Source organism: Phyllostomus hastatus, unplaced genomic scaffold (genome assembly GCF_019186645.2).
Source record: "Phyllostomus hastatus isolate PE091 unplaced genomic scaffold, TTU_PhHast_1.1 phas_contig_524, whole genome shotgun sequence".
Taxonomy (NCBI): Eukaryota; Metazoa; Chordata; class Mammalia; order Chiroptera; family Phyllostomidae; genus Phyllostomus; species Phyllostomus hastatus.
Window position 1 is genome coordinate 317,227 of NW_025333900.1, and position 288,358 is coordinate 605,584.

The 288,358-nt window shown below is 40.0% G+C and overlaps 1 protein-coding gene, 1 non-coding gene and 2 pseudogenes across 7 annotated transcripts; 1 reads left to right on the forward strand and 3 right to left on the reverse strand.

The window, feature by feature from the left end:
• Nucleotides 1-5,173: 5,173 nt before the first annotated feature.
• Nucleotides 5,174-6,173, forward strand: LOC123824044 (annotated as a pseudogene).
• A 28,208-nt stretch (nt 6,174-34,381) lies between these two features.
• Nucleotides 34,382-213,070, reverse strand: NEDD9 (neural precursor cell expressed, developmentally down-regulated 9). 6 transcript variants are annotated; one of them, XM_045847092.1, is made up of 10 exons: nt 212,889-213,070; nt 200,676-200,755; nt 190,968-191,082; nt 148,270-148,453; nt 60,280-60,726; nt 43,459-43,560; nt 42,904-43,005; nt 40,235-41,482; nt 38,897-38,986; nt 34,382-36,695 (listed from the first exon to the last, which is right to left on the reverse strand). In XM_045847092.1, the coding sequence occupies exons 4-10, from the start codon at nt 148,279-148,281 to the stop codon at nt 36,186-36,188; spliced, it is 2,511 nt and encodes an 836-aa protein (XP_045703048.1). In that variant the 5' UTR covers nt 148,282-148,453; nt 190,968-191,082; nt 200,676-200,755; nt 212,889-213,070; the 3' UTR covers nt 34,382-36,185. The 6 variants fall into 6 exon arrangements, with proteins under 6 accessions (XP_045703048.1, XP_045703049.1, XP_045703047.1 ...); XM_045847093.1 differs by lacking the exon at nt 200,676-200,755; XM_045847091.1 differs by lacking the exons at nt 190,968-191,082; nt 200,676-200,755.
• Nucleotides 133,387-135,056, reverse strand: LOC123824078 (annotated as a pseudogene).
• On the reverse strand, nt 138,388-138,503 carry LOC123824098. Its single transcript, XR_006786658.1, has one exon. It is a non-coding gene; the product is annotated as a U5 spliceosomal RNA (small nuclear RNA).
• Nucleotides 213,071-288,358: the final 75,288 nt, after the last annotated feature.

Here is a 288,358-nt window from a genome sequence, read left to right on the forward strand (position 1 = left end):
GTGACCTGGCCTGCAACCCTAACTGATGGTTTATAGGTTGGCACTCAGTCCACTGAGCCACACCAGCCACAGCTACATGCATACTTTAAAAATAGTCCAGAGTACAATAATCCTGGCATACACATACACAATAGATAGACAAACATAATGTTATATAACATAATATTATTTTATTTTATAGTGTATATTTTATAATACACACTATAATATATATGTATATATGTAATAACATAATATATATTATATATGTATCCATAATATATATAGTGCATATGTATGTGCCAGGATATAAAATCAAGTTGGGTTTTCCATTCTGTTAGATGATCTTTGTGTCCTTGGTAATCTCTCTGTCATTACAACACTGTCTTGATTCCTGTAGCCTCTTTAAACAATATATATATTTTATTGATTATGCTATTACAGTTGTCTCAATATTTCCACATTCCTCCCCCTCCATCCAGTACCCCCATTCCCTCTAGCAATCCCCTCTTAATTTATGTTCATGGGTCATGCATATAAGTTCTTTGGCTACTCCATTTCTTATGCTGTTCTTTAACATCCTCTTGTCTATTTTATACCTACCAACTTTTACTTCTTAATCACTGCACCATTTCCCCCATTCTCACCATCCCCCTTCCCAAATAATAATCCTTCAAATGATAAACTCTCCATATTTGATTCTGTGTCTGTTCTGCTTGTTTGATTAGTTTGTTAAGATTCCATTATGGATAAATTTATTGCTATTTTACTGTTCAAAAGTTTCATCTTCCTTTTCTTAAATAAATCCCTATAACATTTCATATAGTAATGCCTTGGTGATGATGAGCTCCTTTAGCTTTACTTTGTCTGCAAAGCTCTAAATCTGCCCTTAGATTCTAAATGATAGTTTTGCTGGATAGAGTAATTAGGTTGTAGGTCCTTGCTTTTCATCATTTTGAATACTTTTGCCAGTCCCTGCTAGCTTGTAAAATTGCTGTGAGAAATCAGCTGACAGTCGTATGGGAACTCCTTTGTAGGTAATTCTCTGCTTTTCTCTTGCTGCTTTTAAGATTCTCCCTTTATCTTTAATCTTTGGCATTTTAATTATGATGTGTCTTGATGTGGTCCTCTTTGGGTCCATCTTGTTTGGGACTCCCTGTGTTTCCTGGACTTGTATGTCTATTGCTTTCGTCAAATTAGTGAAGTTTTTTTTTTTATTATTTTTTCAAATAAGTTTTCAATTTCTTGCTGTTTCTCTTCTCCTTCTGGCGCCCTTATGATTCAGATGTTGGTACATTTGAAGATGTCCCAGAGGGTCCTTAGCCTATCTTTGCTTTTCTTATAATTCTTTTTTCTTCTTGCTATGTGTTTGAATGTTTTTTCTTCCATATGTTCCAAATCGTTGAGTTGATTTTTAGCTTCATCTCCTCCACTGTTGGTTCCTTGTAGATTTTTCTTTATTTCACTTTAGTTTTTCTTTATTAACTTCATTTCTACCTGGGTCCTGTTTATGCCATTGAAGTACCTATTGAGCTCCGGGAGCATCCTGATAACCAGTGTTTTGAACTCTGCATCTGATAAGTGGCTTATCTCCATTTCATTTAGCTCTTTTTCTGGAGTTTTTTTCTGTTTCTTTCATTTGGGCCATGTTTCTTGATCTCCTCATTTTGGCAGCTTTCTTGTGTTTATTTCTGTGTATTAGGTAGAGCTGCTTTGACTCCCTGTCTTAGTAGTATGTCCTATTATAGAAAATTGCACCTGTAAGTTGTATAGTTGATAATCATCGAGGCAGGGCAAACTGTGCCACTGCTTTGTGACTCTATGGGGAATAGCTCAGAGAGAGGAAAATGCCACTACCTGGCCTCTGAAGTTTTGCTTAGGAGGAAGATGTCTCCCAGCAACACCCTAATACCAGTCACTTCACTTTCTCCCCATCTGTCACTGGTGCCCATCCAGCTGTTGCCCTGGTGTTGACTCCCACAGGGAGTGGGTCTGCATAAGTCTTAAGTCTGTTGTGGACCCTTTAAGAGGATTTTCGCATGAGTCCTGCAAATTCTTCAGCCACCCCAACCCCCACTGGTTTCTACAGCTGGAAGTTATGGGGACTTAACTTTCTGGTGCTGGAACGCTGGGCTGGGTGGTCTGGTGTGGGGCTGGGATTCCTCACTCCCAAGGTATCCCTCTTGATTTTTATGTACCACATGTGGATGTGCAACTACCTGTTCCATGTCTCTGTACCCCTCCACACCTCTCCATTCCTCCTACCCATCTGCATTAATGTGGCCCCTTTAAATCCTTGGTTGTAGGACTTCCATACAGCTCAATTTTCTGACATTTCTGGGTGATACCAGTTTTGTAGTCTAGTGGTAATTTTTCTGTAGTTGTGTGAGGAGGCAAGGTGTGTTTACTTATGCCTCCATCTTGACTGGAAGTCTGGGGTCCCATCTTTAGTGGGTCACCAAACCCCAGGGTTGCTTCATCTCCCTCTTACTACTCTAGTTTTGATTTCTCTCTTTCTTCCTGGCCCCTGATCATCTCCCATCCTTTCTTTTTCAGCTGGAATCTGAAATACTAAAAAAGAAAAACAAAAACTATTACATTGAACTTTTCTATGTGTTTGCAGTAGAAAGGAAGGCCTGTCTGTATCACCTTAGTATGTTATGTTGCTGAAACAGATCCCTAATAATGGGTATTGTGTTTGAACATTAACAGCCAAATACAGCACTTCTGGGCCCCACATGAAATGGGCCCACCTCTGCATAACTCCTGAATTTCTCTACAGTTGCCACCTTCAGGTGCTGTTTCAGCACTGCCAATTCCCATTAAACCTCAGATTTTGTTCCAAATATATTAGCCAGTTGTCTGCCCATGGGAATCACAATCTTCTGGGTAGTTGCTTTTTAAACTGTAACAAAAGTCATTGCTTGAAATTCCTAAGTACCATTATTAAACCTATGAGGCATGCTCTGAGTGACCTTCATATGTGTGAAAAAAATTAGATTGCAAAACTTGGCAAAAGAGTCCCGTAAAAGTGTATGGTGCCTTATGCTTTTAAAATTTCTTTTGTAATTGCTTTTTTTTTTTGGTTGTTAGTTCTTTTGCTTGTTGTTATTTCTGTGTGTTTTTCTTCTGTATGTGAAGAGAGTGACTTCTCTGGAAGAAATGGCTTAGGCAACAGATGAGAATCAAGGAATAGCTTAGCATTTTCCTAGGAGAGAAAAATATTTTCTGTGCCATAAAGATAATCCTAGGAAAGCTTAAGTAATATGTTAATTGGATAAAATGTCAAGGCATGACTATAAAATTATGCTATTTTGGGGGCATGCTATGGAAAGAAGCTTTATTATTTTTATTTGTTTTTAGTCATAAAAAGTTTATACTGTTAGCTATTCATGGAGAAGTACCTATTTCTAAATGATAGTTCAGACATCTGGAAATCTTTCACACATTAAAAAATGTGACTTCAAAGAGTCTGCTTCCTTTGTTTTTTCTCTTTATTGATTTTTAATTTGTTTTTAACATGTTTTATCAAATAGGAATGCTGTTTTTAGTAACAGAGGGCCAGGTGATTCAGACCAACTCTTTTGCTAAAAATAAAGGTAAAGCACTGCTGGATAAAATATAAAATTTAGTTTTAAAATCATCAAAGAATTAATAAGGCTGTGAGAAATTGCTGGTCAAGGTCTGGGAGAAGATAAAAATCAAGAGAATGAACCTAATATTTGGAGCTACTCTTGTCCTGGGGAAGAGTTGCAAATGTTGAAAGGAGAACTGAAATACTGAGCTGTGCTTTTATTTATTTATTTTTTAAAAAATATTTTATTTATTTATTTTTAGAGGGGGAGGGGAGGGAGATAGAGAGAGAAACATCAATGTGCGGTTGCTGAGGGTTATGGCCTGCAACCCAGGAATGTACTGTGGCTGGGAATTGAACCTGGGACACTTTGGTTCCCAGCCCGCGCTCAATCCACTGAGCTACAGCCGCCAGGGCTGAGCTGCGCTTTTAAAAACCTCTTGAGGCTAGGGAGAAAAAGCCATGGTCCAGAGTCTGCCAAGGTTGGGGGCCTGGGACACACCAAAATTTGGGATTGAAACCCTGAAGAAATGCCCCCTAAAAGTAAAATTGGACTAGAACTAAATGAGCCCTCATGTGAACCGCAGCCTCTCTTCAGGATGTGTGAAAGGCCTAGGAAATCTAAAGCTTTAACATCAGAATAGGGCTAGTTTTGATTCTTAATAGTGTCCCCATGACTATGGTATAGTTATGGTAAAAGCTATGGTAAAAGCTATGACTATAGCTTTTTTTCCCTAGCCTCAACACAAGTCCTCTCTGTAGCAAGATATGTCATCCTAGTCCTCTACAAATAGTTTTTCAAGTACAAATATGTAGTGTACAATAAAAAATTAGCATGGAAATATTTTTTAACCTAAAAAAATGTATGTGTGTTTATCACTCAAAAGCCTACATCTTGTTTGATCGCCAAATGTCAAATACTTGAGGGAGTCATTCCCCTCAATTCAGGAACAAGACAAGGATGCCTGTTACCTCTGCAATTATCTTATATTGCATTGGAATGTTTGCTAAGGCAATTAAACAAGAGAAAACTATTAGACTTGTAAAAACTGGAAAGGAAAAGGCAAACTTTGTTGATAATGTAATTGTCTATCTGGAAAAACCAAAAGAATCAATGCAAAAGTAGTACAAATCATAAGATAATAAAGTTGCAGGACACAAAATTATCATACTAAAATTGTTAGTCTTCATATACATAAACCATAAGTAGTTTGAAGGTATAATAGAAGACTCTGCATATAATGACAAATTGAAGTACCTAGATATAGAACTAATAAGAAATATGCAAAAATAAAAGAAAAATTGTAAAGCACTCCTGAAAGATATAAAAATAGCTTTGAACAGATTGAAAAAAAAATAACATATTCTTGAGTAGGAAAACTCATCATTATAAAAATGCTATTTCTCCCCAAATGAATATAAATTTAATACAACCTTAATAAAAATTTTCTCAAAATTTTCCCCAGAATTAGACAAATGAATTATAAAGTCTATATGAAAGAATAGAAAAACTGAGAATAGCCAGGAAATACTTGGAAAGAATATTTAATGTATGGTTAATCCTATTAGAATATAGTAAAGCTTGGCATCTGGGGACACTCATAGCTTTCAGCACCCGGCCCACCTTCTTTCAAGATGTCTGCTGTTGACAACATTCTGTGCAAACTCAGCTTGGAGGGTGATCAATCTATACCCCCAAATAAGAGCAGGTCAATCAAAGCCTACACCATCTTTGATGCTGACCGGGATGCCTTGAAATGCCATCAGGCAAAACGTCAACATTTCAACCAACCACAGCAATGAACAGAGGCAGGACATTGTCTTTGGCTACCAGAAAAAGATCAAAAAGGAACTTGCATCAGCACTGAGGTCAGCCTTATCTGACCACCTAGAGAGGGTGATTTGAACCTATTGAAAACAACCGCTCAGTATGATGCTTTTCAGCTGAAGGACTTCATGAAGGAGCTGGGGACCGATGAGGACTCTCTCATTGAGATCATCTGCTCAAGGATCAACCAAGAGCTTCGAGAAATTGATAGAGTCTACAAGACAATGTACAAGACTGATCTGGAGAAGGACTTTTTTCTGACACATCTGGTGACTTCTGCAAGCTGATAGTTGCCCTTGCAAAGGGTAGAAGAACAGAAGATGGCTTTGTCATTGATTCTGAAATGATTGACCAAGATGTCCATGACCTTTATGGTGCTGGAGTGAAGAGGAAAGGAACTGATGTTCCCAAGTAGATCAGCCTGATGGCCGAGTGGAGTGTGTGTCATGGCCAGAAAGTATTTGGAAGGTACAAGAGCTACAGCCCTTATGACATGTTGGAGAGCATCAAGAAGGAAGTCAATAAGACCTGGAAAATGCTTTCCTGAACCTGGTCCAGTATATCTAGACCAAGCCCCTGTATTTTGCTGACCAACTGTATGACTCCATGAAGGTCAAGGGGACATGCAACAAGGTCTTGATCAGAATCACGATCTCCTGCAGTGAAGTGGAAATGCTGAAAATCAGATCTGAATTCAAGAAATGTGACAAGTCCCTATATTACTACATCCAGTAAGACACCAAGGGTGACTACCAGAAACTGCTGCTATACCTCTGTGGTATGGATGAGTGAGGTCCGAGGTGGTTCGAGCATCCAGGATCAGTGCTTCTGTGCTCCCAGCTAACGATTCTAGAAAATCAGCTCATGACCATTAGCCCCCTGTGCCCACCCTTGTGAGGAAGATGTTAGCATTGCTCCTGGCCTGACCTTATTTCAGTTGCCTAAACATTGCCTGGACTTCCTCTCTAGCTTCTCCTTTTAGCCAAAGAAATGAATCTTCCAAGGAGCTGGAAGTGAAATCTATGATATGAGACACTTTGCGTCTTGTGTATTGTGTTGTAAATAGATGAATTAGCAGAATTTTTACTTTAGAAAACATAAAGAATATAGTAAAACATTTAAAATCCTCTAAATTAAAGCACTGACTTACTGGCTTGGGAAAAGGCTTATAAACCCACAGATCAGAATAGGTCCCCAGAAGTATAATTAAGGAAAATTTAGCATATGACAACAGAGGCATTGAAATCAGAGGTGAACGTTAACTTTAAATGATGTTGGGCCAAAAGGAAAAAGAAAAGAAAAAACAATTTTTTTCTCACAATGTATTAGAGAGCTAAATGAAGATAAAACAAAAACAGAAAAACATACAACTACTAGAAGAAAACATGGGTGAATCTTGTTTTTATAACCTGAGTGGACATTTCATAAGAAAAAATCAGAAGATAATTATAAATTGGAAAAACTTTTGCAACTTATGAGTATATCAGAAAGTATTGATATACTAATGCAATAAAGATTTCCTAAAAATTGAAAAGAAAAAGACCCACAACCGGATTTTAAAAATAAGCAAAGTTATGAATACAAAGTTCATAGAAAAGCTATGCTAATAGCTTTTAGTCACAATAAGAGAAATACATGTTAGAACTACTGGAATACTGGCTCTCTATATAACAGATTGAAAAAATCTCCAAAATTTGACAGTGCAAATTTTGGCAAAGCATTGTGTGGAAACAGGCACTTTTATATCCTGCAGATGGGGACACAATATGGCACAATTTCTGTGAAGTGAAATTGGCAGTATCTAGCAAAATTACACGGACACTCATTCTTTAATCCAGCAGTCATATTTCTAGGATCTGATCTCAAATATTCAACAACAAATATATAGAAACAAATTCAGAAGGCTATTTACTGTGGCCTTGTTTTTTGTAGCAAAGGCTGGAAACAGTCCGAATGTTTCTTAGTAGAGAATTTGTTAAATTATAGCCTATCTGCAAAGTGAAGTACTATGCAGTTGAAAAAAGAAACAAAGAGGCAACTCCCATTTCCAGATATGACAAAGTAGTTAGCAGAAAACTGCTGCTTCCACTGAAAGAACTGAAAAAGATGGATACAATTAAAATTGATATATTTGAAGTTTTCAGAGAGCCATCGACACAGCCTAGAGTTGAAGGGTCAAGTTACTAGAGAGAAGGGAATCTCACTGAAGTGAGCCCAACATTCTGAAAGCTGCTCTTCTCCTTTTGGAACTTGGTAATTCTTGGCATTGAGAAAGATGCTGAGAAACTTGGGAGAGGATAGTCACTTAGGAGGCAGAGAAGCAGCACAGCTGTCAACAGTCTCATAGGTCTGAGGCTATAAAACTTAGAGTGTGGGGTTTCCAAATCAGCCAGAATTCAAGAAGCCAAGGTTCCAGAAAAAGAGGGAGGTTCAGAGAAGCTAGGCTGACATTTGATGTTTTCTCTTTGAAGTCCTTGGTAATTCTTAGTCATGTAACATGAAGACTAAGAAGCTAAGAAAACCAGCTGGAAAGCATAGTGGAATTTTGGGCAGTCTTATGTTGTGGAAATCAGGAACTGACTAGACGGCAGCACTTAAATGTCCTAGGCTTTTAGTTGGGACCCTTAAGAAGGGGTACGTTAGGTTAGATCATGCCTTACTACAACTCAGTCTTGAGTCATCTCAGTTCCTGATTGCGTTGTGATAAACTGTCCCTACTCTAGCTGTCTGCCAGCCCATAACGTGAATCCTCGGCCAGAGCCTCTACACTCTTTCAACCCAGATTCTTAGTATCCTGAAAAGAAGGCCAATAGAATAAAGCACAACAGAAATATACTCATGATGTCCCAGAGCATTGCAGTTGTCACATAGAGATTTTAAAATAATAGTAATTAATGTAATCAAGATAATAAAAAAGAATACATTTACTAGAGAACTGGAATCTATATTTTTTAAATAAAAATCAAATAGAAATACTAGATCTGAAAAATATAGTAATCAAAGTTAGAACTCAATAAATTGGGTTTAACGGCAGGTTGAACGCAGCTGAAGAGAGGACTAGTGAGCTGGAGACAGGGCGGTAGAAAACTTCTTGGCTGGAATACAGAAAGAAAAAGAATGAAAAATAAAGAAAACAGTGTAAGAGATATATGAGACATGGTCTATCACATGAAACATTCTAACATGTAATTGGAGTTCAAGAAGGGAAGAAAGAATGTGACAGAAGCAATATTTGAAGAGATAATAAAAGAGAATTTTCCAAAGGGAATAAAAAGATTTGAGTCACAATAAAAAATTACAGAAAATGCTAGGTAGAATAAAGGCAATAAAAACTATGCATAGGCACATCATAATGAAATTGCTAAAAATCAAAGGTAAAGAGAAAATTATAAAAACAAGTAGAGAAAGAAGATACATCACTTTCAAAGAGGCAGCAATAAGACCAAAAGGTAAGTTCTCAGTAGAAATTATAGAAACCAAATGATGGAATAACACCTTTAAAAGACTGGAAGGAAATAACTGCCAGTCTAGAATTCTACACCTGATGAAAATATTCTTCCAAAATGAAGACTTAATAAAGATATTTGCAGAAAAATGAAAAATGAGAGTATATATCACATACATCACCAGTAGACTTATATTAAAAGAAACATTACATGAAGTTTTTAACATCTGTATCACAATTGTGGTGGTGGTTACACAAATTCCTGCATGCATTAAGATTCATGAAACTATATACCATAAATCAACATTGTATTTTATAAAAAAGGAGTGTGTTAGGCATAAGGAAAATAGTCCCAGATGGAAATCTAGAAATGCAGGAAAGGATAAAGAACAATAGAAGAGATAATCGTATAGATAAATGTAAATGAATATTGACTGATTATCATTGGAGATTGCTAGGGCATTGACTATTACTCTGAAAATAACCAAACATTTTCCCCATTTTTTCCTTTCAAACTGCGTTTCAGGGTACCAAAGTAGTTGATGTGGAAAAGTATTCATTATGGAAGAATTACAACTAATAAACACAGAAAAAGGGTTGAATTAGATAACCATAATTGCAGCCCTCATGAAATAGTTTCAATAAGAAACTAAAAAAATAACTATATGTTATTTTTGAAGTATTTTTATTGATTATGCTATTACAGTTTTCCTAGTTTCTCCCCTCTTTATCCCCCCTCTGTCCTGCCCCCGAAAACCCTCCAGCATTCTCACCCTTTAGTTCATGTCCATGGGTTGTACATATAAGTTCTTTGAGTTCTCTGTTTCCTATACCATTTTTATCTCTCCCTGTCTGTTTTATGTCTACTAATTATGATTTTTCTTCCCTGTACCATTTCCCCCCTATTCCTCCCTTCCCCCTTCCCACTAAAATCCCTCCATGTGATGTCCATTTCTCTGGTTCTGTTCCTGTTCTGGCTGTTTGCTTAGTTTTTGTTGTTTTTCTTTTCTTCTAGGTTCATTTGTTGATAGTTGTGAGTTTGTTGTCATTTTATTGTTCATATTTTTTATCTTCTTTTTCTTAGATAAGTCCCTTTAACATTTCATGTAATAATGGCATGGTGATGATGAACTCCTTTAACTTGACCTTATCTGGGAAGCACTTTATCTACCCTTCTATTCAAAATGAGAGCTTTGCTAAATAGTGTATTCTTGGATGTAGGTCCTTGACTTTGATAATTTCAAATACCTCTTTCCAGCCCCTTTTTGCCTACAAGGTTCATTTTGGGAAATCAGCTGATAATCTAATGGTAACTCCTTTGTAGGTAGCTGTCCCCTTTTCTCTTGCTGCTTTTAGGATTTTCTCTTTGTCTTTAATCTTGAGTAACTTAATGATGATGTGCCTTGGTGTGCTCCTCTTTGGGTCCAACTTCTTTGGGACTCTCTGCGCTTCCTGGACTTCCTGGAAGTCTATTTCCTTTGCCAGATTGGGGGAGTTTTCCTTTATTATTTGTTCAAATAAGTTTTCAATTTCTTGCTATTGTTCTTCTCCTTCTGGTACCCTTATAATTTGGATATTGGAACATTTCAGGTTGTCCCAGAGAATCCTCAGCCTCTCTTCATTTTTTTGTATTCTTGTTTTTTCATTCTGTTCCAATTGGATGTTTATTCTTTCCTTTTGTTCCAAATCATTGCTTTGAGTCCTGGTTTCCTTCCTGTCACTGTTGGTTCCCTGAATATTTTGCTTTATTTCATTTTGGGTATCTTTCATTTGTTTTTTTCATTTTTTGACCAAGTTTAATCAGGTCTATGAGCATTTTGATTACCAAGGCTTTAAATTCTCCATCAGATAGGTTGGCTATGTCTTCATTGCTTAGTTCTCTTTCTGAGGTTATACTCTGTTCTTTCATTTGGGTCATGTTTCTTTGTCTCGGCACCCCTGATAACTTGTAAGGGGTGAGGTGCCTTAGGTGTTCACCTGGGCAGGGCAACTCTCTTTGCTGCACTGCAGTGCTGCCTGCTGGGAAGGGGCCAGAAAGGGAAAAGTGCAGCTCACCTGCTCATTCCTAAAGCACTTCCCAACAGACCCTCGTGTGAGACTGGGAGTTTCTCCCACTGTGGCAACTGCCATAGTCCACGTTCCCCTTAAGTCAGCCCTGCCCACAGAGCCTGCCGCCTCACCGCAGCCAGCCCCGCCCGACTGGTCTGCCTCCTCTCCATGTTTTTCCTCAGCCGGCGGCCCCTCACAGTCCTGGGTCCACCACCTTACTGGTGTGGTTGTTCTGATTGATTTTTTCTTTAATTCCTTCATTGTCAGAGTTCCACGCAGTTTGATTTTTCTGGCACTCCTGATTGTTTATTGATTTTAGATTGGTTATTATCTTCCTTTTGGTTGTGCAAAGAAGTGAAGGGTTTCTACCTGTGCCTCCATCTTGGCAAGAATTCTATAGAAAATAACTATATTTTAGATTCACAATAAAACCACCTTGAAATTACAGAATTGAAAAATAAAATAACTAAAATTAAGATTTTAATATAGCAGGTAAGATACAGCTGAAGAGAGAATTAGCAAACTGAACAATAGAAGAATGAAAAATGAAGCATGATGAGACAAAAAGATGATTATAATTCAAAATTTAAACATCCCTCCAGAGTGTAAGAGACAAATATGACCAAGTGGAAAGATCTGATATCCATTTAATTCGTGCCCAAGAGAGAGGGAAGAGAGAAAAAGGGTCATAGCAATATTTTAAAAGATAACGGCTGGCAGGTCATATAGCCCTAGGGTCTGAGGATGACATTCGGAAGCATGGTGGAGAAAATGAGTTTGCAGATTTCCTGAGAAGACAGAATGAATGAATTTGGGGTCATGCTGCTTTCAGAGACTTGAAGCAGAGACTTGAAGACATTAGCTAGGTGCCTTGTATTCTGAATGTTTTTTAGGTCCTACTTCTAGTCTATGGTGGTGTCTACCTATGTTTTCCATTTTTTGGTTTCCCTAATTTTTAGAATAAATTCCCCTTTATTTGAGCTTTTTTTGTTTAAAGTGATTTGAAAAATAATTTCTCTTTATTGTTGTATTATACTGGTTAGACAAGTCATTCTTCTCTTATTTTAGACCTTTTTGGAAATAACATTATTGCACTGTTCTCATTTGTTTTCAGATTATGGAAACATATTTCTATTTCAATCTACAAAGAGCTTGTGTATGTTAGGAGTGGATGTGAAAATTTATTAAATATCTTTTTGATATTTATATAGATGGCCATATGGATTTATTTACTTCAATTTATTTTTGTGATGATTTATACCAACAGATTCACTACTGTTACACTGGTCTTACCTACTTGGACTAAAGTTACTCATTATTCTTTCAATGCACTGAGGTATATTATTCTTTTAATTTACATGTCTACATATTTAATTTACAGTTTATCTAATTTACATTTTTAAATATTTAATTTAATATCCTGTTTAGAATCTTTGCATATATTTTGGACTAATTTTATATTTGTTTTTTTTCTTGTTTTGGTGCCAAAATTATGCAGTCTATATCCTGTAATAGTTTAACTCCCATAAGGATTATTTATACCTTTCTCAAGACTTTGATAGAACTTTCTTTAAGATTCATAGGAATCTTGTCTTATTTTGGGGTTAGTTCTCTGAAAGTTTTTTGATATTTTTCCCATAGGGATTATTTCCCACTCAGGTTTCTGTCACTTCCTGATTTTGCCCTGGTGATTTAAAATATCCAAGAACTGTCCTATTCACCAGTTTTAAACACATTAACATAGAATTGTGCATAGCAGTCTTTTCTCTACAGCATCATTATGTCTCCTTTCATTGGTAATGCTACAGATCCGTGCTGTTTTCCCACTGCACACTGTTGCCAGAGATTTGTCTCTCTTGTTGGACTTCTAAAAACGAAAATCTTGATTTTACTTATTAATTCTACTTTTGTTTGCTTTCTAATTCATTACTTTTTGCTGTTATCACTACTAATCCTTTTTATCTATTCTTTTTAGTTTATTTTTATTTTCCTTATTTTTGAGTGAAAATTAGTTTTAGTTTAGTTTTTTGGTTTTCAATTGCTTTGTTTGGATGTTTCTTAAAACTTAAATATGAATATGAAGATGGAGGCTTTCTGAAAAGCACTAAGAACATTTCCAATTTTCAACTATGGTACCATATTAATTATGTTATCTTATTTGAGGAATCAATATGAGAGAGTTCACATGAAAATATGAAGTTAGATTTACTAGAAAGAAAAGAAGATTGTAGTTAGTTTGGTAAATTGAAACGATGTCTTTCTAGGAAAACATTAAGAAGTGTGAACGACCATGTTTCTATTTTGTTATTCCTGCTTAAGCCTGAGATTATCCGAGTTCCCTTTTCCTAAAACTGCAAATTCAATAAGGGTATGTTTCCCTGAGGAACATTTTTCCTTTAAAAATCCCAACCCACTTAACCAAAATTTTTATTATTAATATTATTTGACAGCTCTCATTCGTTTTGGACCAACGAGTTCTGCAGTTCAACGAGCTTTGTTCAGAAACATTTAACATTTTTTATAATGGGGAAAAGTGATTTACTTTAATTGAAGAGAGCTTGTTCCAAATTTCCAAAATGAAATTTGAGCTTACACAAAGAAAGCCTCAGACAGAAAAGCTAATTTTTCATAAACTGCTGAAAACAGGACGCAGAATGGATGTCTGTCTGTGACCTTAGCGTCTTTGGTGCCTGCCGCAGAACTGAACTGCCATTCTTCATTGTTCTGGGACTTAACCCTCATCTATGAATACTTATGTAAAAGAGAGGCACACAGTGGGGCATTCATTCTTCATGAGTTTAAATTGTTTACAGTTTCTTTTGTAGCTATAATTCACAATTTAAACATTCCTCTAAGTGCATTTGTTTGTATGTTACACAAGCTTAACACTAGGACTTTTGAGAAGTCCCTATGTGCTATTACACTATGAAATGTCTACTTGGCATAGAAAAGAAGGCAGTGAGTGGATGGAGAATATGACCTTATGCACCAAGAACATGTTCAAAGAATCCAAGATGTACTGTGGGAGTCTGGGGAAAGAAATGATTCTTTCAAAAATTGGAGGAAGAGTTTGAAAGAGGTGCTCCAGTATTGTGGAGGATGCACAGGAGGAAGGAGCCTGGGCTTAGGATTGGACAGAGGGGTGAGGTGATTCCTGAATGATGAAGAAGAATTAGGTTAGTGGAGAAACATGGTGATTGTATGCCAGGTGGGAAAAACACTGTGAGCAAAGTTAGGTGTGAAATGGCTGATGTGTGAATGAAGAGGTGCTTTGTGCATGGCTGAAACAAGTGTGGGTAGAATGTGAGGCAGGTGATGAGGCTCTGGTCAGGGAGGACCTTGTATGCTACACTGAGGAAAGCATTAGGGTACCCCTGAAAGGCATCATAGTTACAATGGAATTAGAGGGAGGGGACCCAAATTCAGGATGGTGAATGGGTGGGAAAAGGCAGGGTGCATAGAGGATATCAGTTAGGAGGCCCTTGCAGTTTTCTAGCAAACAGTGGTGGTTGGTAACTGGCATTAAGGGAATAGTAATGGGAAAAATATAAAGTGAACAGATTCTGTCATATTAGAGGCAAAATTCTGTTGCTCTTTGTCACTGGTAGGATATGGTGCTTGTAAGAATAGAATGCTTGTTGATATCTGACTTCACCAAATGGGGTGGATGCCATTCACTGAGATACATATATAGAGATTGTGTGATAAATCTGAGAAGAGTGGTAATGCACACTGGAAGGTGCCAGAAATGTGGAGAAGGCCTGAGACAGCCTCATGGAAAATGAATAAGAGAACTGACCAAAAACTTGTTAAGCCATGTTTGGGTTCAGTTGATGGTGGGGACCTTGAATGGCAGTCTGCATGGTTGTATGATTTCCCCCCGCCAAGCTTGTGGGAGAGGCAGATGCTGACTACTGCCTGGGCCTGGTCAGATGTCCCTTAGACCAGAGCAAGTGCACTTAGATGCAGAAGTGTCCCATCCAACAATAGCCAAGAGGTGGAAGTAACCCAGCTGTCTATCACCAGGTAAGTGGATAAACAAAAAGTTACTTGCTATGGATTATTATTCAGCCTTATAAAGGAAGGACATGCTGCCACATGCTACAATATAGATGAACCATGAGGACATGATACAAAGTGAAATAAATCAGACACAGAAAGATAAATATGGCTTGATTCTCCTCATATGAGCTATCTAAAGGGGTCAAATAACTAGAAACAGCAAGTTGAATGATGGCTGCCAGGGGCTGGGAGGAGGGTAAATGGGAAGTTGCTTAACTTCAGTATGGGAAGATGAAAAAGTTCTGGAGATCTATTACACGACAACATGAATATATATAATAGTACTGATCAGAACATTAAAAATAGTTAAGATAGTAAATTTTGTGTCATGTGTTTTTTTAAACCACAATTTTTTAAAAAAGATATGCTATAAGCAATAGAGATGCTTAGCTTGATTTATAGTTTAGCAAAAAATGTCCCATCTGTTGTAGCTGAGCAGGTCCTCCCATACTTTCTTCTTGCCTTGTTCACCTTGAGGTGAGGCTGGCTTAGCCTGGTGCCTGCTCTCCTGACACCCGGGAACTGACTTTGGCCATGATGTGAGGATTTACACTGGCCTCTAGCAGTGGATTTGCTTTTTCCTCTTGCCTCCCCAGCATGGACTCAGGGAAAGCATCAGGTTTTGCTCTTCATGGTTGGTGAATGACACAGGGCACTGATTCCTCTTGTTACCCATAAAACTCTATCATGTAATATTTAGCAGAGTCCACCTGTATGATTTATTTATCACCACATTTTATTAAGCATTGAGAAAAGCTTAGCAGAGCAGTTAGCTCTTTATAACTACTTTTTAAGTTGAGCAAATCAGTGCAAGAGGAAAATAAGGAGAAAAACATAAGAAAGTTTGTTTCCCTGGGATGTATTTTACAAGATCTGTTGCAAGTAGAAGTGAGACTTGCCTTTGACTCTGAAAGTACCGGGGATCATGAGTGAGAAAACACTCATGGTTCCCAAGTCTACCATGCTCTTAAGACTCATTCAATAAATACTTGGCATATATTATATCTGAGGCCCTATTTGGCTTTGAGAACAAAACACTGGGCAAGGCAGGAAGGGCTTCTTCTCCCATGGGATCACATTTTAGGTGGAAGTAGAGAGAAAAAGGCAGGACATGTATCAGCTAGCAATAAGGGTTCTGAGAAGATTAAGAGAAGTAAATGTGCTGGAAGGTAAGAGTGACACTGGATTGGGAGGTTCAGGCTGCTGAGCTCTGGGTAACAATAAAAAGCCTGATCTTGACCATCCCTGGGGGAGCCTCAGGGGATGGGCCAGCTGGTGCAAAGGAATGAATGGCTGATTTGACAAGAGAAAGAAGCTCCTGCTGTTGGAACGTGGGGGCGGGGGGTGAGCATGGTCTAAGCTCAGGTCAGAGGTCAGCATTGATTATGAAGGGCTTTAAAAACCGAGGTTCCAGTGAAAGGGCAAAGGGGATCAGAGGGCACTGAGCAGGCGGGTATCAGGATGCGATTTATGTTTCTAAAAGGTTGTCCTGGCTGCTATGTGGTAATTGCATTGTAAATGGGCCTGTGTGGAAAAAGGGAGGCCAGTTTGAGGGCATTTGCCTAGGAGAGGGATGACTGCAGCTTGGATTTAGGTGGATGGGACTGTGCAAGGTCCCTCAGGGAGAATAGGAGGGAGTGTAGAAGCCCTCCAACAACCAAAGTAGCTGTTAGGAAAGCATAGCTTTTCTAGGTCTGAGACCCAAGAAAAATTTCTCAGGGGGGTCTTATAAAGGGACAGTCATGTACCCCAGAATACTTCTCAAAAGCCTCCATGCATTCTCCCTTCCCCTCCACTGCTGCCTCCTTCTGCCCTTCTTTCCAGCTTGTGTGCTGAGTGCAGACCTGGCGCCTGCTCTGTGACTCAGCTCCTGAGAGGGTCTCCAGCACTCGCCACAGCTGACACAAAACCCAAGGGACAATGAGCAGATTCATTTGAAGGAGGCTGGGCAGGTTGTTCTACTGAAGATTAAAAGAAATCCGGCACTCCTGAATGAATTAAAACCTCACATGAATGACAGGGTTTGTCACTGAGGCAGATCAGATTCCAATTTGATGGGCAGATAATCAACCAAATAAATGCACCTGCACAATTGGAAATGAAGGACAAGAATACAAATGTGCTGCTTCACTCCACAACTCACAGACAAAACCCATTCTCCATTAGAAAAGTACAATTTGATTACACAACATCTGGCCTTATATATAGTTTTCTCCACTCTGTCATTTCCTCCTCTCCCTTTCCTTTGTTGTACATGAAGGAACTGGCATATGTCACCAGTTCTGTTGTACTAGTATTATTTTTTACTAAATGGTCATTGATATACTCAATTGCCTTCAAAAGGAAATGGAGAAAAGATGGTTTCTGTAAAAAAACCCATTAGTGGTGAACTATTCGACTTTTATTTTTACATGTCATTAAATTATTTTGCTCTCATTGTGAGATGAACAATAACAGCAAAATCCATTGCATATTTTATTTGATTGGAGAATTTTAATATTTTTCATTTATTATTGTAAAACCAAGGGCAGTTTTATAATTTTAATTTTTTGTACATAACCATTACATGTAGGCAATCTGTTTTTAAGTTGGAATAAATTTTTCTAAAGGAAATGAATCCTAAGTACTTTTCCTTTCAAGACAAGTGCCCTGTTATCTAAATGAACTTCTCATTTAAAATTACAATATAAAAATCCACCACTGCTACCACAGAACAGCGAGACTATTTCTTATAACATGTCTCTCTGGGCTGGGCTACAGTAACAACTCAAAGAGTAATCACAAGTCTGTGAGATATGAGAGGCCAACACAGTGTGCTCTAGATGCACAGCTCGCTGGAGGGCTGTTTTGATCAGGACAAGTGTTAGCACAGGTTGATGAGGTGCACATCTCTGAGGTAACCCCAAATGATTCTTTATCACCACCTCCATGCTGCGGTCACCTTGACTTGCTGGGTTGGAAGCATTGCCAGCCAGCCCATATAGCCTAGGGATGCTATAGGTGGTTATTTTCCTGGAACAGCCACAACCAACTAGGGGCTTCCCGGGGAGCCCTACAGCCCTGGGATGGTTGGAGACAGGGTTGGCTCAGGCCCTGCCAAGCCAATCCCTGGAAGAGGGATTTCCAGGTGAAAGTCTTCAGCAGCTTTGCAGAAAAGTCTCTTAGGTGCCCCAACTCTGCTCTCTTCCAGAAGAAATTATGATAGAAGCTAAAAATGGATAATTTTATATTCCCTTCATTGGGTTTTCAGTAAAAGACTTTCTCCTTTGGCCCTAGCTGGTGTGGCTCGGTTGGTTATCATCTAGCAAACCTAAGTTACCAGTTCAATTCCCTGTCAGGGCACACGCCTGCGTTGTAGGTTTGGTCCCCGGTTGGGGGGTGTAGGGAAGGCAACCAATCAATGTATTTCATTCACATTGATGTTTCTCTTCCTCTCTTTCTCCCTCCCTTCCCCTCTCTCTAAAATAAAAAATAATAAAATAAAATAAAACAAAAACAAAAAGACTCTCACCTCTACAGTTTGAAAGAAGTGATGGCTATGAGTAGTCTTTCTGATTTTTTAATTACTTTGTATCTTAAAATAAGGTTGGCCATCTAGGATCTCATATTTCTCTCCTTTATTTCTTGGAATCTCAATATAATATTCAGAGATGTGTTTAGAAGAGCATGAGTACTTATTTTTTCTGTGTTTATTTGAACTTGGTATCTGATTTGTAGTACATGTCACTGATTTTACAAAGGCAACATTACACAAGGAGCTGGAGCTGCCCCACCCTTTTGTCCTGACCCCATGACCCCTGCTTGTCTGATCATTCACCCAGCGAGGCGCACACCACTCACGCTAATCTATGAAAATACTGACATGTTAATTTAGTCAGTCAGTCAGTCCTGAAAGGGAATTTTTAGATTTGAGTGTTCATTTTGTTTTTAATTTCTGAACTGTAGTAATTATTTATCAAACAGGTGTATGATGCAGGCTGTGTACCACAGCCTGTTCTAAATATTTCACAAGTTGTAATTTGTAATTTTAAACTATTTAACAAGCCCATGACACAGCTATTGTTAAGATATACATTTGACTGATGAGGAAATCAAGTCTTTCAGAGTAAAATAACTTAAGATCACACAGCTAAGAGGCAGAGAGATTGAAACCTAGGTTCTACTACTGACGTTAACCTCTAATAGGTAAGATTGAAGTGTTGTTGTTTTAAAAATTTTTTATTTGTAAGCAATTCCAAATTAATAGAAAAGTTGTGACAATGAAAGCAGCACGTTTTGCTGAGATTCCCTTGTTAACATGCACAAATTCTTTTCCCGAAACATACATGCCTACATGGTGGCTCTTTATCCTGGAATACTTCAGTGCATATGTGCTAGGAATATTCTCTTACAGAACCAGACTACTCATGAATTTAGCTTTGATTAGATACTTCTATTTAATTTACTGTGTGTGTTTCAGTGTTGACAATTGACCTAATAGTAATGTCCTTCATTTTCCCCTCCAGGATGGGGCTCAGTGTAGGGCAAGGTCGTCTGTCTGGTTGTCAGCTTTCTCTTGCCTCCTTTAACCTGAAAAGATTGCATAACCTTCCTTTGTCTTGTACCATGTTGACGGAATGTGATTCCCCCACCTTTAAAAAATAGAACAAGCAGGCTTTATTTTGCATTTATTTGATTTCAATCATGATTACATAAAGAAATTCAATGTTATATGGGTGATGCTGTGACGGTGTGACCTCTAGAGGCACATGATGCCCCTCTGCCCCTCACTGATGGTGTTGATTTTGATCACTCCACTCCATCAAGGGGTTGTCTGATTTCACCACCATGTAATTACTCTTTTTCCCTTGTAACTAATAGGCAGTCTGCACGGAGATTGAAGGATGTTTGTCTGCTGTTTGGAAGCACCAGTCACAAGAAGTGTGTCTATATGAGGGTGCAAGGAAGTTCTTTCCTGCCATGGAAATGGGAGGAGAGTGTGATACATGAGGTCTGTCTAGAAAAAGTTCAGCCATTGGTAATATAATGAGAACTGTTTGCACCACATCAATGTAATCTGGTAGCCAAGGAGAGCAGACTGGAATGTGCATGCATGAACAATGATGATTTCACAGTACTAGTCAGTGAGGGCAGTAGATGCTGCTGAGTGAGGTATGTGTACTGTGTGGTTGCTGCATTCAAAATGACCAAGAGAGTAGAGCAATGAATCTGTATCAAATTTTGCATTAAGCTTGAACATTCTTCTGCAAACACTATTCTGATGATTCAGAAGGCTTTTGGGAACAATGTAATAAGTGCAGTGCAGATAAAAGTGTGACACAAACACTTCAAAGATGAATCTGTTGAAAATGATCCACCTTCTGGAAGGCCTGCAACAAACAGAACACCTGAGAATGTTGAACATGCATGGGCTGCAACCAACATAGATCAGCGACTGACAGTGTGAGAACTAGAAGCTGATCTGGGGATTCCAAAATCTACTGTGTCCAAGATTGTGACGCAGGATCTTGGCACGGAACACATGGTGGCAAAGTTCATTCTGTGGCTTCTGCTACCAGAGCAGAACAAACACCGTGCTGCAGTCGCTAATGACTTCATTCAAACCACTACCAATGACCCAGATTTCCTCAAGAAGGTCATAACCAGAGATGAATCATGGGTCTATGGCTATGATCCGGAAACAAAGGCCCAGTCGTCCCAGTGGAAGTTGCCTGGTTCTCCACTCCCAAAGAACGCACAGCAAAGTCGCAGCCAGACCAAGACCTGTATTTTTTTTTATTGGGATGATGTTGTTTGTCATGAGTGTGCCCCTCCAGACCAAACAATTAATAAGAATACTACCTCAATGTTCTTCATCAGTTGAGAGGCTCAATACAATGAAAACAGCTGCAGATATGGGCAACTGGTGATTGGCAGCATCATCACATGCCTGCTCATGCATCACATTTCATGCAGAGTTTTTGGCAAAACATCAAATCACCCAGGTGACTGCAGCCCCACTACAGCCCAGACTTGTTGCCCTGCAATTTCTGGCTTTTCCCAAAACTAAAATCACCTTTGAAAGGGAAGAGATTTCAGACCATCGATGAGACTCAGGAAAACACGATGACAGGGCAGCTGATGGTGATTCCAACAAAGTATTTTGCAGAGTGTTTTGAACAGTGGAAGGGATGCTGGGAGGACTGTGTGAGGTCCCAAGGTGCCTACTTTGAAGGAAACTGAGGTGTCATTGCCCTATGTACAATGTTTCCTATATTTTGTATCTTCTTCAATAAATGTCTCTATTTTTCATGTTGCATGGCTAGATTCCTTCTGGACAGACCTTGTACTCTCCCTCCACCTGCAACTGGAAAGTCTGCACATCTTTTAGTTACAAAGTTTACAGGTGTCAAAAGACATTTGTTATGGCTTAGACATTGTTCTCAAATAGAACATTTGGGTCTTGGCTGTTTCCAGGCATTGATGAGTCAAACTTGCATCTATGAAATTATAAAGTGACTGTGATGCCTTCTGAAAGAAAAATGAATGGGCTACTAACCCTTAATGCTATCTTTGAGGGTCACATAAGTTAAAGCTTGTCCAAGGCTGGGTTTCAGAAAGGGATATTAGTTCTCTGAAGGGAGACTGACAGTAGTAGCAGACATGGAAATCTGGACTGCTCCCCACTCAAGTCTTGGAAAAGTTGCAAGGAAAGGTTGATTTGGGGTGTGAGAAGTAGCCAACAGAAGAACGTGTCTTGCCCCAGCACCCTGGCCATGGGCCTATGCCATGGAAGAGAATAGCTATGGGCCTGACTGGGTTGGCCCAGCCCATGTTACCAGGGACATTTGACTGGGCAGGAGGACAGACAGAGCCCATGCTTCTGTTAGAGAACAGACCTGGGGGGTGGGGAGGGTGGTGAACGATATATTATTACTGAACACCCCCCCACTTTTTTCCTTCAGGGGTTTCCCCCCCATGCTAGGTTTGCTTTGCCAGAGGAAAGACGTCTTTCAATGCCAGAGATTGGTGAAAAGGAAAGGAATTATTTATTTAAAAGTTATACAGATTTAGAGTAGTGACTTAATGTCTTCATTAAAATACTCAAGTTCTTTAGAATACCCACAAACTCACACAATTCTTCCTTCTCCCCTTTGCCCAGTCCAGGGTACCATGTCTCAGGAAAAGAAGTGGAAGTCCATGACTCAGGCTCCCAGCACCATCATCTGTGTCGCTGCCACAATCTCCAGTTAATCCTAAGCCATGTGGCACCTTCTCATGGCCCACCAGCAAGAGTCCTTTCACCCCTCCTCTTCCAGGTGAAGTCTCTCCTGCTGCCTAAGCCACGTGGCCAAAGGAGCTCCACAGAGTTGCATGGTCCTAATTCTCGCCCAAGCCAAGTGGTCTCAACCTCTGCCAAAACCGAGTGGTCCCAACCTACTCCACCAAAGCCACATGATCCTCTCCTGCTATGGCTGCGGTGCCTGGGTTTAAATCTCTATGCCAATCTTCCTCTGCAGCCCTGTTTCTGACTCCTCCCATAATCAGTTACACCTGTCAGCATTCTTGTACTCTTCCAGCTTTACTGGACTGCCATAATAAGTCCGGGCAGGCATGGACCCATGGCTTGGAGCCAATCATCTTCAAGCTCTCACGCAGGCGTTGTAACCAGGGGGAGTTGCTTCCCAATTACATCCTGGGTTGAAGTCACTCCCATTCGCCTGGCTCAAAGTGTGGCCACAGCTGTTGGGAACCACCCTGCCTGGTTTCAGAAGCTGTAACCCGCCATGGCTAAGGCTCAGTGAGAGACCTTGGGACCATAAGCCACTAAGGAGACACAGCTTATCTCCCTGGCAGGGGAGCTGCCTCTGCTTCTTTTACTTTACCCTGCTTGGCATGACGTACTATCACCGTTATCCAAAAACATGGAGTCTTAATCCAGAGATGAGTGTCTGGTCTAGTTACTCCAGCGTTGTGAAAGAATGCGCTGGAGCTGAGTCTGTAGGGAGCTATGAAACATGGAATCCAACCTCAGGAACTTGCAGACAGAGAAATCACAGTCATCCAACAACAACAAAAAAGGGCACTATAAAGTAAAGGATGGAAAATTGCTTGTAGATATGAAAAATGCAACAGAAACTTATGGACAATCTAATCCTGCCCTTTGAAGGGTTTTCAGGTTTTATTTGTTATCTTTATGGATACTGCAAAGTCCTTTAGTTTTAAAGATCTCTTACAATGTGGGATGGTCAGGGGTTAATTGGGGGTGGTTTCATTCATTTGTTGATTGATCAGTTAGCCAGCCAACAAACTGTGCTCCTTGAGCGAGCTAGGCTTGGGAGATGGAGAAGGCAGACTCAATATGGTCTAGATCTGAAACACACAACAGAATAAAGAGATGTGCAAAGAAATAATAATACTGCTACATGTTTGTAGAGCACTTGAGACTTATTTTAAAAATCTTGTGGTCACAGTATTGAACAAGGTCTGCATTAATGTCTTCATTTCAGTGGGGTTGGTGGCAGAATCCCTCACAGAAAACCAAATTGTCCTCCTGGGTCTTTTGTTTCCCTACCAGACCACAAGGGGGTGCTGTGTGTGGCTCCCCTGAGGGCTCCTAAGTGAACTCTGCTTTAAATCAGCAAAATTCTGGGCACTAAAAAAAAGCTTTGAAATCACCCTAGGTGCTGTCCAGATAAAGACATTGTCACCTGGAGCAAATGGGTGCTGGCCATTTGCACGGGCAGGGAAACAAAGGGCTCTCAGGGATCCCCTTCCAGCAAGAATAGCCACCCGGGAATTGTCCGCGCACACAAGTCCACTTTCCTCTGTGAGCAACAGGACATGATTACATTTTTTCTACAAGCCTTTCTCCACAGGACAGGCCCCTACAAGCACTCTTCCTAATGTTTCTTGGAGACCTTTTGTTTTCTTGCTTGTTGATTTTCCTAATGCAAACAGGACTGAGGGACCCATTATTCAACTGAAACCTTCTTTTGTCAAATCTTAGACCCTTTCTAGTGCTGAGTGGATGTCTAGACAGATAGATGGAAATAATTGCTCAAGGGAAAGGACAATATTAAGTAAATTGTCCATTTACAATTGGACATTCTCATGAAAATACACCCACACCAGTCCTTTTTCTTAGTATTTCAACATTGCGCAAGACTCTGGAGTCTTCGTTGCTCCTCTTACCAATGTTTAGATGCCCCATTCACAGCCACTGTTCTTGGAGACTTCAACTTCTTTACTAGGAATTTAAGTCAGGAAGGGCTCTGGCAGTTCTGAAAAGCCTGCCTGCTCCCTGGGTCATAAAGGAGACTCAGAAACCACTTTGGGTTTTAAGTGCTGGAGGAGGGATAGATGGTGTCTGGTGTCTGATGGTATCCCAACTGCCAGGCAGACCGGAGAAAATTAGGGGTATGTTTTCATTTAACATCATTCCTTGCTGACTCTTGTCTCCCTGGAAAATTATCCATGAGGAGACAAAATAAGATGCTCTTTCTGTTAACTCAGTTTTCTTAATTATAGTTGTTGGGAAATGGCTTAAATTATGTTGTGAGGTATGGGTTTTCTCTTTCCCCGCCACCCCCCACCCCGCCAGGCTACAGAGGAATTTGTTTTACGGACTGGTAATAGTAAACACTGAGATAAAAATCAGTATGTTAAAAATTTTTTGTTGCCCTTTCTGAGGTTTCTCTCCTGTATGTTGGTCTCTATTCATTAAAATCCTTTCAAGGTTGTTTTCCTTTCTCTTCTCTTCTTTCTTTTTTTCAACACAGAATAAACATGTGCCTGCGTGTTCAGGACCTGGGAGGAGGTCAGGTGGACCTCACACAGCCATTTCCTCATTTGGTCTGGGTCTCTGGGCCAGTGCCACTTGTTCTTGGCCTAGCCTGATGGTCAGTGCCAGGGAGGACAGAAATGTGGACTTCGCAGGCCGGTTTCACAGAGCTGTCGAGACCTCTGGTGCTTCCCAGTGCAGAATGGATCCACAGGCATCCAGGTGCCTCAGTCTAGCTTCCTCTTCAGGTGCCACGTCCAGTTCCTCACAGTTCTGTTGATTTCCCCTCCCACATTCCTGGACTCTATCCACTTTACCTTTCTAATCCAGGCTACCTCTGCCTTTTATCCGAGAACGCATAAAAGAACTTCCAAACTGAGCTTTCAGGATTCACTTGGGCCCCTCCTTAGCACCTTCCCCACTGCAGAGAGCTCTTTTCAGAACAATGCATGTGTTCGTATCATTACTGCCACTGTTTCAAGAAGCATTTCTACCTCCTCTTGGATGAAATCCCTGAGTAGGCCAGTCTGTCTTTGCCTGTATTTCTCTTCCCATCTCTATGTATTTCATTTTCCTTCCATTTTGTTGATTTTCATGTGAAAAGTACTTTTATTTTAAAAGTCCTCATATAAGATTAACCTTCCCAAAGCATTTCTTAAGAGAAAAAAAATCCTCATTCAAAGGAATTGATTCTTTAGGAAAGTTCATCCAAATTAATCATCAGTCTGCTTTCTTTCTTTTATTTTTTAAGTTGTCCCATAAGTTGCTTTTATTTATTTTTAAAGTATATTTTATTGACTATGCTATTAGAGTTGTCTCAATTTTTTTCTCCCCTTTATCCCTCTCCTCCCTGCACAGCCCCCCTCCAGCATTCCCCCACCTTGTCCATGGGTTATACATATAAGTTCTTTGGCTTCTTCATTTCCTATACTATTCTTAACCTCCCCCTGTCTATTTTCTACCTACCATTTATGCTTCTTATTCTCTGTAGCTTTTCACCCCATTGTCTCCTTCTTCCTCCCCACTGATAACCTTCCATATGAACTCCATTTCTGTGATTTTGTTCTTGTTCTAGTTGTTTGCTTAGTTTTTTTTTGTTTGTTTGTTTGTTTTTAGGTTCTGCTGTTGATAGCTGTGAATTTGTTGTCATTTTACTGTTCATAGTTTTGATCTTCTTTTTCTTAGATAAGTCCCTTTAACATTTTGTATAATAAGGGCTTGGTGGTGGTGAACTTGAACTTGACCTTATCCGAGAAGCACTTTAACTGCCCTTCCATTCTAAATGAAAGTTTTGCTGGGTAGAGTCATCTTGGATGCAGGTCCTTGCCTTTTGTGACTTAGAATACTTCTTTCCAGCCCCTTCTTGCCTGTAAGATTTCTTTTGAGAAATCAGCTAATAAATAGCCTTATGGGAACTCCTTTGTAGGGAACTGTCTCCTTTTCTCTTGCTGCTTTTAAGATTCTCTCCTTATCTTTCATTTTGGGTAATGTAATTATGGTGTGCCTTGGTGTGCTCCTCCTTGGATCCAATTTCTTTGGGACTCTCTGGGCTTCCTAGACTTCCTGGAAGTCTATTTCCTTTGGCAGACTAGGGAAGTTTTCTTTCATTATTTGTTCAAGTAAGTTTTCAATATCTTGCTCTTCTTCTTCTCCTTCTGGTGCACCCATGACTTGGATGTTGGAATGTTTAAAGTTGTCCCAGAGGTTCCAAAGCCTCTCCTCACTTTTTTGCATTCTTGTTTCTTCATTCTGTTCCCATTGGATGCTTAATTTTCCCTTTTGTTCCAAATCATTGATATGAGTCCTGGTTTCCTTCCCTTCACTGTTTGTTCCCTGTATATTTTCCATTATTTTACTTTGGCTAGCCTACATTTCTTCCTTCATTTTGTGACCAAACTCAATTCTGTGAGCATCCTGATTATTAGTTTTTGAACTGTTTATCTGATAGGTTGGCTATCTCCTCGTCGCTTAGTTATTTTTCTGGAGTTTTGATCCATCCTTTCATTTGGGCCATATTTCTTTGTCTTTGTGTACCTGTTATGTGTAAGGGGTGGAGCCTTAGGTTTTCACCAGGGCAGGGCAACCCGTTTGCTGCACTGTGGCACAGTATGTGGGGGAGGGGTCAGAGAAGGAACAATGCCCCTTGCTCTGCTGTCTTCCACTTTCTGTCACTTCCCACAAGCACTTTGTGCCCTTTATGTGCTGATTTGCAAGTGGGTGAGTTTTTGCACGTTTTAGGACCCTGTGAGTCTCTCCAGTGTACTCTCCTATAAAGCTGGGAGGTTCTCCTGATGCCGCAATCTCCACAGATCTTTTCCACATCCTGTGGTTTTGAGTCTTTAGTTTCCCGCGTTGAAACCCAGGGTTTCGTGGTCAGTGTGTCTCACTCCCCTGCTTTTCCCCAGGTTTGTCTGAGTATGAATGTGGGATTGCCTGTGCAGTCCTCCAGCCACCGCCTTGCGTGTCCTCTCCACCCCGCTGCCCGTCTCGCACCTCCCACCGTCTGGTTGAATGTTTCTTCAACTTCTTGGTTGTTGGACTTCTGTGCAAATGTTTCTGGCAGTTCTGGTTGTTCTTTGTTTTTAAACTAGTTGTTTTCCTTCTTTTGGTTGTGCAAGGAAGTGAAGCGTTTCTGCCTATTTATCCATCTTGGCCCCTCCACTTGCTTTCTTTATTTTTATTTTAGGATGTTCAGATGATGAGAAATGGATTGAGGAAACAATAAAGTATGTTTGTGTAGCTGCCTTGTTTCGATTCAGGAGAAGGATGCGTGCCAAAGGTCAGAACAGGTGCTACTCCTTAGTCTGTTGGTTCTAAAGAGCTGTTAAAGTAGAGGTATTGATTTTGATAATAGGGTGAGACCAGTCATGATTCTGTGAGCATCCTGAGACTCTGAGAAGAGTCTCATTAGCAGATCTCATCCTTTTGTTGGGGGAGGAAAACAAAGACAATCTGAACATCTTAGACCATGTTTTCATAAGTGTCTAAGAGAGAAAACAGACCATAGGATCAAAGAAGTTTTGGGAAACAGTGGACAAGACAAGTTTCTTTATCGCAAGACTCCCTAGAGCCTTCAATGTGCTCACTAGCCCTACGTCGCTCCAAATGAGCCATGTGCCATGGTAGTTGTCTCCAAAATGACAACACAACAACATATCTACTATCAATGTATTTGTAGGAATATCTTGAGAATCTAGATGGTCAAAGAAGATAAAATATTGCTTCAGAATCTGTATTTCATCATTATTTGTTTCACTGACTTGCTTCTGATTACTCTGTCAGGTGTCTTCCTGCTGCGTCTTCTCTCCCTGTCCTCTCTATTCTTCCCCTCTTTCCCCTCCCCTCTTTTTTAAAAAAATATATTTTATTGATTATGCTATTACAATTGTCCTGATTTTTCTCTCTTTGCCACCCTCCACCTAGCACCCCCCCCCCCCACATCCTCAGGCAATCACTGTATCATTGTTCATGTTCCTGAGTTGTATATATAGGCTCTTTGGCTACTCCATTTCCTACACTGTACTTTACATCCCCATGGCTATTCTGTAACTACACATTTGTACTTCTTAATCATCTCACCTCTTCACCATTCTTCACCTGCCCGTCATCTGTCAACCATCTGGTAACTAACTTTTTTTCTCTTGCTGCTTTTAAGAGTCTCTTTTTATCTTTAACCCTTGGCCTTTTCATTATGATGTGTCTTGGAGTGAACCTCTTTGTATTCATTGTAATTGGGACTCTCTGTGCTTCCTGGACTTGCATGTCTATTTCCTTCACCAAATTAGAGAATTTTCTTTCATTTTTTTTAGATAGATTTTCAATTTCTTGCTCTTTCCCTTCTACTTCTGGCACCCCTATAATATAAATGTTGGACCTCTCGAAGTTGTCTTAGAGGCTATTTATACTATCCTCACTTTTTGGATTCTTTTTTCTTCTTGCTGTTCTGATTGGTTGTTTTTTGCTTCCTTATGTTCCAAATTATTGATTTGATTCTTGGCTTTGTCCATTCTATTGCTATTTTTCTGTAAATTGTTCTTTATGTCGGTTATATATCCTTTGTTTCTGACTGGGCCTTTTTGATGCTGTTGAGGTCCTCACTAAGTTCCTTGAGCATGTTTCTAAGCAGTGTTTTGAACTTTGCCTCTGACAGATTCCTTATCTCCATTTTGTTGAACTCTTTCTAGAGTTTTGATCTGTTGTTTTCATTTGGACCATGTTTCTTTGTCTCCTCATTTTGGCAGCCTCCCTGTGTTTGTTTCTATGTATTAGGTAGAGCTACTTTGACTCTGTGTCTTCATAGTGTGGCCTAATGTAGGAGGTGTCCTATAGGGTCCAGTGGCTTAGCCTCCCCTATCACCCAAGCTGAGTCTTTGAGGTGTGCCCTTTGTGTGGGCTGAGTATACCCTCCTCTTGTAGTTGAGCCGTGGTTGCTGTTGGCAGGTCAATGAGAGGGATTTACCCAGGTCAGTCAGTTGGAAAGACTGGCTGTGACTACTGATCACCAATCTCTGCCCTCCATTGAAGATCAGCTGTGCAGTAGTAGGGTGGTGGTGCTCTGACATAGTCTGTAGCTGTCCACTGGTTGTGCTGGCCCTACAGTTTACCTGGTGGTGTGGGCAAAAGTCAGCCCCTACCTGTGTTTTGCCCAGGGCACCATGCCTGAGTTGTAAAGAAATCTGAAATTGCTGCTACTTGTGCCAGGCTTGGACATTTCCAGGCAAAGTCAAGCTGTGAATCTGATCTGGCTGCTGCTAGGACTCACTGAAGCCAGTTGCCTATTGCTTGTTTGATAGGATTTTGGAAGAAAGACTAGCCATTCTTATGAAAAAGCAGCTTATATGGGCCCTTAATTTGGGTGGGGCAGAGTCTCTGGGGATCTCTAAGCCTGGTCAAACAGTGTTAGCCAGGTTGATGGAGTCTCAGATATGGCACCAGCTTGCTGGCTCCATGGGGGGAGGGTTTAGCAAAGGTACAAAGTCCTTTGCTCACCTTGATGCCAGACACTTCAGTCTCTCCCTGTATACCACTGGTATGTTTCAAGCTGCTCTCCCAGTGCTGGAGCTCAGAGGGAGTGTGTCTGAGTAGGTGAGTCCATTTGTGGGTTCTTTAAGAGGAACTGCTTGGGGCTCCAGCAGTTTCTTCCACCATCTGAATCCCTTCTGGTTTTTGCAGCCAGAAGTTGTGGGTACTTATATTCTTGGCACTGGAACCCTGGGCTGGGAGGCCTGGAATGGGTCTGGGACTCCTCACCCCCAAGATATCCCTCCAGAATTTTTATCCATGTGGGTGTGGGACCAGCCTGTTCCACATCTGGAACCCTTCTACCATCTGGGTGGGTGTGGTTTCTTTAGTTCTGTAGTTGTCAGACTTCCATTCAACTTGGTTTGTGGTTGTCAAGCTTCCATTCACCTGGATTTCTAATGTTCCTGAGTGATGGTTGTTCTACGTTTTAGTTGTAATTTTGATGTTGTTGTGTCAAGAGATGAGCCATGTTTGCCTATGCCACCATCTTGACTGAAATTCTTCCCTCCCCACTTGTTGCCCCTTTTTTCCCTTCTGCTCTCTTTCTCCTCTTTTTATCTCTTTATGGTTTACATTGTCTTTCTTATTTGTCTCATTTTGCCCTCATAGGCCTGCTCTTTCTCCTTTCTGTCATTTGAAAGAATATGGTATCTTGTCTAATGCTCAGTTTCATCAAGCCAACAAATATTTGGTGCGTGATATATTCTAGCAAATGTTCCATCATTCACATTTCCCCCTTGCTGTGCTTGTTCCTGATTGCCTGCCTCTGCCAGGCTTTCCTCTGCCCTCTGTCTATGCTGTTAGCCCTTCTTTTGCCATCAGTCTCTTTAACCTTAATTTTCTAACTATCCTAGATCGCTTTGCTTTTGGACTCTCTGAACAACTGAAGTCTTTGCCTGAAGCTTTCAGTTGGGTATTTGTCTGTGATCTGCCTTAAATGGTTTAAAAGGCATATTTACTTTTGGTCTCGAACACAGACAAGCAGAAAGCAGGTTTTCTCCCTTTCCTGGCCCTTTGCTGCCTGGCACTGAGTGAGCAGAGACACTGGCTGGGAGGCTCCTCAGGCTGGGACAGTGGTTGCCTTATTGATGGGAAGGGCAGATGTGCCTGCTCTGGCTGGCCAGGCAGGAAATATTCAATGAGTAATGGAATCTTTATTTTTTAATGCCCTCTGGTGAATGGCATCATTTCTTTTGTCATAATTCTTCAAAAACTTTGAAGAGGGTAAATGTGGTTTATGGGGAAACATCTAAAGCCCAGATGCACATTTACTGACTAGGGGAGTAGGAAACAACATGTGTCTTCCTGGTTGGTCTTGAATAAGCTCAGGATTGACTTTTTAAAAAGCTGGACTTCAGATTTGACCTTTTCTGTGGGCCTTCCAGTGTTTCTGTGGGTTGATGATAATATTGATTTGAAAAAAATGAAACAGGTTTAGTTGGGAAAATGCTTTATATCTTTTTAAAATCAGCGTAATTGATCCCTGGCTAGTGTGGCCCAGTTGATTAGGCACCATCCCTGAAAGCTAAAGGTTGCCAGTTTGATTCCCAGTGCAGGTACATGCGCAGGTTGCGGGCCCAGTCCCGGCATGCAAGAGGCAACCTATCAATATTTCTCTTGCACATCAATGTTTCTCCCCCTCTCTTTCTCCTTTCATTCCCCTCTCTCAAAGAATAAATAGGTAAATCTCTAAAAAAAAATAAAATCAACATAATTGAGATATGACTTACATAATAAAATGCATGCATTTGAGGTGTATATTATGGTAATTTTGACAAAGATATGTATTTGCATAATTACCCTAAGAATCAAGATATAAAGTACTGTCTAAAACGGTGGCCACTAATCACATTGTGGCTATTTAAATTAAAATTAACTAAAATTAAAAACATTTTTTCAGTGTACTAGTCACATTTCAAGTGCTTAATTGCTGCATGTGACTGTTGTTTACCGTCTCAGACAATGCAAATTATGAAACATTTCCATCACATACAGCACTGATATAAAACATGCCTAACACCAAAATAAAATGTATTCATCACACCAAAAACTCCCTTTGTGCTCTTTTCTAGATATTTCCCAACTTACACCCCTGTCTTCAGGAAATCCCCGATTTGGCTTCTGATACTACGAACTAGATTTGTGTTTTTTAGAGCTTCATATACATGTACTCTTTATTTGCCTGGCTTTTCCTCAGCGTAGCATTTCTAAGGTTGATCTATTCGTGCCTTACCTGTAAAGTTAGTCCACTCCTTTTTATTGCTTGATAGTATTCCATTGTATAAATAGACCACAATTTATTTAGCCACCCACCTGTTGATGCCATTCGAGTTGTTTTCATTTGAGATGATGAATGAAGCAGTTAGTTTTTTTAGACATATATTTTTATTTCTCTTGGGTAAATACCTATGATTGGAATTGCTTGTTTATATGGTAAGTGTATGTTTAACTTTATAAGAGATTGCCAAACTATTTTCCAAAATGGTTGTACCATTTTACATGCCTACCAGCAGTGCAGAGAGTTACAGTTGCTCCATCCTTTCCAGTTATTACTGATTTTCTATTTACTTTTCTATTAACTACTGAGAGAGAAATATCTAAATCTCCACCACCTACAGTTATAGACTTTCCATTTCTCCTTTCAGTTATATTAGTTTTTGCTTCACATATTTTTAAATTTTGTGATAATGTGCATACACATTTAGGAATGTTTTCTTTTATTTATGAGTTCATCATTTTTATCATGAAATACTCTTCTTCTTTGCCACTGTTTTGAATTCTAGTTTGTCTGCTAATATAGCCATCCAGGTTTTTGTGTCTTTAATTAGAATATGTGTGGTACATCTCTTTCTATCCCTTTGCTTTTAACTTACCTGTGCATTTTTATTTAAAGTGGGTGTCTTTTAAAAAGCATATAATTTAGTCTTGCTTTAAAAAAATCCAGCTTGAGAATCTCTGATTTTTAATTGGAGTGTTTTAGACCATTCCCTGCAAAATTGACAATTGACAAAGAATAAACTGTATGTTTTTTTAAAAAAAAATTTGGTTCGTTCCGACATTCATATACCTGTGAAGCCACAAACACACCATTCCCCAAAGCTCCTTAGTGGTCCATTCCTCCCACCAGTGCTCTTTCCTGGCAATCACTCCTCTACTTTCTGTCACTGTCGTTTGCATTTCCTAGAATTTTGCATGAATAAAGATGTACCATATGTACTCTTTTTTTGTCTATCTCCTTTTATACATCACAAGTTTGAAATTCATTCATGTTGTTTTTTGTTTCATTTTTCTGGTTCCCTTTTATTCTGTGTAGTATTCCACTGTGTGGCTATATCGCATAGATGGGCATTTGGGTTGTCTCCAGCTTTGGGCTATTACAAACAGAGCTGCTATAAAGAGTCTTATACAAGTCTTTGTATGGACATATGATTTGATTTCTTCAGGGCACATACCTAAGAGAGGAACTGCTAGTTCATATCATATGGTAGGCATTGATTTAATTTTTAAAGAAACTACCAATTAATTTTCCAAAGTGTTTGTACCCTTTTACATTCTCACCAGTAGTGTATGAGAGCTCCATTTACTCCCCTTTTTTGTCGAGTTGGTATGGCTTGTCTTTTTAATTTTAGTGATTCTATTTGGTACGTTTATGTTTCATTTACTTATTGTTCATACATGTCTTCTTTTGGAAAGTTTCTGTTCAGAATTTTTGCTCAGTTAAAAAAATTTGGTTGTCTTCTTATTCTGATGCATACCCTTTGGCTGGTGGATGTGGTGTAAATATTTTCTCCTTGTCTGTGCCTTTTTGCTTTCTTAATGGTCTCCTTAAAAGACTAAGAGCTTTTCATTTTGATGAAGTTTCAATTATCAATTTATCTTTTATGATTTATGTGCTTTGTGTTCTAAGGAAACTTTGTCTACCTACACAAAAATTTTCTCCTTTGTTTACTTCTAGAAGTATTAGAGTGCTAAGTTTTACATTTAGGTCTATGATCTATTTGAGTTAATTTCTGTGTAGAGTATAATGTAACAATTCATTTTTTCCCCATGAAGAGATCTAGTCATTCCAGCATCATTTTTTTTTCAAAAGACCTTCCATTCCCCATTGCAATGCCTTGACACTTATGTTGAAAAATCAGTTAATGTTTATAGATGTGGGCAAGTGATATAAAGTATATTCAAATACTTTATAAATCCCAGGAGGATAGAACTGAGTGAAAGAGCGGTCTAAACATTAAAAATAATTTAGGTAGATATGAATCCCTTTTTTCATCTAATATAGTTTTAATTTTTCTTTATGTCTATTCCAGAATGAATGGAACAGTTTCCTTTATTCTAAAAGCACATGAATGGCAGTATCCACATGATAGCAGAACTATCCTACCTATTACTTAAAGTTATAGGCTTTCTGGTGAAGAGAAGCTTTGTTCAAGATATTTGGGTATGGTAATGTTCACAGATTTCAGCATTTTCTTCAAATGCAAATACATTCTGAAGTGACACACAACATCCAAAAAATACACAACTGGATTTTCCTAAAAAATCCAGATCTATAATATTGATAAATTGACTTTCTGTATTAGGAGTGCCAAAATAAGCCTATGTTTAATTCTGTGATAAGGAAGGACATGTGGAAAAGAAAACCCAGTGGCCACAAAAACAGATCTAAAAAATTTAATGATTTAAAATAGCCTCTACATACAAGATAACAAAAAGAATACAGATTGAACATTTTGGTTTTAAAACTGTGAAATGTCACCACTTAGAACAAGTCTGCATTCTAAGAAATACACATTTATAATGAAATCTACAAGGACACACTTCTAAGCTTTTTCAAGTGTTGTCGATTTTCAGTAATCCCCTTCCTCCCCACACATTTACTTGTCATATAACAATACAACCTTTAATCTTCTTTTGGCAGGACAGAACTTTGAGAACTGCAATAACAGTTGTTTTGAAAAGCACCTTCTATGGTAAGTTTCACTGGTGTTTTACCATACTGAAATCATTCATTCTGCTCTTTAAATCTTGCCATGTTCCAATGACTTGGATGTTTAAAATGCAAGCTTAATTCAGTAAAAAAACATATATTGCAAATAAAAATGTTTTCATACAAGCTGGAATAAAACCATTAAGAAGTGGGCTGAAAGATAGTGTGCTTCTTGACTTGGTAGTATGTGAATACATTTTCTGACCAGGCAGGAAGTATTTTATTTGCCGCATGATCAATCAGGTGGCTTATGGTGTGTCTGTGCTGTACAACACTAGCAGGTACAAGGGGACAGACTATGGAATGGATGCTGCACTGAGTGGTAAGATGGTGGTGGGCTGTGTACACAAGATTGTTGGCCAGACAGAGTAGTAAAGACTAGATGGGCTCAAATAGCTACTCTAAGTGTCAAGTATGCCTATGCATGTTTAAAGATGGTGCAAGCTCAAGCCATGAGTTCTCTTTGAGTGGGATGTGGACTCATGGCTCTAAAGTTCAGGTGATTAAGGAATGGTCAGTTTCCCTCAGGTAATGGGGGGATAGTAGCACCTAAGTGAATGCTGAAAGTCAGAAAGGCCTGTACTTGCACCTGGCAGATGAAATCATCCTTTTTGTGGATGATCATAGTCTGATTTGCCTTTACAAATTCCTGATGCACATAATATGGTTTTCACAAATCTGAAAACATCATTTGAAAAATCTCATGGCCAAATCATTAAAAAATACAGACCATTAAATAGCCCCACAGAAGCACATGCTCTCCTTTTATTGTGACGTCCTCTTGGTGTTCAAACAACTCAGTCTTAAATGGGGACTTGGCTGCGTAACACACGTGTCTCTTCTCTCTCCAGCACCTAAAATATAGGAGCTTGGATCAATGTAGACTTTCTGAAACTTTTTCTGTAAGATGGCTTTTTCAACCAGAAGTGAGACATTTTGTAATATGTACCTAAGATAGCCAATTTTAGAAGGAGTTTCAAAACAAGGACAAGTTATATACCATGCCTTGTTATTTGGAAGGTGAACACTTGAAATAATTTGCTTCCCAGATGTGGAAGTGACAGGCTCAGAATAAATTGCTAGTATACATAGAGCAATATTATAACAAACTGGTATGTTTTCTTAAAAACAAATGCAGCATTAAAATGTGTTTACTAAGGTGCTTTTTAATTCATGTTTTTAATGGAATGTATCAAACACCTATAAACGAACACGAATACACAAGCACATACACACAAGTGGCCAAGTTTCTGTACAGTTTATATCTTAGATGCTTATGTGTACATAACAACACAGAGAAAAAAAGTTCTCCCTCTAACTCCCTGAATGTCTGAATGTTGTCTAGACCATACAATGTTAAAATATTTCAATTTCATATAAAATATCTACAAAAATAGATAACATTTACAAAAACCAGATAGTATTTCCAGTTTTCCTTAGTAACCCACTCTGCACCCCTTTCCTCCTTCCCTCTCAGAACGTGGCCATCTCCAGCAAAGAGCGCTTGAAGAGCTGCGCGTTCCTGGACAAGTCCGTCACTTGGTGCACCATTTCTTGCAGGGCGGTGGTGCTGGGGTAATGGAGGGCGGCCATCTTCGTTGCCGTAACTATAGTCTTGAGCTGTTCGCAGAGCTGGTTGCTGGAGTTCATCACTTTGTTGCGAATGTCCTGGGCAGCAACCTGCCTTGTCAGCGTGTCTCCAATGAAAACTAGTTTGTGTGCGCTTAGAATGACAAACTTGCTGTGTGCCACGAAGATCCGCGGAGGCTGGGCTGAGCTCACGCAACTGAAAAGAGCGTCAATGGCATTGAGAAGGGAAATGTAATGGGTCTCACACTGGTCATAGTAGAAACAAAGTAACTGCCTGTCCTGAGCACCCACGCTGCTGTTTGTTGTCGGGAGGCTCTGAGAGGGCTTCCACTTTGAAATGTCATTTTCCACCGGCTTCGTAATTTCTTGTTCCAACAACTGGAACTGACTTAGCTGCAAGGAAGAAAAAACAAAAGATTTCATTAAGGGTAAGGTAGTGTGCTGTAATGAAAATTAACCAGGGCTTAAGTTAAAAGACCAAGATTTTAATCCTAGGTGCTTATTAGATGTGAGGGCTTGGTCATGACTTGTTTTCCTATATTGTAAACTCTAGAAGTTGAGAAAGGTGATCCCTAAGAAATCCTCCAGCTCTGACTTTCTGTCAGTGGATGACTGGCTGCCTCTGCCCTTAGATTGGCGGCAACATAGGGTTTAAACTCAGCTCTATTACCTACACCTTTATGAAAGGTAAATGAGTAAATATTTATAAAGTGCTTACAATGGTGTTTGGAATATTGTAGCCTCTATGTAAATGTTTATTAAATGTTGGGTGGTGCAAGGGAAAAATCAAATGTAGGGGTCTCTTTTTCAAGTAAATCAATGACACTTTGCTTCTGGAGGAAAGTCTTGACTCTGTTCTTCAAGATGCTTAGATAAATGGCAATCCATGTCCTATTTTGGTATAAATGACAATCCATGACCCAGTGCTCAGTGTAAATGACAATCATAACCTATACTTTCTGTCCAGATTTATAAATGTTATTATTCAGTACTATAGGGAAGACTAATACATATTATATGTGCACTATGGAAAAGAATATCTCTAAGGAAATTTGAATGCTAACTCTGCATTGTAGCAGCTCCACAGAGTTGAAAGCAAAGGACATGGCACGGAATCATACTTAATGAGTATTAGCTTTCTTCTCCTCTCATTGCTTCACCCAGATTGTGTATTCTTTACATTGCAATGATAACAACTTCCAGCTCTAGCAACAAACCTCGAGAGAGACTCTTTTGCAGTAAGGACTATCTGTAAACTCAGCATAGAACCCAGTCAATGTTTCACCCTGGGCTAGGGCTGAGTCAGAGCAGGGATAACCTCACCCAGCTCCTTCCCCAAGAAATGCACCATGAGTTTTACTTTTCTACAGAATCTGTTTTCTTCTTAGGAATTACTATCGCTTCAATAGTTGTCTAAAGCTTTGCCGTCTTACCTTGCCAAATGTTAAGGTAAACATAAACAGAGACAAGGTGATGCTTCAAGATAATGAGTTTATCCGTTCGCAAATATGTTCATAAATATATCATTTCGTTAGACAGAGGGGTGAGAGGTTTTCCCATTTTATAGAGAAGTAACGTAAGTCCAAGGAGGTTAACTGACTTGTGTAAGGGCACACCACTGGGTAGTCAGAAAACAAGGATGAGAACTGTGGTTTCTTGAGTGCGGTGTCACATTTCACATCTCTACGTGCCATTTTATTTCAACTAAAAAAAAGGCTTAGAAATCATTTCATTTCTTTTTATTTTTATGCCCCTGCCTAGTAATACACATCAATATCTGCCCCACTGAAGCTCAACTTTTGAATGAATCTGCCCTGCCCAAAGGCCTTAGTAAATGGACTTGGCTATATTTTGAAAATATTGGATCCTGCCTTCCCACCCTTGGATTCGACCAAGAACAGCCAAGCCACAGGCTTATGTTGCAGGGAAGACACATAGGTAGGTAGATGGATATACAAACAAATAGAGATGACCAAATCAGAATGTTTTTTAGGAATTTAATGAGCCACTGAAGGAGTTGATTATCAGGTGAGGAAGCTGAGATGAAAAGCCATCTACAGAAAGGGCTTTGAGTGACCATTTATGGGTTCTGCAAAGTTATAGGGGAGCCAAATGAGTAGATAAACAGAGGAAATTACAAGAAAATAGAGAAGAAGGAAGCAGATTTAGGGAGAAGCAAAGGAAGTACGAGAAGGAGAATGAATACACAGTCCTAGTTCTCATTGGACTTGGCTACATCTTCATTTTCTGTTCCTGAACTTCCCTACTATGGCCTAACTCTAGAACCTGTTTGCGTGGGTTAGGTTGAGTAGGTCTTGCTCATTGAAATTAACAGCCTTAACCAAGAGTCCTAATATGTTAGATGTACAGGTTCAGCCTGTAAAAATTGATGTTTGGATGTAATCCAGGTACTCCAGCTGGATTACTAAAATCATAAACCTTCTCTTTGTTCTTACCTCCTATTATAAGCCCCGGAGTTTATTTATACCAAAGTGTGCTGGAAGGATCAAAATCATGATCTTTTGAAGTTATACCTTTCTTATTAAGCAGGAAATCTTTTCAATACCAAGTGGTTTTGTTCTGATTGAACTTACCTGATGATGTTCCAGCTGCAGCTTGTTCTGTTTGATGATATTTTCTTTTTCCAACAGCTCTTTCTGTTGCCTTTCAAACTCCTCTTTACCCTATTATTTTCCAACATAAAGAAAACATTACATCACCACTATGATTCACTTATGCTAACAATTTCATTGACAAATGTGTAAATACTCTTTCATTTCCCACTGCCTTGGTAATTTCCCGCATATCCAGTTAGACTCTGTGAATCCCAGACAGGGATGACGTGCTTCTCGGCCAGACTTCCAGAGTCACTGTGTGCGTTAGGGCTGCAAACTAAAACCCATTTCTATGTAGGGTGCCGTCCTCTCTGTTCTACTTTACCATTTTTGGAGAGCTATCGATGACTCTCTGCAAGCCTCCTTACCCAGTACTATTTCTCAGGTTTATTTTCTAATAGATTATATGTGAACCCATTAACCTCCTAACCCAGGTCTAAATGTGGTCTATATTGCACTTCTAGTTTCTTTGAATCATCTACAATTCCACGCCAGAATAATATTTCTCAAGGCAGAGTCGGACAACCAGTCCTTTCCTTAGCACTAGGTATGGCTCATTGCTGCTTTCCCTAGTTTCTTGTACTCAAGGGAATTGTAGTTAAATAGTTCCTAGGATAATCTTTGGTTCTTAGTCAAATGAAAAGAATGGCAGAATAAGAAATTAAGCCAAATTCTAAATAATGGATCTTGGTAGAATGCTTTAATCTCCCACAGTGAAAGGGCAAGTTGTCAGGATCCCAGGTCTACTTGGTAGAATTTCCACCTATAGGAGGCAGACTTTGACTGCTCAATTTCCCATATGCAGGTTAAGTTCTAGGTCAATTGGGAAATGTCTCATGGTTTTCAAGTCTGAGATGATGGGACCTTGGAAATTCTCTAGTGCAGAGGTTTTCAATTATTTTTTCTTAACAGTTAACTCCCCCACTTAAAAAAATAAATTATCCTGTGGAACTATATCATAAAATGTAAATAGAAGTGGAGCTGGTATGTTTACCTAAGGACCCACTCTCGTACTTGGGGAAGCTCTTCCATCAATGGGATCTAATACAACCCTGGGCTTCATTCGTTTTCCAAATGAGGACATTAACATCCAGGGAGTTTACATAAGTTGGTCACATAATTAGTGTCAGAAAGAGGTCTCAAGCCGAGGACTTTGGACATTCAGGTCAATGTTCTTCCTCCTGTGCATTGCCTCTAATTAGTGACCCACTAGGATTAACACTAATCGTGTTCTCTCTTCTGGTAGTCCAACCTACCAGCTTCACAGGCCTTAGTTCTGGGCTCCCTGAATGTGAATGTAGGTGTTGGTCTCTTTACCTGTAGGTGGACATAGTCATAATCATCCATCCAGCTCCTTTCAGAGCCATCACTGCTGCTACAGTCAGCTATAGGCTGGTCCTTGCCCAGGCTTGGGGGTATTGTCTTGTTGAGGGCCTGGGCCTTGTGGTCTCCAGAATGCAGCAGCTGTATCTGGGATCCAGCGTGGGGGTACTCAGTGGAGTTCATGATGCTCTCGGGCCCATTCTTCACATGTGAGCTGCTGGGGCCTGATCTGAAGAGGGCCTCTGCATTGGTGTTGATGGTTGTGGTGAGCTGCTTGGCATCATCGGGCACTGTCTTTGCCACCATGACAAACCGGTCCAGATCATCACACTTGTTTTGGGTCTTGTTGATGGCCAGGACATTGAGGGACCAGCTGCACTCATTTAAGGCATGGCTGGTTTGACTCAGAATCTGGTGGGAGTCTTCCACTCTTTGGAGCTCCCGCTTCATTTTGTTGTAGAGGATGAGTTCTGGGAGGCAGGAAGCATTTGCTACAGCACCCTTGGCAAAATGGAGATAGTCCCTCAGAAACAGCTCCACCTTGTCCACCGTGGTGTGTATCTCGTTGATGTGTCGTTCCATGTATCCATAACACCGCCAGTCTGTGGTGGTGACTAGTGCCATTAGGTTGGAGACGCCCATCTCCAGGGTCTGCTGGAGCCGATGAAGTCTCTCAATGGCTGTGTCTGGATCCAGCAAGAGCCTTTTGTCCTGAGATGGGGAGGCTGACAGTGAAGACTCTTTTGAGGTGGTGGAAGACGTGGACATATTACTCCTGGTGCTGCCTGTACTGGAGAAAGATAATCGGTTGATTCCATCTACCACATCCTGACAGCTTTTGGCATCCACTGGGTTGTGCAGAGGGACATCGTAAACACCGTTTCTTTCTTCAGGGTTTGCTCTCTCGCTGGTTTCTGCTGGTGGTTCCAGAAACTGAACCCCTCGTGGGATATCATATGCATCATTCTGAGTGCCCACTGATGGTCCCAGCTGTGGGGGCGAGTGTTTCAAGGGAATGCTTTGGTGTCTTTGTGTCACCAGTTCAGCAGCTCCTGAAGCATCACAGTTATACTTCATGTGAAGGTCATTCCCCACCAGCTTGGTACTAGTTGGGGGGATGTCATACACACCCTCAGGTCTGACATCTGGCCTTCCAGCTTGTCTCATCGGAGAAGGGAAATCATACTCTTTTTCCCTGAGCCCTGTTTCATCTCGGCAAGCAGAGGGTGGAATGGCGTATACCTGGAAAGTAAGAACAAACTGAAGGTAGTATTTGTTGAGTTGGCTCATGTTATCATGCGGAAACAACTATATATTAAAATAAAGGCCTGGATTCTCAGTCCTGTTTGATGCCTCCTCCTCCACCTCCACTCACTGTTGAGAGGTATTTCCAAGGCTCTGCTCTGCTCTACTTCCTCCATCCTTTGACATGTACATCCTTCCCCTGGACCCAGTGCTGCCTGTAGCGTGGATCCTCCTGGCTGAGTTGCTCTCCCTGGGGCCCAGTCCCACATTTCTTTTTTTTTCCTGAGGCTTTCTCCCATATTTTAATTTATTTGGTTTTCTACAATTATATTTTATATTATTGCTTTCAGAGGGCAGGGAACTCTTAGTACAAATGAACTTCCATTTGCAGTCAATTCCTTCATAAAATAAATAATTGCCAGCATTTTTAGAGGAGGACAAATAACTCTCAGTTTAAAGGTACCTGGGGGGTTGTTATTTGAAACAATCATGTGCTAAATTCAGTCCCACGTTTCTGACCACCTCCTGGGTATTCTTCCTTGGAGGGTTCAGGCTGAGAGGCAGTGTATGCATTAACACACTGCACTAGGTGTCAGAAGACCTAATGTCTCTCCCCAGATCTACCAGCCGTGGGATACTTAATGAGCCACTTAAATGTATGAGATATACTTCCCTTATCTGCAAAATAAGGGTAATTGTACTTGTGTAGGCCTCCTCCTGCGGGTAACAGAATGGATCAAACTCATTAACACATATACTTGGACTGAGTAAACTGTAATACTCTGTATACATGAGATATATTAGTTGCTTGCCAAACTGAATGAATGATTTTACCTTCTTATTGATTTTCCTTATGACTACCCCAATTTTTTAGTGAAGGGCCCTAAATGTGGAATCCCTAGAGTTACCTTTTTTTGAAATTATTTCTGCTCATTTATTTGCCTGTCTCCCCTTTTCTCTGTGAGCTCCATGAGAGCAGGGACTATGTTCATGTTTTTTTTAAATTAAATTTATTGTGGTGACATTGAATAATAGGATCATATAGGTTTCAAGTATACATTTCTGTGATATAAAATTTGCATATTGCACTGTGTGTCCACCACCTGAAGTCAGACCATCTTCCACCATATATAAGGCCCTCTCCACAACCCCTGACGCCCTTTCCTCTAGTAACCACCACCCTGGTGTCTATGTCCACGAGTTTCAGTTTTATATGCCATTTTATCAGTGAAATCACATGGTTCTGAGTTATCTTTGATTATTGCCTTTTCTTCCTCCCCCTTTCCTTATCTCTCATCCCTTTACTCTCTCATAGACCAGTTTTTCCCCTTTGGTCTGCCTTTCCTGTTTTATCCAGTAAATACACACACACATACACACACACACACTTTTCTGCTAATCTGTAGAAGCTCACTCACCCCTTTAGTAGGAGGGATGTCATAGACCCCTTGAGGTTTCATCTCTCCCACTGGAACTGAAAACACAGGGCCTTTCACTGATGATGGAGGGATGTCATATACCTAAAAGGAAATACCTGAGTTACCTGGAATAGAAATGTCTTATACTTGTCATTTTTTATGCTATTAAGCTTTTAGTTATGGATTTATTTACCAGCTTATGTATACAGCCTTATTCTTTGACAGCATTCTACGTAAAAAGGTTGGTGAAATTTTTCTTTTTAAATTTCTTATTTTTTGAATTATACTGAATATAAAAATGATCTTAAGTAAAATATCCAGTGTCTGTACTTTAAACTGTAGTTGAAATGATATATTTTCTGAAATGATAAAGTGATAAGCAACAAAAAGTTTTATCAGATAATTTAAATAACATTAGCTACAATGGCTCCTGAATAGACAAATCAAACTTCCTATGAAATATAGATAGTTTGTAAATTTCCTTTACTCTGTAGCCCTGAAGGAATGCCACCTGAAGCACTCCTATCCTGTGGGGATCTTGCTCCTGGTACATACCCCTTGAGTGGTATGGGAAGGAGGGATATCGTAGATGTCCTTTTGGTATCTGGATGGGTACTCGTACACATAGCCGTGGCCTGTCCTCAGTGGGGTTATCACCTGTGGGCAAGAAGACAAAGGTGTAAAATTCTCAGTTCAAGTCCTCAGTGAATCTCCTAGCCTCTTCATCAGATACTTCTCTCTCAACTCCCTCATCGAAAGAAATGAAGAGAAAAATCCAAAGAAACAGAGAAGAGAGAAAAGAAAGGAGACAAGGGGATACTGGGTTAGTAAACTTTTAAATCCCTCTTGAATTCCAGTGAAGAACAAGTACCCGAAATATCTCTGTCCCTCTTCCCCATGGTAGCAAAATCCTCTCAAAGTTGGTCAGATAAAGTCTCAATTCCCAAAAATGTACTTCTAGGGAGAATCACTTTTACATTATGATTATCCTAGATCATTGCTTTGGAGCACCAAAAGCCCAGCATAATGAAAAAAAAATGTTAAGGTACTGAAACTATTTGTAAAGTGAATAACGCAAATAGAGTTCAGCCACTTAAAATTCCTCTCATACCTTCCCCAGGATGCCTCTTCATCTGACATTATTATTATGATTACAACTAAAATTCCATAGGTCACTAGAGTACTTTTGTTAAGCTAAGGCTCTCACACATTGTTGCCTTTAGAAGCCTCTGGTAGCTTTCAGTCTAACTTAGAAAACAAATGAAATACCAAGTCAGGGAGTCCCCAGGAACAGAGTTCAGGCCTCTAATCATTTTCCCATTTCCACCAGGGAAGCAAGCATCCCAGACTGTACCCAAGTCCAGGGGATGTCAAGAGTCAAGTACACTCATCACAACTCTGGCATCTGGAGCCAATGTCAACAAAACAAACTGCACCCAACAGGCTCGAGTTTTCATGTCTCTGTACTTCACTGTGTCCTAAGCACAGACAGAGAAATCATTTGAACTTAAAACTCATTTTGAAATGTATTTAATCTCCCAAGGGCTTCTAAATTGCCAAGGTCTAGTTTCTGCCTAAACCCTGTCCCTGAATGACTAACAGAGCCCACCTCAGTATTGTCCACGACAGTTCTGAGAACAGATCTTGCAAATAAGGAAGAGTTGATTGTTCCTTAGGAGACTGTCATCTTTTATCCTTTCTCTAATATGAGAACTCTGGCGTCAGGCTGCCTGCAAAACTATGTGAAAAATGCTCATGTCTGTCCTCTTATGCCGAAGTGGGTGGAACTCAGCCAAATGCACCAATGCTCTTCTCCCCAGGGGCTTTAAAATGCCCAAGTTCAATTTGGTTTTAAATCCCAGGTGCTTGTGGCTGATTGCTTCTTGTGATGAAGGTAAAAGAGATTAGTATGCAAGTATGCAGTCACCACCCCCATCAAATCTCTCCACTGCCTGCAGTTTAACTAAGGAATCTATTGCTTTAAGGTTTGTTGGCACAGAACATACAGAACCATTTTATCGAGTGACTGCTATATTGTGCAGAGCAAATCGTCCTTTTTAAAGCAGGATGCCCTTTGCTCAAGAAAAACACACTGTGTTCCTAGTGCTCTTACATAATTTTTTCACTGTTCTTGAGGAGAGAAATGAAGTATCTTCTCTTAGTCTCTCTCATCAGTTCCTATATTTATAGCTCTCTATCTTGCTTTTATAATAGAACACACTCACAATGCAGCTTTTGTTCATTCTAAAAGTTTCTAAGAGTGGATTCTATCCAAGGTTGCCAAGTTAGCAATAATGCTAATTGAAAACCAAGCCTGGCTATGCTACAGCCCAGCTAAACAGCTTCATCTTTAGTTTAAGAAGGGAGGGGGCTGGGTTGTGTTGGTATCTGAAAATAACCCTTGGTGAAATGTAAACACATGGCATGACCTCAGGAAGGTGGGGGCATGGACAAGGCTTTTTCTTTGCTTTGTGGGTCTTCCCTGGCAGAGCATTAATGCTACCCGGTATTTAACATCTCACTTCCTGACAAATGTCACAGAACCCCAACTTGCTCTCTCTTCCTCATTTAGAGGATGCCTGTGGTCACCTGTTTTTTAAAAAACTTTGTATTCCAAACCAGTCATTTTCCTTGTTTATGCATTAAAAAAAACAGATGGTTTTTAGATGGTGAAAACCACAGGGGAATAAAGCCAACAACATACAACCTCCCCATTTCCAGCATTCCCGATGTTACCATCTAATTTGCATCGGTCCACGAATGGCATTTAAATGGGGGACCAGCTTTTTGCATCTGGTCAGACACATCCAGGGCATACATCAGTCCACTGTGTGACTCTTGAAAGAACATGGAGCTGGAATCTACTTTTGGACGCTCTCCTCCTCAGCCCATTACTTGGGTCATTTTCATGCCAATTGCATGTTCCCTCCTCAGAGGAAAGTGCTGACTGTTCTGTACCTTACAAAGTATCCAGTTCTGTGGTTCATCAGGCCTTTTCTTCCTGCTTGACATAATACAAAAAAACCTTTCCACTATCCCGAGTTACTGAACTTCAGTCTACCAGGAACACCAAGGTCTAGCTCAGGGTACATAAGTTTTGGAAGAATCCCCCCCCCCCGCCCCCCCCAGGCAACTGCATGGCAAGGCAACGATGGAATTGCTACACAAAGGGCATTTTAAAACTGATTTTCTCAATGAAATCAAGTTATGTTTCTCATTTCCTTTCTCTCTCAAGTTTGTTTTTCTTCTCTGCATTCCTTTCATTCTATGTATGTATTTATAGTTACAAGAGCTTAGACTTAGGAATTGACCAAACTGACCTCTTGGTAGTTAGTGTTGCTGCAAAAGGGGGCTAAACTGTGAGACTACTAGGGCTCTCGCCACCTGCTTTCCTCATTACCCTGGAGGAGGACTTGCATTTTCTGAAAGTGGGTTTTCTGTCCTGATGAGGAATCTGCCCTTCCTCTAATGTTAGTCAACTAACGGAGGAGTCTGAAGGTGCACACTGAGAAGAGCTATGAAGCAGAGAAGAAGGGCTGACTGTAGACATTTAGATCAGGGAGAGTCCATTAAATAAATCTCCAAGGCTGGGCCCTGGCAGGGTACGATTAAAAGTCCAGAGACCGGGGTTTTGTTAGCTCTCTAATTAATCGGCTTGCATAGAAACAAGCAAACAGACATGACCTGCCCCACCCCACACTTTGATGTGTTTGATTTACACCATTTTGAGTCTCAGATCCTGGGCAGCATGAGCTGTTTTTAGAGATGCTTTAAATACTTCCACATCTCATAATTATGAGAGCCATGCATGCTGAAATTTTAAAGAAGAGAAGTCTGTCTTTAGGGTAGTAGCTGGGGCTAGGGAACCCTGAAAACCAATCCATGTGGGAGTCAGCGAGCTGGAAGAGAGGCCTTCAGGGTCCGTCAGCTGTACCTTCACACTTGGTGTGGCTCGGCTTGCACCCGGAGAGAGCAAAGGCCTGCCGCTCACATGCCCGCTGGGGCTGAGCAGGGAGGGCGAAGGGAGAAGCAAGCCAGGTTGTGTAGGCAAGACAGAACTCACACCCTACAGAAAACAGGCAGGCAGTCCTCAGTTCCAGCCAACTGCCATCCTGAAAAAATATACCCTGTGTTCCCAGATCTTTCAAGTTTCAGAACAAACCAGAAATCTGGATTTTTATGTGAAATCTTCAAAATTGGCTCAAATATTTCAAACAGCGTCTTGGCCAAAGTAACCATCTCTCTGGCCCCCAGGATACCAGTCTTTGCCTTCATTTGTGTATTTCTATCTTGTTCCTTCAGTACGTTGAAAGCCTCTGAGGGCAGGACCCAGGAGCTCCCTACCAACTCTCTGTCTTGGCAAGACTGAGCGTCTCAGTTTTTTTATTCACACCCTGCCTTCACACCTCTGCACCTTCATTCCTGCTGTGTCTCTGTAAAGGTGCTCTTCTTCCTTTCCTCAGATTCAAATTTTATTCAATTTTCAAGGCCAAGCAGGGTGCCTCTCTCCCATGATGCCTTCCCAGACAGACATAATAGCACCCTCCTTGGCACTCCCCGAGCAGAGCGTGCACCCATGCACATCTACAGGTACTTGTCACTTGCGGTTTGGCTGTTTCAGTGCCTCCTGTCTCAGCACTGTGGAGACAGGGGCCATTTTTTCTTCATTTGTATTTAAACAGCAGGACCTAGCACAATGCCTTGAATATATCAGGTCTTAAATAAATGTATTGATTGAATATATTAACAAACTAAAGGAAAGGTCAAGGCTATTCTTAAGCAAGAGGATGTGGAACTGGAGAGGACACTAAACAAAGTCTGCCTGTATGGAGTAAGGTTGGCTATAGGAGAAGTTAGCTTTAAGTTGAGTGGGACCCAAGGGATAAAGGGGCATAACTGTGTCTTATCAACCATGCGTGGTAGTTTTGGGAGACAAGAAAGCAGAGAGACTGTTATATAAAGCTGAGAAATCAGAACCACGGAATAACTGTCACCTGAACCACTATTTAGTGCAAACCACTATCGGAGACCCAGTAGGGCCCCCGGATATTTTCCCTTTCCCCAGTCTACAGCCTGCAGGAGACACAAACACCTGTGTTCTTCTCGGCCACAGCTAGAAACATACGGGGGAGTTTTCCAAAAAGAGATCAAAACACTGCTGTTTTTACCTTAACATCAGCAGAAAAATACCATAGAAAGGAACAGAGTCAAACTTTCTCTAGTTATGAGAATATGTGATGGGCCTGTGTTGTCGGAAGCTGAGTAGCAGAGACCATGGCCACACTGGGTATTTAGCTCACTGAAAGGATTAGGTCTGATGAGGGGAGTGATTGAGAACCTCAGCTGGACTCGGACAGAGCTGGATCTAAATCCTGGCTCTCCTGCTTACTAGCTGTGAGAACATGACCACATGTCTGTCTATTGTAAGCCTATTTCCTCATTAGTAAAATGGCAGTAAAAATACTTATAGGATTCTATGAGCATTCAATGAGGCAAAGTGCATAAAGTACTCAGCACAGAGTAAACCCTTACGCCTTAGCTATTTTTAATACAGTTGTTATCTAGGTTGACCTGTTTTAACTCTGGACTTAAATTGTGGATTAGTTTATTTAGATTAACCATCCTACTGAAGACAGCTTAAGAAAATGAGGAAAAGACATTAAAAATTTTCTTAATAGCATCAAAGAGTTAAAAGATAATCAAGGATCACCAGGTCAAAATTTGGAAGCAGAGGAAGAATTCATAGAGGTAAGCCCAAATTTTGAGGTTTCATTTTCCCTTAGAGCATTTGCTGATCTGAAACTGTTGTCTCAAATGCTACATGTGTTTTTTATACCTTTCTAGGATGAGGGGGAATATTGAACTGTACGTAGTGGCTTACCAAGCTAGGGACCTTGATAACCATGCCCCACTTTGAATTGGGATCTTAAGGGCTGCACACGAAAGTAGGATTAACTGGAAGTGAACCCACCCTTGTGTAGGCTGAGGCTAGGTTTTAAGTCATCGGGGTTGGCAAGAACATCTCAAAGTCTGAAATTAGAATCATGTGTGCCCATGAGGCTGGCAGACAGAAATAAAATTATCTCTGGAAGTAGAGAATATCTTTGTAGGATTTCTTTAAACGATTTCTACAAATATGAAAAAAGTACAATGTCTAACACACAAAGATAACCAAGAGAGTAGAAGATAAGACAGGGAAAAAAGACAACAGCCTCTTCTCGCTTTTTTTAAAAATATGATGAGGATGTTGTCTGTGTCTTCATGATCACAGATCTCAGCTCTTAAGGCCATTTCCTTCAAAATGTTTCACGATTAAACCATGGAAGAAAACAAAATTTGATCACTCTTAAATTCAACTCAGATGGAAAGAAATGAATCTACACAAATGCATACATTGTTCCTAGTGAGATCTACGAGACAATGAGGATTTGAAATCAAAGCAGTAAATGGCAAGAGACTTTGGCCTTGATAACCAGCAGTAGCTTTATTTGGGTTACTATTTTACTCTGGTCACATCAGTGTTGCCATTGTCACTACTATCACTATAACAGCCTGACACACTTCACTGGAAAACCCCAGGAGAAAACAAGCTTTATAAGGCTTAGAGATACAAATGTTTATCTAAGAGAAAGATGACAGGGTCCAAAACCCAGGGCACTTGACTGAATTTCTCTTCAGACAAGGCTTTTTCAGCAGAAGATCACAAGCTGGGTTTGTCAATAGGGTCTCACCAAGAAGTAGGGCACATTCGTATCTGGAATGTCTAGAAGCAAAATACTTCTCACAAGACAACTTCTATCCACATGGTAACACTTGTACCAAGGTCTTGGCAAGTCTACTTGAGGGCTTCTTTCCTTGGGCATCCACTTTTCATCCTTAAAGCAGAGCCTGGGATGGGGGCATCTCAGCAGCAGAGGCCCTGAGTTTAGGAGAACTTCAGCTTCTCAACTGCATGCTGACAGTTCAGTGGAGTGCTGGAGGAAGGGAGCAGGCTGTACCATTCATGAAGGCAGATCCTCCTTTCCCACCAAGAATCCTGCAAGAGCCGATTCATAGGGCCTCAGATGCCACCACAGTCAGCTGTGCTTTTTTTCTGATGCCAGCCCTACCACCCAGTGACTTATCACAACTTCTCATCTCTCTCTTCCAACATTCATCCTTGTTTTGATTCCTTCCCTCTTTTCTATGCTACCAGAAACTCCAGGGAAGAACAAAGACAGTGAAAAGGATATCTAGATAAAGCCTTAATAATTAACCAATAGAGTTAACCCATGAATCTAGCAGAGCATGAATATGTGTAACCAGCTCCTGGTGTTCTGCCCCAAGGCCTAGCCAAGAACTGGGCAATGCAGGTGGTACTCAGGAAACAGAATACGTAAATGATGACAAGTTAAAAAGTGCCACTGTGCCATAACAATTATAGTACAGACTTATAACCTCACCATTAACAGTACTTAAGACTGTCAGAATTCAAAAGCAGTCTTCACTGATTAGCGGTCATCGATTTGCATTTTTCTTGGCATATGTAGAAAGTAAAATTAGATTGCTTCCTATCTATCTCTAATTCCCCCAAACCCCCTGTTTTCCTTATAATTTTAAACTTTGTTTATTTTTATCTCTGGGTTTCATGCATTAACAAGAGTATTTAGACTTCTAAAACTGCCTGTTGGAAAGGACTTATTTCACTTAAATGCCCTTAAAAAGCATTAACAGAACCACCACAGTATTTATTAGATCTTATAATAACCTCTTTGTCTTCGAGCCCATGAACTATGTAACCCTTTCCCTTTAAAGAAAACCCTAGGAAAAGAAACATTACTATTATCACTGCCTGCCCACTAGAACTTGGATCCAATTTTCAGAAACTGCAAAGTTATAGAAGTTTGTCTGTTTGAAATCCAAGATTACTAGTTGCTTTTCTATGACCAGAGGGAAAGCCACATGTTGCCTACACTGGATTTATTAATTCTCTATAAATTTTCTCTGCCCAGCTCGGGTACAGCAGTGAGCTCATTTATTTACTTGTATAGCAACAATATAATGAAAACTGGGTCTGGCCGTAAAAAGCCACCTTCCTGGGCCATGGCCACAGTTAACCCTTCCTAATGTTTATCTTGTGCTCATCAAGATTTTTCTCCCTATTTTTGGGAAGCAATATACTCTCCTTTAAAGACATTTTGACGTTTGATTTTATGCTAGAACTATACAGCTAGTCTCTTTTTCCAAATGAGGAAAAAGTCACAAATGAAAGCTCAGAAGTAGAACGGGGCTCTTGGGTCACTTTCATTTGACACAGCATTGGGCGGCGAACCACTCAGTGGAAACAGTACCCTGATTGTTAAGGCCCTAGCACATCTCCCCTGCTGCTTTCAGGAAGCTCTTTGTGTAGCTAGCGCTAAAGCAATATTTAGTTATGGAGTGACCAAGCGCCAAAGAGCAGCTAGAAGCATTTAACGTGAAAGAACAGGATGGGAAATGACGTCTGTGTTCCTAAGTGCTTGAGGTCTTTCTCTGGACAAAGCTGAATACAGCCCGTGACAGTTGGGTATAGCAAAGCCATTTTTTTTTTAATATCCCATGGACCAAAATGTTCTTTGAATAAAAACTAGAAAAGGCACAAGCATTTTTGTTCTTTTGATGTCCAAATAAATTCAACAGGACACAAAGCACTAAATCTAGATTTTGAACTAGATTTTAGAGAGATGCCCACTGATGCTCTAAAGGGGATGTAATTATGGAAATGAGAGAAGGAATGAAAATTTCTGGACCCAAATGCCTATGGGCATCGTTTGTTCCTTAAAAAGGAGACCTCCCACGACTTAACTGGGAGAAGACACAATGGCTGATGGAGCACACTGATCACGTGGCAGAACTTGGTGCCAGTTCTGAAGGGGGCTGACCCAGAGCTGTCACTTCAAGAAACACCAAGGGCTTCTGCCAAGCCAAGAGGATTAAACAGAGGAAAATGGGCAGAAAATAATGAGTTCCAGGACAAAGTATTTTCTTAGCTCTTGGTAACAAAGAAGGGATAAGAGTCTTTCTTCTTACTCAGACCCGGTACAGGAGCAGGTCTGCAAACTCTCATTCTCCCTGGCTTAGCATATCCCAAGCCTCCCCCTGTGTCCCTGCCTGCTCCTTGCTTTCTACTGACAGGGTTCTGTCTTCTAAAGGAGACTTTGATTCTAGGTAGGAAGGTGGAACGGATCCTAAGGGAAGGGTATGAAGGATTTGTCAACACTTAGAGGTCAACTGAAATTTATATTACCATCTGAGTTTCTTTTATTTAACAATCTTGAGGCCAGGTCATTTCATTAAACTTTTCAAGCAACAAGTTTGCAGGGGGCGGGGATCAGATAAGGTCACTTGGGTCATAAAATTTTAGCAAAGATCATTAAAGATAATGCAGCTCTACTCCCCATTTCACAGTTGAGGGAACTAAGGTTCAGAGAGGTTATTCAGCTCCTTGATGACAGAGAAGAAATAAGGACCTTGGTTAGCTGGATCCAGCAGTTCAGCAGAATGCCCTGTTGCCTATATTAATAAGACATGTTAAAAATTTTACTACTTTTCTAATTTCACAATAAATACTCCCAAAGAAAGTTACTTCTTTACTTGAGAAGCAAAACCTAAAAACCGGGTATCTTATTTTTGGGGATGCCCCTTTTATTGGGAAGCCCATTCTGGGAGATTTAACTTTATCTGGTTAAATGAAGTTATCCATTGGAAGCAATTTGAAAAGACTGTATTTCCAAAGGCAGAGAAAGCCCATCCAGCAATGGTCTCAGCAGCGCACCCCAGACTTTATATCAGCATGATGACCTGTTCAGTACTTCTGGATCGGCCCCATGTGAAACTGACCACTGCAGCTGGGAGGTGGCATTTCTACATTTCTTCCCTCAGCTTCCCTCAGCATTGAGGCTACTCTAAGGATCTGAGGTAGGAGTCTTCTGGAGTGACTTTAATTCTTCCTGGCCCACAGGATGCTTTTTAGCACCCAGGATTCTGGTGAGCTGGACTTGCTAATGAAGTGTCTAAATGTGCCCTTTTATTTTAGGGCTTGGCAACACCAACCATAAGCCAGGATGTAAAAATTATTAGTTTCAGAGTCTGGCAGACGTAGCCTGAAATGTCAATTCTGCCTCTTAGTAGAGTTATGTCCTTTAGCAAGTTAACTTCTCAGACCTCAGCTCCTACCCTGTGAAGTGAAGGTTGTGAGGAATACCTTAGGAGGCTGTTGAGAGGAGTAGATGAGATTCTGGACATAATGTCTATAACATGGAGCCAAAGTTCAAAGGTACCTTTGACTCAATGCCACTTTATGTATTTATTTTTCAATGATTTATTAATTATTATGTTTTAAATCCTCACCTGAGGATATATTTATTGATTTGAGAGAGAGAGAAACATCGATTGGTTTCCTCCCACACACACTCCAATGGGGGATCACATCTACAGCCTAGGTATGTGCCCTGATCAGGAATCAAACCTTTTAGTGTACGGGACAGTGCTCCAACCAACTGAGCCACCTGGCCAGGATGAGTCAACCCCAGACCTAAAACTATCTTGAAAAATGAGTAACTTAATAACATGCTAAAGGTTACACAGTCTATTGTTGGTAACTTTGAAGACAAATAACTGTTCTGATAAACAGCTGGTTTAAGCACACACTGCTTTGAGAAGACCAAGTATTACAAAAATTATTCAAATAAATCAGATGTGACAATGGTGTTACTAAAGGAGTCTTTTCTTCAAAAACCGATCACCCCTAGGGTCCCTTGGAAGAGAGGACTCCTTTGTACTCTTCGAGTATTACTGGAGTTACAACTTTTGAGAAAGACACCTCTCTAGGAGTATACCTTGACAGCTAAGTTTGTGGCACAACTGTTGAGACACCAGTGCTTTTCTGATGGTATCTAGCTCTGCACTTTGCACAATGTACTCATACAAATCCACTTTTAAAGGTGTGGGCCACCAGTATTAAGTTTGAATAGCATCATCAAGTCAAATAAATAAATGTATTCTTTTCCTCTCCCTCACAAATGCAGCATTAACCACTTAGTGTGACATCATACTATACACATAATATCTGACCTATTCACTTTGATGAGCACAGTCACTTAGCATGAAATCATTGAAAAGGGAAGATCACCTCTGTTTGCTTTCGTGTGGGTTTATAAGAAGTTACCACTGCACTCTTAGACATTTCATTATCTCTGAGCTTTGTAACAAACTACAACTGAGTTTGTAGGCCTTGGCACTGACCAAACAAAAAGGATCTTTGTTCATTTTTAAGGAGCTCTTACAGTTTGCTCATTCCACTGGCATGGGTGAGTCTACGGGGAAGAGATACTTTTCATTTTCAAAGTGAGATCATCAAGTCCTGCCCTTGAATTGCTCAAGGACTTCAAATTTTGTGTATGATTTAAAATTTATCTTAAATCTTGAGGGTAGAGATTTTAGATGAAAGTTCACTTCTCTGCATAGCTCAACAAGCCATGTGCTAAGGAAATAAATTCATTTAAATTAGGACGATTTTCATACAGAAATGTACAGCTCTAGAACATGGTCATACTTTACTGAGTTTATAAGTGAAGAAACTAGAGGTATCTTCTGTCCTGTCAAACCCTGCTGTTTTTCAGGGGGTGTATCTATGTATGTGTGTAAGGAGGGAATAAAAGAAAGTGAGGTAATGTCAGAGTTTATCTTCTCTGGGCAATTTCATTTCCTCTAAATCTATTTTTACTTGTTGGGAGACAGATCATACAGCTAATATACAGCCATTAGTTGGCCAGTAACTGAGTGTTGCTCTGGGCAACCAGATTTCACAATGCTTCAAATCCCAATAAGGGGAAGTCCTTTGCTCTTAAACATTGACTATGGGTGTGTGTGTATGTGTCTGTGTGTATGTGTAATTCATGATGACTCAGTGTCTAAGAAGGTATAAACATTGTAGCTAATCTATTTCTGGTTCTTATATTACCTTTCAGGAATGGGCCTAGAAGACTGGACTAAAATCTTTGAATCATTTCCTGCCAACACATGCTGTATCCCATTTTGGAAGGTAGGGAATGGTCTTTAAAGATAATGTAATGAGGTCTAGTCTAGATAAACCTTAACATTACTTGAATTTTCTGAATTCCTGTAGCAGTGCCATTCCTGAAGCACTGCTTGCCCCAGCCTAGCCCATCATACCCACTATAATGGCAGACCACTACTGTTTTAATGAGCCCACGAGTGCCCTTGAGATTAAGAGATGTGTACTACATATTTTGGGACCATAGAGGAGGGAGACAATGCTGGTGTGCAGACAGAAAGCTTCACAGAGGAGATTAACATTAAAATGGGTCTTAAAGTATAAATGGGAGTTCACAGGTAGAATAGAGGAAGAAAGGAATTGTAGGTAAATAATAGTATACACAGAGGAAGCTCTGCTCCTCAGTAGGAAAAAAGTCATTTTCCTTTTTAGGTCACTATAGAAGGATTAACTGATCTTGTCTAAACTGGACAAAATGCATAAAAGTTAGGTCTTCAGACAAGTTGAACTTTCCATCAGTCATGCTTTGGATGTTCGTGTTTTGTGTACAGATAGTTGTGATTACAGAAAACAGATGGTGACATTCTCTAAGACCTTCTGGGGGAAAACTACCGTGTATAATGTGACATATGTCATAACAGAATATAATGAGCTGACTGATGGGATTTGAACTGTATGTGGCAGTGAATGGGTGATAAGAGCAGAACCACTTTTCAGTTTATTTAAAGGTCAACTCAAATTAAATGCTTCATTTCTCGCTTTGGCCTTGCTCATTTGCTCACTGGGTGTTATCTGTGTGCTAAGACTTTGCTATCAGCTTGGCCTATAGCAGTAAAGGCACAGCCACAGCCTCTGACTGCCTTAATGGAGTTTACAATTTAGCCCATAATCATCTTCAGAAGGACTCAAAGTAAATCTAATTCCACCACTTAGAATAGAAGCAACATGTCCAAACGATAATCAGAGAAATACACGTAACTTCCCAGAAAAATTAAGCATGAAATGGATGAACTCAAGAGGCAGTTTTATTGATCTCTAAAGCAGATAAATGAGACTGTTTCAGACCTTTGTAGACCATAGGCTTTTGGGTGTTTGGGGGCTCCACTCTAAACCATACTACCACATGAAGGAGAATTTTTGCTTTAAAAAATCGAGAACATTTAAAAAATATAATTCAGCTTTTCAAATTATTGGACTATGAGTAACTCATTTAATTTAGAATTGCCTTATGAGTTCTTGGCAATCATAGGACATATTTAGAAATCTTTTCAAAGTGAGAAAAATCTAACCTACAAATTGTTTTCAAATGTAATGAAATATTTATGAGCCCTAAATGTAATAATGAGATTGACATGATATTGTTTCCTACACATTTTTCTGTTTATTCATTTCTATTTTGCAGTTTTTGTGTTTCATAGTTTGGAGCCAAAGTTTTTTATTCAGCTCTCAAACATTCTCGTAGGCCCTGGGCATTCTGCCCACAAGGCCTAATGGATAAAACGGCCCTGCACACAAACCCAGAGTGAAAAAGACCAATGAAATTAAGTAAAGGTGTCAGTGTATATGGTTTCCAGATAACTTTGGGAGTTCTTTTCCACTCTGTGCAAAAATCTTATAGAAACAGAGAGCCACATACGCAAAGGGAACAGCCTATGTGCTGGCATTGAAGTATTTGCATATTTGGTGTATAGTGAGAAACACAAACAGGGCTGATGCAGTTCAAAATAAACTCAGAGGAAGGAAAGAAGAACAAGGCGAGGCAGACTAATACTGTTAAGCCCCTGCTACGCTAAGCACTGTGCCAGGTCCTTTCTATGTGTTGCTTCATTTAAGTCTCACAACAACCCTATGATTATTCCCATTGTACAGGTGAAAAAAGAAAAACCTACAGAAGCTCAGTAACTTGCTGATGAATAATAGCTATGAAGAAACAGAACGAGGAGTCAGCCTATCCCCAACCCGTACTCATGCTATCCTCATTTCATGAAAGGGTGGGGATTGTATTATATGATTATCTCTCCCTAACCACTGATTTAATGAATGACGAATGTCTTTCAGTCTTTTGAGATGGATGGGATGCAAGAAGGTGGGTAGAGGCTGGAGTTTCCCAGAGAGCAAAGTTGTAGTGACAGAAGGCAGAATTCACTCTTTTTCTTTCTCTCAGTGATTCATTGGTAGAAAAAACTGTGGTGGATAAAATTTCTGAAGCCAATAGTCTGCTTGCAACATGAAGGGAATCTTTAATCACGGAAAGTCCCGAATCACAATCAGATTGGAATATATCCAACCCCTACATGGTCCCTTCACAGTGCTTCTCAGTGTGGAGTCCTGGACTACCTCCCCCAGAACTATCTAAGGAGTTTGCTAAAATGCAGAATCCCAGACCTGGGTTTAGAATCCCAGAAAAGGCCTGGGGATATGCATTTTAATTCACCTTCCTTCCATCTATGGGTGATTCTTATGATCTCTAAAATTTTAAAACCATACTTTAGTGGTTCAGAACAAGATTCCACTATTTCCTCTTTCTTCTTTAAAAGATTTTAAGGCCCACAGCTTAAACTACCAAGAATGTCTAGTTCTTGGTCTACCACCCTTTTATAGATGAAATATTTGAAAAGAAAGTAGGCATGGGACTATTAAGCTACAATGAGAACTCATCCCCCTCACCCTCAGGCTGATCCCCCTAATATAATGGGGATTAACTCTTGGGGCTTCTGCCTAACTCATTAGGATATCTGAAAATATCTGAATCAGAAGTTTACACTGAGGGTGACATTGATAGAAGTTTTTAAAATGGCTGCTGTTACCTAGAAGGTTAAATTTATCTCTAAGCAGCCAAGTCATCTCCACTAGGAAGGAAGGAAGGAAGGAAGGAAGGAAGGAAGGAAGGAAGGAAGGAAGGGAAATAAGTGGGGAAAGAAAGAGAAGGAGAAAGAGGAGGAGGAGGTGGCAGAGGAGAAAGAGAAAGAAAAGAGTAAGAAAGGAAGAGCAGGAGAAGAAAGGGAGGAGGACAAACTCACTCCCATGGGAGGGGGGTTTGTAAGCCAAAGGTCTAGTGAGTAGGACAGAGGTAGACAGCCTAGAGAACCAAAGGCTCTAAGATGACTTCCAGGTGAGATCAGGATATCCTGCAGAACACTTGGTGTTTGGCAGAAAAGAGCCTCCCGCCCTGCCCATTCTCACATGTTACCACATTAGGCCCCCACTGCTCAAAGCCGCTCAGGGCTGCAGGGGTACTCCCCTCCTGATCTCTGGTCAAGTAAGGTCTGCTGGCATCCCCTGAAAGGGCTGGCAGGGGTCCTTTTCAGAAATTGGCTTCCTCCTACAGAAATCATCTACCCACCTTCTGTTAACTGATTGTAGAATTAAAAAAAATAAACAAACATAACATTGAGTTCAAGTCCTCAAGGGTAACCCCAGCCCCCAACATCAATCCATGGGAAGGTGTGGTCAGAGTCTCTCCCCCTAACAGGATGGAGAGTCATAGACGGAATCTGCAGTGTAGTGACAGCAAATAAAATGGGAAGAAGTCTGAGGTTTTAGGTTTTTCAGACTTGGAAATAAAAAGGTTGAGTCTAAAAAAGAAAACATGTTACCTTCCTGCCAAAATAAACTGTGATGAAAGTTTAGACCCCACCACCTTTCAGCCAAGCATTTCCTGTTCTGGTCTCCCCTGTCTGCCTCATACTAGCTCAGATGAAGGGAGAGCTATTTTTAAGGTGCAAACAACCGGGACTAAGAATGAGAGATGTTATTTATTTATAGTTACACCTTTCAACGTTCTTTTTCTTCTCTGGAGACAGAGGCCTGGTTTGGCTTTCTCTTTGAACTTGAAATCAATGGGGTAATGACTTTGAAAGGTCATGGCCAGTCTCTTTGTGGACAGGAATAATTGGCTTGGGCAATGCAAGTCAAAAAGACATTTACTTCTTGAGGGATTCCTCCTGATGTGCACACACTCGGGTTAGGCATACATGTGCTCCAAGAACTGTTTGGTAAAGCATACTTTAGGCAAAAGAGGTAATTTGGATTCATCTGTGGTTTTGTTATTTAAGAAATCCAACAGCAAATTCCCCACCCCCATTGTTTTTCAACACAGGATTCCATTATCATGCAAATAGATATTCCCTAATTTACATGGATTTGTAAATTTAGATTTTGTATTGGATTTTCTTGAGACACTGCACCCCATATATGTAGTGTTCTAAGAGCCAACAAGCTCTTTCTGGCATGGAGCTGCATCTTTTGTTATTCAGAAGTCTTTTCTGAGTCTGTTAAATTGTCCCCTTCTTAACTCCAAACTTACCGACCCTTGGAATTTGCCAGTAAACAAAAGAGAAAAGCCCTCCCTTGTAACGCTCACATAAGCATCATCTTGGTTGTTGTGGCTGTTACCCCCATAAGCTCAATGACATTATTTTCTTCCCAGCACCAGACAGAACAGTTTGCTTCTGTTCCCCCACTACAATATAAGCATCATGAAGGCTCTACTCACCCTTTAACTCATCACTGTATCACAAGCATCAAAATATACTAGATACTTAAAATTCATTCAATTAACAAATTTCTATTTATCTCAAACTGTTAAGGCATTTGGAATTATACAGAGTGCTGAAGACGTTGGTCCTTCCTTTCATCTTTTTTTTTAACATGATACCTTTCTAAATATCTTAGCTCCACTGTTTTTGCCCACTGGCTCAGGCATTATTGTAGAAATTACTTGAAGAATAAGAGGATGGCTCCTTTCTAAATACAAGTATCTATGTATTTTAAATGAGTCAAACTGTAAGCTAGCGACTCTGAAGAAGAAGTTGGTTGGCATGACCCACACTCCCGGCTTCTTGCTTCCTCGCTTCCCCTACTTCTGGTGGGCTCTTTGTGCAGCCAGGCCAATGGGGTTGTGACTCAGCTTTTGGTGAAAGGAGGGTCCTTGCTGCATCACTGTGCTTGTACAAAATTTGGTGCCTTGTACCATTTAAGGAAGAAACCAAAAAGACTGAAACTATTTGAGTGCAGAACTTAGATCTGAAGGCAGATCTATCGGAGAGATTTCTATTAAGGAACACTTAATAATCCCATATAACCTGGAATGGCACAGGAACTTATTATGGCCTTTGATCAACAGTAATTGGCACCTGGTAGGAACTCAAGAAAGTTTTGCTGACCAATGTATGAAAAAATGACACAAAAATAATGCCGAGCTAGGGTATTTAGATATACTTATTTCTTGGAAGACATACTTCTTAGAAGGGTCAAGTTCTTATTCTGGGAACATTTCTATTGCTCTGAGTGTAAAGGAAAACAATAAATTGGAACAAAATTTCAGTCAGTTGTCCACTCACCTTTTTACTAAAGTGGGGGCCATTAGCGCCCCCAATGCCTCTTTGCACAGATGGTGGTACTTGATACACATCTTGTTCCTGGGTACCATGACCAATGGGTACTTGATAAATTCCCTGATTTTGGTAGGAAGGTGGCACTTGGTAGATTGTTTCTCGAGGAGTACCTTGTGGGTTTGGCACTTGATAGAGCTTCTGTTGGCCAAAGGTCTGCTGAATCAGTCCAGGAGTAGGCTGGTCCTGACTGGAGGAGGCCTCCTGCATGGGACCAATCAGAAGCTTCACCCGGTTGCCTGGGACAATGCCTTGCCGACCGTGTAAGGAACAGAGCCACCATCCTTCCAGTCCTCCAGTGTTCTGCTCTATGACAGTGAGGATGTCTCCTTTGCGAAAGGCCAGTTCCTCAGCACACTCTGGGACATTGTCATATAAGGCTCTTGCCATAAGATTCTAGGAAGGAAAGAACAGAGGGAAATCATCTTAGAATATTAGCTTAGTCCCTTTAACACCTAAAGCCCTTTCTCTTATGGAGGGGTGCACCTCCTGAAAGAAGACAGGAATAAATCTAAATGATATCCTGTAAGGAGAAAACCAGATGGTGCAGACAAAAGACAGATACATACATTCTGTGTCTGCCACCAATGACATCAGACTGCCTCCTTGGAAAAGCTCAGAACACCACAAGAGAGCTTTCCTCTAGCAGTAGATGCTGTGCCAAGGAATTATGAGTAGCACTGCTAAAGAGTCAGAGAATAGTTCAATATACAAAACATTTTTCTGACTTTCTTAAAGCCAGCTTAAGGAATAAAATAGTCCAAGATATTCACATGTACTACAACTGTCATTTCTCACTTTTTTCATGAAGAATCAAAGAACATCCCTGATAGCAAACAGTACAAACAGCATTTACATTTGGTGTTAAAATGGAACCAACAGTACATTTATATGTGCCTTAGCAGTGGTTAAAAATTTATATTCTCAGTTGATCACAAGGTCCTTGGATACAGGGAGAATCTCCAAGCAAGCATTTTTTCCATGATCATGGAGCATGGGGCATAGTGTGACGGGAGTCTCTATCTCCAGATTTGATGGCAGGGAGCTACAAAGAGTTTATCACACATAGGTAGATGCCATCTCTCTCTGTTGGTCTATTATTCATACCTTTCCTGAAGGTCCCTCCTCACCCTGCCACTATTTCCTACTACTTGAGTCTCGCCATTCACATCAGAAAGGCTGTGCCTTCCCCTTTCAGGGGCCCAAAACACTTTCTCTCTTTGTATGAAGGCCTGTCTGGTACATTCAGTACTAAGCAGACAGCCAAAGTAGGCATTCAGCAGAGAGTGGGCAGGCAGTACGTGTTGACATTCTTGGAAGCCTTTCAAAGGCTCCAAAGATTTCATTTCTTGGCGTTAGTAATGTTTCGCAGCATGATGGCAGCCATTACCACATGCCTTTTCCTTCCCAGCACACAGAGGAGTCAGGGAATGTTGTAAATTCACCACAAGCACTCGGAAAACTAAAAGCGATCTCTCCAGAGCTTCCCCCAAATGTCTGGGTACACTAGTAGATGTTATTGTGATGATGATCATTTGGGGGAGGAGGGGCTGCTGACTGCATGGAGCATGTTTGTGACTTCACGTAAGAGTGGAACTTGGGGTTGTTGTTGTTTGGACTTCTGTGCCCTGTTTTTTCTTTTCTAGAAATGTGGACTTCATCTTTGAGCTTCATGCTTTGCATTCCTTTGTAACTGACATACATTAATCATCTACCCCTGTACTGTGCCCTGTAACCGCAGCTATTGCTCTGTGAACTGGTTCTCTGCTATGGAGTGGTCGTGCTCTGAAAGGAGTCTCCCCTCTGGTCAGGGGCTGGGAAGAGGCCCTACTTTTACTCTGTTAACCAAACTCCTCTCAGTCAATGCAACTACTTAAGCTAAGGAAAGGAGATAAAAGCCATAGAGGTCAGTACCCAGGAAGCCTGGTGATGCTCTTTAAGGATAAGGTTCAAGTCCTTGTTCTTGAAAGTTTTGAGATCCAGGAAGTTGGTGTAGCCAGGAAAGCAGTAAGGGAAGCCAAAGGGAAACTGAGGGTTTGTATTCCAGGTGAACATTTTACTTAGTATTTATATTCTAGGAAGCTTTGGGCTCCTTTTAACAATTAAAAAGTTCACATATATAAAGATAAAATCATGCACCATTCCATTCTGCTTTGAGGAACTATTTAAGAATGTGTCATGATCCTAAAATCTCCTCTGTTTCTCATTTTTCATCTTGTGGATGTTCTGTAACCTAAAAGAAAAGTCATAGATTACAGAAAATAAGATTCTAGTTCTTTGTGCCAAAATGATTTGAGGGAATTACTCCACCAGAGTGTATTGGGGCTACAGAACAGAGAGAGAGAGCTGACCCCCTCCACACACATACCCAGCCTCTGTTCCTTTTTCTGAGGCCCATTTAACAATTGGAAATGGCTGCTAAGGAAGCCCCAAGATGAAATCAGAAGTGATAAATAATAGAGGTCAGTTCTACAGGAACTAAGGGTGTGTGGCTGTGAACCTTGACTTCAAAGCAAAGAAGGAAAGGAAACAAAACAGTAGAAAGGTAAAGGACTACAGACTTCATCAGGATAAATAAGTTGAGGCTTTCAGAGCTGGGCCACAGCCATGGAACTCCATGGAGCATGGACATAGAACACTGGACCATGCTTGATTAGAGGCGGAGAGAAGTCCCTGTGTGAGGGCTATTCTGGATTTTCTTTGTCAGCTGTCCCAGTGTCCTTCCCCCAACCTGGTAAGCAGCATGCTAATGTGTCTAGAGGTGCTTCAAGAGCTGCTTCTTTGGGAGTACTTTCAGAGCCCACTATCCTTGCTAATGGAGCCACTGTGGGCGAATTTTCCTATTTGTGCATGATTTCCCAGCAGTCCTCCTTATTGCCTACAGAGATCAGGATTTAGAAAGAGGGCTTGTCATGGCTGTTAGTGCCAGGCCCCCCAGTGCTATCTTGACACCTCCTACACTGACAGATATTCTTAGTCTTGGCTGAAGAGGAGTGAGTTATTTAATATCTGTGCAAGCTACAGGGAGCTAATGTCTATACCTAGCCACTTTCCCAAACAAAAGATTCCAGCTCCAGAGACCTTTAGAAACACTTGGACCCAACCTCCTCATTTTACAGACAAGAAAACAGATTGGGGTGGGGGGTCACATTTTATCATTTGACTAAGGCCACACTGTTGCAGTCAGAGATGAGGACAGAATTCTAGTCTCTTGGTTCAAGTCCCTTTCCATGTTAGCTCTAGTATACAGTGTCCTCCTAACTTGGCTTAATTCCATTATATTTCATTCAGTACAGCTTTAAAGATGACCAATTATTCTTGTCGTTTCTCTAAAATAAACAGATTCTTGGGGCTTGGTGTCGTAATTGTGCAACTAGGGCAGATTACCTCTCTCCCTTGTGCCTTAACTTCCTCAACTATAAAATGAGAATGCAGATAATTACATTGACTTCATAGGTTTGCTGTGAAAATTAAATGAGTTAACTCAAGTCAAGTACTTTAACACTGCCAGAGACTTAGGAAGTTACTGTTACTGTTTATTTAATTTGCTGGATGGCACTTTGGCCTTAGGCTCCCTACCCTGTCCGCCTCCTCTCAGTTCTCAATCAAGGGTTCACCATATTCTACTGATGCTATCATATATTTATTTAATACATATCTGATATTTCCCTTGCTTACACTTACATTTAGGAGAATTGTCTCTTAAAACAATATTGCTTTGAATTAATAATGAGTTCTAGGCATTGCAACCTCTTGTCAAGAATCTGCCTACAAACATCAGCAATAAAACTGCTGGTTACATTCAAGAGACCTTCTGAGACAAAATACCAATACTAATCCTAATGATATTACTGGGCAAATTTTTAAAAAATATTATTAGATTCCAGCAGAGTACAATCCATCAAAAAGTGGGAAAAAACACGGGCTTGGCTTTTGGAAATACTTAGTGTGTTGGGGCAGGAGTTCAGTAAGATGATAACAACAAAATTAAGTGTAGCTGGAACACAAACCATCTCATTCAAAAGAACACATGCAATTCGTAAGTCAGCAAATTAGGAGTTAATTCCTCTGCCTAGGAGAAGGTGGAGGAACCCTCTCCTTCAGTGCAAAGGTATGTTTCCTTAGGGCCATAGAGTCAGAAGGTGATTATCTGAGTATCTTAGAAAAACCCAGGAAAGGCAGATATACTCTTTCTCACCCCCCACCCCCATATTTATCTCCATGGCAGGAAAGGTCAACACAGAAACAAATCAAGGAGAGATAAGAGAGCTATGTAATTCTATATCCAGCTGGATGGTTAACCTCCAGAGATTGGCAGTTAGAAATGCAGCTTGAGATTGGCAAAGTACCAAACAGTTGGGCATGGAACCTGAAAGCCAGAGGAACTTTAAACAATTATAGTTAAACTCTTTTACTTTACAGATGAGAAAAATGAGGCTTAAGAAGTTAATGATTTGCCAAAGTTACCTGGCAAGAAGGTCGCAGAGCAAGGACAAGAAAGAATTCAGGCTTCCCGAATTAGAATAGTATTTAATAAAGTTAAATACATATGCTACAAAAGTTGTGGTTCTAATCAGGATTGGAAATTGACCTTTAGGGTTCTGAGTCCTATTTGAGCCAAATACATGGTGACGGAAGATGATTTGACTTTGGATGGTGGGCACACAGTGTAATACACAGCTCATGTATCACAGAAATGTACACTTGAAACCTATATGACCATATGAACCAATGTCACCCCAATGAATTTAATTTTAAAAATCTTAATTGAGGGAACCTTAGTTGTAGCAGCCTCTAACATGGATCCCCATCCTGCACTTTCTCGAAACTATTCTGCCTTCCATGTTACCACTTCCTGTTTCCCTTCTCTCATTCTTAGGACTACTCATCTTCCTTCTTGTTCACAGAACAAAAAAATTTGAGGGGGCTCTTTCCTTAAGTGATCATGTTCCAAAGGGATCTCTCCTTTGCACTTGCCTCTTGCCTGTATGCTCACTCTCTATAGGAAATCACGTCCATGATGTTGGTATCTAAACACAGATAACTCTCAGATCCATAACCCCAGCCTGGATACTGCTGCACTCCAATTCCATGTTTCCAATTGTCTAGTGGGTTTCTTTACCTCAAAATTAACAAGTGCAAAAATCCCTTTCTCTTGCTCTCTTTCTTCATTAACAGTGTGCACACTGCTACCAAGAGAGTGGCTTCAGAGGTTTTCAGAGTCTCTTCACAACCTGAAACCCAATCAGCTTGGACCCTGCTTTCCTCCTCATTGTCACTCCTAGTTCAGGCCCTCAGCAACTTTGGGGGGAAGGGGTGGCAATTACTTCCCAACATTTACTCTCTTCCACATAATTAGAAGAGTTGTCTTTCCAAAATCTATCTAATCGTGTCTCTTCCCAGTTTTCTGTTATAGTATTTCTTACAGTGTAACTTGTATTATCCCATTCAAGATTGGGAACTCCTTAAATTCAGGGAAGCTGTCTCATTCCTTTGGCATTTTCAGAACTCTGTAGCCCAGCATCTGAAACAAAATAGATACTCACTAAATGTTTGCTAACTAGTGGATTCTGGATTCTGACTTCATGGTTCTCTACAGAGAGGGTAAAATTCTTTTCTGGAGACATCAGCATGATATTTCATCAAAATTTTCAGATGGGCATAGGAAGATAAACTAATGGAACCAGAAAGATAAGTGGTGTGTCCAAGTCACCAAGCCGCACAGCCAGAGAACATGGGATACAGCAAGCAGGAAATTGCCTGTCCCTACCTATTAAAACAGGATAATGAAGTTGATGGGAAGCCTGGATCCAGTATCCACAACCACCGAGCAAACAGGAAGGCGAAGAGGAACTGAGCATCCCTGCCAGATTAAACACAATGTTTTCTGTAAGAGCCTTTCTCCCTTCCATGCGGCGACCCATATCTGGCAGCAGGTGTCTGCGCACATTCATACTTTGCCAGAACATAGGGTTTCTGCTATTCCTGGTTCCCAAACTATGCCTGAAGAGTGGGAAGAAAATACTGTACAACTAGCCAGAACAGTGGGTAGGTCACATGGTAACTCCCACATCACCCCCACTCTTCCCTGCCTTTTTTTCCCCCACTGCTATCAAAATGTCAAGAAAGCTTATTACTCCTACTTCCAGGGAAACTATCTGCTGTTCCAAATACAGAGAAGTGTGACTTATAATTTCCATGACCATCTATGCTGTTCTTTGAAAAAAATTAGACACAATGGGTGGTGTGTCACCCCACTACAACTGATAGCATTACCAAAAGCCCAACTTCCTCTTATTATTTTTACTTTATTCTATATTTATCAAGCAGGAGCTCCTGCCACAGCCTCAGGGCTGCCACATTCTCAATACCATGATTTTCCTGTACTTAATCCCCCAGACTTTAGTCTTGGGATCTGGCAAGGTTGTGTGACACATACACACAGAGGCATGCATATACTCTGGGCAGGGCGGATCGTGAGAAACAGACACAGTACAAAAGGAAATGGCCATTGTCAAAGAAATCAGTCCTAAAGGAAGTGGCTAAAAGATGAGCATCAGGGTCAGTCTGGGGGCACAGGGGAAGAGAAAGGCTTGCGTGCTTTTGTGCCTACTGACAGAAATCAGCTTCTGTTTGAGGGTCGTCAAACTTCACCATCACCTTCAGGGTATAGGGGGATATGGGATTTCCCAAAAGAAGGAAATATCCAGAGTCAGAAAACATGCATATCTATAAGCATCTGGATTTCACTTCTTGGAATATTTTGGTTTACGCATGGGTTTTTTTCATTGGACTATCTGCAATGTTGAATTAACAATCTTCCTGAGCTTGTTAACTGGTAGACACAACACTTTCAAGTTCAGGAGTTAGAAGATGTGATGTATAGGACATCCAATTTTTTTCCCCCAGCAATAGTCATTAATTGCGGTCTCATACACTTTCCATCATGTGGCCTGAACTAGTCAGAGAAAGACGGCAGCAGGATCCTCACAGGCCCCACTAGTCCCTTGTCATGCTGCTGATCACATGAGGAGTGTCCAATACATTCCATCGAAGATTGCTCTGGCCCCTAGACCACATTTCAGCCAATTTTTAAAAAAAACTTCTGGAAAGTGCTTCTAAACCTCTATGATAGTTACAAAGCTTAAATGAGTATCCTGGACCCTCTCTGATTCTTCATGTCATTTACTCTGCCATAAGTCCTTAAGTTTTCTTAGATTTTCCAGCCTTGTGAACTTTTGGCCATAGCATTCTCTTTGTGTGGTTCAGAGTGGAAGATGCTTAAAGAAGGTGACAGGAGATACTTGCTTCCCAAAGGCAGTCTTTGGCATGCAGCAGCCCCCTTGTGCACTACTGGGGTGTGCTCTGTGTGTGGTGGTGCGTGAGGTTCCCAGAATCTTACCGTGTCCTCCATATTGACCTATTTCTATCCAATGAGGGATCATTCAGAACCCAGCATTACTTTGCTGGTTCATGTGCCCAAGTAATGCTACTTCAGAGTTGGTGAGAACATCTGACACTGCTTGTAAATTTAGATATTTGGGTCTCAGAAAAAAATTTCTATCTGACCACACTTGGTAACATGATATGGACAGCAGAGATGTGAGATTAAGTTAAAAAAAAGTGTTTCTTCAAATACTGGGCTCCTTTCCTTTCCTTTCCTGCATGAGAACTAATGTCACCTATTCTCCCTTAAGGTTGATAGAGGGCAGAAACATTCAGAGATTGGGATTTGTTAACCAGGAAGCCTAGAGCAAATTCTGTTTCAGATTAAAAAATTACAAAGGGTTTGGTAGGTAGGTGCGCACAGATGAGCGTTCGTGTGTGACTTCACAGTCCTCTTCTCTTATTTCCTGCCTAGTCATGGGGATGAATTTGATTGCTGACAGTATTTGAGAAAACCAAATGAAAGTTTGAGAAAAACAAACTTTCCTAACAAGTCTGATAATCATAAATAATAGTTGTGTTTTTAAGAGCCCAATGTGCCACACTTGTGTGGTCTTTGAGATTGAGCTAAGCAACTCCTGAGGGACTTGGGGAAGATGGAAGGGCACATAATTTCTGTGGGTATCAGTACCAGAGGTCAACCACAGCTTGACCAGAATCAACTACATTAGAATCTCAGACTAAGAAGGGATCTGAGAGATCATTTTAACCCAATCTTCTTGTTTTACAGCCCCGAGAGTCTCCTATTAGATTAGCAGCAGCGTCATAAATAGCACCTGGTTCCCTTCCTAATCTAGGATTTTTTCCACTAGGCCAGGATGTACTTCCTGAGAGCCTTCTCCATCTTAGAATTTAGTACAGTTGCTATTAAGCCTTGGAATTTATAAGCATTTGTCCCACGTTGCCTGGTTTTGATAGATTGAAGTACAGTATATTGGCAAAGGATCAAAAACATGGGGCAGGCACAAACTCTTTTCAGGGTTCTGTCCCTAGATAAATCTGACAGGCGCCATATAATGATGAAGGCCTGACACCCACTCACCCAAAAGATAGGTTTTATTAACAATAAAACAACCATCTGGATTTCAGCCAACATTACAGCGTTGGCACCGGATCACATCTATCTGCCTGTCCAGACAAATCCCTCCAACATCCAGGTACTTAGGGAAGCGAAATGAGAATTGTTATAAAGGGATAGGAGACTCCATTATATTACAGTATATTTTCAAAAACAACATCATTTCTCAAAAGCCAAAACATACAAGTTATAACATTTAATAAAATATTTGCACCAAGGGTAGCCCCCAAGGTCTAAGGCTATATCTAAACACAGTATGATACAGTACCAACATCTAAATATGATACCAATACCAATACAAATACATACACATCCTGGCGACTTTGCCTGTCTCCTGGCCAGAACCCAACTGATGTAACTTGGATGCTGACACTCAGTGGAACTTTTTTGGACACCCCTTGACCTAGGTTTGGTGCTGATTGCCATTGTCCCACTTAACTTGTGAGGTCCTCAAAGAATTCTAAGAACTGGATCCAGACACTTGGCTGAGAGGGTGTATGCAATTGCATGTTGTTACCATTGTAACTTCAGAGAAAGAAACTTTAGATGCTGCTGCTTCTCTGCCAGAAGCGAGAATGATGGCAGGAGCAAATGGAATAGAAAAAAAACTCCAAGTGAAATTGTTCAATGGCTAGGTGTATAGATAAGCTCCAACATGTAGACATTATCCATCAGTTTATGAGAACAAAATAGCTTTCTTTAAGGCCCATTTCTAAATGCATTATAGGCTATATATCAGACCATCTACGGCGACCTTAATTCTCTTAAGTGTCTTCCTATGGCCTGTTGGTTTTACGTGTGACCTGAAGAAGACTGCCTGCTTCTTAGTATTTTGTGGTACTTGCTTGAACAAGTTGATGCTAAGCATAAAAGGGGAAGTTTCCTTTTGGTTAGGGCTTGTTACACTAAGCTCAACCTTGCTCATGATAAAATTATGGCAAACAGTTCTATAGTTATATTTTTGTGCTTCTATCACAACAAACCAGTAAGGCAATTGTTTTTAAGCAGAAGGAAGTAGGGGCATCTAAGGCCAGTGATTCTTAACTAAAAGGAATTTTTGTCCCCCCCAGGTGACATTTGGCAATGTTAGGAGACATTTTTGGTTATCAGTGTGTGTTATGTGAGTTCCCGGTAGCTAGTGGGTAGAGGCCAGGGATGCTGGCAAACTTTCTGTGATGCACAAGACAGTCCCCCACAGCAAAGGCTTATCCAGCCCTAAATGTCATCAGTGTCGATATTGAGACACCCTGGATAGGGGAACAGACACTAAACTGAATTAACAAAGTCTAGTCTCAGTCCTCATACTGGAAGACTAATGACAATGAAATCATGCTACCTTTTGTGCCTTTGTCCCCCATCTAAAAATGGGGTAATGAACATGTTCTTCATAATAATATTATGAGGAGTCATGAAATTATATATGCAAAGTGCTCTGATTTCTTCACAAGAAATGCTCTCTATAAAATCACAGCCCAGTTATTACTGCACTATTATGAGCTCATGAAATTGTGTCTTAAGAACTGTACTCCACCCCCTCAAAAAAATTCCTCCAGGAAAAGAAAATAAACCAGAAATGATCTCATCATGATTACACCTGCCACACCAGAAAACAGACACAGTTTAGAGAAACTAAATTCTTTCCCTCCAGCAATGAAGTAAGCTGTGTCTGTAATTAAGATCTTAATAAGGGAGGCAGGAGGCTTGCGCAGATGCTGCAGGCTATGAGGCAGAGTGCTACCACGCCAGGTCTAAAACAAGAACAACTGAAATACAATCTCCTGCTGCCTAACACTCTCAGGTGTTCTCTGCACAAGCACTCACTGCAAGACAGACTTTCTGTCATTTTTACAGATGCCTATTTCTGCAAGACAAAAGAAAAGGACCACCTTATTACTTACAAGTAAATGCTATTTATGACTCTAAGTGAAAAATTTGCCTGCATACACTTAAAAAAAAAAGCTTCTTAGATAATTCCCTGTCAATAGACTGACATGAGGGGAAAAGGATGACGCCTTGGACAGTTGACTGATCGCTGGAGCAGCTCATGTTGACTGTCTAGAGTGGCCGAGTGGCCCTGAACTTTCCAAGACAGTCCCAGTTTCAAATATCCTTCCCATTGTCAGACCATATGTCCCTTCTTGGGGTTTTTCTAAACATGGATACATATCCACAGAAATTATATATGCATATATTTTAAACTAGAAATAAAAGATAGGCCATCAAGTATATGTCTTGCTAATGGATTTGCCTTGGTTAAATTTAGAATTTGAGAGAAAACAGACAGGTATAGATAAGAGTCTTTTGATTCAGTCGATGTTCAAGTTCTCTAAATGATAAGATGATCTTTACAAGGAAATGAGATCTATTCCAAAGGCATCTGGGCCTCTGTGAGACTGTCTAGAATTCCAGCTTCCCAGTGAATGGGGTTATTAAGAGAAAGAATGATGTTGGGCTAACTGTATTTTTATGTTGTCCTCCCTGACCCCCAAATAAGGGTGTGCTCATCCCACTTAGCTCTGAGTGAAAAAGTCTGGAGACTCAAAGAATAACATGAGTGTTCTATCCCAGGGGATCATGCAGGGGAGAGAGGGATCACTCAAGTATTGGCTGCTATGCCAATACTGCTGTGATAGTACTGAAATCCTGCTGGTCCACTAACCCATTTCCTGCCAAACTCTTAATTCATACCCCAAAAGATTAGTAACACCTTCCCCCCAAAAAACCCTCATTGGCAGGTTACTAGCATGTACTGTTAGATACTAAAAACTGAACACCAAGAAGACTGGAGTGTCTGGCAGTCCACTTTGCCACCTTCCCAGTGTGTTGGCTTTGCTTGTTATGGTTATTGGGGGTTGAGGGCTGGGGACCTTGGATATCCAAGCTCATTCTTTCAGTAGCGTGCAGAGCTTACGGACAGAAAAGCCTATGGGAGTCACCCACATTTCCTAGGGGGTGAAGTGCTAAGTTAAGGGTAACAAACGGACTACCACAAATCCATGAAATTAGGGCTAATTCATATAAAAGATAGCATAGGATTTCCATATAACTAAAAGAAATTAGGAAAAATTAATGACACATCATACTGTCTAAATGCATATTGCTCTAATAAATAAAAAGATCTGGTTCATATCTTAACCTTATACTCCTTTTGGTTGCAGCAACTTTCCATTAAGTTTGACAAATAATCCTCTCCCCACACACATGAAGAGTAAAGAAAGGAATTAAATTCAAAAGGAGGTATCAAACATTTTTGTGCAATGCTTGCACTTTTACATATATTCATGGTAAGCGTAAACATCGACATTCCACATAAGGAACCTTTTTGCTAACATCTTATAAGTATCACCTTGACATATTAAAATATCAGAAGGAATTCCCATTTGCAGCATATACACCAAGATTTACAAAGAAATAAGACACCTCCGAGGCAATGGACCCAGTCTTTGAACCAGGATCATGAACCACCTTGTTAAACATTATTTAGCACCATTAATGGTTGGGGAGGTGGAGATGGTGGTGGGGGGACTAGCTCTTTTTAAAGAATAAACTGGTAATTAGTAGTCCATGAGGGGGCCCAGGCATATGTTGAAAACGTTCTGCTGGCAAGTTTAGTATCTCCATAAGCAGATGCTCCACCCACTACCTTAACCTCGAAAAATCACTGTCATATGCCATCACTACTCACATTTTCTAGAGCACCTATTTTATCTTCCTTAAAGTGCAGACCTCAGTTTACCTAGATCACATTGTCTACCAAATCTACATTCTAAAAAAATCACTCTTTGCAGTGGAGGATGGGAAAAGTCACCAACAAGGCCATTTATCTTGAAATGAAGATTCCTCAGGAAGATGGTCTTGTAGCTAGGCTGTAAGGTTCTCCAGGCTGCAGAGTCCTCCTCATTTACTAGTAAGAATTACCGCAGGGAGATGACTGGAATGTTCAAGGTAAATAAGATGGGGTGGGGAACATTGTTGACAAAGTATAAATAGTTTTTTGGGGTGAGGGGTCCCCTTTCCAAGCTCATAGTCTTTGCAATCATGCACTACCTAGGAAACCGGCAGCTATTCTCTGGCATTTTCAGTTGGAAATTTAGTATTTCTTCCCAGCGGCCCTGTTTTGTTTACCTTGGCAAGGAGGCCTGATAATTAAGTCTATATGTTACTGCATAATAATGTCATGATCCCAGTGGCTGGCATTTGAAACCAATTTGTTTAGTTTTCTTTCTTACCCTAAAGCAATCTAAAAGTAGATAACCAAGACCTCTTACTTTCCAACTACTTACATTTTCTGTAATAGGACAAGGGATATACAGGCTCTGGCACAAATAATGCCCCTTTTTATTACAAAATCTTTTATTACAACACCATAAGCATGTGATCCTATAGCATAATGATATCACATTGAAACACACCATATGTCATAGGTGAAATGTTCAGATTAAAACTATAAATTATTACACCTATATTATTACCATGCCAACCACACTCAAGCAGGCGTTACTTCTGCTGGATCCTGTAGTTAACCTTGAACTTCTGTATCAGCAACTCACTACCTTTGCATTTCACCTTTGATTTTTTTAAGTTGATGATTTTTCTGTATATATTATATGTATCTATATATCTTATAATGTATCAAATAGCTACAATTTAAAATGCTTTACTATATGCTCAAAGCTGAGAAAGATGTTCATATCTTATTTCCTTACAGCTATCTGATAAGACAGGTTATTTAATAAATCACACTCTTATCAATGAGGAAACAGAGGCCTACAGTAGCCTGCCTATATACTATTAGAAAGTAACCAAAGTGGTATTTGAAACTAAGCCCATGTTCTTTCTATTATGCTATAGAAAGACACTTATGACACAGCATTCAGACACTTTTATAAATATAAATTATATAAGTTGCTTATATAAATATTTTACGTTACTCAACATTTAATATTTGTTGAGTACGTACTGTCAGTAACATTCTGTTATCACAGGAATATCGAGTCTTATTAATAGCAGTGAGGATAGCAAGTCATTAATATAGTAGCAAGAGGGTGCATAAAATGTGCTGGTAATTCCCTATGTGTGGCATTTGTACTTCTATAATACACATCCAGAGCCATGGAATACTCTACAATATTCAGCCATCTTAACCTAGTAACTGAGATTTTCACATAATCCAGTCACCAAGTCTTGAATCCACGCTATCCTTTCAGCATTCACTGAGCATCTACTGTACAAGGAGAACTGGAGGCGCTTGGCATTGTCTACTTACTATACACCAGGAGTCAGGTTAAGCACTTTGTATTCATAAATTTTCTTGTTTGAGCCTTAGAACAATAGCATGAGGCAATGGTTATTCCTATTTTCAGATAAGAAAACTGAGGCTCAAAGAGTTTAATGTGCCCAAGGTTACAGAGCATTAAATCACAAGAAGTAGTAATATCTTTCCCCAAAGCCCACACTCTACTTTGTCTCTACTACAAGACCACACTAGACCAAGACCCTGCTGCCTCAAGACAAAGGATCCTAGATCACACTTTTTATTCAGTGGCCTGTTTAGCAGTCTATCTCTATATATGAATAAAGGCCACCTTTATTTATTTCTTGTGTTCAATGGGGCTTACTTAAAGCTGGACAGCCCCCTATACCTGAAACTAATACAAAGTAACACTGAATGTTAAAAAAGAAAAAGCTGAACAGACAGCTTCAGTGGGTAACTTATGTGAGTTACAGATATCATTTAGACAGTAATTTGATTGAAAGTAAATTAGGTAGTGCAGACAGAGCGGGGCAGAGGTGAAAAATCCTACTGCAGGGATTATAGCAAGACAGTCAAGGAGACAAAGGTTTGGGCTTCATAGACAGGATGGATGAGGAGATTGGACATGTGGAAAGTGACAGACTAACCAAGTCATGTAGATGTAAAGAGACAGGGGCAAATGAATCAGGGAGCAACAGAAGGCCAAGATTTCTCACACAAGAGGGAAAAGAGAGAAGAGAGGTGGAGGTACAGGGTGTGCTTTGAGGGAATCATGAATACGTGGACTGGGGAGGCAAGCCCTACAAAAGTCAGCTATTACAGAAGCATAAGGAATGCTTGAATGAAAAAATAACAGGTGATGAGGACAAAGAAAGAGAGAGAATTCGAAAAGAGGATTGAAAAGTAGAGAGGAAGTTGTTTTTAGAAGTCTTGGGGGGAGGGGTACAGACAGGAAGCCACTGATGAATTCTGATAAGAGAATGCATCTATATCCTAGCAAGGAAAGGATGCTAAAGGCATCTTTGGTATGTCCCACACTGTGCAACTTGCTTTGTGTGTGGTGTTATCAGAACATCTTCAGCCCTACAAAGTCTTTCATCTCTGTGTAGGTAAGTCATGTAGCTACAAAAGTGCATTTGCTCAATAAATAAATAATATAAAACAAGTAATTAAGCAAGGATTTTTCAAAGCATTTTTTGTTGCTTCTAAATTTATAGATCTCACATAACATTTAAAAGTGGGGGCAGGAGTTTCTAATTTGGATTGGATGCAACAAATCATCTAGAAGAAAATCAAGAATTTAAAACCAAAATGTCAATGCAAGGAAATAATTGGGAATCATATAGGCCATAAACGACCATAGACTAAATTGAAGACCCTCATTTATTTTTTTCTCAAGCCAGCTTGAGAAACTTAAAATATTTTCAAAATCCCCTCAAAAGCTCTTAATGGTACAGACTCTCTTGTTTCTCCAACCTACCTTGCTCACAGTCAGCCAGAACATAGAAATCTGAATTTCAGGATGTAGTTTTCTGACTTGTAAATTCCATCTGTAATTTTTCACCAGTCCAAGCATTTAAGAATAAATTTGTTGAATGGTTAATTAGAGAAATAATTTAAAATTTTAATGGGGGCCCATGGGGTTCAGAAATTTGGCAAAATTTGGCAAACCCCAAAAGCTGCTTAGCTATTAGAGATCAGACAGGCAGTGCCTGCTGAGAGCCACTGACCAGGCCAGGGCCAGCACAAAATGGGCGGGGTCTCCAGCCTCTGCTCAAACGCAGCTTTGCAGTGGCTCTTCAATCACCCTCCTGGCAGACAGCAGCCACAATTGCCCCTATAACCTCAGGAGGGAAGACTTCCCTGGGCAAGCCTCAGCCTCTTCCCCCCACTTCAGGACATGTTCTGTATATTCAGAGAAGTTTGTCGAAACTCTTAATAAATAACACCCCCCCCACACACACAAAATGTATTATCACATAACCTCAGACTGAATACTTTTAAGAGAAATGAAATATTAAGCACATGAGAGTGACTGCACCCTTCCTATGAAGAAATAAAAAATATATGTACAATGAAATAAAAATAGACTAGGTGGGCGCTACCCAAAAATGTTTACCAAAGTAATAGCTTTCATTCCACAATTCTCAAGATTATTGTAAAGACATAGTTGGCTGACCTTGAGCTGCAAAATGAGTGCAGGCTTGGGTGTTCTCCAGTTATGATCCCTGAAGTAGCCAAACCAGATAATCTAGTTTAAAAAAATCTAATAGTGGCTGGATTACAAATCTTTCAGTGAACATTTTTTAAGTCGGACTGTGCTAAATTTAGAGTATATAGTGCAACACAGTGTTTAAAATATGATTCCTAACTCCAAGATTTTACAATCCAATAATAATTTGGCCCTACTACCTAAGTGGCTCAAATTAAACAAATAACTGTGAAACATGCATTTCACTGTGCTTTGTAGAGTTACTGCCTAAAACAACAACAACAACAACTCTATCCTGCAGGACTGCGTGCAATGCAATAGTCTCAAATTTCCTGGAAGTAGAAAACACCAGTCACACAGGACATTTTAGAGAGGTCACAGATGGTTCTTTCTTTTTCTGTAATTAAAGTCACAAGTTCTGGGACCAGATAATATCGGTTCATATCCCAGCTCCACCACTTTTTAGTTGTGTGGCTTTGGATTTCCACATTTGAAAATGTGTATAATCATACCCACCTCATAGAGTTGTAGGGAGAATTAAAATGAAAATGCTGTATTGTTACTATAAGTCTTAAGAAATGTTATTTATCACATCTCTACCTTGTGTCATCTCTTGCTTACAAAATCCTCTCCTTAAAGTTGTCTCTCATTTACCAGAGAGAAAACAGGCTTTGTAAGAAAGGGAGAGTAGACTGATTCAGCCATTGGTTCATTTTATAGTTACAAGGTGTCAATCTGTCATTTGGTCAGTCAGAGAAGTCAGTAGTTTTTTTCTGGTAAAGGTGTCCACAAGCTAGTAAGAATCACGTATTCACATCACTTGGCAGAGTATTCAATACTAGTAAGATCTAGCACAGAGGCAGGTTTTCTCCATGAATGCCAGTCATAATTTACATCATCTGTTGCCCTGATGTTTTCTTTCCATAAGAGTAAAATGAAACATGATGAGGTCACTGAATAAATGACTTTAAACTTTGTCACTTTCTAGTTCGGAGCACTCACTGTTAATTTCATCCATTTACACTTTCCAACAATAAATGTATGAGCATATTTTCTTTCTGCTGGTCAGTTTTTATGAACTAAAGGAATTCAGCAATGGGTTAGGAGAGGCAAAGACTCACTGCGGGGTGAGCAATATCTAGTCCTATCACTGCTCTGCATAAGGAAACAGTGGCTATATGGGCTGAAAAAAGAACCTTCCTGCCATTACAGAAGGATTTGTTTTTAGTTGCGTCTTCAAGTCAAATATCGTGATCTTCAAGATTACCCATTCCTCTGATCTTTCCTATTGAGGCAGATAATGGAAAGCTGATAGCAGAGTGATAACTGATGCCTGTGTCTTCAGATAGTTGTGACCTTTTCAAGAAAAACTCTAATTCATACTTTAGAAATAAAAGGCTTTCAACATTCAGATTTGAAGCTTTGAATAAGATTTATAACTTTTGAACAAAAGATTTATCCCTGTGGTGATATGGTGGCTACAGAGTATTTACAACATCACATTAAAAAAGGATGGGCCAGAAGCTAGATAATTCAGAGAGCAAAGTAGCTCCCGGCCAGCACAATCTTGAAGATCAGACAGGTAATACAAATTGTCAATCTAAAAGCATAGTCACCTTGCCAGAATTTCTTTTAATGATACACTTTTGTATAAAAGCACTAGGAGTGGTAAATATTCTAGAATGAAAATATTCATCCTCCAAGGAAAAGTCACGTCCTGCTCATTGCAATCTACTTCTGTCCAGTGTGCCTGGTAGCTGCTTGCCTCCTACATGGGGGTGACTTAAAATGGAATATGCTGAACAAGTTATAACCCCTTTTTGTCTAGAATAAACACACAAACAGTGGTGTAAAATGCATGGGAGAAAATGCTGCCAAAGTATTATGGCACTCTGCAAACTTTAGGGACAATAAACTGGCCTGAATGAAGCTTCAGATTCTCCGTCTATTCAAATGCCAATAGAAGTGTTTTCAAAAAATGGCAAATATTCATTTATTCTTACAACCAACGTCATTTACGGGTATCAACATTCTCCATCACCAGTTGTATAATGAATGGTACCTGGGGCTTTTAATTTCTCCCACCAAAAGTACACATGGCAAACTGCACCCCAGACTAAACGCTTAAAGCAAAGGCTGAAGACTGCTGTATGAGCCAGTCTGGGAGACTCTGCAGTTCTGATTCCTCTCTCATTACAGCTCCGGGAGACAGTGGAGGCCAGGCCTGGGGGAGCCGAGGAGACTTGAGCTAATACGTGCTCCAGTAGAAGTCAGACACCCTGCAATCTACAGTAGGGGCTACAGACCGCCTCTAAGACTAATTCTCCAAAACTTTCAGAGGAGACGGACTCGGGTGTACTGTGAACTCGGGGAGTGGGTTTAGAGACTGGGTCTCTGCCTGCTTCCTTGTGCGCCAGTCTCGGTGACTGAGACTCAACTCAAAACTTGATCACACAAGGGGTCCCTCCAGAGGAGTTGTCACAGCAGGAACCACACACACACACACACACACACACACACACACAAACGAAGACTTATGTAAAAGACACTCTCTTACCTTATACTTCATCTCGTCAGCTGTGAAGTGAGCCGTTTTTCTAACACACTAGTTAGACTGCATTGAGTACAGGCTCGTCTGCCCCTCCATCGAGTGTAGTACTAAATGAAAGTGAGAACGGTCCGGGCTGGGGCAGGTTTGTCATTCGCAGCCGGGAGCTCTGACTCAGAAAAAGCTCTAAAGCTTCTGAGCTCACTGTTTTGATTGAGGCGGGCCTATCACAGGCTTTATTTGCATACCTTCGCGTCATTGGCTAATGGGCCAAGGTAATGTGATGCCCCACCCACTTCTTAACATACGAAAATTTCTGACAAAGAACACGTACTATAATCATTTCTTTTTGCATTATCAAAAAGGGTAGAAAATAAAACAAAGTGGGAACCGTTCCCAATTTTACTCTATCCTTTCCATCACCCCTACAAAGGAACGGGAAAAAGAGATAAATTCTTTTTAAAGATTAACCTAAGACTTAAAGAAATCGAATTCACAAAGCAGTCTGACAGTCCTGCTTCCTGTGACCTAGCAACTCCTTCATAAACCCATTTCATTTCAAAGCCATTCACCTCACAATCTCTACATGAAACGAATCCTGGGGAACAAAAGGTTTTCTGTCTCTGGCCTCTTTTTACTAACTACCCCTGCTGATATCTCCCTGGCTCTACTTCTCTCCTCCCTCCCTCCCTTTGTGTGTGTGTGTGTGTGTGTGTGTGTGTGTGTGTGTGTGTGTGCGCGCGCTTTTGTTGTTGTTGTTCTTTTCAGTGTTCAAAGTACTTGCGATGTCAGTCTGCAAGGAGGCAGAATACAATTCCCCCTCAGTGAAAAGGAACTTCCTAGGCCAAGCACCAGGATTTCTCTGGCCAGCTTCTCACAAGGCCTCACAGATTTGACTGTCAGCCACATTCAGTGACCTTCTCTGGCTTTGCTGAGGATAAAGGTTAGATGTGACCCCGCCAATGGGGCTGGCCAGTGCACGCCCTATACATCAACGCTGTCTACAGAGTACTGTGTTCTTTGATGGTTGGCATTTCTAGCTCCAGCTTTGAACACTGCCGTTTTTCCTTCTGACCTCTCTCCTGAAGAAGACCCATGAACCCAACAACGCTTATTATATAGGGAACAAAAAAAAATGCCTACTGTTTGATGAGCCTCATTAAAAAGACCAGGCTATCTGCAGTGAAGAACAGAACATTTGCTTCAGCTTCATGATTTCTGTAGAGAAAGAGGTTACCCGGGGAGGACAGAAATAGTCACCTTCAGAAACTTTTCTGAAGGATAGAAAGGAGAGGGAAAATTCCTTTTTAGTGGGCCTCAGGATTCAGACTTGGTAAGTGCAGACAACAGGCTGTCCCTGAGTGGGATAGACTCCAACCAGACTACACGACTTGGATGGAAAAATCAGCCTTTATTTTTTTCCTGGCCAAATTGGACTAGAATCTGTTTGATTTGTTCCCCCTTACCCCTCTGAAATTCTCAATGGATTAAAACTACTTTTACGATCTAAGCAAAAAGAACAGAAGAACAGCTGCCCTACAAAAGTGGTTTCCAGGTCCAGGGCTCACAGTTTAGCTAAAAATTTAATGTGGCACCCATTCCCTGGACATGACCTCCCGGCAGTCACAATGACCTTGACACACTGGTTCTGGCATCCACTAGGCCTTGCTTTTCCTCATTTAGCCTTTGAGTGAAAATGAGCCTGAGTGATTTTTCAAGGTCTTTCTGAAAACAATTTAAGCATGCAGCATATTGCACTGCACGGATCTTCTGAACAGTCCCACAGACTTATGGGAGAGTCGTTATTTTGCAGGAAATTGTTTTCCATGTCGGCCTGGATTAGTCAAAGACCTTTCCATCTGTAAGATGAGTCTTGTGGCTTCCAAGAGATCTAGATAACATTCCATTGGCTTCCTAAACAGCCAAGTTGAACCCTCCTTCTGTTTTGTTTGATGAATACCATTGAGTAGTGAACACTATCTTACCCCATTTTATTGTTTTTGAACAGTTTCCCAAAGCATATGCCTAGACTTTTTGTCATTTCATTCTCTAGTTAGAAAGCTTAATTCATGCCAAGTGGCCCTCCTGCTTCCCTGTTTCTGTACTGTACAGTAAGACACTTAAAATCTTCCTGAAGTTCATTTCAAGGTGGTTTGGTTCATTATGTTGTTAGTTATATAAAGAAAATCACAATGGTGTTGGAGGCCGGTAAACCTGTGTTAGAATGTCAATATTTTTTTTAACTTCCTGATTTTGATGTCCTGAAGTATAAAATTGAGAAACTAATAATATGTACCTGCTAGGGTCATAATGAGGATTAAATGAGATAATGGGGATAGAAGTTAATAGTTCTTAGCACACAGTAAGACCTTAATAAGTGGTTGTTTATTATTATTACTATTATTAATTATTATGATGTTAAATTTATTTTATATTACTTTATTGAAATATCATATAACATTGTTAAGTATATAAATGGTATTAATATTTAATAATTTTAAAAATTAGGATATTATCACCTTTAGACTGTTATTGGTATGTATAGTAAACATTCAAGAAAAGGGGGTAGGAATCCCCTTATTTGTATGCCATTCTTTCGCAGGGCAGCCTTCTAATTTGATGAATATCAATTGAGCACCTACCATGTGCCAGGTACTGTTCTAGGTGGGGAGAATACACAGCAGCCCAGACAAGTTCTTACCCTCTTTGAGCTTACAGTCTACTGGGAGTGGAGGACAATAATTAAATGAATAAATAATATGATTTTGGAGTAATAAATGAAGAAAAGTTAAGCAGGAAAAATTGCTGGAGAAAAACACCAGAATTGAGGGGAAGAGGTATCTTATTTTATTTTGTTTCTTATTTTTTAGTAGTTCATTTTTTATTGTATTTTCCCCATTACCATTTATCCACCCTATACCCTCTTCTACCTCCACACACTCAGGGTGTCTTATTTTAGAGAGAGTGGTCAGGTAAGTTCCTCTAAGGAGGTAATATTAAAGCAGAAATCTGAATAACATGATGGATCCACTCAGCAATCTGGGAGAAGAACTTTCTAGACAGAAGAAGTATCCCATGGATAAGGCTTGAGGAAGAAAGAGTTTGGTGGGTTTAAGAACAGCAAGCAGTCCAGGTGCCCTGAGGGGGGAACTGAGGGGCCTCATGGAGAGGGCAAGCTCAGAGACATAGGCGGTAGCAGTTTGAATTTTCTCTGGAGTGCGACAGAAAGTCACTGGAGCCTTTGAGCAGGGAATGAGGTGATCTGTTCCATTTTTATCCTTTGATTAAACACTTAAGGACAGCAGACTATTGGTTAAAACATTGAGCTCTGGTCTTCATGCAGTTCACACAATGCTAGTAGTTTTTCCTTTAGTGTCATCTAGAATTTTTCCATCAAAACCCTTTGGGGAAACACAAATTCTGTCATTGAATAGAGAAACAGCCTTCTCCCCATTGATTACCTGAGATTTTGGATGCAAAAATACTGTTTAAACCAAGCAATATCATTGCTGCTGATTGATTTACGGAGTCTCCCCAGTACTCCCATGGGTTAAAATGTGCCCAGCCCCTATCTGTGCTCACTAGCACTCTATCGGCCTATCAGCCTTGCCACCTTCCTGCTTGTCTGCCAAGGGCTCTCTCTCCCAAGAGGCTCATGTAAGCAGGAGCAAGCAAGGACAATGCCATCAAATACTGTCCAAATGGTTTTCTAACTGCCACTGGGCACAAGCATGGATACTGCAAAAAATCAAGATGATGCTAGAGGGATGAGATTCTTCTTGTCCACAGCCTGGGAGGAACCCATGTGGCTGTTCTTTAAAAGTAAAGGGCAATGTCAGAGCATGTAAGGGCAGGAAGCAACCTCAGAAGTCATCTAGTTTAGCCCCCCATAAAGAGGATGAAGCCATTGATCTGAGTGTGGGCACCCTGGACAGGAACCACCCCCCACTCCCCCAGGGAGATCAGGACAACAATCACTGCTTTCAGTCAGTTAGTTCCCTGTAGCTCTTGCTTGCTTGGGACCAGGTATTCTTTGTAGTTGTCCCTCCTGAAATTTCTCCCTGCTCCCACATTGCTACCTGTTTAATTTCTAGAGTACAGAGCTGATCACATCACCACTATGTTTAAAAACCTCTAGGGGATACTTCAATGCCTTAAAATACAAAATCTGCACACTTTAGTGTGGACTATAATCTGAGCCCGCCCTATTTTTCTGTCCTTATCTCCCACCATATCCCAACTCCACATCCCACACTCTTGTCACGTGGAGAAGAGGTGGGGGACGACTCACCGAATCCAAGATACGCGAATACTGCCCTGACTTTGCACAGATGGGTCCTTCTGCTGAGGATGCCCTCCCTTCACTCCTCTGCTATTGAGCTGAGCCCCAACACTGACTCGTTTGTGCTTCCTCGTCAAACAACCCCACCCTGCCCACCTTGCCCTCCCAGAACTAATTCCTCCTTCCCATTACTACACACATATGGCCCTATTGTCAGGCTCTCCCATGTTGTATCAGAATGAGTTGTTGGTGTCTGTTTCCTCAGCTTCAAGGTGAGCCCCAAAGGGATGGAGTGCTGTTCAACACAGTATACCCTGCAGCCTTATACCTTAGAGGTGCTTAAATGCTTGCTGAATGAATAAGAGGATAAATGTAAATTCAAAGAGGCCAGGTACCAGTTTTGACTCTTGCACAGGGGTCAGTTAAAAAGTTTTTGTGCTTGCAGGCACTATTTTTTATACAACCTATGAGCTAAGAATAGCTCTTACATTTTTAAGTGGCCAGAAAAAATCAAAAGAAGTGTAATACTTTTGAGATGTGAAAATTATGTGAAATTTAAATTTCAGTGTTTATAAAGTTTTGTTATGACACAGGCACCCATTCATTTACCCATTGTCTTTTGGCCTATAGTGTCAGACTTGTGTGGGTTGTGCCAGAGATGGTGGACTGTAAAGCCAAAAAATGTATTATCTGCCCCTCCACAGAAGAAAGTTTGCTGACTCAACTCTAGAGTGGTACAACACATATCCATCCCTGAGTTCAGACTAAAGAATAGATCCTTCTATATCTACAGAGAAACAATCTAGAAATACCCATTCTCGGGCCCTATTTTACCATTTTTAGTTTGATACCAGTTTCTAAAAAGTCAATATATATGAAAGTTATTTCAAAAAATAATTTGAGGCAGCAACTTTTTAATTCTATAGGTCTCCTGAAACCTCCCAGAACAAAGGCGAGCCCTTGAGAGTTTTCTGCTTCAAGCCAACTGGCCCCTGGCTCATTCAGCCCGGACCAAAACCCTTCCTGGTGCCAGGTCCTTTGTTAGATATTCACAAATGTTATTTCACTTAATGTTCATTTACTATAACAACCCTCTTGGGTAGGCTGTAGTATTCTAGTTTTACATGTAACAACTGGGACTTGGACAGGTTCTACAACTGGCACAGTTACAGGCAGGTGAATGGCAGGCCTGGTATGTGAACGCAGGCTTTCTGGCTTCTGAGATGTGGTGTGCCACACTGCCCATGCTTCCTCTGGGTGCCTCTGTTGTCTGAGTCCCGTTTGTTGGTTCAGGAAGGTTGTGTCTTAACCCTAGTGTGGCTAAATCTAACTGAGGAACAGGTATTGTTCTTGAGTTGTGATTAAAGTTAATAGTGGGCATACGATCACACCATCCCCCTTACTCACTCGTACTTTGAGGCCTGTATGTGATCTTTCTTGCCTAGACTGCCCTTCTTTCAGCATCTGCTTGCCTATATGCCATCTTCCCCCTAGTTTGAACTCCATCTCCTTCATTAACTATTTCCTTAAAAATATCTTCATTGTTGATATTCCTCCAGCCACTCTCGACGTCTCTCATCCCCTATGACTACAGTGCTTCCTAAATCTGACCTCCCTTAAATCAATCAGACCTCCCTTAAAAAACAAGCTTGGATGCTCAGACTTATCCCCTTTCCATTGGGTTCAGTAGTTTTATCTGTGAAAGCTTCCTTCTCCACAATGAAATTTTAAGCAAATTATAGAAGGGCATTTTTTCTTCAACTTGTATCACCCCTGTACCCATGTAGGTAACTGAATTTTGCCTTATGTCTTCTCAAAGCCCTATGTTTTGTCCATGCACCCAGCCTTCATTGATGTCCACATGGAAAACATAAGTGAGTTTCAGGGGAAAGAACACTTTTCAGTCTAGGCAGTAGTTTTCTTTTATCTGTTGAGCTAGTCACGATCTTGGTCTGAATGAAAGCCTATTATTAGAAATAAGCTCCAAGAACAGTCTTAGTGCTTGCCTCTTCGGGTGCTGTGGAACTTTCAATGCTTTTTGCTTCCACTAATATTTTGGCACAAGAGACCTTGTAAAGGCCACCCAACACCACTTCCCCACTTTTAGCAACAGTGTAACAGTGTTTTAGGAGTAAACTTTGTTTTCTGAAAGAGTTGTTAAAGGCATTGCTTTAAAATATTTGTTGCTGTGTTTACTGCCTAAAATATTTGAGGCAGTGTTTACTAAAAAGGCTTGTTGACTCATGATTTCCAAATTACTTCTGATTTGGTTCCTCCCTGACTTATTTCTTATTCTAACTCAATGTGGAGCCACCTGGGGTTGGGTGTGGCTCTAAACAACAGAGATTAGAAATGATTCCTCTGGATATCTCTTTTGTGCATGACAGGATGGATTGCCTCACTGTGAAGACTTTGCAAGGTCTTGCCGACTCTTTTCATTTAGCCAAGTTTATGTGTGTCATTGTTACAGACCTTTGAAAAACCCACCACCTTCCTTCCCTCTTCCTTCCCTCACCCCACTTCCCACTGCCTTCTGCCTTCCGTCCCATACTCTTTGGGGTGAAGTGCTAAAACTGAGTGTCTCAGGCCCCTCTCAGTCCTTGATTACTATGAAAGAATACTAATGTGTTACTAATGTGCTACTAAGAAACTAGTAGATCCCTGCAAATGTGATTGTGGGCAATACCTTAACTTGATTTTTGAAAAACTGTGAACTTTTTGATGTTACACATGTACAGATATAATAGCGTTATTGTAACTTTGGAATACTTCATTACTACCTGCCCCCAAAGAACTAAACAACATAACAGATGAAATCATATGCTATATGACAAGCAACTGTGAGGCTCTGCTTTAGAATTTAGTATTTGCTTTAAATGCAGGATTTGAGAGAATTAATTTAGGGGTGAAAATATGTGAAAAATTAGAAACACACAATAAAGGTTAATGTTTATTTATCTTCATAAATGGGCAAAGGTTTACATTTCTACTATTTATATGTATCCAGCTGGACCAAGGAATGAAGTTCCATGGAACAAAAAGAGTTTAATAATAAAGTTGTGCAGACTGCCTGGCAAAGGCTCTCTCCTGTTTTCCCTAGCCATGAGGTGTTCTGTTATTGCAAGCTTTAGTATGTCCAAGTAAACAATTTGTTATATGAACTGTCATAGAAATCTCTTCTGTGGGTAGAAACTTTAGACTGTGGATTTTTACAAAGGTCAAGGAGATCTGCCAAGACCAAATAAACAGGAATTCTGTGACTTGATGGAGAAGGGCCTCCTACTCTTTCTGAAGTCACTGCCCAACACAATAGTAGTAGTACATAATATGTACTAAGTAAGAAGGGGCAAGGACAGCACATTTTCTTCTTGCGAATTTTTATTCTTCCTTTATACATTCTTAAATTTGAAACACCTTCCTGATCCTTCTTCACACGTGTATTATGATCAAATACATGCTATGACATGATAACATGACTTACTGTCCTAGAACATGGCGACCCCGTTCCCACTCTCCACTTTTGGCTACTGTCTAGGTGGAATAAGGAAAGAGGCTTATGGACTGTGTGTCCTGAATCCTGGATGGGGCTGGATGCTCTGCTTCCAGTCTACTTCTGAGCTCTACTGTTCTGCAGACACACTGATTCTGACAATCACCCTCCACGTCCAGCATCCTGCATAACTCCAGGATGGAGGTGGGATGGGAAAGAATCTGGGAACACAGGGTTGGGCATCTGAAACACCAAAACACCAGTTTCCTGGAGGCACTGGGTAGATCATTCCTTTAGGCTTTGGTGATATATTCCCACCCTGGGGCCCTGAAAGAGCCTAGCTGACCCAGTTCTCCAAGAAAGGCTGCCTCCTGTCCCTGACGGCTTTCATCAGCTGAGGCCATTGAGCGTCCAGCAGGCTCTGTCCCAGGGCATCTGGCCCATCTGGCCATCCCAGGCAGCCGCCAGCTGGCGCTGATGAGCGAGTAAAAGGAATCCGAGTAATGCAGGGCCTGGGGTGGGGGCTGGGAGGCGGCAAGATGAAAGGAATGTGGTGTAGGGACACAGCATACCCCACACTGTTAAATCCAGGCTTATAAAGAATTTGATTCATTTTAGAAAGCAAACAAAATGCTCCAGCTATCAGCGATCTTTTATTTTGTCTGCTAAAGGAATGCCTTTCCAGCGTGGGCTGGGGACTGGGCGGTGGTGGAGTCACCAGTGCCTACCCTTGACTTGCTGTGTGGAGTGTGGACAACGCATTCCTTTCTGCCCACTGAAGCTGAGAAGTAAAGAGTGGCTCCCTTCTTTATAAGAAAAGTCGAAGGGGAGCCCTGTTAATGAGCGTGCACCAGACTTTAAGGCTCACTCACGCACACCATGTTAGGTTTAAGTTCCTTTAATTTGCTTAAGTCCTGGCACCCTGTGATTTCAGACTAGAGAATGCAGACAAGAGGTTATTGCAAAGGTTTTCTTGAACGTCATTGCCTGTGATTCTTAAGATTCACGCTCTAACCAGCCTTTGGAACTTCTGGTCTTTCAAAGGGTAGAGAATCGGAAGAAGAAGCAAGGCTTTCTGCCCTAAGAAGACAGGGGCTATATGTCCCCAGCTTTCAATTTTGCCATCTCAAAATCACTCTATATCTTCAAAAGCCATCTCCTGTGCAGTTCTGATGACCTGTAAAAAAACAAAAAACAAAAAACAAAAAAGCCTCTCTCTCCTTTCGCAGACAGCACATGCTGAGACTCAGCTCCCCAGCTCTCCCCTCTCTCATCTGCACTGCTAATCTTTCACATCCTGCTCTCTACAAGTACCTTCATGCCTCCCTCATCCACAGTTCCTTGTTCAAAAACCTGGAGGCCAGACAAATTGTGGAATTTAGAATATTGGAGATTTTAAAAACAGATTTAGCATCCATATCACACAGCAGAAAACTCCCTGTGCACCCCAGGCCAGCATCCCATGTGCAAACTCATTCATATTTTGGCAGTTGGATGTACCCGTAGGGGTACATACTAAGTGGAGTAAGGAAAGACTATGCATCACCTCAGGCCAATCCAGGTCAGGTGTTGCTATCAAATGAGTTATGAAAGAACTCTAGACTTTCATACTTTATAACTATGGGTGAGTGAATACGTACCATCAATACACTCTTTAGCCCTTCAGGACCTTCCCTTTGCCACCTCTCCTCCCAACACCAAACCAAGTGGTCTCTCTTTTTCACTTGCCACAGCCAGAGGGTAAGCAGTCCTGGCCTCCCACTCAGACCTCCTCTCCTCTCTTCCTGCCACCCATTCCATAGACCACCATCAAGGCCAGCACTTTGCAAGCTCTCTGCCGTGAAGTATAATGTTCTCCAATTTCAATCCATTATGAACTGGCAGTATTGAAAATATAGGATTCCCTCACTATCTGAAAGCAGAGCATTCCTATGAAAACTTTCATGAACTGAAATGGTTTAAAGTGAAGAAGTGATTGCTAATGGGTGCTGCACAAAATAAACGGAGATAAAGCCCAGGAGCTGACAGGCAGTTCAGGGCTCTGAGTGTAGTTCCGGGGAAGGAGCTTGACATCACCAGTCTCACTGCTCGGGGTGTGTGCTGCCTCTATAACAGCTCATGCAAAACACACTCTGAATGCTATTTTTGCCTTTTCCCTTCATTCATAAAAGTGAAAATCTCTCCAGATTTCCTTCATTTAGGTAGGTATTAAATTAGGTCTTTTGTAAAAGCAAAGCAGCAGAATGAGAACTTTGAAAAAGCTGAGGATACCTGTACTTAAAACTAGAAAAATACAATAAAAAGACGGAAACATAAGCCTTGTTTGTTGTTATTATGGATTTCAACCAATATAAAATGAGTCTTAATTACCATCAGAGTTGCAAAGGGCTCACTCTCAGTTTCACTCTCACGGCGGCCTGTGCAGGTCGCCCTGGTGCAGGTCTGCAGGTCTCATTTTAAGGAGCACTGCTTCAGACACTGGCCCTCCAGGAAGCAGTGGGGGCTCTGCTTCATCCTTCCTCCTTCGCATTCCCTGGATCCTGACACTTTCCACCTGTCTTGGAATGGTCTCCTCTCTTGGCTTCCACAGCGGTGGGCTCTTCCCTCCTTCCTACTTCTCTCACCAATATTTCTGTCTTCTTTTCAGGTAGGCTTTCCCTAAGGTTTCATCCATAGCCCTTTTCCTTCTGGATTTTCTTATTTATCTACTAGATATCTTATTCTCTTAATCGACTTCTACTCTCATTTCTATATTGATGAAAATCACATCTCCTGACCTGTGTTTTGAATTCCAAACTCTCAGTTTCTACTGCACTGAAATACTCTAGAAGCTATTCATATATTCCTCAAATTCACAAGTTGTGACAGTTAATTATATATGTCAGTTCAGCTAGGCCAAAGTACACAAATACTGGGTTAAATCCTAGTCTGACATTACTGTGATGATAATTTTTTTGAGCTGAGAATAACATTTAATAAGTACACTCTGAGTAAAACAGATTACCCTCCATCATGTGGTGGGACTCATCTAATCAGTTGAGAGTTTTAAGAGCAAAAAGACTGATTCCCCCTAGGAAGAGGAAAGTCCACTGCAGATAGCCTTTGGGCTCACGCTGCAACATCAGCTCTTTCCTGGGTCCAGCCTGCCAGTCTGCTCTGCAAATTATGGACTTGTCAGGATCTACTATCATGTGAGCCAATTTCTTAAAATCAATTTCCCTCTCTCTTTCTCTCTCTCTCTCTCTCTCTCTCTCTCTCTCACACACACACACACACACACACACACACACCCCTATTGGCGTATTGTTTCTGCTTCTTTGGAGAACCCTGGCTATTATATATATGAACCTCCAAATGAAACAGTCTACTTTTAACTATTTTATTTCTACTTATGATGCTACCATTGTTCCAGGTACCTACCATCAAAAGTTCAGGTTGTTTTGTTTCTCTTTTTTCTTTATTCCCCCTACTTCCCACATCCAATCAGCCATGTCAATTTTATACCCTCAGTATTTTGGCACAAATAACTCCCTTTTATTCATCTACTAATGGAGATCCCCCAACCACCACTCAGGCTTGGTCTGTCATACCAGACAGGACAAGGCTGTATTAATATCATCTTGTCCACAATCAGCACTCCAAGAATTTCACATGTGACTCAGAAAAAGTCAATATGAGATCTCTATTTTATAAATAAAATATTTTATTTATAAATATTTTATTTATAAAATATTTAGGGAGGGAGAGGACCCCTTTTGCTTTAATGATAAACTGTAAATCTAAGCTTGGCAGTGAACACCTTTTCCTCATTGTAGAGACTATCTATAGCAAGAGAGAACGAGTCCCTGTGATAAAAGAAGCAAAGATATTTACCATGAAGGAATGGGGAGAGCCCTGATCCTTGTCTGTGTCTCTGGATCTAACCATTCCTGAAGTCTGCCCTTAGACAACCTAATTCACAAGGCAATATGCATGCTTGTTTTCACTAACCTAGTTGGAGTTGAGCTTCTTTTACTTGCAACAACAGTGTCCTGACTAACCTTGGCCAGAAAGTACTTGCTCCTTGGGGCAAAGAACATACCTTAGTAATTTGCATCCCTGTGGCTCCTCATTTAGGATAATCTCATTTGACATGTCCTAAGGTACCAGTTACATTGTAAAATTTGTGTGAGAAGCAAGGGAGAAAGGACAAAAAGGAGCATTTTCTGTGGTTCCTTTTAGAATGGAGACTTATACATGAGGAAAATTCCAGAGTGATGGTGGTTGGGGACATGGTAACTCAAATAAGAAGCAGATACATCCTCTTATATTTCAAATTCATTGATTTAGGTACACATATTTAACAATGAAATAAAGAACAAGACATATTTTTACTATTAAGTGTGGGGTAGCAGTGTTTTGTCTACCTGTAGATCCGTATAAATATTTATATTACACTTCCTTGCAAATTAAGTTGTGCTTGTTAATTGCTGCTAAGACCCATTCATCCATCCACCAATACTTACTAATTGCCCAATAGAATGCTATGCACCATGGGAGTTACAGAGATGAATAATACCCAGATGTTGCCCTCACTTGTTAAATACCTATTCGGTAGCAGCCAAGGGGACTTCATGAAGATAAACTTATGTTGAAGAAAAAAATCACACTGTAAAGTTATGTAAGTTTCTATTTTAAAATCATCTGGTTCTAATTTACTAAATTTAATGCTTTAGAGTCAATGCCAAAGTGCTACATTTGATTTATGGAAATACTTTAGCACATTTTTTCCATCATGCTCTTGTACAATATATTTACTGCCCTTTTGTTATGGTCAGAAAGATTATGGATCTTAAAAAAAGTTCTCTTTACGAGCTTGCTGATATTTTATTATAAAATGCCACAAGATGGACTAAGAAGTCTAGTAAACAATCATATTCACTTAGGAGCATTCCACATGGATTAGCTTTGTGTGTGTATATGTATACATATATATGTGTGCGAGATATATATATGTGTGTGTGTGTGTGTGTGTGTGTGTGTGTGTGTATGAAAATGTAACAGAGAGCTCCATCTGGAAAATGGATGTTAAGAAACTTTCACTTTATGCCAAACCACTTCTTTTCAGAGCAGACAAGTTCTTGGGGGACAGTGGTGGGGGTTATTTAAATAGCAGCCATACCATGCTACACTGCTAACAAAATAATAATGTTAATACCAAAAGATAAAAGAATGTCATAAACCCAGACTTCCATCATCCCAGAGGGAGCTTACAAAATATTCTAGTAAAATGGGATATAAGTCCCATCTGTGTCATGTCAGTGGCTCAGGGCCCAGGTGCCCACCAGCAGGGCAGTGGCATAATCTGCTTCATGTTGAGGGAGGTGCCGGGTTGCTCTTACTTTGCCCTCCTGACATGCTCGCTCACTGGTGTCCTGATTCCACCGAAGAGGCACAGGTAGATCAACCCCATGTTCCAGGAATGAACCACCTCTAACTGGGCTTGGGGCTATGGACTTGACCAGCTGCCTTGGCATGGCAGCTTGACCACTACCCGTGGTATTTTACAGAAACATCCAGACCTCTTACGAACCTTGTTGCTCAGGCCTCCCAGACAGGTTGTGGTTTAGCCAACAAAGCCACCCCGGATTTTCAAAGTGGTGTTTAAAGCACGCGTGTATATTCATTTAGTTCTTGCTTTACCCTGTCTTTCCTGGGCTTACAAAAATGAGAGGTTTTTCACTTCACACCCACATAAAATAAGGTGGCTGCCTAAGAATTCCCCCTTCGCCTTGCAGCACTGTATTTCTTTAAAGCAAAGAAATCTCATTTCCCTCTAACAGAGTTTAAACAACTCTTGTAATAAAAAAATTGCAAAGGCCAACGCAGTGAAAATGTTTTCTTTCCAATGTGGGTATCTTTACATCAAGTTATACGACGTGGGGATACAAGCGTTCAAATGCATCAGAACGAATGATGATTGTCTGGCATAGCTCGAGAGCCTCAGATAATGAGGTCCTGAATCCTCTCACATTGAGACGGGGCCTGATCATCAAGAAACTGTCTAATACTGCTCTTCTCTGTCTGGCCATGATTTGTTCTCCCAACTCCTCTGTCCTGGAGACCAGTCTTCCTATCTTATCTTGTAATAAAACAATGAAATTAAAAGGAAACAACAACAAAGTACAGAGATTGCTGTGGTCTCTCCCTCCTGGATTCTTCTTTGGAATGTCTCCCACTTTAACTCCTCAAGTTCATGTGTTCCTCCCTGATCCTCAGCTTGAGTCTCACCTTCCCCTTGAAATGTACTCCAGCCTCAACTGATGAACCCTTTTCCTGAATTTGTGCTATGCTCACAGTCTGTTCCACCTAGTCTAACGTTGGCATCATGGCACCATTGCATATTACTTGTGAATCCCTAATTATGCCTTGTTTGATGGTGAGTGCCTCATGTTTGCATAACAGTTGACCTTGAAAGTAGGCAGTCCCTTATTTTATCTAGGCAATAACTATTTGTTTTTATTGCATACAATTCACATACATACATCTCACTATTTTAAAGTGTATTATTCAATGGTTTTTAATATATTCGCAGTATTGTACCACCATTATCACTATCTAATTCCAAAACATTTTCCTCACACCTCCAAAAAATCCATGCTCATCAGCAGTCACTCTCCATTCCTCCTCCCTCCATCCCTCTCCCCAAACCTCTGGCAACTTCAATCACCAATATAATTTGTCTGGCAATAGAAAGTTATAACTGATCTCATGCATTTTATTTTCAGCACAGTTCCAAAGGTGGACAAAAACATGAGCCTGATCACTAAAATTTTTGTACACACTTAAAAAGTTTTCTTCAGTTGTATGAATACATGTATACCTTTAATGCTTGCTAGGGCATATAGAGTGATAACCAAAAAATGGTAATTAAATATAGAAAGGGAAAGCAAAAGTTGAGTGGAATGTTGGTGAGTGAGGGCTTTAGAAAGAGAGGAGAACTAAGGTCTTGCCATACAGACAGATTATTTTCTTTGTGGAACATACGACCTCGTAGAGATCTTATGTTCCAGATACAGCTAAACAGATGATCTAATCTCTGTCAAAACCAATCAGGTAGGAGTTAGGAATCCTAGTCTAGATGAGGAACCTATTGACCAGACAGGTGAATGCCTCGTCTAGAATCATAAAACTAGGGTTTAACCAGGGCTTGTCTGGCTTCAAATCTCATGCTCTTTTTAAAAAATATATGTTATCAATTATACTATTACAGTTGTCCCATTTTCCCCCTTTATTCCCCCTCACCCTGCACACCCCCTCCCGCCCGAATTCCCCCCACTTTAGTTCATGTCCATGGGTCCTACATATGAGTTCTTTGGCTTCTACATTTCCTGTACTATTCTTAACCTCCTCCTGTCTATTTTCTACCTACCATTTATGCTACTTATTCTCTGTACTTTTTTCCCCTTCTCTTCCTCTCCCACTCCCCTGCTGATAACCATTTCTCTGGTTCTGTTCCTGTTTTAGTTGTTTGCTTAGTTGGTTTTTGGTTTTGCTTTAGGTTTGGTTGTTAATAACTGTGAGTTTGTTGTCATTTTACTGTTCACATTTTTAATCTTCTTTTTCTTAGGTAAGTCCCTTTAACATTTCATGTAATAAGGGCTGGGTGATGATGAACTCCTTTAACTTGACCATATCTGGGAAGCACTTTATCTGCCCTTCCATTCTAAATGAAAGCTTTGCTGGAGAGAGTCATCTCGAATGTTGGTCCTTGCCTTTCATAACTTTGAATACTTCTTTCTAGCCCCTTCTTGCCTGCAAGGTTTCTTTTCAGAAATCAGCTGATAGTCTTATGGGCACTCCTTTGTAGGTAATTGTCTCCTTTCCTCTTGCTGCTTTTAAGATTGTCTTCTTATCTTTAATCTTGGGTAATGTAATTGTGATGTTCCTTGGTGTGTTCCTCCTTGGGTCCAACTTCTTTGGGACTGTCTGAGCTTCCTGGACTTCCTGGAAGTCTATTTCCTTTGCCAGATTGGGAAAGTTCTCCTTCATTATTTTTTCAAATAAGTTTTTAATTTCTTGCTCTTCCCCTTCTCCTTCTGGCACCCACATGATTCGGATGTTGGAATGTTTAAAGTTGTCCTGGAGGTTCCTAAGCCTCTCCTCATTTTTTTGAGTTCTTGTTTCTTCATTCTGTTCTGGTTGACTATTTCTTTCTTCCTTCTGTTCCACACTGTTGATTTGAGTCCTGGTTTCCTTCCCTTCACTGTTGGTTCCCTGTACATTTCCCCTTATTTCACTTAGCATAGCCTTCATTTTTTTTTCCTCTATATTGTGACCATGCTCAACCAATTCTGTGAGCATCCTGATTACCAGTGGTTTGAACTGTGCATCTGATAGCTTGGCTATCTCTTCACTGCTAAGTTATTTTTTTTTCTGGACTGTTGATCTGTTCTTTCATTTGGGCCTTTTTTTTTTTGGTCTCAGCATGCCTGTTACATAGTAAGGGGCGGAGCCTTAGGTGTTCACCAGGGCAAGGCAACCCACATTGCTGTGTTGTGATGCTATATGTGGCGGAGGGGTCTGAGAGGGAACAATGCCGCCTGCTCTGCTCTCTGCTGGTTTTCAGTCACTTCCCTACTACCCACAAGCATACTGGGCCCTTCTGGTGCTGATTCCCCAGGTAGGTGGGTTTGTGTGCATTCTAGGACCCTGTGGGTCTCTCCAATGAACTCTCCTGTGAGGCTGGGAGTTTCTCCCACTGCCGCCTCAACCTCTACAGGTGTTTTCAGTCAGAGGTTTTGAGGCTTTATTTCCCTGTGCTGGAACCCTGGGTTGTGTGGTCTGTCTCACTCCCAGTTGTTCCTCATGGTTTATCCACATGCAAATGTGGGACTGCCTGTTCCACCAGCCACTGCCTTGCTGGGAGTCCTCTCTACCCTGCTGCCCTCTCTGCCCTTCCTACCGGTCTGAATGAGTATGTCTTCTTTAACTCCTTGGTTGTCGGACTTCCATAAAGTTCAATTTTCTGTCAGTTCTGGTTGGTTTTTTGTTTTTAAACTTGTTGTTGTCTTTCTTTTGGTTGTGCGAGGAGGCACAGTGTATCTGCCTAAGCCTCCATCTTGGCTGTAAGTCACAAATCTCATGTTCTTAATATCCTTGTTATTTCCTTTGAAATAACATTCCAAATTTCCTTTGGCTCTATAGATCCTTGACTGGTTCCCAAAATACCCTGGTGTGGAAATTGCTGTTCTATGGCAAACAGCCAGAAAACAGGGACTGGTATTATATTTTACAGCCTGGACAGAAAAGAGCCTTGGCTATTGTGTTAAGCTGCTCAGGCTTCTGGTCTCTGTGGCTTTCACAGAAGCCTCTGGAGCCTCTGGACTATCACATCCTCATGTCCCCAAGGAGAGTCTCATTCAGAAGTTACCTTGTCCAGGCTCTTGAAGCCAACTCTCTGGTTGGCAGTAAGCCTCCTGAATACCAGAGCTACTCTGACTTTCTCCAGCTCTGGTAACTTACTTGATGGGAGACAGAGGCCCTATCTTGCTCGTGGGTGACCTTGCTATCTACACACGGCTCTCCTTGAAGGGCTGGTCTCTGAATACTCAGCCAAGTGTCTTTGCAGTTCTTGCCAGCTACCTGCTGTCTCCTGTACTTGATCATTAAATAGTGATGCTCTTCAGGGCTCTCCCTTTGTTTTTCCTCTGGGCAATGCACCGACTTGCAATGTTTTCATAATCACCCATCTACGTGGCAATGACTCCCTAGTTTTCATTTCTGTGATAGTTAATTTTATATATTAACTTGGCTGGGCCACTGTGCCCAGATATTTAGATAAGCATTATTCTAGGTGTTTCTGTGAGGGAGTTTAGATGAGATTTGCATTTAAGTTTATGGACTTTGAGTAAAGCAGACTGTGCTCCATTTGTGGGTAGGCCTCATCCAATCAGTTGACGGCCTGAGTAGAACAGAAGGCTGACCTTCCCTAAGCAACAGGAAATTCTGAAGATTTCCTTTGGACTTCATCTGCAACATCAGCTCTTCCTGGTTCATAGGTAGACTACATTTGAACTTGAACTGCAATTCTTTGCTAAGTCTCCAGGATGCTGGCCTCCTCCAACAGATTTTGGCTTTGCTGACACTTCACGAATATGAGCCAATTTTTAAAAATAAACATATATTCTATTGGTTCTGTTTCTCTGGAGAACCCTGACTAGTACAATCCCTGTGATTTAAATCCTTGTGTACACCTGGTTACTGTACATCTTCTCTTGTTCATAGTCACTTCAAATTATGACCCTGCCCCAGCCCTCAGGCCTCAGTCATCCTCCAGAGCTCCCCTAAAGGAGTATTTCCACATCCAGCTAGTATAGCAAGCTGGCATCTCCCTTGCCCAGATCATATCAATTACTAGACCTCTTGGTTTTTCTTTCTACATATCTTTCAAACTATTCACATCCCTCCGTACTCACTGTCCTTGGCCATACAGCTCAGGCCACCGTTGTTGACAGATTATTTGGATCTTTGTGCATCCACTTAGGTATCCAATGCATTCTCTTCACTGGGGCCAGAAAGACTTTTTAAAAATGCAAATTGATTATGTTCCTTATATGCTTAAAGGGCTTCTTCCAAATTTTCTCAATAAAAAGTAACAAAATGAAATGAAACACAAATCCCTAATGTGGTCTATAGTGGTGCATCTCCAATTTTTCTATGCACACCAACCTACTGGGGCTTTTGTTAAAATGCTACCCTGGTTCTGCGGTCTGGGTGGAGCCTGAAAGTCTGCATGTCCAATGAGCTCCTGGGGAACGATGGAAATGCTGGTCCATAGGCCACTCTTAGAGTGTCAATGTCTTAGAAGACCCAGATGATCCAGCCTCTGCCTGCCTCTTTGGTTTTCTGCCTGGAGACTCTCCTTGAATGCAGTGTTGCAGCCTATGACCTTTTAGTTCCTCAAGTGCAACATGTGGCCTCTCATCTCAGGGCTAACAGCACTTCACCTCCTGACTCTTGAAGAGTGTTAAGGATCTGCCTTGAACATCACTATGCTCATTGTGTTGGAGTTCCAGGTTACATGTCACCATGGCACACTATGCTTCTCATAAGCACACTTGTTATTATGCATACTTGCTATGTTTCTCATCACACTTGTTATTTTTTGTTCAAAGTATCCTACAAAGTTCAGGTGCATGAGAGCAGGAACCACGCCTATCTCATTTTCTGCCTCATTATTGGGTACAGTTTAGCTAAAGTGCTGAACACCTAGAATTGTGTTCACTCATTTTTAATCCAGTAGTCTAATACGTCAGTCAGTTCACTCCACAAACATTTATTGAGTACTATAGGTTTAGGTTTGACTGTTAGTGACAGAAAAAACTAGAACAGGTTTAACCAAATAGAAATTAATTTTCTTTTCACTTATTAGAGGTCTGAAGGAAAGCCATGTAGAGCTGATTGAGGGCTTCAGGAAGTCTGCAGAGACCCATGTTCTTCCTGTTTCATGTTTTGCCCTCCTCAACAAAAGTTCCAAAGCTGCTCAAACTCTAGCCATCACATCCACATTTCAGTCAGTGGGACAAAAGGAAAGGGAAAAAAAAATGTGCCTTCTCTCTGGAAGGTGCACACGGACCCTCTCTGCTCATATTCTGTTAGCCAGATCTGGTTCACAGAGCCATAACTAGCTGCAAGGTAAGCTGGGAAATGTAGTCTTTATTCTGGGTGGTCATTTCATGACTAAGGGGGAGGAGAATGAGTATTTGAGGAAGACTATTAGCGTCAGCCACAAGTATCTATGGTGTAAATATGTATAGTAGGTGCTTGATAACTATTTGCTGAATGTGTACATGTCAGGCTTCATCTGGCTATCAGGATAGCCCTCTGCACGTGTAATATATAACCCACTGGGCCAGTAGGTTATATATTACATTTCCCTCCCCTGCCTAGAGGTTATGCTCTGTCCACTGGCATAGGCTTTTCCCCAGCTCCTGACGCTGGATCTGCCCTCCTGGTACACAATGCCATGAGTGTAGGGGTCATGGTGAAGGAGCTCCCAGAGGCTCTCGCTAGAACCAGGTCACTCCCAGCTTTCTCCAACTCACAGAATGCCTGTGCCATGACCACTGGTCCTGAAGTGGGTCATGAGCCCTCTCTGTTCCAGACACTCCACACAAAGAGACATGCAAAAGGATGGTTATGGCCCAAGCATAACCAAACATCCATTTAGCTTGTGATTCAGGAAGAGGGAAGGAGGGAAAAGCAGGGACTAGGAGAGGAAAGAGCCCCTGCTGGTCTATCTCCCAACTGGCCATTATCTTTGAGGTGAAAGATGTTGTAAAGTCATAAAATTTTGTGAAATGTTGTCTTTGGATGAGAGTTGGAGTGCTGTGGCATGCATAGGACCCAAAGCCTAAATTTAATTTGACACACCATGAAAATGAGACAATTGTATCTAACTTTGCTGGAATCCCCACATGTCACTCTCCATTAGTTTCCATCTCAGAGTGGCTTCTAACATTACTCCTTCTCCTCAACATCATAATGCTCAGGGGAAATATTCCTGGGTATCCTTACCACACTGAAGAGGAGAAAAGCTGCCAAGTGCCCTGAATCACATTCTGAATATATGGAAGAGGTTTCTGCTTCCATTCTTGTGACCATGGAGTGAGTGCTCAGGGCACCCCCTGTCCTGCATGCTGACCTTCATTCAGTAGGGATCCCTCCTTCCCAGGCCCTGAGAGAGACCTGTTAGCTGAGCCCAGAGACAGTTTTTGAATTTGACAGTGTTTGTTCCCTTGGGAATGTGTTGGAAGTGCATTGGGACTTCAGCCCTGAGACTCCAGAATTGGGCCCAGCCCCACACCATTCTTCTGAACACTGAAGCACCCTTATGATGAACAACGTTAAAATGGTACTTCTTACTAGATTGTGGGAAAAAACCCACACCTGCAAATTCTCACTATCTTTAACTTTTATCTCTAACTGTCAGTCAGTGCACCATATTTTAATTTCTCTGGGCACTGTGCCTGGATCCTCCACCTGTGGAAAGTTCTCAGAATTTTGACTGCTTACTTTGGGTTTTAAATGGACATAACCTGCAGTGGAAAAAATAAACGCAATCCTATAAAAAAATAAAGCTCTATAAAAACTGGTTGGCACCCTGGGCAGGTGGCTTAGTTGATTGAAGCATTGTCCCATACACCAAAAGGTTGCAGGTTCAATCTCCAGTCAGGGCATGTATAGGTGGCAGCCGATCCATGTTTCTCTCTCACATTGATGCGTCTCTCTCTCTTTCTCTCTCTCTCTCTCTCTCTCTCCCCTCCTTTCTCTTTCTAAATAATCAATAAACATATTCTCAGGTGAGGATTAAAAAACAAACAAAACAAACCTGGTTGGCAGCTATTTCATTCTCTCAATCTTAACTCTTTCAACATGGAAAACTTAATTGAAACTATATTAGTTAACATAGTCAACATCATTCTCACATTTCAGGGAAGATAAAGGTTTAGGAAGATACAGGTGTTTTGTTGTTTTGGTTGTGGTTATTTTATTTAAATTACCTTTTTTGGCCTCTTGTTCTCTTAATAGAGAACAAGATATAATAGAGAATAAAATCTCTATGATGGGGACACTTCATAGACAGGAATTAAACAGATAGGAGTGTCGGGGTCCAGGGTAGTTAAGTGAGGAGCTCAAATCCATACTGTAGATGAAAATAACAACCCTTCTGTGGAGAACTCATGTCCAGAAGCACCTTGGGCTCTCATGGCCCTCACTCTCCCCTCTAAAGTGGGTGGGGCCCATGTCAGGACCACATGTGGAGGTGAAGAAGCTGAGGCCTGCTCATCTTCTGCAGAAGGAATCTGTCCAGCCAGCAGAGCCAGTTTCTGCATTTGAGCCAGTTACCTCCCACTCACCAGGTTTGTTTCTAGTGACCCGTGACAGTTTCAAGCCTCAGAAACAGGTGCTTGACCACTTCGGGCATTTAGAAACAGTGCTACAAGGAGAAAACAAAGAAAAACTGGGACTAGGTGTGGCTTAACTGAAGAATATGATCCTTTTTCAGGTGTTTCTACAAAGAAATGACCCTTTGTACTCTAGTTGCCCCCAGAATGTTTGACTAATTTCTCTGTGGATCAATCCCAGGGGTATGTTTGCTGTGGGCCCTGTGTTGCTTAACACCTCAGCCCGAGTTTTTGTGTGTCTGTGTGTGTGTGTCTGTGTGTGCACACATGTGCATGCACTTCTTTGTGCATATATGTGTGTATTGGGGAGTGAGGTGCAAATTTTCCTCTTAACCCCTGCTTTTATTTCACATAAATGCCTGTCCCATACCGTGTGCTTTTGCTCTGCACTGTGGTTTGAGCCTGTGTTACTTGATTCCTGTCAATCACAGATTGTATTTTGCTCTCCCCACATGAATCAGTGCCTAACCTTCTATGCTGGCATTGAAGCACTACCTCTGCAAGATTCTCATGTCAGGTCAGTCCTGAGTGGAGCCCTTAGTAGCACAGTGGATGCCTCTCCAGAGACAACTGGTATTCTCATTTTCTACCAGCCTAACCGTGTCATAAACTTTCTGGCCCACTAGCAGTTGAGAATATGTCTGCTATAAATACATACAGATGAATACAAAAATCAAAAAAGGGCTTTGGAGGCTCCAAGAGAGTGCCAGTCAAGTAAAGGAGCAGTAGGTGTCTATTGAAATATCTAAACCATCTAAAGAATCTGTTGTGTCCTTACCTCCTGGTAATTTATTTCTGTTTGTTTGGAATTCCTCAGCGAAATATCTCAGCACAAAATCAGTGCTGACGTCACTTTTTGTGGGTCAGAGTGGGCCCCTCGCTTTCTTCAAAGAGAGTAAAACAAATTAACGCATGCACACAGTCACTCCCTACCCCCACCCCACCCCCATCCCAACACACACACAATCACAGATACACACTAAAACATGATTCACTGCAAATTGGCGTTAAAGACCCTGGAAACTATGGCTGACCTTTTCCCAGGCCTTCTGGAAGCACCTCTTTCCATGGTCAAAGAAACATTATAGAGATCAGAAAGGAGCTGCTAGGAAATGGACATCTTTGTTCCACGTCACTCACACTGTTTCACTATGTAGATACAGCCTTCTGCACACGCAAATGAAGCTTTACCTTCTTAATATGCAAAGTTGGAAATGACAAATGTTGTAGAGAAACTAATTGCTAGCTTAGCATAGTTCCCTTTTCCCAGAACGAGCTCTTTCTCAAAAATATCTGGCCTGTTTTGTGTGTTGATTGATTTTGTACCCCAGGGTCAACATATCCTTAAAAAAATAAATAAAAATGAGAGAGATAGAGGTGATAAGAATACATCCCCCCACCCCCAATTTCAACATAGAAATTATTCTTTTGGAAAACTGGGCTTGAACTTGATGTTTTTAATGCTTACTGATGGTCACCTAGAAACAAAACATTATCTTCTGGGGAAACAGTAGGGACACGAGAATGTTTAAGTTTGTCTTAATGATCTAAGACTCTTGCAAAACAGCTGAGTCCCAAGGAAACCAGGACATGTTCTTTTAAGAACTTCTAGACAAGATCAGGTTATGGTCAAAAGAAAATGCATAGACTTTAATCCTAATATTGGGGTTCCCATTGAGTTTCTCATGGGGGCAATGTCTTATTTTGGTTTTGCACACTCATGTATGTGTACAGTCATTCAACTCTCCAAAACTTGTCAAGTCAAACTGAGTTTTAATTTTGGTTAATACTAAATTAAAAAGTCTCACCTTGTAGGATTTTCAGGGGGAAAAAATATAATGAAATCAAATAAACCCTCCTCAGTTATAGGAATCCAACCTCCTCTGTCGAGGTTCAAGGTACATGTATGTAGCAGTTGGTACTGCTGAAGAGAAAATTTGATAGGGTATATGCCCCATTTTTCACTTTTATTTCCTCCTCCTTGAAAAGTCATAGGTCTCCAGGAAAATTTGTGGAGAATATATGCGTTTTCCTTTCCCTGCACAACCCCATGCTCTGGGACACACTCACATTTGATTATGAGTTAATTCCTGAACTTTCATGTTAACTTATTTAAAATGTTCCAAATTGGTTTCCACTTTTCTATTTTTTCAATGTAAAATTTTATGTGTGGGAAACAGTGGTATGATTTTGGAATTTAACTCTAAATCTTCTGTAGGAACATTATAAAAACTAACACCAAAGCCCCTTCCTGCTTCCTGAACATAAGAGGCAGCAATACAAGTATGCATATGTAATGTAACATCACCCTAAAGATTCTATACAAGGAATAAAATAGGTCCAGCACTCACCCTTTCAGACAATAATGATTTAGTCAGTGATATGATAGCCATATAGACAAGTAAGCATTGAGAAAGAATGACTTTGTGCTGGTATTCATTTTTTGTGGGTTGTCATTTGAAGCCACCAGTTAATATCATGGCATCTTCAACCATATGTTAAAAGCATGTGGTTAATTAAGCTTGTTAGATAAAATGCAGAATGACCAGATACATTTCAAGTTCAGATGAACTATGAATACTTTTTAAATAAATATATTCCATGACATAATTGGGACATATTTATAAAAGAAAATATTTGTTGCCTATCTGAAATCCAAATTTAACTGGGAGTCTTGTATTTTTATTTGCTAAATCTGACAACTTTACATGCAGAGGAAGAATATTTACTCCCACGACAGCCTTTTGGAACAAGAGGAGAACCCTACCAGGCCCCAAAGATGACAGTAACTTCCTGTTAATTGGGAGATGCTCACAATATACCTAGCTTCTCTCTCTCCACAGAGAGAGTACCTCTTACTATCTCCATCCTATATCCTCTCTTAGAAGCTCTAGTAGGTGGAATGTCACTGGTGCTAGTGCTGTCTTAAAGTTGGTACTTGAGATTATTCCCATCACCTAGGGTTTAGCGAGTGGCATTTCAGTTTAACAAACATTTATTAAGCACATACTACTTTGTAGGATAGTATGCTAGTTTGAGTCTCTTTTCTCAAGGAGTTTTTAGCCCCCAAAATAAGGCTGATATGTCTACAACTGATGCTAACTCAAGGCAACATGTGAAAGATACAAATAAGGATCTAAAAGATCATGGAGCAAGATGAATACATTCTGTGAAGGTGGGAGACAAGAGAAGAATTCACGGAGGAAAGAGTGGGTGAACTGGGTTTGGCAGAGAATGAAGATTCTCAGTGGGCAAAGATACAAACCCAACAATTTCCTGTGCTGAGAGGATAGAACCATCAAACAGAAATAAGAATGTGTGTTCAGAGAGGGTCTCTCTTCTGCCCTAGGAGAGAATACTTTGTTTAATTGTTTGTTCAGTAGATAATTATTGAACACCAATGCATATATTAATGTAAAATCATAATTGTGGAAAGAGCTATGAAGAAGAAGAGTACATGGTGCCATGAAGGGTAGTATATGAAGGAAGACCTAGCAAAGGAAGTTGGATGAGGTCTTTTTGTCAAGGAGGCAAGTGACTGAATTGAGTTCTTTTTAAAAAAATTTTTACTTATTGATTTTAGAGAGAGAAGAAGGAAGAGAGAGAAAGACAGAGAGAAACATTAATTTGTTGTTCTGCTTATTTATGCATTCATTGGTTGATTTTTGTATGTGCCCTGACCAAGGATTGAACCTGTAACATTGGCATATTGAGATGACACTCTAACCAACTGAGCTATGCAGCCAGGGCCTTGAGTTTAGTTCTGAAAGGAGAATTTATTTAACCAGATGACGAAGTGGTGAAGGCTTGGAAGGAATAAGCCAGTTGAAAACATGTGTAAATGGCAAAAGGAAACAGGAGGCATTCAAGGAACTGAAGAAAGCCAGTGTGTTTAAAGTACAGAGATAGGGATAGTAGACTTGAGAGGCAGGTAGCAGTTGGATTCAGGTAAGGCCTTTTGGAATCTGTTAAAGAATTTTTTCTTAATCTTCAGAGACTATGGACCCATTCTATGTATTTAAGTAGGAGTGTAACATAATTAGCTTTGAATGCAAAAGAATTACTCTGGCTGCACTGGTAAAAAGAGATTGAAGGGAAACCAGATATCTGTGAGGAGGCCATTTAGGAGGGTACTTTCTTAATTTGGGCATGACTTGGGTGAAACTGGTATTCTCTGCCTCTCCTGATGACCTTTTTTTTTTGCAACATTTTCAAAGGGATCTGTTAACAGCACCACTAAGTCTCAAGAGTACACCCACTCACAGAGTATCTGGGGCTTGATGGCCCAGCAAAATGAGAATTTCATAAGTCACTCTGTGTGTTATTGCTAGAGGGTAATAGGGCACCAGGTATCATAACTGAACAGTGGTAGTTCAACAGAGTCCCAGGGGGATATTTCAGGCCTCAGAGGGGTAGGAGAATGCAGGCTCACAAGCCAGCTGGCCTTGGCTCTTTAGAACCACCTTTCTTATGCCAAACACCTGAAGAGGGAGAGCCCCAATTGCTTAAGCTGGAGTCTTACTGTGGAGGCCTTCAGGGCACTGGTATTTTTCTTCTCTCATTTGTTTCTTTCCTGCGAGGTATACCTGTGGCAGGAGGGTGGAAAAGTTGTACAACTCTTGGCAAACTCTTGGCAAACTCTTGGAATATCTTTAGCCCACTCCAAAATCACAGGGCACTTCTGCTGTTGTTGGCTGTACTCGCCAATTACTAAGAAGTGTAGGTAGCATCTCTTTCATATTGTTTGATATTTAATTTTTGTATTATATACTCATCAGTCTTTTAAGAGTGTGAATTAATTTAGGTGACATTACATGTTGTGCAAACTGAGAGCAGCCCTAATGTAAAGGGAGTATTTGGTGACTGATCCAGTTTTGTGCACCTTCCAACTTTGCTGCAGGCCAAACCTCCCTTTGATAGCGTTGGTCAGCCTCTGAATATGTTGGACAAGTGCTCAGGAATGCCAAAAAACAAGGCAAAATTTATAGGTATAATGGGTCACGCTGGCTCTCAGGCCCTTGGAAAAATGCAAAGTATGACCATAAATTCATGGTTCTAGACCAATCCTTTTTTGGGGGACCATCAACCACATGGATATTATTAATGGTCAATAGATCCTTCAGATGCTACAGCCTAGGGTTTTTCAACTTTGGCACTATTGAAATTCTGGGTTGGATAATTCTTTTTCATGGGTGCTGTTTCTGTGTATTGGAGGATATTTACCAGCACCCCTGGCCTCCACACACTAGATGCCAGTAGCACCCTCCTCTCCCCAGTTGTGGCAACCACAAATGTCTGTAGCCCTTGACAAATACCAGACAGGGCAAGTCTCCCCAGTTTAAAAACCCTGGTGTTCTAAACTCTACCCTCCTCATTTATGTCAACGGAAAATTAGGACCCGGAGAAGGAAGGGTGCCCTCTGAAAGCCCATGACTCATGGAAACAACCCTGGAAGTAGCCTTCAGGTCACTGGAGTCCTTGACTGGGTCTGTCCCCAAACAGACCATTCTGTGCTTTGCTTCTTTCTGTCAATTCTCCCACTCTAGACACTGCTACTTACCCCTTCCCTTTTGTTCTAATTTTATTCTTTCTTGGGTCCTTTTGCTCCAGAGTTCTGCCTGGAAGTACTAAGAGATTTGAAAAGTCAAATTTCAGTCCAACAGAAGAGCTGCTCTCAGGCAAAACTGTAAACTGGATGAGAACTGAAGCTTTTCATTTCTGCCTTCACAGCAGCCCAGCAGAGTGCTGGGAACAACATAAATGCTGTGTGTGTGTGTGTTTTAACTGAGTAACATACAAGGTTATTTTATTTTTGGTTATTCCTTGTCTCTTGTTCTAGTGATTAGTCACTTGCTCATGACAAGTGTCCTTATGTCTATCTGTTGCTTTTTTATTTTTTTAAATCCTTACCTGAGGTTATATTGGTTGATTTTAGAGAGAGAGAAAGAAAGATAGACAGACACACACACACACACACACACACACACACACAGAAGCATCAATGTGAGAGAGAAACATCAATCAGTTGCCTCCTGTATGTGCCCTGCCCGGGGATGAAAACTTCAACCTTTTTGGTGTATGGGACGATGCTCCAACCAACTGAGCCACCCAGCCAGGGCCATCTGTTGCTTTTAAAAACTGATACTCATTCACACCAAGATATAAATAACTGATAACCTCAAGTGATAATTTTCTGCAGGATGGACATATCCTTAAAGAGGCAAAGGCCAGATGGAAGAAGCTCTGTTACAGCTATGTAACTCTGGACATTTTTCTAAATGAATCATCTAAAACCAAAGTCCAAAGTGGTTATAGACAAACTCAAGTTTCATGATAGCATTCCATTGCATATATAACCATCCATTTCCTGGAGTAGCTACATTATTACAGGACACAGAACATTAATTTAGGAAGGCTCTGAGGGTGGCCTGTGCCTACCAGGGAGGCTCCAAGTCTTAAGCAGGCCATAGTGCTTGCACAGCAGGAGAACAGTGTGAGGGCCTGGCCCCAGCACCTCAGATGGGTTCTGCTGTAGAAGGTGTGAATGCTGTTCTCCGAACTCAGCTTACAGCAAGTCTCGCTTAATGATCTAACATGTTTGCTATCAAGAATTTGAAGGGAAGTGGTTTTGTGGGTTTTAATACATTTTTTTACATTTAAGTTTCAGGTCACTTGGTTATGGTCTGAAGAAGCATTTTTGCTATTTGACCTGCTTTAAAAGCCAGTTTGCTATCTCCATTCTTCCTCTGGAATATGGACTCTGGGTTGTAGGTTCTGCACCACCTGACTCATGCAAGTCGTGACACCACTGGTGACTGTGCCACACTTTCCTCCTAAAGTGAGTGTGAAGCTGAGAGAGGTCATTAAACTCTCTGATGGGGTAATGTCAATTCAGGTTGGAGGGCACAGAGTCATACATTTTTCAGGGCTGACTGTGCCTCAAAGCAAGGTAAAACTGGCGAACATCTCGGGGAAAGGTTATTTATTACTTCATAGGTTTCTGGTGTTGCAGATGTTATTTCTGTCGTAAGAGGAGCTAGAAAAAGCTGTAATGTGAAACCAGAAAATGCACACCTCATTTCTCTCTGTTGGCACTTGGGGCTGCTGGTGTTTTTCTTTGGGGTCCAGTGGAGTGTTTTTGTACGGGATTGAGGGGGACCTGGAAACAACACCCAGCTCTGGGCAGTTCCTGTGAAGGTACTAGATGAGGCTTCCAGATCAGAAGGGAAACATGTTTGGCCTTTGTGCAGCACCAGGTGTGGCATCCCTTCCTCTCCTTACCTAGTGACCCTAAGCAAGTTAAGGAGACTTACAAAATAAGACCCTCTGGCCACAGGAGGGCTCCTCCCTCTACCTCTGCTCTGAGAGCCTGACAGGAGTGCGGTTTCTGCAAGTGAGGGTGTTACTGGAAGGTACTCTCTGCCCGGAACCTGGTTACTCAGAAACATTTTTCCCAGTTAAACTTAAGTTTAAGGACTTTTCACCTCCAAAGGCCAACTTGGGAGATGGCAGACATGCAAATCCCAAGTTTTTAAAAAGGCAAATCATTTTTCAGATTCCTGTAAGTGTCTGATAATATCCTTGAATACAGCAGGACCCTACAAGAGCTTGATGTAATAGGGTAGACTTTGAAGATGAGTTTTAGTTCTGTTCCCCAAAAGTAGCATTAAAGCGCCACCAGGAACAATTCTGAGTATGTGTAATAATTTAATCTTAGAGCCCTAGGCATGCATTATTACTGATAAAATGACTAATAACAATGGAGTTTTGTTTGTATGCTCTTATTCACAACAAAACAAAACAAAACAAAAAAAGATACCCTATAAAACAATACACAGACATGAGTGGTCTATTAACATATTCCCTTGCCTTTCCTGAAGTTGGACAAATAAGTCATATTGTTAGCAATAATCAGCCTAATCTCTGATTCTCCAAATAACAGAGGTAAGTATTGTTTTAAGATAGACTGATCAAAGAGTAATATAGACTAGTCATTTTTACAACTAAGATAAAGACATTGAGAGTGACATCCCCAAGATCAAACTTTAAGAAAGATCAGATCAGATGGCTGCTTAAATGATACAGTTTCAGGATTGTAGTGATTGTCTCCTTAAAACAAACAAACAAACAAACAAACAAACAAACAAACAACAACAAAACCCCCACAGAACAAAGGTTTCTTCCCCATTTGCTTGCCAGAGTGTCAGAAATTGTATTATTAGGGCCCTGGCCAGGTGACTCAGTTGGTTGGAGCACTGACCCATTCACCAAAAGGTTGTGGGTTCGATTCCCAGTCAGGATACATACCTCAGTTTTGGGCTTGATCCCCAGTTGGGACGTGTATGGAAGAGACAGCCAATCAATGTTTCTCTGTCTTTCTCCCTTCCTCTCTCTCTACAATCAATAAGCATATCCTCTGGTAAAGGTAAAAAAATTGTATCATTAGGAAATTATTTATTTGGCCTGTGGCATACAGCTTTTCTTTTAAGGTACAGATAACCCTAAAAAGAGGAATTAAATCACCATTAATCACTTACATTATAGTAATTTTTAGTTCTTTATACTCTTCCAGGCCTAGCATAGCCATCCATGTTTACAGAAGAGTTTAAAAATATATTTTGGTGGATCGATAATAATAAACACAGTAGATGGTGTATGACAAGGAGCTCCCCAAAGACCTTCCTTCTCCTCATAAATATCTGCCCTAGCACATCAAAAATGTTCTGTGGTAGAAACGCTTGGGAAGGCAGAAAAGTGAAGTGGTTAAAAACATGGACTTTAGAATCAGGTGGAATTGGCTTCAAGTCCAGATACTGCCATTTAAAAGTTATGTGCCTTTGGGTGAGTTACATGATCATTCTAAGTTTCAATTTGCCCACCTGTAAAACAAGGTCAATAATCTTTATTCATAAGGTTATTTGCTGTGAGATTAAAAGAGATGTTGAATGTAAAGCCACGTAGTACATGTTCAATACATGATGAAGACTGGAATGATGATAATAAAGGTGATGATGATTTCTCACCCCACTCATTGTCACCTCGATTGTGGGCATGGAGTGGCATGGACTCACCTTAACCAACTTTGAAGTAGTAGCAGTTTAAGAACATGTACGATGGGTCAAGTAACTTGAGGATATGGGGGACTAGGGTAGGGACAGTATTACAGTGAAAGAAGATACAAAGATTTTGGTAGTCAGAGAAGACAAACTATTTTCCAATTTTTCTGAGGGTGGGTCTTTTTCACAGCTACTATCAAACATTCTCAGTGCCAAAGGATATGTGATAGTTGCGTGCGTAAGTGTGTGTGTTGCAAAAGAATTTTTCCTGGGGTTGGTGCCCTATAATTTCTGAAATTTGATTGTACCCTGGTTGGCTCACTGTGGAGACAAAGCATGAAATGTTATATTGTTTTTAATTACTATAAAAACTAAGCCAATTTAAAAAGTAGCTCAGATGTGGTATGAGGTTTGTTGTGACTATTAGCATTTCTTTTTTGCAAGATGAGTAACCCAGAATACTAGAACAGTGATGATAATGATAACAAAGAAAAATTTACCTTTGTGTGGATCTTTCCAGTTTACCTAACATTTTCACATTCAGTGTTGTAGGTGGTTTATATAACAATTCTGGGACATGAGCTAAATAAAGGAAGTTAGTATTTTAATTTAATAGATGGGAAACAGTTCTTGGGAGATTTAATACTTTCTCAATGAAATTCTTCAGAGCCAGGATTAGAACGTTGGTCTTTGGGTTCTTAATTTATGCTAAACATTAGTAATAGAGGTAAAACAATGGAACTTAATAAAATAATTGGCATGTTCTCATATTTATCTTGATTTTTATTAGCTTATTTATTTTTTACTTCATTCATTCAACATATACTGAGCTCTTTTCATTTGCTGTATGTCATTAGAAACACAAAGATAAACGTGTCACAATCATTGCCCTCAAGCAGCCATAAAATTGTACCATCTTTTATAAATTATATGTAGTTTATAATTTAAATTTTCCTAATTTAAAACTGAAACATACTACCTGGCAAGTATAACTACCTTTTTGGAAACAACCAGAGAGATTTCATGAACATGGGTCCTGGAAAATTCAGGATGTATGGTATATGGTAGTTGTTGATAACTTATACATCATTTTTACTTCATTTTCTCTGCTTCCCTTTATTTTTGCTCTACTAAAATCCCTAAACAGGCAAAGCCCAGATAGTGAAAATCACACTGGCCCAGTGGTGAAGCTTGCAGATCACCACACTCATTGTTCTGATGTGTTAGATTCTTGTCTTACCCTGAGGATGTCAAGTTTGGAACTGATCTTGGAAGACATCTCCACCATAACCACCTCCAAAATTCCTCAACTTTATGACTTTGAAGCATTTCTTTTAAAAAATCAACAAATTAAAAGCCTTAAGTATTCTGGAATATTCCCCACTGTGGAAAAGTCCTCTGGCCTAGGTTCTACTTACTGTGAGCTAAAGGTAGATAAGCTGTCTCTCAGATGGCCAGAGAAGTGCAAGAGAAAAAATTTTTTTAAAGATTTTATTTATTTACTTTTAGAGAGGGGGCAGGGAGGGGAAAACAGAGGAAGGAAACATCAATGTGCGAAACATCAATTGGTTGCTTCTTGTGCCACAATGAGGGACCTAGCCCACAACCCCAGCGTATGCCCTGACTGGGAATTGAACTGCAACATTTTGGTTTTTAGGATGACTCCTAAACCACAGAGCCACATCAGTCATGGCACAAGGAGAAATTAGCAAGCAACTTCCAAAAAGTGCACCGAAGAGGATTTGCTTGAAAGGTTTACTTTTTCTGTATTTGAAAAATTCTGGCAGCAATATTGGTGACAGATAATGTGGCAACTTCTTTTGGCCTAGGTAAATATTTGCTCCTTTTTCCCCCTCCCAGACTGTGCAGTCAAGAGCAAATGGGTCTTGATTCCCTCCCTGCCCCAAGGTGAAACACGCAACCTATCCTTCTAAGTGTAGAAAGAAAACACAGACTTTGTTCACGTCCCAGATTCTCTGCTTGAAGCAAGTTTAGGAATTTATGTGTGGTTGGAATGGGGAATTATGATTATTCTGGAGCCTGAATACCACTCCACATTTCCAGTTTGGCTTCAATTGTTATTCCAGGATTGGGTTCTTATAGAAAAGCATTTCCATCCACATAGCCCAGAAAACCAAAATAGAAAACTCTGAGTTAAACACAACATAAATTTGTTAAAAGAATAAGTCAATGTCCAGCAAATACATGGAAAATAGGTTTGTGGAGGAGCAAGAGGAAAGATGTTTTTGGACTTCAGATAGAAACTTCAGGTTTGGAAATCATGACATTTTTTTATGTAAAGGTCACAAATAAAATCAGGTGACATTTAAACAGAATCATACATTAAAGTGTAAACTCTGGGCCAAAGTCTCACCTGATGAAATTAGATGGAAATGGTCTTATCAAAAATGAGTTATTTCATTTTTCCCATAGTATTTCTGATGGTGAAAACCTAGGACAACCAATGTTTTAACAGGAAATCTAAAAGAAACAAACAATAAGTCTTTGGCTAATTCTTAATTTCTCATGGTTTTATGATATGCATAATAATTGCACTTTTGGTTTTGTTTGAATCCATTTCAAACCTATTAAAATATGCTCAATTGGTGAGTATGTATTTCAGGTAAATCATTGTGTAAAAGTTAAAAATCATTTAAATCAGATAACCAGGCAGGATTTGGTAGTTTTTTTTGGTGGGATGGGGTAGATTCTGATTAAATGTAAAATAATTCAAAGAAGTTCAAGAGTCTGGTCTGTGTGATTAATAGTCTGCAATAGATATTAGAAATCCAGACAGACTAAAGGCAAAATACCTTCCCCTCACAGACAGACTGTATTTTAACCTCCGAGGACTCTGCTTATTTAGTCACTCTCTCAATTCAACTGCCTTTGCCAGCCCAGGCTTCATTGGATTAGAGAGCAGTGGAAAAAATCCCCTCCCAGGAGTGATCATATCAAATTCCCTGAGTGTTTAATCTGTCTGGCACATGGAAGGCCCTCTTGAGCTGCAGAGAGTGCACAGCAGAGAGAACTGCTTTGGGCTGGTGTGCTTTTGCATGGAAAGTAAAAGCAAGTTGTTATTTTCTCCTCCTCAACTCACATTCCTGGCCTTCGACATCGTGAGGTCATTGTTTGGTTGGAATGGAAGAGTGTGTGTTAAGGACACATATGGGTAGGTGTCATTTTTGTCTGGGACATTTACACATGAAGTTTGTAACCTCTCTTGGTAGATGGAGACCTATCATGTTCACAGAAAGGAAGTTCATTAGTCCTAACCAAAATTTGAATTTATGGTTCCTTAAGCCTGTATTGTTTCAAACTTTAGATAAGATGGTCTATTTCCCTTGTAATAATCCATGTGGAGCATCTCCTAATCTTCCTGGGTTCAGGTTTAGACTCTATAGCCTATTAGCTGTGTGACCATGGACAAATTTCTTAACTTCTCTAGGCCTCAGTTTCCTCATTTTTAATAGAGAGACAATAATACTACTTCCCACCTAGAATCATTCTAAATATTGAATAAGACCACATATGTAAACAACTAAAAGTAGTGCCACATATATGGGAAGTACTCAGTTGATGTTTATTATTATTATTATTATTTGTTATTATTTATTATTAAATTCTATATCCTGATCTTTCACTTACTTTTGGTATTCCCTTATGCATCCTTTTTCTTGAGCCCTGACAAATGTTAATAGATTTCTTAATATATCCTCTTTATCAACAAGCATTTATTAAATACCTCTATGTGTAAGGTATTCTGTTTTGAGAGGCTTTCTGACACAGACTCAAAAAATAACTATTCAAACAGTCTGGCCTTTTCATATGTTAAGATGTGTATGGTAGACTAAAAATTCAATCAACATTTAGGGCAGTGAGAGTAGGAAAGAGTAAATTGGGTGACACTTGAAGAAGTTGGAGATTTACTTGCTTTGAAGAGTATGTACTTAATACCAGAACATCAGTGTGAAATCATGGGATAACGAATCCTTGGTTATGTCGTATGTATATTTTTGGAATGAGTGGGGACATTAAGAGCATACAAGAAGATCTCCTTGGTACACACCAGAGTAACTAAGTCACTCAATTGCAGATCCTGAGTGGGACATTAAACAGAAAGAAGACCGGAGGAGAGAAACGATGGTTTATTCAGATAAAGGGGAGGATGCAATGGCTCTGTGCCTTCTAGACCCAATGGAAAGAGAGTGGAAAGAAGGGAGAATAGTCATCAGAGTTCCCTGGATATGGAACAAGGGCAGTGGGAGAGGAAGGAGGATCTGCTCCCACTGTTATTTTGAGAGAAGACAGGGCTCTGTGCCTGGTGTAGAGCAGAGAGGTGAGAGGAGACCTGCACTGGAGCGAGTAGGCTGAAGGGCAGCAATGGGCTTTAGGAGATCTGAGCAGGCCAAGGGCTGGCCTCAGTAAGTGATGCCCCTGAGAAGAGGAACCGGGGAGCTGTGTGGAGCCACAACCTCCCAGTGTGGGTTCAGAGGTCACTGATGTGGGCACTGGCCATCAACTCCAGCAATGATCATGGAATGAGATCTAGCAGCTTGAGGCCAAGAAAGGGTCACCCAAGAGTTGAATCTCCAGTCATGTTGTCCTTTGAGTATGAAAGCAGCAGGAAGATATCATCAAGGATTCAAAAGCACAGGAAATACAGCATCTATGGGTCCTTTTTGCAAATAAAAACTTTGTCTTGAAAACCAATCCAGCCAAACAAAAAATGAGTCAAAATAAAGAATTCAGGAAATGAAAGGCTGTGGATTCATTTAAAATAGCACTGAGACCAAACAACTGTAGGAAGCATGACTAAAGAAGAAAATTTAAAGGTCCCATGTAAATATTATAACTAAGCAAATTGGAAATGGGAGGAACGGGGAAGGAAAAAATGTTAACTTGCTTCCTTATCTTTCCCATTAGGGAGTTAGTAGATACCATTTAATGTTGAAAGGTGCAGTTTAAAAATAATTGCTTCAGGTCTTAAAATTTGGCATAAACATTTTCTTAATTTAGGAGTTCTTTAAGAACCAATACATTTAATGGTGAAGAAACATTGATTTGAAATTCATTAATTTTTTTTCAGTTTGCAGTTTCTCATCTGAAAATTAAATTTAATTATTTTTATTTAAAAACTACATGAGTATAATTTCTTTTTGTAAAGGTCAATATGGAGCTGTGGAATAATCAATCCTGGGTTACTTGGTAGAACTTTGTATGTCTTTGAGGCTTTATGCTTGTTTGTGCACACAGGCAGTGTCTGGGAGAATGCTCGCTGAACATCAGTGATCGGTCTTTGAGTGTGATGAGACTTGGGCTGATTTTTAAATGTTTTTTTTCCTCAAATTTCTTCTATTACCTCTATTGATTTTTCTTTTTCCTTTTTAAATTATATTTTACTGATTATGCTATTAGAGTTGCCCTGGTTTTTCCCTCTTTGCCCCTCTCCACCCAGCATCCTCTATTGATTTTTTTCAAGAGTACTTGTTGGGCTTTAACCTGTTTTATTCTTTCAACAAATCTATACTTAGAGTTTTCAATTTTAGTTTTCTAAAATGGAAAAGTGGATGGAAACATCTTTCTCTAAGAACCCTATCCTGGGATAACAATAGAATCAATGAATGTATTGTCCTTATGACCAGTTTAAATAAGTGGTCATCTTTCCATAGAACAAGAGGTGATTCTTTTGGAGGGCTTGGGAGTGAGGAGTTGGGGGAGAGGTGTCATTGGTACAGATGAAATGTGTTTATTAAATGATGTCCTAAACCAGAGGTTCCTAACTGGGGGTGATTTTGTCCTCTCCAGGGAACATTTTACCAAGTCTAGGGACAGTTTTGATTGTCACTGCTGGGCTTGGGGAGTGCTACTGGTACCTAGTGGATGGAGACCAAGGATGTTACTAAAGGTATTAGATACACAGGACAACTCCCACAACAAAGAACTATCTGACCCAAAATATTACCAGTACCAATTTTGAGAAACCCTGCACTAAAGTCTTGGAATAGAAACCATTACATAGACAATTAATTCACTTCTAAGAGTGAAGTTCGATGCAGAGGATCCTGTCATTGGAGGTGAAAACTTTAAGGAGCTGAGTTTATTCTTTCTGGCTACAGGGTTTTTAGCCAAGTACATTTATTAAAAACAATGTTTCTGCTTTTTATTGGTCTTTAATTAGTCTTTAACTGTAGTATCAATTTGTCACTGAAGGTTGAAAAATTATAATTGTAATCAGTGGTCTAACCAAGGGCAGATGTAGTTTCTAGTGGTGCTGTTAGTGACCTTTACTGAATTGGTCTCTGACCTCTGTCCTTACTGGCTGGGCAAGCCCAGCCAGGCTATCTGAAGTCTTTGTAAAACCAATTGATGGTCAGGATAAGTTGCATTAAGCAGGAAGTTAATTCAGGAAGAGTGGATCCGTCTTGGTATATTAAGCACATAGAGAATGAACTACCCTCACCTCATTCATCATAAAGACTATCCACCACTGTGATTCAGAAATCACTAGATGAGAAGGGGGATGACTTCAGTTGAGTGGAGATTTTGCTCTGAGCCCAATAGTTTTTACAGCACCCATGACAGAAAAAATCTGTGCATGCTGGAACTACCTGTCTGGCTTTTGATTATAAGCAACCATCATGTGATATCTCAGCATCTCTAGCTGCTGCTTTCAGCAGCTCTTTCTGAAGTCAGCATCCCTTGATGTCGATTATTTTACTTTAGCCATAGTCATTTCTCTCTGACAGTGCTCCCTGCCAATGTGTCTTTTCAAGAAAACTAAACCTACAAATGGCTTGTGACATACCATCTGACTTGATCGTGCCAAGAACAAATGGCTCTTGTGCTTATTAGATGTCAGATGAAGGGAATTCTTGGTCTGAAGCTTTGATAAGGTCATTCGTCTTTGCAAAAATAAAAAAGCTACCACTTCCTTGGATGCAGTGATGTAGTTCCAAATATCTGTTCATAATACCTAAGACTTGTACTTTGACCTAACTCTGTTGTTTAGAGCTTACAAAACATAGACATGGCTTTATAGTAACATAGAATCCTTTGGTGCTGGAGAGCCAGTTAGGCACCGAGGGCTGTTAGAAGCAGTGGCTTTCAGCTAAATATGCTGATTGCTGCATGTTTTATCAATTTACAACCGAGATCCTAGGGAACAAGAATGTGGGGATGTGTAATTCATTAGATGTAACACTAATGAGTTGGTAGAAAAAGAAAAAAAAACATGAAGCTATTATCTACTGAGATATGGGTCTCGTCTAAGGGGAGAAGAAGTGGCTTTATTCAATTGTCCATACACCAATTACTGGTATACCTAAATATTATATCTAAGGTATATAATAGAGTTTATTTCTAAGCGTATGCCTTAAAAATAGATTGAATTTATGTAGAGAAATGTAAAAAAGGAATGAGCTTACCCCAAGGATTAACTCTGCATCATCAGTGCCTTAGACCACAGCAGATGGCCTTCAGCTTTGGGGGCCCTGTAACCGGACTTGATCAGTTCAGCCTGCATTTATGAGGCTCATCAGACAGACCCTTCTGATCTAATTCAAAAGAGATACTGTAGTGACAGCCAGAAGGAGGATTAGTTTGGAGTGAGAAATGTTATTGCTGAGTAAGTCAGTGAACTGATGTTATCACGAATTCCATACAAGAACACCAAATCTGTAGACTGAATAAATAATGCTTCACATATGTGCTCTACTGGTTCATAGATGTATATAGCTGCATTGATTTGAAAATATCACTGTATTTGTGTTTTTTATTACAGTTTTTCCCAGTCAAAAGTTCCTAAATGCATATTTTGATTAGCCTTCACTTTCCCCCTTCATATGGTAGTCCCACCTCCCTCCCCGCCCCATGGCCACAGTTTTGCTTCCCACTGATTTCAGTTACTTGCAGTCAGTTGTGGTCCAAAAATATTAAGTGAAAAATTCTGGAAATAAACAATTCATAAGTTTTAAATTGCACACCATTTTGAGAATACTGATTAAATCTTGCATCGTCCTGCTTTGTCCTCCCAGGGGCATGACTCATCACTTTGTCCAGCACCTCCACCTATTAGTCCCTCAGTACCATCTCAGTTATCAGACCCACTGTTGTGGTACCACAGCCCTTGTGTTCAAGTCACCCTTTTTTTTATTTAATACTGGCCCCAAAGCATAAGAGTAGTGATGCTGGCCATTTGGATATGCCAAAGAAAAGCTGTACAGTGTTTTCTTTAAGTGAAAAGGTGACAGTTCTTGACTTAAGGAAAGAAAAAAAATCATGTGCTGTGATTCCTAAGATCTAAGGTAAGAAAGAACCTTCAATCTGTGAGATTGTGAAGGAGAAAGAAATTCATGCTAGTTTGTTGAAAGAGAGAGAAACCACATTCACATTATTTTTACTACACTATGTTGTTATAATTGTTCTATTTTATTATTAGTTATTGTTTTAACCTCTTACTGTTCCTAACTTATAAATTGAACTTTAACAGTATATGTAAGGTTCAATACTATCTGTGGTTCTAGGCACCCCCTGGGGGTATTGGAACTTATCCCCAGGGACAGGGAGGGCTGTTGTGTTTTGGCACTCTTAATCTGCCTTTCGGGCACTCGATTTAGCATTAACTGACTGGAACATCTCAGGCTACTGCATGATGAGGTTGCCTACCAGCCAGTTCAGTTTCTGTGTTGTCATCTTTGTGCACCAATATTTGTGCCATTATTTGACTTTTTTTCAGTTTCAATTTTACTCTTTTATAAAAAGAAGTGGAAAATAAAGTGATAGATAACATGCTGAAACTAGTAACTAAATACAGATCTCATTAACCTAATGCAATTGAATTTTTAGGCAGTGGCAAATCTTAGTTTTCCAATGACAGTCATGGTGCATAAGCCTGTTGGTTATGTTCACTTGTAACAAAAAAAGAATGAAATTAAAGAACATGTTTGAAATGATGAAAATAGATTGTCAGCTATTGTGCTAAAGGGAATTTTGCATATAATTTCTAGGGATGAATTATATGACATGTGGGGGAAACTTAGAGCTTTTCTTAGATCCAACATTAAAGGCCCTCTTCCCCTAAAAATTTCCCCCACATTTGAAAAGTCTGAAAACCACTGAGATAGTATCCTTCAGTCATGTTTCAGAGAAGCTTAAGACAAATTCTGAGGACATCCTTTCCCCTGGCACAGCATACTTTCCACCCTGTATAAGTGGACATGGACACAGTCTTTGGCTCCGTTTGGCTCCATGTAGTCTACCAGTCATTTGCACACTAGCTTTTCCCCATGCAAGCTGCAATGTAACTGCAAATAATTGCAAAATGGTACTGCCTGACAGGACTTAAGGTATGTCCTCAGTCTCCCTTAGCACACATCCACAAACCATCTCAGTGATGGTTATTCCTGATCATGGATAAGCCCATGCATTTTGTGTTGATTTTTACTAGATTTTCTAAGAGGATCATCTTTCCTGATTTTATCCTTAATTTGAATGTATTTATTTTCATCTTCTGTGGCTTGGCTAGTCCTCAAAGAAATGTTAGTTTACTACTACAGACATAAAGTGTTGATAACATTCAGAACATTAGGTGTTTTACGTTATCAATAATAAAGACTTTAGTTATCGATAATTGTATTACATTTGAATAGCACCATATTGTTTGAGAATCATTTTCACAGCCAGGCCTTTTTGTTGTCTGATTTTGTATCAGGGTTCAAATAAATCAGAGGAGGAGGTAGAACATTCTCTCCGTCAACCCTGGTGTTTGTACCTGCCCTCAGATCAGGCAGTCTACCCTCTCCACCATCCTAGCTCTTTTCTCTGGCAGCTGGGGAAAAAGGCAATCTTCTACAGCATCTTTGGACTATTTTGTGAGTCTCTGGGGAACATAGAAATAAGCATACTTTGAACTATCCTATATATTAATCTTACAATTTAATTCTCAAGTGGAAATTTTGTTCCTTTCAGTTTTCCAATTATTCTGGGGCACCTCAAAGGAGCTCCCATATGAGCCAATATGCTAATTTACTGTAGGGAACTGATCTGCCTACCCGTGGCAAATGTAGCTCAACCCTATGGGAAAGCCATTAGATGCATGGTGGCATGCAGGATGCCAGATCCATGGATCAGTTCTCCCGTGGGAAACCAGGCCTGCATTATACCTAGGCTGCTTTGTGACTTTCTCTTGCTAAACCTCCCTCACCCTGAGTTGAGGCAACAAATGCTTACTGCATATCTTTAAAGTAACTTACTGAAGTCTGTGCTAATTCTCCCAAGGATTGAAGTGTAACCAGACCAATTACTCTTATTGTTCCCTTGCATTTGCAACATTTTTTCCTTGTTAATCTGTAAGAAGTAATCAGTAACATCCTTTCCATTACTATCTGTAAAAAGTAATTACCTAAAGTAAACCTAAGCATAATGAATGAGAAACTTCTTTGATATATGCTATTAGAAAGCCAATAAAAGCTTGTCAAGGCAAGGGTCAGCACGCTTTCCCCTTGAGAGAGTGGCTGTGCCATCCCTTTTCCTCCACAGGACTTTGGTGGTCCATGTGAATTTGTCTCATCTCATCCACAATGTCTCGGACACTGCAGGCCAGTGTCCACATCAATTTACTAATTTTGATACCGTTATTTCTTCTCGGTGACTTGTCTATTGTTTGGGACACCCCCTTTTCAGAGCAGGGTACATGGGTGGCAGAATCAAGTATCAGGAATATGTATGATATTAGGGAGAATGGACTTGAATTCAGGCTTGTAGAAATATTTAGCTACACTTTTGAAAAATTTGATGAATAACACTCGGAAGCCTTCAGTTGAGAAAACCTTGTGAAGAAAGTATTAGAAAAGTAGAACAAGTACAGTCAAAAGAGTGATCATGTGGGTGGTGCTCACTGAAGCACTGTCTATGGGGAAGAGAGACACACTGTGGACCTGACAACTTGAAGAAATCCATAATGTGAAAATAGCTGATCAGAGCAGTATAGTCATTAGACTCTATTTTTATCACTTGGGAAAATTATTCCTATTATTAGATGGAAGCCTTGGCCTACTTTAACTCAGTCCTATTAACATCATATTGGTGTAAACCTCTTGTTCTGATTCCAGGGGCATGGAGCTCTCTTTTGGCTATTACATGCCCCGCCCCCCCCCCCAATAAGTTTTAAGGTAGGTGTCATGTGAAACATCAGCATTCTGTTTCTTATGACAATAGTCTCTCAAGGGGAAACAGTAAAATGGTTCTTGCTTATGATAGAGCTTCCCACATAGTCTGAGTACCGGAGAGAATGTGCTGAGTACCACACCCACATGATTGCTTATTCTAGCCCACTGTATTTTGAATAAATTAGGCTTTCTAGAGGATACCCTAAGCCCATGTGCATTTTGGTTGATGTTGCCCCTGGACACAGATAAGAGTGAGTTTCTGAAGTTTTGAAGCAGAGAACCACCTCCTGGGATATAAATGCCTTCTAGAAGTACCAGCCTGTGGGATATTTCCCATGCTGTATCTACCTGACTTTCCCACCTATTCTTTTTCATATAATTTCTACAGGTTGTTCAGCAATCTCATATCCATTTGATTAATCTGAGTAAGTTCCTGAAAGTTTGATTAGTCCTGGGACAAGGGTAAAATTATTTATCTTTGACTTCTATTCTGTAATATGGTGACTATACCTGGGGACAGGAGGTGAGTGGCTTCCTGTCCCCCTAGCTGTTCTCTCCTCATTAGCAGCTCTATTTCCTTGGCTTTTTAAAAAAAATTTCCTCAACTTCTAACTGAAACATGTGACAATTAGAAAAAGATGAGAAAACATATTTTTTAGGACACAAATAGAAGTAGTTGCTATTTTGTTTGCTAGAACATGGTAGATAATTAAAATAGATCTTCAATTAATTTAAATTGAATTGTTTTCTTATTTATAAACTCTCTTACAGCAATTTTAATATTGGATGTCTGTCAATCAAGGTAAACAATAGAGCATTCTATTGCAAACACAAGAGAAATAAAAGAGCAGATATATAAAATAAGATTGAGTACAGATGGTTAATAGACATGTGAAAAGATGCTCAATGTCACTAATCACTAGAGAAATGCAAGTTAAAACCACCGTGAGATATCTATCATCTCACACTAGTGAGAATGGCCATCATCAATAAATTCACAGACAACAAGTGTTGATGAGAATGTGAAGAAAAGGGAACCCTCGTGCACTGTTGGTGGGGAAAGCAGACTGGTACAGCCTATGGAAAACAGTGTGGAGAATTCTCAAAAAATTAAAAATTGAACTGCTTTATGACCTAGCAATTCCACTTGTAGGTATATATCCAAAGAAACTCAAAACACTAATTCAAAAGAATGTATATGTAACCCTATGTACATTGCCGCATTGTTTACGATAGCCGAGATGCTGAAGCAACCCAAGTGCCCATCAATAGACAAGTGGATAAAAAAGCTTTGGTCCATATATATACCACAGAATACTACTCAGTCATAAAAAAGAATGGAATTTTACCATTCACAACAGCATGGATGGACTTAGAGGGTATTATGGTAAGTGAAATAAATCAGACAGGGAAAGACTAATACCATGTGATTTCATTTATATGTGGAATCTGAAAAGCAAAATAAATGACCAAACAAAGTAGAAAGAGTCATAGATACAGGGCACAGACTGATGGTTCCTAGAGACAATTGTGTGTAGGGGGGAGGGCGGTGCTGAGTAAAAAAGGTGAAGGGAAAAAGAAATACAAATTGGTAGTCACAAAATAGTTTCAAGGTTGTAAGCTACAGCACAGGGAATATAGTAAATAATATTGTGATAACTATGTACGGTGCCAGGCAAGCACTTGAAATATCAGGGGGACTGGTTTGTAAAGTGTATGATTGTCTAACCTCTATGCTGTACACCTGAAACTAATACAAAATGATATTGAATGTAAACTATAATTAAAAAATAAAATTTAAAAAATAAAGTTGCCTTCTAATGATAATATTTCCTAGTATTTGGGAAAGGGGGCTAAGTTAGTATTTCTTTCAAATGACTGGGATAGAACCACTATACTATATTTTATGTTTTTAAGCTAGTTTCAGAGATACTTAAATCTACTTGAAATTAGTGTGGATAAAAAAAGGCTCTATAATATATTTAATGGAAAGTAACCTCACAGGGTGATCTGATCATAAAATCATAACTGGGCAGGTCATGGTGGGTAGTCACACCCCAGGCCTATAGCTTCTTTAATAAAAGTTTATCTTCACCTTGCCTTAAGCGAGGCCAGTCCATTGTTTTTGTCCCTCTAGGTTAACATACCTTTGATATTCCTCATTTTTAGACTCTCCTGAAGAGTAACCACCCTCAAGAGAGCACAGAATCTTGTTAACCATGCTATAATCCAGTGATAGAGGTTTCCCTGCCTTGCTTTTCCCCACCTTCATGTATTCTTCCTTATGTTCTCTCATTAATTCCAAATGTGCAAAAGAAGCTGTGAACTGTCATTCTTGGAAGCATTTTTCTCAGTCTGTTGAGATCTTGCTTCCAGGTGTGTCCTCTGTTTGACTCAAATAAACTCTAATAAACTCATAAAAATTTTCTACAGGTTTGGATGCTTTTATGTCCATGTTAGGAAGAGAATATTTTTCTATTTATGAAAATTGTAGTAAAGTTGAAAACTGAAATTATAATTTGCAAATTTAAAGAGCCCAAATTGAAGAAATGCCCCCTGGCATTTCCTACCTTGCAAAAGTAGTGTTCTCTTCTAGCTTTAAAATATTTAATGCAGTGAACTGTAATTCAGTGAACCTAATCCATTCACTATAAACTGGGTAGCTCTGAAGAAGGTTTTGTGCAGGGGAAGAAAGTACCATAAGAGATGCCATTGTAGGATAGGCCTTTTGGTCTCTAGGTAACCTTCAATGGAACCTCCGCTGCTATAGTTCTGTCTTGTGCTCTCTCTGGTTAAGTCAAGGGCTTTCTTCTTGCTGCTGGAAACAATTTGAACAATTTGTTTTTAACCTTCTCTGATGTCTTAGGCTATTCAGAGAGCTAGTGAGAACTTTGGGAAGAAGATTGAGAGATCATAGCCATCCCACTTGTTTGTGTCTGTTGTTATTTTCAGGGATACATTCAAATTGTGATGGCAAAATGGATCACTTATTAATTGGTTTATGGCAGGTTAAGCACTGAGATAATGCTGAAGTTTTCCCCAAAGGATTTTCCTGAGAATAATCTCTTTATTTCTTATGATTTAAACTGTGGACTAAGCCATAAAAACAAATAAGCACCCCCTTATTGATAAACAAAGAGAAAAATACTCCCTTGATGTAAGGGGTGTGCCATGAGACTACTCCTAGCATTCTGTCAACTTCAATTAATGAGTAAAGCTTCAGTGTTTATTACCCTTAGGTTACAAAATAGTAAGTGGTTGTTAACTGCTCTTAAGAGGAGCTATAATTACAGTATCACCAAATGCTGAGTGTGTGGTTTCTCCCCCTCCCCCCTTTTAATATGGCAAGGATTCCAACATCTCTTCACACTGTTCTAATTTAAAAGTATCCAGTGATCTCTAGCCCCATCGGCATTTCCTACCATCCCAGGAATAATAGCAACACTTATCTACCTAAAATAAACAAGCAGACACTTTCAGGACAGCTGGAGACCTTGAACAGTCTTGGCCACAGCTTATCAGCCTCCAGTGATGCAGCTGTGAAGCCAGGAAACTCTTGGGTGCTTAATTTTATCCTGAATAGCATCTCTAGCAGTGTCACATCTGCATTCTGAGCTGGAAGGATTCCAGGGTCTCGATGAGGTTAAATAACCAGACCAATAAGTCAACTGGGAAGCGTTTATTCACTCTTGATGTGATTACCCTCATTATTCATTCTGCACACAAGAAAAACTGTTGTCTGTACATAGTGGTGCACTGAGCACCACTATGTACCATCAGGTCTGTATCTGCATCTTTGCATTTTGTTGTCACTCTTTACCAATAAGGAGTAATGGGTTTCTCTGTGGATTTCTCCACACAATTCAGGAGGTACTGAAATAAATGGATTTGGAAGAATCCCCAAAGTACTCACGTACGATGCTAACTTAGCAACCTGCCAGCCAGACTCTTAGGAGTAAAGTAGTATAACCTGAAGCCTGTTTGCTGTTTGATGCTCTCAGAATTTTACGGGTTTCAGTGGAGGCTAATGCAGGACTAAATCTTTATAACAGTATATTATATATATATTATATATATTATATATTATATATATGTATATATATTCAAGAGAGGGAGAGACAGACAAACAGACATGGGCTAGGAGACTAGTAAACCAAGACAAGTGGAATAGGGAAACGGAGATAGATACTTAAACAAGCAGTTTGCAGCCATCTAGTAAACCCTATCTTCCCTAAACCAAGGACACTTAAGAGTAACTGGTTAACACTTCTTCTCAGCCAGAGGGTAAATTGCTTAAATCACCCTACTTAGGGTGACAGATAGCAGAAATCCAATTAGTGCCATTTGCCAACCACACCCAAGGACAGATGAAGTTAAGGGAATAAATTACATTTTGGTCATCAGCAAAAAACTGATGAATATTCTATTGACATCCTCCCTTAAGAGCTCCCTTCAATTCCCAGCCTTTAAAACCCCTCAAAAGGAAGGTCCTGGTGGGCATGCTCTCCCTCCTAGGAGCACACCCATGCAGCCTTTCCCATCCCCATCCCTCTCTTCTTTCCTTGCAGGCACACATCTCCTAAACCCTAAGGGACCCCATCAGGCTTGCAATTGGCAGTTCCTCCCAGGCTTTTCCTAAACCTGCCCCCAAGATCCCTTTTCTTTGACTTCTCAGTGATGTGAAGCAGCTCAGCCCAGGCTCATTTCCCCACCTAGTCTCTTTCCTGTTGCTGCTTCTATCCCTTCCTTTATTCACTGTCCCCAGCTTTAACAAACATCCTCTAAAAATCACCTAGACTCATGTTGTGAAATATTTTCTGCATGAAGTTAAGTACCCACAGAGCTGGCCCTAGGCAGGCCTGCTCTGGGCTGGGTCCCCTTTCCGGTAACAATATGACATCAACATGTAACTTAGCATTCACTGGGAGTGGGTATGACTGAGGCACTATGAGTGGGACCCAACACTTACACTTTCCAACAGTAAAATTGAAGTTACAGTGATCTTTTCACCTTCCAATGCTCTGTCTCACCTTCTGAATACAGGGTGGAGCAAAAGTATGGAAAATAATACAATAATTAACAAATAATAATATAAGAATAAACGGTTTTGTACTCAACTATAAACCTACTTTTGTCCCACCTGTATTGTATGTATATTGTGCGACACTTGCCTTGGGCCCAGTATCCAGTTGGCAGCTGTGGGACTAATGGACCAATTGATGAATACAAACTGCCCTTATTGCACCATCAGTTTAGTGAAGTGACTGTAGGTGTGTGTCCATGTTATTAGCTGAGCATCTACCACAGTGATTAGTTTTAGAGACACAAAAATAGAAAGAGCATTGCTTCTGCCTGCGAAGAATTTTTAGTTTAGTTAGACAGAGAAACCTGAACAGATGCTTTGGAATCCAAAGAGGAAAGTCAATAGAAGAGAATTACTTGAGGATTTCAGGGAAGACTTCTTGGAGGAAGCAATACATCTGACAGAGGAATTGGGGATGGGTGGATAAGTTAAGGCAATGGCACAGGGAATAACAAATTGCTGAGAAACAGCAATCATGTAGAGCTCTTCTTGGTTGACCCATTCCTAAGAGTTTAGAATTCTTTATGGATTTGGTTTCCCTGCTTCGGCAGACTTTGGCAGGACAGTGAGACCTTCCAGGCAGTGTGGGCCAATCCCAGGGTGCAGAATGATTTCATAGCTGGATCTGGCTCTTAACTGTTAGCAGGTACAATCTGAGCTCTATTGGCTCTTCCCCACAGCCCCCCAGAGAAGGACCTATAGAAGCATATTCTAAATAGTTAAATAGTGGTTGTACCAGTAAAATAAAGGGCCCAGTGTGGAGTGGAGGTAAATATACTCTAGAACTTTAAGAAATCAAGGTAAATAGTCCTTGGTTTTATCTGCTTCATTTTCACAGTCCTGTTTCACATTCACTCTTGCTTCTGTGTCTGGAAGGGAAACCACAGATTCATTACACTTTGATGCCAATGACATGACTAGATCTGGAGCTTCATTTATCAGCAAAGTTGTAGGTTGTCCATTCCAATGTTTTAATTCTCCTCCACCTTCCTTCTCCTCCTCCCCAATCTCAGCCATTTTCTCCAGCTGTTGTCAGTAAGGAAATGATAAACATGCACATAGCTTAAGTATGACAATATTAAACAGAGCTTTCTTTGTGCTGCTGCTATATAAACCAGGCTCATGTATTGTAAAACCACAATGAGCAACAAGAAGCATCCCTTCCTTTAAAGCATATCTTTGGCTGGTTAGCCTATTGAGATATTTTTCCAAGCACTCCTTAGGTGGCCTGACCACAGAAGGTAGCTGTCATATCAATGCTCAGCCCAGTGAAGACCTAGCTTGTCAAATCAGGATACTCCCCTGCTGGGACTCTCTTTCCACTGCCCCTTCCTTCTTTCTTCCACTTCTCAGAGATTGCTCATTATGTCCCCGAAACAAATGAGATCTAATCATTCCCTCCACCATAAATCTTTCTTCCTTGGTCACACATTGTGGCTTCTCCCAGCTGACAAAATCCGGTGGAAGAAAGGTGAGACTGTGGCAAGTTTTCATATTAACTTTCAGCACTTGACAAAAGCCATGATTGTTTTTTAAATTAAAACAAAACAAAATAGCCACCTCCTACTGTTAAAGTTTCTATAGCACAATTGAATGCAGGTTGATCTAGATTTGCTTCTTATTCTGCCTTTCATTACAATGTTTTAAATTAAGGGTGCATGCATGAGCACTGCACAAGAAGGGGGAGGACAGCACCACCATCCGAAGGATTAACTTCAAGGTCACTAACTAGGAAAATTCCATTTTTCTTTAATGGCAGAAGGTGTGTTTCCTCCTTCCCTAAACCCAGGTGGCTCGGGCTCTTGCCTCTCTCTCCCTTGCACTGGCCTTGACTTCCATAGACCCTGGAAGTGTGTGATCCAGGAGCAAACCCAAGTAATGAGGCAGTGGAGTAGTCTCCAAGTCAGGGAGAGAAAAGCCCTGCCTGGAAAGTGCATTTGAAAGCACCACTCCTTTATTCCTGGCTTCATCCTACTCACACTCCATCGCACATTCTGCAGTGTGCAAAGGCGAGCACTGCTTATCCATATAGATACTAGATTGTTGATCTTCTTTGGTCTTCATAACATCTACTTAATTTTTATTTCTCCTCCCCCAGTTTGATTAATTTTCTTGACCCTGAAACCAATGGCCTTGTCCATACCAAAACGCTGACTCCCACAGCAGCAGGGCCTGGAGAATGCACAGATTTGTCACACAGCAGTTCTTGTTTTCCAGTCTTTGTTGTTAACAGATCATCACAGGGACTGCTGGCTTTGTGCTGGGATATGAAGAAAAGACATTCCTGTTGCTTAATTTTTGCCTACTTTGACTCAACAAGAAAGTGGTTTCTTAGGGTTAGGAAAGGTAAAGGTTTATAAAAGGGAGTGTCAAAGATATGATATTGTGAATTAAATAGCCATGTGATCACCTACCTACCTTTCTTCATGTGAGTGTATTTTTAATAGATATATTCTTGAAAATGTGTAAGTTGAAATTTAAAAATTATTATAACTACTAGTAGAGAGACATTGTTTAAGATTTTGGTTAAGTGAAAAAATAGTTTGTAAATGAATAACCCCTCTCTTAGTTTCTGTAAAATGAGTGTACAACCCTGGCCGGGTGGCTAAGTTGACTGGAGCATCCATCATTCTGTACACCAAGGGGGTATGGGTTTGATCCCTAGTCAGGGCACATACGGGAGGCAACTAAATTGATGTTTCTCTCTCACATCATTGTTTTTCTCTCCCTTTTATCCTCTCTTTCTAAAATCAATAAATATATCCTTGGATGAGGATTAAATATCAATAATAAAAGAATGTACATCTGTGAGTGATTCTTAGCACATTGTTCAACATGGCATTGTTCCCTAGAAAATTACTCTGTCTGTGTAGACAATCTGACCTCCATGGGTGTGATTCTAACGTGAGAGAAAACTGCTGTGGAGGGATAGAGATGCTGAAGTGCTCTGTCCACTTGTGTTGGATCTGTTCTGTTTTCATTAGCATTTTCTCAAGTTGAGCCAAGAAATGAGGCCAATTATGTTAATGACAATGTTTTCCAAGCAAAATCCCAATGTCCTTTGAGACCAAATTCTTCAATTCTCTCTACTTCAAGCCTGAGAAGCAGGGTACAGTTTGAGTTACTATTTGTTAGGAGCTTTTGGAACATACCCTAGTTTACATATAACCTGGTCTTTGAGTTTTATGGGAGTAATAATGAAGTACTTATTAAAAAGGGAAATGATATAAGGTTAAATAGCCTGGTCTTTATCTAGCCTGCCCAATCTTGAGGGAGTGTTTGTGCTGTGTGCTCCGAAGGGCAATGAAGGCCCTGGCCCTCAGGGCCTTCCCAGACCAGGAAGAGACACCCCATTTACCAGTGCAGGGATCAACCTCTTAGTGCAAATGTGTCTATGGCTGGTGCCACACTCTGGGCACTTCTGCTAGGGAAAGTTATTGGCGTTATAGACTGTCCTCCCTTTCTCACAGTTATTCCTAGGCTTATTCCTGCTTTCAAAGAATGTTAATGCTTATGATTTCCCACTTTCCAATAATCCCTTATTTGATCAATTCATTTGTCCACCCTTCCCTGGGCCTGCTGGGCACAAAGCACTGTGCTTCATAATGGAAATGCCAAGCTGAATTAGACCCGCTGCAAGAGGGCACAGTCTGCTGCGAAGGCCACCATGATATGAGAGGTGCTGTGGTAGAAGCATGGACAGAGCATCGAAGACACAAAGCAGGGGTCACTATGATAAACTTATGGTTTATTTGTGTTAATGTTCATCACCATGAGCTAAAGTCTAAGACATTCCTCAAAAACACTCATACTGCTCAGTACTAGACTCTGTCATTTCTTTGCTAGTGACACATGTGGACAAATGTGGAGGGGCACGTTTCTTGGAGGTATTGACTTTGCTAAAGTAGTGCCTACTCTGAAAAAAATGAGAACTGAAAATATAAATCATACACTTCAACCTACCCAAACAGGGATTTAGTGAGTAATTTTACACAATTTCTATTTTAAAATATTTTAATCTACAAACATCATCTTAAGACATGTTTTCAGATACTGATGAATAAATTCTCAGTAAACTGGTGGATGTGTCATAAATTAAAAATGTCAACACACCAGATTTGAAAGTGGGGGACACATCTCAGCCAAGAAAATTATGCATGTAGAAACAAAGATGGATTAAGAAATATAGTCAAAATTCCACCAGTACCAATTGAAATGGAAATTACCTGGGTAGAAAATTACTCTTGCCCTGACCAATGTGGCTCAGTTTGTTGGGTGTTTCTGCAAAGCAAAAGGTCCCTGGTTCAATTCCCAGTTAGGGCTTAGCTTCGTTCCCCTGTTAGGGCATGTGCCAGAGGCAACTGATTGATGTTTCTCTCTAACATCAACATTTCTCTCTTTCTCTTTCTCCCTCCCTTCCCCTTTCTCTAAAAAGATAAATACATAATTTCTTTTAAAAAAAGAAAATTACCTTGGTTAAGGGAATTGCTTGCAATACAGATTTTTAACATGTGATTCCATTGTTTTTATTCATATACTACTTAACTGGCATTCAACCTATACCAGCCTGCATTCTTGGGGTCGGGGGAGGTCCTCCCTCCTTATCTAAATGCAAGTTTCTTGAGGGCAAGGATTTATCGAACTCAGAGGAACTGTGTGTTCAGTGAGTGCTGTTATTTCTGTTACTGATGATTCTAGCCTACTCTGAGCCCTCATCAGTGGTTAAAATCCTGCCAACTCAAATCTTACCAGGCATTTTTAAAATTCAATTTCCACTTCTTTCTGGGAGCATTGGCACCAACATTATGGTGCTTTTGCTTCAGGGTGCCTAAGTACTGAAAAGGGAAGAGGAGGAAGTTACAAGTTCTCTTTTTACTTAGAAGAGCCTAAGAGTAACATTTGTCAAGCTTCCAAAGGGGAATGGGACAAACTATGGCTATTATTATATGTGTATGTGATGGAAAGCATGAATCCAAAGGAATTTGGAATGGAGTAATAAGGACGAATATTTTAATTAAATCTGGTAAAGGAATATCTAATCATAGAATCTGGAAAAAAACTTTATGCTATAAATGAAGATAGGGTCACAGCAGGGTCTCCAGAGCAACCAAGCATGCACATCGGCACAGTATAAAAAGTTCCAGAAGCATCCAGCTGTGAATCTGAAAGTTAATAATTTTCATTTGCAATATGATGGACACAAGGATAAAACATGGAAAGGAAATTATCACCTTGCACAGGTGTCTATGGGAAAGACTGCCTGCCAACCTGAGCACCTTCTCTTACCCCTTGTACTTGGAACGAAAGCTCCTGGAAGATAGGGACTTCTGCTTCTACTTATGTCACTCCATATTTGATAGGTAATAAAGTTCCAAGGACAGTTTTGGAGGGTAAAGGTAAACACAGCCCACAGTTGCTACTTTAGAAAGTGGGAGGTTGAAGACTGAACACTTTATTGGACAAAAGGTCAACGTTCATGAGTGAGAAAAAAGAGGTGATGTTTGGGGTTGGGGAGGCGATGGAGGAAACATTCCAAAGTGTGCTGCAAGGCTTAAGAATGCGTTTCAATTAGCAAAGGGAGTGAGCTGGGAGTTCTGTCTTCTGATGCACATGGGCAGGGGTGCAAAGGAGATGAAAAAGAACAAGTGAGGAAAAGGCTCAGGGAAGAACACGAACAATTCCATAAGGATGAAGAGCTTTGTGCTAAACCTGAAATACCCAACCAGTGTATGACAGTTTTTAAAATTGGACTTTTGCTCACAACAATATCTAACCGTTTCAGTTTGGTACAAAAAAATCTGTTGCCAGGGCATCTTTCTTCGAGAATGAGTGTGGCTTCAGGGACAATTCTACAGCTATGTAAAGTTTGCCCACTCCAGGGCAAAAAGTCCTTTTTCTGATGACTTTCAAGCTCAAGATAATGACAGTTAACTGTGCTGGTACTCTCCATTTACTTTCCCACCCATTCAAATTCATTCTCCCCCTTTTTTGTGTGCTGTGCCCTGTGAAGCTGATCTTGAGATTGGAGGCTGGAAGCAGAGAAAGATCAGGGTATTTCTTCCCTACTCCCTTTCTACTTCTTTGCCTCATCCAGGGCAGTTGCTGTGTCTCTCCACAGACTTAGCTTTCACTGGGTTCCTGTAACACAACTTTTTCCCCTTCCAGCTCAGGCTAGCAACAGCTTCTCATTGTTGCTGCAACACCCCTGGATTATTCCCTTAGCCCTGCCCATACTTCTGTCTTTCTACCTTGACCATCTGAAGTGAATTTTGTCTCTTGCCAAAACTGATATCACTGATATTGTGCCAGGCTCTATTCTCAGTCCTCTGTGTCCATAGACCTATAAAATCCTCCTAACACTTTACTGATGAGGCTGAGGCACAAGAAGGTTCAGACACTTGCTCAAGGTAACACAGTAAGTGGCTGGGTCAAGGTTTGAACCTAGGCAGTTAGCTCTAAATTCTGACCACTTAACCACTGATCCATCCTACCTCTCTTCTAGCTTTCATTACTTCCTGGAGCACGGCTAAGCATGAGAAAGTGGATGCAAAGAGTTCTAATACTAGTTCATATACTAAAGCTTATTGGCTTACATACCGACATTTATTCATAGGAAAATTTCTCAGGTCATAATTAACTCTTATGTTTCATTCTAATAAATTTCAGATTTCCTACCTGAGTGGTTCTCAACCCTGGTTGCACAACAGAATCACCTGGGATGCTTTAAACTGTCCCCATGCCCAGGTCATGCCCAGAATATTAAAATTAGAACACTGGAAATGAGACACAACAATGGATAATTTTTTAAACTCCCAGGAGGTTTTAGCATTCAGTCAAAACTTGAGAACAATTGTCCTAGCACACAGTAGTTTTCACTAGAAGGCAAAGATTATAGGTGGACAGTTCTGGTGCTATAAGTAAAGAGTAACAGGTAACAGCTACACAAAGGGAAGACAAAGAGGAGCTATGGAGAATTTTTGCTAGGACAAGCTTCTGCCCCACCCTTGAAAAAAGGTCATGATCTGGGTTCACTTAGTGCCTAGGCAAATTGCTCCTGTGGCTGAGGACAGCTTGCTCTTTTCTTTATTACATTATAATAATTGTCCTGGGTCACATTTTAAAAATTTATCATTTATTTTTAAAGGCATTAAGTAAAAAGCTTAACATACTAAGAAAGTTACAACATACAAATGTGTTCAATAGTGATGTTGACAGATTGACTTTTCTGTACTATATGTGACCTTGAGTTTTTTTTAACCACTTGCATTTCCATGTTCAGTTATTCAAACTGATTATTCTTTAGAAACACCTGGCAGATTATTAAGCATGAGTCACATGCGCCAAGGGCAAATGCAAATGATTGACAATCAGCCAAGTGTTCACAAAGAAAATGATGAAAACTGTTCGCATTGACCAGGCTGTATCAAAATACCCTTCTACTTGGGAGAGAGTGGCACCTATCAAATAATATTGTAGGAATTGTTCCTTAATTAAAATGTGAGCACCTTCTTTTTTTTGATTTGTTTGAAACCCATATGCTAACAAATATGAGAGCTACTCATGTACCAAGAGGTTAACATACTTTCCAAAGCATCACGATCATCAAGAAAACCTGGGCATATGGGAGGTGATGGGGGGATTATTGGTGGTTCAGGAGGAAATGGAGGCAGCCAGCATGTTAGGAAGGGTGGTACTGGTGGTGGGGTGGTGGTGGTGGTGGTGGTGGTGGTGGTGGTGAGCCACTGAATTTTAGACCTGGTTTCCTGGTCCCTGTCCTGATCTTGGCACAGAGGGTGGGGGAGGGAGAAAAGAGTACCACAGAGCAGCTTTTGACTTGATGTTATTTGGCTTATTTCCAGGATACCTGGAGGAATTCTCATTTCCTTCTGTTGAAATTTGATTTTCATTTTCATTTGAAGAGCATTCTGTTCTATATAATTAGCTACTTTAGACTTTGGGGAAAGTAGATCAGACAGATTTTGCTCCTATTTCCATAGCCAGTGTAAACCACAACAGTTTTCTCTCTTAAAATCAGTTGAAGCTGTCTTCTGAGCAAATGGCAAAACATTTGTCACCAACTTTCCACTGCTTTGAAGGAATTGTGGTATTCTCTTTTTGGCTTTTATGCTCTCTAGCAGGTGTTCTTTTAGGTGTGCCTTTCGGTTTATCATAAGCTTCAGAAACATCACCATTCTTTAGAGCACACTTAAATGAAGCCACAGCTTTACTGTAAGTTTTATCAGTGCCATATCATCCCAAACATCAAAATTGTCACGCTGGCCTGTACCACATGGAACAACACTGAGCCCTCTGGCTTAGGGACCTGACTACCACTACCTCCTTTTCCCATCACCACTGTGAGGCTAATGCCGGGTGTGCAAAATGAGCTGCCTGCCTCCCTGATTCACTTGAAAAGGTAGAATTATTGTCAACATACTTTGCTACTCAAGGAAATATACACCTTTTAGAAAGCTTCTCACTCCCAAAGATGACAACATTAAGGTTATTCTTAAATAGGTAAACTTTAGATGTCTGGAAGATTCACTTAAAATAAACTACTTCTTATTGATCTTAATAGGTTAAATAAAAGAAATTGTTGTATGAAACAAATGTTTATCAAATGCTCCTACCTGCTGACCTTTAGCAGAAGCTAAGTTCACCTGCTCTTTATTCTTGGTCATAGTTGATGTTTAACAATTTTTCAGCCTTAATGTGGGTGATCAGACAATCAGGGTGGTGTCAGCGGCTGCTTTTCCGGGAAATGGTCCCAGCACAAGGAAAGCACAAGCTTCTGTATCTAAATGCCAGACACAGCCTCCTGTGGTCATGGTGGGACATTTCCTTTGGACTGGGGCTGAAATAGTCCAATGGCCTTTTCTGGACAGACAACCAAACAACTTTGATTTATTTCTTATGTTTCTCGTGGCTGGTCTTGTTTATGTGCTTGCCTGCAAAGAGCTGATGTTGGGATGCAATAATAGTGTGTGGGCTGATGAGTGGCTGGCACTGGTCCACTGCAGCCTAGCCATACTTCCTACCCTCCTGAGCTACCCTTGTGGTTAGCACAGGAGTTGAGGTGTTCACCAAAGGGAAATTCAACGACGGCCATTCCAAGCATAAGCCAAGAGCCCCTCTATGCTCACCTGCCTCGATCCTGCATCTTTGCTTCCCCTAACTCCTCCTCTCCCTGCTCTCAGTGGGCTCTAGTGCTCTTTTTCATTAGCTCACCCCAAAAGAAAGATTTCAGCCCAGGTACACTGGGGGATCTTCAAGGTGTGGTTTCCAGGGAAGGTCCTACATGACAGCCTCATACAGACTCAGCTCCTGTTACGTTTTTCATCATTGGCACTATTGACATTTGGGACCATGTTAATCTTTGCTGTGGGGCTGTCTTGTGCACTGTAGGATGTTTAGCAGCATCCCTGGCCTCTACCCACTAAATGCCAGGAGCAGGCAGACCCTCCCTGAAGCTGTAACAATGAAATGTCTCCAGACATAGCCAATATCTCCCAGGGGCAAAATTGCCCCTATTGAAGAACCACTCTACTAGGGAAAAGACAGTGGAGACCCTAACCATCAATCTTCATCGGACACTGGGGTTAAGGACTAAACTGAAGTCTCAGCAACTTCTGCTCCAGCACTTGGCTGTGAGATGTGTGGGCTATTGTCCTCTACGTGTAGTGTTGTTGTGAGGATGAGGTAATAGGTCTATTCTGTATGGAACCCTTGGCTTGACTAGGAGATTTATTGTATTCAGAGTTGTCCCAAGGTGAAATGAGTGGCCTCAGGAGTGGCTGGTCTCCCCTTATGGGGCAGGCTGGATATCTTTTACTTGCCCCACCAGAACCATCTTCACCCTTTTCTGCCCTGTTTTGTACCCAGAGTCTCACTTGTAGGGACTCTGTTGATGGGCTTCCTTGCCTTCTGGTGTCTAGTTGGAGAGAGGTTGCAAGTGAAGCCCTGGATTCATTTATTCCCCAGGTCCCCTCATCATGCAAGGTTGCTATAGGCTTACTGTGCCCCTTGACATAGGTCTGAACTCTTGTTGGGTGGCCATCCTTCAGAGTGCTCTGCCACCTCGGGCCCAGGTGTGACAGGAAGGCCTCTCTGGTACTAGTCTGGTTGCTGCATTACCCTATGGTCTCACTGTGCTCTGTCCTCACTCATAGCTGGTCCTGGCTTCAATTCCTCTGAGTTCTTATTAAATTAGGATAATTGGAATATGGCATGTATTTATTGCTGGGACCTTATCTAACACACAAAGTCATGGGGATTTTGTATGGAGAATCCATGGATTTTCAAGGTCTCTTCTGACCCCAGGTTCTATGATGCTTTGGGGGGCACACGTGAGTAATCAAGTAGGTGCTCAAACACTAACCTGAGGAAAGCAAACTTCTCATTTGGCTTAGAGATAACGCATATTTATTCATAACTTCCTATATCTGTATCACTGCTGTGGAGGAAAGGGCACATTTAGAATGCCAAACACTTGTATTGTAGACAGTATGGATTATTAACCCAAGAACCACCCCTTTAATTCTTTCTCTCTCACAGAATCTTGAGTCTTTTCACTCTCTGAATGGCCATGTCCTTCAGAGACTCTGTTCCTCAGACCTAGAATGTGAATGTAAATTTATAGCATTCTCCCTGCCAGGATTAGTTTAGGCATGGGTTGTGCCACATTCTGGTTCATTAGAAAGCAAGTTCTGCAGGGGGGCTACTGGTGAAGTTTCCTTACCCTTGAAAAGATATACAATGAAAGTCTGTCCCCTTTATCCCACCTCTGGACACTGTGAGAGAATATAACATCTGGGGCTGCCATCTTGCCTTTATGGAAATAGCAGAGTCCAAAGATGAAGTCCTTGATGATATCTTTGAGCCAATGAATTAAACAAACTCACAACTACTCATCTCCCAGAGTTATATTATGTGACATGATAAATATTCTCATTGCTGAAGCTACTTTTAATTGAGATTTCTGTTATTTGGCCTGAAGCCTGAAGCACCTTAACACACCGTTCCAGGTATTTATTTCACTTAATCTAGTAATAAATTTGAGAGATTAAAAATTCCACCTTAACATCTCAGCCACTTTTGTTCATTCCCTCCTTGAAACACTTTTTAAATTTGGCTTCCCTGTTCCCATACTCTCCAGATTTGTCCTCTGTCCATTGGCTATTCCTTCTCCTTTTTTTCTTGGATCCTCCTCTTACTGGAACTCTTCTCATTACTAGAAACTGTCACCACATGGGTGACCTCACACAGTCCCAAAAATTTCATGCAGACTCTGATGATTCTAAACCTAAAACTATAAAACATCTAGAAGAAAATATGAGAGAAAATGTTTTGACCTTGGGTTAGACAAGGATTTCTTAGATACTATTCCAAAAGCAAAGTTCATAAAAGAACAAATTAATAAGTAGAACTTATCAAAGTTAAAAATGTCTGCTTTTTTCAAAGACACTGTCAATAGAATAAAGAGAAACCAGAGAATGGAAAAAAATATTTACAATACATGTGTGTATCTGACAAAATAATTGCATCCAGAATAAAATTTAAAAAGTCTCAAAACTCAATAATAAGAAAAAAAACTAATTTACAAAATGGACAAAATACATGAACAGATATATTTTACAAGGCATACAAATGACAAGCACATGGAAGGATGCTCAACATCATTAATCATTAGGAAAATGCAAAGTAAAACCATGATAAAATACCACAACACACCTATTAGAATGGCTACAATTAAAAGAAAAATCTGATCATACCAACTGTTGGCCAGGATGTGTAGAAACTGGAACTCTCATATGTTGCTGATGGGAATGTAAAATGGTACAACCACTTTGGCACCTGTTTGTTAGTTTCTCAGAAAGTTAGGCATACACCGACACTATGACTTAGTCATCTATTCCTAAGTGTTTACCCAAGAGAAAAGGAAGCACATGTCCATAGAAAGACTTTTACACAAATTTTCATGGAGCTTTATACTAGTTGTCCCAAACTGGGAATAACCCAAGTATATATCAATAGAAGAATGGATAAATACACTGTAGTCCATTTATACAATGAATTCTACTCAGCAAAAATTAAAAGAAATGAACTATTGATATATGCCACAGCACAGACGAAAACCAAAATAATTATACTGAATAAAAGAAGCCACAAAACAAAAATGTGTACTGTGATTCATTTAAATAAATTTCCATAAATTTCAAATTGATATATAATGACAGAAAGGAGATTGATGGTTTCCTGGGGATGGAATGGGAGTAGAAAGGGACAGAAGATGAGATTGTCAAGGTCACGAGGAAACTTTCGGGGGTCATGATTATGTTCATTATTTTGATTGTGGTGATGGTTTTACAGGTGTATATATATGTCAACATTATAAAACATATACTTTAAATACATGTAGTTTATATATGTCACCTCAATTATACCTCAAGAAAGCCATCTAAAAAACCCAAGTAGTTAACTTCTTTTTTGTAAGCCCTGAAACTGCAAGCCTTCAAAAAATTGGATAAAAACTCAGAATTGTTCCTCTCCATGGAAATCTTTAGTAAAAGATGAAAGATATTTACAATCTGAAGAGAAACCAGAGTATCCAAGTAGTTAACTTCTATGGACATAGGTTTATATGTGTGTGACAGGCTGGCATGAGGAAATAAGAGTATATGAGCCTTTCTTCCTAGACATACAGGGGAAACAGACAGACAAACACACACATAACACACTAATCAAAAATCTTGTAGAGACTAAGGCTAATGCTCTCAAGTTTTTATGCCATATTTTTCATTGCCTTTAGCTTTGCTTTCTGTGTACTGTCTTACGTATTCCTGAAGTTCTAGAGTAGGGCCTTCTGACTTTACTTTCACCACAACAGATTTTATGTGAAATATAAGGCTTCAAGTGAACAAGATTCCAGACAGAGTTGTGAGGTAGAAAGTGAGGAAGAAACAGAGGTAAGATGCTAACCTATTACCCAGCAAGTGAGAGGTGTCACTTAACCTTTCAGCTCTGGAAGCTGAATTTTGTAATGAGCTGTCACTGTATTTATCACCTAACAATTACTGCAACTGGATAAAGTGTGAAAAACCTGGAAAACATTAGCCTGTCAACTACACTGGTATCTTTGATAAAGTTGTCTATGGCAGGGTCCCAGAAACAATTGAAAATCAGCACATGGCCTGTTAAAATGGTCTAGTATCTTTCCATCCCTCTGTTCTGCAGACTTCGTCTGGCTTACAATATGGCAATTGTTTTGTCAGATCAGTAAAGGCAGTCATGTTATTAGAACAGCTTGATTTTGATTTTCTATATGGTTCGGAATTACATGTGGCTGGTTCAGCTGTAGTTCAGGAAGAACACAGAGTAAAGGTGAACCTGTTGCTGGATAACCTTACTGCCTGCCCAGGTGTACCCCATAAGGTGGTGTTTAAGTTGAAGACTATACCATGGTTTAAGGTCTGTTAGTTACACAAAAGCAATTTTGTTGGCATGTTTAAGGTGGAACCAGCTCACAGCATCAATATAATTACAGTAATTTAAAATAATAATACAACTGCAAGTAGACCAGAAAGCTTTGAGGCAGCTCTGTCAATAGGCTTACTATATGAGGAGCCAAATTATCACAAGGTTGCTTGGTGTCTACAGAATAAGTACAAAGGCTTTTACTTGATCTTAGAATATTACTGTCAATGGCTTGAGGCACTCTTACCCGCAAAAGGAACCGTTTTGCCAAGTGCTTTGGTTCCCCATATGCTTTGGTGAACACTGCCAAGATAGTCTTTCCTAAATCTTCCAGGTTGATAGGCTCTGCCATCCAGAGAGTCTCTATGACCCTCTGATTCTTTTTATTACTTCCTTGGCTAACCAACTCCTTCTGTTCACATAGCTTTTATCCAAACAGGCACGACAAAGCCACTTAGTTTTCTGCTCACTGACTTACAACCACATGTAAATTTTCCTTATTATTTTACCCCCAGATCGATGGGACTGCAGTTTGAGAAGCTCCCCCAGACTTCTATTTTATATATAGATGAATGACTTCTTGGCTTACATCTGCAATTGGCTAATTGTATTCATTCTGTTTTACTAGTTTGCATGCATTTTGTATTTAGTTTTCCTAGTTTACTTCTGAAAGCTAACATATTACCAGGTTTTGGAGATACCTACCTGGACTGCCTCCATCCCTTCTGTCCCCCAGTCTGACCATTGATTTGAGCCCAAATTTGTCGGTAAACTAACCTGTGATTCAGTAAGCCCATTAATTTAACTGGCTGCAATATCACTGTCAATAAACTGGGCACAATATTCCCTCCAGTTATAAGAATAAAATTTCTTTTAAAGTGGGGAAACAGTGGACACAGAATGAAGAGAATAAGATAGAAAGATTAAAAATGAAGGCACATATAATTAAATTCTTTGCTATTTTAATGTCTGATCTATAAATGTATGAAATTCAATTATATTTTGGGAAAAGACAGCTAAATAAAGTAATATAATCTGACACTGCTGTAAACCCAATTTCTATTATCCTTGTTATTTGATTTTATGTGATCAGAAATGTTTACATTAAATCAATACCTTAATTTTCCAGTGGCAGATCTAATTTTTATTTCTTATTTCCTCCCTACCTGTTATGGTGGGAGAAGGGAGATCTCAGGATATTAAATAGTTTACCTAAAAAGCCTTAAAACTAAGATAACTACTACGCAGCCTTTAACTACTCAATCTCAGATCTCCATATTAAAATTTTAAAGTTCAGGAAAAAAGTTCAGATATATAACCTTTGTAATGATAAAGTCGGACTTTAGAAAAATAGGGTGTAACTAAGTGTTCAACAGACATTGATGTAGATGGTCAGAGGTGAGGCAAAGTTTTACCCAGATCTGCATACAGGGGTGTTTGCCATTAGTGGAGCCCAGCTCTTCAGATGGCTTTCAGAGCCCATGGAGGAGACCATCCTTCTCTGCACCCATTTCCTTATTCTTTATCAGGCATTGTTTTGGAGCTTTGTTTCTTCTCACATTTGACCTCAACTGTGAAGGGCACAAGCTTTCAAGATGTATTTTCTATGAGCCAATGTAATGGCTGCACATCAGGCTGAGATCATTCAAAATTGTTCTCCTTATAAAATTCTGTCTCCACCCTTTTGGCTGTCTTCAGAGTATCAAGCACAAAATGCAACCTTAATAGGTGACTTCTAGCCTCTGAACAAAGTATTACAGGGTATTCTGTTTCTATTTTTCTTGACTTTCTGAAAAGTAATTTTATATCCCTTAGGAGCCAATAAGCATTTCCTATAATTAGGGTTTGCTACTGGCACTTGCTCCTTGAAATATTCATCTGTCCAGCTCTCAGACTGAGAGGAGAGCACTGGAACTGTGTGTTTCTGAGCAGGATGGCCATAGTCCTCCCCATCCTGGAACCCTGACTGGAAATTCCTAGAAACAATGTTCCAACTGTATCTTAAGATTTCTGGAATCAATAGAAATGGACACGAGGACTCTTGATGAGTATTGAACTGAATTGTCACTGATCAGTTGTGTGTAACTTATGTTCTCTGGGTCTTGGTTGCTCCAATAAAAAAAAAAAACAACTTAAAAGGGATTGGAAGTAAGGGGCACTTAAGGTCTCTCTGAGGCAAACCCTGTTAGCATCTTTGCACTTCTCTACATTTCTCAGCCTTCTTTGGGCCAATAGAAGAAGCAATAGAATGCTCATGGAAGTGACTGACTCCACTTTTCCTGGCCTGGTCCCTACAATGTCCCATATCCCCTCTCTTCTTATCTACACTGCTGGGAGTGAAGGACCCTGAGATGGTGGGACCACATGATGGAAGAAAACTAGATCGCTGAGGATAGCTGTGCATTGACTGTCACAGGAGTAAGAAATAAACTGCTGTACTAAGCTCCTGAGTTAATAGGGTTTACTTGTTATTGCAGCTTGCTGCAGTTCTACACTAACTCATGTGTTCTTTCAGCTCTAAAATTCTGTGTTTTGAAGGAATGGCAAGGCATAATGCAGAGGTGGAAAGAAAGCTGCACACAGGAAGGACACACAAGATGTAAACCTATTGTTTAATTGGATTTCTTACTCAAAGATGCTTCTCTAAGAGCCATTGTAAAGACCAAGGGGACTCTGGATAGCACTTAAAGGAGAGAGGTGCATGGTTCTTTTTAGTGTGACAGTGACTCTGTGCATGTTATAAGGCCCTCGTCAAAACTGGAGAAATATTTTTTAAAAAATAGAATAAAGCCCCTACTTCCCTCACTGCCATGTGGCTTAGTTGGTTGGACATCTTGCAAACCTAAATGTTGCTGGTTCAACATGTCTGGGTTGCAGGTTCAATCCCCCTTCAGGAGCGGGGTAGGTGCGAGAAGCAGCCGATCAATGTCTCTCCCTCATGTCGAAGTTTTCCTCCCTCTCTTTCTCCTTTCTTTCCCCCCTCTCTAAAAATATTAAAAAATCTTTAAAAAATACAATATAGGCAAATTGTGGGACTATGATGAGATAAATCTCCTTCATTAATGAGAAAACCCAGAATGGGTCTAAACCAAAAAAGCTTAGGTTTCTGCACTTGCGATGTTTGTATAGAGATGGTGGGTGAGTACAGAGCCACCCTAGGCTTCTTGGTGATTGTAATATAATATTTTTGTGGTGATTTTTGAAGAAATATTTTTTGTCACATGGAAAGTGATTAGGTTGGGTAGACACTGATCATTTGGGGAAAATAGACTGTTACTTTCATGTTCTTAGTTTAATCCTTTTTCCAAATGGATTCACACAGATAACATTTTCACCTTGACATATTTTTACTGAGTGAAAGTACCATTTTCAAGAAATCCCCAAAGCTTCATATTTTAGAATACATGAGGCCTCTCCGTGGGAAAAGAAAGCCACAGAAGACACTGGGAAACCACACGGCCCATGTTAAATCAGGGAAGACGTCTGGTACGTATGTGAAAGCCCGTCTATGCTCAGGGCTCACTTTCTGTGTTCCAGCTCCTGTTTACTCTCTGGACCTTGGTCAGCGTCTTCCTGACAGTATAATTTCTGCAATGCAGCTGGGCTTTGGAATCCATAATCAAATGCAGAAAGCCTTCAGCAGTCCCATCCAGGGAGCTCAACTTTACTTGGTTTAAATGAGAAAGTTAAATCTCTATCCAGACGTGCCTCTGTGCAGGCCCAATGAGTCTCACACCTGCAGGACAGTTCATCTTTGAGTGTGTTTTCCATTTTCCAGACAAGCTCAGGGGATCCACTCCCCTCAAAAAACTCCTGTCTGCCCCAAATTACCTTATAGTTATAACTAATACCTCAATAAAACTACATCTTAAAAAGGAGAATTGGTTTGATTCTTTACCTGCCATAATTTATGCACATTTTAGTTTTGGAATACAGAGTATTTGCACATGGGAGAGAGGTCTTTGTGCTGTGATTGATATATGCACATCAACAGAACAAATGACAAGGCAGGGGAGTGGGAGTGACCTCTGGCATCTTCTGAGCACTGAACTCACATTTTTACTGAGATACATTCACAGCCTTGAGCTGGGGCCTTAAGATTGTCTGGGGATCAGAAACCCTTGTGGAGCTTGCTAAAACTGTGCATTCTTGATTTTCACCCTAGATCCTTTGAATTAGATTCACTGTGAGGCAGGTCAAGGAATCTATATTTTAATAATCTTTACAGGTAATTCTGATCACATGAGAATTTGAGAAACATTCTTCAAGTCAGGAGATCAAGCCTCTGTTTCTGGATTGTAATTGATTATCATCAATTAACTATTTGCTAGAAGAAAGGGAAGGCAACTAATTCTTGTTGGATGCCTTTTTGTGTGTCCAGCATTGTACCAGACACTCCAAGTGTGTATTTTTTATTTAAATCTTGCTATAGTCCAACAAAGTTGGTATTATTATCCTCACTTTTTAGAGGAGAAAATGTAGATTCAGAGAGGATAAGAAATGTTAATACATAGAGGGGCAGAGATTTGAACCCATATCTTTTTTGGTTCTAAAAAGCATACTTTTTCCAGTAAGCCATACTCACTGACCATCTTGCTGGGCATTTCTATGTGTCCAGCATGGATCAAATATTTAAGGGTTTATAATAGGTCACCCTTTGATCTACTGAGAGACATTATGAGAAATTTCTGAAGAGGATAATGGTAAGTCCTTCCATTCACTTGGGGAACTCCTGTTATGGACGCTACAGTGCACTGACCAGAGGCTCTGCTTTGTCTCAATCACTCTATCAGCTCCTGAAAACTTGGCGACTGGCAGCTCTCAACTGGATCCTCATCTGAGGAGGTCCTCAGCTGAAGAGAGCCTCTTATTGCACATCATGTCTCCTCCCTGGGACAGCCCACATCCTATGTCTGGTTTGGGCAGGGGTAGAAGAGCCCAGCCCTTTTGCTTCAACTCCAGACAACTCTGATGGACCACCCCAGCATCACAGGGCCCACACAGTCAGTCAGGGCCTGTATTATAGCTATACTACAGCCCACCTTTCCCTCTGCCTAATCCTGTGTCCTTTATTGCCTATGGATGTTTCTAAGAGTGCTCCCCACAAACCTCCTGCATCCTAACCTCCATCCCTCCAGAGTTCACTTCTGGGAACTTAACCTGTGATGTTGTCAAAATTTTCTTGTGAATAAATTATGCTTATGTTTAGACAGTGCTGTGGGCTGAATTATGTCCCCATGCACCCTTCCCCCTGCCATTCATATATTTAAAATCTTAACTCCCAGTATCTCAGAATGTGACTGTACTTAGAGATAAGGTCTTTAAAGAGGTGATTATGGTTAAGTAAGATTATTAGTGTATACCCTAACCCAGTATGACTGGTCTCCTCAAAAGGAGATTAGGGCACAGGCACACACAAAGCAAAGGCCATGTGAGGACACAGTGAGAAGGAGGTCATCAGCACGCTAAGGAGCAAGGCCTCAGAAGAAACTGAACTTGCTGACACCTTGGTCTTGAACTTTCAGCCCTAGAACTGTGAGAAAGTTCATTTCTGTTGTTTAAATCACCTACTCTGTGGCACTTTGTTAGGGCAGGCAGACTGAACTCATAAAGGTATTATAGGTTAGAGCTACTTCTTCATTTCAGTCCCTATTCTTTCATCTTTACTCTCACAGGACAATCTAGAAATATAAACAGGTTAAATTGCCATTTGGGTGTGAGGAAGTAAGGAAATAATTCTCAGTAGATAGAGTCATCATATTCCATTAAATATGTCAGAAAAACATATATTTTAAAAGGTGAAAAAAGAATATATGAATTACTCTGCATTATTGCATCTTCTTTTTAGGACATTTATCATAGACCGATGGCAAATGTAAATACATAGTCTGGCAGCTATTTTGGACAAGAGGTGAATTTGTATTTAATGGGAGAAAAGAGACACTCTTTCCAAGTTCTGTCAGTCAATACTTTCTGGCCCTCTGTGAGGCAGTAGTTCAGTCTGGCTTTTTTAATTTAGATTAACCACAACAGACTGTGTTCAACTGCCAGCTTCCTGCCTTAGTATAAAAGGAGAGAGTAAGGAATGCCAAAAAAAAAAGAAAAAAGTTTTATAGTTTCAAAGATTTTTCTTCCAGTTTTTCCATTTTTCTGAGCCAGCCCCTTTATCATCCCCAGTGGTGCACTGGGAATTGTTAAACTACCAGCTTTTTAAAAAAATGAAACAAGACCAAACTGCCCTGATGTCAGCCTTTGCAAATTTCCGTGGTGTGAATACCCCCACTATGGCCATTTTCACACTACCTGAGTGAACTCACTCACTGAGAAGCAGGAGCACAGTTGCTCTGGGGAACTGGAACTAGCTGCCTCCGCACCATTGATTCACGAAGAAAGGCGGGAGAAGGCTGCACAGGGCTAGCCTCCCTGCAGCCCTCAGATGGCTCTCCAGATGTGAGCACAGGCTGTCAGCAGTATTTGCAGTTACCTCAGGACTGCCTATTATATGCTGAGGTTATTTTTTGGTAAGGGGCTCACTTTTAAGATTGTTTTTAAGGTTAGCACAGTTTTCTTCAAAAGATTTTGCTGGCCATGTCCTCATGGTATATTCACTGTTGCTGCTGGAATCAAAATATCCCAGCATCAGGGAGCTCAGGGGAGCAACCAAGTCTAGCCTGAGCCAGATTCCTGCAGCCCCATTCTCTCACCAGGCCTTTCCTCACACTCTATTTCTCCCATTTTCCTCCTTTAGTGTTTCCTTTACTGAATAGACTACTTTTTCTGTGCTGTAGAACTCTGGGTTTCACTGAATCCTCTTTTGAGAGCTTATACTCAATGAATGTGCCAAAGCACAACTCTAAGAAATGTGCCCACTCAGCCCTATTTTATAGATGAAGGAACTGAGACACAGAAACGTTAAATGTTCAAGGTCATACAAAGTCATACTCGTTAGTGTCCAGGCTGGAGTTCAAATCAGGCAGTGTGGCTCCAGGGCCTTATTTTTAACTAGCATACTGTCCCCAAAAGAAGAGCAGGAATGTATCCTTAGGAAGCATTGATGACAAGGAATGCATGCTCTTTTTTATTAGGTGAGACTAATAATCTGCAAATATTTACATTCTACTTAGTCTAGCATGAAGTTACAAGTTTGTGTGTACAGAGTATTCAAATAAAGTTTAATAATGAAAAAAACAGAAGTGATGCAATTAATGATCTCAAAGAATACTTGGACTCTGAACATAGATAATTATAAAGCAAATGAAAGATTTTAGGTGGTAGAATTGTCTGTTTTTCAGAGCTAGAATACCAAAACTTGAGAATCAACATGTATTTATGTTCATTGCAGGGACTCATGTGGAATGAAATACTGGCTTGCTTAATAGAATACTACGCTTCTTTCTCTCCCCATCCCCTTCCCCACTCTGCTCTGTTTTTGTCTCTGTTTAATAAAACTGACTATTTAAAAATGAAAATAGATAATTTTTGTTTCACCCTTCATTAAGAAATTAATATTCATACTAAGGAATCACAAATAAATGTAATTTGTTCCAGTTCAGATCTGTGATTTGTTTGGTTGAATCTTCTCAAGTGTCTGCTTCTGTGACAGATTTTTGCCATGGAATTCTAGGACTAAGAGGGATTTTTAAGAGGTCACCATTTTACTTTAAAACATCACGGTAATATGGCAATCTAGTTGGTTTTTAAAGACTTTCACAGAAATTCCTTGAATACTTATCAAATTGTTTAAAGGAAAAATTTGTCATTTTATTTAACTTACAGCCACCCCCTCAGAGTGAAACCAGGCTGTCTTTGGAATGATGTGACTGTCCCATACTTCCTTTTTTGTGTTGGTAGTTAGTTCTCCATGGGACACAGACGACTAATTAATGATCGGACACAACAAGGAATTAACCTTTTTTCTTCTGAGCACATATTACTTTATGTGCCTTTTCTCTCCATTCTCAAGATAACCCCCCATCATTATTTCATAAATTTGGAAACAGAGATTCAAAAGGGCCACGTGACTGACTCTTGGTTACTTTACCGGTAAGTGTCCAAGTGAGGACAGAAATCCAGGCCTGCCTGACCCCTGTGCCACCACGCCGTGCCATGCTGCCTGCCTCCCTTAAAAGTCAATTAATAGGTGCAATTACACATCACTTCTACTTAATTTTCACGAAGGTGTCAGAGAGCCTTAATTACACAGGCGAATTGACACTGTTTAACCCTCACCACTCCCCCGAGACAAGACGAGTTTTTCTGAAACAGTTGAATGGAAGGGGAATGGTTGGAAGGTAGCTGGCTGACAGGGAACGGAGGCACCAGAGAACTGGCTGACCTGTTGCTGAGGGGATCAGCCTCTGAACAGTTCAGTGGGTATGACGTCCAGACTGGCTTGGGCACTAGTTATATTAAGAAGAATGTTCCAGCTGTATATCAGAAGACTGCTTCCCCAGAGATTTCTGAATGGAAGAGGATTTCCTGTGGGCACAATGCATCCATATAAAGAGATTCACCTGCCCTGACTGGTCTGGTTCAGTTGGTTAGGAATCATCCTATAAAAGGAAAGGTCACCAGTTGGATTCCTAGTCAGGGCACATGCCTGTGTTGTGGGTTTGGTCCCTGGTTTGGGCACATGCAAGAGGCAACAAATCAATGTTTCTCTCCCTCTCTTTCTCCCTCCCTCCCCTGCTCTCTAAAACTAAATAAATAAAATCTTAAAAAAATTCACTTAACAGACCAAAAACTTGTGACCTAAAATCAACCTTTTGATTTCAAATATCAGTTGCAAACCTGGATGAGAACAGAATGCCATTTGTATTATTGTTTTGATAGAACTAGTATGAATTGAATTGGACAAAAGGCAGTCACACCAGAAGTATGTGTTTTTCATTACTACTCACCCTTGCCCACATTTTCCCAGGTGATTTTCTCTTTTAGGCCAAGGAATGTTGGAGCTCTAGATCTTGAAAAGGACAAGTCCAGTGTTTTAGTCCTCTGACCAGTTTCTTCCTTTTCATAGCTCTAAAGACTACATGATGTCCTCATGTCTGCGTATGACATTACAGAATTCATAAGTTCTTGAACCTGAAAAAAAAAGTTAAAATCATGAAAACAGGTAAACTCTAGGAAAGGCTGAGATACTTTTCATCGCTTAAGGAATGCATCATAGCAGTTGGAAAAGGCAAATTCATATTCTCATGAAAAGAACCCATCATTTATTCATTCACTCATTCATCCATGCAATCAAAGAAAGCAGTTTTGGAGCTTCTATTATGCATTAGCTGGAACTTTAAGGACATACAAAATATGAGCCTCTTCTCAAGGAACCCACAGTTTAGTAGGGAGAACCAACAAATGCAATGCTATAAAATGTCACAGGCACTCTGGTGGAATATGAAGTGGGTCTGGTGAAGGCACAAATGAGGGAGAAGATAAACTTTGGGAGGAGTCTAGAATGCTGTTTGCCAGTTCTTTGTTATTTGGGCAGATCGGGAGAAATGAGCGACGCTCCGATATCTGTAATCCACAACTTCTATCCTGTCATGGGTTTAACTTTTTTCACTCCTCCACCCTACTGCCTCATTATTTCCCTTTAAACTAATCAAATACGTTGCTGCTTGTATCATTCTTAAGCTTCCCAACATGTCTGATTCTACCTCTCAGCATCAGCTTGTGGAGGTCACTGGAGCTCTATGCTTTTCTCCTTTCCTGGAAATGTTTTGGCAATGTGGCTTTTGCACAGGTTAGGTGCAAATGCCAGACTTTGATTTTTTTGGAAGAACAGAATTGACAGGGCTTTTGATTGGTCAGTACAGGCTAGTTTTTCACTTCCCTTTCATCATCTCACAGCCATAAAGTTCAGTTTGGGGATGGTGTGTGTGTGCTTCTGTATATGTCTATATGAACCTTTGTTGAAATATATATTCTTAGAAAAACCCTGACACTTAACCCCATCTGGGGCACATGGAAGTCTTTTGGAGGAGCAGGAAACTGGACATTTGTAAAAGTAAAATGTTTTTCCTATCAAGAATGAAAAATCCCGAGTAAACAATGTTCTAAAATGTGGAACAGAAAAATAAGGCTTGCATGTGACACAGAGTAGAAACTCAGCAAACTAGGTGATGGACCTATAGAGCTACCCTGATGGGGAAAGAAGTCTTCCTAGAACTGCTCTCCAAACACAGGATCATTGAGAAATTGAGAGTTGGTCTCCTTTTACTTCTACTAGAATGGGAACAGCCTCCTGTAATTTCAGTTTGATAAACACTGTATTTATAACTGTTGTTAAGGGGTGAAAAAGAATTTTCCTCTGAGGCACTTGTAGTGCTAGGCAAGAGGACATGGGCCTGTGACTCATTTGTTATGCCTCAACTCACCCATGGTCACCCAAGAATATTGGCCCCAGACACTAAACAGAATCAGCAGGGACAGTTACTGTATTTTTGACATTCTGTCCACTTTCCCCTTAGGGATTCACACCTTGAGGTATTTTAACTATACAGGATGTCTGAGCATAAAGATAGCCACTAAGAGTGGATTTGTCTGTGAGGGCCCCTTGTCCTGTAATAATATATATATATATATATATATATATATATATATATATAGAGAGAGAGAGAGAGAGAGAGAGAGAGAGAGAGAGAGAAATTTCATTAAGTCTTTGTAGTAAAATATAATGCACTTGCAGAAAACTGTGCAAAACAAATGTAGAGCTTGATAAATTGTTATAGATGTAAACTGCCACCCAGGTCAAGCCACTGAATACTGCCAGGACTCCAGGAGTTTTCTGGGTGCACTTTCTAATACAAACACTTTCTTTTCTGTGTATGCAGTACTGCCAAGCCCCACACAGGAAACCTTGTGTTGCGCCTTGTGTTTTTGAGCTTCTAGCTCTCCCCCAACTGTGTCCCTTTCCAAGGGGACAGGAGTTTTACAGCCAAGAGGCCATGACAATCTGGGACCCATGCCTCCTTTTCTAACCATGGGCCAAGTACAGGGACATTTGGATTCCTTGTCCAAATGAGTCTGCACCCACTTCCAGGTCTTCTGGGACTCTTCCTTGGCTTTTCTTTCCTAAGGGATACCCTAGGGGAAGATATTTGAAGGAGGCTGTGGTTGAAGGTTAGACTTCAGGACTAGGAAATGTGCTTACATGAACACAAAGGCCCTCGATGGGATAGAGCAGAGGGCGGCAGGAGAAGGTGGATGGCCCTGCTATCTGGGGGCCATTTCTTCTTGTGTCACATGTTCCAGTGAGAAGCTCTAAGCAGTCCAAGAATTCTGAGGTGCAGTCTGATCTTCTAGTTTGCCATGAAAATATATTTGTCAAGATAGGAGGGTAGAATATCTTTCATTTAATAGTTGGTAAGTTAAATTTACAACTTCAGATATTTAGGCCTATGATATGAATTTCTCCACTTAAGTCCTGCAACTGTTAAGGGTGAGCTTGCCTAAAGGTAACTGTCCTGTTATGAAAATCCTCCTTATGCCTTTATTTACACTTGACCCACTTAAGTCTACATTCCTGTACACTACAATCAATGTACAGCTTTTGAATTCTGAATAAACAGATCATATAGTATATGTTCTTTTAACTTGGCTTCTTCTACTCAGCATTATGTTTATGCAATTCAGCTGTGTTGTTGCCTATAGCTTTAGCCAATAATTATCATTGCTGTATAGTACTGTATTATATGAATATTCATCCATTTTAATGCTGATGAACAATTGAGTTATCTCTAGCATTAGGCCATATGACTAGTACTGCTAAGTAGATCTTTTATCTATTTTTGTTGTGCATATACATAGGATCAGAGTGGCCGGATGATTGAAAAGCACATCTTCAACTTTAATGGAAAATACCAAACTGTTTCCCAAAGTGGTTGTAATAATTTATATTCTCACCAGAAAGGTATGACAGTGCCCATTGCTCTTGAAAATGGTATTTTTCCTTAGTTTTAATCAGTTTGTGGTAGAAATATTTTAAATATACTACTAAAATTTTTCTTTTTTAAAATTTCTTTTATTTGCATTTTAAGATACCAAAGTGATTCTACTAACTTGGAGTTCTAAGTTATCTGCTAATAGCATCAGTAGAGGCATATATAATAACAACAATAATATGGTAATACCCACATTTTTATTTTAAATTTGGTAAGTAAGGGAAAACCTGTAGCCTTGGCATATTCACAGTAATAAAATCCAAATAAACAGGGTTGGTCCTTACAGCATTTGAAAAGAACTCACAGATTAGCAGACTGACCTAGGGGGTGAACTGACATACCAAATATGAATTTGACATTGACTTCCTTTCATAGGGGTATGAATGTCCTCAGAACTTGCTCTAAAAGTTGGGGCGGCACTGGGTACAATTTGCTGAATTACCCAGCTGGGATGAGTCAGGACCACCTTAGAGTAGCAAGATCAGCTGGGGGAGCCCGTCAGTTTGCAACTCATTAACATGCCACATCTGGTAACATCTGTTTTTCCAGGAGGCAGAAATAACCATGTGCTCTGGTCAACAGAAAACAAAGGACATGCTCCAGCCTCTTCAGCAGAAATAGTCATAGTCTCCTCACCTCGCACTTCCTTCTCCACCTACGTGGGCTCCTGAGCTTTCTTCCTCTTGCTGATATCCTCAACCTCCTCACCACTTCCTCCTTTTAGTGCACTCTCCTGGGCAAAGCCCAGCCCTAGATGAACTCAACTGTTTACTTTCTCTACTTCAATTGCCCAGCTGTTGAGCATTGCTGGAAAAAACACACACCCTGCAGATGGTGCCACTATAAACTTATGGTCACCAAAACTATATGGGCTCTTATTACTGTTAGGCAGCCCTTGTCTGCTCCTCTGGTCAGCTCACCCTCCCATACTCCCATTTTTCTATTACAGTGATAATAGGTCCTCTTCTGTAATGATGCATTGGGTGCCTAATCTAGACACAGCTGGCTATTGTCCGTTATGCACAGGGCTATTTCAGACTCCCTCTGCTCTCCTCAAGTCTCTGGTTTTATTGCCTGCTCATTTAATTAGCCCCAATCCCAAACTCCACTGTCAGCCTCCACTGTCAGCAGGGTCAATCTCTCCCCCTGCTTCATGAAGAAAACTGGCACCATCTGAAAGGCACGCTCTTGGCTTCCCTCCTCTAAATCTGCAGATTTACTTTGCATCCAAACTCATCCCATTTTCTTCCCTGCTTCCTTATGACAGTAAAGGAAGTGTCTTCTCTAGGGCTCAATCTAATACCTCTACCTGGTTACAGTGTCTTTTCAGGGACATCTCTCTACATACCCTGTCTCCTGACTTCTTCTTAGCACTGGTCAAATGGACTCACATCTTTCCATGAAGAACCTGGTGACAGGGGCTTCCTTGGCTTGATCAAGACCTTCATCCAAGCAGGGCAGGAAGCAGTGCTTTGGGTTGAATTACGTGCCCCCCAAAACCACATGTTGAAGTCCTAACCCCCAATATCTCATAATGTGACCTTATTGGAAACAGGGTTGTTGCAGGTGTGATCAGTTAAAATGAGGTCACATTCTCTTTGTGTCTCAGTTTCCTCACTGGAGACATGAGGAGCAGCTGGGTCATTATTTTTGTGGCATGCAGTTCCCAAATCTGTGGGAGCAGAGGTGGCAGGATGGGGGAGGAATATTAGAAGGGAGCGGTCAGAGCCCTTCACCTCCCCTCTGACCAAAGCAGCTCCAGTCTGAACTGTTTTATGTTCTGCAACTCTTAGTAATAGCTGGCTTTAAAAAGTGTTTCATCTTTTAAGTGTTTTACTTTTTAAAATAAAGTAAAAAATTTAAATCTCCTGACTTAGGTGATATTTCAGACCTTTTCCAACTGTCATAGACTATGATTATAGAAGGTTTTACAAGTTAAAGCATATGGATTTGATGAGAACATATAGCACAGATTTTCCTAAAAAAAGCCTGATGTAATAAAATTTATTTCTTTTCAGTAAAGGAAATTTGTTAGGGACTTACTAACACAATTTACTTTAAAACATTTTAAAGACATTTATATAAAACACTCACAAATTAGAAAAGCAATCTGTTTTTGGACCATATGTTGGAATTTGGGGTTTAAAACATGCTCACTGTCCACAGGGGACTCAGACCCATGTGCAAGCAAGCACTTGTGTGCAAATAGGAGCTTTAGGCGACAAGCACTGGAATGATGCGGACAGATGCCAAATGCCACTGGTTTGAACAGTCAATGAAAAATTTTAGACACTGAGTGTAGACTTCTCTGTCCAGAAACTTTACTCTAAAGAAAAAAAGAGAAATGGGAAGCAGGCATGATAACATGAGCGCTCACGTGCTTAGGCCCACCCAATTCTCCTTCTTTGTTTCCCTATGACCTAGCTTAGTATCTGGTACACAGTTGGTGCTCAGTAAATGCTTACTGAATGAAGATATATGACAAACTAGACTCCTTTTTTTATCCTCACCCAAGGACATACTTACTGATTTTAGAGAGAAGGGAAGGGGGCAGGGAGAGAGAGAGAGAGAGAGAGAAACATCAGTACAAGAGGGAAACATCTATTGATTGCCTCTCACATGTGCCCTGACTGGTGACCTAACCTGGACCTAGGTATGTGCTTTGAGCTGGAAGCAAACCTGCGACCTTTCTGATTTATGGAATGATGTTCCAACCAACTGAGCCACACTGCCCAGGTCTGAAGTAGACTCTTTACCTGGTGTTCTGTGAGAATTCTTGGTGAGAGGAAAGGAAAAAGAACTTCTTTCTCAAGGAAGAGTGGGGTGGGGTGAAATCTAGAAACAGAAGAGAAGGCCAGTGCTCCTGACCTAGGCACTGAAAATGCCTAGGTCAAATACCTAGGGGTGAAAATGGCAAGACTTCTTTCTGCCTTGGAAGCCATGGTAAAAATGCTATTTAATTAAAAGGAACAAAAGCTAAGTATTTATCAGTCATAAACATTATATTAATAAACTGAATGCATCTGTCTGGTAACTTTTTCAACCACCTGGGTAGTGTCCTGAGGGAATGGAGTCTGACCTGGGTGAGATTTATGGGAAAAAATGTTGGAAAGATCCTCCTCAGGGGGCCAGGCAATATTCCCCCAGAGGAAGATACCTAGAGAAGGAAAAGCAGAGCCCTGGGCTGAAACCAGCTGGGTGTCTTTCATGGTTCTGTCTAAAGGCAATTCTGGACCTGGGGCTAGAGCACACTGGCTGTTCACTGTCTGACCACTGTTGGTACCGGAAATGGAGGCCTCTTGAAACGGAACACTTAACTAATTTGTCTTCCCTAGTAATTTCACTTCCCTAGGCTGTGGAGCCTTACTAAGATGTTGCCTGCCAGCTGCTGATGGAGCCCTTCTGCCACATTGGGATTCACACAGTTTATTTTGGTAGGTAACTAAGACAAAGAGACAGAGTTAATTAAACCTTTCATAAAACAGTCCATCAGCCACCTGCTTGCACAGCAAAATGTCAGATATTTTTGTTGCTTTTTGGCAGAAATATTGTGTTTTCAGCCCTCTCTAGGGCCCCATTCAAGATTCTAACCAGGCTACCTGTGAAAACTTCTTCTTACTTATGGTATATATCTTTTCCATTTGTGTAAAAACAATAGATAAATACCAGTGATCTCATCAGGCCATGACAAAGAAGAATTTGTTCGGGATTTAGTGCCCTAATGCACTGAACACACTGGAATTTGGCTAAACAGTCAAATTAGGTAGTTTGACTCAACTTAACCAGTTTAAATGTTGTTGGTGTATTGTTTTTCAAATGATTTTGTTTTTTTCAGAATGATCCCTAGAGGAGATTGGCTTTAAGTGAATTGGAAATTTTCAGGTATGTTTTAAAGATCTACAAAACAAGACTTTCCTTTGTTTTAAATGTGCAAGACTCAGAAAAGAGTGAGATGAAAAGGACTGTTTGTTATTTCATCTAGGTGCACATCTCAATGTGCACCCTGTGGGTATAGCAACAAAATAATTCATGTTTTAAATTTTTCTACAAACAGCAAGATATTCCAAAGCACAGCCAAAACTCTGACCAAGAAAAAGGGCATGGCAATGATCATGAAATAAATGAGAGTGGAAGTCCTTTAAACCTTTTTGTACTTAGGTAAAGCCTTGCTGAGTGCACAGCCTTGATTCTTTGCCAGTAAATTTTTAGGAATCTCTTGGCAAAAGAGAAGACATCGTTTGCCACACCTTCTACTCCTGTAGAGTTTTTGGATGCTGACTATTTACAGTGACTTTCACCTGCCTCCTTCGCCCATCTGGTATTACTTTGTATTTCTTCTTCTCTACTAGGCTCTGATTCATCTCTGCCCAGACCTCTGGGTTTCCTTATGACCTTGCTTCTCCAGTCATGGTGTCCCATCCAGGTAACTCAGCTTGCTGTTGTCCATGAGGAAAGGAAGGCTTAGGCACCTAGTCTCAAAGAATGGGATGATTCACTCTTTCATCCAAGTCAGAAATGGAGAGGTTTCCCTTAGTGCTTCCTTTATTCGCCCTCTCCACATCTAAGCAGTAATGGGACCTTGTCATTTCTAGTTCCTTAAGGTCTCCAGCTACCTCCCTTCCTTTCCCATCTCTACCTCTCAGTTGTCACTCCTAGCCAATTGTCTCTCTCCTGGGCTATTGAATTGTCTTTATTCTAAATTCTTAAGGCAGTGAGGAACACTGACAAGTTTTAACTGGGATGAAACTTGCTAACGTTTCCTTGTCATAAAATAGCACTAAATCTAGTGGATGAATTGGAAAGGCTGCTGTAATGGAAGTGGAAAGAAATCCATGACAACACTGTGCTAGCATCCAGATGAAAAATGAGGAGGTCCCAGATTAAGCCCAAAAAGACAGTGAAAGGAGGGGACGTGTATATTTAGCAAGTAGAATGGATAGAGCATAATAACTAACTGGAATTAGGAGATAAGAGAAGGGGTAAGTTTGTAATAAATGTCTCCCAGGTGGAAAGTTAGGAGACTGGGTGCATGATAGTATGATTCTGAGAGAAAGGAAATTAAGAATCAAGTCTGTGAGGAAATGATGAATTTAGTGTGACACGGTAAGCTCCAGTTTCATGTGAGGAATGTCATGTGTGGAGAGAATCCATAAACAGTTGATATATACAAGTCTGGGATTTAAAGAAAAGTGAACATTGAAGATACAAATTTTGGAGTCATGAGGTTATAGTTTAAAGCAAGGGAATATATGACATTGGATGGACAGAGCTTATAAAACAAGAAAGAGAGAGCGTGGGCCCCTGGGTGATATCACCCCTAGGGAGCACACAGAGGAGAAGGGGCAGGAGGAAATTCAAGGGCTGTGCTGTTACAGAGAACAAGAAAGGAAAGAATTTAACAGTTAGATTATGAATGTTCTTAAGGAAATAAATTTCACCGGATTGATGGGGACAGATGCCAAATGCCATTGGTTTGAACAGTCAATGAAAAATTTCAGACAGTGAGTGTAGACTTCTCTGTCCAGAGACCCTACTATAAAGAATAAAAGAGAAATAGGAAACAGGAGTGATAACATGAGAGTTCATGTTCTTAGGCTCACCCAGTAGCGGCCAGTGTACAGAGAATAGAGAGGCAACTTAGGTGTCAAATTGACTGGGCCTTGGGGTGCCCACGTATTTGGTCAAACACTATTCTGGGTGCTCCTTCGAGAATGTTTTTGGATTTGATTGACATTTAAATGAGTAGAACAAGTAAAGAAGATTATCCTCCCTCTTGTTGGTGAGCTCTATCCAATCAGTCAAAGGACTGAATAAAACAAAAAGGCTGACTCTCCCTGAGTAAGAGAGAATTTCTCCTGCCCAAATGTCCCAAAACATTGGCTTTTTCTGCATTTAGACTTAAGTGAGACATTGGCTTTCCGTGGACCTGCCAGCTTTCAGAAGTGTTTCAGATGACACCATTGGTTCTCCCGGTTCTCAGGCCCTCAGACTTGGACTAGAACTAGATCATTGGCTCTTCTGGATCTCCAGCCTGCCAACTCACTCTGTAGATCTTAGGATTTGCTATCTTCATAATTACATAAGCCAGCACTTATAAATAAACCATATGTATGCTATTGCTTCTGTTTCTATGGAGAACTCTAATATAGCACAGAATGGAAAAAAATAAAAGGAAAAAGGAAGGAAGAGAGAATGGAAAAAAAGTAGGATGAAAGAGGTCTCTGAGAGCCGACGTGCTATGAAAATGTAGAGAGAAGGAGTCTGACTGTTTAGATCTGTAATCTCTGATGACATTGGTGACTCATTAATGTCACATAGTTAAAATTAGCCTTTAGACATTGTGGTCTTGGAGTTTCTTGTCTTTTAGAAGCAGGACTTCCTAGCTTGGCTTGTTTTCTTGTTACTTAGGACCTGTTGCTAGCATAAGGTCATACTTAGAAAATTGAATCCTCAATGAGATTACTCAGAGATTTGGCTACTTTCCTTCTGGCCATTTTGTCTTTCGGTCACAAAGGGAAACAGCTCACTTTTCTAAAGTGACATTACACATCACTTTGAAATATGTCCTATAGGCCAGCCTTGAAATCTATGGATTTTTAGGGGATGCTCATAAAAAGAAGCTTTTAAAAAATATGTAAAACAATTTTCTTTTACTATAAAAAGCTTCAATAATCCAGTTTTTAGGAAACTACCTGCTGAACAGAAGAATAGCAGAAGCAAGAATTTGTCCAGCTCCTAACTAATTCATTTCTGCCACAGGGAGATGATAACCACAGAACCACTAGGGTGAATTAAATGAAAGATTTATTGGGCACTTAGAATTCATTTAGTTTCTGCTCTATTTTTATAATTCTTTTAGATATAATTTTAAAGAGACAGAGAGAAACCATTTTATTTGTGAATGTAGGAAATGTGATTTGGAATCATCTGCCCAGCTAAGAAAGATTTTCCTGGTTGCTCTGTTCATGCAGAGAGGTAGGTTCCAGATTTCAGTTTGGACAGCATGATCATACTTTACTGTTTAACAGCTGCCTGGACCTGAGGTGGATGCCTGAGCTGAATTCAGAGTCCAAAGCCTTTGCACATGCACTGAGTCACTCACACAGTCCCCCTCCAAGAGTGACCTTGGGAGTATGGCTGCATTTCGGCCTCTGGTGCTGTGGGATATACCCTGTCCTTACAGTGATCGCCTCCCTCTCCTCCCTTCTTATCTCCCTACCCCCACTCTGCCTCTACCAAGATGAACTGAACTGTATTTTATTACTTTCAGCCAAGCATACTAATTGATTCAGTTATAATAAAATAATAAAAATAGTCCTTCCTTGGGTCATATAATAAAAACTGAAGCTTAAGAATTTTAATGGTAACAGCCATGGACAGTGCACTGGGGAACCCAGTGTTCTAATTAAATAACTCCCCATACTCTTGAACCTCTTTCTTACCTCCCAAAAGCCTCAGAACTAGTCCCAAAAGGGACTGCCACAGTCTTTCATAATGCTGGTGGAAGCATGGTCAGTGCAATACCTATGACAGAGAATGTGTCCAAACCTATCAGGATTACATGGGCCTACACCGCAAGGGCATTTGCAGGAATTTATTCTACAGAAGTACTTGAACAAGTGCAAAGAGACACAGTACAGGGTTACTTGGTAAACATTGTTGATAACAACAAAATATCAGGAACAGACTAAATTTCTATTAATATAGAATTGGTCAAGTAAATTATGGGAACCCATACAAGTGGAGTACTATGATGCTATAAAAAAGAATGAGTAAGGTCTTCATGTATGGAAAGATCTTTAAGATATGATGGCAAGTGAAAAGAGCAAGGTACATAACAACAGTGGGTTTTGTAGGCTATCATTTGGGGATAACAATATCTAATCAAATTTGTTTGTATATACATTGAAAAAATACTCGGGAAAGAGCAACAAATAAATCAATACCAGTAGTTTACTTGTGTGCATAAATGTGTGTTTGGCAGGGGGTGGGGACTGGGCAGCTTAGATAGAAAGTAGGAGTAGGAAAGAAACTTTACCTGTATATCTCTTAAGGTCTTAAACCATGTTATACTGTGTATTGTCAACTATTCAAAAGAAAGTGGGGAGGGAAAGCAAGAGGGAGTGGGAAAGGGAAGGGAAGAATTAGGAAGAGGAGAAGAAAGAGGAGTGAGGGAGCAAAGAAGGAAGGAAGGAAGGAAGGAAGGAAGGGAGGAAGGGAGGAAGGGAGGGAGGGAGGGAGGGAGGGAGGGGAAAGGGAGGGCGGAAAGGAAAGAGAGAGGGAGGTGGGAGAGGGAGAAAGAGTGAGCAATGGCTATCAACAAAAATGATACCTTTAATCAGAATCTGTTGGTTATTCCTTGTAAAGAATATATTTGAAATCACTTTCTCTTGAGCAGAAGAAACACTGACAGTGGTGAATAGGGCACAGCTGTGGCCATTGCATAGTGTCTTAATTGTCCCCAAGTGGCAGGAATCACTGCAGAATTAGAATCTCTACCATTTCCAGCTATGTCCACCTCAATCAGATAACTTTTTCCTTAATGGAGGAGAGGAAGCCTGTTGGAGACTGCCCTGACTGGTCTCAGGAAGCTATAACACCCCGTGACTTAGGCTGAGTGAAAGACCTTCGGACCAGAAGCCACTAAGGAGACAAAACTTATTTCCCTGGCATGAACACTGCCTGTTCTAATGCCTGGCTCCCTTGCATGATCGGCAGTCAAAGACGGATAACAATTCTCTAAGAGAATGAATCTAAGACAGACATGATCATGTGAGAATGCCCTAAGGGAAGAGACTCAGGGCTGTGGATATGAAGGGGTGATGGACATCAACCCCTGCCCCCTCGGCTTTGTCAAAGCCTGAGTCCTTGTGAGAAATCCAAGTCTCCTGGCTGCCTTTGTCTTCTCTGTTAACTCAGGTCTGCAGGGGCGGTGCAGCCCAGACCAGAAATGGCGGACCCCCAGGGTAATCAGGCCTGGGACGTAGAACATGCAAGATCCTGTGAGATCTGTTTGCTGGAAAATGTTATTAACTTGGAATTTAAAGGCACAGGCAGGAAACCTTTGGAACTTGTAGTCCTTTCATATGTTAAAAACTCCAAACTTTGCCCAGAATCACAGCAGGGGTTCTGTCTGCACCTTTGTAAGTCACTTACTTCTTTTGATCTTTTCTGCCAGACTGTGAATCCACAAACTAAGTCTGTATTCTCAATAAAAATTTGCTTGGGAATAGATAGAGCGCACTCTCCACTAGAGAGAGTGGTCATGGTGCTCTCCCCATTAGAGAGAGTGGCCATTCCGTCCCTATTTCCCCACAGGACCTAGTTGTCTCTGTGTATGTTTTTTCTCGTGTTTCGACGAGCATCTGCAGCCGAGATGGATACTGCTGGCTGGTATCCACCACAGAAGCCCAAACTTGATGAAGCATTATAGGAATAAGACTGAAAATTCCTTCCCTGTGGATAAAGTATATTATTTCTCAGTTCCACAATGGAAAACATGCTTAAGTTTTTACTGTGTCCGAAAGAGAGAAAACAGTGACTCAAAATGCACACTAAGGTACATAAACTTAAATTCCTATTTGTCTTGTCATAGATTTTTTTCTAGAGAAGATTCTTCATACTTATCATCAGCGATAGGACCTGAAGAAAACACAAGATTTCTTGGGACTGGCCCATGTGGTACTGACAGATAAAATACAGGACACCTAGTAAAATTTGAATTTCAGATCAACAACAAATAATTTCTATACTAAAAATACATGCTAAAAATAATAAAAATTAGTTATTGTTTTTCTGAAATTCAAACTGCACTGGGTGTTTTTTTTTTTTTTTTTTTAAATTTTGTTAAATCCATCAACCAGGCCCTGGGGATGGCTTGTTGGAGTGGAAGCTCTGGTGGCCAAGGTTCAAGTCACAAGTGGAAAGGTCCAGTTGTCTCTGTCATTTTAAGGCAATAACAACCAAACACTGCCTCCTTCAAGACCAAATCAGATACCTTGACACCAGATTCCAAGCGTGACAACCAGCACTGACTTTTCTGCCACCTCTGGTCCTACCTAGCAGTGAAAACCACCCAGTCCCCTACAGCTGCTCCAGGTCCTATGGATAAAATATGAGCATCTCCTCACATGGACAGAGGAATTTTATTGCCATACCATCAGAAGGACAATTGTTTGACTTTGTGTTTCTAACAGCAAACATGGATTTGTGCTTTTCTCCCAAACTTTCTCACCTGGCCTGCCCACTATCCTGACCTAAAAAAGACAGAGTGATAGTATCTTAAATTAGGTCGAGAAATTCCCTTCTATGTAGTCTGAGACACCCCTTCCAAGTATAAAAGTGGCTGACAAGCCTTGAACATGGCAGTCACTCAGTGAGCCTGGAGTGAGAACAAAGGGGAATGGACCACTGCGACAGCTGCATCTTCTAAGTGTATGTAGGGGGAAGGGTGATTCTAATGGTACACCACCCCAACAGCAGAGACCATCTGTTGGGGTGGGGTAGCTATGAGGTGGCCTGCTCATGTGCTATCTATGATCCCATCAGAAAAAGGGAGCCAGCCTGTCCTTAGAGATGTCTGTTCTTGATCTTCCCTGACTGATTCAAGGTATAGATCATGCTCATGAAATACCTCTCAGGTTTCCTCTTCCTTCACAGGGGACTGTCTTGTGCGTGGGAAGATCTCTTACAACATATGCCTTTGGGTTACAGTCTACATGGCAGCCAGCTCTGTGGTTACAACATACACAATGACCATGACATAGTGACAGTAAACACAGTTCTTAGCACCCCACAATCCCAGGGACAGAAGGGATGTATAAACCCCACAAATGGCAGGCTTGTCTTCTCTGAACATTGGTCCTCCCAGGACAGGTTCATAGGATGGGAGGCACAAGCATAAATAGTGTTTGGCTTTTTTGGAAAAGATGGTCTCATGGAAGAGCAATTAAGATGACAGCTATGATAGATCAGGGCCACAGCAAAGAAACTGGCTCTTTCCTGAAATTGCAGCTTACCAAATAAAAGCCAAAGTCACTGACAGGTATGGTTTGAACACAGAAGAGCAACCACTGGAGATGTGATTCAGAGACGCTGAATTCTCCACACACTGTGAGTGAATGGCTAGGGTTGTTACATCACAGAGACTAATTTTAAAGTGCTGTGAACCCCAAGTGAGGTTTGTAGGGCAGACATACAATTGCTTGCAAACAAGTCACAGGCACAATGAGCAGCGTTTTGTGTTTCTTTGCAGGTTCTCTCTTTGGTCTCTCAAGGGAACTGGGAGAAGAAACTCAAGTCTGAAACTCAAACCTACCTCAGGCATTATTTTCCCTTAAATTAGATCTAACCTCAGGAGATCTTCTGGAGTATTCACCAAATTCTAATGGGAACTGAGCCCTCCATATATTTATTATTCTTATTATGTTTTGCTAATATTTTTCACTGGAAACATATCATACCAAGATGTCTTGGACCCTTTACTTTCTAAGCTTATTTGGAAGTTAAAGTGAGCAGACATCCAGCTTTTGGGCCGATCCAGGATTTTCATGCCATGGTAGGCAAAGCTTCCAGGAAAAGTCTCCAGGGAAGGCTAAGAATTTCTGAAAGTATCTGAGGACAACAAGTGCAATGTTACTGGGCTAATTCCCCTAACTAAACTGAACTGATGAAAGTGCTTTGTGATTTACTGGCAGGTAGACTGGCAGTGGCCTGAGGCCTCTGAGGCCTGAGCTGCGGGAACCCTCCAGCCTTGCAACTGCTGCTTGAATGCATCCAATAGGGGCTGGGTTTGTGGACCCAGTATTGCCAGTCAGACACTGGGCTGACTGCAGGATGTGGAGGGGAGTCCAAGTGCTTTCAGCCTTATCCAACCCTTCTTTCTCTCTCCTCTCCTCCTAGCATAATAGAGCAAGATGGAGTTCAGTGTTTCTCAGGTGAGGTCCACAGATGACCTGCATCAGGATCACTGGAAATACTTGCTTAAAATCCTAATTCGATTTCCAGCTCTAGACTTATCTACTGAGTCTCTGTGGGTGAAGCCTGGGAGCCTGCATTGTTCATCAACACCTCCAGGTGAGTCCTACATGCACTCAAGTTGAGAAGCATTGGTGGAAGTGAAAGTCTTAGACAAGCAGCCAAAAACTAGAGTTCAAAATCATGTACTTCCTGGGTGGTTTTGGGCAGGCTATTTATTAACTCCCAGACTCATTTTTCCATCTGAAAAAAAATTGATATGCTATTTTATAGGGATTATCTTCTTTTTCTCTCTGAGAATCAAATGAGATGACATATGACAAGGTTGGCAAATGATGAGCTCTTGCTAGATATTAGGACATAGTACCATAATATAGAAAAGGGATGGTGAGCTAACAGATTCTTTGTAGGCCTCAAGATGTATATATTTTGCAGCAATTTTCAAAGGCTCATATAACTCTTTTGGATGGACACAGAGCAAAGAGACTTAGCCACAAGTGGCTTTACTACACACTAAGGCCTTACTAACATACCCAGAAGTGAGGGATATAGTGCTGCAGGGAAGATAAGGTGATGAAAAGAGACACATCCGGAAAAGCAGACACAGGCTAATACAAAAGTGGGATAGTAAGTCTAGCTAAGAGCACATGGTGAAAGTGGTGTCTTCTGCAGGGATGTTCTTCAGCAGGGGTCCATATACTCTAAGTCACTGATTCTCACGGAGGGCAATTATGTCCCCTAGGGACATTGAGCAATGCCTGGAGACACTTTTGATTGTCACAAGAGGGGGAGGAGTGCTACTGGCATCTAGTGAGCAGAGGTCAGAGATGCTGCTAAACATCTTACAGTGTAGAGGACAGTTTCCCATAACAGAGAATTATCTGGCTGAACATGTTAATAGCATGTCAAGGTTAAGAAACCCTGTTGGCAATTATCACAGAAGACTGAGTTGTGAGTGATGGAAGGAGGCCCGAGTGACAGTCACATGTTGCTGTGTTGCAAAGTCTCACAGATGAACAATGGGACCCAGAGTCCTGCAAGCTGGCAGGTCACCATTCACCACTTCCAATGTCATGTGTTCAATGCTGCTAGTTTCCTGCTTGTTTGAAACGACTGTGAAAAGCATTCTGTACCAGGGGTGTCCAGGCTTTTGGGCCACACTGGGCCACACTAGAAGAGTTGTCTTGGGCCACACATTAAATACATTGTGACACATACTCACAAAAAAGTCTCATAATGTTTTAAGTAAATTTATGATTTTGTGTTGGGCTGCATTCATAGCCATGCTGAGCCACATATGACCCATGGACCACAGGCTGGACACCCCTGTGATTTTTGGAAAAGCAGAGGTGCTGTTCTCTGCAGGTGAAGATGGAGGCTGTCTCACTCCTAGCAATGCTCTTGTTTTTTACCAAGAGGAAAGAGCAGTGGGAGGGAACTTGGAGGCCATGCGGTCCAGCAGGGTTTGCTACCCTAAGCAGCCAAGTATAAGCACATGAAATGGACTACGCAGGCTTAGAGGGATTCTATGGAAGGCACTCAGGATTGCAGTCAGATCCACGTGTCATTGGTTTGTGATAACCTTTTGTTAGTATCATTCTTCCCTATGTGATTCTCAGCTTTAGTCTGTGGTTCTTTTCAGATGCTTCTAATTTAGTGTCTTGGTTAACCAGCCTTTGCTCCATTTGATCCTCCCTCTACTTGATCTCCTGTCTCTTTTTGTCTCCTCTTTCCTGGCATGGTGTGTGCTCTGGGGCTACACCTTTGATTGCCCTGGACTCTTCCTGTCCAGACTCCTAGGGTTCTTTCTCATGCCCTACCCAGATCTCTTGGGATCTCTACACTATTTTCACATGTGCTGTCTTCCTGCACACAGGACTAGCAATGTGGCATGTGACCTGTGTGATTACCCAGGACTCCATGCTCAGAAATGCCTTGTGCTAGGTTTACTACTCTGCTGTTACCCTAGTGAGCTTATTAATGGAAACTTGAATTTTTATTTTGTAAGTGAATTATGATAGGATAACAGAACACACACAAGAACAGAACAGATACATACAATATGAGTGTCTGCCCTTTCTACTACCCCATTCTCACAGAGTGTTCACCATAAACACAGAATTCTTGTGGACCCAAGAACATGTGGGAGTTCATGGAGATTCAAAGTGAATACAAGCTGAAGTGTGTTTTGTCTAGCACTAAGGAAGTGGGTGTGGGGGAGGGATGCCAACAGCCATGAGAGTCCACCCTTGCCATTTGAACCAAAATTTGCTTCAAACACGGAAGGCAGTCACATTCTAAGAAACATGAACGACCAAGGAACTCTCTCATGTCCTCTTTCTCATGTTATTTCACTGCACTAGCTCACTACTTGTGCTAAAAATGATGACAGAAAAGGAAAGAGATAAGGCAACTCATAAGTTCCTTTTCTTTCAATTCTTCCTTACTCATCAGTGAGCTAAAGGTAAAGATTGTGGGTAAAATACGCATATCAAGAAATTAAATAAAAGCAGTTGAGTTAGTTTGTGCAGATTTTCCATTGTTTTAGTAAGAACAAAATATGCAAATTGTGTAATTTTGGTGATTAGCATATGAGTTAAATTGCTCTCATATTTGCATTTAAAACTGGCATCACACAATAGAGATGAAAGGTAAAATTCATGCTGATCATATAACATTTAAAATGTAAATTTTTCTTACAGTTGCATTAAATAGAATATTTAAAAAAAAGCCATGACTAGTGAAGAGAGAGACTGTGGATGAAAGGAAAAGGCTTTTATTTTGGTATCCCTGATGGCATCTTTTTCCTGCTTGTAGAAAAAAGGTGCCCACAGTTTTATTTTACACTGGGCCCTGCTTGTATACTTTTATTTCATAACCCCAGAACTGGTGTCTCTTTGTGCTCAGACTGTCCTCTGGCTGTAGGAATCAGTTAGCCTGTATGCACAGACAGCAGGCATTGCCTGGGAACTGATGTTCCCTAGGACCAGTGCTGACCCAGTGCAGATTGGTTAGCCCCTCAGGACAGCCTTGGAATGTGGCCTAAATGAACTCCAAGTTCCCCTGTGGGGTTGACCCAAGTTAACCTCTATACAACTTCCCTTTGCTTGCTCCTTTACCTTTGTGGTTCCACTTCCTCACTCCTTATGTTTTTTCCTGGGGAGATTTCAAAACAATCACTTTCATTAAACTTAAAGACACCCATCCTTCCCAGTTCTGTGGTCTGTCTGTGCCAAGGTCATTGGTTTTATGAGGCTTCAATGGCAGATAGTGATCAGGTTGTGGGGCAAGAAACCCAACACTATAGACATTCCTAAGGGAGTCTTCTAGAAATGTTGGGTTTTGAGGTCTATGCTGAAACTTTTGATACAAAAATCTTTCCATGCAGGTCAAAGGGAATGTGGAGAGAGCACTCTGGAGAGAGGGTTCATCATAGACCACTTTATGACTAAGCAATGTTCTGGGCAGATCTAGGCCAAGTCTTCAATGAATGAAGACTAGTTGGCTCAGACCTTAAGAAAACGTGCTCTAGTTATCTAATAAGCCTCCTGAAGTCACAACATCCCTGACTCTTCTTACTTGGGAGGAGAAAGAAAAATAAAAATTGCAAACACCAGGCTGTGTATTACTTTATTAAATTAGTCATAATCTGTTCTATAAGAACTGGACCAGAACCAAAACAAAACTCATATCATCTTTTTCCACTCATCTAGGTATGTGGTTACTTAACCTGAAAAATCTTAGAATGTCTTTCATCTTCCCTGGCTGGGGAATTTTTATTTAGCCTTCAAAATTCAATGCAAATGCCAATAGTCTGTCTTTCCTGTGCCATATAACATTCTCCCATAAGTATTTACATGTATATTAACCATCCTCCTTAGATTATAAGGACTTTGAGTCAGAATATTTATCTTATTCATTTTGAAGCCCCACAGCCTTGTACAACACTTAGCACATAACTGATGTCAAAAACAGTTGATTAAATAACAGTAATGTCAGCTAGTATGAACTAGGCACTATGCTAAGTACTTTACATGCATTATTGTCTTCACTGCTCACAACACAGTGTGAGGCAGTTACTGGTATCCTCATTTCTCAATTGGGGAAAGGGAGGCCAAGGAAGGTTAAATAACTTGCCTGTGATCACATGCTCCCAAACAGTAAAACAGAGTCAAGCCCAGGTTTGCCAGCCCCACAGCCTTTGTTGTTCATCATGGAATAAGAGAAGTCAGTGAATAGATATTTCCAAGGCTGTCAAGAAGAGTGCTAATTAGATAGACAGACTTGTCTGTACAATAGCCTCTTAATTAAATAGCTTAGCAAAGTTCTTTATATTTAAAAGGAGCCATTTTATTTTCTAGCTCAATGTGGAATCAATTTCCATTTTAACCAGTTTCTCCCAAGTTCATTGAGCTTTGTTATCAGAAGGTCTTTTTTACACAGGTATTTAGTTCTGGTGCAAGTTAAGAGCAATAAAAAAAGCTCCTGCACAGCTGTGAACCCAGCTCCTCCCAGATCATGAGTACAGCTTGCTACGGGACTCTACCAAGGTTACATTTTATGTTTACAGTATATAAGAAATTCTGGAGGGTGGTACTGATGTACCAATTAAAGATACTGGCATTTTTGGCCCCATGGGGCTGACAAGGAAAAGGGATATCAGTTTGTTATGAGAAACACTTCCATGCTTATAGTTAACTTTTATTGTTCATAAAGGATTTCAAAGTATTACAAAGAAAATGAACACCATTCTTGAGTCACGTGGGCACAATGGACTTCCATAGCCTCATGGGTAGTGTTTCACACTGTATTTTTTTTTCATTCCAGAGTGGAATCATTAAAAGAAAAAAATCACAAAAATTCATCAGTTTCTTGCCTGCCTCCAGCCTTTGGCACTGAGAATGTGGGAGCACATGGATAGCTGCCTAAGCTTGGTCAAGGCAGTGGGCTTGACTGGGGCCCAGCTGATCCTGCTCCTGATGTATCTTGTTTCCTCCTCCACTCAGGAACCAAAGGACCCCTAGCTCAGGCTGTCTGAACTTGGAATTGTCATTTACAGCCACCTAAACTTTGAGGATGACTAAGCTGTGAAAACATGAAAAATGAAATCATGTAGAAGAAAAAGTTTTGAGAACCATTTACCATGTCGATGCAGTTTTAGGCAAAAAGAAAAAATCCTTCATATTTTAATACACTTGTGAGTCACATGTAAAGTAAATCAAAGAGTTCTGATATCATTTTTGAAAATAATAAGAGCTTATGACTCTCCTACAGTAACTTCACAATCAACAAACAACTATGTCTGTAGGTTGAAAACCTCTTGATGGGATGACCTGTTAGCTCATCTACAGTTCTAAATTTCTCTGATCACCTGATAACTGAAGTGCTTCACTCTATGAAATATAGGCAGAGAGAGAAGATGGAAAATGAAAGGCCAGCTAGAGGTCTGAAGCTGCTGGCCATCATTAAGGGTCTGGGGCAGGTATCTATATGAGGATGTTAGATGGGGAGGAAGTCCCCTAATCTGAAGGCACCAGGACAAATTTCCCACAGAGAGAAAAGGGAATGCTTTGCCTTGGGGCAAATTTTCTCCCACCTAAAGACCACTTGCTTTTCACCTAGGAAAATTCTTAGAGGGTATTCGCAGTATAAGGAGATCAATAGGGTACAAAAATGAAATGGCTATGCAGCTGGTCATTCTCTTCTCCTGTCTTCCACCCATACTATTTCACCCTAGGGGAAGAAATGGGGCAGTGAAAACCCACCTGCACATCTATAATAGTGGGTCTCAGATCTGAGGTCTGCAGAATCAGCTAGCAAAATAAATAAAGAACTAGTCTGCTGCCTAAGTACTCCCATGCATGGTGCTAACATTCAGATTTCTAAAGCAATAAACTTGCAATGTGCTCAGTGGGGGCAGTGCTACCCACTAAGTGGTGCTGAGAAATGCATGTGTTAGGGGTTGGTTGGTTGTTACAGTATATACTGAAGGTAGACACCACTAGTATTTTTTTTGCCAAGAAGCTTGGGATGCTGAATGCCCCGCTATGAACTTGAGATACTTCCATAATGAAGAGTCATCTCACCCAAAATGTTAAAAGCATCTCCACCCAAAAACACAGAGTAAAATAATGGGCTTTTATTCCTTATAGTAAATAATTATTTAGGCCCTGTAGGAAGGTTCAAATCCCACTGGATGATTTCCTGTGGTGCCAGACCATTGGGCAGAGCTTTGAGACGGAAACATGGTTATTCTGATAGCCCCTGGATAAAAGGAAAGACAAGAAGTCAGTCACCCCAGAAGACACTGGGCAACTCATTATCACTGAAAGCTAAAGTATATAAAGTATTTTGTGGCGTGGTTTCTCTTTACTCTTAATGTTGACAGAATTATTGAATCATTGTCTTCATTTACTTATGAGATGATTGACATTGTCCCTCAAAACAAAAACAACTTGAGCTAAACCTAAAATGCAAGTATGCAGCCAACAAGCAGTCCTTTGTCTCTGCTTTGCCTTCTATGGTAAACTTGCACTTCTGAGTTTGGTTCCATTCACTTCAGCTAGAAGTGTGTGGTGAATAAACTGTTCACCAGTCTTCCCAGGGGATGGCTGACTCAGCTTTGCTGTGAGTTAGTGGCCCAGCGGGAGCAGGCTAAGAGCTCTCTCTCCATAAGATGTCTCCTAACAAGAAAGCAATCGGTGGCAGCTCACAAAGGAAGCTGTGGCCATAAATGTTTCAGTATTCAATTTCTTTAAAATCTTAAATAATGAAAAACGTTTGCTTATTTAAGATTTTAAGTCCTTCAGTCTTTGAATTCATGCTCCAATGTCTTGCTTCAGAATTCCACGGCGAGACACAGGCATGGCATCACAGTCAGGAGGAGTACAGATCACAGAGGGAAGGGCTAAACTCTTTTTTTAAAAAGATTTTATTTATTTATTTTTAGAGAGGGAAGGGAGAGAGAAAGAGAGAGAGAAACATCAATGTGCGGTTGCGGGGGGTCGTGGCCTGCAACCCAGGCATGTACCCTGACTGGGAATCGAACCTGCGACACTTTGGTTCATGGCCCGCGCTCAATCCACTGAGCTACACCAGCCAGGGCTGGAAGGGCTAACCTCTTAAGAGGGCCATAAGACAAATACAGAACTTTGGTCTCACATGTGTCAAAGACCTGTGCAAGGGAAAACTTCTTTATGACTTTGGTCCTGGGAAGAGAGACCCAGCCTGGGTTAGAATTTATAGCTGACAAGCAGCTGATGAAGCAGCGATGGCCATTTAGTACATGAATGGACACTTTGGGAACAGGCAGCTTAGCACACCAGGCTGGAAATCTTAGAGTGAAGCCTAGGGCAACCCCTTTCACCTTTGTTGTACTAAGTTAATTCACCCCATAATATGTCCCTTGGGTCTTTTCTCTGCCTTCCTGTGGATTTACAGCCCCACCCTGCAGTTCTTTTGGTCTTCCACACACAGGACAATTTAGTATTGGGGGAATTCCCAAGACCAGGCAAAGAATCTTTCTTGGCTATAAAAATGTCATTCTAAAATTTTTCTTATCTGTAATGTTTCAAGGACACTTGGAATGTGCATGGCCTGTCCCCTGCAGCATCTCCACCCTCTAGGAGCTCACAGCTTCCTGAACTCATCTTGCTCTCTAGTTCTCTCTGACCCCTGAAGTGTCAGCCAGTTTTAGTGTAGTGATTCTCAACTGGGAGCAGTTTTTTTCCACTAGGAGAGATTTGGCAAAGTCTACAGACATGTTTGATGGTCACAACTAGCTGGGTGGGTTGGTGGGTGAGAGTGGTATTAGCTTGGCAATATCCCATACCCTTTGGACCAACTTGGGAGTGTTACTAGCATGAAGGGGATAGATGCCAGATATGCATATACCTGTTTTACGGTGTACAGAACAGCCCCCATGACAAAAGAGGATCCAGTCCCAAACATCAGTAGTGCCAAGGTTGAGAACCCAACATTAGGGCAAGGAGTAGACTGCCTTTATGTAGGTCAAAAAGTGACTGTCTAAGCTTGTCCTGTCCAACGAACTTTTCGCAATGATGAAAATGTTCAAATCAGTGCTGTCCAATATATTAGCCACAAGAGGCATGTGGTTAGTTCATACTTGAAATGTGGCTCTTGTGACTGGTGAAGATTAAAATTTTTAATTTTATTTTACTTTAATTAATTAAAATTTAATCATCCCATGCAGCTAGTGACTCTGATATTAGATAGTGCAGGTCCATACAATGGGAGCATGGGAGCATTAGGAGCATTGAGATAGCCTGCCCTAGCTAGTTATCTCCACTGGTTGAAAATAAGAATTCTACAGTTAGACACTCCTTCCTTATCAACAACTTTGACTCATATTGATATGTTTCCTTGGCAGTGAGATAATTTTTAACTTATAAAGAATTGATGCTAATTTAACATGACTAATGGATCTGCAAGAGGTTCTGACAGGAGCAGAGAGCATTGGGGGCACTGAAGTGAAGGAGGGGACACCATGAGATTGAACAGGGGACTTGGGGTGGGCACCTGGAATAACTGGGGGGGGGGCGGAGACATGGGCTGGAGGTAACAAAGGCAAACTGTGCTTACTTTAATTAAATAAACCCTGCTGATAACAGAAGCCAAATAATCACAGTTCCCAATCCGATACGTGCTCTATGAAAACTAGAGCCAAAGAGAGGCAGAAAAGACAAAGTATAGAACAAAGGTGAGCCTGTTTCCAATTCTTTCTCTACTTGCCTTTAGCTCTTAGGCCAAATCTCCAAGCAGTGAAATATTATGGTGCTCCCTCTGATGTATAAGTAAAATAAAAGGAATACTAAAACACAAGTTACAAAATGGTTCTTCCCTTTAATTTGGCTATAAAATTCTGGATAAGTCCATCAAAGTCATATTGTTCTGATTTCTATGGTGCCATAAGAAAATAACATACTTTGCTGTGTATAATTCACACTTTTTTGTCCAGATTTTTGATGGAAAAATAAGGATGTGCATTATACACGGGTAGTATGAGTTCATATCTATATAAATGTTTTTAATTCTTTTATTTATGCTTATGCATTAAAAGTTTAACTGTAGAAAGCAATATTGATATATTCATATGCAAAATAATACCCTGTAATATGATAATCAGTTTTGTTTCTAAATATAAATAAATAAAAAATTGAATTACAAAATTAAAGTGAAAGATTTTTTCCTGAAAGTTTGGGCCAAAAACATGGATGTGCATTATTCATGGTTGAGCATTACATGTGGCAAAATACCGTAAGTGACTCCTCGTTAATCTAGCACTGTTTTAGGGCCTATTTTCTGTATAACCCATTGAATAACTAGTTTATTACACACATTTTTACATATAAAATATTTTGTAATTTAGTGTAAAGCTTTCTAGAGAAAGCAATCACCAACCTCACTTAGTTAGCTACCCATATTTCTAGAGATGGGGAAAGAATAATACTAAACCCAAATCCTTCTTCCTAAATGTTCTGTAGGGTTCAAACTGGAGCTCCTGATGCCATCAATTTTAGTGATTCTCATGGGGAAAAATGGAAATTGAACTAAGAGAGTAAGTCTACCAAAATTATGAAAGAGATGGGGAACTGTGGTAGGAGAAGAACTAAAGAGATGAAAATTCTCCTGCCCAGAAAGACACTATTGGCTAGACTTGCATGACAGAGACAATAGACTGCTGTGAGCATTGACTGGTTCACAAATTGCTAGTTTGTCTGAATGAACACGGCGGGAGTGAGAGGTGTGTGGAGGGAAATGTAGGTAAATTTAGCAGTGTGGAAGGAAATATTTTTGTCTTAGTCAATTTTATAAGGGTACTAATCCTAATCCTGTTTCTGAGGAACACAAGACATTCTGTCTATAGAAGTCTGTCCCTATTTCCATGGAATCCATACTGTTTCTGCATACAAAATACCTTCATTTTACCCCAGTAGCATCTAAAATCTTTAATTTGTTCCAGCAGCAATTCAAGTTTCAAATCTCATCTAAATATTAACTAAATTAAATACATGTAAGACAAGGTATGATTTACCCTGAGGCAAATTTCTTTCTAGCTGTGAATCTAGGAAGTTCTGCTTCTTTGTTGTTAAAAATTCCATCTTTAAGTTTTTCTCTCTTCTTGAATTTTACTATAAGTAGTCAGGAGGACCCAAGTCACACCTTGAACAATTTGGTTAGAAACAGCTTCAGTTATTTTTTTAATTGGATTGTTTTTGAGGGGGGGGGGGGGGTTGGTGTTGAGTTTTATACATTCTTCATAAATTTTGGATATTAACCCCTTATCACATGTATTAATGAATATGTTCAGACATTCTGCAAAGAGAACACATGGATGGGCAGTAGACATTTGAAAAGATGCTGCTCAACGTCACCAATATTAGAGAAATGCAACTTAAAACCACAATGAGATAACACCTCACATGTGTTGGAATGGCTATCACCTATAAACTAACAAACAAGTGTTGGAGAGGTTGTGGGGAAAAGGGAACCTTTGTGTTCTGTTGGTGGGAATGCAGACTAGTGCACCCACTGTGGAAAACAGTATGGAGATACCTCAAAAAATTAAAAATGGAACTGCCTTATGACCCAGTGATTCCACTTCTGGGAATTTATCCAAAGAAACCTGAAACACTAACTTGAAAGAATATATACACCCTTGTTTTCATTGCAGCATTACTTGCAGTAGCCAAGATTTGGAAGCCATCCAAGTGTCCATCAACAGATGAGTAGGTAAAAAGCTGTTGTACATTTACACAATGGAGTACTACTCAGCCATAAGAAAGAAGAAAATTTTACCCTTTAGGACAGCATGATTGGACCTGGAGAACATTATGCTAAGTGAAATAAGCCAGTCAGAGAAAGACAAACCATATAATTTCACACACATGTAGAATGTAACAAATGAACTCAACTAATAGGCAAAATAGAGACAGACTCAGAAAGTAAGCTGACAGCTTGTGGGGGTGGTTAGGGGAGGAGGGGTGGAGCAAAAAAGAAAAAGAACTCATGGACGCGGATAACAGTGGGGTGTTTGTGGGGCATGGACAGTGGGTGGAGGTGGAAGTAGGTATAAGGGGGATACATGGTAATGGAAAAATATAATAAAAAATAAACTATTAAGAAAAATACAAAAAGAAACAGCTTCAGCTAAATATCCAAGTTTATCACTCACTAGTACTATCTTCCACAAAACCCTAGAACTGAAACACAATTTAGCCAAGCTCTTTGCCTGTTCTTCCAGTTTCCAATAACTTGTTTCTCATTTCTCCTGGAACCTCATCATAATGGCATTTACCAGTCATTTCTACCAACATTCTCTTTACGATTACTTAGGTATTCTCTAAGAAGTTCCAGGCTTTTTTTTTTACAGTTCTCCCTTTTATTTTCTGAACTCTCATCAGAATTGTCCTTAAGGCTTCACTCCTGGCAATTTAGGTTTTTTCTAGCATATATCTCAAAACTCTCCCAGCCTGTACCTATTACCTGGTTCCAATGCTTTTACATTTTTACCAGTTTGTTATAGTACCATCCCATTTTTTGTAGCAATTTCTGTTAGGCTGCTATATAACAAAAACACCGAAGGTTGGGTGGCTTGTAAAACAACAACCATTTATTTCTCACAGTTCTGGAGGCTGGAAAGTCCAAGATCAAAGCATCAGCAGATTTGGCATCTGGGGAGAGTGCTCTTCCTGGTTCATAGACATTTTCTCATTGTGTCTTCACATGGTTTAAGGGACAAGGGAACTCTCTGGGGTGTCTTTTATAGGAACATTAATGAGGCCTCCACCCTCATGACCTAATCACCTCAAAGAGGCCCCACCTCCAAACACCATTACACTGGAGATTAAGCTTCAAAATATAAATGGGAGGGGAAGGGGCACAAACATTCATTCTATGTCAATTACTTAATACAGTATGGCTGGGGGCGGAGGGGGGGAAACGATTTAAGAGCCTTTTATCCTAATGACAAAAGCTGCCAAAATAAAGAGCTCCAAAGATGTTTAAATGTAAGACAACAGTTCCAAAACTCAGTCTCCACTAGAGGAAACAAGAATGTTCAAAGCTAATCATTAACAATAGGCATAAAGTGATGCTCTGTCTCTTTCCCTTAATGACCTCTGTGCCATTCTCCAAAATTCGACACTAGACCAGTCTTGCCACAAGCCTTCGGGTTTATTTCATATGGCTCCTCTTGCTAAATCTTATAACTGAATTTACAATTTACCCATATTTGATGTGAGCAGCTTTTTACCTGCTAGTGCTGAAACGGCTCAGACACACGGTACCTCCCTGGGTAGAAAATGGTAGCTTCTCTGTGGCAGAAGCAAGCCCAGGCATATGATGTGGGGGGCTCTCATTCAAATGCTCTAATAGCTGTTTTTAAACTGTTCCCCTCTAAATCCTAGAGTGCAATGGCTGATTATTAGGTCAACAGACATGAAAAGCTTTGTCAATTGGCCCAAGTTTGAACCAGAAGCAGCATGTCTTTCATAATGAAAGATATAAGATTAAATAACAGCATTGGTAACAGTGAGTGCTATTTGAGGTTGTTTTGTTGTTGTTGTTGTTGTTGTTTTTATTGTTGTTATGTATGTTTTGCCCTAAGAGAAAAGGTAAGGCAATAAGAACTATAAATTGTCCTTTATTTTTCTTAACCCAGAGTTATAAACCATGAGATATTTTCATGTTTTCATTATAAGAACTACAGAGTAGAGTTTCCAAATAGATTTTCAGCTTTTAGCTTTATAAGACAACATTTATATGCAGTGGTACAGTGACCATTGGTTCGGTGAATCCCTTACTGAGCTTGAATTTGACATTATCTTCCTTCTTAAAATCCTTAAAATTCATCAGTGGCTCTCCATTACCTCCAGGATGGTGGGGAGTCTCTGGTTAGTATGCACACCTCTTATCTTTGCTCCCATCACATGGAGACACTTCTAGTATTCCAAGTGTTCCATGTTCTCTTATAACTCCACCCCCTTGCTGTTCCCTCAAAATCATGTGCATCTTCTCTGTGAAGCCAACCTTGACACTCCTTGAATTAGACTGTCCTTTGTACTCTGTGTTTGACTTCATTATAGCACACATCATGTCCTATTGACATTAGCTCCCAACTCAGCTGTGAGATCCTTGAGGCCAGGGTGTGTGTGCTATGTTGCAGTCCTTTCTGCTTTCTCAGTGCCTAGCATAATTTCAGGCAATGGGTAGCAACAGGTCAGTATGTGCCTAGTATGGAACAGATGAGTTTCAATGAACCATAAATGATAGAGACCGTTTCAACTTAGGCACATATCATATTTTCTCTTCAGGAGAATAAATGCTAATAGATCAGTTAGTAGTCCCCTCATATTGGCTCTACGTAGTTCAAGACACAGTTTAAACTATGGTTTCCCTTAAGACAAATTAAAAAATAGGCAAGAACAGAAACAGTTCACACACTTCAGAAAAAGAAAAGGGAAGGAAGGGTTTTCCTTTTGAAAGTCTACCTCAGGTGCCAGTGATTATTTATATTTTGTTCTGATGGTTGGTCCAGGAACAAAAAGAAGAAAGTGACTAAAATATATTGCATTCCATCCATGAGATTAAAGAGGGAACACATTTCAGTTCCCAATCCATCAAAAGACACAATTTTATCTCTGCAGAAGCTCAGGTGTGTAGGAGTTGCATTAGAAAATGGAAACCAAACTGAACCAAACATGAATTGCCTGATTAATTAGTCTGTTTATTTCCCAATACCTCCTCTTTTCATTCTTGAGAAATGAATAAACTTTATTAATCATCTCAGTTGGACTTGTGCTCAACAGGTATCGTATCCCCTCTTGAACAGACCACTCCTCCTCCTCCTCCTCCCTGTGGAAAGACGGAGGGCATGCTAACACAAACTTAGCCTTCCAGGATGTGGAGAAGATGTCAGGTGAGTGACAGGTGCAGAGGCAGGGCCGGGGCCACACAGCCTGGAAAGGTTTTACCTCCTGCAGAGAAGGCTGTCTCTACTTGCTTTTCCCTGAGATGGCTCATCAAGAGCAGGTGGGATTTGGGCGGCCGGCAGCTGTGTTTAGGAGTGCATTTGCTTTATCCCCCACATCCTTTGAGGATTTCATTGCAGGCCATGTTATCTGCTTTAATGAATGCTCTGGCAGTTTCTGAACCTGGAGATGTGTGTGCATGCCTTGAACTGTGATTATTTTCACCACTGTTGAAATTGAATAGAACATACACTCACGAATCCTTTTCATGTAATGTGTCTTCTAGTTCAGGCCTAAACAAGAGACAACTGTAGGGAGAATAACTTTAGCTCAAAAGTTGAGGTTACCCAGTTTTCTTTCTTTCCCTCTTACTCCATCAGCTAATCAATCGCCTCCTGCTGCTATGTATAATTTAACAGTTTCAAAGCTGTGCTCTTGTTGGCCATGTAAATATGATACATCAATTAAAAATTAACTTGTACAAATTTACTTATGGAATAGAGGAGTGTGATACATAAAGTGGGAAAGGCAGGGTACAAAATAGTTTTAATAAATGACTACATACACATATATATACAGAATTTTGAAAAGAACCTAATAGAATACATGCAAAAATAAATAATGCTTATTCCTACAGTGGAATTAAGGGCCATTTTTGTATTCCATATACATGAACATTTTTCCATTATTTTTTACATTGAGCATGCATTGACTTATAATCTGAAAATACAAAATTTTAATAAAATGAAATGAATATGTGCAAATAGGGGAAAATAAGTATTCCCTGTGCTTTCTACTCCTGTGACCACAACTATAGTTTGTTGCTCCTTTTTTTTCCCAAATACACAAATTTCCTTGCATGGCACCCTCCCTTTAATATCTCCTCCCTTAATTCATTATCTCTTTTAAAGATCTTCCTGAAAGGAAATCTGACCAAGTGGCTCCCCTAAATCGTCCAGGGTTTCATGTAGGGTAAAGAGGTCCAAAATCCTCATGCTGAAAATGAAAATGCTTCAGGAGTTCATCTGCACCTGAGATTCATCTCCAACTCCCTTGTCTCTATCCTGAGTCACCAGAAGGCTGCCTAGGTCTTTCTTGTTTTGCACATGGCAACCCCAGGGACTCCTTTCTCCCTTTGCTCACCTCCCACTGCCCTCACTTACCTCTAATCTCTGCCTCAATTTTCAGGTGTCAGCTGTTGTGTCACTTCACACAAGAAACCTCTCTCAGCATCTGCAGGTCCAGTTAGGGGTTTTCTTTTCTGCCTTGCTCATATCTCTACATTAGCATTCACCACATCAACATAATTGTCACTTCATGTGTGTCTTTTCTCCATCTAAAGGGCAGGAGGATGTTCTGTCCAGCTCTGTGCTTAGCTCCCAGTGCAGTGTCAGGCAGTAATAGGTACTTCTTAGACATTACTGAGTGAATATACTCTTGGTTGGCATGAATGGGGGAGGAGAGGAGATGGAATCTGAGCTTACTTTCCTTGTATTGCTCTGACTATAGAAACTGTCATTCTTAGTTAACCAAGTTTCAGCTCCTTCTCAGAGGTTGATAATACACTCAAAACTTTTGAGGTATCTGATCATGCCATAATTTATCCACTTTTCATGTTTGAGGAATGTGGCATTACATCCCGTTAATTGTACCTTATAGATATTGCAAAATACTTCCCCTCAATAAGCAGTGTAATTCTGGATAAGGGAGGTATTACTTGGTGTTATGGCTTGAGTTGTACCCCATCCCCTTAAATTCATGTTGAAGTCCTATCCCTCCAGTACCTTGGAATGTGATCTTATCTGGAAATAGAACTGTTTCCTATGTAATTTGTTAAGTTAAAATGAGGTCATTGGGTGGACCTCTTCATTGATTATGACTAATTCAATATGACATTCTTATAAAAGTGGGAACTTTGGACACAGAAACACACACACATGCACATGGTGGGGGGGCACCATGTGAAGATGAAGGCAGAGATTAGGGTGATGTTTCTACAAGCCAAGAAATACCAAGACTTATCAGCAAACCACAGAAGTTAGGGGAGAAGCATAGATTCTTCCTCAGAGATTTTGGAAGACCAAACCTTAATCTCACACTTTAAGCCCCCAGAACTGTGACATCATAAATTTCTTTTGTTAAGCTACTCAGTTTGTGGTACTTTTTTTACTGCAATCCTAGCAAACTAACACACTCAGGATAACTTCAGGGGGATATCAGAGGGAAGGACTATATCCTAAACATCCCTACTGAATTGTAATAACCATCTGACATGGTTGTGGGCCCTTCTACCAATGAGGGAGGCAGGGACCTATTGCTAGCTCTTTTGAAACTTGTATTACAGCTGTTATTTTCTTTTTCCTACACTTTCAGATTTTCTCAACTGAAAAAAAAATACAACCTATCTGAATTTAGGTACATGTAGAACTAAGTTTAAAAGACAAAATGATAGACTGAAAAGTAAGTTCCCTGCTTGTTCAGTCCCTGCTACCTAGTTCTCCTCCCCAGAGGCAACCTCTTTTATGTGTGTGCATACACGTATTTCTTACATAAATGATTATAGTCTATGCATATCATTCTATACCTGGATTTCATGACTTAATTACAGATGTTAGAGATAATCCTCTGTTAGAATACATAAACATACCCCATTCTTTTTGATGACTGTGTAGTATTTCTTTGATGAATATTTTCTGACCATTCTTTTTTTTTAGAGTACATACATTTATTAAATGTACAGTGAAAAAAGAGAGGGCCTAAAATAGAAGGAGCAACAGGAGAGGGAGTAGGTGGGGGAATGAGCCTGGGCTGGGCTGCCTTAGCTCACTGAGAAGTCAGAGAAAAGAGGCCTTGAGGACAGGTTCAGGGGTTTTGCTGCCTGCTGTTCTCCTGTTTGAAAGTATCATGGGGGCTCCCAGAATTCTTTTGTAAAGAGTATATGCCCAAGAGAAGGGCACAGGTGCACTCCAAGGAGGGTGCTCTTTACTGCTCACTCTTAATAAATTCTTAGTTGACTTCTCATAAAACAAACAAAACTTTGAAAAAGTGATGAGCCTGCCCACTGCTTTTACACCATTAATGAGATGGTTATTCTGTTTGCTGCCAGAGTTGTTAGATATGTTTTAAACTCTGTGAAAAGCTGGCTCTCCTCAGGTTTTATACAGGTGTCTCCAAAGCACAGCAGCCTGTTTGCTCTGGGACTGACCCTCCTGGCTCACTACATTCTATGTTGTCAAATTTTTCTCCTCCCATGGGCTACGCTAGAAATGATCAACTCAATGCATGCTGGGCCAGATGAAATGTGAGACCCCATGCATTAATCAAAACCTTTGAGTAATGTATCTGTTTCCTTCTGTGGCCAATGGACCATCATTCATTTCCCAAATGCTACTGGTGCTGGAATTTCAGGGCCCATCTGAGTTCTCTTCTGTTCGCAATTCGTGAGCCTTTCCTAAATTTTCAGAGGCAATTGGGAAATGCTTCTTGTTCAACAAGACTGTACACACATTTGTCATCTGATTTCTTTTTTTTAAAATTTATTTATTTTTAGAGAGGAAAGGGAGGGAGGAAGAGAGAGAGAGAGAAACATCAATGTGCGGTTGCTGGGGGCCGTGGCTTGCAACCCAGGCATGTGCCCTGACTGCGAATTGAACCTGCGATGCTTTGGTTCGCAGCCCGTGCTCAATCCTCTGAGCTACGCCAGCCAGGGCTCATCATCTAATTTCTAAACACAGGTTAATAAACTCATTCAACTGTGAAATAACTACATCATATTTCATGCGGTTGAATCTGAATGTGAGCTTATGGAGATAAAGGCTATGTCAAACTCACTATGTTTCACATTAATCTAAGGAGCTCTTTAAACATTAGCCATAGCCACAGATTCAGGGGATCTTCAGAAGCCATATATGGAACATCATCCCTGGTGGGCCTGTGACTTTCAAATAGGCCAGGCAGCCACGTGAACAATACAAATTCCCTTCTTTTTCAAAGTGTCTGTGTCTCATTCATCCTTCAAAATCTAACTGATTGCCTCCCAGAAGTCTCCAAAAATCTCCCCAGTTTGAATGAATAGCTTTCTCATACTTAAGAGATGAAAACATGTACATTTACTTAGCTCTTATTTACTTTAATGTTAAGATATTGTTTCCATGTTGGCTTCCTTTACCAAGCTGCACATATGCCTTGAGGACAAGAACTGGGTGTCTGTTACCCCTCATATACAGAGTACAAAATAGCCCACTGGGTCAAGAGATGATCATCACACAATCAGATGTCGAAGTCCGTGTACATGTTTGGGGAGTTCCTCCCTGAGTACATGGCTGAGGGCTGGACACTACGTGTGCATGGATAAGCAGTCCAAGGCTTACCAAGTATCAGCTGCTATGGGACTGAGATAGAAACAAATATAATTGAGGTTGAGCAGTTATGGAGGTAAATATGTAAGTATTTTAATTCACAAAAATTAAATGAAATGTAAACTTCAGTTCCTCATTCATATTCAAATGTCCAATAGCCACTACCCTGTTGCACGGTGCAGACATAGAACGTTTTCCTCAATGCAGGAAGTTCTATTGAACAATCTAGAGTCTCTAAAATGTAAAATTCACAATGTCCAGCAGTCAATCACAAACCACTAAAAGTGGAAATACACAAACAAACAAAACAAAACAAACTCATGTAATCTAGAGTAAAAAAAATAAAAGCTGTCAAAAGAAACTGATTCTAGGATGGATCGAATATTGGACTTAGAAGATAAAAACTTTAAAATGTTGTTTTACAGTGCATATTTAAAAAGTTAAAAATATATTCACTAATATTAAAAGGGGAATTATGGAGTGAATAGATCAGGAATCTTAGCAGAGAAATGGAAACCATAAAAAGAACTGAATGGAAATTCTGGAATTGTGCAGTACCTGGAGGGGCTTGCAGAGTAAAGATGGGAGAGGAAAAAAGCACTGCCATTGGAGACAGATAAATAAAAATAAATGCAGGATCGGGGGCCTATGAAACAGAGTCAAATAGTCCAACCCATGGGTGACTGACATCCCAGAAAGAGAAGAGCATGAGAGCAGGAAAAAACACATATAAAGAAACAGTGGCCAAGAACTTCCTCAATGTGCCCTGGCTGGTGTGGCTTCGTGTACTGAGCGCCGGCCTATGAACCAAAGGATCACCACTTCAATTCCTAGTCAGGGCACATGCCTGGGCTGTGGGCCAAGCTCCCAGTAGGGAGTGCATGAGAGGCAACCACACACTGATGTTTCTCTCCCTCTCTTTCTCCCTCCCTTCCTCTCTGTTTAAAAAATAAATAAACAAAATATTTTAAAAATATATTTTAAAAAAGAACTGCCTCAATGTTTTAAAAAATGACTTACAAATCCCAGAAGCTCAAGAAGAACAAAGATAAAGAAAATCCTGCATAGATATGTCATAGTTGAACTTCTGAACACTCAACATAAAGAAAAAATCTTGAAAGTAGCCGGAGTGAAGACACATTACATACATGGAAACAAAGGTCAGAGTTATGCTAATTTTCCATTAGAAATAGTAGAGGCTATAATAGTAGAAGATAATGAAATAATATCTTTCAAGTGTTAGGTGAAATATCCTGCCTACCCATAATTCTATATTGAACAAAAATATTTTTAAAAAAGATGAAATAAAGATATTCTCAGATAAACAAAATCTGAGAAAATCATCACTAGCAGATTTGAATAAAGGGCATCCTTCTGTCCAAAGGAAATAATACCAAATAGAAACTACAGAACAAACAAAAAGTACCAAAAATAATAAATAATCAAATAAATAAATCATGCTGTATTCATACAATGGATTAATACTCAGTAATAAAAGCAAAAACTACTGATAAATGTAATAACATGGGTTAAACTGACCCAAAGAAGCCACATACAAAAGATGTCATGTTATATGATTTCATTTAAACATACGACATTCTAAAACAGGAAAAACTAGTCTATAGTGATATAAATCATATTCATGGTATCTTGGGGGTAGGAGATTGACTATACAAGAGCAAGGGGAAAATTTCTGAGGAGATGGACATTTCTATTAACTTGTTAGTTTAGTGGGTATATACATTGGTTAAAAGTCAATTTAAACACTTCAAATGTGTGAATTTTACAGAAGATAAATTATATCTTAATAAGGTGGGTTAAAAAAATTTTAAGTTACATTGTTATTGAGGTTCCACCCATTTAAATTTGTACCCTAATACTGCATACATTTAGTTTTCTCTGTAGTACATATCACTGTCTACCACACTGTATATTTTATCTATCTTGTTTCATCTTTCCTTCTAGAATGTAACTTCCATGTGGGTAGACACTTTTGTCCATTTCTTTCACCATTGTAAACAGGACCAAGAACAGTACTTGGCACATAACACATGCTCAATAAATATTATGTGAATGAATGAATGAATGAATGAACTTCCTTTATTGTTATCAAATATAAAATTGAGTAGATAGCCTTAAATAATACCACATTATGTTGTGAAACTCAACACATCAGATTTTAGTCTAACTCAAAGTTAGAAGTCAGTAAACCTGAGTAAAAAGCTGTTACACATAGATGAAATACATGTGTGTGTAGGTGACATGTCATGTGAGATACTTTACTTAGGCTCTCAGATGCATTACAGATGTTTACAATAAACATAACCTCAGATATTTTTCTGTACTTTGCTTACTAGAGATACAGGTATAACTAGGGAGAAGATGACAAAGAAAAGGGAAATGGGGTTGCAGTTTGTAAGAGACAGAGGTGGGTGGGCTACTATTTATCATCCTGAGATCTACCACCTTTTTGGTTCTTTCAGAGACTAGTAAGTATAAACTCTACTAAGTGTAGTGATCTCAGCACACCTGGGTCTGCCACGTCTCTGGTTATAAAAAAGTGATTGTAATGGACATCATTATTAAAATATGAATGTGGCTTGGATTCTAAAGAGTTAGGCACCTCATTTAGCATCAAATTTCGGACACCTGAAAAAATCCACCTGGTCTTTCCTATTAGATGGTCCACTCTAGTGAAGATATTTACCTTGAAGAGAGAGACAAGGGGGTGTGCATAAAATACCAACAGCATCACGCACCTCTCCTAAGTGTTACACCATTCCAGAAAAAAAGAGGGAACAGGATTCCAAGTTGCAGATAAGGGCATGTTTATTCCAGGTCACAGTTTAGTTGATAAAATAAGATTCCAACATATAGTCTGATGACTCTGAAGTGTGTGACCTCAGTGCCACCTCCTCCAAAGCAAACTGCAGCCTCTCTGATTTCTCCTGTACTTGTACTGCATAGCACACACTCCAACGTGTGACTGCATTCTCATGGGCATTGTTCCTGGCTGTTGGCCAATACTACACCCCTCCCTTAGCCCATCAGGAATATCAGCCTCTCCATCTCTAAAAGTCAGAAAATATGTACCTTATCTCCCACTTTGTTTATTTTTATCATCAAAAAGCAATAACTTTCTCCTCTATCATCCCTCTCTTCCTCCCACTCTGGCCCCCCCACTCCCATTAGAGTCAGTATTCAAAGGACCTGGGCATTGGGACTCAGCTGGGAGGGAAGAAGAGAAAAGTACTCATACTTCTCACTCTATGTCCTTCTGAATGTTAGAATTATAAATATGAGGAGTCACCAGCTTAATGGAAAGGAAAGAAGTGTGGGGACATTCTTGTGGAAGTAGAAAAGATGTCAAAAAAGAAGATATTTTGTGAAAGATCTTGTCTGGAATGAGGTGGCTGGGGAGGGGGCCTGGAAAGAGGGACAAGGGTGAGGCAGTATGGGAAGGGGTGAGAGAGAAAATAACCTTGAAGATTCTGAGAGAAGAACCCTGGCTGCTGTGGCTCAGTGGATTATGTGCCGGCATGTGAAGCAAAAGGTCATTGGTTTGATTCCCAGTCAGGGCATGTACCTGGGTTGTGGGCCAGGTCCCCAGCTGGGGCCATGCGAGAGGCAACTGGCCGATGTGTCTCTCACACATCAATGTTTCTCTCCATCTCTCCCTCCCTTCCCCTCTCTCTAAAAATAAAGAAATCAAATCCTTTAAAAATAAGATTCTGTGGGAATACTTAAGATTTAACAGAGAGATGCTGGGGGTACAGGTGAGAGAAGAAGATGAACTGATTAGTGCTTTAACCCTAAGCCAAGAAAATTGAGTAACAAGAGACTGACATTTGTGATATGATTATTTTAACAGTATGTCCTTTGGGACAGTGTGAAAGAATTTTCAGGGTTTCAAGTTACCTGTGTATATTATCTTGGTTATCTTGGTTCAGGACAGCAGTGGACAAGATGGAGAAGCAAGAACCAAGATTGCAAGTGTGAGCACATGAGCCCGTGTGTATGTGAGTATGTGATTGAGTGTGTATGCTGCATTTGAAAACCTTAAAAAAAGACTTTTCTCCTGCCCGCTCTAGCTCTGTATTTCTCTTCCCCTGCTGTCATGGCCACCATCAGTTATGGCTTTGTTGCCAAGTGAACCTCAGTAAAAATGAGTTTCTAGGCCCAATTCTGGTGTGGAGAGTTGCCTCATACCAACAAGCAATTCTTAGATGCCAGCAAGGTGTCCAGAAATTTAACTCAATTCTTACGCTATCTACGCAGAGATAGCATCAGATCCCACAAGTTAAGGGTTAAGTCCTACAAGACTGCTCCCCTACCCACACACACTTCAGATGCTATCTGCAATCCCAGGTTGTTAGCTGGGCTTCTCATCAAATGTCCACAGATTATAACAACCTCAGAATGCAAATTGTAAGTCTAGGGTGTCATCTATAGTTCTGACTGCCTGGCTATAAATCAGAGGCTCCCATGACCCCTCCTCAGATTTGACTGATTTTCTAGAGTGGTTCACAGGACCCAGAAAAACATTGTAAAAGAATGTAACTCAGGAATAGCAATATGGAACAGCAATATGGAACAGCAAGACATGGAGAAAGGGCTCAGAGCCTCTATGCCCTGCACTACCCTCTCCCTGTACCCTCACATGTTCACTCGTCCAGAAGCTCTCCCCCCAAAAAGACCAACAAGCTCCTCTCCTGGGTTTTATGAAGATTTTACCACATAATCATGATCGACTAAGTTATTAGCTATTGGCAATTGATTTGGCCTCCAGTACCTCTCCCCTCCCTGGAGAGTGGATTGGTGAGACTGAAAGTTCCAAAACTCTAATCACATGGTTAGCTCTCTCGGCAATCAGCCCCCAATTTTCAGTGGGATCCAAATTCACCTCCATGAACATAACAATGACACCTTCCTCACTCTAAACACTTAGGAAATCCCAAGAGTTTGGGGAACTGTGAGCCAAGAACTATGTATGAAGACCAAATATCTTGCAAGTCACACTTGTCACAATTAGATTGTCCAATGTTGAATCTTTTCTTAGTCCCCTGTCCGTTGCCCCCAAGTTTCCAAATGGACTTTCGGGAGGAAAGAATATATTTTCAACCTCACAAACACTTGCAGAGGACTTGTCTCTGAGTAGAAGATATGCAACACATCATGCATGGGTTGTAAACAGTAATATAGTACTAAGCAAAGCAGCATTAGAGAAAGGTATTTTCAGCTAACATCAAAAGGCTAAGTCAAGGTGATAGATGAGGATGGAAACAATTTCCAAGCTCATCTTTTAGCACTTTCCCTGGTTCATGCCCTCCAACCCCACTAGCCTTTTCTTGCTTCCTCAAATACAATTTGTGTCCCCACTTTCTTTGCCTGAGGGTATGACTCCTGACACCTCTCAATCTAAAGGATCTCCTGCACCACATCACTCACTTCTAGCTTCTGTATGACACTTTCCACTCTCTGGCATGATCTAGTATATCTATTTATTTATTTGGCTTATTTGTGTATCCATTATTAGAATATAAGCTCTGCGAGAATAGGGACCTTGTCCACCTTCTCTAGCACTGGAGAGAGTGTTTGGCACTGGGGAGAGTGTCTGTAAAGTGCTCAAAAAATGCTCATTGAATGAATATGCATGATCATTAATGTACTATTTGAATCTTTTATATTACATAGAAGAGATTTTTCTCTACTAGGTACTGATTCAGCAGAATCTCCCAGCCTTACTATTTCTTATGATGGGGACAGTCCTTAAAAAACAAAAGAAGGAGGGGGACCAGTATTAGCTGTTAAATACCCCTCAAAAGAGTACTGTTCTTTATTAAGGAAACAAATGTCTGGGGTTCATTTTTGTAGTATGGTCATCAGAAGGCTCAGAGGCCCCCAGGTAAGTTCAATCTTCCTTCTGTTTGTTGGGTAGAATCAGTCTCATTATAATGGACGCATTAGAATTTGCAGGCAGAAAGGGCTTGGCTCTCTTTGACTTATTTCCATAGTTTCTATTTGAAGCCAGACTGGACTCTTCTTGTGGGAGGAAGTTGGGACTGGGCAGCACTGGTGTTGAAGAGAGGGTCTGGGCTGGTTGCTGACAGAGCAGCTTCTCAAGGTTCCTTATTAGCTCTGTCACTCAACCAGTAGCTGCTGCAGGCAGCTGCCTTGATGTTGTGCTCAGTAAGGTCCCAGCTCTTGGGCTCCATGTAGAGATGGTGTGAAAACTTCTGTTCTCTGTAGGAACGCACACTTGATAGCTATAGCCCAAAGCTACTTACTGAGTCAGGCCTAGCCAAACACTGAGTTGTAGAGGGTCAGCCATTTTTTCCTGTTTCCTCTCCTCGCAATTGCATTTCTGTGCCTCAGTTCCTTCCCCCCCCCCCCCCTTATGGATCCTCATTTGGACTAAGGAGTATCTGGGACATAGCTTACCCAGCCTGCTCTGCCCAGTCTTCACCCTACCTGTCCTGCTTCCACCTCTCAGCCTCAACTCAGGATGCCCATCTCTCCACAAGAGATGGAGAGGCAGGGCCAGGAGGTGTGGAGTGAAGAGGGGCACTGTGGGGTGAAAGACTGGGATCCCGGGCCACTTCTTTTCATCTTTATGACCCACAACTTTGGGTAAGTCACTTCTCCCAGAGACTCAGTTTCTTTCTTTGCAAACCGGCCATAAAATTCCCCCATCTATCTAGCTCAGAGTATCTCTGAGATCAGAAAAGATAATGGATGAAGTACAAATTTAAAGTCTTTTCCAACCTTCAAAACTGAGAAATTCACAGTTCACAGTTCTTTAGGGACTAGTCTGGGAAATACAGTTTGATCTAGTAAACAATAAACTAATTTACAATTGACTCCTAATGGCCAAAAGTGATTTCAAGGGTTATACCATTCGGGTAATGTATTTTCATTTATATCCAATCTTTTCATGTATATCCTGCCTCAAGCAGAAATCATTTAAGGTGGGGATTTCAGTTATCAGGCTGACCTCTAGAGGCAATAGCTTGAGGGAGAAGGCTGTTTAAACACTGAAGTCACAGTTGTGATAAGTGTCCCCTGGCCCTTCCACAAAGCTGACCCATATAGCATCTCCTATAATCTGAACGGGACCAAAGATGGTCTCAGAGGTTACTGTCACTGTTACGCAATTAATTATTTTGCAAGTCTTGCCTCATCAAAACTATGTTTTTCTCTTGGTCCAGTTTCCCTTTCAAATACCCTGATTACAAATTGCAAAGATCAGGCAGACCTGGGCAACCTCAAGCAGAAGAAGTCTAATCATCTGGCTTTGGCAACTTCCTGTTCTTTGTGACTAGCTGTGGGAAGAGAAATTGAGACTCACAGACTCTTGCAGTAGATGGAAACTTAGATATCAACAGGACTGGACTCCTTCAATATTTTCAGTCAACATGCTTATTGAGCACCTACTTTGTGCCAGGTGCTAAAGGGTATATGACCAAGATGCTGAACAAGACACTATGGCTAAACCCCTGGGAAAGAGGCAGGCAAGTAGATAGCTAGTTGGGGTGCATGGATAAATACAGTGTATTTGTACATTGTACACTTGGAGAGCTCTGGAAGGAATGTCTTGCAGGGTTGGGGGAAATCAGAAAAGGCTTTTTGGAAGAGGTGGAATCTGGAAGGAATAAAAGGAGTAAGCCTGAATAAGATCAAAGGGTGTAAGAATATGTTCCAGGGAGAGTTTACAGCATGTGCAGGGCACAGAGAGCAGAAAAGAAAAGGGGTGGGAAGAAGGAAGGAAGAGACTGAGAGGGTGAGGTAAGGCAATGAGAGCAGACCAGGATGGGGCTGTGACTGAGCTCTTCACACATTTAGGAAGCTCCCAGAAGACCCATGACTAGACTGTTAAGTTCAAAGGGAGAAGTGGTAGGAGATAAGGATGGAGCAATAAGCTTTGGCCAGATTGGGGTGGGGCTCCTGGACCTTCTTAAGGAGTTACAACTTCATCCCAAAGACAAGGGGACTCTGAAGGTTTTAAACAACACAGCAGTTTGAGAATACTAGATGAATTCTAAGGTTTCTTTAGTGGTCCCCCAGCAGATAGTTCATTTCATGGTGAGGCAAATGAACTTGTTAGCAAACTGTAGGTTCAAATGGAGTCCAAAGCTGCCATCACAAGATGGGGGGTTTGGCCCTGCCCTCTCTAGTGGCTTGCTCTTCCATGTACCGCATCCTCAATATCCAAAGACTTTCTCTTATCCTACCTGCATCTCAAGTTTTCTCTTCTTCAGGGTTAATAAACCCAGTTCCTTCCATCACTTCTCAGGAGACACAAGAGAGTTTCTCCTGGGAAGCATGGATGTTGGAAACCTATTTTTCCCTCTTACCTCTGCTCCAGAGAAGTGAGTTGTCAATATTCAATGAATCCTTTTCGAGTGGGCAATATAGATATTTACACAAAGAGTGAGCCCAGATTGCTTAGCCATATTAGCAACAGGCATCTGTCATTTGCTTCTTTGATCAACTAACTCTCCTGCCACTGATCAGCTGGCTAACCACTTACTCTTCACTCTAGCCTATTCCCCCAGGAACATACTCTTTTTGTGTTGCTTGACATTGTTAAGCCTCTAATTCAACTATTCAGTTTCTCCTTGTAGCTTCCTTTTCTGAGGCTAAGTCAATCTTAATTTGGATGCCTTAATGTCCCCCCAGCTGCATGGCATAGTGGTAAAAGCAGTCTTCAGAGTCAGAAAAACCTAGGCAAATGACTTAGCCTGGTTCAGCTTCAGTTTCTTCCCCTGTATATTGCTAACAACATCCATCCTTCAGAGTCTGTGAAGGTCTGAGCTAATTTAGGTAATTTCCTGGGTACATAGTAGGCATGTGAGAACTGATGACTATTAATACTGAAAATGAAAATAGTAATAATAAGAATGATGTGGCCCTTCTATTTACAGCTTTATGTTCTAGGTCTACTCACTTATCTGGAGCCTCAGTTTTCCCATCTATTAAATGAGGCTAATAGCCTTCATTTGGCAGAGTTATTTGGGGATCCAGTGTGACAAAATGTGTAAAACACGCAGTAGGTACTTGGAGCACGGATGTGTCTCTACCTCTTTGCCCTCCAGGGGAGCCCCTTCCCCTTGTAGCTCTCACCTCCATCATTACACCCTTTCCCCTATCTCAAGGTATTAATGGTAGGGGTCTCCTACCATTAATGAAGGTTTGATTGCCCAAGGTCAAAGAGTCATTTTTTTCTGTCCCTTGTTTTTCTTTTGTTCTCTCTTTCCTGCCTGCTATGGGTCGAATTATGTCCCCTGTACTTTCCCTCAAAAAGACATGCTGTAGTCTTAACTCCCAGTACCTGTAGTGTGGCCTTATTTGGAAACAGGGGTCTTGGAGATTTAATCAATTTAAGATGAGATCATTAGGGTGGGCTCTGATCCAGTATGACTTGTCCTGGTAAGAAGAGAGAAGTCCTGTGAAGACAGAGACACACAGGAGAAGACAGCAATGAGAAGATGGAGAGAGGTTGGAGTTTTGCCACCACAAGCCAAGGACTACCTTCCAGAAGCTGGAAGGGGCAAGCAAGGATCCTCCCCCAGAAGTTTCAGAGAGAGAGACAAAGATGTTCTCTCTCTGGTCCCCAGAACTGTGAGAGAATACACTTATGTCATTTCAAGTCACCCAGGTTTGGGTACTTTGTTACATCATAACTGGGAAACTAACACACTGGCCCCATTGCTAGACAGAGTCGACATGATTGAGAGGATAATTAATATGTATAATAAACATTCTTAAAGCACATCTTTAGAATAGACAAACTGTTTACCCAAATTAGGGATATATTATGCAATTATGTACAAAATAAAATTAATCAAATGGAGTAGGGGCAGGGTGATGAAGGAGTGGAAAAAAACTGCTTTTAAAAAGACTCAAAACACCACCTTACTGACAGATAGGAGAAAGCAAGTTGTAAAAGTTGGAACGGCCTTAAATGAGTGTCAGGGTGAGAATAATAACATGAAGCCACAATTCAGAGATCTCAGGGGAGCTGGCATTTTCATGCTGATCAATCTAAGATTTTAGCTTAGCCAGGGATAAGGTTTACAGACTAAAAATTAGCCACAAGGTACAACTTTACTCCTGGCTTAACAGAGGACTAAAGAAGAAAACAAGCAGCTGTGTTAGAACTTGCAGGGCAGTGTGAGATGCTGTGGTTTGAACAAAGCTGAGTTGGCCAGAGTATGAATTACAGGAAGAAAGGAAGGAAGAAAAAGAGAGCCCTGAGACTATTTATTCCTTTTCTATGGGACATGTTGAAGAAAAGACCGAGTCATACGTCACAGACCCAGCTGGAAAACGTGGGGCCAGACAGGACACAAAAGGCATGAGTCACCAGCTCCCAAGTTGCAGGAGCTCCGTATTTGGAAGCCCAGCAAAAAGCTCTCTGTTATTCGAATGGAGTCTCCTGGTTTCTGGGGCTGCTGTGAGCTTCAGCCAAATGTTTTGTGGGTCTTAAAAATTAAGACTGCTGGTGATGGCCTTGGACTCTCATAGCATGGTGTTTCAGGGCAAAATCAGCTAGGTGGGGGTGGAGGAAGAAACTGGAGTGCAAGCTGTTGATGGAGTAATCAGGTCTGATGGGGTTGGGATGGTTCATGGCTCAGTTTAAAACTGTGGTGGACTTTCAGTTGTCCAGCATCTGTTCTTCCTGTTTCTGGGAACCAGATTCTGTTGTCTCTTTGGAGCCTCAACCTTTCTTTTCTCAGGAGCTAGGGGTGGCACATGCCCATGGCCCTGTCAATCAGGACATTTCATTGTCCTGGCCACAGAAATCAGTTTAGGAATGGGCATTTGGTCCATGTCAGCCCAAAGAAAGTCAGTCCTAGGTAGGAACTTTCACAAAACTGTTGGGAACGAGCTACAGTCAGCTGGGTTGCTGAAAGGAGAGGGCATGCACCTGGAGCTGCTGGGGGCCTTCTTGCTACCACACTGGAACATCCAGCCCAACTGAGCCCAGGGATGGAGACAGCAAGTCCTGATGAGACTGAGCCCCTCTATCCAGCTGTGCCTAAAGCTTTTTTCTGTTTCATAAGCCAGAATGTCCCATGCTTTTGTTTTCCTAAGCCATTAGAGGTTGGGTTTCTTTTATTGGCAATCTAAAGAGTTCTGACTAATACATAGACCTCAGCAAGGCACAATAAGACCACAGCAAACACCACAAAAATATATAGAAGCCGGAGAGAAGAACCAGTCTGTATGCACACGGCATATTGGACCTCAGGGCTTATAAAATGGAAAAGATATAAACATAGTAATGGTTACAAGGGCATTTTAGAATACTTAGATTGCTTTAAAACATAAAATAATGGTGTCACTCCTTTAAATCCTTCTCAAATTAAAGAATAAAAACAAAGTGAAAAACAGTAATCTGAATTCTTTTTGCAATAATGTGGCATAATAATAATACCAATAACAATAAAAAGAACCACCCCAAAGGCAAGAAGTGTGGGTTTCATCTCGGCTCTGACCTAGGGCTACCAACTCTACCTGATTTGTACAGTGCTTTGTCTCTGTTTTAAAATGTAAAGTCCCATGTTTTCAGAGCCCAAAGCAAACCTGGATTATCAGCCATGCCACATTTTGGGGGAGCTCTGGGTTTTTATAGAGGGCTGCAGCAGCCACTGCTGAAGGGGGAAGGGTGCTGTGTTACCTCTTCTACTTCAGTCATTGGAGTTTCTCTTCTAGATGTTTAAAATTTCAGAGTCTATCAAAGATGTGTTGGGGGTATGGAAACCTGCCCTGTGAGGAACCTGTCTCTGGAATTCCATCTTTTTTTTTTTTCTGTTGTTACAGGGCAAATGGCTCTTACAGACCAGTTGTTCTCACACCTGGTTGATCATAAGGGTCACCTAGGGGATTTTAAAATGATAGGCATACTGGCTACCGAACCTGGAGATTACAACTCAGACAAAATTGGGTGGAGCCAGAGATCTGTCTTTTGAAAAATCCTGGTAGGTGACATACATATAAATTATTCATAAATGTTGGTATGTTAACTATCATTAATAATAAACCACTTTCCACACACCTCACAAACGGCCAAGACACCATTGTTTGAGAGACTGTGTTCCAGTACATCTTAAACTTTCCGTGAACCAGGAGGACTGGTTAAAACAGCTGGGCCCCAACCCCCAGGGTTTCTGCTTCAGCAGGGCTGCGGGGCATGGAATTTGCCTTTCAGAGCATTTCCAGGAAGCATCCAGGGGCCTTTAGTATCATGATTGTAGACCATAAGCTCAGTTGAGTGTCCTGTTTGGTCTCTTCAATCTTTGTAATCATTTTAACATTCTCTTTCACCACCCCCAGTATAGAACTCAATAAATTATTGATGGATAAATGTTTTATTGGCTTCAATGACAGTGACCTTTACACCAACTTTCTAAAGGATATTGTGACCCACACCCCTTAGCATGTGAAAAAGGTTTCCGCTGGTTATCTAAGGAGTATTGTCCCATGGGACCTCGGCTGAGGACAGGGTGGGAACAACAGGATTTCCTGCTCTCAGCTTTAGGGGCTTTGTGCTGAATACAATAAAGCAATTGCTGTGCTCTGTCCTGGGGCCTCCAGCCAAGCCCACCGGACTCTCTCAAAGACTCCATTCTGCCTGTTTGTCACTTTTCATCCACCAATTCCTTTCTGGCTTTCTTTAGCTTGTCGTCATACTTAAGTTTTAAACTGATTTGCCGGAGGATTACTCAAGCATATTAACTCTTCTCCTGTGGGTAAACTAGTTATTATCCCTCTGGAGGCCCAAGCATGACTACTCAATCTCTGAGCAGGCTGTGCGGGGCCCCTTAATCACCCTGTGTTCTTTGGCTTGTGTTTGATCTCTGTTGGTGCTGGAACAGTGTGGGCACCTTGGCACCATCTTCCTACCCATCTTCATTAGTACAAGCAATGTGTCTTGAAATACAGAGACCTACCCATGGCTGCAACCCAGACCTCTACCCAGACACACCCCAGGGTTAGAAAGGAAGGGAAAGCCACTGACCATTATTGGCCATTAAACAGGGGAGTGCCTTGTCCAAGTTCTACAGGAACATTCAGATAGTGTTTAAGTGGCTTTGCAACTTTTATGTAACTACTTGAAATAAGAAACCACCCATAAAAACACAAATAACCATAGTAATAATAATAGAATTTAAAAATTCGTTCTCTTTATTTTAGACTCCTGCTACTATGATGATACCTCAAACAGTTGATTAGTTGGTATACAGTCTTGTTACCCATGAGAAAACAAGAATGTGTGTAGAAGCTGGCAGGAAGCAGAGGCCTTCCCAACTCCTCCCTGGAAAGAAGATCTAGTTTTCATCAGAACCTACACATAGGGAGAAATAATCTGTTCTAGATCAATTCTACATCAGCCTTGTTGAATGGCCAAGTTTGTGGCAATCAGCAAAAGCAGTCTTCTCTGCCTTTTGTCCGTGCAGTCACTGTGAGTCTTGCCTCCAGGGGTAACTAGTCAACAACTAAGGGAGGAATCACTCTGCTGTTCTCTAACATTAACAGTGGAACAGGAGCAAAGCCTTTCTCCTCAATTCTGTAAGTGGCAGAAATGCTTGCCACTGAAGAAGTGTTCTCTAGTGCAAACTGGTCTGGAAGGCTCGGCCATGTGTACCCTGGAAAGTTCTGGAACCCTTTTGGTGTTGTGTTAAGGACATCCATGTTTTAGGACATACCTTTGAGCCTAGCTGACAGGAAAATATTGTGTTAGATAATAAATAAGTTGAGGGTTCAATAAGTTTTAACACTCCAGAGTCAAGTCACTCTAGATGGAGAGTGGGTATTTTTCTTGTAGGTTGCCTACAGACTTTCAGAAGTGTGGAGGGTGGTGGTGGGCAGGGGAGGGGGAGAAGAGAAGAAACATGGCCTGCATGTCATTCTTAATAATTGCCTCTTGATTTAGAATCAGGACATTTATTTTTTTCTCTGCTTTATAAAATGTGGGATGGTGGGGGAAGGATGCTGCAAACAGAGATGTAAAACAACTCTGACAGTGCATAGAGGCTGCAGAAATTCCCATACTGAGGCCAAGTTCACATCATTGGAGGCAATCATGGTGTAAGGGAAACTAGGAAATCCTCAAAGTTCATCTTTTTAAAAGTGGATCAGGAACAAATATTTTGTAAGAGACTTGTTAAGTTCAAAAAGCTTAGAGAGACTTGAAAGGGCTTTTGTATGTAACTGAGAGAGAATGGAAAGTTCTCACCATGTGGAGGGCAAGTCCCCAAGAGTCTAACTCAGAGGACTTACAGGAAAAGAGCTAGCAAGGATTTCATTTGGGACAGGGGTGGAAGGGGCACAGAGAGGAGCATCCGTATTTATCTCTGTGTAGGGAAATTGTTGACGAAGCAGACCGAAACTTTCCGTAGACCATCATGTTTGCAGGAATCCAGAGTAAATGGACCTTTGTGGGGAGTCTGCAGGGGTCTCTTCTGTGTTTGGATTCCTCTGAGCAAGAAGATGGAGGAAGCTCCTGCCTAATGGTCTGGCATCACGAAGACATGCCCATCTGGCTTTAGAGAAGCCCTCCTGTCTGTATGTCACAATAGTGTGCACTGACTAGTTAATTTTTGGTATATTCACAGTAAAGAGAGAACTGCATTTTTTCAGTTCAGCTATCTGTAAGTTTCCCTTATTCTCTGTACACAGTTAACTTAACTTTCACCTCATGTCCTTCTGGACACCTTCCTCCATGCTGATGTTTAGATGTCATCATGGTAGTTTCTACAGAGCTCCTTCAGTGATTGGTAGAGCTAAACATTTTCCTTTCATAACTTCCCAAACAAACTGCCACAAGTTGCTAACTTTAGACTTGAGCAAGATTCATCATATAAGGTTGGCATCCTGTCCATTAAACACAGTCTTTGTCATTAAGATATTCTCTAGTTGGCAGAGTTTAACATGTTGGTGTATCATTTTATGGTCAAATGGCTATTGCCTTGAAACTTGGTTCAACTCTTGGTTCATGCCATTGAGGGACAAACCACATCTTTAAGCAGTGTAATTGACAGTTGTGTCTTGAAAAGCAAGGCCTTATCAAAAATTTTCTGCAATTTCTGTATTGTGAGAGAAGGAGGATGCTGTTTTATCTGCAGAAGTCAGTGTGGAATTTATAACCAAACTATTCATTGTGTGGTAGAATTCCACAGGTTTCTGCTGTCAGTGTGTCACAGGGTGGAGAGACAATAGTCCTTTTCAACTCCAAGTTCTATGGTATCAGGAAACTGCTGTTGGAAGAAGACTCAGTCTCTAGTGCCACTCAAAAGGTAAAATATTGATAGATTCAAGAGAGATCAAGCAAAAGAGACCTACACCTTAGGGTGTAGATCTGTGACATATGAGGAAGGGTTAAATACAAAATATTGTATATACAGTATTAGCAAAATAATATCCAAAGGAGAACATGATCAAGAGTCTGCTAATGCTTTAAAGGAAGTTGTAGGGAAGAGAAGTAAATAATCCTCACAGGTAAGAACTGTGTGGTCACATTGCCCAGCCAGGTAAGAGCACTACAGGGACCTTTGTGAGGGAAGCTAGCAGACCTTCCCAGGTAGACCAGTGTAGCAGAAGGAACAGAAGGGGTGCACGTATGGAAGCGTGTGTGTGTGCATGTGCATGTGGTGCTTGTTCTTATCTCCATTTACTTTTGAAGTCCACAAGCTTGATTCAAACAATGATATTGTGAAGGAATGTTCTCCTGAATTAAAAAGCTGATCTGAAAACAAGAAAACAGACTTTGGCAAACCTGGTTTTGGGTTTTGCTAAAGGAATTGTTTGTGCTTAATACTTAGCAATGCCATGGGGCCAGAACTGAAGAAAAGGCGGCCCTGGTTAAAGTTGGACTAAACCCTAGATGGCACCACCTTTTTACCTGGGTCATAGTAAATGGCTAAGAAGTGCTTGTTGCTGATGAGGGAACAAAAAACCCTGCCACTTTTGTTTAAACACTCAGAGGTAAATATGTATAGTATAATAAATATATAAATATGTACATGAATTTATATTTAGTTAAGTGTATATTATCAGCATATATTTTATATATATCTAATATCTAACATATATACACAAATATACATATGAATGTATACATGTATGTGTGTATATGTGTATACACCTCACTGTGATTCTAAGGAACAATATGTAACATTAAAACAGAAGCTACATGTGTTTGCAGGAGAGATAAACCATGGTGGCTGGGGTGGTCTGGGTATTCAAGAGAAGATGTCAAGAAGAATGGAATATGTGAGCTAAGCCCGGTGGGTGGACAGGAAGAAGAAATTGGTCTGGAAAATGGTGGAGAAATTCAGGAAATATATGGTAGATTGAATAGAAAAAAATGGTCTTAACAAGTCATGTTATGCTGTCACTCTTCCATTTTCATTTTTCTCTCTCTTTCTCAGTCTCTCTCTCTTCCTATTTTGTGTGTTCTGTCTCTTGCTTCTCTTCTGCATTGTTTAAGCCTTTCAATAGCACCCTTGGGCCCAGCTACTAGCAACCAGAGCTTCAATAAATACTTTGACCTCCATATTCTATGAGCTTCACTTCTTATTTTTCTAGGTTCCATTATTTATTCTTCAAATTATGATATTAACCTCACATTATTCTTTAACTTTAGTTTCCTTTTCTTGCCTGCTTTTGTCACTGGAGGGAAAAGTGTAGGTTGATTATAGTCATCCAATACCCATCTACACATTTGGGATGTCACAAACTATCTAACCCAAAGGTGAATCTCTTTTATTAAATGACAACACATTAGGGATTGAACATTAAAGGAACAGACTTTTATTTACCTTTCACCATATGCAACTACTATGTGAGGCACTATGGGGGACAGAAATGACTAAGAACTTATAAAAGCTTCATTTATTGGAAGAGACAGATGCGTAACAACGGACTGTGCTAATGTTGAAACACAATATTGCTCTAAGACTTTATTTCATCATACTCTATGACAATATGGAAGTCTCTGTTGATAATGCATATTTTTAATTTAAAATTTTTTCCTCACAAAGTTTCTTTCATAAAATCTAAACATTGGTACAAAATTCAAAAAATTCTGCTAGCCATGTCCCATTTCTAAAGCCTTTTTTTTAAAACTAAAAGACACCTCTCAATTGGCTGCAGTCAAGCACTCCATCTCAACACAGAGATTTCTCTGGTTCAGCTAAGCTAATTTGTACAACTCTCTACCGTGCATTTACAACTAACTGTTGGATACATCTGCTACCCATCCCATTGACAAAGCCAAAGACACACAAACCTCATGACAGATGAAGTAGAGGGAATTCTGTGATTTAAAGAGCTTGATCAACTGGTTTGTATTAGGAAAGGGTGAGCAGGAAAAAGTTCTTTGTCAGATTTTTTTAAAGCCAAAAATGATTTACAGCTGGATGATTTCAACTATGTGAAGACTCACTATCTAAATCTTATAAAGGAAAATTCTTAGGGTATTATGGATACATATCCTGAAAAGTGAGGGATTTCAGCAAAGCATGCCTAATTGAGTAGAAGGGGAATACTGTGGTAAGTTCAAAATATGCTCCTTCGAGACATTAAAGTACTAGACCATGTCTACACTTAGGTGTAGGTCTAATAAATGAGGGTTCTGCACCAAAGTGTGATATTGCTTGTGGTTTGAGGAAGCTGTCTCAAAAATAAGCAGCTACCCTGAAAGGCTCCAACCACTGTGAGCCTGAGAAGGAAGGAATCCGCCACCTCCATTTTCTGTTGAGGTTTGGAGAAGGATACTATTTTGCTGATGCTAGAGTGAAGCAAATGAATGCATGGATGTTTTTTAGTCAGGCAGATGTGGATTCAGATTCTGGTTAGGCCAATCTTGCCTCTGTATTTATTCCAATCTTCAGTAATTGTTTTCTATTTGATAGTAATGGCTAATAAAGCTTTAGGGCTTCTCAAGTATAAGGCATTGCTATAAGTGGTGGGTGTGTATTACTTCATCTAATTTGACAACAATCCAATGAGGTAATGTACAGAGAAGTGTTAACATAGCAGGGTCAAAGCTGCTATCCTTTGAAAGCCCTGCTGGCAAGATTGGCTCTTGGCTGGCATCAGGAAACCTGGATTTTGGGGGATTTCCACCATTTGCTGATAAGTCATTTGCTGCACCCAATTGTTTGTACAAACAATGTGGTTTTTACTGAACACCTGCTCCCTTTCTGGGAATCTGGAATTTTGGTACGTTTTGGGAGAGGGTGCCTAAGTGACCAGCCCTCAATCAAAACTCTAGCACTGAGCCTCTAGTGAGCTTCCCTGGTAGACACCATTTCATACCTGTCATAACACTTCGCTGGAGGAATTAAGTGTATCTTGCGTTATTCTATTGGAAAAAGACTCCCGGTAGCTTGTGTTTGGTTTCCTCTGGACTTTGCCTCATGTACTCTTCCCTTTGCTGATTTCAATTTGTATCCATTTGATGTAATAGAGTCTGACTATATGTTGAGTCCTGTGAGTCCTCCTAGTGACTCACTGAACCTGGGAGTGAACTGGGGGTACCTCTGACTCAGGTGTGTAATCTTATTATCATCTCAGTTTTAAAGGTGATTCATGAAGAGGTTAAGTAACTATCTTTAAGTCACACAGCAGACCCATGACACAACCAGGATTTGAACCCAGGCAGCCTGGCTCCAGAGCCCTTGTTTCTAATCCTTATGGAGGCTCTGAAATTATATCAGCAGTAACACCTCCCTCATTGGGTGATGAGTCAAGGGAGGCGTGTTTTCTCAGGACATATTAAATGCTCAATAAAACTTTATTAGTATTATATCATTATCTCTTCCACCTGCTAACCAGGAAATCTACCATGTATTTCCCACAGTCCCAATTATAAGCAGAATGTGTCCAAGAAGCTGAAACATCTGTGAAGAGTGAGGAGAGAGGAAAATGGTATGAACTCATCCTATTGTATATATTTTAACAATAATATGCATTACAATATTTTTTCTTTACAAATGGAAGCTCTCTACTTCCTCTCCTATTTCTTTACCTCTTCTGTGGTCCCCTTGTGTACAGCTGGAACTGTGGTGGCAGTGGTGAAGTCGTAAAGCAGGCTGGGTTTTAGGAGCACTGGGGCAAAAGGAGGAGAGGGTGGACAGTTCAGCTGAGCCTCTTTCGTTATATTACTCATATCTCCTACCACCCCCCAAATGAAAACACATTATTTTACAATAGAATATTTAACATTGTTTGCTGAAATTATTTCTCAATCACCTTCACCCCTTCTTACCTTTCAAGCCTTCTGGTTAATGTAGAAACATCCTGTTTCTTTCCAATGAGGAAACAAAATGACCCCAGCATTCCACAGATCCATTCTTGCACTGCCTTTGAAGAAAAACAACTCTCCTGCTTAATGCCTGTTTGCTGTTCATCATAGCAAATGTATGGCAAGTTGCTATGTTGCCTTACTTGGTAGATCAAAATGTCCTAGTTAGAACTGACTTGGCTAAAGTACATTACATCTACATGGAAGCATCCGGGCAGTAAAGAAACATGTCTCTGATTTAAAATTTTATCTTCTCCATCTAATCCCCCAAGCCCACTTTACTTGAGAAGCAAACTTCTTATTTCATAGTAAGAAACAAGGCTTAAAATGTAACTAGCAGGTGAGTAGTGTCTTGATATTGTATCAGTTGAAATCAAGACCAAATTCTGCCCTGGCTGGTGTGGCTCAGTTGGTTGGAGCATTATCCTGTAAACCTGTAAACCGAAAGGTCATGGGTTTGATAACCAGTCAGGGCACATACCTAGGTTATGGGTGCAGTCCCCTGTCTGGGCACAAATGAGAGGCAACTGATCAATGTTTCTCTCTCACATCAATGTCTCTCTCACCCTCTCTTCCTTCCTATCTCCTCTCTCTCAAGTCAATAAGCATGTCCTCGAGTGAGGATAAAAAAAGAGAAAGAAAAGACAGAGTGAGATACTTTCTCTGATTTTTTTAGTTTTTAAAGACCAAATCCTTTTCTACAAACACATTTTGTTAAAGTAAAATTGGAAGGAACCCATGGGTATTAGGTATTTAAAAAAAAGACTTAGTCATAACAAATGCCACAAAAAGGAAATGTGTTATAGGAAGAAAAACTGATGGTATTGAAGAGTTACTTCATGCACACAGTAGATTTTTCTATGGGAAATCTTGGCCCTTGGTGGTCAGCACTTCAAGAGAAATATGGGAGACATAGAAATAAAAAACAGCAACAACAATTTGACCCTGGCTGGGTAGCTCAGTTGGTTAGAACAGTGTCTTGATACACCAAGGTCGCAGATTTGATCCCCAGTCAGGGCACGTATGACAATCAACCAATGAATGCACATATAAGTGGAACAACAAATTGATGTTTCTCTCTCTTTCTCTCCTTTCCTCTCTCTCTCTCTAAAATCAATCAATAAAAAGTTTTAAAAAGTGCATTTTTATCTAAGAAAAATCAATGTCCTCACACCAAAGGAATCTATGTTGGTAAGAATCTACTGTAGTTGCCTAGTCATTGCATGAATGCTTTTTAGCAAATGACTTACAAAAGCTTTGAGTATAGTTCCAGCTGTGTCATTTGATCAGTTGTCTGATCTAACATGAGTCACCTCATCCATCCCACCTCAGTGTCTTCAATTTCATTTCTGTACAGAGGGGGACATAAATACTTCCCAGGACCACTGTGAACATTAAATAAGATGATGTGGGTTAATGTGCTGACTGAATTATAAATTAGTTTCTAAATGTTAGCAGTTAATATTTTGATCCAATAATGTTAAATAGCACTGAGACTGAAAATAAAAAGCTAGTTTTCACCATATTGCATTAAGAAAGGAGGATCACCTCAAGAGGTGGGCCTTATAGAGCTAAATTACAAATTAAAAGGGTGTTGTAATAAACTGGTCAAACATTAGCCTTTTCACATTGCAGCAGCCTTAGTCCCTCCTCCTGGGTATGTCTGGTTAAAATCACATACAATGGTCTGAAAAGGCAATGGGTATCAATTAAAATTCAACTCAGAGCCTCTTAAGTAGCCAGTGATTTAGTTTCCAGGATTAAGAAAGATAAAAATCTTATGGGTGACTAGATAAGAATAACATTCCTTTCTATTGTGATCATCTACATCAAGGAAATATTTGAAATTTAGGCAGCATAGTATGAGGTGCCTGCTAAAGTTATTATATGGTTGAACTTTTGAAAAACACAGCAGCACAAATGTGTTTTATCAATCTGTACTTTTTGTAAGAATCTTGGAGAAAGCACATTCAACTCATCTCCCACTACAGCTCACTGTAAAATGGATCATTGCTCTAAAGTACTCATGGTGCCTGTTGGATTGATCTCTCTGCTTGGAGTCCCTTCTCCCTTTGTCATCATTCAAACGTTCTGTGCTCTCCTCGCAAATGCTGCAGACTGTCATTAGGCTTAGCATAGGTTTCAATCAGCAAGTCTCTCAGCTTCTCTTACAAGGAACTTAATTTTTCAGTGGAAATTTTTGTAATGGTTTCTGTCTGATTTTCAACTCTTCCATGGAGACCATACTCTCCAGCTCAATCCTTGGTAATGGAACTCTAAGAATGAATGATGCCCCTTTGGATCAACTAATTACTATATTTTCTTAAATTTAGCTACTAGCTATTTTGGCACCTTCCACATAGCACCCATTGCAAATAAATAAATTCTGCCGAGCTATGAAATGTCTGGCCTGTCTGAACTCTAAGAGATCACAAGACTGGATCTGGGTTCTCACAAGGACTCGTCAGTGTGGTCAGGAGCAGTAAGTAAAAGCTTCATTGTTTCAGGGACCCACTTGTATTTATTTTACTGAGTGAAGGTGATGAGGTATTTGCCAAAGTCACCCAGATCAGTGGCCAAGGGCAGCTTAGAACTTACTGTGGCAACCTGACAATTGCTACACTCCTTTCCCTTGGGCCCACAAGGCAATTTGCAAGTTGTAAAGGAGAGATGGGCATGGAGGAAAACCAGAAATCCAAGCAGATGGAGAAAGGCTTCCAACTTAAAAAGCAAAACAATGATGATTTATTTAACTTACAAATAAAATAAACATAATTTATCAATTATATTTATTCCTGTGATTCCTCATTAGCACAGAATATCAAGATTTGGCTGTAATTTTCTTTTCTATTTATTAATGAGTCACACTGAGCTAACTACTGTAACATTTGGGTACATTACAAATCAACACACAATTAAAGAAATAATCCCAATAGTTTTCCTACTTTAAATGAACTTGAAAAAAATTCCATGCTGGCGGGGACTGTTGGTCTTATTCCCAGTAGAGCCCAGCACACTGTACACACTCCATAAATATGTGTTGACTGATGACTAATACGTGGGTTGGTCTACATGATAGCAAAGGAAAGCAAACTTTAAAACATTCTCCTTATATCAATACAATATTTCATTTTAATACTTGTACTATGTGCTCCTGCTTAGCACCTAGGTCATGAAATACCATTTTTACTTTCTTTATAGACATTGAGCTGAACTTAATTGGATTGTTTCATTCATACCTTTTGATCATTTTTTCCTTTTTCCTTTTTTGTTTGGAATTCTCTTTTCTTGTCGAAACCTACTTATTCTTTAGGACCCTTTTATGAAGCCTTATTCTCTCTCTTCCTCTTCCTCCTTCTAGCTAATGTGTATTAGCCCTTATTCTGTCAGTTACTACTTTAGGTACCTTGCGTATATTGACTCATAGAACACTCAAAACCATATATTGACTCATAAAACCTTCAAAACCACCCAGTGAGGTAGGGCTGTATCACCTCCCTTCTGCAAATGGGAGACTGAGAAATAGAAAGATAAAGTAACCTACTCAAGAGCACACAGCTGGTGGGTGGGGCAGGTGGGATTCAAATCCACACAGTCGCCTCTAGAGCCGCCCTCTTAAGCACCCCAGCAGTTACTGTTGGATCTGCCCACTTCCTGAACCCCAATGATCATTTTTTTCTTTAACAAGGAGAAATATAATAATGATTATTTTAGTGGAAAATAAATTTATATAGTATGTTCTATTGTATTTGTTCCTTTGATTTTTGGCTCACATCTTTTCATGCTTTTGTGCATAAATCAGCCTTCTCCCTTTTTAACAATAGCACAGTATTCCAAAGTGTGAATTGCCAAATTGTAGTAAGGACCCTACCGATGGACCTTTGGATTGTGTTCATATTTGCAATGATATGCACAACTGCATTTCAACTTCCCTTAAAAGAAAGAAACTCATGCTGGATTGAACTCAAATAGAAAGTGTTAGGCCAAGGGGCTCTTCTATACTATTAAGAAATGCTAAGTTAGCCCTGGCTGCTGTGGCTCAGTGGATTGAGTGCCGACCTGCAAACCGAAAGGTTGCTAGTTCAATTCCTAGTCAGGGCACAGGCCTGGGTTTCAGGCTAGGTTCTCTGTTAGGGGCATGTGAGAGGCAACCAATCAATGCACATCTCACACAGAGAGGGATATTTTTCTCCCTCCCTTTCTTCCTCCTTTCTTCTCTAAGTAAATAAATAAAATCCCCCAAAACAAAAAAATAATAAATGCTGAATTACACAACAGAGAGAAAAATGTCAAAGAAGTGACCAAAATTGTCTAACTGGGTATTGTTGGGGATATTACCATTGGGATGTTAAATGATATATGTGAAAAATCTATTCCCTATGCAACACTTTGTTTAACTACAGAGTGGACACATTTTACAGTTAAATCATCCTGGCAGGAACCTGGGAGAGCCAATCATAGGCCTGCTTAGAGTTAGAGAGAATATGGAAGCATTACTAGAGTTTTCCTATGGCTGAAGCAAGCAGTCAGCAACATTTTCTCTGAAAAAGTGCTTAGGCCAAAAATAGTCTTTGCTCTGCTATATTAAGTTGAACTCTGTTTTCAATCAGGCTGTTATTCAAATACTGGAGCAGATCCAAAATTGCTTTCCTGAGGAAAAGTCTGTCTTTGCTACAGATTGTACAGCCCGATAAATCGGACTTCTTACTTTCACAACAGGTTGCTAGGCTGGCTGCCTGCTTTTCCAATGTGCAAGAAAAATGGCTTCCACTTCTGCCCTCCAGGCAAAGCGATCAGTTCACAGGTCCCCAGAAGGGCACGGGTACAAGGCTGCCCTCCTTCTCTCTGCTCAGGCCATGTTTTCTTCCCTTCACAATCTCATACTTTTTATATCTTTTCTACTCTACAAAACTATCCAAGCCTCACTCTCCTGAATAAGTTTCTTGGCTTAACTTGCTCTTTTCCTCCTATATAGTAGCACTTGTCTCTTAACACTCAGGAGGTGATTCATTCATTCATTCAGCCATTCAAAAGATATTTATTAAGCACTTACCAAATGCGAGAGATACAACAGTGAACAAAACAAAGTCTTGTACCACAGAACTGGCATTCCAGAGAAAGAAACAGACAATAAGTAAATGCACAAGTATTTACTATGTCGGGTGGTGATAAGTCTAAGGATCCAAGTGTGTGTGTGTGAGGTGGCATGTGGCTCTTTTATATAGAATGGCAAGGGAAGGCTGCATGATAAGGTGACATGTGGCCCAAGAGTTGAATAAGGAAAGGGAGAAGACTTGCAGGTTGGAAGTTCCTTCCAGTGCTAAAGTCCTGAGTTGGACACATGCTTGGCCTTTTGGGGAAATATCAAGGAGGCCATTTAGCTACCTTTAAATGTGATTTTAAATGTATGCTCTCTCTTCACCTTGAATGTCAGCTTCTTAAGAGTAGAGGCTATATATTAGAGATTACAGGTGATCAACTGTGATGAAGCCTTCTTTGAAGCAAACCACCTTGTGCCCTCTCTAGCTCTTACCTAAAACTTTGATTGGATTACTACCCTAAGCTGTAGCACTCAAGTATGCTAATAAAATGCTGAATTCTTAGAGTGCAAGTTATGCATGTGACACTCCTGTGCCCATGGCCATGTGCAGCATGTAACAAGAAGTGACACAAATAATCCCATCATTTTAAGAAAATGGATTTGAGGTTCTAAACAACATGAACTAATTCCTTTATTTCTAGTGCTTGCCTTGCTTCAGACAAACACACACACATTAAAAACAGAGACCAATAAAATAAATAATTTAAAGCAACCAAAGGAACAAACACTGTTTTGTGGTTCTAAATTTTACCGAACCAATCCTTCCAAAATCATAACACCTTAATTAGGTGGTTCTTTTTTTTAAATCTTCACCTGATGATGTGTTTACTGATTTTTAGAGAAAAAGGAAAGGAGAGGAGAGAGAGAGAGAAACATTGATGTGAGCGAGAAGTAAGATCAGCTACCTCCTGTACATGTCCCAACCAGGGATCGAACCCACAACCTAACTATGTCCTCTGACTGAGGATCGAAACCACAAACTTTTGGTGTACTGGACAATGCTCCAACCAGCTGAGACACCTGGCTGTAGCTTAAGTGGTTCCTTTATTCATCTTGACAAAAAAATTAAGAAATTATGAAAAAATTAAATAACTATAAAATACCCTGCTCATATTATTTTAAATATAATTTTATACAGTTTGTTAATCCTTACGGTCATTTATAACTAAATTCTATGTGCTCCTGAAAGCTGTGTAATGGATAGTATGTTGTGTGTAATTGTTGGAATGTGTTTATGGTCACTTTATAATTCATATCTGAGGTCCCTGTTGACCATAAATCTATGAAGACACAACCTCACTATATTCCAATACCATATTTTAAGGCAAAATTGGATTTGATTGGCTGTAGTGCTTCTTGAGGTTATGAAACCTACTGAAAGTGCTTTTAATTACTTGGGTGTCTCCCCCATATGAGGATGGGGACTTTGCTTTGCTTTGCTACTGAATCCTCAACATCTAGCACAGTGGCCTGGCCCATAGTGGGCTCTCAACAAATGTTGAATAAATAACTACTAACTTATTTTATGAAATGCGATATAGTATCTGTAGTTGTTAATTTTATGTGTCAACTTGGTTAGGCCAAGATACCTGAATATTTGGTCCGACATTATTTTAGGTGTTCCTATGAAGTTATACAGGGCCCGGCAGAAGTATTGCCTGCATGAATGTGATTGGTAGGATATGTGAATGTCCCGTATGAGACAGACAGCAATTTGAACATTTCACCTAAAATGTCATCTGGTGTGTCTGAATGTCATATGGTTATGTTACAGAATCACATGCTTGTGATTTTGTAATAAAAGGTTCTGTAATAAAAAGGTCATTATTTGTGCCAGACCCTGTATTTTTCGTAAAATTAACATTGAAATCAGTAGATTCTGTGTAAACTACATAACCCTTCACAATGGCAGTGGGGCTCATCTGATCAGATGAAGGTCTTAAGAGAAAAAAGGCTGACTTCACCTGAGCTAGAATTCTGCTGGCAGACTGACTTTGCACTCAACTGCAATATCAACTCTTCTCTGGGTCTCCCGCCTGCCAGCCTGCTCTGCAGGTTTTTAATGTGCTAGTGTCCATAAATGCAGGAGCCAGTTTCCTAAAGCAAATCTCTATGTATACATGTACATGTATACACACGTCCTAGTGGTTCTGTTTCTCTCTAGAACCTCGAACAATTACGGTATCCTTTAGTCATTTACTCTTTCAGTGAATCAATCGATACATTTTATTCTAAGAATCAGCACTCACGAACCAAGGTTCCACAGTCACCAAAGCCAGACTAGGGACATAACCTCTGACATTGACCTCAACTTTTCCACTCCCCTGAGGGAGGCAGAGAACATTACCTCCTCACTGTTTCGTTTCTCTAGTGATACAAAGCACCTGCACATCTTCTCTTTAGAGAAGCAGGTGCTAAGAGAACCTGGTACAGAATGAAGCCATGCTGTGATGGTATTAGGTGAGGCACTGACTTATCACTGGACTCTTAGGGGAAAATACTTCCTATGGTGAAGCTGAACGGCTGATGGTATCACTTCCTCTAAATATTTCCACTCTTTACAAGTGAAGCTGTGGGTGGGGAATTTCAGTCATGGAAACTAGTCAAAAGGTTACAAAAGGTTCACAAACACTTTCCCATTTAATGACTGTGTGAGAGCTAATTAGTCCCATATACTGTAAGGAAAAAATGAATCTAAAAATACATCAGTGGGAAGGCTTGTGGGAAGAATGGTATGAAATTTGGTTCAGGGTCTAGGAAAGTGATCAGCCCTGACAGCACCCATTTGCTCATCTGGGGGAGGATGCTTTTGTATAGTGAGTTTTTATAGAGATCCTTCTACCACGGCTTTGTGTGATAGGGGAAGTGGACAGTGAGGGCAAAAGCCTTCCTCAGTGTGCCCTCAATCAGCACAGTTTTTCATTCTAGAGTATGTTTTATCTCCAGCCGTCAGTTAAATCTCTTCCTTGTCTCTATTTAAGGCCTCTTCTTTCCTTTGATGTTTTTTATTTTTTTCCTGGCCCTCAGGTCTCTAATTCATTCGTCTCTTATCCCCATTTAAAACCTGTTTCTAACATGAGACAAAGTCCCATGCCTGTGCCAGTCATATTTTGTACATCAGAGAGGGAGAAATTCGGGGGGGGGGGGCATTGTGTTGTCCTGAAATAATGTTCTGAGCCTTCATCTTTGATCTTTGGCAATTACTGAGCACTGTCAATTGATAGAAATCATAGATGGTCATATGTCTACACAATAAAATGCTGTGAAAATGAGTCATCAGTACCTATTTGCACTGACATGGATAATATTCCAAAATTATGCTGAGTCTGAGAGGCAGTATGGAAAAATGAATATGTTATGATTACATTTGTTAAAATTTCCCAAGCAGGCAAAAATAAACTGTACAGACACATGAATTATATATGTTAATTTATATGTAATATATAAAAATTGCACATACTCATATGCATATATATGTACATATAGACATTGTACATGTACATATGAGGCCAATCTGAAAAGAGAAATAAGGGAATGTATTTAACACAAATTTAAGATTGCAGTTCCCTTTGTGGAGGGGGTGGGCAGAGTCAGACATAATTGTTCAGGGGCACGCAGCTGGCTTCAAGGGTTGTTGGTAAGAAGGTCAGTAGGTAAATGTGTACATATTTCATTGTTTCTGTGGTTATTTAGAATATACATATACATTATACACACCTCTTTGTGGTATAAAATGTTTCACAATACTTAAACATTTTCTGAATTGAAACTTACCTGGACTATTAACCCCTCATTATCACATTTCTTGGAAGTGGAAGGGGGAGGGCTTAGAGAACAGGTGGTTACAGAAATTAAATAGAAAGTTAAATGAGTTATAGACCTCTGTTAACCAAAGCATCTATTTGAAGTGAATGTGAAAAGGGATGCAGATGCATTGACACCTCAACCTGTCACTTCATTTCACCATTGCTGAGTTACTTCTAAACACTCAGTATTTTTCCTTGTGACTAGAACTACCATGTAATGAAGCTTTGTGGTGTCAATTATAAGTAGTCTGTACTAGCACTGCCTGGATATTTGGGAGCCCATGTGGCCAGTGAAATTATTTACTTGGATGACCAAAAACTGAACCAACCCCGGGCTGGGTCTCCACCAGCTTTTACAGTCCTGTGACTGGGAAGCAACATCAACATCCATTGAATACCCAAACCATGAAACTGAGGTTCATTTTAGGCCCTTCCACCTTGCTCTTCTTTCCTGTCCATACCCTCAAGTCCTGTTGATTTTCCTTTCTGAGTTGACTAGTTTCTAGTTGTATAATTCTATTTCCACTGTCACCACTCTTGGCTTGTCTGTATATATAACTAGGAGTGGAATTGCTCAGTCATTTGGTAATTTTGTGTTTAACTTTTCAAGAAACCATTGTAGTGTTCTTGGGGAACTCATTCTTCTGTGCTTCTATTTAAATGTTAGAATTCCTTGAGGTTCTTAAAAAATCTTAAGCTACCCTTCTCTTTCCTCATTTGATGTTCTTAAGTATAGTCATGCACTGGCTTAGCTGACTTGATTGATCTAACTGGGCTCCCTGTCTAGAGCATGGCCCCTCCCATCCATTCTCCATACTATATCAAGAGGGAGTCCTTAAAAATGCAGATCAGATCACAGCACCTCTAGCTCCTTCACTCTTTTAGAAATGGCAGCATTTTTAACTCTGCTCCTTTAGACTCATCTTAAGCTACACCCCTTGTCCCTCTGGCCACACTGGCCTTAACTGTGCTGGACAATTCTATGGTCTCCCACCTCAGGGCATGGTAAAACTGTTCCCAGGGTCTGGGTATTAGTCAGTCCTTTGCCTTGTGAATTCCCATGTTTTTTTCAGTCCTCATATCCATCTTCCTTATGGAAACCTCCCCAACTCCCAGATGAGATTGTTTTCCCCACAGTATGTTCTGGTCCTCACCACATTTGTGTACATATTAATTTACAAAGGCCAGTCTTCCCCTGGACTGGCCTTTTTTGGAGGATGGGACAACATCAATTTTGCTTCAACTTATATAAGTTTTGACTTAAAAGTGCCCTCCACAGAGTGGATACACAGTAGATGGTTGTTAAATTAATTAATGAGAAATGATGGAGCTCTCACTTAGAACTGATTTCATATCCTTCCATTTCTACCACGTCATTCCACGCCATCCTTAGAAGAGGAATGTCCTTGAAAATAACCACACTTGGGAGGAAACAGGAACAAAGAGGAAAATTGCTTGGCTGGTTTCCAGGATGCTGTCATGGACATTGCTCTTCACACCCACTGCGGGGTGGGAAACCACTCTGTAGCACGGGAAAGGGGCTCCTCAAGCAGGAGTTAAAAACATGGAGCACTCATTTTACCTCGCCTCACCGGTGCAGAGAAAACACTGCTCACCCACTTCCACACACGCAGCCTTAAACAACATACAACAGTCTGTTGCCTCTTAACCTGAGGGAGATAATGTTCCCAAACCCCATGAAACCCCAGACAGTACCGAACCCTATATAATTTATGTTTTTTCCTATACATACACACTTGCAATAAAGTTTAGTGTATAAGTTAGGCACAGTAAGAAATTAACAATAACTAATAACAAAAGAGAACAATTATAACAATATACTGTGGAGAAAGTTATGTGAATGTGGTCTCTCAAAATATTGTACTGAACTTACTTTTTCACTTAAAGGAAGCACTTTACGGCATCTCTTTGGCATATCTGAACTGCCAGCATCATTACTCTTGATGCTTTGGGACCATTATTAAGTAAGAGGAACACAAGCACCATGATACCAATACAGTTGATCTAATAACTGAGATGGTACTAAGTGGGTAATGGGCAGGAAATATATACAGTGTGGAGAAGCTGGACAAAGAGATGATTCACATGTCATGCAGGATGGTTTAGTACAGTGCAAGATGTCTTCATGTGATTCAGAATGGTATCTAATAAAAAATTAGGAATTCCTAATTCTGGAATTTTTCATTTAATATTTGCCAACCATGGTTGATGGCAAGTAACTGAAACTGTGGAAAGTGAAACCGTGGATGGAAGGAACCACTATACAACCCTTTTAGAATAGCTTTCCCATTTAAAATTGTATGTGTTCTTCATTTTGAAGTAATTTCAGCAAGATAAAAAGGTGATTCCAATTTTTTTGTGAATGGCAATTGCAAGAATGAATGAGTTAAATGAATTAATAAATATAGACAAAAGTATGGATTTGTTGTGGCCCTGTTTGGACAGGTAGAAGAGTATCATTTGTCTCCAGCCCCTTAGAGAGGGTGCTGATGACCAGTTCTCTACAGAGCTGAGACACACATTGAGTTCAATTCTCAATCACCATTTCTTGATCCCCAGGAGTCATTCCCAGAGAGGCTGCATGTGGCATTATAGATAACTCTAATCCATCATAAAATGGAAGTGACAGCTCACAGTCTGAAGTACTGAAATAATTTAGGAAAAGTAAAAGCTCAAGGTTAACATAGGTAAGCTCTCTGAGGATGGTAGGAAGAAGGAGAAACCATCTGCTTTACACACTAGGACACACCTACCCAGGATGATTTCAACAAATAGAACCATGTAGATTTTAAGTTGCATTAAAGCCAGTGCCTTCAGGTCAACTTGAAGGAGACTTGGAACCACTGTTTCTCTTTTGGGACATGTTGAGTCCCTCCCACCTCCATTTAAGGCACATTAACAGTGGGGAACACCACCAGCTAGAAGTCTGACACCAACTCAGGAAGTGAGAGTCTGAGCAAGTCTCCCCCACTTCTCCCCTCAGGTCACAGCAAGTGCTTGAAAACTCACCCAGGGCAGAACCATTGGTGGATCATCTGGTCTCCCTGGTGCGTGTACCATTCTCTGGGCAGGCAGGCAGGAGGTGGCAGCTCAATCCTGTCTCACGATCATGCTTCTCTCTTGTTGGACCCACCAGACTTGCTTCTAAAGGCAACTGTAAGCATTTCCCTACTGAGCAACCACACACGTAGAATGTGAGTGGTGCAAGCGTGCGTATGTTTTTCCTTCCGGTTTCTGTGAAGTGATGTTGTCTCAGTTCATTTCCTTTCTGAGCCTCTTCTTTTTTTCTCAGTCAGAACTTTTGATACACTGTGAATATTTGTAGTTTAGTGACAGGTGAGAGATCTAGTTAGAATCTGTACCATTTGGTATTTTGAGAAAGATAGGTGATCTTTAAATTATTATTGCAACAGAACTCTGTGGAATGTACTTTCAAAGTGGCTTAAGCTTCTTTCTAGACTGTAGTGAGACAATAATTAATCTATTTTAAGGTCAATAAAATTGGGATTTTTGTGATTTTATGGCCTCAATATGCTCCAGAGTTCCACTATAAATTGACATAAAACATCCTTCCATCCTTCCCCTGCACAAGTATTTATAGAGCCTGTACCTTGTGTTAGTCACCCTGCTAGGGGCTAGGTACATAAATGGAGACTCTTCTATTTAAAATGTGGTATGGGGTCTTGACCAGTGTGGCTCAGTTGGCTGGGTGTCACCATGCAAAGCAAAAGGTCAGTGGTCTGATTCCCAGTCAGGGCACATGCCTGGGTTTCAGCTTTGGTCCCAGTTGGGGTGCACAGGAGAGGCAACCTATTATTCATGTTCTTCCTCACATTGATGTTTCTCTTCCTCTCTCACTCTCTTCCCCCTCTCTAAATATAAATAAATAAAATCTTTAAAAAATAAAATGTGGTATGGAAACCTAGATTTGAGTATGTGAAAGGGAATTAGAAAGTCACTTAGTCCTGGCTGGCATAGTTCTGTGGATTGAGCGCAGGCTGCTAACCAAAGCATCACAGGTTTGATTCCCAGTCCGGGTACATGCCTGGGTTGTGGGCCATGTCCCCAGTGGGTGCCACGTGAGAGGCAACCACACATTGATGTTTCTTTCTCTCTCTTTCTCCCTCCCTTCCCCTCTCTAAAAATAAACAAATAAAATATTTTTTTTTTAAAAAAGAAAGTCACTTAGTCCCAAACCCTTTGTGTTTTCCTGGTTGTCCTTTTGAGAAGCAGTCAAGCAAGTATGCTCCCAGGCTAAGTGTCCAGGTTTGAACTATTTCTACCCTTTAAAGACTTTTGACAATTAGCTTTCTCATCTGCAAAATGGGTGTAATCATAGGGTTGTTGTAAGAATTAGATAAGTTAGCATACATAAAGCACTCAAAGAGTGCCTGGCACACATACATAAATAAGCAGTATATAAGCATTTGCTATTATTGCTAATGGCAAGTAATACTATTATAAGCTCAGTCCTTTGCTTTTTTCCTTCTCTCCCCTACTTTCTGCCTCTCTTACTTTCTACCTCCCCTACTTTCTACCTCTTGTCTAGAAAATGACTTGGGGACATAGAGGGTTGAGAAAAGAGAGACACGGCTGGAAAAATTGATGCTCCCAAAATGACCCGGTGGTACCTGATGCTCTTGCTTTTTCCTCCTCTGACACCAAGACAAGGAAAGGATTGTTTTTGGTCCTCTTCTCATCCTTATACTAAATGTTGTATGTTGCACTCTTGCAGCTTCTGATGTTTTGTTTTATTTAATTTGCAGTTATGATTTCTCTGAAATTCAGATTCACGCCATTTATTTTAAAATGTTGAGCTAGCCCTGGCCGGTGTGGCTCTGTTGGTTGGAGCATTGTCTTGTAAACTGAAAGTTCACAGGTTCGCTTCCAGGTTAGGGCACATATCTGGGTTATGGGTTTGTTCCCCAGTCGCAGCACATACGAGAGGAAACCAATTGATATTTCTCTCTCACAGGGATGTTTCTCTCCCTCTCTCTCTCCCTTATCCTCTCTCTAAAATTAATAGGCATGTTCTCGGGTATGGAGATGTACTCCATTATTTCTGCATCATCCTATAAAAAATGTTGAGCTAGCTTACATCATGCTAAGGAATACTCTGCCCATAAGCAGATACCACATCTGAACAAAGAAACACACACTCAGGCCAATACCTTGTGCAAATAAATTAATAACAAGAACACATATTAATCGTCATACGTATATTGCATCCTTAAGTGAAATTAGCAAAATCCATGGTAAAAATATCAAGTTATTCTATTTTTTATTGTTATCTTTCTCTCTCCCTTTTTAAAAAATACTCTAAAATACATGCTATGTATCAAAAACTGTTACAGATTTTGGGTAGAATTATCCTTTCCCACATTTTATTTTATTATTATTATTTTTTAAAATTCTCACCTGAGGATGCGTTTATTGATTTTAGAGAGAAGGGAGAGGGAAAAAGAGAGAAACATTGATGTGAGAGAGAAATGTCAATCAGTTGCCTCCTGTACATGCCCCAGCTAGGGATTGAACCTGTAACCTAGGTGTGTACCTTGATCAGGAATTGAACCCCCACAACCTTTTGGTGTACAGGACAATGCTCCAACCAACTGAACTACCAAGCTAGGACCCAAGTTTTATTTTATAGTGCAGAGTATTCATAAAAAATTGATAGAAGTAGAGGAGTAACATAGACATATATTTTTTCAAAATGTCCCTCTATTCATTTTCTATTGTACTAATTATTTAAGATATTATGTTCTTCATTAGATATTTAAGAAGTATGAATTTAAATGTGTCAATTTTGAAAAAATAATTTATAGTTATACAGTATAATGAGAAGATTAACGCCATTGAGTTGTCTCTATAAGTCAATGATTCTAGATATACTAAATAAAGCTAAGGTTGGCCATAATTTAAATAAAGTACTTGAGTTTAGCAACTTGATTATACTTAGCTCTGTTCTTTCATCTACATCCTCATGGCTTCTTTTCTCACTTTGAGCTGCCTGGACCATCTACTGTGGAGTTCTTCAGAATGGGGAGAGAATCATTTTTGTCAAAGCAAACTAAGAAGCCCAATCTTTGTCCAAAAACAGATTATAAAAACAAGTTAAATATTTTTCCTACTTGGAAAGATGGAGGTTTTCTATGTCTGTTTTCCTACTTACAGTCTTAGATTATTTTCTTCTTTTTCTTCTTCTTCTTTTTTGGTTTGTTTTCTTCTTTTTGATTAGTAGTAGGTTATGCCATGTGTCAAAATTTTGACAAACCACAGATGGTTCTGACAAAAAACAAACAGCTGTAGTTTCTAATTACTCTATCCAATAAAGGCCATGTTTACATTTTCAGCTTTATTTAAACAGTCTTCTTGAATGCTTTAATTAGCTTCTTCATGCCATCTCAGTTAGATGGAATCTCAGTTAGCACCACAGAATGGTTTATAACTACCTGTTAAGCAGTAGCCAAACCCCAGGGAACTGTTTTGAATTTGCCATGAATATTTGGTCCAGGAAGTGAACTGTTGTATGGAGTGGAGGTTGAAGGGTAGGGGAAAGAGAACTCAGGAGCTAAAAAATTAGAAATCTATGGCCAAGTTGTGTATGCATTGGTGTGTGTGTTTTACTCCATTTGTTTGACTCATTTCCATCTGTGATTGAAGACAGTATTAGCTATAGAGAATCAGCTGCCCACTGAGGAATTTAAATAAATTTGCTCAAGAGTTGGCTTGGCAAGTTTTAAGAACAATGTTGTCTAGTATTATAACATATGCCTCATTTTCTCTCAAGAATACGAGTTAGTTTTGTGGTTTTCATTTTTAGTTGAAGAAATCAGAGTTCAAAAAGATCCAATTCATTTGTCCATTCAATAACTACTCTGTACCTGCAAACTCCCCTGAGCTTTCTTGTGCATTTTTACACAGGGCCTGCCCTCAATAAATTCATAACTTAGTGTGGAAATTATCTAGTGAGATAACTATTCCAATGAATTGGTTTACTCATGATAATAAAAGCAGTTATTGAATAAGTGCTATGATAAATAAGAAATGAGTGCAAATAAGCTCCTTCCCCAAGAGAAATTACGATCTAGTGGACATGGCAAAATGAACTCTCTACCTTTCTCTTCTACTCTCTAGCCACTTACAACCCTCATTTCCTCTCTCTCATAACAGGACATTTTTTTTGTCTTCTGCTTCTTCTGTTCTCCCAGTCCAGCAGGCAAGTCCTGGAGTCTAGTACTCTTACATTGTCAACTCCCCATAACCAGTTATTTTAGCAATGCATCAATATTGATTTCCATTTTCTTGTTCTTCTGAGTACTCACCCATTTGCAGCCCTAGGAGGAGGTTCAGTCTACTTTCCCTCATGCTCCAGAGCTACTCAGACTCACTGGGAAAAGTCAACAAAGGCCAATCTCTTTCCTTGCAAATTCTCCCCAAATAACCTCAACTGAGACATTTTTGCTGCTTAGGAATCTTCCTGTCACTTCCCACCGACTATCTGTCAAGCCTTCTTGCCAAAGATTTCTCACTTTCCAGAAGCTCTGAGCCCAGCACTCACCTCATGCCATGCCAAGGGTAAGAGCTACTGATTTGGGCTCTATTAGCATCTCTCATGGTCTCTGAGAATTCCAGTCTTTCATCCATCCTGTTCCTCATTCTTGGCTCATCTTTCAGTCCTTTGAATGACAGATAGCTTCAGTCATTACCACTTCATTAATAATAATAGTAATAGCCCTCATTTTTTATGTTTATCATGAGAAGGTACATGGCATTGGCAAAGATAAAACCTTTCTTTTAGTCCATGGAATAGCTGTTTGAAGAAACATGAGCACCTAGAAGGGCAAAAAGAAAAAACACTAAATTATTTTTAAGAGAAAGCTGATGGAAAATTTGAAAGATTCTGATTTATTGAAAGCATTCATTGCATATGGGCATCTGGCTATCACCAAGCACTGATTTCCCTCTCCATTACTTACATCCTGTTTACCTATCTCTCTACTGGGTGGAAACCATCTTTAACTTCCTAAAAAACTGATTGGGAAAATCTTCTTGGTGGCAAGTTTTTCATAATTTTAAAATTAATTTTTAAAAATCTACAGGGAATAAATTTATATGGTAAACAAGTAACATTGCAGGTAAAACTAAAGTGCATTTAACCATCAGCCCTAATGTTAGTTTTGTCTCCTGCTTTATCCACAGTGAACCCTTGCCATCAGTTCAGGCTGTATTCTTCCAAGATATTTTCTAGGCAATTCTATAAATGTATGTAACTACTGTCAATTTGCAACTGAGCACATGTGCAGTCTCACCCTTGAGCGTGCTTGTGCTCACAGAACACGAGACTGAAACCATCATAGTACACCCGGTTTCTGAGGGAACTATATAAACTGCTGTTCTGGTTTCACATGAAGTAGCAATCTGAAAACAACATCTTATTCATGAGAATATTAAAAATAAAACTACATGGCTGCTTTCATTGGTTGAAGAAATTAGATTCCATATTTTGTCTGACTTTTCTAAATATACAGAAATGTGGACTTACATCCAACTGATTTGCCTCTGAGTAAAGACTCCCAATCAAATACCAAAGGTCCATTATTATGTGATAAAACAATTTTATGGATTTTCCTTTTGGCCTACACAATTACTTAACCAAAAAATCAAGTCAAATCATGCCTCTGTTTAGGTGTGTCTGCTGCCCCTGACAATGACTCCAGCTCCATGTGGGGACAGCCAAGAGCTGGGATCACTGACAGTCATTTTCTCTCTACAATGGCTGAGTCTTTATCTTTCCTCTTCCTTGAACATTTTCCTCCTTCCGATTCTCAGAACAGCCTCTGTTTCACAATCCCATAATAAGAGATTACTGCTTTAAAGATCAGAAATGCTTTTTTAAGTGATTTCCAGTACTTTAAACCTCAGAACCACTTGTTTTTTTCCCCTGAGTTTGTATGTAATAATTTTACTCTAAGACAATAGAGGAAATACAACTTATCCCTCCTCAGTTTTCACCACATCTCTTCCTGTTATATAAGTGAAAGCCTTGTGTCCACATGTTCAGAGAAGCCCTAAATTCTAGTTCCTTTGCTCTATCTAGATTCTTACTTTGCCTCCTTTTCTCTTCTTTGTCTCATGCTCAGCTTTCCCGAAAGAGTAGTTTAAGTTCTATGACTCCACTCCCACACCTGCCATTCCCTCCTTCTTTACTGCGTGTGGGTCTTTCATTCCTCCATCTGCCTCCCAGCCCCGCTTTGCACTAAAGTCGTCCCTGTTGATATTACCATGGCAACCTAGGTGATGAAACCATTAGACATTACAGTGTCTTCCTCTGTTCATTTAAAATGAGTGATCCCTTCTTTCCTCTCAGGCCCCTCCTTGCTTTCTTTGGTGAACCCTACTCAGCCTTGGTTAACCTCCTTCATGGTTCACTATACCTTCTCCACTTACTGCTACCCATGTTTCCCCATTGGACCTCACACATTTTTGGGACAGGATAGTAAGAGGTTAGGAAAATTCCTTGGCATGTGGAATAGGGAAAATGAAACAGATAGCAGAACAAACTTGCTGAGCAATTTACAGCCAGGTACAGATGGTCACAGAAGGACTCCAGTGCCTGTCAAGGGGCAAAACTGGGAAAACAAGGACCTTGCCCCCAGGGTAACCTCTCCTCCAGTGGCCTTTCTTCCCTGGAAGTAACTTCTAGGAGATAACATCTAGTCCTCAGCTGTATTTCAGCTCCAGGACTAGAAAAGCAGCAAAACAAGGTAGGCGATGCCAGGATCAACTGCAATGATTAAAAAAACCCTGCCCTGCTACTGACCAATCATTCAGTGGAGACCATGACCCTGAAAGGGCACACCTGGAGAACTGATGAATATTTTGCTGAACCCCTCCTCTGAGACATCCCATAAGATTCCCACTTGCAAGAAAAAGAAAAGTGACCCAGTCTCTGTGCTCTTTTTCTAGGGGACAGTCCCTGCCATTTCCTTTCCCTTCTTCTTCCCTTACTTCTTTCTTCACAGGTAGGTGTCTCTTAAACTTGAAGACAACAGGCAGCTGGGAGCTTGTCCCAGGCTAATCCTCTGAATCTGTCCCAAAGCTCTCTTTTCTCTGACTTCCCATTGAGCTAAGGCAGCCCAGCCTAGGCTCTTCTCTTTCTTCTTTCTTCTATGCCAAGCCCTCCCTTGTCTTACTGCCCCAGCTTTAATAGATGTGTCCTCATAGTCACCTGGACTCGTGTTGTGAAATTTTTTCCACACAAAGACAAGAACCCACACCTACCAGCTGGCTCTAGGCAGACCCGTCAGGGCCAGGTTCCTGTCCAGTAACATTTTCATTCTATAACTCTCTGGTTGGAATCATCTACTTCCATTTAAGTCTGGGTTAAACCTTTGCCTCTTGAACTCCCATTAACATAATTACCATATACTTAGTCTCTGTTCAGTTCTGGCTGCTTTAACAAAATACCATGAAGTTGGCAGCATAAACAACAAACATTTATTTCTCACAGTTCTGGAGGTTGGGAGTCTGAGAACAGGAAGTCGTTCCAGTGAGAACCCTGTTCCTGGTTTGCAGATGACCACTGTCTTGCTGTGTTCTTATGTGGGGAGACAGAAAGAGTATATATTGTTATTCAGATTCTAATTCCATTCATGAAAGCTCCTTTCTCACAACCTAATTACTTCCCAAAGCCCCATCTCCTAATAGCATCAAACTGGAGATTTGTCTTCAATATAAAGTGGGGTGGGGACAGAAACAGTCCATAGTAGTCTCTGTCCCCCAAATATTGCAAAACTTTCTCTTGCTTCTTAAACTTAATGTCACCAAATCCTGTGTTTTTTTTCTTTAAACTAAATCTAAAATGTTGTTGTTGACCCATTCAATTTTCTCTATACATACCCATTGACACTACCTTAGTTTTGACTCTCCTTGCCTAGGTTATCTTAATTCCTAAGTATGACAGCCCTCCTCTAACCTCTAATACTTAGCACACTGCTGGTCACACAGCAGGTCCTCAGGAGATATGAGTTGAATGAACATCTGCACAATACTAGATATTCTCAAAGTCAAATTTCAAATCTCTTCCTGTCACCGTCTGCTTAAAAACTTCCACTAACATATTGCCTACAAAATAGAGTTGAACTTTGTGGGTGAGTTGAGGTCCATGCTATCTTCTTAGATTCTCTCCTGCTTGCCTATCTTTAAAGTACCCTCCACCCATCACCCTGAACTGCTCACTGGTCCCTAATATCTTCTATGTTCTCATAATTGTGGCCTTGTAAAGTCCGTTTCCCTGCCTAGAATACACTTCCATCTTCTCTTTTTGGCAATGTCCTTCAAGACTGCACTCTCCTAAACAAAGCATTCTTTCCTCCTTTTACTGTCACAAGGAATTTAATTACTTCATTGATCACATAATATCACAATAGTGTGTCTCCCTCCCCTGGACTTCAAAGCTCCTGATGACAGGGAACTAACTACTCATTATTTATTTTGGGGGCCAAATGAAACATTTTACATAGTGGCCTGCAGAGGTGTTGCTTCAGAATCACCTAAAAGGCTGGTTAAATATAGATTCTGAGGCCCCACCCTTGAACTGCTGAATCAGATTCTCTGGGGAGTCAAACCCTCCCAGGTAATTCTTATGCGCATGAACATTTGAGAGCACAGTTATAGTATCCAACAAATATTTGATGAATAAAAACATGATGGAAAGTACTGAGATCCCTACTCCTAAAAATCTGTTCTATTTCCTTCATTCCTCTGGGGTATATTTTTGCTGGAGACAGATCCAGGGAATTTGGCCCAGTCATGGATCAAAGTGGCCTAATGGGAAACAGCTTTGCATTATTCTCTAATCAAGTCATGAAAAGTACCTATTGTCCTGTCCAAATGCCAAATTAGGTTTAGGGTCATTCAGAGCCCTGAAGATGGTTGGCTGCGATAAGAACTGACACATTCTTGCTCAAGTGAGAACTGGTATTGCTGGCATGCTCTGCGTTTATAATTCACCAAAGCCGAATTCTTGAGCTGAAGTAGTCCACAAGTACCTTCTAAGGAGTCACACTGTCTCATTTGCTGTGTTTATGGCCAGTGTTGGTAACTCTAGTATCAGTTAATAGCTCTCCCCTGTTGACATTGGGTGGATTGTGAATGGACTTCAAGGGTTTCAGACTTTAGGTGAGGCTGATGGGCTTGTGAAGAAAGGCACGTCTTGTTTAAGCCCCAAAGTCTCTAAAATGTCTTCTTAAAATTTCTTCCAATTTTGAGTTCCATTAACACGATCTTGAGATCTGTCACATTACATCACACCAGGCTTAATGAAGACTAAAAAATATGCATTATCTAAATGACCTCATGACTATACAAAATATCCTCAACAAATATTTCTTGGATTTATTATTTAGTAAATGACTAAATCTTTCCAAGAGTACATAGAATGAAAGTGTAGGAATACACTGACATTATTGGGTAGTTAAATACAAACATATATACCCGAGTGATGGGAAAAAAATAAAGGCATCAAGAGTGATTTGAAATTGGTGGTACTTTGTGGAGGAATTGAGACTGGGCATAGCTCCAAAAAGAGGCAGGATGGTGGGTGACAATTAAGCCATCTCTTACATTGTTCATATAATGTCACAGCTGGGCCAAGCTTTGGAGGTTGTCTGATTTATTTTAGCATATGTTACTTATTCTCTAGCATTTCCAATATTTGTTACACAAGTAGCATATACTCATTGTTGAAAAGAGAAAAATAAGTAATTTTAAAAGATCACATAATGTTACATTGGAATGTATAGTTTTAAAATGTTTTTCTATACATATGGCTTAAAACAGAACATATTTATTATTTTACAGTTCTGTAGGTTAGAATTCAACACAGGTCTCACTGGGCTAGAGTTAGCAGCATTCTTCTGGAGGGTCTAGGGAAGATCCCATTGCCTTGCCTTTGCTAGCTTCTAAAGGCTTCCCCTGGTCCTGGGCTCCTGGACCCTTTCTCTGTCTGCAAAGTCAACAATGTTAAATCTCTATGACCATTCTTCTGGTAATCACATCTTCCCCCAACCACAGCTGCGGAAAAGTTCTCCTCTTTGCTTTTAAGGACCCATGGGATTAGAATGGACTCACATAGATAATACAAGAGCCCATCTCAAGGTCCCTAACTGAACATTAGTTAAACTTTTTTGGGTTGCTAGAATCTGATACAACCCGATTCTCTGCTAATGGAGATTTATGATAAAGGGATGTAAGGAAGAACTGCAAAGGGTTTGAATAAACAGAGAACCAAGTCTCCTAGGAACCACCACTTTATTCTCAGCCTATAGACACCATGATTTTTTGCTGTCTCAACAGCAGGAATCCCTGACACCAGATGAGGTCACTGGCTATTTCTGCTGCAATCTTGACTCTTCTCAAACCTTTCTAGCTTCCTCCAATGTCCTTCTTTTGCTGCTTAGCTTCTTAGTTTCTATTGACTCATGGCCTCTACTCACTGTCTTCTCTCCATGAATCTCTTGGTTTCTGGACTTTTCTGTGACTTTTATTTCTTTGTCTATGCCAACTTCAGGTTCCTTAAGAAAAATGATCTAGTCAAGTCTGCTGGTCACCACAGGGCACAGGACATCCCTGTCTGATAGAGGGTTCCCATGGGTTATCTCATCTGCTGCCATCAGCTTAAGGATGGCTATCTTCAAAAACAACTGCCATTGCTTGGTTCCATCATCAGGGTCACAGGGTCAAATGTGACTATCTGAATGTAAGGAACCACATAGGGTTACTTCCCTCACAATAGGGCCACGAGCCAGTGAGCACAAAAAGAATCTTCAAATCCTAGGGCAGAATGTCTTCCTAAAGTGCCCCTGCATGCACTGCAGTTAAATTGTATCTTGGAACTACAACTAGAATAATCAAGCTGAACAAAAGAGTTCAAGCAGGGGCTGAACGAGAGGAAAGGAACAGTGCCCAGAACTAATACTGAATGTGGGCATTTTGAAAACAGTGTAGGTAATTGCTTTCATTACTTTAGGGCTAATTGCCGGTCTTTGACAAAAGAGGCCACACAGACTTCTGAAAATTCTAAAATTATATCAATTTTATCAGTAACCAGGACCTCAGTTTGCTCCCACAAACCTCTCAGGACCTTGTAAAACAGGCATTAGAAAGAGGACTTGAATGCCTCTAAATGGTGCACCCATTTGCTTCTCCATCTACGTTTATTCTGCAAAGGGGAAAGTGGTCTCATTAACTTGGAAAGAATGAATCTAAACAAGTTTCAGGAGAAAAGCTTTCTTGGGCATGCTGAACCCTGCCACCACCCCGCTTCCCCTTCTGAATGGAAAAATGCTGCAGTAAATGTTACATCTGATATTTCCCACAGAAATGTGTACTGTGGTCGCAGCTCACAGATGCCAACACAAATCTCAAACACAGCCACCTCCTGACAGAGAGCACAATCTGGGCTGTTTTTAGCTGGGACCTTAGTAACCAGGGACAAAAGTTGATTTCAAATTTCAATTAATTACATGGGAAGAAATGGATGTCCAAGAGACAGGGAGACAGGGAGCTCTTAGCATGAATGTTTTCTCCCTGGTGGCCAAGTATTGGAATGCTGCCATATCACACACACACAGGACTTTTTCTATGTGGTATGCTATTTTTTCTCTTGTTGTGTTTTTAGAGAGAATGCCAATGGCATATTGTCTCCTGAACTTTCTATACCCTATAATAATTTATTGGATTCATTCATTTTTCACTTGGAAATACACAGCATACTTCATGTAGGCAATCAAAAGTTATTTCTGGAGCAATGACCACTCTGTTAGGAGCTCAGAATAAACTAATGAGTAAAAATATACACAGTATACTGTGTGTATCAGACATTTTAGCTACAAGAATGTAAAAATAGAACTTAGAGTGGCTTGAACAATAGGTTTTTGTTAGCTAATCAGGCAAGAATTCTGAGGTTAGGATATCCTGGGGTTGGTTTATTCAGTGGATCAATAAATGTCTTCATGTCAGCTTTATTCTCAGGTGGTTAGTTCTTTCATGATTGCAAAGTGGCTGCCATAGCTCTATATAGTGTATTCTCAACCACGTGCAAGTGAAAATTAACACATAAATAAACAAAGCCAAAAGGAAGACATTCCCCTTTTGGGGTCTCTGTGCCTTCTTCTGAGAGAAGATTCATTTCTTAGAAGGATGTCTCCCTCCCTTACTCTCCCATCCCCTATTCTCCCCTCCTCTCCTCCCAGCAGAAATGCCCTCAAGTCTTAGGAAATCTATCAGAAGCTTGTTCCTAAGCCAATTGATACAAAACAAATAAAATAGTCATAATAGACCAGTCAAATTTTGCCTCCAGAGGTTAGGAAAGGGCTCAGTCTTTCCAAAAGCATGAGCTTGCCCCATACACAAACAAAATTCAGTCCTTTTATCAGGAAGAAGGGGTTTTAGCTTTGGGGTAAGAAACCATTTGTGTCTGCCTCAGTGTGAACTTGCAGACAACATGGAAGGGAAGGGGAAAACTCCTTCACACATGTTTTTCACACAGTCTAAAAGACTGATGTTCCAGTATCCTCTTTGCTAGTGGTAGTTTTAAGATCGTGAGTTAGTCATTTAACTCTTCAAATTTCTGCATATGTAAAAGGGAAAATCATTTGTATCTCATTGAAGGTGTTATAAGGATCAAATATATTAGTGTATGCACAATGCCTACCACTGTGTCTGGCCCATAAGAATTGCCCGATAAATCCCACTCCCTTCCTCAAAGCCCTCAGGTTGCTTGCAGTCTAAATGGCTGTGTAACTGATGTCACCAGCTTGTTTTCTGATTGATAGGCACATGGCGAGCATGTACAGAGACTCCCTGGGGCAGGTGATAGCATCATATTGCCAGGAACCATGAAGGTCTACAAAATGTTTTTGCTACAATTGGTGCTTTCCTTTTTTTTCTTTATCTTTCTTTTACTCTTGTCAACTCCCTTTCTTTTGAAACTCTATCTTCCCTTGTGTTATATGACAACATCCTTTTGGCTTCCCTCCTGCCTCTCTAGCTACCTTTTTCTATGCTCCCTTATCGGGCTCTCCTTTTGGCCAGCCCCAGAGCTGTGTTCTCCACCTCCACTGCAATCTCACATGTCGGTTTTGGAGGTGATATTTTATCCTTTAATGTACTTTCAATTTCTAGTTACATGTTTGACATATTATGCATTTAATACCTATTTCTTTAATACATTTTTCTTCATTTACTTAACAAGTATTTATTGAATGCCTATTATATGCCTGATACTGTTCTTCAAGCTGAAAATATGGCAATAAAAAAAGACCAATCCCTGCCTTTATGAAACTTACATACTAGTGAAGAGACAATGAATAAACAGATAAACATTTCCTATGTTAGATGGAGTAAGTGCTGTGGGAAAATATAATGCTGGGTAAGTAGGGTAGGATGGACATGAGTAGGGACAAGTCCTTTCAGGGTACTTAGGAATGCCTCTTTGATGACACAATATTTGTGTAGAAACCGGAGAACAGTGAGTGACCCAAATGTAAGGCTAGACAGAGGGAACAAAGAGCACAAATGTTCTGGGCTGGGACTGCACTTGGCATCTTCAAGGGACCCCCAAGTGGCTAGAATGAAGTGAGCCATAGGAAAGAGGAAGGAAACAGATCAGGGGGCCATGGGGCAGGTCAGGGAGGGCCTCACAGGCAATGTTAGGGCTTTGGCCTCTATTTTGAGCGGAGGAAAGCCATTGAGGGTTCTAAGTAGAGGAGTGATATGATCAGACATGCTCTTAGGGGGTCACTCTGACCTCTGTGTTGAGAAGAGACCTAGGAGGCTGGAGCAGAGGCAGGATGTCTGTTAGGAGACAATTACTATAGTTAAGGCAAGAGATAGTCGGGGCTTGGATTGGGGAGGTAGCAATGTAGTGGTTAGAGTTGGGTGAGTTTTGGTTTTAATTTGAGGTGAGGTCAATGGATTTTCTACTGGATATGGGAAGTGAAGGAAAGAAATCAAGGTTAAGCCAAGTGTTTTGGTTCCAGCAAGCAGAAGAAAGGGCTGTAATTTTCTGAGAAGAGGAGAACTGTGGGGAAGCAGGTAGGGATGGGAATGAAGAATTAGATTTGAGGCAGGGTAAGTTCCCCTGGGTTATTAGGTGTTGATGTGTAGCTGTTGAGGAGGATGTTGGGTTTAGAAATGTGGATGTCAGAGAAGAGGTCTGGGATGGAGACAGACCTCTGGGCATCAGCATGTATGTAGATGACATTGAAAGAAGTGACACTGGATGAGATCACCGGGGGACACGCGCAAAGGAAAGCAAACTGGTGACTGAGCACTGAGTAGGCCCAACCGAGAGGCTGAAGAGAGGAGCGAAACCAGTAGAGAAGATGAAGAAGGGGTGGCCTGAGAGGAAGGAGGCCCACCACCAGCATGTGGGGTCCTGAAAGGCCTGTGTCAAAAGAGTGTCCAGCATCAGGTGAAAGAGTGTCAGCATCTGATGGGAGAGTACGCAGGGGCGGAGAATGGCCTGATGGATTTGGTGATGTGTGGAAGTCTTTGGTGGCTATGACAAAGCAGTTTCAGCTGTGGGTGCAAGAGAAAATGGGAGGAGAAGTTGGAGGCAGCAGTACAAACAAGTCCTTCAAGGAGCTCTGCTGTGAACAGGAAAATGGGTAATAATCAAGCAAGGCTTTGGGGGTTTAAGAGAGGAGATTTGGTGTTCTTGAATGATAATTGAAAATCTAATAGAAGGGGAAATTTTATGGTATAGGAGAGAGGAGTGAGGTCCATGGGAAGGTTTAGGGGTGGAATCCAGGGAATAATGGAGTTTAGCTAAGCTACTCCATGGCATTGCTGCCTCAGCATCCACTCTGTTGGGCCCAGCAGCCTGCAGGGAGCTTTCAGCTGTAACTGGCCCACATTCAATCACATTCCCTAGACAGCAGCCACAGAGTCATAAGAAAATGTAAGTTCCTGGTATGACTTGCCCAACAGCCCTTGTGATCAAGTCTTCCCCACCTCCCAGGGCCTTCCCCTTGTATGCCCCTTAGGTAAGACCTCTGTGTAATTTACCCAAACCCCACTGATTTGGATTCCAAAATTATATATCCACTTACCTTCTGATATCTATGCCCCAGAATTTCCCATGGGAAAATTAAAGTCATTTTCCCTCTGTCCACTTTCACCTAACCCTCCTATGTTCCCTATTTCAGAGAATGTCACCCTCAGTGCTCCTATTTTCCAAAGTAGAATGATAAAGCCTTTGAATAGCTCATAAACTAGTATAGGTCAACGGTCCTTATTTTCTGAGATTGAAAACAACTGGTACGTGAAGCACAGGGTATGAAATGGTGAGTCTCCTCTGTTCAACAAAAGACCACAAGAGACATTGAAATTGAGAAGCTTATTTTTCATTGATCCTGCAGGAAGTGCACAGTACACTTTGAGGGGCCATGGGGGGAGGTCAAGGCAGGTTGCAAGCAGAGAGATCAACAGGATCTGGGCACATGCCCTTAATACATTTATGGGTGGAGTGCCTTTCAATTCTTGGGCTAAGACCATGATTAGCACAGTTTGAAGACTATCAAGTCAAGATACCTGTGAGAGATGCAAGTGGGAAGGGTGAGTATGTATTGTAGCTGAAATATGTTGGGTGACTGACTGACTGCCTGGTGTGATATTTTTCTTTTAGTAATTATGAGGTGTGTGTATGGCCCAATGTGCATCCAATTCACCTGGGGGTTTTATTTACAGCAGATGGTGAGGCAGTAGCTCTAAAGCCATGCTTCAGAGTCTATAGTTCTAACAAACTCCCAGATGATGCCAATAATATTGGTTCACAAACCGCACTTCGAGGAGCAAAAGTTACGAGACAGAAACCCATGCAGATCATTTCAATTTAATATGTTAATTTTTTAAACAAATTATTTATTTATTTTTAGAGAGGGAAGGGAGGGAGAAAGAGAGAAAGAAACATCAATGTGCGGTTGCTGGGGGCTGTGGCCTGCAACCCAGGCATGTGCCCTGACTAGGAATCGAACCTGCAATGCTTTGGTTCGAGGCCCACACTGAATCCACTGAGCTACACCAGCCAGGGCTCTAATATGTTAATTTTTATAATAATAAGGGAACTACATGAACATAGTTTAGCAAGTGGTTTAAGGCAAAACCATGGAGATTGTTTACTGTCAGGCCAAGGAATGTGTTCTTGATTCTGAAAACAATGTAGAACAATGGAAAGATCAGTGGGATCACATGGTTTTATTGCAAAATGCTAAAAGTGGTCATGAGGATGTAAAGTAAAGCCTAAGGAACATGGTCAATTGTAGTCGGGAACATAGTTACATTGTAATAACCATGTATGTGTGGTGTCAGGTGGGTTCCAGACTCACCGAGGGGATCACTTTGTAAGTTATATAATGTCTAACCACTATGCTGCACACCTGAGACTAACATAATATTGAATGTAAACTGTAATTAAAATGTTTTTAATTTTAAAAAAAGAAATGTAAGTCAGTCATGTGTTGACTTCTCCCTAGGTAGTGGAGATAAAACAGTGAACAGGAAAACCAGACACCTGTCCTCAGGGAGCTAACATCTGGAGAGAGTTAGACAGGTAATACTAAGATAAATAAATAAGATGATTTCAGATTGTAGACATGCTTAAAAAAATAAGAAGCATTAATGTGATTGAGTGTGGGAGAGTCCTCTAGTGGGAGGTTGTTTTTAAGCCAGGAGCTAACCATGCAATGGAGCCGCCAGTCCTGCAAGGATCTGCTGAAGAGAATTCTGGGCAGAGGGAACAACAGGGTGATGGCCTTGAGGCAGGAGAGAGCAGTGAGGCAGGAAGACCAATCAAGTCAGTGTGATGGGGCCTTGTGAGAAGGGGAAAATGGTATGAGATGGGATCGGAGAGATGAACAGAGGCCAAATCATAAAGGCCTTTGAAAGCTACAATAATGACTTTGTATTTCATTTTAAAAGTGGTAATAAAAGAATATGATTTTAAAAAGATTACTCTTGCTATCGTGTGAAGATTGGATTGTGAGTACTTTTGTGGGTTCAGGTGGAGGGGACATGCTCAGAACTGTGCTTTAGAAAGATGAAATGTGTCAGCAACATGTAAAACAGTTCAGAGGGGGAAAGCAGCTCTTCAGAAATGTCTACAATTGATGGTTGAAGAGAGCATGAACTGGGGAATTCAGACCCACACTTCCAAATGAGGCGACAGGATGTGAGCTAAGATTCAAATAATCCCCAACTCTCTTCAGTCAGGCATGGAGGCCAGGACTTCCTCACTAATTCCCTCATGTAATCCTCCCCAAAACCCCACAATTCTGGTTACAAATATCACTTTCCAGGTTTTAACCCAGACTTACTACGAGAGAGCTCCAAGGGCATCTGCTTGTCAACACATAAATGCTACAGGAGAATTGAAATTCAGGGGAGGCTGGAATTACTGAGTGTGTCTCTACCTCCTCTGCCAAAAGAGGTGGAGATGTTTATCTTTTTGATTATCAGTAGCTTTCTGTCTCTAACACTTTGTGCCTTTCTTTAAACCCTACTGATTAATTTACAACCCAAATAGCAGTGAGATTTCAGGAATTCCAGGATGAATCCACCTCAAAAATACCAAAATGCAAGGTTAGGAAGCCTATGAAGCAGTCTCTACACCTTGCTGGGTTGCTGTGCAATGCTGCTGGGGGATTTAAGGTACAGGCAGATCTTTGGGGTAATTCTTTTAGCTGCAATCCTCATTTGTATTTTAATGTAAATGAGTTTCAGATCCTTCTTGAAAGACAATTTTGCCTGGGAACTATGGATGGTTCTGGGCCCACAGTTGGGGCAAAAGCCTTGGGGGAGTTGAATGGGGAAGGGGAAAGGGGAAGGAGTGGCCCAGAGCACTGAACTTCACTTCCTTTCCTGTGTTTGCTAGAACCAGGAAACAACTGCCCACCCCTTTCCTGAGCAGAGGGCTCTCAACATGCTGAATGAAGAAGAAAATAATTTGGTTTTATAACTTTGCATTATCTGTGCTTGGTTAGATTCTCATGTGAGCTGTGCATCTGGATGGTTACCTTAAAATATGCATTTCTTCAAAAAAGGAAACTCCCACCTGCAGTTGGACCCCTTTCCCTTGGTGTAGCCACTGGGCTGTGTCTCTAGACCAGAAAAGGTTTTGCAGGCAGAGGGGAACTACTAGAAAAAGACAGGGAGAATGTTGTACTTGACAATTTTGTACTTGACATTCATTTTCATAGAAACAGGGAGATGAAACAAGGAGAAGGAAGGAAAGTGAGGGCCAGTGTGCACCTAGCTCTGCTTGGGCACTTCTCAGGAAGGTCATCTCAGGGGCCGTTTTCCTCTGTTCTTCTTGGACTCTCCAGGATTAGTGGTCACCTCCAATAGTTTCCAGCTGGGAAACCCAGGGCTTGTGGCTCACTTTTCTCTACCATGAACCTCTTGGTCATTCATTCCAAATATACAGAATTAGGAACAGTGACCAGAACAGATAGTAGTTGATGGTGAAATTCAGAGTATCCATTTAATTAATCTATTCATTCAGTAAACATTACAGCTAGTACCTGCCAGGAACTGAGATATAGAAGGGAAAAACATAGTTTTTGCACAGTGAAAAAACTATAGATTTTCATCTTTAAAAATAATAGGATAGGCCAGAGTATCTTTAAGGTCTGTTATAATATTAAAATTTATAGCTAATGGTGGTCTGGCTTGAATGTTTTTTGTTTGATTAATAATATACTCCCCAAAGTGAATTTTCCACACAACTGTTTTCTGAAATTATGCTTTGTATTGTGTGGTGAGTGGTCTTCAGGAGGTTGGAGGCTCAATCCAAAGTGATCCACTTAGGAAAAAGTAATCATGAAATGTCTTTGCCATCTAGTGTGTTTTGTCTTAAAAGTTTATGCACATCCTATTTCTTCATGTATTTGACGTGGTTTTATTATTAAAGGGTTTTAGGTTTTATTATTGTTCATTGAGACTCTAGGAAGATAGGCCAGCTTCACCCTTTTGGCTTAAATATTTACAGGTAGTTATAGCATAAACTCTGAGCAAGGATTAAAGTCCCTGGATGTCTCTATTTTCTAGTCTTTTTTCACTTGCCCTCTCACTGCCAGCTTCCCAGAGGCAGAGTCTGAGCACCAGCTTCCTGCATAAATGAAACAGAGTAGCTTAGCTGAGTTACTTGATCTTTATAAATGTCCTGGTGCACAGGGAATCAAGTAACTGCTTTCTGAGCCTTAGCATCTTAGCTACTCACATACAGTATTATTCATACCCACTTGGTTGCATGACTTTTCTTTACAAAAGAGTATGAGATATGAAAGCCACATATATAAATAAATGCCTGAAAGAAACACACATGCACATTAGTTGGATTCTTGGCAAAAGACTGAAAAAATGTCCCACAACTGATGAAGGAAGTTATTTTTAGAACAACTTTGCCCTAAAATGTGTTGGTGCTTCTGTGAATGAGTTCATAGCACATGCTACAAACTCTTTTGGCCTGATCCTTTGAAAATAATCTCCGTTTTTCCTTTTTATTACACAATAAAATAAAACGAGCAGTCTCCCAGTGCTGTCTCTTGGAAGCTTTTCACAGTTGAAAGCTCTTTTACTTCTACTTCCATCTTTATGTCTCCTTTGCCTTTTCATATGACCTGCCTTTATGACCTAAAGGTGTTAATAGAAATTTAAGTTCTTTCCATCATTCATTTAGAATTTTAGTTGTCCCCATTTTTAACCCATGAGCTCACCCTGATGATTCATTAGATTTCCAATACTACAACCCTCTGTTATTTTTCTAATGAAAAGGTTGAAAACTAACACTTTATATGGCATTGCAAGAGAAGGAGTAAACCACTGGTAGTTACTGAGATCTGACTTTGTGATAAGAGATCTGCCAATGATTAGAAGACCTCACCTAGCTGGTCTTAAAATGGAATTATTTCGATGGTGCCAATGGGAATTAAGGGACAGCATGGTCCCAGAGCAAACACAATACCTGTCTTTTGGATGCTTTTAATCTCAAAGGCAAATGAGGGAAATAGGTCTTTGTGAAGCCTAGCCACACATTCCTCAGTGATTATGGTACCAAATACTTGTGATTCAAAGTGACTGTTTATCAGATAGTAGAAACATCTATATCATTAAGGGATGTAAAGGTCTTCTTTTTTTTCTGTTTTATTGTTGTTCAAGTACTAGGGACTTTGAACTCCACTTCCTGCCACCACTTTTCCCCGTCCCATTCACCCCCACCTCCCACCCTCAATTCTTGAGGGTCTCATGTTATTGAAATTAATGTGTTCTGAAGTTATTTATCCACCTGAGGCTGCATCTACAGAGGTTTTCAGTAATCTTGGCCATATATATACTCTTGGAAGGAAAGACAAGTTTACTTCTTCTAGAAAGCACAGCCCAGTCATAGATGTTTCCTTAGTGTGTCCTGTATACTTTATTTACAGAAAGAACCTCTACTACGTATATTATATTCTGGATAAATTTCAGGAACTCTATGCAAACAGGCATACTTACAGTACTCCTTTATGTTTCCAGGAGCCTAGAATTTGGCACGTGAATTAAAGTAGCTTCTGAGAATGTACATTGCTTTTAGGAGTGAGGAAAATCCAGAGGCCCTCAGTGCTCACAAGATCTTGCCCCTTAAATTATCCCTATAAAACTGTCCGATGACAGAATTAATTATTCAGTCTATAGGTTTAAGCTTGAATATCTGGTAAAATGCACGTAGTCTGTAACATTCTTTTCGTTATCATTCATTTAGACTTTAATATGAATAAAGATTCTGAAAGGTTTGGATATAGAGTGGAGAAGAGAGCTCACAGTGCTGGGCTGTTTTGGGTGATAATGAGGAAAGACTTTCTGAGGATGGAAATAAATCCTGACTTTGCTTAATTCAGCAGCTGTGCATGGATGGCCTTGCCCTCAGTTATGAAACTTGTGCAATTCCTTTGACGAGGAGGTGGTTCCAGACTTGTCACACTATTTTTGGGAATAGGAATGGAGAGTGTATACCACAGAACCTGAGACCAGCTCCCATTTCCAAAGGCCCCCTCTTGTGGGCATGCACCCATCTGTGCCAATGTGGGCAAATTGAAATGACTTCCAATTGGAGGTCCTAAACATTTGTATCTATTGCACATTCTTCAAGCTGAATTTCTTGTTGCTGGTTACAGATTTGACTTTTGAAGCTGAATGATACAAACACTTCCTGTCAAGTTACGGAGTCTGCATGTAAAGTTTTCTTTTCTTGTAATGTTTTGTCTGATTTTAGTATCAGGGTAATCCTAACCTTAGACCATAAATTGGAAATTGTCTCATTTTGGGGGGGGATTTATAAAGGAAAAATTCAAATGTTTGATACATTTCAACAAGTAAAGACATTTGGGCCTGGGCTTTTCCTTGTAGAAAGTTTTTTGATTACTACAACTGTGGAGGAAAAGAAAGATTAGTGGTTGTCTAATGACCACTTAGTAGTGACTGCTAGTGGCATGGGATTTCTTTTCCAAGTGATGTAAAGGTCTAAAATCAAATTGTAACAATAGTTGCTCAACTGTGTGAATATACTAAAAACCATTGAGTTGTTTACTTCAAATGAGCAAAATGGCATGTGAATTATATTTTAGTAAAGCTGTTTAAAAAGCAGGTATTGATTCTGCTCATTCTCTTTACTGTTTCTCTTTTTGTATATTATTAATTTCTTCTTTCTTTCCTTCCTTTTGATTTTTGTGGGTTTGCTCTTTTTTTAGCTTATGAAGTTGCAAACTTAATTTATTCATTTTCTATTTTTAATTTATTTAAAGTTATAAATTTACCTCTAAAAACCTTTTAGCTACATCTAACAATTTTAAAAGCAGTACTTTTATTTTGCTGTAATTTTTGTAATTGTCATAAATTTCTGTCCCTAAAATTATAGCTTCAAAATACATAAAATACACAAATATTTTGCAATGTGATTTTTTTCCTCATGAGTCATTTAAGAGAAAATATAAAACATTTTCCAAATATGTGTTTGTGTTATGTTTATATTTTTCCATGGCACATTATTTTTTTTATTATTATGTAGTACCCACATTTATTCTTATGGATGTGTTGTGTCTAAAATTCTACTTTGTCTAGCATTTGATATTGTTATATAGAATTTCTTTGGTTATTAATTGCCTGGTACCAATTTTCCATAACTATCAATCTTTCTGTATAATTGTGTTTTAGATTTTGTTTAGTGTTTCTCATAAATATAAGCTATCTGTCTTAAAAATTCCTAATCTGTTCATCTCTGTCATTTACCTGATAAACTTGATCCATTTTCATGGTTAATAATTACTCATATATTTGCACTTATTTCTACTTCCTTATTTTCTTTTTACTATGTCTTTTTATTGGATCCTATAGATATCCATGTTTTCTTTCAAATAATGTTGTGGCTTTTTGTTTTGTAATGAGTATTCTCCATGCATCTTTCTCTCCTCTCTGTTGGTTTGGAAGCATTTTTATTATTTTAATTCTATTATTTTTGTTATTTTAATTTCTGTTTCCAATCTTTGACCATGTTATTTTTCTGAAAGTCTAAATTTATTTAAAAATTTTTCAAATTGCATGTCAACTATACTTGAAAAGTAAATTTAAAAATAAAGAAAATAAATGTATATATTTTAAAGAAAATGAATATTACAAGCTCCTTGGGCAGCTACCCGTTAAATTACTATCTACCCATTAAATTACTACTTCCTAGAATTTTAAAGCTTTTTCTCCACAATTGCTAAAATCACTTTTAACATTAAATTAAATTAAACAGCCCTGGCTGGCATAGCTCAGTGGATTGATCACAGGCTGTGAACCAAAGCATCGCAGGTTCAATTCCCAGTCAGGGCACATGCCTGGGTTGCAGGCCATGGCCCCCAACCGCACATTAATGTTTCTCTCTCTCTCTCTCTTTCTCCCTCCCTTCCCTCTCTAAAAATAAATAAATAAAATCTTTAAAAAAAAAAGACCCTTGTCTCCCAGGTTAAGGAGTTATGGGTGATAGGGTGCCTCATATTTAAAAAAAAAAATTAACCAACATGTTTGTTGTTAATTTTATGTTTACTGCTGTTTCTTATATTCCTTGCCTTTCTTCTGAGTCCTTTTAATTAAATATAGTCTTTCATATTTGTATTCATGAGAATCAATTTATGGTAAACTCTTGGTATTTCTTTATGAATCTAAAAACACATTTATTGCCCTTGATTTTGTTTGAATGACAGTTTGGGTATAAATGTCTAGACTGAGTTACTTTAATTTAGCATTTTGAGGATATTATTCTTTCATTTCATGCTATTGTTGCTATCAGTTTAACTGTCAGTCTTTGGTAAGTAATCTGTCTTTTTTACTCCAGTAGTTTTTAAGGTACCCCCTTCCTTTGTTCTTGATTATTTGTAGTCTCACTGAATGTATTACCTTGTAGTAGTAATTAACATTTATTTTCACCTGCTTCCAATTTGCTGGTTCTGAACTGTGTAGCTGTTTTTCAAAACTTTCTCAATAAATATTTTTCATGTCTAAAATTTTTACATTGTTTCTTTTAGATATACATTTTGTTTAATTTCTTCTTGTTTTTGCTTGCCAATTCTATGTTCTACTTATAGTGAATGTCATTCTTTCACTTATCTCCTTTAACATCCTATTTTACTTATTTTAAAGTCTTTATCAGACTATTCCGATACTTTAGTTTTGCTTGGTTAAATGTACCTTTTTCTAATTTGTAATTTGTATCAGATATATGTCTTTGCATTACCATTACTTTGCTTTGGTATCATAGTGTCTAGGCTCATTTTGAGGAGAAAGTACTTTTTTTTTAACTCCTCTGCCTGTCTCTTCCTCTATAAATTGTTTTAGTGATTGCCTCCACCTCGCTCCTTAAGGCTCGTTGACCAAAACACATCTTATTGCAGGTTTGGTCTCAGGGTTTAAGTTTATGGCCAATTTGGTCATAGAACCGAGTTAGCTTCTTTCAGATTCTGGAGACAAGGTTGTTTTATGTCCTATTAATTTAAGAAGGAGGCAATATTCTTGGGCAATGGCAACAATTAGAAGGGCAATTTTCCAGGCTTTTTAAATTTTTTAGATGGGGGAGTTCTGCCACTTTCTAGAGTAATTTTAGTTACCATTACTTTAGATGGGCCCACCTCCCAGATGTGTTTCTGCCCCAGAAGCAAGCCTCCAACCTTTGTCGTATGCTGTTGACTGTCTTGTTTATCTGGTTCATGAACTGGGTCCATGTAGAAGCTTACTGTGTTTGAACCTGCTTATATTGTTTTACTTACTTATTTATTTATTTATATTTTGCCTGTCATTTTTCCTGTTTGAAATGGGGTGTGAAAATTAGGGGGAGGGGTAGGCTAAAAAAACATGTATTTAATAACCTAATTTTATACCTCCTTAGGGCGATTCTTGCTTAAATACAATTTCCAAATTGTTTTAAAAAATTACAAATACTTTGAGGCCAAGTGAAATAAACACTTCCTTTGTGCTTTCTTAAACCGTAAAGCAGTATTGTCCAATATAAATATAATCCAAGCCATGCATATGCTTTTACATTTTCTAGTAGCTGCACTAAAAATATAACAAGAAGCACAGAAAATTGACCCTCACATTTTACTTAACCCCATATATCTGACATATTATTTCACAATATGATCAATATAAAATTATTAATAAAACACATTTTTATACTAAATCTCTGAAATCAGGCATCTATTTTATACTTACAGAACTTGTCAGTTTAGAGTGGCCATGTTTTCAATGCTCAATAACCACCTGTGACAAAAGGCATCAGTATTGGATGGTTCAGACTTATGCTATTTATAAAAAAACAGTAATTGAATCACCACTGCCGCTATCACTTTGCATTTCTGGACTTTTTTCCCCAAGACATTTATTAAGTAATTAAGATGCACAGCAAAATTTACATGGCCTCAGAAGCTGTATTTTCCTCTGTATTATATCTGTCATTACAATGCTAATATATATGGAGAATCCTCCTTGGCTTCTCTTTTTCAACTGAAGGAAGATAGTGGAATGTCCTGTGTATATAAGTTTAAAATAGGAACAAGACCATTTATGCTATCAATCTTAAAAAACCACTTTCTGAAATATCAAAGTTTTAGTTTTTTTCCAAGTTATATAATAGAGAATACATGAGGTTTGAAATGGTCATTACATTAATTATCTAATAAATTAATTAAGAAGTTAAACTCTGTTTACTACTAAAGAGCATTTGTGGGTGCTGAAAAGGATTTGAAAGGAGTCAGAAGTGTAAAATATGGTGGAATTTTATGGCTTTAAATTGAATTGTTTTCAGTTGAGATTACTTTTCATTTCCCCTGAGGCAAAGGATATTTGGCTTTACAGAGTTCCAACAATGATTGTGATGGGCTGTTTACAGGCTGACATCCCAGGTATCTCAGGCAACCAGGCAGATCTGTTTGGATGCAAGAACTCCTCCGTATGGGTATTAACAAACCTTGCTACTTCTGGGGAAAGTAATCCTTTCGAAGTATACTGTTACATTATTAAATCACATGTTTTCCAAAGCATGGGACCACCTTCTCTCAAGATCTCTAAATCACACTACTTTGTAAAACTGCTTATTTATACAGCTTAGAAACATTGATAATTCATCAACCGCCTGCTTTTATGGTCAATCTTTAAACATGCTAATTTGTCATATCTTTTGAAACTCCTTCCTTCATCACTGCGGTTTTCCCCAGTAATTCCCAATCCTGTCATATTTAATGAAAACAATACCAGTAATTACATTGGTACATAGCCCTTTTCTCTTGGGAATCTCCAAATGGCTTCCAGATTGGTGGGGGGTCAGTTTTCAAAAGCTCCTTGTGAAGAAAGAGGGGGGAAGGGATTAGTTTCCAATCAAAGTTGGGGAGTGAGGCTCACCACAGGCTGCATCATTGCCTGTGCCCTTCTGTCCATCTGAGCTGTAACATTTCCATTTTGACCGAATGGTCCAATAAGCTGGCATGCACCTATTTGGCAGGGACTACTGCTATACTGGCTAGGGGGCCATCATACTGTCATCACAGCTGGATGTGACAGGTTCCAGGAGTTTAGAAATTGTTCTTGACATGATGGGAGGCATTTTCATGTCCTAGCATCAGGAATTCGTCATTTCCTATGTTTCTAAGTAGTACTGCTCCCCCGCCCTTAGCTCTTTCAATCTCAGTTACCATGGTTTCTTTTTACCTATGGCACTTATCACCACATAACATGTCACATATCTTATTTTCCTACCCACAAGTATGTAACCTCTATGAAATTCCTGACTGTGTCTGTTTTGTTTACAACTGTGTTTCCTGCCCCAAGGACTCAGTAGGAGCTCCATAAATACTGAAGGAAGGACTGAATTTACAAACGAGAACGATGCCTTCTTTCAAATCTTTGGTGAGTTTAGAAGCCTGGATTCACATCACAGCGCTGTAGTTAATTAGTTACGAGATCTTGAGCAAGCTGCTCAAACTCTGGTTTTCAGATTCTCAGATATGAAATGGAGTAATAATATGCACCTTCTGCATTGATGGAGAACTAGATGATGTAAAGTGCTCAGCCAAACATAGTATCTGGCTTGCAGCACTCAGAGAAGGGTGACTACTTGAAAAAAATCCATTACTATTCCAGTGGTTTCTCAACTAGAAAGTTGTTAGAGCTCAGAACCTTCACTTCCACCATAGAAGTTTAAGCCTCAGGGCTAAGTCACAGTCCTTCAAGGACCAGGAGCAAACCTGGGCATGGTTATTGGTCCCAGAGGGTCTAGGGCAGCAAGGGGTATACTTAGGGGTTTTCCAGCAAATCTAAACACAGTCGTTAAAAGTATCTTGTTCCACACACAGGGGCCACAGGCCTGTTTCATATCCCAGCTCAGTGGGGACAGTTTCTGAGAAGGGGAGGGAGGGAGCTCATGTTACTCCACAACATGTGCTTTCAACAGAAATTGGTTCAGCCCCTTCTGGCTGGGGGTTATCAAGTTGGCCTTGCTAAATGGTGCCATGCCCTTATTTGGACAGGGTTGGGGTGGAGCAAGAAAGTAGGGAGCTTCATTCCTAAACCCCTGATTACCAGCTTCTTCCCAACCCTTAGCGTGACAACAGCTGACTTACCCTAGCCCAGCCCTCCACCTGTGGAAAAAGGGATACCCAGGCATTCTTGCTTCTTTCTCCCCAGGGCCTTGTGGAGGAGGCATACCTCTGAAAGCAAGTGAGTGTTAAGTGCATGATCTTATCTGCTTCTCAAATCACAGAAAGAATATTTTAGCAATCATGTTAAATAAGTGGCATTGCAGAAGTGCAATATTAAGCTGATAAGCATTCCTGAAACCTTCAGGAGTGGGTAGATATAGGCACACTTGAAAGGAGTTAATAATGTAATGCAATAAATGAGACAAAGACCTGAAAAGCCACTGTAAGTTGTTTGCCCTTTTACCTGTGGGAGCGATTGTTATCATTACTAATACTCAGGCTACATTTTTCAGATTAAGAAAAGGGAGGTAAAAGGATTTCAGAGACAGGGTGTGCAAATACAGATTGACATGATGGGAGGCATTTTTATGTCCTAGCATCAGGAATTCGTCATTTCCTATGTTTCTAAGTAGTACTGCTCCCCCCCTCAGCTCTTTCAATCTCAGTTACCATGGTTTCTTTTTACCTATGGCTCTTGAAATACATGTGTGTGTACAAGCCTGGGTGTGTTTGCACGTGGGTATGTACACTGCCTTTGCAAGACTCTGCATTCCTGGATGGAGAGTGGTCCTGCTGCAGCCCAGGCCCCACAAACTCTGCCATCCAGTTCCCAGCCCCTGCCTTGGCTGACCCTCCATGCAAGAATGCTAAGAATGCCCTCCCTCCTCCTTTCTGCCCCCACACTATCCCACCCACCTAAAGCATGCTCAATCATCTGGGCTCCAATCTCAGCGTCTGGAGAATTCTTCCCTCAGCAGTTCACAGTGATCTACATTCTACTTTCTCTCAATGTCTGTGATATGTTTGTGCTATCCCATTTTTATAATTGGAAGTTTGTTTTTGTAACTGGAAAAGTGGAATAAACCAGTCCCTTGACTCGACTTCCTTTGCTTCTCCTCACCCACAGGGTGGGGCTGTGGTGTGTGGATCTTGACTAGAAAGGTTATAAATCTTCCCACTCCTTCCTTCTCCAATAGAAAGTCTCTGAGTTGCCTCCCAAGGACAGGGATACAACCTAACAGACAGAAAAGCAGCACTTCAAAGCTTCTGCAGGGTTTCCTATAGCCATCTGTGATGAGATGGTCCTTTAAAAGAGTAGATGGTCCTGACTGATCCTGGGTTTCTTAGCCGTGGGTAAAGGTCCAGCAGGGCATCCTGGGGTCCATCTGAGGGTGAGCAGAGGTGGACATTATGGGGAAGGAGGGGTAAATGACACTTGATACCTTTCAGTACATTGATATAAAAAACAAAGTCCATAGAATAGCATTAGATTGTATTAGCAAGAAATTGATTATGCTATATTCAGAAAACATGCTTATCCCTGGATATTGAAGTAGAACATATAATTTTAAAACAATTGCTGTTTTCAGAAGAGGTGTGTGTATATGTGTACCCTTGTGCAATTGATTCCGTGGTTACCTACAGGATGATCAACTCCTCTCTCTAGGCTCACAAAGCTAAGGAGACCCCCAAAGGCACTGTCCTTCAAAGCCCCTCCTGGATCCCACTGAGTCAAAAGTTCATTAAGTACCAACTCTGAGACTAGTAATGTCTATGTAAATGACTCAGTTCCTATCATCCAGAAGGTCACAGCCTGTCCGTAAGCAAGAGAGTGAGATACAGGCAGAGGGATGCGCTGTGTGTGTAGTGTAGTGGGGGGGGGGGGCAGGTGGCTGATAGCTCCAATTCAGATGATGCAACATTGATGTGAAAGCTAATGATAGGAAAAATTCAATTCTCCTGAAGTATACACAATTTCCTGTAATTATTATGTTGAGAAATCTAATCTCATGAGGGTTGGGTTTTTTTTTGTCCCTTTCCTGAGTAATTTGTTTTCTGGGCTATGTATGTGTGTGTGTCATCATCATTGAGATTGTTGTACACAGCACCAGCTCAGGAGACTATTGGAATAGCCTGAGCCCCATGTCACTCCCCAAATTCTCAGTACCCAGACATTCCCTACACAGCACACTTCATATACACACACCACACACACACCACCACATACACATACCACACACACACCTGTGTTTACCAGGCACTTTGCAGTTTTCCATCCCATACCCTGGCCTTGGGGATAGGGGACACTGAACAGCTGTTCCTTCCTAAGGTGCTTTATGGGTAAAAGCAGCCTCCAGGAGGAGGGGTTTTGGGATCAGTTCTTATTCATACTCATATCCGTACATCAAAACTGGCTATGAATGTAATAATCCTTATGACTCACTTGGAAAAGAACATAGGAAGTCAGTTTTTTTGAGGTTCTTTTTTTAAAGGCTGAAATGAAGGCAGGAAGGTGCAGAGCATCACTCTGCTGGGCCCGGGATCTCCCAGGTGCAGTCTGGTTGTGTATTTTCCCTCGCCACAGCTCTCCAGTCTATGCATGATTCATCTTTCTCAACTGCACGGGGGAGTCAATTTGGAAGTGATTGCAGATGCTCACCTCACCCAGCATGCTATCTTCCTTGTCTGACTGGAACCTGTCTACCTCTGCCTTTCCTCCTGCAGCTGGGCCTCTGACCACTCCTCCTTCTGAAAATGCTCTGGGTCTCCCAGTCTCCAGGCTTGAAGCACCTTTGTCTCCGTACCTGAAATGGTAACCCTTCTTTGTCACTCCTCCACTGGCTGCATGGAGTTCTATTGCTCCCTGAAAGCATTGCTAAAATGCCATTTCTGTACTGAAGTCTGCTGTAATCACCTCAGTCAGAAGTTCTCACTTCTCAGCTTGGAAAGGACTTACTGTCCTCACGTAGCAACAATCTCAATTAGTAATTTGACAAACGTTTGTCGAACACCTACAATGTACTAAATAAACACCATGCTCAGTGTGGGAGATACACTGATGAACACACTGCAAATAACCACTTCCTGTCCTGTGGCTGGTCTCAGACTAGTTGTAGGTTCTTTGCAAGGGTGGACTGGGTCTAACAGTTCTTTGTAACCTCCAGAATATAGTAAGAATTAAATCAATTTTACAAAGTTGATTAATGAATTCATTCTTTCTTTCAAGTCATGCCATACAGAGTTAGAATCAACACTGTAAATGACCCCTCTAAGCCTAAATGTGGGAAGAAGAGGAATATATTTCATTCTTATTTAAAACATCAAGTAATTGTTTTCTGAATCAAATGTAGAATTCTGGTTTTATGAAGCACATCTGAGAGAAATACCCAAACCCCACCCCCTCAAATAGGCAGCAGTTGTAAACATCTCTTCTTCCTGCTTACAGACTGTGGAATTCCAGAGCCTGGCCTGTGAAATACCAGTTTTCTTCTCCCTCTGAGGAATGGAAATGGGACGGAAGTTAAATCCCAGGAATCTGTGTGTTTAGACCCTCTGGATGATGCCTCACTGGCCAGGAAGTACCCTCAGTCTACAAACCACTAGCAAAGGGGTCGAAAAAAGACAGACAGGACTCCAAGGAAGGGAACACAGTTGCTCAATGGCCCACAATATGAATCCTAGAAGCCAAATTATGGTTAGCCACATTGTTGCCTTATTGACCTTGTTCTTTGATGCTTATATTCTTGTGTGTACACTCTGTCTTTTTCTTTTTCTAACCAGCCTCCCACCAACACAGTTTACACTAAAAGTTGGCAACTGGCACGCATGCAAGCATTCTTCTACAGCTTAATACATGCTCAGGACTCTTGATGACTTAAAAGAAAAACACATGACATCAGCTATTTCCTTCCTGATAACTACACTACTCTAAAGGAACGCTGAGGTTTTGTTATTAAAATACACTAATGACTATGCAGCTAACAAGGTCTATATTTCCATCTCATTTTTTAAATGCAGACTCAAATTAAAATTTTCAGCCCTCATGTAATCTTCTCTAAGCTTTATGGTTTGATAGTCTAGTGAACGTTTACACTTACCTAAGGGTTAGATGTGCATTTTCAGGTGCCAGGGCATGAAGAGTCCCATGCTGAGTGGAAGGGGGTGATGTCTAATAGGTTTCTGGACCTAAATTACCATTAAATCATGGGCTCTGGCTTTCTCTCTCTCTCTCTCTCTCTCTCTCTCTCTGTCTCTCTCTCTCTCTCTGTCTCTCTCTCTCTCTCTCCCCCTCTCTCCCTCCTTCTCTTCCTCTCCTTCCCTGCCCCCCCCCCAATGCCCATGCCTTTCCCTACCCCCTTCTCTGAGGTGAGTTTTCTTTGCCTCTCTCTTTCTCCTAAGCTCCAAGGGCCCTTCTTTTGTCTCTATCACTTGTTTCCTGAGCCCATTTCTTCTACAGCTCACTGCTTCTACCTCTGTGACTTTGCTAAATAACTTTTTCTTATAATATGGAGAAAAAAAAATCACAGGCTTCTGGAGGAGTAAGGGAAGGGAGGCCCTGACATCAGGTGACTGGAGTGATAGAACAATAGCACCTCATGAATCACATGACAGAAGGGGAGAAAGCTGAACCTGAACAGTTTTCCCAAGTCTAACTGAGACCGTTACTGCCCAGGTTGGGGAAGAGCTGTGCCACCCTTCTGTAGTCCCCAAATTTACATGCCAAAGCCCTGGTTCCCAATGTGATGGCATTTGGAGATGAGGTCTTTAGGGGCTAATTTGGTTTAGGTAAGGTCAGGAGAGCAGAGCCTGTGATGAGATCAGTGCCCATATTAGAAGAGACCAGAGCTTACTCTCTTCACCATGTGGGGACACAGTGAGAAGCCAGCCATCTCCAAGACAGGAAGACAGCCCCACCAGACTCCACATCTGCTGGCACTTTGATCTTACACTCCTCAGCCTCCAGAACTGTGAGAAATAAATGTCTATTGTTTAAGCCACTCAGACTATGCTATTTTGCTACCATAGCCCAAGCTGACTAAGACAAACTATTTGTACTTATAGGAAAAAAAATACTTAGACCCAACTTTAAAAACACATTGCCGTCTTTTATTCACTTAATATTTTCAGTATTTCATTAGCATCTTTTTATGTACTCTTTTTTTTATTGTTCTGTCTGTCCCAATATGCTTTTCTGCCTTACTTCTCCTGCTTTCCTACCTTTAAATATTGCTCAGATAAATCCTGTGCACATATGTCAAGACCCAGTGTGGTATCTCCTCCTACAGGAAGCCTTCCCTGGCCTCCTCTCTTTTATCCGCAGCCTGGATTCAGGACTGATTCTATGCACCCTCAGAACACTCTGTGGTGGCTTCAATCAGAGCTTCTATTTCTCTGTTTTACTTTTTTCCTGTCCCTTTCACTAGACTGTGAATTTTTCATTGAAGGCAAGAATGTGTGCATTGCTACAGTAGAATCTAGAACAATAGGCATAAAGAATGCTTATTGGGTAAGATATGTTTTTCAGTGAAACCCTTGGGACAGAAAGCTTCCATTGTTAATGAAAAATCATGCCAGTGTGCTGTGAAGGACCAGGGGGGTGACAAGCTAGGCAAGGACCAAGGAGCCACTGGGAGTTTAGTACTGGCTTTCACATCAAAATGGAACCCTGAGTGTTGCTGAAATTGTCGAGGCAATGGCAGTAAAGTAACAGAGGGGTTTGGAACTGGGTTTTAGTTGTCCAGAATGTGGCATCTCAGGAGGAGTTGAAATTTCATATGGAGGGTCACACACTATAGAATTTTTATCCGTTTGAACAACTCTTCTATGGCTTGAACTGTGTCCCCCAAGAAGTTGTTGAAGTTCTAGTCTCCACTACCTGTGTATGTGACCTTATTTGGAAATAGGGTCCTTGCAGATGATCAAGTTAAGATGAGGTTATTAGGATGGACCCAATTCTGATATGGCTGATATCCTTATAAACAAGGAAATTAGGATATAGAGACAGATACACATGGATGTTAAGATGGAGTAAAAGGGAGAAAACTGTACTTGAACAATGATTAAAATAAAACAAAAAAAAAGATGATGTGGAGACACAGGGAGACTGCCATCAACAAGCCAAGGAGCACCTGAGGCCAACAGATTCTCCCTCAGAACCCTCAGAAGGAAATGATGTGGCCAACACCTTGATCTCAGACTTCTAACCTCCATAACTGTGAGAATTGTTTAAGCCACCCAGTTTGTGGTACTTTGCTAATCACAGGCCTAGGAAACTAGTACAGACTCCTCCATTAGACTCTTAATTACCCCTAGACAGGGATTTGGGGTTATTTATGTCGGAATCTTCAGCACTTGGTATACCTGCTAGATGTTTGTGGAAATCTGAGAATTAATTTGCCATGACAGAAGCTTAAGCTGTCCTCTCAAGCTGAGCTTCCCTAGGACTTTAAGTTGGAGGATAGAGGCTAAAAAGAAAAATACAAGGCTGGAATTGGTACACACCAGACTTTTGCCTGAGCTTTGACTGTCCTTGCCCACTCTACCCTGATATCATGATGCTTGCTTCTCTGCACAGGGTCTGGAGCAAGACTCCAAGATCCAAGAAGGCCATTCAGGTTTCAAGCCATTTGCTAACAAGGAAGTGAGAACATGATGTCCTCATCCTGTGTCCTGTCCCCTCCCTGTCCTGGGGTTTAGCTACCCCATAATTTCATAGGGAATTCTTGTTTCTTATTATTTAAAGGTTAACTTGAAATTCATTTCTGATGAGAAAAATAAGAAAACTCTGGAAAGCTGTGCTTGGGTAAATGTTTTACCTTAGGTTAGCTTCCAATTCCAGAAACGTTGACAACTATAAAACTGGAGTGAGGATTTGTATGTGGTTCTCTGACCAATACAGATATTTGTAATAATAATAATTGAGAAAAAGATAGCACAACCTCAGAATTTTTTCCCTTTACTCAGCTGAAAATTAAACCAGACAGGCAATTACCAAGGTTTTGCTGTAATATATAATATGTGTACACCGCATTTATGGCACATTACATATTACATGGTTATTATTCCACATTTTCATCCAATCATCTTATTAGTTCTGGTATTTTTATGTGGTGAATGACTACAGCTATAAGTCAAGTGAGAAAGGCACTGGTGGAGAAATAAAACACAGACTCAGAAGAGCTGAGACCATTAAAATGTGACCACCACTACAGTGGACCACAGTTGGTGGTGCTGATGATGAACCCTTGAAGACTAGAAAAATAATAACATATTAATGTGAGAAGCCTCATTTCTAATACCATTTTCACTGCTCTAATAAATAATGTATTTTATTCTACTATCATAGACAGTTATACTTCATTCCTTTTTTTCAAGTATCATGGTTAGATCGCTTTTTGAATGCTTTTATATTGCCTACACTTGACTAAAAAAATTGAGAGGAAACTACCATGTTAAAATAGAATTCACAATATTTTTAATATATTTTTAGACCCTAGTGAATGCCATTGTATACTCTTATTATTTGAAGAAAATTAAACTGCTTTATTAAATACTAAAAATAAACTTGGACCCACTTTTATAGCTCATTCAACTGATTTTCTAAGTTATGAGTCATTCATTGCTTTTGGTGTTTGATGTCATTTTCTTGGAACTAAATCAAATACAATTTTGAGTATATAAGCAAAGATATGATGGATTATAATAAATCAGACTATGGTTCATGTTTTCAAAATTTTTCCTAACAGTGTTGGATCTATCTTTTTAAAACACTATTACTGTATTTTTTCCATTACCATTTAGCTCCTTTATACCTGCCTCCCCTCTGCCCACAATCACCATACTGTTGTCCATGTCCATGAGTCTTTTTTCCTTTTTGTTCTGCTTCAATACCATAGCTGTCAGCCTGCTCTCTATCTATGAGTCTGTCTCTATTTTGCTTGTTAGTTCAATTTGTTCATTAGATTCCACATAAGAGTGAAATAGTATGGTATTTATCTTCTCTTACTGACTTATTTTACTTAGTGTAATTTTCTCCAGGTCCATCCATGCTGTCACAAAATTTTCTTCTTATCTAATGGCTGAACAGTATTCTATTGTGTAAATGTCCCATAGTTGTTTTATCCACTCATCTACTGATAGACACTTGGGCCGCTTCCAAATCTTGGCAATTGTAAATAATGCTGCAATGAACACAGGGGTGCTTATGTTCTCTCAAATTAGTGTTTTGACATTCTTCAGATTAGTGTTTAGATATTCACAGAAGTGGGATCGTTGTGTCATAAGGCAGTTCCATTTTTAATTTTTGAGGTATCCCCATACTGCTTTCCACAGTAGTTGTACCAGTCTGCATTCCCACCAACAGTGTAAAAGTGTTCCTATTTCTCCACATCCTTGCCAGCACTTGTGTTTTGTTGATTTATTGATGATAGCCATTCTGACAGGTATGAAGTGATATCTCATTGTGTTTTTAATTTGCCTTTTTTGATGATTAATGACACTGGGCATCTTTTCATTTGTTCATTGGCCATCCATATGTCCTCTTTGGATAAGTGTCTACTTAGGTCCTATTTGCCCATTTTAGGCGTCTATTTGCCCAGTTTTTAATTGTACTTTGTTTTTTTTGGTGTTGAGTTTTATAAGTTCTTTATACATTTTGGATATTAACCCCTTATTAGGTACATCACCACATATGTTCTCTCATTCATTGAGCTGTCTTTTTATTTTGTTGATGGTTTCCTTTGTAGTACAAAAACTTTTTAGTTTGTTATCATCCAATTTGCTTATTTTTTCTTTCCCTTCCTTGCCCAAGGTGATATACCAGAAAAAATATTGCTACAAGAAATGTCTGAGATTTTATTGCTTACATTTTCTTCTATAGATTTTTATGGTTTCAAGTCTAACATTTAAAGCTTTAATCACTTTTGAATTTATTCTTGTGTGTGGTGTAACGTAAAAAGGTGGTCTAGTTTCATTTCTCTGCATGTATCTGTCCAATTTCCCCAAGACCATTTATTTAATAAACTATTTTTACCCCATTGTATATGGTGGCTTCTTCTGTCAAATATCAATTGGCTATAAAGTTGTGGGTTTATTTCTGAGATCTCTATTCTGTTCATTGATCTATATGTCTGTTTTTATGCTAGTATCATGTTGTTTTGATCACTATGGTCTTGTAGTACAGGTTGATATTAGGTAGTGTGATTCCTCCAACTGAGTTCTTCTTTCTCAGGATCACTGTTGCTATGTGAGGCCTTTGTGTTTCCATATAATTTTTGAAACATTTGTTCTAGTTCTGTGAAGTATGTCACTGAACTCTTTTTTAAAATTGTATTGATTATGCTATTACAGTTGTCCCATTTTTTCTGCCTTTAACCTCCTCTAATCAGCACCTACCACTCCCTCCAGCAGTCCCCTCCTTTGTTCATGTCTATGGATCATGTGCATAAGTTCTTTGGCAACTCCATTTCCTATACTTGCTCTTAACATCCCCTTGCTTATTCTGTACCTACCAATTTGTACTTCTTAAGCCCTTCAACTTTTCCCCCATTCCCCCAGACGGCACTTCCAGCTGGTCGCCATCCCAATGTTCTCCATATCTGTGATTCTGTTTCTGTTCTGCTTGTTTGCTTAGTTTGTTCTTTAGATTCAATTGTTGATAGTTATGTATTTATTGCCATTTTAATTTTCATAGTTTTCACCTTCCTTTTCTTAAATAAGTCCCTTTAACATTTCACGTAATACTGGTTTGATGATGATGAACTCCTTTACCTTTACCTTGTTTGGGAAGCACTTTATCTGCCCTTTGATTCTAAATGCTAGCTTTGCAGGATAGAATAATCTGGGTTGTAGGTCCTTGCTTTTCACCACTTTGAATACTTCTTGTCAATTCTTTCTAGCCTATAAAGTTTCTTTTGAGAAATCAGCTGATGGTCTTATGAAACTCTTTTGTAGGTAATTATCTACTTTTCACTTGTTGCTTTTAAGAGTCTCTCTTTATCTTCTTTAACCTTTTAATTTTGATGTGTCTTATTGTGGTCTTCTCTGTGTCCACCTTGTTTGGGACTCTCTGTGCTTTCTGGACTTGTATATCTATTTCCTTAACCAAATTATGGAAGTTTTCTTTTACTATTTTTCTAATAGGTTTCCTATTTCTTGCTCTTTCCCTTTTCCTTCTGGCACCCCAATAATGCGAATATTGGAACATTTGAAGTTTCTCCTGAGACTACTTACTCTATCCTCAATTTGGAGGATTCTTTTTTCTTCTTGCTGTACTGATTTCATGTCTTTTGCTTCCTTATGTTTCAAATCATTGACTTGATTCTCAGCTTTATCCATTCTGCTGTTGATTATCTGCCAATTGTTCGTTATTTCAATTAGTGTCTACTTAATTTCTGATTGTATTACTTTTATGCTGTTGAAGTACCCACTGAGTTCCTTGAGCATTCTTATAACCAGTGTTTTGAACTCTGCAACTGATAGATTGATTATCTCCATTTTGTTTAGTTCTTTTTCTGAAGTTTTGTTTTGTTCTTTCATTTGAGCCACATTTCTTTGTCTCCTCTTTTTAGCAGCCTCTCTGTGTTTGTTTCTGTGCATTAGGTAGAGCTGCTTTGACTCCTTGTCCTGGTAGTGTGGCCTAATATAGTAGTTGTCCTGTAGGATCCAGTGGCACAGCCTTCCCTATCGCCCAAGCTGGGTTCTTGAGGTTCACCCTCTGTGTGGGCTGAGTATTCCCTCCTCTTCTAATTGTCTTGATTGCTGTTAGCAGCTCAATGGGAGGGATTCATCCAGGCCATACATCTGGTGGGACTGACTCTTACCCCTGGCCAGCAATCACCTCCCTCCATGGCTTCTGGAGGTGGTTGGGTGGTCGTTCTCCAATGTGGTCTGTAATTGTCTGCTGGGTGCCTAGGCTCTGGGCATACACGAGTGGTACAAGCCATGGTCAGACACCATCTATGTTCTGTCTTGAGTCCCTTGGCATAAGCTATAAAGTGATCTGCAGATAGTGCTGGGTCTGGGGCCACTCAGTGAGAGGTATAGGGGCTGGTTTTAGGTGTTGCTTGTTTGAATAGATTTAGGAAGGTCTGAAGCCTGTGCCTAGCCAAGCCATTCATATGAAAAGCTACTGTTACCAGCTTGGGTGGGGCTGTAAGTTGGATGGGGCAGGGTCATCAGGGTGGAGTTAACCATGTGAGCCAGGTTGATGGAGCCTTAGTTATGGTGCCATCACACTGTGGTTCGGTGTGGGGGAGGACTCAGAAAAGGAACAATGTCCACTGTCTGCAGTTCTGCATAGGAGACAGCTGTCTCCCAGCTCCAGCCCTGATGCCAAACATTTCAGTTCCTCCTCATATGCCACTGGTACCCTTCAAGGTGTTGTCCTGGTGCTGGAGCCCAGAAGTAGTGATCATAAGTCCATGTGCAGGGCCCTCCAAGAGGAGAAGACTGAGAATCCCACAGTTTCTTCTGTTGACCCAAACCCCACTGGTTTTTACAGCCAGAAGTGATGGGGACTTATCTTCCTATCACTGTCACCCTGGGTAGTATGGTCTGGTGTGGGGCTGTGATCCCTCACTCCTGAGATATCCCTCTGTTTTATATCCTCCACATGTGGGTTAGGGACCAGCTCATTTCACATCTCCATGTCTTCACTTCTCCACCCCTCCTACCTATCTGGATGAGCATGGTTTCTGTAATTCCTTATTTATAGGACTTCCATAAAACTCAATATTCTGATAGTTCTGAGTTATATTTGTTCTGTAGTTTAGCTGAATTTTGCTGAGGTTGTCTAGAGGGTGAGCTGTATTTACCTATGCCTCCATCTTGAACAGAAGTCACATCACTGGAATCTTGATAGGAATCCTGTTGAATCTACAGATTGCTTTGGGAGCATACTAATGATGTTAATTCTTCCCATCCATGAACAATGTATGTGCTTCCAGTTATTTGTACCTTCTTCACTTTCTTTCTTCAGTGTCTTATAATTTTCTGAGTATCGGTCTTTTACATCCTTGGTTAGGGTTATTCCTAGGTATTTTATTCTTTTAGAAGCAACTGTGAATAGGATTGTTTTTTTAATTTCCCTTTCTGTTAGTTTTTTATTGGCATATAAAAATGCAACTGATTTTTGGATATTAATTTTGTATCCTGCTACTTTGCTGAATCCATTTATCAGTCCTAGTAGTTTCTTGGTGGAATGTTTGGGATTCTTTATGTACAGTATCTCTCTTCTGCAAATAAAGACAGTTTTACTACTTCCTTTCCAATTTGGATGCCTTTTATTTCTTCTTCTTGTCTGATTGCTGTGGCTATGTTGAGTAAGAGAGGTGAAAATGAATATCCCTGACTTGTTCCCAGTTTTAGGGGGAATGCTTGTAGATTTTGCCCATTGAGTATGATGCTGGCAGTAGGTTTGTCATATATGGCCTTTATTATGTTTAGGTATATTCCCACTATTCCCACTTTGCTGAGAATTTATATCAGAAATAATACTGAATTTTATCAAATGCTTTTTTTGCATCTATTGATATTATCATGTGGTTTTCTTTTCATTTTGTTTATGTGGTGAATCATATTTATTGATTTGTGAATGTTTTACCAACCTTGCATTCCTGGAGTAAATCCTACTTGATCATGGTTTATGATCTTTTTGATGTATTACTGTATTTGGTTTGCTAATATTTTGTTGAGGATTTTAGCATTTATGTTCATCAAAGATATTGGTCTATAATTACCTCTTTTGTAGGGTTTTTATCTGGTTTTGGAATTAGGATAATGCTGGCCTTGTAAAATTAGCTTTGGAGGCTTTTATCCTCTTGAATTTTTTGAAATAGTTTGGTAGGTATTAGTTCTTCTCAGAATGTTTGGTAAAATTCACCTGTGAAGCCATTCATCCAGGGCTTTTGTTTGTTGATAATATTTTGATTACTGCTTCAGTTTCACTGGCTATAACCTTCCTACTCAGATTCTCTGATTCCTTCTGATTTTGTTTGGGAAGATTGTACATTTCTAGGAATTTATCCTTTCTTCCAGATTGTCCAATATTTTGGCATATACTGGTAGTTCATAATATCTCTTACAATTCTTTGTATTTCTTTAGTGTCAGTTATTATTTCTCCTCTTTCATTTCTGATTTTATTTATTTGGGTCTTTTCTCAGTTTTTCTTGATGAGTCTGGTTAAAGATTTGTCAATCTTGTTTATCTTTAAAGAACCAGCTCTAGGATTCATTGATCTTTTGTATTTGTTTAAACTCTATTTTACTTATTTCTAATCTGATTTTTATTACCTCCCTACTAGTCACTTTGGGCTTCGTTTCTCATTATTTTTCAAGTTCCTTTTAAGTGTAAAGTGAGATTGTTTATTTGATTTTTTTTCTGATAAGCCTGAAATAATAGGATTGTAATACTACAAATTTCCCTCTTACGATTGCTTTTCCAGTGTCCCACAGATTTTGGATTGTTGTGTACTCACTTTCATTTGTTCCCAGGTATTTTTGATTTCTTCCTTCATTTCCTTGTTGACCCATTCATTGTTTGATAACATGTTATTAAGCTTCCATGTCTTTATGTATTTTCCAGAGTTCTTCTTGTGATTGATCTAGTTTCATAGCACTGTGGTCAGAAAGAAGTTGCTTGATATGATTTCAATCTTCTTACATGTATTGTGACTTGTTTTGTATCCTAACATGTGGTCTATCCTAGAAAATGTTCCATGTGCATTTGAAAAGTATGTATATTGTGCTTATTGGGGATAAAATCCTCTGAAGATATCAATTAAATTTGGTCTAGTGTGTCATTTAAGGCTGCTGTCTCCTTGTTGATTTCCTGTCCAGAAGATCTATCCATTGAAGTCAATGGGGTGTTAAAATCCCCTACTATGACTGTATTTGTGTCAATCTCTCCCTTTATGTCCATCAAGATTTACTTTACATATTTAGGTGCTCCTATAGTATGTGCATAAATGTTTACAAGAGTTATATTATTTTGTTAGATTGTTCCCTTTATCATTATGTAGTGCTTTTCTTTGTCTCTTACTGTAGACTTGGTTTTAAACTCTATTTTTTGGATATAAGTATTGTTACCCCACCTTTATTTTTCCTTTCCATTTACATGAAATATCTGTTTCATCTCTTTACTTTTAGTCTCTGTGTATCTTCCCATCTGAGGTGGGTCTCTTGGAGGCAGAACATATGGGTCTTGTTTCCTACTCCATTTAGCTACCTTCTGTCTTTTGGTTGAGCATGTAAACCATTTACATTTAAGGTGAGCATTGATGGATGTGTATTTATTGCCATTTTATTTTTAAACTATTTACTTCATTTTTTTCTTTTTCTTTTTCTTCTTCTTATTCTTAAAGCAAGCCCTTTAATATGTGTCACAGTACTGGTTAAATATTAACAAAATCCTTCAGTGTTTTTCTTGTCTGGGAAGCTCTTTATTTCTCCACTTTTAAATGATAGCCTCATTAGGTAAAGTAGCCTTGGTTGTAGGTCCTTGCTTTTCATCACTTTGAGTATTTCCTGCCACTCCCTTCTGGCCTGAAATGTTTCTGTTGAGAAATCAAATGGCAGTCCAATTGAAGCTCCCTTGTATGTAACTACCTGCTTTTCTCTTGTGGCTTTAAGCTTTGCCATTTTAATTATGATGTCTTGGTGTACTCCTCTTTGGGTTCATCTTGTTTGGGACTATCTGAGCTTTCAGGACTTGTGTGTCTTTTTCCTTCACCAGATTAGGGAAGTTTTTGGTCATTATTTCTTCACATAGGTTCTCAGTAACTTGCTCACTCTCCTCTCCTGGTATTCCCATGATGTGGATGTTATTATGTTTCATGTTGTCCAAAGTTTTCTTAAGCTTTCCTTGTTTATAATTTTTTTTTTGCTGCTCTGCTTGGGTGTTTTTTACTACCTTGTCTTCCAAATCACTGATTTAGTCTTCTGCCTCACCTAACCTACTATTTATTTCTTCCAGTGTATTATTGATTTCACATATTGCATTCTTTATTTCTGACTTGTCCTTTTTAATTGTTCCTATATTTTTTCATGTTGAGAGTGTCATTATAATTATTACTCTAAACTGTATATCTGATAAATTGCTTGCCTCCATTTTATTTAGTTCTTCTAGAGAATTCTCTTGTTCTTTCATTTGTGGCCTGTTTTCTTGTCTTCCCATTTTGGCTGCTTTTTTGTATTTGTTTCTATATATTAGGTAGATCTGCACAGACTTTTGTGCAGACCTCTATCAGATGCTGCTGTGACTGGCCCTGGGAAACCTGTTTGGTGCTATCAGGATCCACAGCATGTGGCTCCCTCTGCTGGGTCTGTTTGTGTGAAGAAAGAACCAGGCTAGCTTTTACCAACACCAGGCCTGTGGAGGGTCAGCTAAAGTCTCAGCGCTCCCAGAGATCTGCCTTTGCCTGAAGGCTTTGTCTCTGAAATAGCCTTCAGCTGTTCTCCTCAGCAGCGGGGCTTAAGCTCCACAATGTGGGGCAGTGTAATTCCTGCATGTGCAACTATTGCTCCCCCTCTGGCTCAAGCCACATGAAGTGGAGTGCTCTGCCTGAGAAAGATGGCCTCTTCAGTATGGGGAATGACTCAGCACAGGGATCCTGGTGCCTGTTCCTTTAGTTCTCTCCTCAGAGCCACTAACCCCAGACTCTCCTCACGTATCTCCTGTACATTCTGCCTTTCTTCTACTGGAGCCCAGGGCAAGTGGCTGCAAACAGAATTTTGTGCATTGGCCCTTTAAGAGACTCTCTGTGTCTCTAGCTGTCTCTCTCTTGTGGACATAAAACCCTGCTGCTTTTCACAGCCAGATGTTTTGGGGTTCCTTTCATGGTTCTAGAACTATAGTCTGGGAAGCCCAGCTAGGGGGTTAGATCCCACACTTCTCAAGGGGAACCCCCATCCCCTGAAATGTCCCTCCAGATCTTCAGCTGCTGCCAGTGGGAGCTTAGCCAACCCTTTCACACCTCCTCTGCACTCCCTACCAGTCTTGTTATAGTGAGGTGATTTCTTCTGTCTGTCCTTGCTTATAAGGCTTCTCTCCAGCTAGTGTTTAGTTGGTTATTAGGATGATTTTTCTTTAGTTGTAATTTCACTTTGGCCCTTGGAGTAGGTTAGTGTATCTCCCACTTAATCCTCCACCATCTTGGGTCTCCTATCCATTTTTTTTTAATCCTCATCCAAGTATGTTTTTTTTCATTGCTTTTTTAGAGAGAGAGCAAGGGAGGGAGATCAGCATCAATTTTTTGCCTCCTGTACATGCAGACCAGGAATCTAACCCATATCCTCATATATGACCTGACTAGGAATCAAACCCTCAACCTTTCAGTTATGGGACAGCACTCCAACCAACACACCAGCCAGAGCAGATCCAGCTTTTCTTTTTTCCTTTCCTTTTCTTTTATCTTTCTAATTCCCTAACTTCCTCTATCTTTTCTTTTGAAGTTAAAGTTTTATTTTCTTTTGTTTATTTCTTTTTCACTTGCTCTGATTTCCTCCTTTTTTTTCTTTTGGAATTAATGTAAATTCTTGCTACTGAGAAGTCCAGAATCTTTCAACTTTAAGGTAGAGTAATGCTGCTCAGCTTAGCAGGTCTGCAGGTAAAATTCAACTTATATTATATTCTAAAATTTAGGGCTTATAGAAAGAAGATTCATAATTTTTCTCCAATGTGGAAGAAAGTATAAATGTGAAATGTATTAAAACTAAAAGGCCTAAACACTGTAACATATATGAAGTATCAACTATTATAATTACATATTTGACCATATATTCTGACTTTGAGAACTAAATACTAGCATGCATGTACTATAAACAATTATATTTTGATCCACCATAAAAGAAGTAAATGACAAACTAATCTGTTGAAATGTAACTTCTTTTCTATAAGTACTAGGTATGGTGAACTAGTTAGATTCAGGATGTAGGACCATTTATTTCACTCTGCAGCTTACTGTCTAGTTTACAATGTATCTTAAAATGTTGATCTGAATTAAACTGAAGGAGTAAATCCTTGATCAAACTAAAATGTGTAGCTGTTGGAGTAGACTTCTGCCTCCTCTGTGCCTCCCTTGAATTTTGGGAGTGTCCTAGGGCAAGGCTCATCTCCCCTTCTGGGGCATGTGTTAATTGAGTGTTTTTCTTTTGTCCAACAGATTGCAGTATTCTGAAGGCAATGATCATGTTCCCTACTTCTTGGTATCCTCCATAGGGCTACATGGCTAAGCAGAGTGCTCTGTAATAAGAGATAATCAGGAAATTTTTGTTGAATTGAAAAAAGTAAAATGAAACAATTAAAAATAATTGTTGAGGGCCATGCCTTGTTTTACAATACTGGAATGTAGCCATTGGTGGTAGAACCCTGGCTGTGTTTTCAGCAGCCCAAGCCTGGATTTCAAGGAAGCATACTCCTGAAGCTATGAAATGCCTCTGAGAATTCCTGTAATCTTTGAGTAATTTGAACCAAAGCATAGGAACTTGATTCTGGTCCTTGTTTTCTTATCACCTATCACTTATCATTGTAAACATTGATGAAATTACTGTGCAAACAGAGCTTATATATACACTGTATAATGGGTAATTAACAAAACCAACTCAATTTGTAATGGCTGTTATGATCAGAACAGCTAACGTGATCAACCAGAATGGATTTTAGAGAGTCACTTTCCTTTTTCCAGAAACAGAAATGCATTCTTGGGCAAAAGGAATGTATGGCGGAGAGCCATCAACTGGATTTCTCAACCATCCCCTCTGTGGTACAATGTACTGTGTTGGGATCTTATGGTCTGAACTGTTTATCTTTAAGACATGGCCAGGACACTGTACTCCAGGTCAATTAGGAATGTATGAGAAAGTGGAATTCAAACTTGTGGTATAATAGAGGGTATTGTTCTAAACAGAGTCAGAATCAAAGTGACCCTCATATCACGATACTCATGAAACATCCTCCATGTGGACCATTTGGATACTTCTAGAAGATAATAGAACCTCCTAGCGCCTAGCTGTTTGGAAAGAGCATGGAATTTATAGGCAGCCATATCTAGATAAAAAATCTGGCTTCAACATATGAGGTCTGTCTAGAAGGTATCCAGACATGCAATATGAAAAACAGAGACATTTATTGAAGAAGATACAAGGTATAAGAAACATTGTATGTAGGACAGTGATGCCTTAGTCCCCTTCAAAGTAGGCATCTTGGGAACTCACAAAATTTTCCTAATCTCTATCAGTTGCCCTGTTGTATTTTTCTGAGTATCACCAATAGCCTGAACTCTCTTCCTTTTCAAAGGTGATTTTAATTTTGAGAAAAGCCAGAAGTCACAGGGCACCAAATCTGGGCTGTAAAAGACTGAGTCATCTGGGGGATTTGATATTTCACGAAAAACTCTGCACAAGACATGATGTATGAATGGACACATTGTTGCAAAGAAGCTGCCAATCACCAGTTGCCCATAGCTGTGGCCTCCTGAATGATCCAAATAGTTTCCACTGAGGAATGCTCAAGCCTAATGCAAAATATGATGCAAATTCGTTGATCTATTTGCTTGGTCATTTTGAATGCAATAGCCACCCAGTATACCTACTCACTCAACAGTATCTATAGCCCCCACTGATTCACTTGTTAGAGCATTGTCCTGATACACCAAGCTTGCAGGTTTGATCCCTGGTCAGGGCACATAAAAGAATCAACAAATGAATGTACAAATACGTGGAACAATGATCAATATCTTTCTTTCTCTCTCTCTCCCTGCTTCCTTCTCTCTCTCTAAAAATTAATAACTAAAAAATCTTTTCAAAAAGCAGTGGTAAGCAAATCAGTTATCCAGAGCTCTTGTCCGATGTGCAGAATGTGGTGAGAGATCTTACAGCCTAGATAAGGGAACATCCACTTATATAATTATGTTTTAGTTACTAGTGCTGTATAACAAATTATCCCCAAATCTAGCAGATTAAATCAAGCACTTTATTATGTTCATGGCTCTGCTGCTTTGGAATTTGAACAGGGTACAAAGTTCCATGATATCTGGGCTTCAACTAGGAAAACTCCATGTTTGAAGATGACTTACTGGCTGAAGGCTGAGATTCTCTGAAGCAGTCTTTACTCACCTGACTGGCAATTTTGCTCAGCTGTAATTTGGTAACTGTGGCCTGGACAGCTACATGCATCCCCTCTGGCATGACATGTTCCTTGGATTCTCACGTGGCAACAGCATTCCCCCAGAGAAAGCATCTCCACAGAAATACACAAGAGTTTCCAGGCCTTTTCTGACCCAGTTTTAGAAATCATGGGCCATTACTTCCAATGCATTTCTTGGTTACTAAGGCCAGCATAGATTCCAGGGTAGGAGAATTAGACTCTGTCAACCTGTGCCCCTAACTTCTCTGGATGAAGGAGAATGAGATAAGAGCATATGGTATAAGAGACGCAGGTATGACCATTTTTACAAAACACAATCTGCCAAAAATACAGTGGAATACATGTCATGGGAGGGGAGGATAGGAAAACACATAAGGAAACCTAATGTTGATCAGCAGAGTCAGCCAATAATTTTTCAAAGCAAGTATCTACAAAGCTGAAATTGAGGATCAGTGGAAGTTAGCCAAATAAAGATCGTCTTTGTCAGTTCAGGCTGCTAAAAGAATTTACCATAGGTTGGATGGCTTGAACAACAAACATTTATTTCTCACAGTGCTAGGGCCTGGGAGTCTAAGATTAGGGTACCAGCATGGCCAGGGTCCAGTCTGTCGATTTACAGACCTTCTCACTGTATCCTCCTGTGGCATAGAGAGGCCTAGTTGTCTTCATCTTCTAAGGACACTAATCTCATCATGGGGCCCCACCCTCTAACCTAATCACCTCCAAAAGGCCCTATTTCCTATTACCATCCTTTTGAACTGGGTGAACACAAAGAAGCAGTCCATAGAAAAGACAATGTGTGAAACAATGTTTAAAGCAAACAGAACAGTATGGGCAAAGGTCCAGAGTCTAGTGGGAACCTAGGCCATACATGGAACTAAACTAATTTCCATATGTCTGCTTGGTAAGGTGCAGGCTCAGTGCCTCTTCAGGGAGAGTGGAATAAAGTTGGTGGAGAGAGGTTGTTAGCACATATATTTGTATGAGTTCCTGGAACATAAAAATAAAGCTGGAGAGGTAAGCAAGGACCAGATCATGAGGATTCTGGTAAAACACAGTAGGGAATCTGAACAACAGGTAATGAGAGGCAGAAAGAAACATTATCTGTGTGTCAAAAGGCTACTATAGGCAATGTAAACATGAGAACAGAGTTCAAATCTAGGCAGCCCTTAATGTTCTAATGTACAAATGCTATAAAAGGTGAGGATGCTTGTCTCGCCCATTTGGAACTAAGTGCATGGCATTTCTTTGTCTCCTTTATTATTCATTCTAAAATGTGAATGGAAAGTCCTCTTCACTATCCCGAAGACACCTACTTAAGACCCATGGACTCAAACACTCCCCCTCCTCAATGTGTAGCATTTCCATCCCATGTAAGACTTCCCTGATATCTATCATAAGCAATAGTGCACCTGAAATATCAACCTAATGTCTAATGTTAAGCACCATTTATTGTTAGGATAATTTTTCATAAACATGAGGGAAATCTTTTCTTCAAGAGGAGATATAAATCACCAGTTACCAATTTGTTCTCTAGAAAGAATTAAACTTTTCTCAGGGAGGGAAGATGCTGAGTAGGAGGCAGCACGCTTGTAAGCCGTTTTATGACACTGGACTGCATGGCGAACGGCCATTTATGTGAAAGCATTCATTTCCTGCAGGGCTGTTCTCAAGTGTTTGCCTTCTTGGAACAATAATGGGAAATTTCTTAACATGGAAGGACTATGACGTCCTGGTCTTGGAAAATGTCCCATTGTCCTTCATGCATTAGATGGATCTAAAATAAGCAAGAAGTCTAGACAGTGGGAGCCATATATAACATCTATATAGTCTTATAGAGTAGAAGTCACTCAGCCCTCTCCCACCCATTGAAGAAAACTCACAGAAGTACCCAAGGGTATAAAATGTGTATGTCAGGTAACAAATCTTTGGCTATTCCTCTACTTAATTGCTAGCCACTTTAAATTTTTTAAAGAAGTGAGTAGGGTAAAAATAATATGAATGAATAAAACTGTATTTATCACATTTGAAAGCATCTTATTTTTACTGTATCCCCAACTTTCAAGACTCTTCACTGTCTGACCAATTTTGATTATATCCAGCAAATATTTATTGGGCTTTCGACAGGATGCTTTGCCAGTCTACATGTTGACACAACAATCTATTTTGTTATTTACTACACCCCAACACAAGATATATTTGACACTGTTTTATTTGGAGATATTTGGGAAAACTTACCACTGAGTCTTTGTTCTTATTCTTACCCCCAATTAAATACCCTTTTTTTTCAAAATCAAGTAGTAACCTTCAAATTTGTTCTTCTTCTCCACAACTGCTTTAGATATTCTAGGTCTTTTGGATTTCTGAATGAATTTTAGAATCTTTCTCAGTTCCTTAAAAAAAATCCCTAGGTATTCTGATTGGAGTTTCACTGATTATATAGAGCAATTTGGCGAAAATTGATATCCTAACAATTTGAATTCTCTGATCTACAAAGTATACCTCTCCACTTTTTTTCATTTTTTAAAAATTTCTCTCAGCAAAGTTTCATCGTTTTCAGGGTATGTCCTTTGTCAGATTTTACCTCAAGTATTTTATATTTTTGTGCTATTTTAAACCGTACTCTTTCTATCTTCAAATAGATTCCTCAACATATGATTATTACTCAGTGGACTACCTGTGAAGTAACTTCTGCAGATCTTTGCATTTCTCTCTCTGTGCAGCTCTTTTCTCTTTAGTATTCTATTCTGTGAGTTCTTATCTTCCTCGGTCTCCTGAGACTCTCAGCTTCATCTCAACTAAAAGAGTCCAATAGGTTCTACTTGTATTCCCTCTCTCACTGACACAGCCTGGAAATGAAAACTCTCTCAAAGCAGCAAGCTAGGGCAATTACAGGACTTACCTTGTTTGTTTCTCACCATTCAGGATCACTATCCTCTGTTACCTGATGTCCAGTGTCCTGAAAACCATTGTTCCTTCTATTTGTCCTGCCTGCCCCCCAACAGGAAAAGAAATCCAGTCCCTGTTGCTCTATCTTGAATGAAAGCTAAATTTTTCCTTTTTTTTTCAAAGCCATGGCTATATTGGCTCTTTCTCTTACTTTACCTGAACTTAATGTTAACAATGAAAAATAATTAAACACTCATCCTAGCTGGTTGGAGGATTGTCTCATACACCAAAAGGCTGCAGGTTCGATCTCTGGTTGGGGTGCTCACAGGAGGCAGTTAATTGATGTTTCTCTCTCAAATCAATGTCTTGCTCTCTCTCTTCCTCTTTCTCCAAAATCAAGAAAATACACCCTCAGGTGAGGATAAAAAAATAATAATAACAATTAAAAACTCAATAAATAGAGATTTAGTAAACTAGAAAAATCAGAAAAATTCAGAATGCAATACAGAGGAAAAAGAGGATTAAAAAACAAAAAAGTTGTAAGAGACAAGGGAGTAAATTGAGAAACTATAAAATATTTCTTGCATGCCACTCCTCCTTTCTGGGTTTAATTTCCTTCCTACTGATGTACATCCTTTTGTAATTCTTTCAGTGCTGGAAAGTCCATGAGTTGTAAACTTTCAGGCTTGCTTTGTTTGAAACTGTTTTTATTTCACCTTTACTCTTGAATAATAATTTAGCTAGATAGAACTTCCCAGGTTGACAGCTACTTTCTCTCACTATTTAAGGTGTTATTCTATTGCTTTCTGGCCTCTAGTAATACCAATGAGAATTCTGTCTTAAGTCTAATTGTTTTTTATTTGGTAAGTAATACACATTTTATTCTGATTACTTAAACATTATTTTTTCCTTTAGTATCCTGCTGTTTACTACTGACCATGTGTCAGAATTTCCTTCCGTTTTAACACATACCCACATTTCATTATATGTTTATACCACATCTTGTTGAAATTTTTAGTGATTTTTTAATTGCATTTTCATTTTGCTCTGGCCCTACAAATAATTTTGCTGGTCCTGCTTTTATTCTCTCACACAAGATATTTACTTAAAAGCTGTAAAAGAATATATTATAGGAGTAGAAATTAATGGTGTGTGCTTTACAAGCCTATTGTAATAGTCATATATATATATCAGTATGCCTAGCCCTATGCTCTGTGCCCTGATCCTCTAGTCTATCTTCTCCTGAAAGAGCTTTCTTTTTCAAACCACCAGAACATGACTCTTCACCTTCCCGTGGAGAAAGCCCTCCCACACTCATTGATATCACATGTGTCCTAGAATTCCCTTCTTACCCATTTTTACCCCTCAGCCATTGTGCTCCCCGGTGTAATCTCCTGCAGCAGGACATTTCCCAAGTTAAGCTAGAGTATCATTGGGTTTTTTTAAGAACAGCCCAGGATAAATGTTCCAAGTTCAGTGCTTTTTGAGGTTTCCTTGGTAGTACAATACACATACCTGCCTTATCCTTATTCTTCCTGGGTCATGTCACAGGTAACTCTTGTCTCAGAAGAGACATTAAGTTTCAGAAACATTACAACCGAGATCTGTATCAAGGGTGAGAAACATTTCTCTAATTACAACATAATGTGCTCATACTTCTCCCTCAAGAGTATGTTAATATACATATTATTATGCACCTAAGTGCCAGGCTTCCCTTTGTCTTTTTCCTAACTCCAAAACTTGACCAGAGGTCCACAGCACATAAAAAATAAACCCTAGTACATATACCTTTTCAAACAACAAAGCCATTTTCTTCTTAATGTCTTTCTCCTGGCCACACAAAGACCTCAATGAAGCTTTGACATAAAGGTTTTTCTGTACCTTAGGCCGATCATATTATTAAGCAGAACATACTGGTATTGCTTTTTGTATTAGAAATTGAATCAGAATGATTTTCCTAATTAAAACAATGGTTAGAGAATAGCATACTACAGTTTATGATGTGTGTGTTGGTGGGGTGAGGCTTGCTGGTCATAACATGTATGTAGAATGAATGAGAGTATATTAAATTAAATTGGATGACAAAATAATCCTTAGAGAAAAATCTATTAGGTAGCAGGAGTTCTAAATATAAATGAAAGAAGTCCGAACTCACTATAATAAAAATGCAGTTTTGGCTTTATGATTACAACTAGTGCTTTTGATCTGGTTGTTCAATATCCTGCAAATATTTTTAAAAGCAGCTCGATTCATGTAATAGCTTGTCTAGGCCAAAGCTCACCAGCAAGGTGACAACTAGGCACAGGTGGCTTTGAGGCGCTTGAAATGTGCTATATTAAATTCACACCTGAATTTGAAGACTTAACATTTTTTAAAAAGAGTGTTGCATATCACACTAATATTAATAACAGCATTTTGTACATATTGAGTTAAATAATATGCTAGTTAAATGAAAGTTACCTGTTTCTTTTTTTAATGGGGCTACTAGAACATTTTGAATTGCATACAAGGCTCACTTTACATCTCTGTTAGACAGTAATAGTCTAGAACCCACTGAGTTTTCTGTACAAACTCACTTAGTTTTGAATCTGATATGCTCATATTTATTCTTATCCCAAAGGTTCATCCCATTTTTTCACTCTTCTTAACTTCAGTCTCAGATGTGAGTCATATGCTGGTGTTTGCAGCCTATCCCAGCATTCCCACCTTGACACCCCTATAGGTTGTCTTTTACTCATACTTCAGGGAGAGGAAAATCATTTTATTTCTTTGAAAAAAAATTCCACTTTCACCCAAATTAAAATTCCACTGTTGTTTTTTTTTAACCTGAACTTCAGAATACAATAAGGAGTGAATTGGCAATTTTGGAATAACATTTCTTTTTTATGTTTTTTTTCATTTTTTTCTAAATATATTCTATTGATTATGCTACTACAGTTGTTCCATGATTTTCTCCCCTTTATTCCCCCTTGACCTATACCTCACCAGCATTCCCCCGCCTTAGTTCATGTCCATGGGTTGTACATATAAGTTCTTTGGCTTCTACATTTCCCATACTATTCTTAACCTCCCTCTGTCTATTTTGTACCTACCATTTATGTTTCTTATTCCCTGTACCTTTCCCACCATTATCCCCCCTCCCCCTCCCCACTAATAACCTTCCATGTGATCTCCATTTCTGTGATTCTGTTCCTGTTCTAGTTGGTTGCTTAGTTCATTTTTGGTTTTGGTTTTGTTGTTTTAGGTTCACTTGTTGATAGTTGTGAGTTTGTTGTCATTTCACTGTTCATAGTTTTTATCTTCTTTTTCTTAGATAAGTCCTTTTAATATTTCATATCATAAGAGCTTGGTGATGATGAACTCCCTTAATTTGACCTTATCTGGGAAGCACTTTATCTACCCTTCCATTCTAAATGAGAGCTTTGCTGCATAGAGTCATCTTGGATGGAGGTTCTTGACTTTCATGACTTCTAATACTTCTTTCCAGCCCCTTCTTGCCTGCAAGATTTCTTTTGAGAAATCAGCTGACAGTCCTATGGGAACTCTTTTGTAGGTAACTGTCTCCTCTTGCTGCTTTTAAGATTCTCTCCTTATCTTTAATCTTGAGTAACTTAATGATGATGTGACTTGGTGTGTACTTCCTTGGGTCCAACTTCCTTGGGACTCCCTGAGCTTCCTGGACTTGCTGGAAGTCTATTTCCTTTGCCAGATTGGGAAAGTTCTCCTTCATTATTTTTTCAAATAAGTTTTCAATTTCTTGCTCTTCCTCTTCTCCTTTCGGCACCCCTATGATTCAGATGTTGAAATGTTTAAAGTTGTCCCAGAGGTTCCTAAGCCTCTCCTCATTTTTTTGAATCTTGTTTTTTCATTCTGTTATGGTTTAATGTATATTTATTCCTTCTGCTCCAAACTGTTGACTTGAGTCCCAGTTTCCTTTCTGTCACTGTTGATTCCCTGTACATTTTTCTTTATTTCACTTCTCATAGCCTTCACTTCTTCCTCTACTTTGCAAACATACTTACCCACTTCTGTGAGCATCCTAATTACCAGTGTTTTGAACTCTGCATTTGATAGGTTGGCAATCTCTTAATCGCTTAGCTTTGATCTGTTTTTTCAATTAGGACATTTTTTTTTTTTGTCTCAGCATGACTATTACACAGTAAGGGATGGAGCCTTAGGTATTCGCCAGGGCAAGGCAACCCAGGTTGCTGTGTTGTGGCACCGTATGTGGGGGAGGGGTCCAAGCGGGAACAATGTGGCTTGCTCAGCTCTCAGCTGGCTTTTAGTCACTTCCTCCTCTACCCACATGCAAACTGGGCCCTTCTGGTCCTGATTCCTGGGTGAGTGGGTTTGTGTATGTTCTAGAACCCTGTGGGTCTCTCCAATGAACTCTCCTGGGAGGCTGGGAGTTTCTTCCACCACTGCAAGCCCCACAGGTTTTCACAGTCAGAATTTTTGAAGCTTTATTTCCCCACACTGGAACCCTGAGTTGCGCAGTCTGTCTTGCTCCCTGTTTTTTCCTCCTGGTTTATCTGCCCATGAATGTGGGACCACTTGCTCTGCCAGCTGAGGCTTTGCCTGAGTTCTCTCCACCCCAGCTGCCTGTCTTCACCTCTCCTACCAATCTGGATGAATATATCTTCCTTAATTCTTTGATTGTTGGACTTCCATACAGTTTGATTTTCTGTCAGTTCTGGTTGTTTTTGTTTTTGAATTTGTTGTTGTCCTTCTTTTGATTGCGCAAGGAGGCAAAGGGTATCTACTTATGCCTCCATCTTGGCCCGAAGTCCAGCTTTTCTTTCTGATATCAATGAGTCTGTCAGCCACACTGTAAATAAATAAATGAGTTAATGCCACTGATATCTTCCTCAGTGTCCTGGTCAGAAAATAAACTGCTTATAAAGGGAGAGAGAAAACTTCAATAAAAGAAGGCTTTTACTAGATTTTATTCTACATAAGGCAGCTAATTTGTAGTGGGAAGAGTGCACAGACAATGCTATGATCAGTGCATTCAAAATTGGCTTACTTGATAGATAAAAAACTACTTTGGCTGCTGGAAGCTAAAGGGCAGAAAGAAGGGAGATGGAAGGGAGAGAAAGGGGCATAAGAAGAATGTATTCTATAGGATTTTATTACTTAACATGTTAAGAATATACTAATGCATTAATCTTTCATTTTCTAAATAAAAAGTTTTCAATTTTGATAGTTGGTTAATAGATTAATAAAAAGTATAACTTTATAATGTTTTGAATATTTAAAAATTTAATTGATTTTATATTGACCAAAATAATATATAAAACATATGTAGTTAATTTATTTTTATTTAAAATGTTATTTAATAAATTCAAGTGTTAAACTTATATTTTGAGCTCATAATTAATATATCCTGTAATGTCCAAAAATTTCAGATTCATACTTTTTTTTTAGCCCTATTAGTTAAACATTAAAATCTTAGTTAGGATTTTTTTAAGTTTGATGTTTCTAAGATATTTTTTCTAACCTGAATCATTTGTTAGTGAATTAGAAACTTTTATTACATCTTGAATTTTGTCCTTGTATGATATAGAATAGTGTAATACTCCTTTAAAATTCAAGTGATAGATAACAAAACAGACATTTTTCCAGGAAATTGCTTTTCTTGTATAGGTACTTTATTGCGTCTGGGAGATGTCATGGATTTTTCTGAATGTTATTCAAATCTCTTTACAAGTGTTTGATGTTATAAAGGAGTCAAGTCTTTTCTTCCCCCCACTATAATTTTAGGTCTTGGATGTATTCCAGAATATGTGTGGTGCACAATTTGTCATCGCATTGAAGAGTATCAGTCATGTGCCTCCTCAACCCTCCTGTGGGTTAGTATTAGGAATTATAATAAGTAAATGAAATATGAAATGCTATTTCCTAATCTCACTCATGGCCTACTTGAGCCTGAAATAACTACTGAATAAAAATAATTTTATACTTATGTTAATCCTTCTAAATTAATTAATTGTGTTATGGGGGAAAAGGAAGAAGGGTTTTTAGGAATAACTATAAAGGACATGTGGACAAAACCAACAGGATTGGGATCAGGGGAGGGAGATGGGAATGGCTGGGGTGTTGGGGAGTGGTGGGGCAAAAATGGAGACAGTTGTCTTGAACAATAATAAAAATAAATTTAAAAATAAAATGAAATAAAATAAATAAATAATTAATGAAATTAATTGTGGTAATGGGAAATGGAAATTAATTGTGGTAATTGTGGTAATGGTAATCTACTATATAAATTAACTGCTTTATTTATAATAAAAGCCTAGATGAAATCCTGTTTTCTTCAATCTATTTGCTGTGTCTAACATTGAATCAGTACTATAGTTGTGGTGGCTATTATTATTGCAGTCAGCCTCAGCCTTAATATTATATTCATATCTAACAGTTATATGATAGTTGAATTTGTAATAACTGTACATATTGATGTCTGATTATTGCTAATATTTTTAATTATCTGTCTAAAAACTTTCTTTTTATCCCTTAGAGCATAAATGTGCTGCCTGTACAAAGGCCAAGCCAGAAATTCCAGCAATTTGAAACCCTCAGAAATAGCTTACCACCAAAGTCAAATGGGGAGTTGATAGATAAATCTCACAGTTTTCTTGTCCCTTAATTTAACTTTGAGGCACATTCTGCCCCAGTACTCTACAAACTTTATTACTTGAGGATCTTGTTAAATAGTCACATTCTGATTCAGTGGACTTAGGATGGAGCTTGAGATGTCAAAGACAATGATGATGATCCACTTTGAGTAGCAAGTTTCACACAGTCTCCCAGAATTCCCCAGTGGAATTAAGCCTGGTCCATTTGCTCTCAACAGAAAGTTGCTTGATCTCTCTTTTAATTAGTTTTCTTTCCATCCCTATTTCTCATTTCTCCACTAGTGTTTCCTACTTGCATGTGAATCCTTATCTCAGGGACTGCTTCTGAGGAAACCCAGAGCAAGAATATACATATGCACAAATACACACATATCTATGTCTTGATCTGTCTGTCTAGATTCTATCTATGTATCTATCTATCATGAAGATAGCAACTTAGTGCAGCCTCTTAAAGAATCCTGGCAACTGAGGCAGTGAAAGACAAAAGATGAAGTCATCCTGGAAAGAGTGGAAAGAGAAAGTTGATGATAAGCTAAACTGACTTTTTCTTCCTCTTGATGTAGTTTTCAAACAAATTTAGTGGAGAGCTGGTTAAAGAGGAGACTGGGAAGTTAGTTATGGCTGCATAAACAGTGCCTCTCCAAAAGTTCACAGAGAGATAATCATTCTACTAGGAAACATGGACAAGGACTTTCCACCTGATTCTATTATTCAGGACACACTACTGGGAGGATTGACTTTTAGGGTCATGAGAGGAAGGTTGGTTAAAAGTCACTCTTAGAAGGACTGAAAGCAGCATAAGTTGAGATGGTAGAGGAGGCAATGCCACACTTCTAGACTTTTGGGTGAGCTCTGTAAAGGAGAGGAAAATTAGTGAGTGGGCTTTGCAGATGGCCACCCAGAATTCTCTAGTGACTTTGTGCAGCCTATACAATGGGTGCTACTTATTGTGGGAGTGTGATTGACAGCAAAGTTCTGAACTTCCTAAGCTCAAACATCAACTCTACCCCTTCCTGCTTATGCTACCATAGTGTGCTATTCAACCTCTTTAAGCATTAGTTTTCCAATCTGTTCTGTACATGAACATAATGGAATACTACTTACCCATAAAAAGAAGGAAATCTTACCTTTTGTGATGGCATGGATGGACCTGCAGAATGTTATGCTAAGTGAGATAAGCCAGTCAGAGAAAGACAAATACTATAGGATTTTACTTATATGTGGAACCTACTGAACAAAATTAACAAACAAAAAGAAATAGATTTATACATACAGAGAACAGAATGACAGCTGGCAGAAAGAAGTGAAGTTGGAGGACTAGATTAAAAAGTTGAAAGGATTAAGTAAAAAAAAAAATCCTCATAGAGGCAGAAAACAGAATTGTGATTACCAGAGGAAAAGGGTGTAGGGGAGGTAGAAGAGGATAAAGGGAGATAAATGGTGATGGAGGGAGACTTAACTTTGGGTGAGGAACACACAGTACAGTATACAGATGACGTATTATGGAAATGTATACTTGAACCTACATAATTTATTAACCAATGTCAATCCAACAAATTAAATAACAATTAAAAAAAAAGAAAATCAAATGAGATGCAGTGTATGGAATGCTTATGTTACTATAACCAGAGAAGGAGAGCTGCTCTAATATTGCAAATATTTCCAACAATGCTGGGAAAATTGTGGGTAGTCATTTTACCTGGTTCAGGCATTGTGTTCACACACACACAGACATGTTTTGTATCATATTCATAGAAATCCAGTGGAGTGATAAGGCCCTGATGATGTAAATTAATCCCATTTCTGCCCTTAGCTCTACATGAAATCACCCCTGTGAAATCTTTCTGTGAACAAAGCAAACACCTCTTCTTGGTAGAATGCAAATGGGAAACTTAGTTTAAAGCTCTTGCTTTCCCTTCATTTAAAAGTCTGTGACCCTGCTAACATAGTTCCTGCCACGGCTACTTTCAGTTTCTTAAGTTCAGCAGCCTGAGAAACAGAGATCCAAGATCTCTTATGGCCAAGGTTCAGTCTTGACAATGTTGTACTATATTTGACATTTTGGGGGCTGAAAAAGAAACAGAGTGACTTTGTTTCTGCTGTCATGACTCACTGATCACACCCAATGGTCTCACTATTTGCTGTAGTTTCTCTTCAGTGACCTGACAGGTTGATATTCTGGAAGCAACAATTTGGAAGGCCAAGGACAGGTCAGTTCTTCAGAATGTGCAAAAGAAGATCAGTCATTGTACGAAGACTTTTGATTCCAGTGGTTCTTTCATCTCGATCTTTTGAAAGCAACTGCCCCTCCTTAACCAAGTTCTGCCCTGGCCTCTTCATGAGCTGAAGAAGGTAGATGCTGATGGAAATCACAGATGTGGCCAAACCTCCCTGGCAGTAGTTTGGTCAGAGGTCATTTGGCCCCTTTCCTATAACAGGTCATTTGGCCCCTTTTCTATAACAAGTGGCACTTAGTCTTTACAGTGGCTTCTACTTTTCAAAAGGATTTGAATTAAGAAACATTCAGGGTAAAATACTGTCACTTGTATCTTCTTTTATGTAAAGCAAACTACATGCTACTTGATAGCTGCCTTTTTGAAATAAGCCTATAGCAGTAGGTGTCATAGGTATCAGACACAAAATCTCTACTCTTTCAGTAGCATGAGTTGTTATTGTTTCAAATTACACTTCAATATACTACATAATAGATGTAATACACACACACTTTATCTCACACATGCTTACACACACATGTGGAAGTGTGTAAGTAGTCAGAGAGGGAAGCATAAGGAATTTATGCTGACATCTGAGTAAAAAAATAATTATTAGTAAAATAAATAGTTGCCTATTTATACTATGATACTGTTATGAAGTATACTTATTTGTTAGTTAATTAATATGCTGGACTTGAAAGGGGCCCTCATTTGTGTTGAAATACTAAATGTTTGTCCTCCTTCCTTCTTCTTTCCTCCCAACTAGGAAAAAGAAAAGATATACAAAGCATGCATGCTTGTAAAACTCAAACACATTTAAAAGAACCAATAGGCCTGCAATTCTAACCTAAAGGATTCATGATGAAACCATTGATCACAGATATCTAAATAGGTCTTAATTAATGAAGGGACTCAACCAGTCCCTCCTTGGGGGAATTGTCCAAGTCCCAAACTGCAGACTTGACATTCACATAGTGTGCAAAAACATGGGTACAAAATACAGAGTCCCTAGATGTTGCCTAGAGTCCCAATGATGTCCTCAGAAACAAAAGTATTCTCTCTGGTAACTGTGTGATCTGACCTACTGACCTATATGAAAGGCTTCAGAACTGCTCCTCATTCTCCCCTATGTAAAGGGGCTCAACAGGGTGACCACCTAGGGATACACACATGCATTTTCTTCACATGTACCATTAGTGAAAGAGTCATATTTGTAGTTCCCTTAGGAAAAAATCAAAGGCTAAGGGTGGGTGGCCCAGACTCTTGTTTGGAAAGGACAGACAACAGCTGTAGCACATCACTGAGATTGGCTGCTGACAGGAAAAAGCATTGACAATATCATCAGGTCTTATAGATCAGTAACAGCAGAACTCTCTCCCACTAATTAGTTGCCACTGTAGTAGCTACACTTGGTTCAATTGAAATCAGTATTTTTTTAAAAATTTGAATGGTGGCAAAAAACATGTAACATAAAATTTACAATCTTAACCATTTTTAAAACTTATAGTTGATATCAATATTATATTATTTTCAGGTGTTCAATGTTCAATGTAGTTATTCAACATAGTCATTCAACATTCACATGTCTTACAAAGTGATCACCACAATAAATTTAGTAACCATCTGTCAACAATCCTAACCATTTTTAGTATACAGTTTAATACTGTTAAATACATTAACATGTTGTGCAACCAATCTCCAGAATTCTCTTCATTTTTTGAAATTGAAACTCTGTACCCATTAAACAAAAACTCCCCATTTCCTCTCCCCTGCCCACCCCGGGCCTGGAAATCACCATCCTATTTTGTGTCTGTATCAACTTGACTGCTCCAGGTACCTCATTAAATGAAGCCATGCAGTATTTGTCCTCTTGTGACTGGTTTATTTCACTTAGCATAATGTCCTCAATGCTACAACAAGCATCAGAATTTCCTTCCCTTTTGATGCTGAATAATATTCCATTCTATGGATCATACCATATTTTCTTTATCCTTTCACCAGTCAATGAACATTTGGATGCTTCTATCTTTTGGCTATTTGAATAATGCTGTTATAAACATGGGTATATGAAGGCAGTGTTTTTAATTACAACACTAAAAAGCTTCTGTTCCCTTTCATCACTAACATACTATCTGATCCTCAATAAGCCATGTGTCTTGTAGAGAGTATAAATTGTTCTAATTCAGGGAGCCCTTTTGACCCATAATACTCACTGACATAGCTGAATTGAGTTATGGAATCCATGGATATGGAGCTTAAATGAAGCAAACTAGTCTATACATCCATCTCAATTTTAATCTCAGCCTTCTTAGCACTAAATTTTCATTGTCCATACAGTTTCAGCCAAGATACACTGAATAAGAAATATTACTCAAGAGTTCTATGCTTCCTGATATAACAGTTATGGCTAATACAGTTGACCCTTGAAAACACAGGTTTGAATTGTGTGGGTCAATTGAACTTCATGGGTCATCTGAAAAAAATCTGTAAGCAGACCTACGCAGTTCAAATTTGTGTTGTTCAAGGGTCAGTTGTACTCACACAGTGCTTAAACAGTTCCAGACACCATTTTTAGCTATTGCATTTTGAGATAACTTTTTACAAATGGAAAAAATGAGTCAGAGTCGCTATACCCCTCAGGGCTGGTATTTGAACCCAGACACTTTCACTCCAGAATTCATGCATTTACCACTATACTATACCATATCCAATAAATCCACATATATGCACTTATATGGTTATGCGGGGGCGGGGGGGGGGGCTGTATTTAACCACCATTATTTGACAAGTAGCAATAAGAGAAAACATGATTAGAACTCCAAATTGACATTGCCAGAAAACAGTGCAACAGCATATGGTAGAAAAGCACTCTGGTTTTGTAATTGAAACCAACTACTTTGAATCCCAACTTTCCCACAAGCTGTCTGGCAACCAAGTGTTCAATTCTCTTGGCTTCATTTTCCTCATCTGAAAATGGGGATAATAATATCTATTTGACTTGGTTGTAAACATTTAGGAAAATAATATCTGTAAAATACTTAGCTTATGGTAGATACTTGATAAATGTTAGTTCTCTTAACTCTTATGAGGCAAGAGAAGAATGTGATCTTAAAAACAAATATGCATTTTTAGCCCTGGCTGATGTGGCTCAGTGCATTGAGTGCCAGCCTACAAATGAAGGGGTTTCCAGTTCAATTCCTAGTCAGGGCACATGCCTGGGTTGAGGGTCAGGTCCCCAGTGGGGGTGTGCAAGAGTCAACCACACATTGATGTTTCTCTCCCTCTCTTTCTCCCTCCTTTCTCCTCTCTCTAAAAATAAATAAATAAAATCTAAACCCCCCCACAAATATGCATCTTTATAAAAACATGTATTAACACATTCATTACCAATTAATTTTTCTATGTACAAAGACTCTTAAAAATTAGATTGCCTTCTTTCTCTTTTGCATTCTACTAGAGTCTATTCAGAAATACAAGAGACATGCTATATCAGAAACCTAATAGGAAAACCTGATAAAATCAACCCCATATTTACTTTAAGTGGGAAAGGAGCTTCAAATGCCAGGATCAGGGTATCATTAATAGTCTATACCTGTCTCCCCCTTCCCTTTATCCCCAATACCATGGCTCTGAGCACTTGTCATAAACCAGACTTTAATGCCAGCACAGGAAGTGCTACCTCCCAGTCCAGATCCAAGGCCATCATTGTGTAATCATGTATGGAGAGCCAAATAATCAAAGGCTTGCCTTTTCCCTTTGACTTAAATTTTTTAAGCGATTGGATTAATAGAAATGCTATAAACTCATAATTTTACTGATAAAACCATACTCATATGGAATCCTAGGTAGTATTTGTCTAGTTAGGTGTGTTGATTTAAGAATAAGACTTTTTTTAGTTCTGGCCAAGATGGAGGTGTAGGTACCAGAAGTGCCAAAAATCAAACTGCTTGGAACTCTGACAACCAAGGAGTTAAAGAAAAATTAAGCAGAACAACCAGATTGGTAAGAACCCATGGCAAGGTGCAGGCAGGGCCAGAGCAGAAAAACAGGGGCTAGGTGGCAGACTGTGCTGGCAGGACTGGCTGAAGGTGAAACTAAGCCCCAGAGCTGACTGTGGACTATGGTGGTTGCCAAAGTGGGAGAAACTCCCAGTCTCACATGAGAATCTGTTGGAAAGTGGGCTAGAGCCAAGTAGGCGAGCTGCATTATTCCTTCTCTGGCCCCTCCCCCACAGGCAGTACCACAATGCAGCAAAAAGGGTTGCTCTGCCTGGGTAAATATCTAAGGCCCTGCCCTCTTACAACTTATCTGGTATGCCAAGACAAAGAAATATGACCCAAATGAAAGAACAGAGCAGAACTTCGTAAAGAGAACAAGGCAATAAGAAGATAGTCAACCTATCTGATGGAGAATTTAAAGCCTTGGTAATCAAAATGCTCACAGAACTGATTGAGCTTGGTTGAAAAATGAAAAAACAAATGAAAGATACCCAAAATTAAATAAAGCAAAATATTCAGGGAACCAACAGTGAAAGGAAGGAAACCAGGACTCAAAGCAACGATTTGGAACAAAAGCAAGAAATAAACATCCAACAGGAACAGAATGAAGAAACAAGAATATAAAAAAATGAAGAGAGGCTGAGGAATCTCTGGGACAACCTGAAATGTTCCAATATCTGAATTATAGGGGTGCTAGAAGGAGAAGAACAATAGCAAGAAATTGAAAACTTATTTGAACAAATAATGAAGGAAAACTTCCCCAGTCTGGCAAATGAAATAGACTTACAGAAAGTCCAGGAAGCTCAGAGAGTCCCAAAGAAGTTGAACCCAAAAAGGAACACACCAAAGCACATCATCATTAAGTTACCCAAGATTAAAGATAAAGAGAGAATCCTAAAAGCAGCAAGAGGAAAGGAGATAATTACCTACAAAGGAGTTCCCATAAGACTATCAGTTGATTTCTCAAAAGAGACCTTACAGGCAAGAAGGGGCTGGAAAGAAGTATTAGAAGTCATGAAAGTCAAGAACCTCCATCCAAGATGACTCTATCCAGCAAAGCTATCATTTAGAATGGAAAGACAAATTAAGTGCTTCCCAGATAAGATCAAGTTAAAGTAGTTCATCACCACCAAGCCATTATTATATGACATGTTAAAGGGACGTATCTAAGAAAAAGAACACAAAAAATATGGACAATAAAATGACAACAATATCACAACCATCAACAAATGAACCTAAAAGAACAGGACAGGAACAGAACAGGAACAGAATCAGAGAAATGGACATCACATGGAGGGATTTCAGTGGGGAGGGGGAGGTGGGGGTGAAAATGTACAGGGAAGAAGAAGCATAATTGGTAGGCATAAAATAGACAGGGAAAGGTCAAATATGGTATGGGAAACAGAGATTTCAAAGAACTTATTTGTACAACCCATGGACATGAACTAAGGTGAGGGGAATGCTGGAGGGTTGGGGGCACAGGGTGGAGAGGGGATAGAGGGGGGAAAACTGGGAAAACTGTAATAGCATAATCTATAAGAAATACTTTAAAAAAGAATAAGCCTTTTTGGCTGGGGTGGGGGGATTGTTGGGGGGAAAATGGAGACAACTGTACTTGAACAACAATAAAAATAAAAGTAAAAAAAAAGAATAAGCCTTTTGAACTAAGTTAATTCAAGAATGATAGCACTTATTGCACAAGGAAAGATTTCTTTGCATTGCCCCAGTACTCTTTGCACAGTAAAGAACCAAGGGGAGCAAAGAGAGATGCACACAAATCCAGGTCTGCTGTTCTCAAAAGGAAGACTTACTTTCTTGACAGCAAAGGAGTTTCTCTGTAGAGACTGAAAGAGAGTATATATCTCTATGTGGATATATTTGCATCTTTACCACATACATAAAACAAATGTTTCATTAACCCCATTTTTTTGTACTGCTTTACCTTGAGTAAAATGTTTAACTTCTAATTTGTTTCCATTGTATGATATTTAGGGACTAATTGCCATTTAAGTCAAATACCAAATGAATGACAAGTTAAAACAAGTTTAAGAAGTTTTGGAACTGTCTGTAAGATAGATTCTGTTTTCATATTTGTGAACCAGGTATCTTGTCATCCACATGTTTGGAAGTTCCAACCTTCTAGTAGATAAAAATGCTTAATTGAGTTCAAAGGGCAGAAATGGAAGTGTTGTAGTTTTTTTATAGACTATTATTTTAGAGCAGGTTAAGGTTTACCACAAAATTGAGAAAAAGATACAAAGATATCCCATGTACACCCTGCCCCCATGCATGCACAGCTCCCTCATTATCAACCTCCTCTACTGGAGCGGTTCGTGTGTTACAAGTGATGAACCTACAGTGACACGTCATAATACGAAGTGCACAGTCTACATTAGGGTTTGCTCTTGGTGTTACACATTCTATGGGTTTGGACAAATGTATATGACAAATGAGGGTACTAAGTGTAATGACAATGGAAGTGAGGGTTGTTTTTCTTCATTGCTCTTTTATTTATTGCCTGAGATGACAAAATGGGGTTCCAGGATTCAACTGCAGCACCTGGAGGGCTAGTGCTTTTCTGAACAGAAGTGTTAACTGCAAAACTACTATTTTCCAGAGTGAGATCAACTCTTCTGACTTTTAAGACATGGCTGCCAGCTCTGTTTTGTGTTGCGGCAGTTCATGTTTTCTGATGTCTTTTCTTGAGCACTAAGTCGCCTGGGGAGTGGGTAGAACGTCTCCTGCCAATATTTATGGCGGATTATATTTTTCTCTAAGGACATTTCTGCTGATAACTGATCTTAAACTATTCAGTCACAGCACTGTATGATGTTGGAGCACATTCACATTGCTGAGGTGAAACCAAGCATGAGCTAGGGTAGTCACTGGTTAAGAGTGTAAGGTAAATTTTGATTCAAGGTGAGAATTCACAGGCCCTGGTCCACTGAGCCATGTTTCCCACGCTTATATATCCGTGAAACAGCTGCTGTGAATTGAAACTGAGAAATATTCTCAGCAAAGTTGAAGATTTAAAAAGAAAACAAACTCTCCCTTCCCCAATTTTTTTGTTACACAGTCTGTCACCTTCCTCACAGCAACTCATCTTTGGCTTGAGTACCCTGTGGCAGGTCACTCGCTGCCTCACAAGCAATTCATCTCAGATCCCAGTATGTCTACCTGACAGAAAATATTCCTGCTGTTGGTTAGAGTTAAGAGTCTACTTGTTTGTCTTTCAAACTTAGCCAGCATTTTGGAAGAATTTTTAGAAATAATTTTTAAAAGAGAAAATGTTGCATGCTTTAAAAGTTAGATCATTGAATCTGAAGTTCATGAGCCTTACCCCTATAAGTTATAGGTCAGTTTAGTACTTTATTCCTCAGGGTATCATCTCTTTCCTTTTCACTCTGTCATTTTTTTCTATTTTCTGCTTGGTGTCTTCCCTCTCTGTGTATACGTTTTTCATCTTTTTCTCTGTCTCTCATGCATATATTCCTCCTTGGGACTTCCTATTGGGGGAAGAAGAAATTAAATTACCTTCTAAGAGTGAAAGGGTGAGAATAAAACCATGGTGGATAATGGGAAGGTGGCTGGCTAAGGATCCATATATGGATTGGTGGTTAAAAACCTGTAATAGAGGAGAGCAGGATGTTTTATCACATTAGTTTAAGAGCCACATTAACAGCAATAAGGTAATTGATGCAGGCATACCCTCATAAGAGAAAAAAATCAAAGTTGAAGCTTTCAAAGAGATTGGAAGTTACCAAGTAGGTCCCAAGACCATGTCTGAGATGCTGATGAATGCAGAACCCTGATGTCCGGGCAGCCTACAGCCCTTCCTCAGCCCAAGAGATATTCTTCAGTGTTTCAAAGAATGTAACACTTGTTCTGTAATCATTTCCCAGTCACTGAGCACAGGAGCAATCAGAATGCCCCCACTGCTGGTAGAAGGTCACAGTCTAAGATGACAGGTAAACTAAAGGTCAGAAGCAGAAGGCTCTCAAGAATGCCAACTGGCTTGTTTGTATAAGGTGATTTTTCACATTCCCTCAGTCAAGTCTCTTGTTTTGTAACAGTTCAGTCATGGATTTTACTGGAGTAGACAAGCATGAAATGAATTTTCCAGAGAAGTTTCCAAAGTGGGGGAAAGTTCATGGCTCAAATGCGCCAGTGGGTAATGAAACAATACTGTGAGCTTCTGTTTTTCTTTATACAGAGAGTTTTTTAGGTTTTATAATCTGAATCCAGAACTTGAGCTGTATCCCCAACTCTCAGAACTGTGTTATTCTCTAACCCTATTGTTGTAAGTTTATTTTATGTGACTTCCAAATTGCCCAAGTGTGTTATGCTGTTTCCACTCGGCACCAGGATATTACTTGGAACATGCACCTGCTGGCCACCCTTTGCTCTTGAGACCTCTAGTTTGTGACTCCTGTCCAGCCCATGTCACGGCCACCTAAAGGAATGTTTGCTCATTTAGAGCAAACTTAGTAAGGAATGCTTGCCTTACTTAACCAGCAGAGAATCACTCATTATTAGCCTTTAGTAGACTGTTGTTTATTATCAGGAACTCATCTTTCATTTATCTAAAACTAAATGCTTGGTTTTAAATATAAAAATACAAAACTAAAAACTCATCATCACTTTTAGCTTTGCCTGTGCCCTACTCAGCAGTTGTCTTTGATGTACAAACATAGAAGCTAGTGTAAGGCTCCCAGGCTCAGGAAAAAGAAAAAATAGAAATACAGCTTTACAAAGCAAATAAAAAACTTTGATTCATCTTAATTCAGTGCCCATCCAAACTGCTTGTTCTTAACCATGACCTCACAGTCTGACCTTTAGTAAGGTATTTAATTAATCACTGAGACTCAATGATCTCTAAGTTGAAATAATACCCATTGGAAAGGGTTGCTATAAGAATTAATTCAACTACTGTATATAAAGTATGGAGCACACAACACAATAAATGTTTGCTTCCATTTTCTTCAAATTAGCTCTTGGAATTACTCCTTTATTTTTATTAAAATTACCGCCATCACCAGGGGAAAAAAGACCATAGGGGCTCCAGAGAAGAAGCAGGCAAACCTCTTTAACTAGGAGGTTGACATGCACAAGCCCAGAGAAGACACATCTTTAGAAAAGGTTTGAGAGGTCCCCAGAATCTCCTGCTGTGCTGATTGGTACAGGTCTTCCCCTTTACGAAGCCAGTCTATATAGACTGGAGTAGGTGGCTTATTTTCAAATGCCCAAATCTCAACAAAAGTTTGCAAGACATACAGAGAAACAGGAAGACTGTTGCCCAATCAAATCAAAACAAATCTCTAGAAACTGACCCTAAAGAAAAGAATATATATAAGTTACCTGATCTCAAGAAGATCCACACACTCATATCCATTGCAACATTATTCACAATAGCCAAGAGGTGGAAGCAACCCAAATGCCCACTGACAGATGAATGGATAAACAAAATGTGATATATACATACTACAAAATATTATTCAGACTTTAAAAAGAAGGAAATCTTGTCACATGCTACAACATGGGTGAAACTTGAAGGCATTATGCAAAGTGAAACATGCCAGTCAAAAAAAAAGACAAATATTATATGATTCCACTGATGTGAGGTATTTTAAGTAGCCAAATTCACAGAAGCAAAAAGCAGAATGATGGGTGCTGGAGGCCAAGGGTGGGGGAAACGGGGAGCTGTCATTCACTGGTTGCAGAGCCTCAGTTCTGCAAGAAACTGAAAAAGTTCTAGAGCTCTGTTGCACAGCAATTGGAACATAATTAATGTTACTGAACTGTATCCTTGAAAAGAGTTAGGATGGTAAATTTTACTTTATGTGTTTTTTTTACCATAATTAAAAATAAAAGACAAAGATATTAACTTGAATTAAAGAAAAAATTACCATTATCAAGGTACAAAGTATTATTTTATTATATTTTACATCCTTATTGCAGAAATGGCATCATAGTAAGACTCCAAGCTTACCCTTTTGCATCCCATCTTGCCTGATGCCTTCAAGAATTTCTCTTTCTAAAACATCACTTCACTTATGCCACCTTCCCTCAAGGTTTCCAAAAGCTTCTTACTGCCTATTCACACTGAAGTCTGAAGTTCAAAACCCACAGCAGTTTTATTCCACTCATTTCCTATGACTACTAAATGCTCTGGTGTTTCAATCAGAGCACCCTTTTAAACTTTTTTGTAAGGGTAGAGAAGTCTAATTTAATTTTTCTAACATTGTTTTTGTATATGTGTCTTTCTTTATAGTCTCTTCTCAGTATTCACATCTATATCAAAATTCTATGCATCCAACAAGATTTAGCAGACGTCCAACCCCTTCCATAAAGTGATTCCCAACTTCTCTGGTCTACACTGACTGATATTCTCTCTCTGGGCTCTAGGTGCCCTAGTAATCCCCATCATGGTCTTACACTTTTCATGGCTAAAACATACTGGAACCCCATGTAGATGCAATCGAAATACTGATGCTCATTCTCTTGATTGCACAGCCCATTCAAGAGAATGCATTCAAGCTGCTGATCCACCATCAGGCATGGCACCTCTTCAACACTCTGTCTTCCCTTCTCTTGCCCTTCCTTCTTCCTTCTTTTCTTCCAATAAAAAAAGTGTTTCACATCGAATCTTTTATCTTGATGAGCAAAGTTTCATATTTATAATTTTTCTAATATGCATTACAGGTACTTCTTTTCTATTTTCTAGAGTGTTAAATGTGATATCTTGACTTTCAGCTTTTGCAGGCATTTCCTCAAGCCAGGATCCAGGATTGCTGAGTTGTATGTTTGAAGCAGCACACTTGTTATCTGGAACTTGGTTTTGTCTTTTACTTCAGATTTACACATAAAAACTTTAATGATACAATGTGTCACAAAACACAGACGATTCAATACCCATTTAAGCATCACATTGGTGTTTTATGGGTATAATTTAATATCCCAAGGTATTGTTGTAATAAATTCCATATTAGCATCTTTATTTTGTGACCCTTGAGAATAAGAAGAGTTAGCATCACTCAGTATTGGGACCAATGTATTTGAAATACAGTAAACACAAATGTTAATCTTGCAGCATTTCTTGAATCCCAGTTATTGAAAGTTCCCATTCAAGCAAGAGATTCCATAGCTATGACCACATTCCCAATTCAGTTAAAATAAATTTCATAAAAGTGACAGAAAATAAAAAAGACTAAATTTTGCTAGTGAAAGTGTGATTGTTTTCATTTCTTATCTTCAATTATTTGTTATCATTAAGGAATATATTGCTTAAAAGCTAAGACAAAAGCTAGGAGTATCCTCTCGTTTATTAAAATTCTATGTCCTCTTTGAATACAAGTTGAAAAGGAAACATATTCCTTATTCTAATATTTTACCAAGGAGTAGATTGGCAGACAGTGAAGTGAAAACTAACATGTTGAATAATCTAGAAACAGATTCATTCATCCCACAAATACTTATTGAATATCTATTGTGCAGGGCATTGTTCTAGACAGAAGTGATGCAACTAATGAGAAGACGGAGCAAGTCCCTACTCATGGCAACTCACGTTTTTGTAAGCAATGAAAGACAACAAACAAGAAAACAAACAAGTCTGTAATTACAACCTGTAATAAGGGCTTTAATGGGAAAGAACTGGGTGTGGTGATTTGAAGGAGCACTTCCTCTGAATTGAGTCATCAGGGAAGTTTGATCTCTGAGGTTAACAACAACATATAAATTAAGACTTGACAAACAGGAAGGAATCAGCTATGTAAAGGGATACAGGTGAAATCATATACAAGGACCCTGAACTGGAGGAGAGAGATGAGGCAGTAGTTATAAGGAAATGGTGGGGCCAGAGGAGAGCTTTTGTTTGATAGCTGAGTACTGTACCCACGTGAAAATGAAAGAGTTTGTTATCTACCAAAGTGAAAGCAGCACTGTCACACCTGGGAAAGGCTCAAGATGGACCTTAGCTGTCTTGTGATTTCTGCAATAAAAATATTCAATCTAAATAAAAGGGCAATAATTTGTTTTCTATAATTCCTGAAATCATAGATCAGGGATATAAAGAAAGATTGCTAACACTTGTATTCACAACTGAAACATAGCTTCAGTTTCTTTTCTCCTATTTATTATTTGTGGCAGCTCTTAATCAGATAAGAATCTGAAACTTGCCAAAGATTTTTCAAAGCTTAACCCAGCCTTAAAGGAGTAAGTGCATTCCCCATACCCTAGATGTCACCCACCTTGGGGGAATGTTTGAGAGCAAAAGAATTTTTCTTTCTTAAATAAAATGGTTCTAAGTTTTGAGAATAATTAAATGTATAAACTTATTTAGCTGAGGCAGCAGAAAGTCACAAAAAGAAAAAGTCAAAAATGCAAGTAGAAAGAATACATTTTTAGAACAATTATTAAAAAACTTCTATCATGCCAATAATGTACTTTTAAAATTATAATTCTATCATACAAACAAGAATGAGACTTATTTAGATCTGGGAAGATCATATTGGGCAACATATGAAAGGAAATATATTGTATGGGGACTAAAGTGTATACAGAAAATATATATTTATCTTGTAGCTTGGGCACAATTGATATGAAACTTGCCACTGTAAGTGTAGTTAGGAGATGCTAAGTTAGGAATCAAAGGTTAGACACTACTCCAAAAAATTAATGGTTTAATATTCAACTGTTAATTTTCCATTCTCATCTCTGACCTCTCTCCAACCTTCTACCACCACCAGTATGTCCCTGTTCTCAATCTTACAATCTGACCCCCATTTCCTAACCTAAGGCATTTGTCCCCACCCGATTCCCAAACACCATGCATGGGATGGGCCGTGGCCAATGGGGTCGTAAGCTAGATAGCTACAGATTTTATTCTACTTTTTAAAAGATTTTATTTATTTACTTTTAGAGAGAGGGGAAAGGAAGAAGAAAGAGAGGGAGAGAGACATCAATGTGTGAGAGATGCATAGATTGTTTGTCTCTTGCACACCCCCAACTGGGGACCTGGTCCACAACCCAGACACATGCCCTGACTGGGAATCAAACCAGTGGCCTTTTGGTTTGCAGGCTGGCACTCAATTCACTGAGCCATACCAGCCAAGGCAGTTACAGATTTTAAAGACAGCTTCAAATAAATAGGCAAGTAACTTCACTTTGGTGGCTAGTGATATAAGGGGGCTTAGTTAATTTGATAGTCTCTGAATTCTTAGCCATTTTTAAAGATTTGATCATTCTATGGTTTTTCAGTGGTGTCCATGTAGATGTCAATTTTATTGATTTAAAATTCATTACTGAATTCCTTGTTGAGGCATCACTGCATTTAATTAGGAAGTTTTACACATTAAGTTAGAGTTTAAGATGAATGGGTTATTTCAAATGAAAAGTTCAATATTACCCAGGTAGGAGGAGAGGCAATTCTAAGGCCCACATATCATTCATATTTAAACTAGATAACATATGTATACCAACTTTAATAAAAAATAAGTTAATTTCTTCTTCCTTAGCTTTTTATCTTTGTCACTCATATACAGATATACACCAGTCAAAAACAATAAAAGGAGTAAACAAGAAAGGCTAGGAGGATAGAGAAGAAATGAGAGAAAAAAGGAAGGAGAGAAGGAAAATATAAACAATGGAGGGAGTCTTTTCTTAACAGTAATAGAGAGTGTATTAATTATCCCAACCCCCAAATTACAGTCACCTTTAACAAACTGCTTTCTCTGCAAATATTATTAATCAGTATTCTCACCTGAGATGAAACTGACATTGATTGTCATCTTAATTTCAAGGGCATGAAGTGTCTGCCTGGTCAACCAGAGTAAGAAGAGAAGGCTGGGGCATGGTACCCTGAACTGAGAGGTATCTTATATTAATATGCCGTAGAATATTAGCAACCCAAAACTTCATTGATTTTAAGGGCCTTTCAGCATTAGTACTCCTTCCTCTTTGCTTCTAAAAGAGTATCTTTCTTAGAGGCCTGAATAAAGTTCTAGCAACATCAACAGATATGTCACCTAAGAATCTAGCTTCACAGCTTGTTATTTTTCTGGATATATGGTATTCCAGTAACTGGCTGTGTAATAAATTACCCCAGAATTTAATGGCATAAAGCAATCTTTTACTATGATGCTCATGGATTCTGTTAAGAATGTGTCAAAAAACAAACAAACAAAAAACAGCAGGACAGTTTGTCTCTGCTCCATGATATTTGGGCTTCAGTTGGAATAATCCGAAGACTTGTTCATGCAGCTTGATGGGAGGTTAATGCTGGCAGATGGCCATGAATTTAGCTCAAGTTGTTGGCTCAAACACCCATATGTTGCCTCCCTTGTGGCCTGAATTCCACAATGTGGTTCACAACATGTTGGCTGGGTTCCAGAGGTGAGTGCCCTGGGAGAAAGAGAGGGGGAAATAGGGAGAGAAAGAGAGAGAGAAAAAGAGAAAGAGAGACAAACAGAGGTAGAAAGACAGAGAGACAGAAAGGGGAAAGGAGAGGGAGAGAGGGAGGGAGAGAGAAAACCAAGACAGAACCTTTATGTTTGTCATAATCCTGTCTTGGAAGTGACTCATGTCTGCTGCCAGGGCATTGTGTTCAGTGGCAGCCAGTCACCAAACCTTATCCAATTCAACAGGAGAGAACATAGATACCACCTCTCAGTGGAGGAGTGCCAACGTCTCACTACAAGCAGAGCATGTGGGAGGGAATACATGTTATACTTTTCTGTGGTCATCTTTGATAAATATGATCTGCCAAATGCAGGTAACTCCTTATTTAAACTAGTTAATGAGCTCCTCTCAACCGCAGCCACACAGGTTTACTCCTCTCTCTGCCTGTGGTAGTGAAAAATCTTTCATTGTTTCTGTTTCTCTGGAGCAAAGGAACAGATTCTTATGATCTAAAAGAGTCTGAACCTGGACTTGGCACTTCACCTCTTACTTTGGAATTTTCTATGTGAAGAATCTGCCTTGAAATTATAATGAAGTCAACAGATTGAGCATTAAACTATACTGATTCACAAAGACCAAGAAGCAGTGATAATGATAAATAATTTTATCAAATGTTTAAAAATATTTTTATTATTCTGGGAATTTATTCAGAGATCTCAGTATTATGTCGTGATGTATCAATATAAATATATATAAATTTAATAATGTAATCAGAGCTTTAAGCTTGTTTCCTTTGCATAATTCTTAGTGCCTCAGTAATCTGAGGGACAAATTATTGCTCATGTGACATTAAATTTTAGAAGACAGCAAAGAAAAGTATCAATATTCAGTTAATAGTATAATGTTATGGGTGAAATAGTGTCCTCCACAAGTTATGTTGAAATCCTATTCCCAGTATCTCAGAATGTGATCTTATTGGGAAATTGAGGTCATTCTCAAGTACGGTGAGCACAATATGATTGGTGTCCTTTTAAAAAAGAGACTCAGAAGGATCAGCGCCATGTGAAGATACAGAAACACATCAGGAATATCTTGTGAACACGGAGACAGAGATTGGAGAGAAGCATCTACAAGCCAAGGGACCCCTGGCACTGTGTGAAGCTGGAAGAGGAAAAGAAGGATTCTCCCCCAGAGTTTTTTGGGGGAGGGTGGCCCTACCTACACCTTTATCTGGGCCATGCAGCCTCTGGAACTCCGGAATAATAAATTTATGTTGTTTTAAGTCACCCAATTTGTGTACTTTGTTACAACAAACCTAGAAAACTAATACAGATAGAATGTAAATCTCTGTTTCTCACTATAATAAAAAGATAGATATATTTCTTATATATTACAAGAATCATGCTATTGTCATTTAATGTTGGTTTTCTACTTCTGTGACAGGCTTTTATTACTTTCTCCCACTGGAATGAATATTAAAGTCCTTCTAACCACCGTATTTGCATTTGAGGAACCAATACCATCACTGTTTTCTTCATGAAATCTTCCCTAGTCTTCCCAACAAGAAGTAGTCTCTCTTTTTTCCCTAAACTTCCATAGCATTATATCTGTGCCTCATGTGGCACTTTTTATGTGTCCTCATATGTACATGGTTAGTTATATTAATGACATCTTCCCTATTGGATGAACCACTGGGTTAAGTTAAGGCTTTTAGATCTTAGTATGTCCCCTTGCACTTAATACGGTGTCTTCTATTTAGTGAATGTTAAAGAAATTTTAAATATTTGCTAAAAAGTTTTATGAGATTTCACAGGATGAAAGTGTCTGTTCCAGAGCAAAACTTACTAGTATGTTTGAATTGGAAGATCACTATTCAGCTTTGTGTGAGTTTGGGGCACTGCTCACACCGTGCTCTATGAGAATGGGGCCCCTAGAGATTTGAAAAAAAGTGCCCCCTTTTTCTACTTAAGCTTCTCATTACTATAGGGTTACATCTTTCTCTATACACTCTCTCTAAGAAGAGGCCCAGGAGGGTAGTAAAACAATGATTAACAGCAGGAACTTGTGCCAGACAGCTGGGGCTCTGCTGTGCCCCACACAGATTTCCCTTCAAAAGAGCCTGCTACAGGGGGCATAACCTCCAATGGCTGCTGTGGATCTCCCACAGCATTTATGGCAGAACACACTTCTCTTAGATTCCCCCCTAGTCAATGGCTGAGCAACATGCGGGTACTAGCACTAGGCTCTTCATGCTTGATGAGGGGGTCCTTCCAACTTTGACCCAGGGACGCCCCCTCCATCAGCATGGCCAAGACTTTCTCAGATCTGCCTAGTCTGAGGCTGTTCCTCCCCAGCCCTTCCTTCTTTCCCTCCTTTCACAGATATCACACCTGCATCTTGGTCTGAAGACTGTCCTCCTCTCCTGCTTCTTCCCCTTTATCCTTTGTAGGTGTTTTTCCCAATAAATCTCACTCATATCTAATCTCACCTCAGTGTTTGCTTCTCAGAGGATCCTTAGGGATACAAGTTCAAGTCCTGACTCTTCTATTTACAAGTTCAAGGTATGATTTTGGGTAAATAATTATTTTTGCCTCAGTTTACTCATTTGCAAAAATAGAAAAAGAATAGCACCTACTTCTGTGGCTGTTGTGATGATTAAATTAATTCCAATGTGTAAAGCACTTAGAGCAGTATCTAAATAACAACCACTCTGTGAGTGTTAGCTATCATGGATTCTTCAGTGCGTGACACAAAACAGGCATATGATCAATGTGTGATGAATGTTAAATTTCTGTTGGATGTAAGTACCATTATTATTTCAATTATCAATGAAAAGTATTCTGATTCTGTGTTATGAATAACGAGAATGTTCCACTCACCTTGATGGGTATTGCTACATTCTCAATCTCCAGACTGACCTATGGGATAGCATTCTGAAATTATCCTATGGTCATTTCCTGAGTACCTAAGCATTCCATTCTTTTTTTTTAACAAGATATTTTATTTTATTTTATTTATTTATTTTTAGAGAGGGAAGGGAGGGAGAGAGAGAGAGAGAGAGAGAGAGAGAGAGAGGGAAACATCAATGTGTGGTTGCTGGGGGTTATGGCCTGCAACCCAAGAATGTACCCTGGCTGGGAATTGAACCTGGGACACTTTGG

Coding starts and splice junctions, on each gene's coding strand:
- NEDD9 (XM_045847089.1), bottom strand. CDS start 75,612: ATGTTCTGGCTGACTGTGAGCAAG. Junction 60,727..75,588: donor TCTGGCTGACTGTGAGCAAG/GTAGGTTGGAGA, acceptor TTTCCTTCCTAG/AATCTTATGGCAAGAGCCTT. Junction 38,987..40,234: donor ATGACTATGTCCACCTACAG/GTAAAGAGACCA, acceptor GGAAAATAATAG/GGTAAAGAGGAGTTTGAAAG.